The following is a 280,225-nucleotide window of genomic DNA, read 5'->3' on the forward strand; positions in this document are numbered from 1 at the left end:
AGAGAAGCTTTTGGACCTTCTGTCCCTGCCTATTTGAGCAGTCTGTCATGAATTCCTCTTTCCCACAAAAAAAGTTACTAAGGATGTAAGCTACAAATCATCATGTACTAAGCTTTTTATGAAGCCGTTTTTGTTGTTGTTCTGCAGACCTATTGTTCTTTTACAATTATATTAATAGACTAAAAATAACAAGGGCAGTTCTACCAGACTTAAATTACAATTTTGTTTCTTAAAAATTATTATTTTACACTGCGCTGATTGAGATCACAGAAATTTTTTTCTGACCACAGAGGTGTAAGGTACAAATTCATACTTCATGTAACTGCACTGAGGTAAATGGAGTTACATAAGGAATTAATTTGTCCTGTCTCCTCCATTTCCTTGGAAAAATTCTTTGTTTTAGCGCTTGCCAAGTTTTAACTTTGACTCTCCCTTGCTTAACATCTTCTTGTACCTCGAGACAGTTTTTAAGACTATAAAGAGAAATACAGTAAGGGAAAGACAACTGAGCTGAAGGTCTGCTTTTTAAATTGGAAGTACACTTCAATTACAGTAAAAAACTGCCAAAACCTTTTTGTTTTAGTATAGAAGTGTATGGGATTACTCTTACATCCATGAGGATATGAAAGGGATAAAACAGTGTATGTGTAACTATGAGAGGAAGAGGATTTAAGTGACTTTTTCTGCCTAAGACCCATGTGTTTATTTTCTAACTGCAGCAGTTCGGATAAATAGGGATCTTTCTTGGTTAAAAAAGGTAAGAATGTAAAATATCACACATCACTTTTTAACAAAGAATGACCTCCCCTTTCCCCTGGACTCAAAGGGTGTATTCAAAACTAACCTACGAGGGAAGCTGAATACTCTCAACTGCAATTTCATGATGCAATAAATTTAGTTTTTGGATGGTGACATGGCATGAAATCCTGTGTACAAGTTCAACCCACCAGTAAAAAATGATTTAAAAACCAAAACCCTCATGAAACAGGGAGTATAGAGTGTTTTTACTCATGATGGTTTTACGTCAGAGTTGGTCTTCCTGCTGCCAGTACAAAGCCAGGATAAAGCCTGGCCTAAACACTGTGCCTCATAGCTGGCTACTCCTGACAGGAATGCAATGACATGCTCATATTTGATCGTGATCAATTTATTACCATTAGATGATCTGGTATTGCACAGAGGAGACATGAACAGGCATTTCAGTCTGACTGCAGGCACAGTTGGGGAAGGGATCAGAAAGGGAAATTGATGCAGAGTCTGTGGTTCAGAACAGCGTCAGAATTATGCAGGAATATTGTCCCCATGGACAAAATAACTATCCAGCAGCCTCCCTTCCTTCTTTCCATACCATCTGTGTGTCACAGTCTACCAGTGCTGCAATTGTGCCAATGCAACTGTTTGTGGGACCAGAGTGTGAATTTAATCAATGGAGTAATTCTGGTTAAAAATTATTAGATTAGACAGAACTTTAAAAATCTGGATTGAGTGATCTGATTTACAATGTGGCTTCACAAGCAGCTGCACAAACAGCTCAGAGGCCACTGAAAGTCCAAATCATTAGTTGCCAGTTCCTGCTCCTGTCTAAATTGAGGGATCCATATTTATTAAGCCCAGCTTTGTGCTCTGCTGACTAGCCAGCAGGAAGATCTGAGCCAGCTCATGTGGAGATATGCAATTGCATTGCAGACACTCACTGGTGACTCCACGGGAGCACCTGGTGTAACCCTTCCAACACTGGGAGTTATTTAGGGCTTCTTGGGGCAGGGAGGAGGAAGGGACTGTGGGGCCCCCCATCCATCAACTGCTGCCACGTGCATGCAGCTCCTGTATGGTTTGCAGCCCAGCTGCAGCTCCCACTGTAGGATGAGTTAGGAATTTCAAATTCCCAGGCCTTGGTGAGACGAGAGAGTCCAAGATGGAGTGAGCCAGCAGAGGGGAATTCAGACTGTGGCTACTTCTCAGGGTGGGAACAGTCTGGCCTTAATCAGCAAACTCTCCTTTGAGAGTTGCTTTACATCAAGTTCTTTCATCTTCCTGAGATAGAAAAACGCTCTCAAGCTTCATGCAAAATTCCACTCATGATCTGTTTCAGCCCACACTCCTTGAATCCTAGTCCTCTTTTTCTGTTATTTTAGGCCCAGCTTTCATGCTAGAAAGCATCCTGTTTGTGTCTAGTACTGTGCATAATTAATACAGGCAGAACAAGTTCTAATGCAAAGTATATTTCAGATCATAAGCATTACAGAGTTGATGGACCTTCACAATTTTTAATACATTTTTCTCATTGGGACATTTTGGTGGTTTTTCCTCAATGACTCACTAGTGGCCCTATCAGTGTTACACAATAGAAACAAACACTGACTTCCAAACCCAGCAATATTTGATGCTAGGAGTAGATAAAACTCATTTAGAAATCTTAAAAAAAACCACCAAAAACTCACAAACCCTCAAATGTGTCAAGAACAGGAATTTAGGATAAGCTGCAAATAAAATTCAGAATATGATTAAAAAGTTCATCTGGAGAGAAACCCATGCAAAATTCTTGGAAGTGAGGTGTCTTTATGTTTAGGGTTCTGGACTATTCTAATGGAACAAGCTTTCTATGCATACAAGAAAGCACCATTCATAAAAGAGGCTTGACTTGCTAAGCTTCAGCTTTGATGTTCCCCAAAGCCATATAAAATACCTGCATGTAAATTTTTTTTGGACTAAATGAAAGGTACAAGCACTTTTGAAACCCTTGAGACAACCAGCAAACAGGATTTTCTATAAAAATGTTTTTCCAGCTGAGACAAATATGAGATGTGTGACAGCATAAACATTTTAAGAAACAATCCATGGCTAAAACCCGTCTGCCAGACAGAGGAAGTCAAAGAGTTTGCCTTAGGGGTTTAAGAATACCAGATTATTCAAGTACTGATGAATAAAAAAAAAAAAAAATAGGGAAAAAAAGACATGATGATGGGCTGAGACTTTCCTGCATGGAAACTATTAGGCAATGCTTCTTAAAAAATAAAAACTCTTTGGTTGTCTAGATTTGAAACAAAAGTATTCTTTAATACAATGGCTGGGTATGGATGACAGTGATTCTATCAACAAGGTATTATCTCAGGAATGTAATGCTTGCACCATTTTTCTAAAAATGTGAGAGCATCTCAGTGAGCAAGTTGTAAAACAAACCAAATAATTCTAGATCACAAAACAGTGCACAACAGCTGTATTCTTTAAGATGTATCTATATTCTTTGAGATATATCTATATCCTTTAAGATAGACCTATATTCTTCAAGAATGTATTACTAAGACTGCACAGATGTTCATATTTTTATTAACTGTTCTTCTTAAGGGCAGCTATAAAATCCTTCTCACCAAGTCTAAGAGAAGTCACAATAAGCCAGACTTGCAAATTAGTGCTGTCTTGCCTGAACACATGGAATGGGAATACCTGCAGGCAGGGTGACCACCTCCCTAAAAACAATTTCCAAGATTCTTCCTTCCAACAGTAAGGACATGTGTCTGATACTGATGTCCAGTCTGATGACACAACAGCAGTTACTTTATTTCTTTCTGCATTAAGAAAATTCAGAATTGTATTTCTTGTATTTGAATACAATGCTACATCCTCATAGCTCATGATTTTGATTAGAAATAAAAAGCTTATGAAATCTATCACAATAAGATGGAATTTTGTATCATTGAAACATTTACGTTACTGAAGGAGGAAATTTGCCACAGTAACATTAAGCTTATTTCTTTTTACAAGTACACTGAAGGTGAAGAATGAAGATTTTTTTTCAGAATTTACATTAACCAATAAAAAGCAATGGAGAAAAAAGGGAATCCACTGTTGCTGAGGAGAGAACGTAATAAGCAACAGAGCTTTCCTACTCTTGAATTGATTATGGGGGGAAAAAAAGAAAAAAAAAAGAGTGGATAAAGATTTATATTTTCACTCACTACTCTTGGAGTCTGGTTCAAATTGAAATCCATACAAATGGCTTAATATTTAATGAGCCTTATAGACCACAAAAATGTGATGTAAGGGATTCAGTTGTCTTCACTGACTCTCTGTGTAGGGACAAATGTCACAACAGATGTGCTCCTGAACCTTTAAAATGAAAAATGACAAGATAAATTACCACTGAGTGGAAACTAAATCAAAACAGTTACTAAACTATCCAGAGAGGGACAAAAAAATATAAAAAGACAAAGTGTATCACCTGCAAATTCAGCAAGTAACCACATTTATCATTAAGGAGTCAACCCTGCCAACAGCAGTTTTTGGAGAAAGCCCAATTCCCCCTAAAAATAATTTCAACAGACCAGCTATTAGACTATTATTTACATGAATGACAGACTATGAAGTTCTTCCAACACAGAAGGTTAGACTTGTGGATATAAAACTGGCAAAACATACTGGTGGTAAAAATAGAGCTGTGACTACAGAAGGGGCTGCAAGAAAGAAAAAAAAAGATCAGGCAATCTTTAGAAAACTGTTGATTGAAACTCTTATTAATTATAGGGAAAAAATTAAAATTAATATGTATTCCAAAACAGAAGAATGAACAAAGTTCCAGAAAACAAAGCAGATGCGAGAGAATTACTCACGTGAGAAGGAAATAGTTTATTGGAGTTTGTCTTAAAATTTGCTGAGATTGTAACCTGCATTGCTTCCTGGCATCTTTGCTGGTAAGAAACTACCTCTTATATTTAAGGACAGTGGTGTCATAACTGTTGAATTACCAAGCACTGGGGAGGAGGAGTCCTGCTATGGTAGAACTGCTACAGCTATGACGTGGAACTAGGGCTGTAACTACTTGATTTTGCACAGTTTCAAAAAATCTATTCCTGACCTAGTTAGGTTTATAGGCAGACATGAGTTTTACTTTAAACACAGGAAAATGAGACAACAAGGTAAGAGGTTTGATCTTAAAAGTTTCTATGACATCTCACCTGAAGGTTGAAGAGCTTTGTCCGGGAAGCACCTTGTACACAGAACTAAGAGTTTTAGGCTTAGAACACTTGGAGGATCAGGCCCATGCAAAAGTAAGTCTATTTATAAGATACACAGTACGAATGAAAATGTTTTAAGGAATATCTGCCATCATTTCAGAGACATACAACCTTGAAGAGAACATTATAATTTCAACACTCTTTTGTACTATGTATCATTAATACATCATCCCACTAAAACGGGGCTGGAAAGAACAGATTCTCCTTGAGAGGGTATTGAATGACATATATTTCAGAGTTACAATAGAGTAAGTACATATTCAGTAAGGCAAAATACTGAAAATTTAACTGTTTGTTCAAGTTAATAATGAAGTTATAATAAAGAACATTTTCCTTATCTCATGGGTTTGGAATTGGCAGACATGAGCTGGAATTGGATTTCACCAGGAAGTTTCTATAAAACATCACCACTGATCACTCGTAACCAGGACAGACATTTTTCCTATCTTGCTTCCATCACAAAATAATTTTAATCTTTGCTATGAATTTGGAGAACTTTAAAACTAGTATTGCTTCCATGAAGTCAACAGGAATTTTGCACTGAATGGGTGGGAAGATGACTGTTCTCCACACTTCCCTCTCCTCTGCTACTAGAATTAGTGATGAAGCTATTTTTTATTTTGCACTAGAATTTTCCTTGTAGCAAAAGTATAAGGAGGGAGGGAGGGAGGGAGGGAAGGAGGAGGGAAGGAAGGAAGGAAAAAATGACACTGACAAAGAGAAACAAGAAAATAAAGGAATATATTCTATATAAAGGTGTAAACCAACACAAATTAAATGCAAGCAATCTGTGATCAATTATAAAATTAGAATTTTTTAAATGAACCAGATTCCCCACTAATGTAAATTAACAATTTGCTCAGTGTACAAAAATATTCAAAGCCAGTCAGTTCATCTACATTCACACTTATTTTACATCATCCTGTAGTTGCACTTTATAGACACACATTTAATAATAAATCTCTTACCAAGGTGATGCTGGTTTTATGTAATCATATCCTTTTTATAACTTACTAAACTTATAACGATATTTAATTTAAAATAGGAAAGTCAGAGGAGTATTTTAAAGTTTCGTGATGCTTATGATTTTTAGGCGAGGTAAAACAGTTTATCACTGGAGCAGCTGTCAGAGCCAGACCTCCGCTCTCAGCACAATGGGCTGTAATAACCACCTATTAGCAGTGGTGTCAAGAGGTGAGTGTTCCTGACACCGCTTCCTCGACGGTGCTCTGTCCCATGCCAGCCTCCAAAAGGAAAATGAAAACCCCGATATTTTCCTGTTGGCTGACCCTTTCCTCCCACAGCTTCCTTTCTGAATAAAATTTTGACACAAACGGTTTAAAAAAAAAAAAAATAAGAGGCGGTGCCAAGGAAGGAAGGAAGGAAGGAAGGAAGAGTGTCTGTGCCAGTACACTTTTGCTTACCTTTACAGACTTTGGAGGCTGCTGATATCCTGACTCCCATGGTAGGTAACTCACTGAAGATCTTTACTGAAGACTTTAAATATCCCACAGACACTTTGGCTCCTAGGGCAGTAAGGAGAGTCCTTTCTGTTATCCACAATGCTCACCAAGGCAAACCCCTGCACCGCACGTGGGGCACAGTCCCACTGACATGCAAGGCTCTCCATGGCCCCTGTGGCAGGGGAAGCACCCAAGGTCCCTCCAGCACAGGACCCAAGAACAGGGAACAAGCAACAATCAGCAAAAAAAGCCCAGAAACATGAGATGTGTGAGGCTCTTTTTCAGAGACTTCAACCCACCTTGTCTCCCCTCACTATGCTGCTTCAGGCCAACTCAGCCCTCACCTTCCACTCACCTCCCGCTCTCCCCCAAAAAGCCAGGCGGGTGCCCGCAGGCATTTTCTGGCTCCCGCAGACCCCAAAACACGACCCCAATGGGTCCCCAACGGCAGCCCCACAGCCCCGGGTCCCCCCGCTCCCGACCGCCCCGGCGACCCCCAAGAGCCCGCGGGGAAGCCGCTTCAGGGGCCTGGGCGCTGCCAGGCCGCGCTGCGGGGCTCGCCGGGGAGGGAACACCGCACAGGGAGGCGGGCGGGAGGCTGGGCCGGGGCGCTGGGGTGGGGGGTAACACAGCTCGGCGGTGGCCGCGACCCTGCGGTGGAGCGGAGAAGGCGGCGGTGGGGCTGGGCCGGGCCGGCTCCCCCTCCGCCCTCCGCCGTCACATGAGAGGGGCGGGCGGCTGGGCCGAGGCGGCGGCGGCTGCCGGGACTGAGGCAGGGCTGGGCGGGGAGGGACGGGGCAGAGCAGCGCGGCGGCGGAGCGCGGCGGCGGAGGAAAAGGAGAAGGAGGAGAAAAAGAAAGCGAAGGAGAAAGAGGAAGAGAAAAGAGGAGGAGGAAGAGGAGCGGGAGTGGCCGCGAGGCGCCGAGCGTGCGGAACGAGCCCCGGGCCTCGCTGATCGGCGGCGGAGCGCCCTGCCCGCGGTCCCAACATGGACGAAGAGGGCGGCGGAGGCGGCGGCGGTGAGTGCGGGGCTCTTGCGGGCGGTTCGCGGCCCCTCGCCGGGCGGCACAGGAAGGTGCCCCGCTCCCGGAGACCCTGACAGCGGCTGCGGCCGCGGCCCCTCCCGCTGGGGCTGACCCGTCCTGCCCGGCGCCCCCCGAGCGGAGCCGCTGCATCGGCCGGGCCACAATGGGGGCTCTGTGCCCCGCACCCGGCGGGGGCGCGGCGGGTCCGGGACCCGCTGCCCTGCCCTGCCCCGCCACCCCCGGCAGTGCCCTGACAGCCCCGCGCCCTTTGCCTGCGGCTGCCCGTCCGCTGGGAGAGGGGAAGGGGGGAAATACAAAAAGCCAAAAGTACGTGTCTGGCCAGTGTACGAGCAGCGAAAAGAGTAATTAAGCCCTGCGAGGGCTCTGTTTGTGTGTGTCATCTTAATGGAGGCTCGGTGATAATCACCGGGTGGTTCAGCCAGTTTAAAAGAGGTGAACTGTTTCCAGCGGCAGCGGCGTTAACCTTGCCAAGATACTACTTTTAGAAAATCCGGACTCGCATGTTGGGGAAGCTTTTATTTGTAATTTTTATCTTATTGGAGACCGGCTTGCGCGCTGTCCCAGTTTAAGGCGCTGCAGACGTGCCACACGCTTCCCTCCTTTAATTTATAATGGGTTCTGTGAGTGCGTGTGTAAAGCTGCTGCCTGAAATAACCAGTTCTTGTGTATCATCAGCGATAATGGTGGCTGAGCAGGAGCTGATCCTGCCCTGGGGCACAGGGATCGACTGCATGGCCTGCCCTATATTCACCGTGTCTGTGGCTGTCTGTGTAGTGGTGGTACAGCATGAAGTGATGAGGGTTTATCTTAAATAAAATGCTAAACAGGCTGCCTTTGAATGCATTGGCTGATCTCTAAATAGCTAAAGTAAGGGCTAAACCTCGTGTGATTATTAGTTGCAGGGTACTTGCTAATTCCAAATATAATTACCCAGAACTCGGAAATCAAGTGGGTGTGGTGTTTGTTTTGACAACTTGAAAAAATAATGCTATGGTGAATCAGAAAAATAATTCTTCAAGCCGTCGTTTGGAAGTGTGGCCATTTCTCAGCAGGCATTTCTGCTTGTTTTGTCAGTGGTAGATTTAAATCTTGAAAAAAAAATCTGAAAAAGTAAAACAGAAGACAAAACAAGCCAGTCCTGAAAAGTTATTGTTCAAAGCGCTTGAACACTGTAATTGTAAAGAACAGAAAGCTTGTTTAACTCAAAATATGTTATTTTCTCAGGATTATGGACTTGCATCTGTAGTTAAGGAAAATGAAAATGCTTGTTACTGGCACTAACCCTATGTGATACAGTACTTAATCACGTACAAGATGTAAATTAGAAAGTGGACACATTGCTGAATCAATCTTTCATAAGGTGTTAAGCTTTTTAGAGTTGGATTTTCAGAGGAGGAAAAATACTCAGGACCTTGAGAGGAGTCGGTCTGTATTTAGCCGAAGGCTGCTTCTAGAGGTGAAGTCAGATTTGTACCTAGCATGCAAGTGAAACTATTATTTATAACTTCCTACCACTTTAATAAACATGTTGCTTTTTTGGGTCAAATTACAGTATAGTTTATGTTCCTGCTTACTTGGCTTCACTGTAAAACAGTTGCAGACTAGTAAGACTGGACATTTTTTTTTGCAATTGGTGTATTTGATGTTTTACACTGACTTCTTGTGAGTACTGCGCTTTTTTTTGAATAGAGATCCAGTCTCACTTTTCCTTATGGATTGCTGTCAGTTTGGAACATCAGGATCAGTTAGGTCATTTCCAGCTAATGCATTAATATTTTGAATTGCAAGTTGTTTTGTTTGGTTTTTTTTTTCCTTTTTTTTCCTTTCTTTAATAATAGCGTCGGAAAGTGTGGCTTTGACAGCCACTTTTATAACCCTTTATTACTGCTGGGTAGTGAGGCTTGTGATACCTCAGCAATGAGACTCCCTTGGGAGTCTGACCAGGGCAATCCAGTGTTTTGAACCTCAGCAGAACATTCTAAATCCTCACAAAATTAACATTGTTGAGTGGGAAACGCTTAGAGATAAGCATATTGCTGTGTACAGGTACTTTAGGAAGTATGTAAAATTATTTGAGGACTGCACAGAGTCACCCTAATTAGAGACTCGAACTAGATAAGCATGTAAATATCTAGGACATTAAACTGTGATTCAGGAGGTAAGCTGCTATTCCCAGTTCAGCTCTGCCTGTTGCCCTGCTCTTCAGTTTAATTTGCATCCGATGCTTCAGTTCCCTTATTTGTCAAATGGGGTCAGTTGTTTTACCACCTCTGATAAAAGCTGTGAATGAAAACAGAGCTGTGTAACATTAGAATTTATTATTTTAGAAGCACTTGATGGAACAGAAATGTTAATTAAGGGAATTGTTCACAACTCCTCTTTCTCTTTTGTATGTGGAGCCCTAAACAGGGCCATGTATTTATATTATACAATCCACTTACGCACAAGCCTCCCATTGATTCCAGCAGAGGCTCTGTGCATGGATTATTGATGTGATATGATCCGAGTCAGTTGGTGTTTGGCTCAACTTTCTTTTGTGTTCTGATTAAAATATCTCTGTGGTTCACTTAATCCAGGAAATTTCTCCTCCTCCCCCTCCTCACTTGCTTTAAAACCACATCTTGTGTGATTTGACCGAGGCTTTTCTTGCGGGCTCACAGTGAGGTGGTGGTGGTACCAGTGACCCACAGTCCTCACGGTCAATAGTGCTGTTGGCAGCCTGTGGAAGGTCAAAATGCTGGAGGCCCAGGATAGTACTTCTGTTTGTTTTCTGAATTTGATTCTAGTCATGCAGCAGCTTTCTTGTCCCCCAAATTCAATCCCGTGCTGTTCCTCTTGGAAAAGACTGCGGGATTGGGTACTTACCAACTTCTGTATGTTTGTTTTAAGCTGCCTCTACAAAGGGCTCTAAACAGACATGCCAGAAGGTTAAAATCCTGCTTCTACTTGACAAATAGACCAAATTACAGCACTAATTAGGGCATTGAGGTTTCCCTATGTTCCCCAAACTCTGTGCTTTGTTTCTGAATGTCGAAGCTTTTCTGGGACAGAGCAGCTCAGTTGCCAAACTCTGTTGGTTGCTGGCTGTTCTTGCCAGTGCTGGTGCCAGGTAACACGTTGGGTCTGTTGTGTGGACAGAATGTAGACACCCGTTCAGGAGACAGAGAGACCAGATCGTCTCACAGAGGACTCGGGAGAGCGGGTTTGCTGCCAAACCAGATTTAGCAGGGTCACTTCTGTTCTGCTGCAGGGCAGAGATTACCTATTTATAGGTAAAAGTTGTTAAATGTAACAAACACTCCAGATTTTTCTTAGAAAAAATGTCTTTAAGTTGATGACATATATATATATTTATACTTTAGACATGAACAGCCCCATCTTTTCACATTGTAATATCTTCCAAAGGAATACATTAAAGATAGCAGAGGCCATGTGGCCTCCTCATGGTTATAGACATTTGCTTTGCATTTAAGACTAATTCTCCATGTTTTCTTCTTTTATGAGTTTCTTTTATTATAAACAAATGTGTTTTAACACAGAAGAACGTTAAATATGTTTCAATCCCTACTCATCAAAGTGGATAACTTGTACCAGTAGTTTTAAATAAAAGTTGTCCCAAAAGTCCTTTAGAGGAGGGTTTGTTGTTTTAAATAGTGCTGTAGGGAAATGCCAAGAATATAAAAATGCACCTGGGTGTTAAAGTAACCACTTGACTTGGTGGTTCCATACAGAGATGGAACACAAAAAACTAAATGACATAAATAGACTTTTACCAGCTAGCAGAGCTTCATACTAAGTCTCTTTTTGCTAAATAAATATTTCTTCATGCTAAACTAATCTCATATTTGTATGGCTTCCCTGTCAGGTCAGTAGGCTCCTCATTTTTAGCCCCAAACCATTTAATCTGTTACCACTGCAGAAAAAAAGTGTCATAATAAAATATTAATAATTATACTGTAAATATTAGTTATTTTTGGTGGTATCAGAAAATGGGCTTGTTAATTGCAGTAACACATTAAGTTTTTCTCAGCCTAATGTTCGATATTTTTAGCTCTGACTTGGAAGAAGACATGAAATTTTTGCAGATAGAATTTCCAGAAGTCTTTGGTTGGCAAACTCGATGGATTGTTATATAATGGTGTTTGGTAACGTGCTCAGCAATGTAAGCACACCGTGGATTTAGGGGAGCAGTGTGCCCGTAACAGCATCTGTCTGTACTGGTACAGCTGGGAAAGAAAGCTGTAGGATTTACTTACAGGAACAGAGTGTATTTTGCAGAACAATGTCTGGGAGTTGTAGTAATAGCCTCGTGAAAGTGGGTTCCCCATGGGCCACTGTTACCAAATGGATATTGCAATCTTTTAATATCACTGCAGCTGTAAGAGCTTTCACCAGTGGAAGGGCTGCAGAAGGTGAGGCAACACACTGTTTTTCAAGATATAATCTACAGCTCACATGAAATTTCTCAATCTCATCAAATTTATTGCTTCCCTTTCTTTTTTTTTATGGGACTTTGAACAATTTCTCAAGGAAAATTGAAAAAAACCCCTGGCTTTCCTCCAGTTTCTTCTTTTTACAAGGGTGTGTAGTGTTAGGATGAGGGGTAACGGCGTTAAACTGAAAGAGGGTATTTTAGATTAGCTTTTAGGAAGGCATTCTTCACTATGAGGGTGGTGAGACACTGGCCCAGATTTCATTTCCCAGAGAAGCTGTGGATGTCCCATCACTGGGAGCATTCGAGGCCAGGTTGGACGGGGCTTGGAGCGACCTGGGCTAGTGGAAGGTGTCCCTACCCATGGCAAGGGGTTGGAACGAGATGAGCTCTTAGGTCCCTTCCAACCCAGACCTTTCTCTGATTCTATGATTGTACTTGCCATCTTTTTGTCTGATAAGTCTCTGCTTTCCTCTTGTAACAAAAAGGTTTTAAAAGCTTTCAAGTGTTTTACTTAAACTGTAGCTCTCTCTCACCTGCTGCTATCTTTTGCTCCCTTCTTTTCCCTTCCCAATACAAACATGCTTTAGTCTGGTTCTTCTTATATACCATCTTTGGCCCCAAGATCAAAATTTAAACTACCTCTGCATCTCTTTTCCTGTTGAAAGGCATTGAATGAGCTGTTGGCAGGCAGTGTCTGAAGAGTATCTCCTCCAGGTTCACCCTAGGTCCTCTCCACACTTGTCCTGACCCCTTGTACTCGGTACATTCCCTTCCTCCTCTTTGTCCTGCCAGCTGCCACTAGTACTGTTTACTATACTTTTCTTTTTGAAATCTTGCTTTTTTTTTTTGGCTTCTTTGTATGTTCTCTCCTCCCCCTCACGTCTTGTTATTTGCTTTTTCACTCGGAAGATGATGTTTCTACTTCCAACTTTGTTTTGTGAAGGTTTGCAGGACTCTGTGCTTGGTTTGACACTCTCTTCCGTTCTGCATCTTGTTTCTGGAAAATCAAATTTTGCAAATAAAAATGGAACTATCGTATTTAAAAGGATGACTCACAGCAAATACTCTGTGCTCTGGATCCAGTGCCATCTGTCCCAGCTAAAATGTTGGCTTGTTTGACATCTTAAGATTGCATAATTGTCATCTTAAGCCTAATGAGTCTAAAACAGAGCTCTTAATGTTGTTTCCACCCACTTGCTCTCTTTGAGGTCTGTGGACACACGCTGACATCCCGAGTGGTTATTGACAAGTAAACAGCGAGACTTTGTAATTTATTGTTTCTTAAAAAATAGTCTGTAGAGAAGTTGTAATAAATATGGCAGCGAAAGGGCCATGCAAAAGTATCTAAATGCTTTATTGTCTCAAAGATGTGAAATAAGTTATGTTCTCCTATGCAATATCAATTTTCCTGTTTAAATGCACAAATAGGTTTAATCCGGTTGTGGGATTTTCTGTGTGAAGATGTGTGACATTTTCTGTAGACTTCTGCATGGGCCTACCCAGCCTGTGGGTTAGTGTTTTGTGATGATTGACTGGGTCTGTATAGATTCTTTTTCTTCCTTTTTAAAGTCAAGTGGTAGTTAATGATGTCTTCTTCACTTTGTCTCCCTGTAGTACCTAAGCACGTATGAAAGGATTGCACCGATTTCAGTGAAGAGTTTGGATATAATGACCGTGTTCTTCATTCACAGAGGATAAAAATAAGTCCTTAGCAGCTGGTTTATTAGGAAAACCTGTCAACATACAGAACTGTGAGACAGGGATGCCAGGGGAGTGGAGAACACGTCATGTTTTACTCAAGTTCTACAGAAGTGAAAGAGAAATGGTGGGAACAGATGTAATGTTGGCATTTGTGACTTCTTCACTGGGCATTCTTTTAAGGCAATATGTTGTACAGGAAAGGTATATGAATTAGGTAGTAAAAGTCTATTTATTTATGCCATTTGTATAACTTTTAACATCTATCAAATTGTTTTAAATTGCATATGACTTCCTTCTTTTAATTTCAACAATTTCATGGGAAAACTTAGTATTGCAAATCTTTTGGACAGCATTATTTCCTTTTAGTGGGATAGACACACAAAATCCACTAGAAAACCATGTGTTTTGTGGTCCTTTGAGATTTGCCTGAAGAAGGAAATGGCTTGACCTATTTGGTTGCTATGAAGTAAAAACATTCTTGTTCTCTCTCTCCTTTTTTTTTTTGGTGAACATCTGTGTCACATTTATTTCATTACTTTCTGAGGTTCTTTAAGCACATTATTTGGTAATATAAAGTTTTATTTAAGGAAAATAAAGTGGTGTGTAGCTGCTTCCACAATTTCATTCAAGTTCTGATATTTGCTTATACACAGGTATAAGTGGGTTTCCAGTGAAAGTTGACGTGTTGAAAGGCAAACATTTTGTAGTATTTCCTGGGAAGAAAGTGTTTGAAAATTCTGTAGGATCTCATGGAGTTAACAGGAAGTGTTGCGTGCTGGAAACTTGTGAAATCTAAATCAAGATCTCATCTAGGATTTGGAGTACTGAAGATCTTTGATCTAATTTTTCAACAGGTTGGGCTTCTTAGCGTGGTTTTACTAATTAGCCTCATTTTCAGCTGTTTATTCTAAAATGAAGTAGTTACCTTATGCCAAGTGTATGGAAGAACTGAAGCTGATACTGTTATTTAGCAATCCAAAGGAAATTGTCCCAACAAGGACAGAGTTTGCTGATTCTACTAATAACTCTTCTGAATTCCACAAGAAAATTCTTCAATGAGAATCGAAGATCAGTCCATTTGCGAGAGTTGAATCTGAATTCAGGTCTGGCTTTTGCTGTCTTGTCCAAGGGCTCAGTTGGATTTTGAGGAGCTGCTGCTGTTCTTTGCAGATCCAGGTCCTTAACACAGAAGGAGAAACCAGTGCTGATTTTTAGACAAAATACGTTGAATTTCTTACCAAAACAGAAAAGCTGTGTGAAAAGGATGGAACACAAGTCTGCTGACTCTGGGGGTATGGAAGAGGCTAATGATAAACGTGGGAATTCAGGAATTCATTTTAGTGGCTCTTCTATCCAGCTCCCAGTTCTCACAGAGCTTGTAGGAATATTTACTCCTCAGTCAAATGAGATTGAAATCGAGCGCTGCACAAGGTGCACGTTGGCAGAAGGAGTTGATGGGTAGGAAAAGAAATGTGTCCAGTCTCTCTTGTGCTCGCTCTCGTTCTCACACACACATGTGCACAAAAAAAGACTGAGAAATTAGCATATTCAAGTAAGGGAACTGCCTCATCTGTTTTCTCTAAGGGAACTGTGAGATGTAATCACTTAATGAGTCACCTCTACATTTTTATACAACCACCTCATTAATACGCCGTGTATTAATTAATTAACTTCTAGAATGGAGACTTTTTAAAATTTTTGTTTTTAATATCTGATTTATACTGGAGAATACCATTCATGCTGTTTTCTTGTTGAATTCCAAGTATTCAGGAGTCTTATTTGCTGTTACATTTTTGCTTTCGTGTACTGTAGATATTATGTTCCTTAATAAGGTCCTTGTTTAGCTCACAAGCAGTGTTGTCTGGAGGGTCAAATTCTGACATAAACAGATCCCATTGCCTTACTACAAGAGAGGGGGAATTGTCAAAAGGGACATTTGTAGTTGCATTGGCTATTATAAAATAAGGAATTATGGTTGCTTGAAGCAGTATTTCAGTATATTCAGGAGTCAGATTCCAAATACTCTTTTTTTTTGTTTCTTACTCATGGAAGTTTGGACTAATGAACTTCCTGCCCCGTCCTTCTGTTGCACCAAGGAGGAATTTTCCCACCAGGCTGTGTACTGCGGCTACAGCTCTGACCACTTGCAAATGCAATTTTTGAATTTGTAAAGCTGCTGCATGTTTTTGTCTCAGTGTCTTGCAACTGGTCAGCCAGGGGATGTGGAGGAAAGTTTTCACAGGAAGCTGAGGTTAAACCATAGTGGTTGTGCGAAGAGATTGTGGCTCTGTCAAGGAGGAATTCCATTCCTTGGGAGGAACTTTCCAAGTTAAATGCATTCTCTGACCACTGAACTCCTAATGTATACAGGGCAGGGGCTTGGTCTTTCTTGAGAAGACCAGAAGGACTTGACCCCTCTCTTGTACATGTCCAGTGCTCCACTGGTTCCAGTTGCCCACTCAGGAGCTGCTGTGTGCAAACTGTGTGCACTGATGGTCCATTATAACAGATCTGTGAATTGATCTCTGGAATTCATTGTGTGGGGTAGGTGAATGTGCATCTCTGTATTGTTTTGTGGTTCTCTCTTTTTCTTATTTGTGGATCTATTTTTTAATTTATTTTTTTATTTTCTTTTAACTGAAAGGGTTCTGCTTGGACCCACCCCAAACAAGCCCTTAATATTTCAGGAGTACACCTTCAAGAGCCTCTATCAGGCTGAAGTAATCCTTGGTTTAGTCTTGTATTTTGTAACCCCAGTATATACTAATAGGGGAAAACTCATTTTGCATGTAGTATCTGTCATGTAAATGCCTGAATGGGTAGTCCATATTATGTGTTTATAGACTTGGAAGTAACTGTTTTATTTTATAGAACTTTATTACAATTTAACTTGCTCTTCTGCAAGTCAGTCTTGACCTACTGTACACTTTTAGTTATTAAAATTATCGTATCATGTAGTCCCAGCATTTTAAAACATCATCCAGCATTCATCTGGGGACAAGGAGAATATGTGTGCTTATTTTCCCACCATCTCTTATCATTTGTGGTGCTATTCCTGAATTGCAGTTTGTGTAGAAACGTATTTCCTCAGTGGAAGTTGAAACTGGTAGCCAAGGTTAGTCAGAGTTTAGGGAAGTGGCTGTTGTGTCTATGAAAACATTTACAGTCACAGAAGGGAGAGATTAAAAGGTTTCAGGTATGGGGCTGGTTTATTTGTGTAGGTGTTGCTGGTTAATTCTGTAAGCTGGGAATCTCAGGCTGGGTCCTAAGCCTGTCTTGTGTGTATTATGTGAGGTCAACCTTTGTGGGCAGCTGGTGACATTTCAGTTGGCTGTACATGTTTTAGCAAGGACAGATAAATAGAGCATATGGAGTTGATTATTTTTTTGGCTATAGGAAGTGGATTTTTGTGCATTAAATATAGTAACTTTCTTATTTCAAGTATCTGAGAGGAAGCTTCCCCCCACCCAGTGATTTCCAAAAAAAAAAATCAGAACACATGTAACTTTCTTCACTCTCATTTTGTGCAATGTAAGCTAGAAAGACTGCAATGTTTAGTCTTGGTCTTGTACCAATAAATGACATAGTATCACATGAATGTTCTAAAAGATTAGGTGATATTTTATAAGAGCAAACATAAAAAGAAGACTAGTAGAAGTCCTTCTGCTGTGAATTCGCTGATATTCAAATTATAGAGAGTATGTGTTATTGTTCTTATTTTACTGGAAACTTATTTATTTTGCTTTTGTGTCTTCTACCTGTGTAGTAAGCCTGAATAAAACCCCATGTGTTATGAAGGGGAAAGGTTGGGTGAAATTGGTAATCCAAATTAAATACAAATAATACTCTCAAGTTTATGGAGCCCGTGGGTGGGTGGACTTGGCAGATCTATCCATTGTGGTATGTTAGACTTGAAAGAGCATATGGAGATGATTATTTTCTGGCATTTTGTAGTAAAGGTTTTCGAAGAAGGAAGTTTTTAAATTTTTTTTTTTCTTTTTGAAAAGAGGTGAAAAATAGGAAGACTAACATCAGTTTGCATTGAGCAGTAAAGTAGTTTGTTGTAGTAGCATATGGAAAAACAATTTATTCAAAGGTAAGCTGCTAAAAGAAGTTCTCCTACTGTTTTGCTATTGGCTCTCTTGTTTTCTGAAGGCAGCCAAAGATCCTGTGCAGCTGGGACTAATACAGGATCCAGCTGTAACTTTTTTTATTGTTGTTCAGATGTCCGGTGATGGTCAGATCTAAGTTATTGTGTGGAAATTCAGTAAAGGAAAAGGGTAGGGTGGGAAAAAAAGTGACTCTCCATAAAAATATTCCAGTAAAAGCAACAGGAACTAGGAGTATCCATTTCAGAACTCTGCCATAAATCCCATCCTGAAACACTTAAACGCCTTCAGATTTTGCTGTAGACTTTAAGTCATCTAAGAGTTTTGGGTTTATTTTTTAAACAGCAATGAAGTTGGCTGGTTGGAGTGGGAAGGTGGCTGTTCTTTGAAATGATTTAATGGAAGAAAATACTGTTTTCTCATTCATAGTACAAGGTTTTAGTTAAAACAAAATTCTTTACTCTTTAAAGCATGGGCACGATATGTAATGCTACAGCGTGGAATATATAAAACAGGTTGGATTTTACTAATTTCACTTATGCTATGAAGAGGAGGGGAGAAGCCTAATATTTTTCTGTAGAATTTGGTTTACCTTTGATATATCCAGTGCTTCCAACTCCGTAGACGATGCCTTGGATTGAGACTAAATGAAATAAGTGAGCAGTACAGCAGGTGTATGGAATGGCAAGAATACTTGATGGTGATCAAAATAACAAATTCTTTTTTCTTTCAAAATGGTTTTGGTTTTTCCCCTTGATAAAAGGTCATATTTCTTAAGTTTCTTTATAACTGTAGCAAATCATCCTGTTTTTTAGTTACTTGAGACTAGAGATGCCAGTGTTGGAATGTTCTGTCCTTTAGGTATCTTCCTTTCCAAATCTTCATTCCAAACTTTACTTGGCTGATGGAGTCCATCAAATAGCTCTCTGAATTTCAGAGTTCTTTTACTGTTATTTCAAGTCTTTAGTTTTGAATGTCATTACACAATCAGTTTGTAATTACACCAGTCTAATTTAATAAGTTTAATAACAATAGTATACAAATTAAAAGTCCTGATTGACTGGAAGAGCTGGCTTAAAATACTGTAAGTTATTTTCTTTACTACTGACAGTGACATGAATTTTAAAACATAACTACTGTCTCAGACATAATCCTGGACAGTACATTCTCTTCCATGTGCCTTAATTGGTTGTTATATTAATTTTTATTGGAGGAAAAGTGAAAAAGAAAGGCTAAAGATTTGTGGTCAGTCTGTTGGCCGTGGCACAGCCTGGCACTTTGCCCCCCAGTGCTAGAACAGAACAGCAACAACAACTTCTTTTCCTTCCTGAGCTAGAAGGAGCTGATCTGTGATTTCAAAGTGGAAGTGAAATGTAGACCAACACTGTACTGTGAGGACAAAACACTTCTAACACAAACAATTTCAGTGCAAAAACATCTATGATATCCACATAGCGATGTAAGAAATCATTTTTGAAGTTCTTGAGCATGGGCACCAGTACCAGTAGTAAGTAAGGATGAGGATTTTGTTTTGGTGGCAGGACTGATGCTGCCTAAGGATGAGTGACAAGAACAGTTGATACTGGTTTGTTTTTTTTTTTTTCTAATTGGCATGTTTCTTTTTCTGTTTAATTAAACAAATGATGACATTTATATTGCTCTATTACTGTATTGGGTGATGTATATTGTGTGCCTCTGCTTGAGCTTTAGTCAGATTGTTTCCTCTCCCAAGCACCTTTGTATCTTATCTTCTTCTAAATATAATATTTTAAATGAATACCAGGCAAATAATTGGCTTTCCCTATTTTTTTGTTATTGCAGTGATTAAATAACCAGAACTACATTGTATTTACCCTTGTTTTGTAAGAATGGTAGTCGAAGTTCTTTTCTCCCAGTTTTTAAAGGCTGTGGTATTTATTGGAATTGGGAAGAGCCTAAAGGAATCTCTTTCAGTTAATTGTTTTCTGGAAGTGCAGGTCAACTTCCAGTGCATTTTGCAGAGTTGGTTGTGTGTAGAGTCTGTAACGTTGAAGACCATTAAAATTCAGCAACTCGAATGAGCAGCTTTGCTTACAGGTTTGCTTTAAGATGGTTTGCCTGTATTCAGGATATATTAGGAGGAAAATTAAGAAAATATCTGTGGCTTGAGAATAAAAGTCTGCCAATGACACTGAAGAAAGTAGGATCACGTCTTGCATGTTGGAGAGAGAGAGAGAACACTGCATTGCCACTCTTACTGCGTTGTGTTTTTCTGTGGAGCTCACATGGACTTAGGAGATGATTTTCTAATGTGATGGGAGAACATCAAAAGGTCCTTCTCACATTTGAGAAATAATAGTACAACAATTCTAGCAAAGTTTTGGCTTTTCACTACCTCATTTTACATTTTTGAAGAAAGGGTTTCCTGCTGAACAAACACATGTTAGCCTGATAGCATTTTCCTGTATTTGAATTGTGAACAGTCAAATGACTCAAAAAAATTTATGTTAAAGCAGATACAGGGTTTTAGCATAGAATATGTGCATACAATAAATCTATTCAGCTAATCAGTCTGCTTCCTTTCACTCCCACCCCCTTGCAGCTGGAAGTTCATCAGCTTCTGCTGCTATATCTGGCTTCCTCTTGAGACTTTCTGGGGTAGAGTTAACAGTGGTGGCAGGCATTAATGAACAATGTCCTGATTATGTTCTGTGGGTCTGTATAAGTTGTCATTTTCCATTGCTGCTATTTCTTATGGAAAATATGTCATCAATGTAGTGTGAGCACATAATGCCTGCCGTGCAAAGTTACATGCTGCAGGATTTGGTGAAAGCATGTACATCACCATTAAATCAGTATGAGGTATTTTTAGATTTCATTAGTGACCAATTTGGCATTTAAAATGGAAAATTTATGATAAGGTTTTATTTTCATAAGTTCTTAGCTAGGATAATGCAGGATGTCTAGACTTCCATTGATAGTTTGTAATTAATTATGCTTTGAGATTCTTTGGCAGATGACAAGACTTTTTTTGAGGTACAACCGTGGAAGAATTCAGGGAAAAGAAAAATGAGATGCTTCCATTTGTAAAGTTCACGATAGAATACTAGCAGTCAGATCTAATGGAATCTAACAACCTGATTAAAAACTTCTGTAGCAGTGATTTTTGTTGACCTTTTTTCTGTAAAGGGTCACAATGTAATTTTCAGAACCAGCTGCTGGACATTTGGAGATACTGGTTAAACATCTGCAGGGTCAGTTGGGTTTGGCACTCCTGTGTTCTGGTTGAGCTTCAAATGCTTCCAGCAAAATTTCAAGGTCCACTTTATTAAGACATTGGAAAGATTGTAGCACAGATACTGTGATTGAAGAGTTTTTTAGAACTCTTGTATAATTTTGAAGTGGACTCCAGACTGCAGCCTGTCTGGATGTACTAGACGTAGGCTGTCAGGCTTAGATGATTATTGGTGACAAAAATCTATGCTTAATAGGGCCACCACTTTTATTGCCAACAGCTTTTCTCAGTGGTCAGGAAACACTTAAAGTGATAAGGAGTTTACTTGTGAATGGCCTTCTCCAGGTGTTCTGCACTCACTGCTGTGTTGTCCATGTTTGTGACACACAGAGGAATTTCTGAACTGCATTAGTAGGTTTTTCCACTCTTTGTCACGTGAGCTGTGTCAGCAGAGCTGCAGACAAACTTGCTACAGACTCCTAACAGGAGTTACAACTTGGTGTTTCTGGTTGCCTAAGGCAATTTTAGGATAATTGCAAGTATGTTAATATGAGTCAGATTTTTTTCAGTCCTGTACAAAGTTTGTCCTTGTATAGTGAAGGCAGGTGGGACACAGCTCTGAGGAGGCACTGCCTCTTTGGAAAGGTGTTTGGCAGAGGTTCCATCTAAGACATTGTCGATGAAGCTGGTGTCTGCAGGTGAAGAAATCACAGTTTCCTGTAGGTTTTACTCATTTAGGAAGTGATAGCTTTTACTGTTACCTTTTTTGTCATTTTGAGGGGTAGCAGAGCTAAAACATTGGGTCCTACTCAATTGTTTCCCAGTCAACAGAAATGTTCCCTATTCAAACATGGCAGGATGAAGTGGAAATCAGAGAAAGAACGTTTATTAATAGGAGCAGTGGGAGCTGGTGGATTTAAAAAGAGATTGAGGGTTGAATGACAGTTGCTTACATTTTCAGGAAAAATGCTGAATTTTATATGCTATAAGTCAGAAACACTGAGAGTAATAAAACTAAATTACTTAGATCTTTGAAGTTGTATGGATATGATTTTTTTTTTGTGAAGTACTTAGCTGAGAAAAATGATTAAATTATTTGAAAATAAAATACAAAAGATTATGTGTTCAGATTATTTTTCACTGATCTCTGGAAGGAATGCAGTGATTTTGCCAGTAAGGGGCAGAGAAAACAGCTTAGAAAGGCCAATGTAATATTTTAGCAGATTTGGTTGAAACACTGAGGGCAAGTTTAAATGAAAGAATGTCTTTATTCAAATGAGTTTTTGATCAGAATGCCAGAAGGTCTGCTTGGAGTATGAAAAATCTTTCTTTTTATACTATATAACTTATGTCTGTGCTGACAAGGATTCCAGCAGATGCTGAATGTGCTCTGTTTTGGCAGTATGGAGAACCAGATTTGGTATGGACTGTTGATGGTCTTGTGCCAAGCAAAGAATGAGAGACCAGGGGTTTGACCCTACGGTAAGTGGATCCGTCCAGCAGACTTCTTATCAGTGGACCAGATAAAAAGCTCCTTTATATCTGGATTAGGAACCTGTCAGGCTAATTGTTTCATGGTGTAGTGGCAACCAGCAATTCACAAAAGCTAAGTATACTCTTTTCTGACAATCTGAAAATGGTTTGCAGTCTTAAACTAAGCCTTCACTAACAAATCTATGAGTAAATTCCTGACTCTCTTAGTGCCCTTTCAGACTACAGGGCATGTGGCCAATGGGCCTGTTGATGTAATAGGAAGAAACTGGAGCAGTTCAAGCCTAAGATAGCCAAGAAGCAAAATACTTAGAGTGTGTTTCTCTCCAAGTGCTGCAGCTCAGTGGTGTCCATAGCAGGTACCAGGGTTACTTTTTTGGAGGAGACTGCAGGAATGTCGAAGACTTACACAACATGAGGGATCACATTGTGTTGTGCATCCTGGAATCAGTCTTGTTTTGGGAGAATTGCTGCCTGAGCAGTTACTTGATAGATGAGCAGTTCCTGTGTGGCACTCTGAGCTGCCTTTGGAGACATTCTTCAGGGAAGGAAAATTGCTTTCAAATCCAGCAGTTGCTCTACCTCCTTCAGTGTGCAACTGATCTTGGAAAATGAATAAATAGAAAGCTTCTGCAATAAATGCTGTTCTGAAATCTAACTCCAGAGCTATGTCAGGCAGGGATGGGGGAAGGAGAAAAAATGAACTTTGCCTTGCTTTTTCTGAAAATTGGATTGTGTGCTTTAGAAACAGCCGGCAATCCTAAGTCACGGCTCGTGCTCCCCACTAACAGAGCAGAGCCCTTGCTGCCAAGAGTAGATGTTGCTGGAAATTTGTGACAGAAAGACTGTCTGAGCCCCAACTGCTTTGCTGGAAACACAGTAGGTCTGATGAGCTGTGCCTGTATACTGAGCAGGATTCGGGGGTATCTGGCAGCCGACAGCAGGGTCTGGGCTCCAGGACCCCCCTGCAGCTGCTCAGTGACATTCCTGTCAATTTTCCATGCTGCTACTCAAAATGGATCTGACAGGAATGTCTGCTACTACTCTGGTGTGTTTGCTTTTCAAGTCTATTTTCCAAGGTCTATCCTAGGAAAATATGTAGGTGCATGCCAGCCAACCATTTCCTCTTCCCAGTAATTGGGGGGGATGTGGGAAACAGCCGTTTTGTAAGGGTAAAGCTGAAACACAGTGTTGCAACTTATTATTTTTTCCTTCTTATACCATTTCAAAAGCCGAAGGAATCAGTGTTCTTTTTTGCCTCCTCCTCACCCAGGGTTTGATGAATTGGTCTCTGCTTTCAGAAGGAGTTGTCACATCCTTGATCCGAGATGCTTGGATGCTGCAGCTGAAAGAAGTTTAGATTGGCAGCAGGACATCTGTGGTTAGTCCAGTTGTTTACAGGGACTTCTGGGAATTGTGTGCCAGTGGGAGATGGAGTGTCCTTGCTTTGCTTTTCATCCTCACATACTCCTTGGGATTGTGAGGAGAAAGAGTCCTGTGTCCTGTCAGTAGTTTAAGCTTTGCCTCATACTCGGCAGAGTTGTCAGGAATCATCCCAAACTCTCTGAAGTGAACACAGAGCCAAATCATGGTTGGTGGCACCAGTAGTTCAACCACCCAGCTTCCCAGTCCGTAGGGGCTTCCACTTGTTTGACCTGTTTTCCATCAGCAGTCAGTGCAGGTCACTCTCCCATGCTGGTCAGCTGAGAAGTTGTTTAAAGCTGAAGTGTTTTTTAATTCCTGTCAGTATTGCCTGTATGTTTGGCTCAATTAGAAGTGAACTGCACTGTCACAAAAATTGGTCTTGGGACCATCCAGCCCCTTTCCGTCCAGTTCTTTGGATGATTCTGTGTAGTAATGCACTGTGCTTTTATTGGGCAAAATCATAAATGCCCCAAGTTAAAAGGTGCATCCTGCTCTTATTGTGTGGCTTAAAAGATCTTACTCTTGGAGAGCTATTGCACCTGCATGTTTAAATTTCAGAATTTTCTCTTCTTGCTGCAGGCAAGCAAAATCCACTGCTCTTTTGCTGCCATTTCATTGTGCTGCAGTGAATGAAGGGTTTCAATTAGAGACATGATATCTCTAATGTGCCACTCAGCTGGCATGGGGATCTGTTCCTTTCACCTCCTAGGCAGTGTTGAGGGGGCACCCTGATTTTCTTCCCAAAACTCCCACTGAAAATGTGGCTGTTGTTCTGCATTGCAAGGGGATCTGTTAAATGCTCTCAGCTGTTGTCCATGGCCTCTCCTGGCGTTATTGTGGGATCATTCTCTTCCTTGAGGGTTCTAACATTTTTTGTGACCTGGATCTTGCCATGAAATTGTACAAAAGAAATTCAGAATCTGTAGACTTTCACTCTATAAAGACTAAATTTGGGTCAATGCATACTGTAATGTAGTATACTATAAGCAAAGGCTTTCAAATGCAAACATCAGAGAAAATGTATTTGATTTCAGCTCTAGCACTACATAAGCTCCCTATTTGTTTCTCCAGTTTTGCACATATGGATGCTCCACAGAGAGAAGATTATTACTGAGCTCTCCCAAAATCATTTATCTGTGAGACTCTGCCTTGCAGCATACCTATCGAGGGGGGGGAAAAATAATTTGTTTCTGTTTGACAGTGTTTTGTTGATCTGATACAGTGTAAAGGAAAAGCTAGAGGCCTCTTATTTTTGGAAGGATGATACCTGTATTTATACTGATGGTATTACTACACAAAGCTGATTCTGATCACCCTTCCCTGTTATTTGCTGTGCAGAAGAAAAAATCAAATGCAGTCATTTTGTTAAAAAGCTGAAAGCAGAGTAAGAAAATTTTAAGGCAATATAAATGCCCCACTGTGCCTACATGAGCAGGACAAGGCAAGACTGTACATTTTTACTTACAGTGCTTGGCACTGCACTGCACTGCATTTGTCCCACATTACTTGCATATTACTGTTTTCTGTGTTGAAAGAGGACTGTGATGTTGGGATGTGATAGTGTGGCAGTGTGTAGCTGTAACACTGAAATCAGAATGGTGATTCACCAGAATTCCTGAATAGTAACTGGTAACTGATGCTGATGAAGGCACATGTTATATTGGATAGTATTTCCTCTATCTGTGCTAATCTGTTCGTAGCCCTTTCCAAAACACTACAGTGTGGCCAACAGCTCCCTTTTTAATTTCCACATTAGCTAGCATAAAATTTTTCTGCACTTCTTAAATATGCATGGCCATGCATATTTTAACACTTTATATTATTAATGCAAGTATTAATGTATTTGGGTAAGAGACTTAGAACGTTAAGTTAAACTGAGCTTTCTTTTCATATTCAGTAATTTGTATTTACATATTTTAGAAAGGAAAGTTGGCCTAGAAGCATCTTCTGAATCTTGAAGCAAGAGTAGAGCGACTTCAAAGGAAAAATACTTCTGAAAGGAAATCCATGCTTATCTATTTTTAATATCAGGTTGAACTACTTTTAGGATGTAGAGAATACAGCCTGTACGGGTGGGGTTTTGGGGCTGAGCTCAGCTGGTTTTAGGGCTGGCTGATGTCGGGGGGTTGCTGTCCCCTGTACCTCCCTGCTGCCAGGGGTTTCTGCTGTGCCTGTTGCGTTGTCTTGGGCAATTCTGGGGTCCCTTGGTGCAACCATTTGTCCTGCTAAACTGGGGCAAAAACTAACCCAGAAAAAACACAATCCAGGCATAAAGTAGCAAAGCAATGCAAGAACATACAGGACCTGATACCAACCATTACCTGTGTAATATTGCTCAGAGCTTGACCCTGTGTGGTTTTTCTTCTTTCTCCCCAGGTGATGCTCCTTTATTTGTTTAAAAGTGGTCCTTTTATTTAGTTGTTGCAAAACACTTGGTTTCCTAACGGAAATACATAAAATGGTGAAATAAAACACATTATTGAAGTAAAAGAGGCAAATATAAGGAAGGACCCTTAGTCCTTCCTGTTCATGAAAACAACAGAGCATTGACAGTAAAAAAGAAATACTCATTAACTGAAACACACCCTGCTTTCTAATGGCCAGTATCTGTGGCAGTGGCCTAATTAGGAGCTAAAAGCAAGGGAGGTGCCTCTGGAGTTTCTGTGGGTATATCTGTGTGCAAGGTGAAACATGGAAGTTGCTGTGAAGCACCTCTTTGTGCATTGGTGCCGTTAAGAAGGGCAGCTCATCGCCAGCAGCGAGGATTAGCAGCTCATGCGAGAGCTTTGGGAAGCCTTTATCCTCCCTCCTTCCCTGCACAGCTGCTGTTGCTCATGTTCTGTGCACACACAGTTTGTAAAGGCACATATGCTGCTGCTGTTCCTGCTGCTGCAAACTGCTCTGCCCTTTGTGCTCCATAGACAGCAGCAAATTTGCAGGTACCGTGGCCGGGCCTGCCCTGTGTGACACCTGAAATCTGATGGTTTTTGGGAGGCAGGTTAAATGTGTGCATTGGTTTTTTTTTTTCCTGCCCTCCAGATCGGTGTTATCTCGACCCTGATTTTGCACAATTTTGCAACTGCCTACTTTCTGCTTGACTAGAGATGTTAACACTAATTAAATTATGTATGGCTATTTCTGACCAGGACAAAAACATAATCTTGCCTTGTTTGAAGTCATTCTTATGGATTATAATAAATACTGTTTGTTTTTTTTTTTACAAGAGATGATTTTGCACTTGGTGGTGCAGTTAACGCTGCTGGACCTTTTCTGTCTAGAATAAAAATGTATTTCATATTTCCAATTTCTTATGCTTCTGTTTATTCTTAAAAAAACCCCACACAAATGTGCATCACTGACATAATAAATCTGCTTTGCAGTGGAAGTAAAAGAAAAAAATCTCAAAGGTTTAGGAGGTCACAAGGAAACTATTTCCTCTAAATTCCTGAAAATGTATTTTTACGTGGTAATAGGATTAATGTTGTTAGGGTTGCCCGCCCCATATTATTAGAAGCCCAAAAGGATAATATCTTAACTATAACTTGCCTGCAAAGTATCTCCTTATCCTAGAGTGAAAATTGTTTTCAGGAACATCTTGTGATGGTGTGGTTTCCAGCAGCTAAACAATGAGAAGGATGGGTGTGCGTTGGAGGTTCTCCTCGGGGTTTGGCCACTAATGTGCTTTCTGGCCACAGAGTCCCTCGTGATTGAAAACTCCACATAACTCTGCAAGCCATGAATTCTGCCCTAAATTCCTCATACCACCAAGTGGTAATTTTCTTGTGTGTGAAAGGATATTGTGTAGAGGATTATTTCCCCTCTTAATGAAAGTGTGATTGTGCTCCTATGCTGGAACATGCTCAGCAGTGACTTAATAGCAGAGATTCACGAATAAGGGAGTTAAAAGAAGGAAGCAACCAAATCCAGCTGGTTTTAGTGATTGAATTTAGTGCAGATGTAGTTTGTTTCTGCACTGTGAAGTGAATCTATTCAGAAGGATGTCCTCCTACGAAAACTTGTATGGAATTTTTAATAGCCACAAGTGGTCACAGCATTGTTTATACATCTTGTCTGAAAGCTGGAAAATGTTCCTATAATTAAGTTTAAAAAAAGGGAGCATGTAGGGGGAAAGGAAGAGAGATAGCCTGAGAATATCCGTTGAGGCAAATGTCCTGAGACAATCAGATTTGTTCTCAGAGATGGATGTATATTATTTTAAAGGCCAGAAGAAACATGTCTCCCCATTCTGTGTATGGGCGAGGACGAGTTTGTTTAGTTTTAAGCCTTGCATTGTGTAAATATCTTTACACTTGCAAGATGTTTCAACTGCAGCAAAATTAAATTCCATCTAATTGTTCTTTGCATGGAATGCAAATACTGAGGACCACCAAATTGGGGCTGACACAGAAGAAGGAAAATATTTATCTTTATGAAACCAGAAAGTTAGTTGGGCAATGAGAGTCAGGCAGTTGTGTTGCTTCATAAGTAGGGTTACAGAATGAGTGTTTTGTCTGTCCTTAGATATTGTTAGATGTTTGCTTTCTGCTGCCTGTGGATGTTTTACTGTGTCCTCTTGAGAGACTGAACTCTGGAGTCAGTTGAAGGGGTCGGGTGAGGTTGCTTTGGCTGGTGACTGAAAATCAAAAGGCTGAAGTTAAACTCAGGAGTTTTGGTTCATATAATACCATTGGAGACCTGGAAGATTATTTAAATTTTACTACTGAAAAAGGTGAAGATATCAGGACTTGGAAAGTACTAGGTTTGTCTTCTATTATGGGATTTGCTCCTACTTTTCACTAACCTGTGGGAATTTTCTTTGCCAGCTGATCTGTTGCAGTTTTTTCTCAATCTGTAAAAGCCTTTTTTTTTTTTTTTTTTGATGGCTTCCTCAAAAATGCTTCAAATTGAGAGTTGTGGGGTAATGCTCTTCTTTGGATAGTACTTGGGCTGTCCATAGTGGAAAATTATTTAACAAAGTGATATCACAGCTGGTGGACAATACACTGATTTCTGTGGGGAGCTGCAGTTTGTTTTTGTTTTCCCCATACACATTATAGTAAACAGACCTGTATCAAAAGTATGTATTCCAGTAAGTGTTTGTTTACAGGATATTCCTATAAGTACATTTAGATCAGTTACAGTAATTGACCTCTATAGGCCACATTAGAATATATTAAACATTTTTCTGGTTTTTTTTCTATTGCTTTATAGTGGTGTGTTTTTGTTTCTACTTGGCCAAGAATATGATTTGTACTTTCAACAACTTTGTTCCTTGTAAATAAAATTTTAGTAGGTATATTGACTTTCTATTTGGTGGTAGTTGAAGTTTTAGAAAAAGGAAATACTCTCCTTGTAAGTGAAAAGGAAATACTCTCCTTGTAAGTCACAGAAATTACTTACTTAAGCACATTGTCTTTATTTAAAGATTGGAAGATATAATGGAAGGATGCTGCAGCTGCAGTTTATTCACTGTACTGAAGTGCTTTTGTTCTTTTTTAGTATTTAATGTTCTTGCTAACTCCTCCCATCCTCTCTACTTTGTGTTTAGATTGGTGAAACACCAAAAAAATAGGAATGACTCAGACAGGACAGCTCCAAAATTTGTTTTACAGAACAAATATGTGCTCTGTGAGCTCTTCTGTGTGGAGGATTATGTGAACACAAGGTTGAAACAGCAGAAGTGTTCTTGCTGCTGGAGGCCAAAGGGTGGCTTATGGGTGGGGTCTCCCCATTCCTTGCCATGTACCTGCAATATTTGCATAGGACTGTAAAGATGTTTTAATGCACATTGTCCTCCAGTGTTAATATTTCAAAAGCCTTCATTGAAATACAGAAATACTGTTAATTTTTTTTTTTTTTAAAGACACAGAGTCCAAACAACAGGGGCAATGGATGTAAAGTCACGTAGCCTCCAAAGCAAACACTTTCAGCCTGGGCAGTTCCAGACTGGAATGCCAGGAGTAGGCTTTAAAGAACCTTTTTTTTGGTGCATTCATTTTCCCTCAAAATGTTTTCTCTCAGCATGAGCCCAGCACTGGAGAAGGGAGGCAGTGATGATGCACAAGGATGAGAATAAGGCAAACATCTTCACACAGGCCCGTTTATGGTGACTGCAGGACAGGGCACTGGGCAGTCATCCTGGCAAATCATCCCTTCTCTGTGCTGGTGGTGTGAGGGGAAGGAAGATATTGTCTGTACCAATAGTTTCTGGAAGCTGAGCAGTACTGTAACTCCCACTCAGTTATATCTTGATTCTTCTATTCTTATCAGAAGACACTGGAATCTTTTGGCTCTGATATTAATACCATTATTTAAAGATGTTACATTAATGTGCAGTTTTATCTAAATGCCCTGCAAGTGCAGAATCTTCAGCAGACTTCTTGTCTTGCATCTGGCAGTTGGTACTTGATGTTATTTCCTAATGCAGGAGGCAGTCTGACTCCATTTAGTTTATTCCCTTTTTGTCTAACAGCAGCATTAATTACACTGGGAGGGTTGTCTGGGCTGCAGCTGAGATCAGAGGAGAGGAAAACACAGCAGACAGTCTCTGGGTGTTGTAGGAAAAGGACTGAGGAGTTTGATTTCTTTATATTGGTGGGTTGCTTGAGCATAGAAAACTGTCACAATTTCATGTTCATTCCAAAAAGCAATTTAATTTGTTCCAGATATTCCAAACCTGTCCCATTAACTGCACAGTAATGGAGAAGAAACAGGAGGACCGCTCACTGATGTGTAGCTTTGGGAAGAGTTTGTGGTAGTCACTAATCCAGAGATTTTGTAACTCAGCACCATCTATGAATTCTAAATATTTAATGGTTAAAATTATTTTCTGTTTAGATTCTGATTAGTATTTCCAGTTGCCAGTTAAGATGGGAGTTACAAAAATGTCCTACTGTGGCAAAAAGTTAAAAAATGAAGAACCCTTACTGATACTGGTAATGCAAAACATTAATGTAATTTCACCTACAGTACTGCAAAAATGCATTAAGGATATCAGAATGTGCTTCCTAGCTGAGAGAGTGATTGATTATATACAGTTTGCCTTTTTTATAATCAACATTGGGTAACAGTCTCAATTGGTTTTTGTTGTCAGTCCTCAGTTAACTAGTTGGAATATTTGTGGTGTGTGTGTATGTACATAGTGTGTGTATAGTCACAAAATCCCTTGAGCTTTGATGTTTTAAGATCTTAGAATATACATGTAATACAAAGATGTAATGTAGGAATGTCTATTTATAAGGTTTGATGTGAAAAGAATCTTAGCACTATTTGCATGCAAGGAATTTTTAGGAGTGGGTAGATTTCTGATGAGATGAAAAGAAAAAGCAGGTAAACATACTGAAGTCTGGTATTCGTTCAACAGAAAGCTGTCATTTCCTAAACTGGAAATAATTTAATCATGTTTGTATCTGGAGTAGTTAAATGAGATCATTTGCCATAATTACTTCATGTCTAACAAGGTCTGTCGCCATTTGGATTTTATGTTATGATTCGGATCCTAAAAGGAAAGGAGCTTCATCACTGGATGTTGAAATAATCAATATATTTCATTATTAAGATTTGAACAGAGGTTGTGTTTCAGATGTGGGTTTAAAACTCTTCTCTCAAGCTGAACTTTCTCTTTGTAGTCCTGGTGCTACACAACCTGTTAAATATGTATAGGACACAGAGCAGTGGCTTTGGCCATCCCAGATGACTACACTTGTGGTGTGTTGCTGTTGGGACAGAACCATTTAAATACCTTATTAATTATTTTTGTTGTTCCATTTTACTGAGCTGGAAGGAAAAGCTGTTCTATAATTAACGAGCTATTTCCAAGAAAGCATTAAAACTGTTATTGTAGGATCATTGTACAGGAGGTGAATATTTGTGGTTGGTGTCTAGTGCTGTAGAAAGAAGCAGGGGAAAACTCTGGCCAAAGAAGTTTCTTGCTGGGGAACATCTGATGGCTCAAGAAAAGTTTTGTGCAAATAACTTTTGGTGTTTGAACTCAGCACCAGGATACACATCTGGTGTATAGCACTGGATATTCTTTGACTTTTTTCCTCTGAATGCCTTTTGAGTCATAGTTCATTTACATGAAGAATTTTGGTGTGTTACTGGTATAATAGGAATTATATCAGACTTGAATTTGGCAATTAAGCTGTAGAGCCAAATCTTGCCTCATTGTATGATAACAAGATTCCTTTCATTGTCTGTCTGTCTTTTGAAAGATAGATTCTGTCCATAGTCATTCATTCAATTACCTTACTTAAGACTTTTGTAAAGTAGATTACCAATAAATTAGGTCTGGCTTTCATTTGTGGGTTTGTTTGTTTGGTTTGGTTTGTTTTTTTCCTGATAATGATCCCAGCTAAAAAAAAAAAAAAGTTCTGATGATTCATGTAAACTTACTTTTCTTAATCAGTTTATTAAATTTTCTGTGATGAGGTATGTTTGCAAATGCTCAAAACCTGTTCATTTTACTCTGTTCCAGTGCCTGATGACCTCTCCATAGAAGAAAGAGAAGAGCTTTTAAATATTCGTCGCAGGAAAAAAGAACTGATTGATGATATTGAGGTAATTGATTTTTCTGTAGAGAACCTTGGAAGACTGCTTCAGTACATTAAGTTACAGTACTAGATATGAATTACAGGTAATGGTTTTAAAAGCATATAAATGGCTTAAGCTAAATATTACTAATAGTGACTAGGATTTATGTGTCATTTGTGTGCTTTTACTAACGGTAACTCCTGAGTTGACATATGTACAGATTTGATTTGTGTAGCAAACAACTTAAACAGCAGATTTGCATCCAGAATAGGAGTGAGAGATCTGGGTAAAGCAGTCTTATACTCTAATTGATAATGGCAGTTTGGGCTTGGTGCTCTGACATAAGCACACACTGGGAGTTCACATCCATGTGTTTAACATGGTTGTGGTAAAATATTTAAATATCTAAGGAAGCCCTAAGATTCATCACTTTTCTTCAGGTAACTAGCAAATGTTAGAAAACAAACCCTAACTGATCATATTATTATATGATTGATGATTTCAAAAGGTGTTTTAATGTGAGTTAATGTATTGTCCTTCCTTCTTTTGACAGAGATTAAAGTTTGAGATTGCTGAGGTTATGACTGAAATCGATAATCTGACCAGTGTAGAAGAAAGGTAAGTAATGCCAACATCTGGACATGATTAAGACCTTGGAGCAGGTCTTCCAGGAATAGCAAATAAAATTAGCTTTCTCATGCTAAACAAACATTGGATCACCTTTATTTAGTCCGTTATAAAGTCTCTAAAGGCTGACTTTGTCCTATGCAAATGTGTCATTCATTTGGATAGATAATATGTTGGATAGAGTGTAATATTTTAGACTGTCCAGTTGGTCAGGACCTGGTTCTCTGAAGCTGCAATCGTTTGAAGGAATTGAAAATAGTAACATAATTTCCTCCCTCAATAACAAGTGAATGTCTTGTTTTTGTTGTAGAAGACAAAATACAAATTTTGTCGTAGCCAAAATACAAATAAAAAAATATATCCAGAAGTTGTTTTTTTTAGTAAAAGAGCAACTAATAACAGCCTGTTGTTTCTTCTTTTCCCCCATATGTAGCAAAACTACACAAAGAAATAAGCAAATAGCCATGGGAAGGAAGAAATTCAACATGGACCCTAAGAAGGTAGAGCATTTTTCCCACTTGTCAGGAATCAGATTTTGCTTGTAATGTGATCTGTGACAAATTCATTCACGTTTTTCTTGAGACATTTCTGATAATGTGAGTTCTCAGGCCTTATTTGCACATCCTGTAACACACTGAGCAGAGGGTTAAATTGGGAGCAGTCATCAAGTCCTTTGCTGGTCGTGTGCTTTTTACATTTAAGCAAACCTTTTTTGATAATGGAGGTTTACTTATCAACAATCAAATATACCAGGTAGTGATTGAGCTGGCTTGCTTTGTACCTGATAGAGGTGTTCTCCCTTGATATGTCAAATAGAATTAAAAAAAATTTTTGTGTTTGGTTATTAGTGAGGCCATATGTAATTTTTTTTAATGCTCTCCTATTTTTTCCTCCAAAACACCCTTACCATGTTTTTTTTAATTTGTTCTCCTTCAGACTATATTTGCATATCTAAACTCTGTTTGTGAAAAAGGCATGTGTTAACACCTGTATGTTTGTCTATGTATATACATATGGTTGTGTACCCATCTGACTTGTACAAACCCCTGCAGGCAGGAACTTGGTTACCAGTTTGAAGAAGTCTGTTGTGCATTTAACCAAGAAATAACATAGTTCATTTCTCTGGAGTGCCTCTATGTTTCTTAAATAATTGTTAATTTTCTGGTAAATTTGGGGACCTGCACATTTTCTTAGAGGCCCTCCTGATACATTTAAAAGAGCTGCTTTGACATATTTGACTTCTAGCCTTTACTTTTCACTTTTCATCTTCCTTGCTTTGTTTTGTTGTCTTCTGTTGTTTGAGATTCCATTTTGAATTTGTCTTTTTGGAAATCATTTAACATTTGTTTCTCTGTGTTCTTGACATGTTTTCTTCCCAATGGTATTGAATTCAGTTACATTTTGGTGGCTTTTCTGAAATGTTCCAAGTACAGCGGTGGCTTCTGTTTTTCAGGATGTTTTCAGTTTGCCAGAAACTCTCAAGTATTTTATAAAGAGCCCTTTTTAAAGTGCTGGCCATGTCTTTTATTTTTGTTTTCCATTTTGTTGACTGCCTAACTTCTGTTGAGGGCAGAACACCCCCAAATATCCTGATAGTTTGTTGTCCTTCAGCTCTTTCATGTCCAAGAAGTTTGTGGCAAAGTCACAGGATGACGTCAGATGCTTCCATTCCAGCGTTAACTATTTTCTGTTACTGTTCTCGCTGGCTGAAATTATTTCTATAAATAGATACTGTGGCCACATTGCTACTGTAACATAATTTAAATGTGGTAAACAGACTCAGAGTAGTAATTTCTTGATAATGTCTGTGGATCAGTGGTGGCCTGCATGAGCTGGGTCATCGTGTTGTTTGCAACTGCTACTTTAAGTTAGAGACAAAATATAAGTCCTAATGTTGGGAAAACTCACTCGGATTCATTGTGAAGAGGATGTTTTTCATTCATAAGTGGGAGGGAAGATGGTCTCTGGAGTTAGGAATGCCAAAGAACTGGGGTAATGATACTTGTGCTGAATCCACCAAGTCTTCTCCTTTAAAACCAAGTAACAGAGTTTTCATGTTTTCATATTAGCAGGAACACAGTGAGGTAATTTTCTTTTACCACTTTCTATTTGAAGATCTTTCCATGTTCTGGTGCATGTGTAGAGCAGTTCTCCCTTTCCCCCCTCTGAAAATAACTCTGAAAATAGTGTTTAATGCAGTTCCCTGATGTAGTATCACATACTTTGGTTTTGCTCAGCACGTGTGGGATGGGCTGTAATGGTAAAGTCTAAAACACTTCAAGAATCCCTATGCAGAGACATAAAGCTGTGCTTGAAATGTGCAGTGCTCAAGTCAGTACTGCCTGTGCTGAGCCAGGAAGTGAATTCTCTGTGACAAAGGCTGAGTTTAAAGAGCTGCAAAATCTGTAATTAAGTTACCGTGAAAGCGACGAAATTCAAAGCAGATTTCATTGCATTGACTTAAATCTATGCAATATTTGTAGTGAATATTGAATATTTCTGTAGCCAGGAGTTTTGTGTGAGGAAGTTAAACTAGTGCAGCTGTCTCTTGTCTCCTGTCAGTCTAGAGAATAAAATTTGCATCAAGACAAAAGATAGCGTAGGAGGTGATGGGGGCTTGGCTGGCCTATTTTGCCATTTGTTCCAGACGCTGGAGTTGTTGTCCCAGACAGATTCCTTTTCCTGTTTATTTGACTTCTGGTTCTTTAACATCTTAAGAATAATTAAAAAAAAAAAATTAAATTGATTTTTGCACTAAGCTAAAGTATCTGCTTCTGTGCACAGAAATTTGTTTTCCATACTTTTGGTCATGTCCATTATCAGTAACTTGTACAACTTTAAGAAAACTATTCAGGTCAGTCTATTTATACTGAGCGTGAATAATGTGGTCCAGGTGTTGGACAAGGGAATCTGCTGTTCCTGATGTTGTTACAGGAAAGGTTCTCTGTTGGTTGACAGAGCTTTTTGGATAACTTGGTATGGGAAAATCCACTCTGTTTTGTAGTCAAATATTGTATAAATATTTAGCTATCAAATAAGCTTTGTAGGGATCAATTTCAAGGGAAGCTCAGCTACTTCTGCTTCAAGGTAAAATAGAGACATTCTTTGCAAAGAAATCATGTCTGTTGTAAAATGACTTATCAAAATATTCGGTTGTCAGAGTAGCAGCCTGGCACTGAAATTTTCAGATGATGATAAAATTGTTTGGAGAGAATTGCATTCCAGACTTTCTAAAGAAAGCTTCAAGCTTTATAACATCACGGTTCATTTTCTTTGTTAAATTAGGTCAGAAAATTGACTTTTTTTTTTTTTTTTTTTTCTGTCAGGCAGGTAATCATTTTATTATCAAAAGCTAGAATTAGCCAAACAGAAAGATAATTACTTTTTTGAATGTTACTAGAAGGCCACCTGTGCTATGTCAAAAAATAATGGAATTTTTTCAGTTGTAATGAAATTAAAAATGAAATATATTCCACTTGCAGAAATTGAAAAACTTTTGATAATTCTGAAATATTGTGGTAGAACTTATTTGTAATAATTTATTAACCTCTTTTGTACATACTTGGAATGCAAGACTTTAAGGTTCCTTACAGTTCCCATTTCTACTTTTCACTAGCATGCTGTTAACAGTTTTAAGAAATCAGCAGGAGTAGCAACATCTTTGGGGGGGAAAAGAAGTTGGTTCTGTCTTCGTGACCTGCTGAGTGTTGGAACATCATCCCTTCCATCCTTTACATAATCTTTATATAACTCTTAGTCTCCTTTCTTTGCCACTTTGCAGAAAGTTCCCTGGGCTTCCCCAGGGCGTGCCAGTTGTAGGGCAGTAATTTATGGAGGCCCAGGAGTGAGTCCAGGGGCTTTATCAAGTTCCCTCTGAGGGACAGGGTAAGACTCTCCCCCTACCTTCTGTAGCAGCTCCATGGTAGAAGCTTGGCTGGTTCCTGAGCAGTGTGTGATAGTGTAGCTCAGTCCCCTGTGAATAGTTTAGTCCCAGCACAGGCAGAACCCTCTGATAGTCCCAGTGTCAGCAGAAACTCCTTTAAACCGGTTTTGGTGTCTTCAGCTGCGACTTCTACGGCAAGTAGTGGCTTGATGTATTGGGTTGCAGTTTGTACATTATAACAGATGCTTTATTTCGTGTCATGGTGGTAATTAAGTTGTTTCCACGTACCTCTTCATTACATGATTTTGCAGATTACGTCTCTGCAGACATTTCTGCAAGGGCCAGCTCACACATTAACTCCAAAGAGCAACATGGAATTGTTATTCAATTAATATTTGATCTTTCTGTTGTTGAGGGATTCAAACTGCCACCTAGTACTTCTAGCCTTAAAAATGTTTCTCATTTTCATCTTTAAACCAGTACTATATACTGCTTATGTAACTGAAAAACATTTGTTTGGCATTTCATTTAAAAACATAAAAATCTGTAGGTTAATGTAATTCTTAATGTGTCTGTGTAAGTACATTAATACCAAATGTTATGAGTGATATTTACATAAATGCTTGTGGAAGAAAACATAACATTCCTTTTCCTCTGGAATTGTTCTTCCTAGGGAATACAGTTCCTGATAGAAAATGACCTCCTGCAGAACACTGCAGAAGACATTGCACAGTTCCTTTATAAAGGAGAAGGATTAAATAAAACGGTAATTGGAGATTACCTCGGTGAAAGGTAAAGGAGAAATATTGAAACTTTGTTCTTGAGTTTACAAAGCATATTTACAGGCTTTGGGTAGTTACCTTCCCCTTCACAGACTGCATGAGAGAGCTATTCAACTACTCTATAAAAGCTACAGTGGGATGTGAAACTGCTGCAGCATTGTGATAGCATTTTTTTTCCTGTTGTTTTTAAATGGGTACATTGTGGGATGATGCTTAATTAGCTGTAATTTATTATTTTGAGAAAACACTGAAATTTGGATATAGTACAAAATTAACACCATAAGCTTTTGGAATGTCTGAGAGTTGTATTGCAACAGTTCTGGTACCTCTTGGTGCTGTGTCCAGAGTAGAGTGATTGACAATCAGTAATAATCAGACAGTAAAGAAATTACTTATTAAAACGGGTAGTCCCTGAGACAATAGTTGTTATCAGGTTTTAGTGCTGTCATCTTCCCTGCACAGAGACTTCCCAGGAGTCAGTAGCTGTCTCAAAGGGCATCTGCACCAGATCTTTATCAATTCTGGTACAATAAACATGCAACATGTGTATTAATGCAACTATTGCAAAACACAGCCAGGATGCAAATCACTTCCATTGCTGTGCAACCCAGGAATTGATTTTGGAGAAGGCAGCTGAGAGACAAGCAGTGCAGGGTGGCTTGGAGTGTGTGTGTGACGTGCTGGCACATGTTCAGGTGCCAGTTGTGGAGGTTTAGCAGTTGACTCATTTAGGATAAACTCCTGTGGGGATGTGTTGTGGCAGATCCCTTTTGAGACACCTCAGTCTGCTTTACAGCATCAACAGCTTGGTTTGAGCTCAGCAATTTCCTCTTGACATTTAGGTTTAGTGGAAGTTTTTACTGTAATAAATACCTTTTGAAAAGAGATCTTCACTATGGAGTCTCTATACAGAATATGTAGACATGTCAGCAATTTTTATACAACAGAATTGTGTTGCTTCTCTTGAATATTTGGGCAATGAGTATTATAAAATCACTGAGAGGTTAATGTCCATAATTGCAAAACTATAACAAGGCCTGTATAAAGCAGTCTGTTCTCTTCTGAGAGCTGCACCTTGGTATCATCTTCTGAAACACTTCCAGTTTTTCTAGCCCTATTCCCAGAACCCTGTGCTCATGCAGAAAGGTCTTGCCAGTATGTCCAGGCTCACTGGAATCATTAATAATATTCATGTGATTTATTTTTCTTTTAGATGGGTACACATTTAAAATTTAAAAAGCTATTGCTCGTTCTGCTGCTTCCCTGGCAGGGATGGTGGACAGCACTGTGGTCTAATGTGACAACACAGGGCAACCTTTCTTAATACTGAGTATGTAGAGAGAGAAATATGCAATTCAGTCTTATCTTCTGAGTTTGTCAGGACTTACATTCTGGTAAATTTAGTAGTCACACTGAATAGCAAATTCAGCCAGGATATTTTGTGTAGATCTATGAACTGGAGAATAAGATCTTGGGAAAAATGAAAAAAATGGACACACTGCTCCTATTTTGCCACAGGGCAGAAGCAGTCTGTCCATTTTAAAGAGCAGTTGAAATCAAAAAGAAATTTTAAAATATCTTCTGCTTTGAAAGGAGCTTTTATTCAATGTATCCAGTCAGTCTACATAAATTGGTTTTTTGTGTGTTTCTTCATTTCTGTGAAGGGTGGAATATTAGCATGGTAATGGGAAAGCAAATGGTATTTCTTTCTATTTTTTTCTCTTCACATATATGAATTAGTAAGGGGGTGGCAGTGAAGAGATGACAATCTGATTATCATGGATGTGTATGGAAATTTCAAGGTAGCTGTGTCTGGGGTGGGGAATTGGTTCATCATACTCCGTTGAACTGCAGCATTAATTTCCTAGAATCCTAATAATTTTTATTCATGTTTCTCTGAAAAGAATGTATTAAGCCTTTAGGTCCTGGGATAAAATAAATACCCTGAGATAAAATAAAATGTGACAATTGAGGTGTCTTAAGCTGCTAGTTTTGCCTTTGTGACTCCTTCAGAAACAGGTTATCAAGTGATTTGTGCTGTGTGAGTGGCAGAGAATATTAGAGATGAGCTTTTGCTGAGTTAGACACTAAACTTTTGTCAAGGCATTTGGAGTCTGAGGATGTTCTCTTTTACTTTGCCACTCCCTCTTGGGGGGCCCATCATGAATTACTTCTGCATTTTAGCTAAATACAGCTAAAGACAAGACCAGGATAGTCAACAGAATGAAATATTTGTATAACATTCTGCCATAAAGAGATATATTTTAAATTACTGACTTTTATAGTCTTATAGCACTCAGCAAAAAAAAAAAAGTGAATGGTAAAATGGAATGAGATAACACCTAAAAAATTGCAATAAATAAGGAATGAATTACATCCTATAAAAGATTTAAGATTTATTTCTGTGTAGGTAAGTCTTCACTTTTATTTTTAAGTGGCTTCCTAGACCTTTTGTGTTATTTGGCTCATGTCCTTGGAGGTGTACCCAGCACAAGTATCAAAAACATATAAACAAAATCAATATATTTTGCTTAGTAGCACCCCTGTGGATGCTCTCTTTTGTTACACTGTGATGCCACTTCACTGGAAAGCAGTCGCACAGTTGGACTGTGCATTGCCAAATTTGATGAGAATTGCTTTGATTTGCTTGGCAGAGCTGGTGTGCTTTTCTGTAAACAATGTGGGAACATCCCAATGAATGAACAGTTGGCTTCAAGGTATTTAGTGGTGAGTGTTACAGGTTAGTCTGACTATGCAGTTAGTCAGTAATGCAACAGATAATTCTTGGGGGTACACACCTTTCTATTTTCGGGTGGAGGCTGATATGCAACATTCTGTTTTGGTGATGTATTTAAAGTACACCCTGAGGATTAGAAACCTCTGTGCTTCTGGCATATGAACTCAGTGATGGTGCAGGCTAAATTCTGTCTGCATCCAAATAGTTTTATATTCATTATTGTTTAAATGTTACTTTTGCATTTAAACACCTTTGTATCAAGCAACACCTCATTTGGCTCGTGATTTACATAGAAATGTAAAAGATGGATTGAGAGGAAGCTTGTTCAAAACCTATTCTGATTTTAGTAAACTTTCATTGTAACAGTTTTTGAGAATGGAATAAGAATACAGTACATACTAAGTAGCTTTTTTCAAAAGCTGTTCTTTATCTTGAATGCAATCAGTTGAAGCATTATCTTTGTACATAAATTAAGATACTGCTTTAATATTTTCTGTTCTTAAAGGGAAAAAGGATAGTTTGTTTTTCATGTGCTTTATGGAGAAAGAAGTTAATTTTCCATTGAGCATTGTTTAAGAGTTCATGACACAATGAATGAATTCTTTCTGCAAAAGCATTTACCAAATACGTTTGTCGGACATCATCAGGTGCGGTAGTAATAAATGTGAAGCCAAGAAAGCCAGGCCATTTTGGGGTAATTCAAATGAGCAGTTCTAAAATCAGTTTCAGTGCACTGCCTCTTGTTGATCTACCAGCAAAAATGGGCAAAATAGTAGTGTTAAATATTAAAATACCTCTAAAATAAATGCGTAGACTATTTCTGAGGACTTTATTTGATCCATATGATTGTCTATTTCCTTGCTTATTCCTGGAAGCAAATAGAGATAACTAACAAGTCTTTAAAGTTCAGAATTGTAATTGTCTTTTTCCTTTTTTGTTTCTCATAGAGATGAATTTAATATTAAAGTTCTTCAGGCTTTTGTTGAACTCCATGAGTTCGCTGATCTCAATCTTGTACAAGCCTTAAGGTGAGTAAATTCTCTCTGGTTTTTGACCTGAGCTTCCTTTCATCAAATTGCATGTTCATATGAGTCACTGTGTTGATTTATTGGTCAGAAAGCTGCTCTACAGCTCAGCACAACTGTACTGAGCATTACTGTACAACTGAGCAGAGACAGCTCTGTTTAACCCTTCCCATGGCTTGTTTGTGTGCTGCCCTTGGGGGTGACAACCTGATTATTTCAGACAAATACAAGCAACTAAAATGTAGCTGTAACTCCTTGGTGTTCCTGCCATGGGGACATTCGAAGATCTGTTTTAAATCTTAGCACAGAGATAGGTTAAAAAAGAAACAAACTCTTTACTAAAACAAATAATTTTCTTCCTCCTTTCCTTCCACCTCAACTTGTCGCTCTGGGCAGGGAGGGGGAGAAATCCCCTGGCCATAATCAGTGGTGATGTTCAATTGCAGAGAGATAAACTTTGAAACAAGTGCTTTCCTTGTACTTCCCTCAGAGTTTCCCACTTGTCATGTGAAAGAGAGTGTGATATCTCAGTATGTTTTTTTCCCCCTTGCTAAATGAACGGTTCACTTGATTTCTCTGGGCTGCTTGAACACAGTGACCTTGTGAGGTCCCTTCTCCTCTCGGTGAAAATCCGTAACAGATCCAGCAAATTAAGTTGACTCAGACAGTTCTGCCTGTTCTGTAGCCGCAAGTGACTCCCTCCTGACACCAGATAAATGGGAATGGCCGTGTGATCCTTGTTTCTGGGGCAGTGCCTTGTGATGTGGAGTCAGAACAACTTTGCTATGGTTGAGTGATGTGGTGATGATAACTTGAGCTGCCTGAGATTTGAGCCAAGGAAGCCTTTTCTGTGGCTGCTGAAGCTTGTCTGGGAGGCTTCGTATTCCTCTCCCTTTTACCCAATTTAACGTTAGGTTTGACTTTATTCTTCCTTAGCAGCTGCTACTATTAAATGTTTGTATTTTGGTAGCTTACAAAATTCGTGGTCTGGAACGTTGCACAAGGTGAGTAAAAGAGTATCTAGAGCTGACAAACTAAAGATGGCCTGTGACACTTTAATACAATGTCCTAAAATGAAAACTGATGAAGACAGGAATAAATTGTTATTATATTGGCATCCAGTGTACAGGGAATAGCGAGGACTTGTTTTGCATGGCAGAGCATGTAACTTTGCTGGTTTAGACCCTGGTTTAATTCAGATAATTCTTTTGCTAAGAGATAAAAGAATAAATGATGAAATTCATTGGAACTTTTCAGTACCACAGTGTGCCAAAAGTAAATTTGTGAAGACTTCTGTCCTGTATGCATTCCAGTGTACCTACATGTAGAAACAGTAAACCACAAAAGTAAACTCTGTATTCCAGTTCATGATGCTAAAACAGCAGATCTGCTGCATATATTACAAAATTACTGAAATCTTAACATAAGTCATTCTTTTTAAGACCTAGGTCTGACTCTTGTAGGGTGAACTTAATGTAGACAGGCAGCATCTCTCTAAGCACTAGGGTTTTCTTGCTATTGTTACTGTTTTTAAAATGGTTTTGATGAGTTTCAGTAAAGATGTTAAGTCTTTTTGTATTCCTTGTTTCTCTCCCCTGCCAGAAATATTTTGTGTAATATGTCTTTTTACATTGTAAGTAAAGTCTATCTGACTGTTCATTGCTTTTTGTAGCCAGGAAACCCAGGGAGGATTGAACTCATTTTTTTTTTCCCCTCATAGCATTCTCATGGCAAAAATGGGATGCATACAGAAAATTGTTTACCAGTCTGGAAAAAAGAGAGAGCCTCAGAATATGAACTGCCATATTATCTTGCCTGATAGCATGCAGTGTTGCTGGCTGAATTTCTGGGCTAGCCATCTGTGCATGTTGCTTTATAATAGCTCCTGACTTGTGTGTTGAGAGATTGAGAACATATTTCTAGGACATTCGATATAGACAGTGCTGATTTTTTTTGTTGTTGTTGTTTGTTTCGGATTGTTAGTAATATATGCTTAATATATAAATACTGGAATGTGTAACAACTATTCTTCCCTTCTGTAGGCAGTTTCTGTGGAGCTTCAGACTCCCAGGAGAGGCTCAAAAAATTGATCGTATGATGGAAGCTTTTGCTTCACGTTATTGCCTTTGTAACCCAGGAGTCTTCCAGTCTACAGGTTAGTCACAGGAGACAACAGGGGTTCTTAAGTACATATATGATCCAAATATAAGTTAATGTATATGTTCTTGTACGGCTGATGCAAGGAGACAATGGCCAGTTTGGAAATTCAGGTTAAAATAGTATGTGAAATGAGAAATTTCTGAGAACTGAGAAAACGTGACTGTCCAATCCATGCAATGCAAGCTTATGGTTAGAATGCATTTCCATTTATAAAACTTCATCATTAATATATATCTAAGTCAATTAAAGTATAAAGCACACTTCAGAAATGTCACCAAAGATTTTGTCAAGGGATTGGAAAAGAAAGATTCTCAGTCAGGGATTTAAGGGCAGAAGAGACCAATAGGTTGGGTGATCTCATCTGTCAGTTATGAGGACTTTATACCTCACTATCTCTGTATCAAGTCCACCTATATGTGGCTATAGTGTATTATCTGGAAAGTCATCCATTCTCTTTAGCAGTCTGCTCAGCAATAACTGATCTCAGTTAGAAATGCACCTCAATTTCCCACTGAGTTATTTGGTTTGGGATTACTCAGATCATAAAAGCTACCACAACTTTGTGATACTGCCCAGAATGCTGGGGATTGTTGGTCTGTTTGGTTATAGGCACACATAGTTTGCTGTTTATCACTTAATTTGAGGAACAAATTGGCTAGGAAAAGGTTGATGTAGAGCAGGTCTGCAACAGCTAGAGAGGAAAATACTGAAAACAAAATGCTGAAGATGCATGAATATTTTTCCTCTATGTAACAGAGAGGTTTCCATTCTTTTTCTTACACAGAACCTTGTACTTGAACTCTGGGAGAATTTACTATAATCATAACCATGTCAAGAGGCACAATAAGATTTCCTTTGTCATCTTCTGATATTATCCAGTAGTACTGGCTACCTCCTCTATGCCAGGGAATTGAGTCAGTGTCATTTTCAGTCTTTCTAAATGCAATTCAAAATATTATTTTGAAGAGACAGTTCTTTCTCTTTGGAGAAAGCTTTGGAAATACTTTGAGTAGGAGGAGGCTGATTGACCAAGTTTATTATAGGATCTACCACATGATCTAGGCAGTCTGTGTGCAGAGAACATTTTGCCCAACAACACTTCTGTGCTTTAAGTGAAATGCTAACTTAGGGTGATAGCAATGATTTCATAGAGTTAATTTTTTTTTTTTGGATTCTCATACTGTTTTTCTCATACTGGCTTTTAATTTGAAATGTAACATTTTTCTTCTTAGGCTTACTTCAAGAGTTTAAAGAAAGATTCGAGACTTTTATGTACAGTGTTCAGGATTTTTTGACCACCTGTTTCTCTTTCTTTGTCAGTGAGAATGAGCTGTATATTAATGTTACAGGTTGGTGCCACAACACGCAGACAAACCATTTTTGCACCTCTGATTTCAGATACATGCTATGTGCTCTCATTTGCCATCATCATGTTAAACACCAGCCTGCACAACCACAACGTGCGGGACAAACCAACCGTGGAGAGGTTCATCTCCATGAACCGGGGAATTAATGAAGGTGGAGACCTCCCAGAGGAATTGCTACGGGTAAGACAAGGCATGGCTGGTGTTTTCAATGGCAGACTTAAAAATGTGTGCAACAGTTCTCAGGCAGATTTGTCAAGGGAAGGCGAGAGGAACATTTTCTGGCTTGCATAACCACTTGAGTAGCTGAAAGAAGCTTTTTGTGATATTCGCTGCTTTGAACGAGCTGCTTTGAGCTCGTTCTCCCTGTATTCAACCTTTTGTTGAGGAGAGGAGATTTCAGAGAAAACACTCTCCAGTTTGCTGGTGGCAAAATTCTCGTGGAATTGGCTTCTTATGAAAAAAAGTAGTATTTCTGGATAAGTCAGAGAAAACTGGAAAAAATAGTAAAAATAATTGGTTATTGCCTCTCGTTTCTTTCCATGTGTGTCGTGGAGCTCCCTCCTGTCCCTTGGGATATGAGTAAAAACATGTACTGTAAGACAGTGTGACAGCCCACACCATTTTCTGAAAACCCAGATTCATTTGGCAAAACTTGTTCTAAATGAGACCTGATGCTGAAACCTTTGAAATGCTGAATGCTGAAATTAAATTAAAATGTCTTTGCTGGGAGTGCTTATGAGATTGGTACTAAAAAGAGAGGCTAGTTTACAGATGAAATGGTTTAAAATCGAACTTGATGGAAGTCATAAAGATTGGGAAGGGAGGGTCCAGTATTTGATGGACAGTATTTCCTATGCTTTTAATACAAACAGTGTGAGAAGCAGTAAGATATCCTGGTTGCATTTTCTGTTAAGACATTTATTAATGAGGTCTTTTTCCTTTCTTTGTTTTTTATTCTTCTAGAATTTATACGAAAGTATTAAGAATGAGCCGTTTAAAATTCCAGAGGATGATGGAAATGACCTAACACATACTTTTTTTAATCCAGATAGAGAAGGTTGGCTGCTGAAATTAGGTTAGTCACAAGGGCAGTTGTGCTGCTGGGTGTTTGTTCATTGTTAGCATGTTTGCTGCTTCCGTGTCTATCTGCTTTCTTGGGAAGGTAACAGGATTAACTTTGCATTTAAAAATGGATGAACCACAATAAGTAGCTTCTTTACATCTGAAGGCTGTTACTTCTTATTTTGTGTACCCAAATTAGCAATCTTGTTTCAGACTTTGGAGTTTTATTTCTGAGATAAGAGAAATAAAAACTCGGCTACAAAAAGGAAACGCCACATGGTATTTACCACATGCTGTGACTGATAAATAACAACTAAGTCTCCATAAGGTCATTTCAGAAAACTGAGTGATACTTCAACTCAGTTTTCTGTGTACAAAAAAAGGATTTCTCCTCAAATGGTTATTTTTGTATGTCTTTATTTTTCCATATTATTTGTGAGTTTCTCTTGGTTTGGTTTTGGCTATGATTTTTTAATGAGTGGTTTAAATGTGCCTTCTTGTTTTCCTTATGGCCTATGACCTATCACCTTTCTGTTCTGTGACTGGCTGTCTCTGCTTATTCTGCATTAGGAGGTACGTATCTGATGCTTTCCAGTCCCCTCTTCTTCAGTTGCTCATTCTTTTATTTTCTTCCTCCTGCCTCCTGGGTTTTTTTCGTTTCTTTTTTTTTCTTTCTTTAATCAGGTTTGTTGTAGCATTTTGCTTTTTCACTCAGTGTCACTAACAGTGTCATCAGTGGTGCTCTGGGAGACTGGCATGTCAGTGTCTAACTCACATGCGAGTGTGTTCTGCAAAGGAAGAAAGTGTTTACATGTAAAGCAGAAAAATAAGGATGACTTCAGCATACTTTCCTTGCTCATGGAAGAACACAACAAGGACAGAATAATCTCTACTGAGAGTAAACAAGTCTTACTCTGTCATGAAGTTTCAGAGTGATTTTGTTGCTTGTTTATCGATGATACTATTGAAAGATGGATTACATTTGAACTATGTATTTATAAAAACTGTTCTTTTTCCTGTTTATTTTCCTCTCTAAATAACACTAGCTTACTGAACAGAGTCTTAAATGAGCTTCAGATTTAGGGTTGTGGAAACCTCTGATAGTTCAGTCTCCTGGCACTGCAAGATGCCCCTGTTTACAGACTCCTAAAGTTGATGCAATTCAGTTTTTTACTTGGCCATGGGGAATTTTTTTCCTATATAAAGGAGGCTGACATTTAAACACCAGTACACACTCAGCAGAACCAGTTGTTGGCCACTTTAATGTATTAAGTGCTTGTTAAAGTGGAAGAAACTTTGCACTTGGAGAAGGCGACTGAAGTGTGCAAGGGGATGTGTGCACATGGGGAGGATGGGGAAAGTAGAGCCTGGATAGAGCCTTGGGCCTGCTCTGCTGATTGCACCTGGAAATCAGTGGTCATGGTTGTGCTGGAAGGAAATGGGTGTGAAAAGGAAGCATTTGGAATTCATTCACATGCTCTCCAATGTCGTATTTTGACCTCTGTGCTACAGATGCTGTGGAGCTCTTTGTCTTCCTAACTACAGAAGAGCAAAGCTCTGGCTTTTTGATGTGCATTGGCTCTGCTGGCACAGTTTCAAACATGACTTTGCAGCTTTTCTTCGTTTTATAGTATGAGTTGATAGCTTTTCAAGCTGATGGAGATAGAATATGCTTCCTGGAGAAGAGTTTGGGTGTAAGCCCATGCTGTGCCTATTTCTGTTCCCAGTGCTCTCTCACATACCTACACACCTACTGAGAGTGCCATCAAATGTGAGTGTGTGTAGAGGAGTGACAGCATTCCTCATGGAAGAAACTGTCAGTAAAAGACATAAAAGAGATCTAATAAAGAATAGAGGAACAAAGAAATTGAGGAAATAATGACTGAAGACAAGTGGGAACTGCCAGGTGCTCCTGCACATTCTGGCTCTGGTACAAGGTCAATAAACCAGAGGTCAGTACTGAACAGTCTGCCTGAGTTTTCAGTATATACAAGGTAAATGAGAGCCAGTGCACAGAAAACCCAGTAGTAAAAGGGTGTGTGAAACAGGAGGGTGTTACACATAGCACTCCCACAGGGTGAGGGTTATTTGAATAAAGAAATGAAATGTGTCCAGAAGCCTCCGGTGAATCAGCCTGGAAATGCCTGGAGCTGTGCTTCCGTGAAAGACTGCATTTTTTTCAGCAGACACAGACTGGTACAGACAAATACACTGCTAGTTTAGATGCAATGACCAGAAATAAACCTGGCAGGTTGTATTTTTTTTTTCTCTTTTCTTTCTTTCGTCTCCTTTGAGTTTCCTATTTGCCAGGAGTCTTAAACTGTATGTTGAGCGTGCTGTCTCAGTCCACACTGTTTGCATTTTTACAGTCCTTTCTGTTGGGAAACATTTCTTGTAAAATGGGTAGTTTCCTTCAGTTCTGGAAGATTCTGATAGTAAAAGTGTCAGTATTGTTGAAATGCTAAGGAGACTACTCCTGTATGAGAGCTTAAGTGCTCAGTTGTGATAATACATAAAAGTTGAAATAGAAAGTTTTATGTAAAACTATAAACATGACTAAGACTACTTGCAGACCCTGAGTATATCAAGACAGTATTTTGTATCTGGTATTTCTTACAGTCAGCTCTTCCCATTTATCTATTTGTGCCCCTTTTTTTAGTATTCCATCTCTCACTATATTGATTTTCCTCTGGGCAGAAGGTGGATATTGTGGAACTTTCATATGTTGTAAAATTCACGTGTCCAAAAGACCACCCTGGCCCTCAAGCCTGGCACTGGGCTTTAGGAAGCTGGGAAGGTGTGGAATGCTTTTGGAGAGTTTGCTGCTCTGGATTGTTCAGAGGTGACCCTGTAAGTCTGAGTGCCAAACCTGGCAGCCAGACAGCAATTCTGGTTTTATCTATCTAGACTCAGCTAGTGCCTTTATATAGATGTCTTTATCTTGGTAGACCTAAATTATCATCCAGTTCTGCATGGTTTGCAGCCTGGTGTAATGAAAATGAATGCTGCAAGTCAAAAACTGAAAGCTGTTGAGTGCTGGTGAGTCCTCACTTGGAGCAGTGTGAGACATCATGAGATTTCAGATTTTTCTACATCATAATTATGAGTGGTATTGGTACCATGAAATTTTCTGCCATCCACTCTATGGTATTTTGAAATTCTCCCTTGCCTAAAGCAGCTTCTCTGGGCAAATTGCTCGGCTTGTGTAATATTTTCTTCTAGTTGTAGGGAAACTTTGACATTATTCCCCCAAACTGGAGAGGAAATGATTCGAGCCAGACACACGAGTGTGTTCATTTTTTCTGCCAGTCAGGAGCTTACAGAGTGCTTGGAGGTTGTCCAAAAGCTGCACATCCGGGCCTGCCCCGCCAGTGGTGCTTATTCCAGCACATCTGTCCTTGGGAGGATGTTGTTTCTCTTCCCTAATCTGGGGAGGGAGAACAGTGGTGGCTGATCAGGAAACTGGTGCCTTCCTGTACCTGCCTGGCCCTCGTGGAGCCTGGTGCCCTCCCAGGCTGAGACAGACAGTGTTGGCAAGGGAAACTTTAAAAGAGCCCCCAACTTCAATCCAGTCATCTACATAACTGTGCAGTTGCTGAGTCTCTTCTGCCTGGTGGTATCTAAGTTGAACTGAGAAGAAAAAAACACATTCTTGTGTGTGCATCTCTCCTTCCCTTCTAAAGCTTTCATATAAACGAGCCGAAGATCTGGGTAGGATTTTCTAACTTTAGATACATTGCTGCCTTAAGCCTTAAGGTGTTTTTTACTTTGGGGATTTGTGTTTCCTAAGTCACTGCCAGTTGTTTTTCCCTTGTTTGTCTAGTTTGTACTTTGCCCATAATCCTATGTTGAGTTACAAAGGTGAAGAGGGTTTCTGTTCCTCTTTCTGTACGTTTTGCTGTGTGGCCTTTTCTTGTAGTTTCCTTAGATTTCTACCTTTAAGACACCGTGCTTCTATAGTTTCTTATTTGAGCTGTCTGTGCATTTTTGTTAATCAGCTGGATCTTTCAGAAGTATGTCACTTATCTCTCCGTTTCTGTAAATGTTTATGGATTCATCCTCTGGTTTTCTTGATCCTCTTCTGCTAACTTAATTCCTTCCCGTTTTAATCTCTAAAAGGCTGGCAGCTGGAGTCAGAGATGAAGTATGTTACTAACCCCTTTGTTGTTGTTTTGTGAGCCTACAGCAATCCCGGCCAAGGAAAAGAATGTTTTGTTATCACGAGTTCTTTCCCATTAATCTTGTGTGCAGTGTTTACGGGCCACAACGCCTCATCAACCAGCTGCTTGGGATGCAGCCCATTGTAAAGGCACATTAAATGTGTGTTATATGGTGACCTCTGCAAATTTGATTAGTACAGATTAGATTTTGAGCTTTATTAGAGTTTCTGTGCTGTTGACAGCTGCAACTAAGTAATGGGGTGGGGAGACAGAGACTGACATGTGAGAGTAGTTCCTTATCCTGCAAAAAAATCCTGCCTTACTGCTTGCTTTTTTTTTTTCTGGAAGAGTAACTCATACCTTGGTGGAGCAGGGACCTGGGGTCTGTTTCCATGACTCACTTAAGTGCTGTAACCCTGTGAGCTACTGGCTGGTTTAGGGAGAAGGGAGCAGTAAAGAGGGATGTTGTTGGAAATATTTAATCTTCTTTCTGGCTTCAACATCAATACTATCCTGGAGCCGGGAAATGTTTCATGACAGAAGCTTCATGCTGCAGTTTTGATGATTATAGAAGGTTTCAGGTCTGAGAAATCTGGCTTTTCCAGAGAGAGGGGATGTTGTCAGGAAAAATTTCAGTGAGCTCACTGAACCACAGTAGTAAAACTGTGGTTTGCTGTTTGGCACTTCATATTGTTCTGGGAGGTGTTTTAGGTCCATTACTTCTGCCTTAAATTATAAGCAGGCCTTCTTTTAAGTACATGGTTATTACCTGATTTTTTTTTTTATTGTGTTCTGACATGATATCGTGGTTTATGAGAAACACCTGTGCTCAGTTTAAGCTGCTCTATGACAGTAACATGTTTCCCTCTTTGTTTCATCCTCTCTTGTCCTGAATTGTTTCTCTGCTAGAGCTGGGCAAGCCAGGACCTCTGCTAACTGATGTTACCTGTTAGCCTGAAAAACGTGGTGATGTTTCAGGGCCATACAAATGTTAAGTGGTGTTAACCTGTTAACCTTAGAGAGCAGAACGTGACTTAAAGTCATGGCAGTTAATATTGGGTTATATGAAAACATGTCATGTTGTGGTGATCACAAGGAGTGCCCTGGCACTCGCCTTGACTTGGCAGCTGCTTATTCATTGATCTGGAAGTGAGTCAAGCTCAAGTTCGTCATTCCAAACCCGAATACTTCCCGATACTTGACCCAGCTCTCGGTCAAGGTGATGGGAATTTTTCTAGTGACTTACGTGCCAGTTTGAATGTCTCTGCAGTGCTTTATTTAAGGATCTGTCACAGTGGTTGTACTAAAATGCCACCAGTTCTTCCCTCACTGTCTCCAGTTCACTCAACCATTCATTGTGTCACGGCTTCTGCATCTTGCACTATTTTGCCTTCTCTTATTTCACCACACCTGCTTGCAGATTAAATTTTTCTTAAGATACGTGTGCATCTAGTGGAAACATGAAGTTTATTGAGTACATTGAATGGTGCAGTGTGTTAGCACTGGTTTTTCTGTAGGTTGTGAAACCAAGCAAAAGGAAGATACAACGTGCAACACACTTGGTCTGCAATGCAAATATGCACTAGATTGGTATCCAGAAATGTCATGACATTCCTAGAATTGTTCTTTAATTTGATTTGGATTTCTGTATTAAACAAAACCCCAGCTATCTCAAGTAGAACAAAAAGATTAAAAAATTATGCTCATGTCTTAAATTTGGTGACATGACTTGGATTAAACTGGGTGTCTTGTGTGTAGTGATGGTGCTCTTTTATGCACGGGTGTTCAGTAGCAAGATCAACTATTTTGAAATGTTGAGTTAATGAGATGAAATCCTTGCTGAATGGATGATGCACAGGTGGTGACATAATCCTGAAGTCAGATAACTATGGTGGATCTAAGCCTGTATACTAATAACATGTGATTGCTTTATCTACAGTTCTTTCCTGGAAATGAGTTTTAAAATAACGTAGTAGTGAGAAACTAAACATCTTCTGAAGCAGCCAATGGCAGAAAAACTGAAAGGGCCAAAACAATAATGTGTTTCTAAAAAGGAACTGTTCCCTACAGCATGTCATTATAGGTGTAAGGAAGAACTCTGTGGTTGCTGTTGTCTAAACTGTTAATGCAGGAAAAATTGGCATTTTTGGAGCAGTAACGATTTCTCCTGTCGGGTGTACTCAATGATATAGTAACCCATAAAGAGAATAAGTTTTTAAAATTCTGAAAAATGACAAATGACTAAAAATGCTATGTCTTGGCTTAGGATTTGCTCCTTATTGATGACTCATCATCTTTGTTCTGTTAGTGATATTTATAAGCATGTTACGCACTCGATGTTAAATCTGAAAGTAGAGATAAATTCTTAATCATGTGCTTGCTCACGAGTGGATTGACAGGAAGGTGATAAAATGCTCTTGATTTTATTGATGGGACCATTTCCATGTCCAGGACAAGCTGTGGAGGGGTTGGTCCTGTTGCTGGGACCCATTTGCTAGTTATCCGTGCAGTTCCACTGCCAGTGTGAGTGGCTGTGGGCGTTAAAGCAGCCCCAGGGTTGGCCTCACTCAGCCTCCCCTGGCCCTGGCAGCACTGGCTGTGCCCAGGACTGTGTGTGTTAATGTTCTTGGGGCAATAAACCCCTGTGGAGGCCTGGACAGAGGGAGCAGGGTTGGCCCTGTGCTGTTGTGCTCGGCTCCCGTGGCTGCTCAGCACCACCATAGTTAGCGCTGCCTCAGGACAAGAGCTGCAGAAACGTGTTCTGTAACCTCACCCATCTGTGCCTGATCCATTTACCATGAAGGAATTAAACCATATTTTGAAAAAAACGAGCAAAACTAAATTATTTCCTTACCTGTTGTTGAAGCCTTGACAGCAGCACATGTTTAATTCCAGCCTACCTTTTGATTGTAGGGGGAAGAGTAAAAACATGGAAACGGAGATGGTTTATTCTGACTGATAATTGCCTGTATTACTTTGAATACACAACAGTGAGTATAAAGCATGGTGCATTTCATTTGTAATCTGGATATTTAAGTGGCTAATAATGTGATATTTTCCTAACTTTTTTAGGACAAAGAACCTAGAGGAATTATTCCATTAGAAAATCTTAGCATAAGAGAAGTTGAAGACCCTAGAAAACCAGTAAGATAGTTTTGTATTTTTTTTTAATGAAGAAAAGTAAACCATATAGAGCTTAATTGTACTGTTAAATGAATATATTTGTCAGGGGTTTTTTTTATGTTTTAAAATTTATTTCTTGATTTCTACTCTCCAGAACTGCTTTGAGCTCTATAACCCCAGTCATAAAGGTCAAGTAATTAAAGCCTGTAAAACTGAAGCTGATGGCAGAGTGGTGGAAGGCAACCACGTAGTGTACAGAATATCTGCTCCCACCCCAGAAGAAAAGGAAGAGTGGATTAAATCTATCAAGTGAGTTTAAAGTCTTAAATGTCTTTCAGAGCTCTTTTCAGAGTTTGGTACTAACAGAATTTGTTCTACCTCGTTTGAAGAACTCTGATGTTGCAGTGTCCTCTGGGATTAATGACGAGCTCCGTGGGGTTGATGGATCAAGATGCAACTCTCCTGTTACTGTCTGGTCCTAAGGAAATAGTGCTACTAACTCAAATGAGGAAAATACAGATTTATTTTTTTAAGCAGATGTAAAACCTTGTGTGAATTGCCTTTAAACCTAATTTTGTTGGATTCTTACTTTACCTAATAATTATCTTTGGTGACATGTATCTTAAGGGTGTTCACAGGCAACTTTAAACTGTCACAGCTTGACTTTATCTTGGAAAGTTTATAAACAGACCCACACTTAAAGAAATAAATAATAGTCAAGATGAAGGTATGAACTCTTAATAAATCATAACTGAATAGCATCTTTTGCTAAAGAAGTATTTGTGGTGCTTAGAAGTCAACCATCCGTTATCTTATTAAGAATGTGGACTCATCCATAGGGAAGAGACAACAAAATAGTTTCAGTTTTCAAAACCAGGTACTTGTTAACTAAACTGATGATTCCTTTTTTCCTTCCAGAGCAAGTATCAGCAGGGATCCCTTTTATGATATGCTGGCAACAAGGAAACGAAGGATTGCAAACAAGAAATAGAACACAATCAGTGACTTGTAGACCTGCATCAACCTATAAATGAGCATACAGTGGAGTCATAGTGTAAAAATTGGACAAACTAAATGAAGACAATTACTGTAAATTTTATATATATACACTTTACTGTGGCATAAAAACTTGGCAAGACCTTTCAGGGTAAATAGTTACTGGCATATAATTTGAAGGAAGCTTCAAATCCCAGAGAATTCAACTGAAAACATGGAAACCTTGTTTTCATTTGTATTAGTTACAGCTTCATTTTACTTGGGTTGGGAGGGGTGGAGTTCAGGGCTGACAGTTAAATGTCCTACACTTGTCTTTTGAGCGCATTTCCCATAAAAGGAGGAGTGACTTTAAGACTTTGATCTCTCACTAAAGTGCAGCACCAGCAGTGGAGCACGGCATGATCTGGCACTTCCTTTTCCTGTGAGCAGAACCCCCCATCTCCATGTGAGTTCCCAAGTCGTGTGTGTTTCCCAGGGACAGCTGAGTGCAGCTTTCAGTCAGGATTTCTCTCCTGCCTTTGTGGAAACAGCTTTTCTTCAGAAGTGCAACTAAGCAGACTGGCAGCTGTGTAGGTACCTTGTGGTGCCAGAGGGTTTGGTTGATGTGCACTGAAGTACAGGCAGGTCCCAGCAGCAAAGCTTTGAGCCTGTAGACATGACACGAAGTACAGACGTGCTCTGATATTTGCCAGTCTGCTAAAACTCATTCCTGTCTGCTCATAGTCACAGTAAGCACTAAGGTTTAATGACTGGTTTAATCTGCTTTTTATATAGTAACATCCTTCTTATGTTTTAGATACGTTGTAGTTTAATTAACACTAAGTTAGTATTAAAGGAATGACAGGGCTTGAGTGAGCTTAGGTTTTGCATGTGAAAACACCCCCAAATCATTTCACATGCATTTCCTGTTTTTCAAGGGAAAAACCAAAAAGGTGAAATCTTTCTGTAGGATGCAGCCCTGGAGCCAGTCCTTTGCTTGGTAACAAACTTTGGACATACAGAGAAGTTCAGTACTTTTCTTACATTCTTTGAGGCAGTTTTTCAGATCTGTGCTTCAGCAGTTGATATTTTAAGAAATGAGGAGACATCCTTATTTTTACTTAAAAAATAAATGGATTACCTAGTGCAGGTAGACTCCCCCATGAGCACATGTCTCTCTGTTGTTTTTGTAATTTGTGGCAGATTCTTGTGGTCCTGCTGATGGGTCTTTCAGGAACACGTCAACTGCTACAGCAGATTTTACTCCAGTGTTTTCTGTTGATGGCACACACACTGTTCTTAAGGGTAAAGCCCCTGATTCCACAACAGAGGCAAAAAGTGGCTTTTTTGACCCTACTGCTTCTGTTGGTACTCCATTTTTCCCAAACTTGTTGAACCTGAGCCGTGCCTGCCGTGCCAGCGAACGCTTTGGAGACCCAAAATGTCAAAGCAGTTTTACTTGTTGGAGTTACAGGAGCATCCCTGGATCTGTTGTAGGGAAATGTGCTGCACATTTTGCTGTGGCAAACCCACAGACTCACTGAGTTGATCCGTGTCAAATCTCCTTTGAACTGCAAGGGAGAGTTGTTTAATTGTTCTGTCTTACTAATTTGCCTTGTTTTGCATGGGTTGCCAGCCTGTGAGTGTTTTGCTTTACTGCATGTTTGCAAAAGAGGCTGAGAGGAAAAGAACAAAGTAAACTTTCCTACACCTTTGATTTTTCCCCAGAGTGTGTGGGATTGCTTGGGTGAATGTTCAAATCCGAGTGCTTCCAAGGGAGTAAAACTCAACCAAAGGAGGTAGAATCCTTGAATAAGTGTCAGTGTGGGGATATATTTGCTTAATGGAACACATTTTAAACTCTTTATAGCAATTATGTCTTGTGTTTGCGAAGCAGTACAATGACAGAGCTGCTGCCAACACTTGTTTTGAGTCTTCCACTCTGCAATGACACGATTTGTTTTCAAGCACTGCTTCCATCAGTCTTAGCTTTGGACAAGTAGATTTGTAATGCAAATAGTAACAAGCCAATCAGTGGTACTTAATGAACGTAACGGTGAGAGGCAGCAAATAAAAGTATTTCTGGAGAAACGTGAGATTCCAAAAGCATGAATAAGCCATTGAAGCACTTTTGTATCAATTCTTGTCTTCTGAAATGTCACCGTTGAGCAAATCTATGTATTTAACCAGGTGAGGATGTCTGCCTTTGAGCATGAAGGAAATGCCTTGAGAGTTCATTTCCTGTATTTAGTTTTGAAGTTCTTATATCCTGCAGAGGTAATTATTTAGAGTAACATGTAACTGAGGATATTATAGCAGGAAATACATTATTTCTTAGCATTGAAATGCAACATCTTAAACAGCTACTTGTGGTGCTCAATGTATCTATTTAATTTACCAAAGCTAATGGAACAGCCTTCTCGTGTGTGTTAATATTTGATTTCAGATGTTCCTTGTAACAGTATTAACAGGGAGTGAAACTGGCCCAAAATTTCCACAGGCCACGAGGCCAGTAAAACAAAGTGGCTTGTGAAAATTTTGGCCATATCAGGTACTATCCACGAGGGTGAAGAAAAATCTCTCAACCTTTCCCTTTTCTTATTGGGCTTCAAGTCCAGGGGTGGCTACTAAGAGTGGCTGCTCGGTGGCCTAAAGCAGGATCTGTTACAGTTTGGCCATGCTGAGGAACAGTCCTTTGGGGACAACAGGTTCTCCCTTCCTGTTGCACTGAAACTTGGATAATTTTCCAGCTTTTTGGTTTTGATGTTGCAGGGGCAGCAAGAGCCAGGGCTGCTCCTGCCACGTGCTCAGTGTGTGACCCACTGGGCACTGCCAGGGCAACTGGGAGAGAACTGTACAGAAAACTTAAGCTCAGCTGGACTGACTTAAATTTTACAATATTCTGACAAAATAAGCTCAGCATCACTTAACATTTTGAACTGTTTTAAACTGGTACAAAACCGAACCTTTGTAAACTGAGCAGCATTTATAATGCTTCATATATAAAAAAAACAATGCATATTTTTAAGATTTATTACATATCTATGTAGATATGCTTGCTGGAAAAGCTGGGTCTGTTGTAGACCAAATGCTACAAATTAAGACTTGTGGCTTACCAGTTTCATTTCTATATTTTTTTGGAAAATGTTTCTAGCTAGAGTTTAAATATAAAATGTAAATACTGTACAGTTATGTATTGATATAAGTATTACTTGGTGTACACAAGTGATTTGCATGACAAATACTCTGTATCACTGTTAAAAATGTGATGTTCTTATGTAAAGCCACTGCAATATTAATGTTTTCATTTATCATTAAGATCTGTTGCTTAAATCTGTCAGTTTTCTCAAAAATAAAGTGTGAAACTGTACAGTTGTGTATCTCCTCATTTACCAGGAATGCTTGGGAGGCAATTGCTGACTACTTCTTTAGAGAATAAGCTTTAATTTTGCTTTTAAGTAAAAGGCCTCTTTTCCCTGCTTTGAGGCACAGTAATTCAAATTATCAGGTTTAATTTTTCAGAGAGAAAACCCTTCAACTGCTGCCACTGAGTGTGACTCCATTAAGAGCTGGTTTCCCTTGAGAGCCACCCTAAATTAAGGTGTTTTGTCAGTTCCCTTCCGTGAATTTCAGTCAAATGTAAGGGGGGGGAAATCAGCTCTCTTCTCCTCAGGTAGATTAATTAGTTTCCTCAATTAGAAAGAGCTGATGCTGCTCCTCAGCTCTCAGGGAAGTGTCACTGAGGGCCCTCCCTGTGCTGCTCCAGAGCCAGGTCAGGCAGTTGTTGCCTCTGGGGCTCTGAACGAGGTACAACAGTCACCCCTTCAGCTGCTTTGACACATTTGTGCCGGAGTTACTCATCGGACAAAGGACAAGACACCAAACCTTGGAGCCAGAGGACAAAAGAGGAAAAAAAAGCCAGATACAGGACAGGTATGTTGGTTACTTTGCCATGTTACTTTATGTAACGTCACATAACTGTTGCCATAGGAACATTATGCAGGTACACTTATGGTTTGTTTGGCTTTACGGTGTTCTCCATGTACCAAAAGATTAAGTATTTAGTAAAACATTAACCTCGCTCCTTCTTTTTCTGTTTTTTTAGTGTCGCACACAATAAAAAGCTACTGCTGAGCTCCCAGCCTGTGCCTGGCTTGGGAAGCTTTTAAGTTCAGAGGAGAAAGGCTTCTGCATCCTTGTCTAGGCAGCTGCAGTCCCAGGTTACTGATCTTCTCTGGGTCACACCGGCAGCATCTTCTCCCCTACACTGAGAGGAAGATGGGACTCCTCGAGAATCGGCCACGCTCTGCCAGCTCCCAGGACACAGTGCATGTTAAATAACTCAAGTAAAACTCAAGTAAAAATCCATTTTAACTTTGCTGTATTTATATACTATATAAATTTTACATGCTATATATTTACAGTGGGGCAAGTGCTTTTTATCTTTAAAAAAACAAAGATCAAACTTTTAGACATCTCTGAACAACACAGCTTGTATAAACCAGACAGATTATTCAGATGAACTGTATTTAATACAGGTTCCCCACTCATCTCCTGATGCAGGACCAGTGAATAATAAGTGCATCACAGTTTGATAGCATTTAATAATAAAAATAAAGATCACAGTATGAATTTGTCTGTAACTAGACACTTTAGAGAGACAAAACAGACAACTGAGACTTAAGACAAATGACAGTATATTAAGAAAATGTAATAAAAACATATGGAACAATATACAAATAGTCTTGAGAGATACATTCAGAACTGCATATTTGTTGTTTCACAATGTTGAAAACCAGAAGATTTTCTTCAGATCTTGAATATAACTCAAATGTGAAGTAAATTAGTTTCTAGTGTCAGACCACAGAAAAAATAAAAATGAAGCTCTTGCAAAACTTGTGAAGTTTTAAATAAGTCTTTAAATTAAATATACAGACTGTCAGTTGCAATTTTTATACTTCCTGGTCGCTCTTGCACCAGATGTCTTAACTTGGAGTAACATTACATGAATAACATAAAGTCAACCTGAGTCTGTAATTAAGCAGCATTTGAGATGGTCTATTCCAGGGCATTATCTCACCTCAGTGAGATATTTATGTGGTAATTTACAATGTTCAGCAGTTGTAAAAAGTTTTCACCCTTTTGGATTAGAAGTATATTTTAAAAAAGAAAGTCTCAAGTTAAAAACTAAAAAAAAGTTCTTATATGGTAAAATCTGTACAGAAATGTTAAGCACCACTTATGACTGGATTTTTGTCTTGATGGTAATTGTTTTGATAATAAATTTTAAGTTTTGATGGTCAATATTGGTAATGTCAGGTTTGAAGGTAAGAAGTCGTCGGTTTTGATGATAAAAAGTCGTTGATTTGAAGGTAAAGGGTTGCTGGGTTTGATGGGAAGAAGTCATTGGGTTTGGTGGTGGGTTTAGTCTGAGTATTGAAGGCTTTCATCAGTCAGCTCCACATCTGAAAGGCAAAAGGAAGCAAGGTCAGTCCCTGTCGTGGCCTTGAACATAAAACTGTGTCTCAGTGGCTTGATTTCTAACAGAAGGTTCAGAGCTGCCCCCAGCTCCATCTGCTCCGTGCCTACAGGATCCAACTCTCACAGACTGACCCTGTTTCAGTTCTAGGCTAAGAATGGTGACCTGTTTCAGAGCATTAGGACAGAGCCACCTGCTTTAACAGCAAGTGCTGGACCTCAGGTAAATGGAGTTTAGCTGAAGCTTTGCCTAGACAGCATCGTTGTGGTCAGGCTGACCCAACCCTACCCACACAACCAGAGCCTGCAGAAACCTGCTGGAGAGAACAGGTAAGGCTGGAGGAAATAACTGCTTTAGAGCTGCTCCTTCCCCATCCTGTACGATTTTGTCTTTCACCACAACTTAGCACTGTTTCCATCCTTATTAATGGATTCAAAGTAACACGAGCCCTGGGGAAAAGGCACAACCTCACAATTCCTTCCCAGTGGCTCCTTGCCTGTCCCTACCTTGTTTGAGAGGTTCAACACTCTCCAAAACCACACTGCCACAGTGGCCTCTTTTCAAACTGGATTCCATCATGCAGAGAATCTTACTTGAGACCCATTTTTCAAAAAGAATATTGACTTCACACAAGAAGCAGCTAATAAGGATCCATGGATTTGATGAAACACTAAAATTCTCAAGACTTACAAAAATTGCTTCTCCCAGCCCTCCTCTCCCCCTCGTGTTGTGAGCAATGAACAAACAGCTCCTTCACCTCCACAGCCCAGCAATCTCACTGCTCCAGGACTTGTGCAATGAGATTATTGCACAATAATCTCACTGTACTTCAGACTGCTTTAGAAAAACCCAAGTTTGCCATCTGCTGGCCAGAGAACTCCCTAGAGCCAAACCAGTATTGAGCACATGCATTTTACTCTGTTTAGTTCCTAATTTATCAGCTACAACCAAGACACTTTTAGTGCAATAAGGGTTATTTTGATATCAGTATGATAAAAAAAAGGTCTATTTTTACAACATTAGTATTTGAAAGACCTCAGTTCAGTCCTTCTTAAGTTTTCCTTGTTAAGGAATAATGGGTGAACAATCAGCTTCCCCTCCACGCTGTATTTTCAGAATGACACTTTTGGTTGCTTATGTCCTAAAAGACAATCAGTTTTCCACAAATGCATTTCCTCTTTGCCTTGAGCAAACTTTTCAGTGCAAGAATCTACTGACTGTGGCAATTTACCTCAATGTGGAAACCACATGAAATTCTGGAAAATTAAAATCTCTTTCAGGATTAAACTTCTCTGAATAGCAAAATGCATTCAGCCACAATGACATTTTTAACACTGGGCTAGTAATGAACAGGATTGTCACTGACCATTAACCCAATTCTTAAAATGTGGGTAGGTGTAAAATGTAGAAAATATAACTATAAAACTTGCTTTTGGAGAGTGAGCTGTCTTCTTCAGGGATTATTTCAAATATCCATGTGCAAAAATAGATAGCTGGGGGATTGTTCTGGTTTTTATATATCAGTAACTGGAACTGGTTTATGTCAGATAACAGGCATTTTAAAAGGTTTTATTTCTACAACAAACACTTCAGAAAAAATTTCATGGGAAATGCTGTCAAGTTTGATTTTAGATGTTGCATTTGTTGCAGTGTGCAGTCTTCTTCATTGCATAATTCTAGAGCTAATTAATTTAATTCATTTATCTACTGAGAGCCCAAGTCAAGATTATGACAAGCAACAGCTGGGAGTTCAGTGTGAATTCAGTCAGGCATTCAAGTTTGTATTGAGTTTTTTTATAAGAAACACCAAACAGACTTCTTTTAAAATATTAAAAATTGGGAAAGAGCTGCTTCATCAGCCTACTTCTATGTATTTTTAAGCCTATACTAACAGAAAACCCCCACAACTAAATAAAATAGCAGGAATTTAACATACTCCCCAGGTGTTAAATTGTGAGGTGTCCTCTGGAGGGCTGACAGCTGTGCTTAGGAGAAGGCAGAGCTACACCTGAACCACCAATATTTCAGTATTATCACCAATTTCTGTTACTCTGATAAGCAACCAGCAGTTTCTGTGCTATGAAATAGCTGAACACAGTATTTTATTTAAATCACAGAATGGTTTGGGTTGGAAGGGACCTTAAAGATCATCTATTTCCAACCCCCCTGCCACGATATTGTTTGGAAGCCCCGATATATAAAGCAGAGATTTGGTCACAGAAGCATTTAAAGATTGTTCTGACTGAAAAGGAGTCCTGCCAACACCCTGGGCTTCCTTACCTCTGACATACTCATGGGATGCCATGGAGCTGTATTTCTTGCTGTCACCTGCACCAGAAGGCTTCTCTTCCTTGTAGGGTTGTTTACTGCCCTGGCTTCTGTATTGCTCACATAAATGGTCATCTGGAGGACGGGATTCTTCCTTCTTCTCCCATGTTTTCTTCTGGAAATGAGGATCTAAATATTCCAATAAGTCTTTCAGTTTCCTGTCATGCTTCTTCTTTTTCTTCTTTTTCTTATGTTTGCGATTGTCATTGTCAAAGTGGAGCACAGAGCAATCCAAATCATAAAGTCTGAAGGAAACATGCAAGTTAAAAATAGAGAGACAGATGTGGCACTTGATGTATATATGAAATGTTATTTATTTTACCACAGGTGACGACTTGCAGCGTATTTTGTGGTCATTTTTGCACATCTAACTTACTTTAGATGCAGCAAACTTAAGCCCTCAGAACGAAGGACAACAGCTCCTGGTTTGTACACAAATCATTAACAGGGGCTAGTTGTGGAATATGGGGAATTAAAAAAAAAAAATTCAATTTGTAGCCTAATCAAAAACCGTGTGCAGATGTTACTCTGACTACAATGTCCAGCTCTAGTGTCCTATCACAATTCAGCAATATCTTTCCTATCTTCACTTGACCAACCTAATGACATGATCCCGTCACATTATGATAGAAAAATAACTCAGAAACAATGGGAAAAAAAGGCAGACATGAGAAATACCCAGAAAATAATTAGGAAAAAAATTGCTGATTATGCTGGAATCCTTGCTTACTTGTAATCCTTCTCTCGATGTTTATCTTTGGACTTCTTTTTCTTCTTGACCTTCTTATACTTTTTGATTCTTTGGTCATCTATCTTTCTGCATTTCTTTTCTATGTCACTTCCACTTTCTTCTTGGTGGGAGTATCTTCTTTTGCCGTTCCTTAGTTTTTCGTTTTCCCGGGAAGAGTCCTCAAGGTGTGAGTGTGCTGGCAGGGGTGGGAGCGCGTGCCTGTCACGGGAGTATTTGTCAGGATGCTGCTGAGGTACTGAACAGTGATGTAGGTTTGCTCTGTGGCTGCTGAAGTGATGTAAATCCTCCTCTCGAGAGAGTGGGTTGTGAGCCCACCTGCTTTTGCAATGATAATCCTTGTGTGACCTGCTGTAAGCTTGGCTCAGTTTGTCATAGTCTTTATCACAATGAGAGGACTTCCTCTCTCTACCATCCCTTGTTCCATGGGAGGAATAATAATCGTTGTAGTATCTGCATTTTTCCCATCTCCGTGGCTCATCTTGGTAGTATCTTTCTCTATTCCAAGCTCTCTCCCCTTTGGAATAGTAATACCTGTTCCTGTCTTGTTCTGTCCTTTCTCTGCTTCGGGATCTGTAACGAGAGTATTTCCCTGAGCTTCTGGCATTGCTTGGACTGTTCCTTTCGTTATGGGAAAATCTGTACTTGCTCTCACTGCAATATTCCTGCTTGTGACGACTCTGCTTGTTTGTGTCCACACTGCGAGAGCTCCTCCTCCTGTGGGAATGTTCATCTGTTTTGCTCCTGCTTTGCCTCTCCCTCTCCTCAGTGTCTGAGTTCTCTCTCTTCCTCCGGTAGTGCTCTTTGTCAGTTCTTTTAGTGTCATGTATTTTTTTCTTATTTTTTTTCATATGTTTCTCTTCTTCACATATTTTACTACTCAGTCCCTCATCTGCTCTAGAAAATTGGCTTTCCAATACTTTATCCAGCTTTGTAATGGAAGAGTCATTAACAGGTGGTACCTCTACATAATTATTAGAAATGTCCTTTGTATCTTGGCATTTATCTGTAATATCTAGAGATGGAAGTTTTTTAGAACTACATTCAATGTCAGGCTTCACAGAGGAAGTTTGCCCTAATTTCTCTTTGCTCTCAGGAGACCCTTTGATGTACAAAGGATTTTCTTTTGAAATGAGTTCAGGTTCTTTTGATCTTCTTGGTTTGTCTTCGTCTCTGATGTCTTCACACTCACGCTGCCCAAGGAATTCATCTTCAGTGTCCAAGGATTTTTTCCTGACCTTGTGCTGACCATTGATATTGAGATGTGCATTATCAGCTTTTGTTATAATACTTTCAGCAACTTTTTCTTTGGTAAAAATGGTTTCAGCATCTGGTTGAGTAAAAAGTTTCTCAACCTCACAGCTAAAATTGGAAGGAACCTTCCTGGATTCTTCATAAGCAAACAGTGCTTCCATGACTACAGTTTCCATAAGACCATCATTCTCAGAAGATTTCTGAGGTCCAGATACACTGCACAAAACAAGAACATATTTTTAACTTGAAAAAGTCCATCTAAAACAGAAATGTTATGATTTAAGTAAAAAAATCGGTGGCTAATGCCAAACTCTGCAACACATTCCCTTCAGAAACCTTTCTTACACCTTCCTCAGCTCCCAGGGAAAGTGTTTTTCTTCTCTCAATTCTGCAAGTATTACCTTAAAAAACCACACCCAACACATCCATCTCCTTCCACTTGCAGCTCTGAATCACATCAACAGCCACAACCACCATATTTGCTCTTCCCCTCCCTCGAGAAAAAAAATAAATAAACACACATATTTCCCACTCTCCCCCAAATGGGAGAACAGATGGTGGGAATGCACATTCACTCATCCTAGGGTGGAAAAGAGGAATAGAAAAACTATTTCAGACAATGGAAGAAAAATGTAAAAACATTCTATAAAAGTTTTCCAAAAGGCATTTGCCAGTGTTTAGTATCAGAATAATGAGTGCACAGTGCTGATGTTTGCAATACTACATGTGCAGCATGGAATTCTCTGTACTGATGAAGTCTTTCTATTAAGTAGTATTAGTAGACAGGTAAAATAATGATAAACTTATATGAAACCTTCTTTTAAACAGAGTGTACTCATTTTACCTTTTTTCCTCTGACAGGCTGTTCAACTGGCTGTATGTGAGAGAGTCTAAGATACCTTGAGGATCGGGTGACAAAGCTTTAGGCATCTACAAGTAAAACACAGAAGTTAACAAACAGAAAAAGAAAAGCTCTCTTTAGTAGAAAACTGTCGTTTGCAAAATTTCAACACTAGATGTTAAACAAGAGCACCCTGAGTTACCTGTGCTGTCCTCATTTTACACATCATCCCACTCCCCCCCCCATTATATTTTATGAAACTTATGAAGCATTATCTCAGCTGAACTTCTCTTATGTTGACAGCTTCTCACGTGACAGCTCAGCTCTGCAAATCCAAAGGGTTAGGATGAAATTCGTGCCGTGTGTTTTTTCCTGGTATTCCACATGAATCAGGAACACTGCAATGCTGATGAACACAGAATATATCACAGGTGAGAAAGTCCAGATGGGACAAATGTAACTCACCGTTTCCAGCACTCCGTTTGCTTTAGAAAAGAACATCTCAGAGGCTTTAACAGGTTGGACTTGGCAAGTGGAATCGTCAAGTTTCAGTCCATTTTCTTTATATTCATTATCTAAACTAATAGCACCATTTAGGGAATCAATTTTTGGCAGCTCGTGCTGGGATCTTTCTTCAGCACTCGGACAGGACGAATGGGAATTATGCAATGTACGGACCACCTTCCCAATCAGAATTCCATTGGAAGATATCACGTTGCAATTCCTTTTAAACAAGCCCTTTGACTCCTCTGGTTTTCCTGAAGGTTCTGCACCGTAAGGGACTATGTTCTCAGAACCCAGTTTGGGGTTTCCATTCACTGCTGGCTCAACAAAGATTTCATCAGGAACTTCCTGTTTGGAGACATTAGTAGGGACTGACACTGTGGATAGATTTGAGGTAGGCTCTGCTGCGGAGGAGTTTGTAACTGTGGATGAAGGAACAGGCTTGCTCAGCTCCTCATCCTCCCCAGCACTGCTCGGACACTCCAGCGGGGGCACAGTCTGACGTGCAGGCAGTTTGTTGTGAATACTGATAGTGATCTTCTGGTTTTTTGACGGGTCAGTCATTGAAGGCCTGGAAATGGCCCAGTTCTGAACACAGGCTGTTGGTGGAGCTGATGAAGGCCTTTTTACAGCCACACCAACTGCACTGGGATCCTCTTTTAAGGGTCCATTTCCATTTAAACGACTTGAACTCTGCATTTAAAGACATTGCAAAATGGGCATGTTCAAACACACAGCAATCAAAGTTTTAAAACATCAGATTCTCCCACTATACACTTCTACAAATTGCTTCAACATCTAAAAAAACACCCCCCTTTCCAATACAAGTGCGAGTCCAACAAGTGTGTTTAATTCCTGCCTCTGATTAACTGCATATTGGTATCAAATGAGCATCGTTGTTGAAACCCACTCAAACAACTTAACATTGACTAAAGCTATTCCAAAAAATATTTATTTTCCTCTTTAAACATTCCCTGACAACACTGGAATATTTCTTCTGGTAATCAGGAACAAGACAATCTCTTTTCACTGTTTCAACTAAAGTGACACTGATGGGGGCGGGCTGGGGGATATTTACTTTTTAAATTTAAATTATTTAAGCATTAATAGACCACTTAAATTGTCTCAGGAGCACAGCTCTCAGTGCTTTAGAAAGCTGAGCTGGGAGGATAAAGTAGTGAAGCAGCATGGCTGCACAATTCAGGATTAGCCACTGTTCGAGCAACTCTGGCTGCAGCACGAGGGCTGTGAAGAAGCTGCAGCGTGGAAGGGAAAACAAAACAACAAAAAAACCCACTCCACACCAAAACCCACCATAATTTGGTGCCATTATCTGCCCCCCCCTCTAATTACCTTGATCATGTGAGGAGGAAGCCGTGGTCCCATGAATCCAGGCTGTTTGCTGTTGGCTCCCCGCTGGCCCAGGAACGGGCGGGGGTACGACGGCGCCGGCAGGTAAAAAGCGCGTTCCCCGAGCGTCAAGTCGTAGCGCCTGGAGCAAAAGCAGAGAGCTCAGCTCAGAGCTTTTCTTTCAGCCCATTCTTGGATTAAACCCCATCCTATAATTTCACAGTGTATATGACGTGGAAGACATATACAAAAGACTTAGCCAAGCCTGCAAACTGAAAATTAGGTAATGGTCTTCCTACAACGACATCCTTTTCGGAGCAGTAACTCGGCCTTACATCACCTGTGGCCATCATTTCTCCTCTGTTTTAAATTAGCCAGCTACAAAGAGCAGATGTAGAGCAGGACACACAAGTGCAGAAGTTTAAGGCCAAGCAATGAAAGATATTTAAATAAATGACATGGGGAATTCCCAGTTAGACAGAAGTGAATTGTACAAATAGGAATATTTTCCTAGGGGTGAAAAGACTTAAAAAGAAGTAATTTGACAGTAAAAATGTGGTTTGTGTTAGTGGTTGTTATTACCTGATATAAAAAAGTACGTAAGCTTGCTGATTGAGAACTGTTTTGATATCAGAAAGTTCTACTGAGGCATCATTCATTCGATACCAAAGTCCATTACCAGCCTGCAAACAGAGATAATGTATCTTCAGATGAATTGCATGTGTTCCAAAGGACATCACAGATAGAACACTACAGAACAAAACATACCACAACAAAGCAAACAGAACACATAATGCAATCTTTTCCCCTCGAAATGTTACCAGTAACATTTTAATTTCTTTGCCAGCAGGGATTTTCCCCTGCTAGAAATGGAGCTGTATCTACCTTTATGAAGCAGAGATAGTGCCCAGCGTTACAGTTGAAGCCACTATGTACAAGAACTGCATATAAAGCATAGATGAGAGGTTCTCCAATGGATTGGGACATATATGCTCGAAGATCCAAATATTCAGGGTATTTTACATCCTAAACACAAACAAAGAAGATTCAAAAATTATCCTGAAATAATTCATGGAATATCCTGAAAAAAACATTTCTAAAAACACAGACTAGGATTATATGAATATATTTTTTGATTCACTTAAAAATACCTATTCTCATAATATTTAATAATTTAAGTTGCAGGGACCTATTTTCTACAGAATTAGCTCTTCAAGGTATGTTCTTATGGTCACACAGGAACTTTATCACTACTAAAAAATGAAGGAGTCATAGTTGTTATATTGACTTTTCTTCCACTATAGTTACTGCCTGAAAACATGAACAACTTTAAAATGGAGTGTTCATCTTTGGGAAATGTTCCATTCCAAGAAGGTAAAGCAGCATTACAGCTGTAAACATACCTTGTTGATCTTTCCACCTGTAAAATTTGCAAATCTTTTCAGTGATATTGTGAGGACATTGGAAGAGCGATGTATCGTGTACCTCTTGGATGCTGGAACCATCTTTTTACACCTTAAAAACAAGCACAGACAAATTTTTAACAGTATATTCTTTTTTCCCCACCCAAAAGTTGAGCAAGTTTTCATCCCTCACACATGCTTATGCTATTTTAATGACATTTACTTGCATAATGTGTTAGATCTTTTCATAAATCCATTTCAGCTTTGTTAATAGAGAAAAAAAAAAGCAGGATATAAGAGGACAGCTCTACAGAACAAAGGATTTAGAACATTATCTTTTGATAGCCAAAGAAATGCCTGAACATTTCTTATGCCAAAAAGGTAAGGCTGTAAAAAACGTAAAAACAAATCAAAATTTAAAAAAAAAAAAAAAAAATCACTGGAAGGAAACATTCTGCAGGAGACAATTGGGCAGTGTTAAGATTTCATGAACTGAGGTTGTCTGGAGAGACACTGAATCCATCTGCAGTCCTTCAAAACAAAATTACTCATCTTGTTGGTTGCATTCAAAGGCAGGAGATACAGAGTAAGTCCTGAAATGCAACCACTAGCACAAAGACTGAAACTTGGCATTGTCAAGAAAAATCCTGTCGAGAGTTAACAATCAGAAAGAATTAAATAGCCTCTTTTCAAACTCTGATGTCAAAACACAAGGCTGAGCATTCCAAACTGATGGAGAAAGCCTATGAACAAAACCAAGAGACCCACCCAAAATAACTAAAAAAAAGAAAGTGGTTTATACAATTCTATGAAACCTGTAATTAGAGACAAAGTTTTCAGGCAGTAATCTTTATTAGAAAAAAATCATGAAATCGTGGTAGGAAATAAAAGGAAAACATCAATTAGAAAAAACTGTAAAGTAATATAATAGTTTACCAGGAATGGAAATGATACTGTACATACACCAAATCTTTTTAAACTTTTTTTTGAACTCACAAAAAGACTGAAACATCTGGGTTTATGCATGAATAAACTCCTCACCCCCCACATCAATGAAGGATCATGAAATTCAGATGTGAGATGCTTATTACAGTTATCTTACTCATCCTCAGCCATAATCTGGAAACTCTGGGAATTACTCAAATATTACATGCTGCTTGCTGGGATCCACAGAGTAAAATGACCCTGGGATTGAAGTGGTGCAATAGCCCACTGGATGCTCTTTATTCAAGATCTGTATTCAGATGTGCTAATTAACTAAAGTTTTCCAACAACAAAAAGCAGGGATTACATTTTTCATTTTGAAGGATCAGACAGGAATGTTACAGAACCAAGCCTGGTGGTCTTTGCTTTTCTGAGTTTACATCTGAATAACTTGTTTTGCCAAAATACCTTCCACAAGTGTTCAGTGCTCTTACATATGTTGGAACATTTTCCGTATTGATGAGCACACAGAACACCTGAACTCCACAGCTTTCACTAAGGTTTAGGGTGGCTCATTTCAGACAGAAGTCATCCACAGGTGTCACAATTCCAGAATTGTGCAAGACACTGTTCCATGAGCCCACAGAGGTTGATTGTCACCAAGTCTGTTCACAACCACCAAGATCCAACCTCAATTTGTCTCACAGGGAACACCAGGACCTTCAGGAAGCTGGTGTTACCTCCCACCCCAAATCCTTGCCCACAGCTCTGTGCTCCAGCTCACCACTATTGATCAGACGTTCCCTTTATCTTCTGGCCATATTTCAAAGTACAACTCCACACTTAAGAAGGCTGACAAGCCCCAGTGCAGACAAGAGTAGGAATAAAAGTCTAATGTGAGCTAATGGCCACAATTCTTACAATATATTTCCAAATATTCAAACAGAAACACACAAATTACTCACTTGGAAACAAATGCCTTATTTCCTAAGCTTTGAACAATTTCAGTGTATTTGTTGTACAAACAAAATGAAATGAAACAGAGCCAAGTTTATTGCTAAACAAAGTCAAAAGAGAACTTCTGCTCTAAGTCCTGCACTGCATTAAACACATATCTTGTATTAAGGTGTAATTAATAATGATCTTACTTGCTACATTTATAGCTGTTTTCACCATCCAGTTGTTCCGGTTTCACAAATTGTTCTAGAGCTCTGGTGACAGATGTAACTGCCTGGATGAGTAAGAGATTAGAGCACTAAGTCACAAGAAATGCAAAATTTCAAACACTTACTAGCACTTTACAAGAGAACCTTGCTAGTTCATACTTGAGTGACCTATTGTGAACCAGCAAACACTGTGAAGGAGGCAGAAACAGTACATTGAGCATTTACCTCATTTGAAAATGATTCTACTTCAAAACAAATAAATTCTGCAATGCCACAGACAGCATCTGTGGTATGCTTTGGTATCAGTAACGAGAACAATCAACCCATCAGTCTAACAATAGATGTATATTGAAGTAGAATAATTGAGAACTATGATAGTATCATTGTTTGTGTAGATATAATAATTATTTTTCCAGCTTAAATCCAATACAAACATGGAGACCATTTACATGGCTTCCACAGAACAACAGAGTCCAATCCACTCCCATCCACTCCCAAGCTCTTTTGTTCCAGCAATATATGTCTTTATGCAAAATGACCTTATTTTGCAAAGCTCTACAAGTCTTTACACTTCTCAACCCACCCTCCCAGAACATCTCACCTTTATATCCAAGGTAACGTCGAGGAACGGCTCGTACGTGTCCGACACTGCTTTGCAGTTCAAGCACTTTACTGCAATCAAAACACAAAGGCTTAACAGCATGTGAAGGACACTCTGCTAATTTAAATTATTAATACATACTAGTTTAGTCAAACTACAAACTCCTTTATGACAAACAGACACAGATCAGTTCAAAAGACAGTAAATGTTTTTAAAAGTACCTCGGGATCTTAGATATCCTCCAAATATTTGATAAATAAGTGTGGTGGCTTGAGAAGATCTGTCCAATCTGGAAATAAAGTAGAGTCAGACCTCAGAAGACTGAAGACACAGAGTTAACCCCTCAAACATTTATTATGCAAACCAAGGACATAGATTTTTAATTTGTGATAGTGAATAAAGGAGTAAGAGAGGTCAGGGAACATTTAAAAGTTAATTTGTTTGTGCTTACTTGGTGCTTCCATTCAAGCAAGCTTTCTGTAAAGCATCAACAGTGAAGCATAAGAATTCATGTGCATCCTCTTGACTGCCAAAATGGAAATGTTTTCCTATTCCTAATAAACAAGAAGATTATTATTTATCTCTTACAGAATGAAAGAAAACAAGTATTTCTAAAATACCTCTTCTTTAAAGTATAAAAATTATTTATATGCATCAAATACCTCTTCAGAAAATTCAAAAAATTAGAAAAAATAAAACTATACTAAATTACTTACTTTTAAGGCCATTGATAACAGATGTAGGTTTGATGGCATTATTAGAGCAACACAGGACCTGGTTGATGTGACTTTCCATCGTGCACATCATACAGAATCCCTCTACATGACCTGAGCAGTGAGAGAAGAAAGTGTTGCAGTCTAGTCAAATATGCATTGCTACAAAAAACCTCCCCCCAAAATAACAGTCTTTAATTTAGAGGTGCAATATCCACTCTCCAAGCTACAGTCTCTTGTCCTAAGTGCCAATACCCCAACATTTTTGTGGCATTTTATTATGCAGAACTGTACAGAATAAAAACCATAGAATCACAGACCAGGTTGCTCAAAGTCCCACCCAACCTGACCTTGAACATTCCCAGTGGAAGGTATCCCTGCCCACAGCAGGGGATTGCAACCAAATGATTTTTAAGGTTCCTTCCAAACCAAAGCATTCCATGATTCTTAACTGAAATAATTTTTATATATGGGAACAATACATAATTAAATTTCTAGGAATAAATACTAAGATATCAGACTAGAAAGTATACATATGGATATGAAAAGAGGCTCCCCTAGGCTTAAATAAATTTAAATAGAAAAAAAGGAATTCCAAGAACACAAGTTCAAGGGTTTAAAAAATACAAACTTTTATTTAGAATAAAATCAGTCTAAATTTTAATACAGTCTCCTACAAATTTCCATTTCAGTTCATAAGAGATTAGCCTGTAATGCTTTCTAGGGTTTGGGTTTTTTTTTAATGGGTCAACATTGAACATATAATCTACCACAGTATTATTGCATTACATTGCAATAATCTACCACAGTATTATTGCATCCAGGCTGTGAAGACTAAGAATCTCCAAAGCCGACATCCCAAACTTTATCACCTCTCTGCCAGCAGGAAACCTAAATGCCAAATGTTCATCAAATGCCTTCCTTTACAATGTACTTCATTATTCACATGAAGCAAGAAATGATCTTTTCTTTAAGTTTTACCACAGCACATTAAATTAACAAATTCACTTTATTTGCTGTTCTGAGCCTCCTGTTAAGAGAATCACTGAATCGTTTAGGCTGGAAAAGACCTTTAAGATCATGTTCAAAACCTGCTTCTAACTGATAAAATAGGACAACCAAGAATTATCCTTCACGCAATCACTGTTTTTCTTTCACCTTCAGAGCTGTCCAACAGATTTATAACGTTAGAAAGTACTCACATGACTTGGTGTGCTCAAGGGAAAGCATGTAATTGGCAAGAGGAGGCGTGTAGGTCAGACACTGGAGAGTGGAATTAAGGAAACACGTGTTGCCGAGGTTCTGCAGCCCAACCCCAACACTCTGGGTTTGTTGCCAATCCATACAGATTTTCTCAGGTGGAAAAAGAATTCTTTGTGGCGGAGCAATCCCATCATTAACAACTGCAAAATTGTATTTTGAGAGACATGTACTGGTTTTGTTTTAAAAAAGGGTATTTAAAGAGTAGCATCCTGAAGAACCAGCTCCAAAACACAGCAATGCATGATGCCATTTCAATTTGCTGGTCAACACATTGGTTTGGACAACAGTTTATTCACCTGTTTTAATTCTTCTAATGCAAAGGAAACTACCACTCTAATTTTAGTACCAGGCTTCTTTACATCTATACTCTTTCATCTGTTTATCAATTAAATTATTGGGTTTTTCCTTACTGTAACTTAAACCACAAACTTACACTTGTAATTATACAGTAAGAACTGAGACAGAAAAATAAGCAAGTAAGTAGCACAGAAAGTAACCCTACAGATACCAGATCTCTCCCTGAGCAGCATCATCATTCAAAGACTTCTGAATAATGGAAGCCATGAGTAGCCATGGAAAAATGTACTTTTCTCTGCATAACAGGAAAGACCCGGGTAAATCTATGTATTATGAAAAGATGCCCTTATTTGATTGTAAAGAGATCGAAACTAATTTACAAAGAGATAAAACTAAGTTCTGCAACACTTGTCCCTTCAGTTGCCTCAGGGGATGCACAAAATTGAAGTCTGCCACTAAAGTCTTGGTTCATTGTGGTCCCATTTTACAGCAGGGCAACAACTAAGAACTGCTTCTACTTTTGTTTTGTTTTGAAAAAAAACCAAGGGGAGGATAAAAGACACACTTACCTAGATCTCTTTGGGCAAAAGGCTTCGATTTTTGAGATGATCTACAATAAATATGCCCTCCAGGGCCTTTGTCCACAGAGACTTTGTTTGGATCTTCTGTAGGTGGTACCCGGCCCAAACTCGCGGTGCGTGACGTCATTTTTTTAGTACGGGGTTTCATAGATTTGTCAGACCTTCTCGATGAAGATTTTTTAGACTTTGAGGATTTTGGCTTGTTAACTATGGTCATTGTTCATATCTGTAACAAGGCAAAAGTTCTGTTTGACATAAGGAACACCAAGAAGCATTCCAGAAAGAAAAGACTACTGGAAATCCTGCCGCTGAGTCTCAAAGACCTTGCAGAACTAAGCAGCTGCTAAGTATGATTAAAAACAAAGAAACAAACCTCCAAACCTCAAAAATAATCGCACCCAACGTGAAACTAAACACACAAAGTAGAACTGTCCATCAAAACTGCATTGATATTACTTTTAACTTCAGCAGAGCTGGTGACTGATGGCATTTCTTACACTTCCATGGGATTTTAAACCATTATAGTTATGAAGACCTTCTTAAAATGAGCTGTGGCACATTCAAGTGTTGGCCTGTTGAGATCCAGGAGGAGTTGTTTGGCCAACATCTTTTTGCTCCTGGGAACCACACACCTCTGAGACCCAGAGGGTGGGACAGAGCTCTGAGAAATCTTGGGACAGGAGATCCAGAAAACACTTGCTAATTTATTTCCACCTGGATTTCTTCTGCCCTTCCAAGAAGTATTTGTTTGGATAGAATTTTGGCAGCACTCCTTGTGGTATTTTGCACCTATCACATTTACAATGTTTACTATCAACCAAAAAGTTGAATTAAAAAACATCCTTTTCAGTTCTACTTATGTAGAGTTGTAGGTTTGGCCAGGGAAAAACAACAGAGGAATGTAAGCTATAAAAAGAAAATGCTGAATGCAAAAGAAAGCAAAACGAATCCTCAGCCCTCAAGTGCAAAGGCAATAACAGACACTAAGTACTTTATAAAATGCTGATTAGGTTTTGAGATGATGACTCTTTAACTATGTGTAATTGTGTGTGCATAGTAAGCTGCTGAATAATTACATAATATATTATCAATTTCTATATGTAAATTTTTACTACTGTCTTACTACAGCATGTAGGGCCTTTTTAAGTTTAGGGAAACTATAAACTTAACTGAGGGTTTAAAGCATAAGCTGCTTTGTTGTACTGAAATATCTGAGAGAACAAAGCATAAAGCAGTTTCAGATTCATGGCACAACTTGATTGCTGATGATACAAATTCAGGTAGATCAAACACAGCACAGTAAATTGGAGAACTTCTAGTCCCACAAAAGACAAATTATGCACAAAGCCTTTAATTAGATTTTTTCCCCCTGTAAATTCTCAATTTAAAATCCAATCTATACACATTTTCCATTTGTGAGATTATAATGCACAAAAATGAAAAATTCATTCTCATTCCACTGAAAAATTAAGACATCTCTGTCCATTTGAAAGACTAAGATGATAGTTCTTGGGTTCAGTGATTTTCAGGTAAGATCCAGACTTCAAATTGCAGATACCAGTGACATCTCCAGAGAAGGGGTTTCAACAACATATTTAAAACATATTTGCAGGACAAAAACCAGAATCAAGACACTACAGTGAAAAGCAAACAGAAGAATGTTATCACAAAAAAAGCCTGGGCCTCATACTGACCATCGAGGGAAGCCTTATGTATTTTTAAATTTATTTTGACAACCGAGTAACACATTACCACATATCCTTCACTACACTCCAGCAGGTATCAATGCTGGTAAGAATAACTCAGACTCACCACTTTTTCAAAATATGTCAATAGAATTCTTAATTTGGACACCACATCTCTTTGACAAAGTTGTACAAAACTACCGATACTGACATTTTTCCTCTCCCATTGTTCAACGCACATACAGGTTGTGTTCCTGCACCACTGCTGAACATAAATTTACACTGCCATGTGTATTGAGAGTTATTTCTCTGTGCTATTCCCATAACAGACTTCTCCCAGTACGATACTGAAGAGTAAACGAGATAAAACAGTTACTTTCCTCCCATTTCGAGCGTTGCATCGGCGTCGTTTAGATTTGTTTTGCAGTCTCACCACAAGGCACATCAGTTACGAGCTGGAGCTAAATATTTATGGTTGGTCTCGGCTCTGCATACAATAAATCACTGCTCGGGAGGGTTTGACACGAGATCCCGTTCACAGAACCGCGTCTAACCAGGGCGTGCGCCTTTACCTCAGTACAACCCGAGCGTTTCCAGCACTGATTGTAAGAAAACACCAGCGGCACACGGGAACGAGAGGGAACTCCTGCAGCACCAGCCCGGGCGGGGCTATCCCGGTAAATCCCGGCACCGCACACGCCACTCCGAGCCAAAACAAACGGGGCGGTGCGGGAACACAAACATACGCCCCGCGCCGCTTTTACTTTCGTTACGAAATGAAAGGCAGGAGAGGCGAGAGTAATTAACCTCTTCGCCCTTAATTACGAGCCGCGGGACAGCTCCGAGCGCCGCGTCCCGCCGGTCGTGGCGGGACCGAGCCCGGAGCCCCGAGCGCCCCCAGACACCGCTCACAACCCAACAGCCCGCCCAGCCCCAGACACCAGCCCGGGGTCAGCGCTACCCGAAACCAGCTGAGGGGTTCCGAGGGGTTTTGCTTCCCTAAAACGTTCTGACACCGACAGCGAAAGGCCGCTGGCCGGGGCGGGGAGAAGGGGCAAGGAGAAGGGGCAGGGGCAGGCACCGCACGCAACATGTCCGCGCTGAGCGCGGCAAGAGCCCAAACACACACAAAACCAAACCCATGCAGGCGCGGGGGGCCGGGGACCGGCCCTGAGGGAACCCCCGCCTCGCCCTTCTCCCCCCAGTCCGCACACCGCCGGGCCGCCCCCGCCCCGCCGCTCCCGCGCTGACCTGTCCGGGCCCGCGTCCCATCCCGGCCCGGGGGCCGGACCGCGGCGGCGGCGCCCAACGGCGGCTCTGTGCCCATGGCAACGCGGGGGCGGGGGGGGCGGCGAGGGGAGGCGAACCGGGCGCGGAGCCCCTCAGGCGCGTGGCGAAGGGGCCGCGGGAGCCGCCGCGCCGAGCGGGAACAACGCGGGGCCAGGCGGGGCTCGGCGCCTCTCCCGCCGCGGGACGCGGGGCCGGGCCGCCCCGGCCGCCCTCCCGGCCGCGCCGGGACGCGGGGAAGCCACGCCGAGTCCCCCACGCCGGCGGCAGCAGGAGCAGGAAGGAGAAGGAAGAGGAAGGAGAGGCGGGCGGGCGCCGGCGGGACCCCGGCGCGGAACGGAGAAGGGCGGGCGCGGAGGCACCGCCGCGCCGGGAGGGGGCCGGTCCCGCCGGCCCAGGGGGTGGCGGCGGCGGGGCTGGGTCCCTCCGCCGCGTGCTGGGGACGGCGCCCCGCCCCGCCCGGGGGTCCCACCCCCTCCGGCTGCCCGCCAGGCGGGAGGGCAGCGGCCGAGCTCCCGGCCCGCGCCCCAGCGCGGTGGGCTGGGCTGGGCTGTGCCGGCTGCTCCCGCCGGTCGCTTTCCCTTCCCTTTCCCGGGCCGGCCCCTCCCCCCGGCCCATTGATTTCCAGGCGGGAGCCGCACGCGGCGCCGCCGGGCTGTGCCGGGGGCCGCCGGCGGGCCCGGCGCTTCCCCCCCAGCCCCATTACCTGGCTCGGCCCCGCTTGACTCGGCGCTGCCGGGTCCCCCTCGCCGCAGCCCCCGCCTCAGCCCGGCCCGCTCCGCCTCCTGTTACAGCCCGTCGGGGAACAATGACGTCCCTCCGCCGGCCTCTTGCATCCGGGGCCCGGCGCCGGCCGGGCAGGCGGGCGGGCGGGGGGAGGAGAGGAGGAGGCGGCGGCGGCGGCGGGGGGAGCAGCGAGCGCCTCCGGGTCACACGGGGACCGGCACCGCCCCTGTGCCGCGGCCGGGAGCCGCTAGAGGGGGCTCGGCGACCCCCGGCCCGGGCGCGGGGTTCCCGCGGGGCGCGGGCGGTGCCGGTGCCCGGGCGGAGGGGAGGGGAGGGGACGCTCCGTTCCCCGCCACGGACCTGCGGTGCGAGCGCCCGCCCGTCCCCGCCTCCCCGCGCCGCAGTTCCCCCCTCTCCGGCTTGTCCCTCCGGTTCATGTTTTATCGCTCCGAGCTCAAAGAGCGGCCATAAGGGCTGGCCCGGCCCCCTGGGCCGCCCCCGGGGAAGGCGGGCGGGCCCCGCCGCGCAGAGCGGAGGGCCCCGGGGTGCCAGGCATGTGGCGGGGCGGGAGGGCCGCGGCTCTGCGGGCGCCGCCCGCCATCGAGTTCCCTGAGGAGAACCCGGAGCCGCGTTTTGACGGTAAGCGGGGCCGGGGGCGGCCCTGGGGGGCAGCGGGGAGGGCGGCCTTTTGCCCCGGCTCCCCCCGGCTGGCGGGGCGGGCAGGAGCGCGGCGCCGCTGCCTTCCCCTGCACTCTGAGGGTGATGCAAGAGCGGGCAGGCCCTGCCCTGCGGTCGCGGGGCGAGCTCCCCCTCTCCGGGCACGGAGCGCCTCGTCCTCCCCGGGCAGCTGCTTTCCGTGCACGCTTAGAAAAATTAATTGGCTTCCTAATTAGCGTCTTAACCGACTCGCTCAGCGGCAGCTCACGTGGTGCCTCTTTTGTGAGCCAGGGTTGTGGTGAAGCTGTTGTGGGTTGTAGGTTGTTTTGATGTTTAGGTCAATAGGCGTGTACCGAGACCTAAGTTCATTCGTCTGCCTGTCCCCTTCCAGAGTCCGATGTGCCGGCGGAGCTGCGAGTTGCAAACGGGTCGCAAAAGTTCGTGAAGTTCACTTCGACCATCCAAAACCAGCTGCTGCTTGTGTCGCTGCTGGAGCATCTCTGCCACATGTACACGCACAACCCCGTACATTCGAGGTGTTTGTTCCGAAGTTAGTAAGAGTAGTTCCTTCCTGTCTCTTAAACTGCCTTACAGCAATATCCTGTGCAGAACTGCAGTGTAATATCAATACAAAGCTGTAGGTTTCATCCCGTTGGGACAAGAGTAATTCTGTGAAGAGGATGAATAGCCTGAATCAACTTAATTGGGAATGACAGCTTGTCTTATTTTGAAAACAGTAACAGAATATTGCTGCAGATGTAAGGATCAGACAGTTGTAAGGATCATGTGAGTTGCATCATGAGAAGGGCAGCAGTGTAAATTATGTAACTGTTAAATGTGATCTAAAAACAGAAGTAGAAGAGGAATTTAATAAAAATATTTATAAATAATTAGCTGTAGCATAGTCTTCAGTAAGTTTTTCAGAATTGTGTTCTGGGAAAATCCTTTATTTTGCAGTAAAGTCTTTTTCATTCAGGGAGGTCACATCTTTAAGTGTGAAGTGTTACTTTTAAAACCTGTCTTCTTGGTGTGTGACTTACCTTGAGTATTTTGTTCATTTAGGCATAGACTTAATGCATTTGAGAAACAATATCTAAGGTTTTTCTCATTACTGTACATGATTGTAGAAAATAAAATCTGATAGTTCATAGTTAAAATTGAAGCCATTTATAACATCCAGTAACAACAGTGCAGACAACTGTAGAGTTTTTTTTTGTTCTTGAAGTCTGATATAGATGTTTGGCCCTGGGTCTTCATATTTACCAAGCAAAAAAATATTGGGGAAAAAAACCCTACCAAAATTCCTCCTTTTGTGAGAGGAACATTAAAAAACAACCTGGACATCTTCCAAAGTGTGTAGGTGCTTGTGTGTACTTATATATGGAAAATTACGTTCCTCCCTTGGTATAATTTAAACCTATTTCCCAGATAGTACAGATTCTATGAGTAAGAGAAACCCATACTCTAATAGTTTTGTCTGTTTTGTGGTTTTGCCTCGTGTATTCATGTTCTCATGGGTGGGGTTTTCCCACTTCTCTAGTGTGTGTAACTGTCTCGTAAGGCTTGTGTAGCAAAATTCCTGATTCCTTGCTGGTTCACTTCCCATACACTTTATCTCCTTTAAAAGATCAAATAATAGGCTGATTTGTGAAATACTGGTACCAAAGAAACACCTTAAAAAACTTTTATGAGCAGGCTTGTTTTAAGGCCTTGGAAGTCCTAAAACTTTACCTTTTTGTAGCATCTCTGCAGTTGCACCCATCTCCAGCATTTGTTAGGGTTTTTTGTCTGTCACAGTTGTTTTACCCCAGCTTAGAAAGATGAGGTGCTTGGGGTGGTGGTAGAAGGGAGTGACTTCATTCTTTATTATGAGGATGTGCACAAGTCTGTGGGTTTGGATGGGAATCAGAAAATCTTGACGTTACCACTTTTGATTATAAATGAGTCATTTTAATTGATGAACCTGGTTTGAATTTTTTCTTTTCACTGATAAAAATTAGTCCAAAAGTAAAATGTAAGTGAAGGGGTGGATGTTTGTATAATTCATCAGCTGAAATGGGGAAGAAAAGGAGATGCATTTATGACCCTGAAGGGCTTGGCAAATGCAAAGGAATTCTCAGAGAGCAGCTCGACTTTGGATTTAATTAGTTTTTATTGCAAAGAGTACGGAACCAGCATTAGAGTAGGAGGGACCGTTCAGTTTTTCAGATGTGTTACCTTTCCAATAAAGTTTCTCATTTACATGGTCTTATTGGCAGGCTGTATTTAATGTGTCTAACCTTTCTCTGTTCCTTTGTGCAGTACTTCGGCAGGCTTTCACAAGAACGGGGCTGCTCTCTCCTTTTGCCTTCTGTGATGAATTTAGTACTGTAAGACTGCAGCACAATAGAGCCATTACTGAGCTGATGAAAGCAGCTAATCAACAAATACTTAACGGGGTAAGCTTTGTTACAAGTCTTTGGCAACCTCTGCATTAAGGAGCTTTTGTTTGGGGGTTCTTTTAATAATGGATTGAGTTGTTTTAGTAATTACTCAGAGTTGTTTGGGATGGCATGTTCTGGTTCTGTTGGTGCAAACCAAAGTTTTTGAAGCCATCAATATTTTGTACCCTTAAGGAAGTAGTTAAAATGTTTATAAGCACAGGCAAGGTGTTTTAAGTATTGCTACAGCTTTTTTTTGAAAACGGACAGACATCCATTTTCAACTTTAAACTGTTGGTTTTGTTAACACCCTTGTATTTACATTAGTGCAGGGCATAATTTTTGTACTGTGCTTCAGGCTGAATCAGACCAGTTTGCTTCTCTTGCTGCTCGACCTAAGCTAGTTAATTTTGTCTTAAGCACATTTTAGAGCCCTCATTTTATCCTGTTTGCCAGCAGAATTGTGAGAGGGCAGTAATCTCTCTAGTAGAGAGATGTTAACAGATTACCAGCGGGATAATAATACTTTAATTTGGTGAAGCTTTCTCTGCAGCATGTGAATGGCTGTCAGTAACCTCATTTTCTTGTAAGAACATGGTTGTAGTTTCTGTTTTGATTAAGCTGTCTGTGCTGGTGGCACAATAGATCTGTTATTCTTTCTGTATGGCACGTCTTCATGTTGGATTTTGTTGTTTCTTAGGAACTGGATAACAGAGAGCTTCAGGCAATTGGGTATGTATTCAAAGCATGTAGAAATACTAAATTTAACTCCCTCCCTAAAGTTTTGTGTTCCACTCTGAATTTAATTAATACTGCATTTCATATTTTGGTTCTGAAACATAGGAAAAAAAGTAAAAATCTCTCCAAATTTTCAGAATTATCTGATGAAAATTCCTCCTTCAGTACAACTCTTACATTCGGTGCCACCATTCAGGAAAACAAGATTTATCAGGCCTAAATGTAACACAAACATTCTGAATACTTCTGTTAACACGGAAGGTGGGTTTGTAGCACATGTGCACACTCTTGCAGTCTGCTGGTTTTCAAGTATTCACTGAAACAGTGGCTGGTACAGAATGATAATGTCAGTTTTCATAATTGAATAGTATTTCTAGAATGTGTGCACCTTTACCTTACTTACAAGTTGTAATTTAGTTTAATGCAGCCTAACTGTTTCTGATTAGGGAAAAAGAAGTTCACTTTGAAGCACAGACTTCACGATACTTGAATGAATTTGATGAGGTTGCAAGGCTGGGAAAAGGAGGATATGGCAAAGTATACAAGGTATTCTTTACCTCCCATTTATAACTGATCTGTTTATGTCTAGTTTTAATTTGGAATTTAGAGTTACTGCTTTGACTGTAGTGGGTTTTTTGAATAGAAGAGTTGCAAATCTGCACCTTGGAAGGAAGTTGGTGTTTCCTTTTAAAAGATGGTCAGTTGTGGTTAGTTTTCAATTTGTCAGAAGCAGGATATATCAGATGTTTTACTGTGTGTATTCTGACTCTTAAAGTGAATGAAAGCTCCTTATTTCACATGTGAAATATTGTGATATATTAACTTTAAGCAGCCTCAGGAACTGATTACTCTGCACACCCCAATGCTTCAGTTGTGGCTGCTTGAAAAAAATCAGCTTAAAATGAGCATAAGCTGTCCAACCGAATGTTGAAGTGTATTAAATACTTGTAGTGTGTGGCCAGCCTGAGGTTCCCCATGTGGTGCATACCATATGTAAAGGACAGTTGTGGTCTCACATATTTATTGAGAACCTGTTTAAGCACCTTTCAGGACCTATCAGTATTTTCTAATTGATGGAAAGTTAGCTGCAAGGGTATGTATTTCACAGAGGTTGGATTAGATGTTTGCAGTCCTCAAAGAAGACAACAGTACAGTGTCCTTATCTTACCCAGCTGGGGCCTAAACCCAGTTTCATTCTCTGATAGAAGTGAGGCTCCCTATCAATGGAGTGCAGAAATTAATTTTTAGAAAGTAGTAGGTTCTAAAGGATTTAATTAATTAATCTAAACACGTTAACATCTAATTTTGTTCTATTGCTATTGTATTTCAGGTCAGAAACAAGTTAGATGGTCAGTTCTATGCTATTAAAAAAATTAAAATTAAGAAGGCTACAAGAACAGATTGCATGAAGGTATTCTTCTTTCTGTGTTTTGTCCCTGTTGTAACTCCTTGTTGGTTGTAGCTTCTTCTGATGTAATTTATTAATGCAATTAGTATTTCCCAAAACATTAAAAATGTTAATACAATTTTTTATGCATTCTGGGTTTCTAAAGGTTTGACCCTGTCAATGCCTACTTAAAAAATTAAATGAGACGTATTTAAGTCCATTAAAAGAAGCATATTAATTACTTTAATTTGATCATCTCTGCGACCACAAAAATCACAGTTTGTTTTAAAGCTTCCAAATTTTCTCTGTTACTGTAATAATCTTATCTGTTCTTTCTCTGTGAGAAACTGTTATTTTTTTGTTATCTTTTGTGTTTACTAAGCACTCAGAACTGTCACACTGGGGGTTTTTCTGGTCTTTTTAGGTGCTACGAGAAGTTAAAGTGCTGGCTGGGCTGCAGCATCCCAACATTGTAGGCTACCACACTGCTTGGATGGAACAAGTCCAAACAGTCCATCCAAAAGGAAAGTACAGCATATTGTGTAATTCTTGCTTGCATCTTACAACCTCTGTGCTGTTATTTGCAGGAGAGTATGCCTTGTCTGATAAAATAACTATTTTTCCCCCTTGTTAAAACAACCATAGGAAAGGAAAATTAGAGGTGATCGATCACCAGCTCCATATGTGCACTTCAGTCCCTCCTTACCAAATAACTTATCTGTTGCTTAATGGTAGATTTGGAACTGTGGAAGTATTAGCTTGACTTCTGGTAATATATGAGGAGGATTTTAAAGTTGTGTGAAGTTCAGTGCAATGCCATTGCATTAATTTCCATTAAACCTTTTAAGGCAAGAAGTGAGTTGACAAGTGGATGGATACTGGGCAATGAGCCACTTCAGATATTGGGGGGGAAAGTGATGAATAGGAGAAAAAAAAATTAAAAATGTTTTGAAGCTGCAGAGTTGTAGCAAAACTAGAATAAGTCTCCCTCTATGCTTCTCTTGCTATCTCAGAAAAAAAAAACAAACTCCTACTTCGCTTTCCACATAAGAGTTTTTAAATTTGATGAATTGTGTTTCACTGACAGAGGAACCAGGTCTTTTTGTGTATCGGCTCCTGTCTGTAACTGTTGAGAATCTACCTACTTTTGTGTTCATTTTACACCTTCTCAGCCTCTTTTTTCTTCTCTTCAGTTTCTTTGTTCTCAGCTCTCCACATTCCATCCTTTAGTCCCTTTGCAGCCCTAATCCACTGGTCCCTTTCTTGTCCTTTCCCTGAATGCCTTGAGCAGTTAAATCTTTGATCCTCTCTTAGTGGGAGGTTTGGTTGTGCTCTGTATGGCTTTATTGCTTTCCAAGTCAGTGACTTGTTGCCCAGCCAGCTATAACCACAAAAGAAAATGCATAGGAATTTTATAGTAAAACAGGCAAAATTTTTTAACCAATGATCTGGAGAATCTCAAAAGATGCAACTGTTTAGTGCTAGGGATCTGTCACAAGTATTTAGTGGTGATAATGTAAGTACATAATGAGATCTGTAGATGGGGTCTGTGATACTTAGTGATTTTCCTTGTCTTACAAGATTGGTGTTTTTATATTTGCTTCAGTGTGCTAAAAAAACCATCTTGTTCACATAAAAATACCATTTTCATGAAAATTATTTCCCAAATATCAAATGTCTTCAAAACAGCAGCAGCATGATGTGAAGGCTGGGGCCTTGTGGAGCTGCTTCTTTAACTGTGTCATGTAAGCCTTATTTTTAACAGGCTGCCTTTTTAAAGGTGCAATCTAAGTAAATATCTGAGAGCCCAGTACAACCCTTTTAGTGACTTTATTCAACATATATTTTCATTTAAAGAGAAATGAAATACATATTAGGGTTTCTTCTTAGTTGACTTACCAAGCACCTTTTGCAGCAGCAGAAATGCTAATTTTTAGTAAATATATGCATACATTTTTTATTTTATAAAATACCATATTTATCTTTTCATCCAACAGCTAAAACAATAATGGAGTTGCTGCCATTATCTTTGGAGCAAGAGAGTAGCAAGTGAGTATTACAAATGTCAGTGGTAATGTATTTGACTTTAACAGAAGGCTTTTTTTTTAAGTAACGTTAAAAGTCTACAGAATTCAGCATGTGATGCTTTTTGCTTCCAAATTATAACTAAAAGAGTCAGAATTATCTTTGTCAGTGTTTGTCCTCTTGTTGCATAAGCTGAAGATACTTTTGCCTCCTTTGGCTCTCTCAGCTTCTGAGTGCCAGGATGTAGCACTGGGCTTCCAGTTCACTTCAAAGGTTCTGTGCCAGTCAGAAACAATGATTAGTGCTGTGGGGTCATATTGGAGTGATGGGACCTTCTGCTTCCCAGAAGTGTGGTGAGCCCTTCCAATGAGATGGAATTGTGTGAGGAATAGAGTGTAACTTCCTAAATTCAAAGGGCTGGAGGTGCCTCGTGCATGTCCAGTGAATGCTGTGTGCCAGGACTGTCTCTGGGACACAGAGCTGTCTGGGTCAGCTGTCCCAAATCCCTGCTGGGGGAAGGTATTACAGTGGCTGGAACCTGCACTGCCAGTTATGTAATCCTGGAGTTTTATGTGGAGAAGCAGCTGAACTCTTACTTGGGAGTGCAGTTTGCAATTACAAAAAAGAAAAGTTTTCAGTTTGGTGTATGACAAACAGATGAAACTCTGTACTTATTTGAATTTTTCTCCCTTTTTTATTTTCAGTGATCGCTGTCACATTCAGAGTGTGGAAAGTGACAGTTCAATAATCTTTGCTGACCTTACTTCACAAGAGGAGAAGTCCTGTGACAGTACCAGTCTCAGAAATCTGGGGAGTGAATCAGTGCAAAATATAGACGAAAGGAATGCTTTTACAAACAGCAACAGTAAAGAGTCTGTGAAACCAAAGAAATGTGAATTTTCCATACAATTACCAGAGGACTCTGTAAATAATGTTAGCAGTATGTCAAGTGATGTGAAAAATCATTCACCATGGGGACCTCATTCCAGTATGGATCAAGATGCTGGGATGGAAAATCAGTCCTGCACTGAGGAATGCTCCAAGAATGATGTAGCTCTCTGTGGAGAGTTTGAGGTAAATACAGTTCTCTTTAAATATACTTACCTGCTGTCTAATTAAGTGATGTTTGTAAAGCAGTTTGGTAGACAGTGGAATGATTTATAATGATAAATGTGAAAGAGTGAGAGCCAAAAGTTCAGTGGGTAACAAACACCATGACAAGGAAGCTGACCAGAGGAGCTGGCAAAATTCAGCATGTATGAGAAAGTTTCCATGTGTTAGTCATCTTGAGTCATTTTAAAGTACCTACATGAATAAAAAAATACTAGTGCTGCATAAAACAGCCCCATCAAACTTCAGCATTCAGCAATGATGGCTCATGCAGATGTTATTGGTGGAAGTGTCTGTGTGCCATGTGGTGCCCATACAGTGTAGGGGTACATGTGAAAAAGAGAAAAGCAGCTTTGGGCAGGGAATGGCCTGTGCTTATAAAACTCTGTTAGCATTTATACCATGCTGATATGTTTTGTGTAACACAACCAGCTCTGGAATGTTTCAAGCTTCTGCTACAATTTGGAGTTCCCTCTTGCAAGAAATCTGGTTTTAAAGGTGTCTGCTTGAGTTGTCCAGGTTATCAGATGAACTGGTACATTATCAGAAACTAAGCTACATATTCATGGTAAAGATGGTTGGACCAACCTGAACAATTCTATGATTTCATATCAAGAAGTTAATTGTTTGGGTTTTTTTTTCTATTTTATAGTATTTTATACTATCAAGTTGGAATGAACCTCTGTTCAGTATATCTAGAAGTATTTAAACTCCAATTTGAATATTAAAGTATGTATCTGGCAGGTTTGTTAGCTTTTATCATATAACAATTGTTAAAATTTGAGGAACAAAAAAAAAAATCCCCCAAACCAGATAGCATTGTTGCATCTGCTTCTTGAATGCAGTAGTTTAGTAATACTGTACTTGATGTCATTTCAGTGTCTGGTTCTTGAGGGGATTTTTAATAAATATTGGGTTTATTAGCTTTAAAGACAATAACTAAGGAAATACTGTTCATATTACAGTGGCAAAATCATGGCCCATTATTTTTCTCTTAGGTGGAGTATCGTTTGATGCTTTATATACAAATGCAGTTGTGTGAACTGTCCTTGTGGGATTGGATTGTTGACCGTAATAAAAGATGCAACAAGAGAGCAGAGGAAAATTCCAGTAAGATTCATCCCTGTCCTAGACATTTACTTATTCATTGTAAAGCACATAATTACTTGGGGTTTTTTTGGTGGGTTTTTTTGGTCATTGGAAGTCCAGTTGCCTGATTTTATTTTACTTCAGCAGCTCATAATACAGATCTTCATCATGAGTTGCTTTAGTCACTTAATCAAATAGCAGCTTGTACTGAATTTCTGTATGATAGATGTTGGTAAAAGGATTTAAATTCCCAAGTTTTAGACAACTCTTCAAAAAAGAATGACTCTGTGCCTGAGGCATAGTTGTTACCTGGGGAGATCAGTGTCTGGGCAATACTCCTTTTTTGTAATAGTTTTTTTTTTTATTGACAGAATCTACTTTTTTCTCAGCTGTTTTAAGGCTAATTTGTCTGCTGTGGAAAATACAAATACATTATTTGATCCTGACAGGTTACAACAAACTTAAAAGTTTGTTCCCAAGAATCAAAAATGCTATGCAGGCTAATTTGTAGTAGGTCTAAAGGATCTCACATGTACTTTGCCTGAGTCTCAGTGGAGTTCTCAGGCCCTGATACCAAGCAGGCACCAATAACTGTTGACATTTGGAAGAACAAGTCTAATGCTCTTAAAGCATTAGAGACATGTTCCATTCCCTGGGGTGGCTGTATAAAAAAAGCATGTGTGTAACAGATTGTAAAACATGAAGTGCATGATTAATGTTTCATCTTAGTTTTAATCATTATTGAGATAAATCTGTTCTTCTCTTCAGTCATGGAGTCAGGTTTACCAGTGAACTATGGGCTGATTTCCACTAATCTCTCCTGTAGCCATAGGCTTTTAGCCTTTATGAACTAAAAAATGATGTTCCTGATCAGGAAATGACAGAATTATTTAGGGCATTTGCCCTTGCAAAACATCATTTTCACACACTTTCAGGGGTGACAGGAGAGGAAGAGTGAATGTTACCCCAGGTTAGACATGAAGAGAGAGAAATCCAAGTGTGAGTAAATGGTGAGTGCTCAAAGGGGCAACAGACACATTAGATGTGGGTCATCAGAGCAGGAAGACAACGTAGGTTAATAAAACAGTCATGTGAGAAATGATAAAAACAATGAGATGCCCAGGTTTATTAAGGACAGCTACAGCCAGAGGAGATTGGGAATTTCAGAGGGCAGCACAACAGCAGAAGGATTAGGATGCAAAAAGGAAAATCCATATTTAAAATACGCTCATTCTGTTAAAAATTTATTCCACAGCATAAATAAACAGAATTCAACAAGACATACCACCATAAACTTAGATAACACAGTACAATTAGCTGAAATAATGTCAATTGTTTTAAGGTCCATACCAGCTCGTGGATGTCCCCTGGACAATGAAAATTTTTCAACAGTTAGTAGAAGGAGTTTGCTACATCCACAGCATGGGGGTGATGCATCGAGACATTAAAGTAAGTTCATCAAATTATTACTTGAGGTTGAAGAAAACAAAGGTAGCTCACATTATGGGAGAGTGAAAGCAATTTCATATTGCATTGGACATGACCTGGGCTCTTAAGAATTTAGTTGTTACATATGGAAAAATACACTATCTCCTCTAAAGCAGTACCATACTCGATTAAATTGACTTACAAGTGGATTATGATTAAGGTGTGGAAATGTCTGAAGTCCTGGTAGTTGTATAAAGAATTCCAGAATTCCATAGAGTTCCTGTGAGCCTGGTTTTGAGCCAGTGCTCATTGTTTTCACCACACATTCCCCTAATGGTGATTTTGCAGACACCTTGCAGAGACAGTAATTTCTGTGATAATAGTCTTAAGAAAGTCTTTCAGCATGTGAGTTGCTGAGGACAGAGGTCCAGTGGGTGGGTGTCCTGGATCATGTCTTTACTTCAGTGGATATGAGAAGCCCAGGAACTTGTTCAAAAGTGCTGCATCTTTTAAATAGAAGAAACTGCATTGAAGAAATGAAGAGTGGGGATTCACATCTACTTTATACTCCAACAGAAGATCAGCTATTTCCTTTCTGCCCCCTGAGCAAGTGTCTTTCTTTCTAGATACCTCTCATCCCTAGTGGTCCTAAAGCCAAAATACATGAATAGAACTATTTCAGTTTTCCCACTCAGAGCTCTCAAGTCTCTCATAATTTGGCTCTTTTTCATGGCAGCTTTCCAGAACCAAGCAGCACATTGCAGCTGTGCTTATCACACAGGAAAGTGTATTTTGTTTTACATCATGTCTAGCCCAGTGGTGTTTAGTCATCCTTCTGCTACATCACTCTGTCTAATTTCCTGTCTACTCTTGCCTGTTCCTGTTTGACTGCTGTTCTGCAAATTTCCCATTTTTTGCTGGAGAAAAAAAAGTACTTTATCTCTCCAGTAAATCTTTGGGGTTTTCCTGTTTTGCTTTTTTTCCTTTTTTTCCTTCTAGATACATGGTCTTTCAGCCCAAATGGTGTTGCTAACACATAATTTGGTATCAGCAATGACTATTTTTTGTCACTGCTCAAAGTGTTAAATAGTTATCTTGTACTTGTGAAACACTGGATTTTATAGACTTTGAAACAGCTGAAATTTCATAGTTCTTTATATAGATATGTTTTTAAATTGTTCTCTGTCTTGTTTTGTAGCCCAGAAATATCTTTCTACATGGATCAGATCATCAGGTAAAAATAGGTGACTTTGGATTAGCCTGCAAAGACCTCCTTTGGGATGATGCAGACCAGTGGTTTCAGACAGAAAGGGTAAATGGTAAGAGAAAAAAGCTTAATGAGCTTCAGTGTTTATATTAAAATCATTAAGTATTAAACTGTTAAGTGAAAGGGTAACAGCACTAGCTAAGTCTAAATTGACTTTTTTAAAGGACTGACACACACTTCAGGAGTGGGGACTTGCCTCTATGCCTCACCAGAACAACTGCAGGGATCTCACTATGATTTCAAGGTAGGGAGCTTTGGTTTTGTGGGTTTGTTTGGGTTTATTCCTATTAACACATGATAGATAATTGGAATAAATCAAACCTTTCTGTAGGCAAATACATAGTATTTGGTAAATGCATAAATATTCCTCCTACTGTTACTAATGTTTTTGTTGAAACATGGATTTCAACATTGCCTTCTAGTTTACTATTAATGCAAAAATTGTTTTTAATATCATCTTGAGAATATAATATAGGTTTGAATTTGTGTTCCTTTAGTAGTATCACAATACTTTTCCTATCATCATCAAACTTCATTGTTGTGAAACTTTTTCACATCATGACTTTTTAATGAGGAAAATAGCAGTTACCACAGAACTTTCTCTTCACTCCATTCCCAGTCAGACATGTACAGCATGGGTGTTATCCTGCTAGAACTCTTCCAGCCATTTGGAACAGAAATGGAAAGAACAATTGTTCTTACGCATTTAAGGACTGGCCAAATTCCTCAGACTTTCTCCAAGCAATGGCCCACTCAAGCCAAGTATGTGGAACTCCTCACCAGTCAGAGCTCCACAGACAGACCAACTGCTGCTCAGCTTCGGGACAGTGAACTGTTCCACACCACAGATCATGTAAGTGATGCCAGTAACCTCAGCCCTCCCAGGGGAAAGGAAATGCCCTTTGTATCCCTGCCTGGATACAGTTGTTTGAACTTCAGGGTGTGTGATTGAGACTTTTCATGATTACATAGGCCGCTGTATTAATGTTTCTGGTGTCCTTGCAGTGATAAATGGTTATTAACTGTCAGTAACTTTATGAAGACTGGACAGTTGAGATGTATTATTATAGGTCAGAAAAGCTTTTGAAGCTTTTCATCACATCTGCAGAATCGTTTTATCATTTTTCCATTTCCTTGTCCTACTACTTTGTGGACTAATGTGTGGTATCAAGTGTGCAGAGTAGCTGTGGTGCTGCAGCATGTGGCTGTAGTGGATTGTAAATGCAATCCAAACAGATGAGGAAGGCTCTACCCTTGCCTGGCTCCAGCTGAAGTGAACTGACTCTCATTTTCAGGTTATTTCTAACCTACAACAGAAGGTGCGACAGCAAGAGGAAGAAATAGAGAAGCTGAGGGAGAGAATAAGACTCCTTTCTGAAGAGCAAGATGAACACATGAGACTAGGCTCTCCTGTTTGAGTACAGGAAGAACTATTGTATATTGCTAAGTTAAATAAAATGTTTCTTTTTTACATAAAATATTTCAATGCATTTTCATTTTGCTGTCCTTTAAAGGTCTTCTTCCTTCTGCCTTTGTTCAGAAAGCTGTGGTCAAGAGAAAGGATTCATGTTGCACAGGAGAAATTAAGAGCACAGCTTGTACTTACACAGGACTAATTTACACATCTTAAAATCATTTAACAAACACACATGTTATGCATCAGGTACAAAAGAGGAAGGTCACACTCAAAAGGCAGCTGTAGTGTTTTTATTGACTTCAGAATTCCGTCCAAGTGCGGAACATAAATACAGAGCCCAGAAAGGACTCACACACTACAGCAGGCCTGAGGTGGAACAAGATTAAAATGACACCCGTCTGAGGAGCACAGGCTCACTTGAGCAGCTTCATCACAGAGCTGAAAGGTGCCAGGTTCTCACAGGACTTCATCCACTTCTGCACGTTGGCGGGGGCGGCGTTGGCAGTGCCCGTGTGCTGCAGGGCACACCAGGCCACCACGTCTGCCACCGACAGCTCGCTGCCCACCAGCCACGAGCTCTTGCCCAGGGCAGCGTTCATGGAGCGCAGCACTGCTCCCCTCTCCTTGCTGCTGCCCTCCTGCAGCTGGAAGATGGCCGTGTCCACCCAGCTGTCGATCAGGGTTGAGGTAACTGCGTTGTACTTGGGGCCAAACAGGGAAAAGAGGAAGCGAGCGATGTTCCCTTCTCCTTCTATGGGGCACATTGTTTGGATGCTGAACTTCATCTGGGGCTTTGGAACTGAAATTAACACAAGGAAAAAAAAAAAGTTACATAGAATGGCAAATCCATGAGGTATTTTACTTGTGATGCCAGCAACACTGTTAACATCATGAGCCTGACGAACAGTTTTCAGCCTTCTAGGATAAAGAGATCACTTCTTGAAAACTTGAGCCAAATCTCCCACTTAATTTCTATTCTAGCTACCTTATTTGTAGAAAGTGAAAACCACAAAAATACCCTGTGGGTACAAACAACCCTGTCAATGCCATATGCATATTAACAGCTGTAACTACAAACCAGAATCTTTCTCTGTGCTGTCACTGTTCACAGCCAGGAAAAGAGAGCAAAAATGTTACCTGCACTACATATCCACCTCGTGCCAGCACAAAGACACCAAGGCAGCTGGTGGCGAGGTTTTACAGCACAAGTTTCATTTTCTCACCTACTGTACAATATTGGTCTACAAATTTCATTCTTACCATCTTTCCAAATCAGAGTAAAGCCCAACTGATACTCATGACGTGGCTGCTTCTTAGTCTGCTCTCCAAAGCATTTCAGGAGGTTTTCTGGCACACTTTTCACTGATGAATGTGTGTGGACAGCTGATAATATTTTGTACCGTTCACAAAGCAGACTGTGTAGCACTAACAAGGACAGTGGAGGTTGGGAAGGATTTGCATTGATGACAACATCTTTCAGGGCACCATAATCCTGAATGGAAAGTAAAACATTCAGCAAAGCCACATTCCAGATCATACTTGTAAGTAGTGCTTTCATTTGACACCAAAATGTACATAGCCATGTATGTCTATATCAAATTGTAATGATATTCAAGTAAATCAATTCAAGTTTGGACATTTAAAACTTGTTTAAACCTTTAAACATCTTTCTTCCTCAACACATAATTCAAGGACATGGCTGAGGTAAATTCTAGTCCAATCTGAAGCCAAAGTTAAAACTCCCAGTTTAGTAACAAACAAGAAACCAGCTGTTGTAATGTCAAAATTAACAGTTCTAGCTTGCAATTGTATCCAAATGAGCATATATAGGATTAGTACTTCTAAATGTTGGTATCTATAATCTGGATGTACAAAATGAAATGGTAGTTGTAGGTTATCTGCAAGGATACAAGAGAACATTCAGTTCTGAGTGTCCCAGGTTTTAATGCCAGCCTTCCAGCCCTGAAAACTGAGTGTTGAGAAAGTACCTACCAATGTACCTGCCCAACCAAACTTACCTTTCCGAGCATCAAATCTAAATCTCCTCCATTTGCTGTCAAAGGAGAGAATTCATCACTTTGAATGATATTTGTTACATCAAAGTCAGCATCTGGGGTTTGTATCATCTTTGAGAGCCCATCCACAGCACTCTTCAGTTCGTACAACCGCTTGAGAATCTCTTCCTGGCGGGACTCGAGAGCTTGAAGTGATGGGTCAACCTCTTCCTAGAGGAGAGAGAAAAACAAGGCCACATAAATGCTCACTCAGCTCAGTGTCAAAATCATCCATGGCTCACTTGACAAGAAGTTTTGAAAGACTTCAAGCACATTCAAATAACCAGAACATCGCCAATGTCACGGGCTTGCATCTCTTGTCAGTATGACTGTGGTATGATGGGTTACTTAATCAATCTCTGAAATCCTCCTGCTTAACATATTTTTAAAGCATTAACTACAGCAAACTCCATAACGTAGTAAAAATCAGACCACAAACACAGAACTTAAAAGCTGGCAGTGAAGTGTTGAATGAAAACTGAAAAAAGGAAGTTTAAGTTAGCTTGTCAGGATCTCTTCAGCCCAGAAGAGCAGATGGGTAAGTTTGTGCTGAGGCTGCCAAACAAGGACACTTTTGACAATTCAGGCAGTTAATAAAAGTAAAAAACTCTGAATGGTGTATTGTATGAAATCACTTTATGTAGTCATTCTTTGTTTCAGAGAATATAGAGGAAAAAAGACCACGGGCTTTGTTACATATTAATACCAATACAGCTTATTGTTATCTCAATTACATCAGAAGCCTCTTACCTTACAACCTCCTTTAAAAGATGAAAAATGTATTCCTGTGGGAGGTTTTAAGTCTACAAACTTAGACTAACGTTAAAGAAAAATCTTTATGTAATCCATTTCTAAGTGTCCTGAATAAGGATTATGAAACCCAACCTATAATGCAAACTACTACTTTCAGCCTAACAGATAGATAGCAAATATGATATCCAAGTAGAATCTTTATACCCACTTAACAGTCTCAAAGACAAGACAAGGAAAGGCCTCTTAAGTGACCATTATTTAACTAGTACACAATTTCTTGAAGTGAAAACCACTCTGAGAAGAGACAGGTAGGTAACAGCTTGCTGTTGGAATGGGAAGGCATCTTAGTAATCGTTCCAGTGAAGTTCTGCCCAAGTCTACTCGTGCTCAGTATCTCCACCCGGGGGAGGGCACAGCAAGTCCTCACTGAAAACATGTGATGCCATCGAGCTAAAACCGGGCACGAGCGGCCCGGGAGAATTCAGAGCATTCCCGGCACTAGAGAGAGACTGTGATCAGCTAGACCGATGTATGGCAGGATTTCGGATGTTTTCCTTATTTAAGAAAGAAGCAGCTGAAACTCGAAATGGAGGGTGTGGAGCTGGGTGAAGAAAAGGGGCAGAGCCAGCGGAGCGATGATGCAGCAGAGGAAGGAGGCCGGACCGCCGGGCGGGCAGGGAGCAGGGCACGGCCATCGGGCACAGAAACCCAGACGGGGACGCGAGAGCCCAGAAAAGCCAAGCTGACAACCACCGAAAGCTTTAAAAACATTACAGAGAAGCTCCTGAAATCGCTGAGCTTATTTAACCCCGGGACGAGCCGCTGGCGGCGGGGAGCCGGCGCCGCAGGGCCGAGCGGCGCGGGCCGCGGCCCGAGCACATCCTTCCACGCGTCCCCCCCGGCGCTCCCCCGCTCGTTACCTGCGGGGCGGCGGTGCCGGGGGCGCGGTGCAGGTTGGGCAGGCGGTACATGCAGGTGGGCAGGTGCCCCGGCGGCAGCTCCGCGCTCTGCAGCGGCCGCACCTTGTACATCGTGCGCATGGCGGCCCCCGCCTGCCCCGCGCCCGCGCCCGCCGCCGGCCCGCCCATCCCCGCGCCCATTGGGCCGTAAGGGACGGCACCGCCTTACTGACACTCGCGATGACCAATAGAACGCCGGTTTTCCCCCACGCCTTCCCGCCATTGGCCAGCGTGGCGCGGCTGAGCGGGTCCCCACAGGGCGGCGGGCGGGGCTGAGCCCGCGGGGCCCTGTGGGGCAGGTGGGCTGTGACCCGGCGGGGACGGAGCCTGAGGGGAGCTGGGCGCGTCTCGTCCCGTCGGGGTCCCGATGGAGGCGGCTGAGCTCTGGTGAGTGCCTATCCCGGGCCCTGCCTCGGAACCCCCCGCCCGGGCCGCTTCTGTCCCCTCAGGGCAGCCGCGCTCCCCGCACGGTTCCGGCCCCCCTCGGTTCCCGCCTCCCCTCGCTCGGGGAAGCCTGAGGGGGTTTGGGTGCGGCCCCCCCGGTGTTTGCCCTCCCTGCTCCCCTCGCCCGAGGCACCAGCACTTCACCGCCGTGTGTTCCCGTCCCTCTCCCAGCCCGCCGCCCGCCGGAGCCATCCGGCCCATCGACCGCAAGTCTGTCCATCGGATCTGCTCGGGACAGGTGGTGCTGAACCTCGGCACTGCCGTCAAAGAGCTGGTGGAGAACAGCCTGGATGCCGGAGCCACCAACATCGGTAACTCTTCATCGAATTTCAAAATTTTTCATAGGCTTCTAAAGTACGTCTTTTTCCTCAAAGCAGAGTGTGTGTGTTAGCAAATCTGGGCAAATACTGTGCGGGCCAAGCGCGTTTGCAGTGATTTTACAGGTCAGATTAATAAAATATTTTGATTCCCAAGATTCAGCTGCGTTCCTAGAAGCACGTGAGTTTGTGTTATTTAACTTGCAGCCCCCTTGGCCACTCGGTAAGGTGTGTGGCCTGTGCAGCAGCCGTGATCAGGCTCTGCCAGCCTTGGGCTCGCACAGGGTTAAGGCAGGGCTGCAGTTTCCAGAGCTCCCAGGATGGTGGCTGGGATAATTGGGAAAACTTCTCTTCCGGCAGAAGTTCAGTGAAGCCGAATACCTGCAAGTACGGGCTGGTTTGCACTACATTACCCTAGCTTTTGTCAGCTATCAGGATTTTTTTTTTTTTAATTATTATTATTGTTCAAGTTTGACATGAAAAACTGTTATTTGATAAATTTACTTCAGGTACAGAATTTATAGTGAATACCATGTGTAAACATACTGAATTAAAATATGACTCAATTTTGTAGATATAAAACTTAAAGATCATGGAGCAGAACTGATAGAGGTCTCGGATAATGGAGATGGAGTGGAAGAGGAAAACTTTGAAGGCTTGAGTAAGTTAAAATTTTTTTATAATTTTTATTTGGACATTTTGAAAGCAAATTTCAGTAAGAAAGCAACTTTTTCAAAACAAATTTCCAAAGTTTAATCTTATTTAATGGATACTTGGCTTTTACATAATGTGTGTGTGACCTGCAAGGCTTGAGCAAAACTAGACTGGACTTCTATAGTCCTCTTGTGGTTATACTTCTTGTAGCTCAGAAGTAGTCTCTGATTTGATTGCTTTTTTTAAGTAGCACAAATAATAGAAATAATCACAGAGGAGAAAATCCTAGAATTCATTTAGATTCATTCATGTTGAATCATCAGTCATTGTTGAAGGAGTTGAGCTTGATGGGAGTGACTGCCTTGGAGAGGTGAATTATGAACTGGAGTTTTTGCTGGAGGTGAACTGACATTGTGTTGATTGTCACATTTTGCATTTGCTAGTTTTAAATTGCACAGGGTGGGAGCAGAAGCAATACTGTGTGATGAATCTAACTAACCACTGCAACAGAAATCATATTTCTTTCTTCATGTAACAACTGGGCTGTGAGGATGGAATAACAGATATATCTGAGGATTTTAAAGAGATCTTGTTTATAGGAAAAAGGGAAAGGAAAGTATTTTGTCTTTAATCGTTATATAAAATACAGTGAATAATACAGAAGGTTTTTTGCTTCTCGACATGGATGCAAAATTTACTTGCATAGACCAGTGTCACTTTGAAATGAAATATCTATTGGAAATATCCTTTTCCAGCTCTGAAACATCATACATCAAAGATACAAGATTTTTCTGACCTGATACATGTTGAAACATTTGGGTTTCGAGGTGAAGCTTTGAGTTCACTGTGTGCATTAAGGTAATTATTATTATTTATTGTTAGTAGAAAGTTACTATATACACAAAAACAACAAAACCCACCTTTTAAGTTTACCAATATTGATAAAACAAGGCTTTGGAAACTTCCAGTTCTTTAGTGTTAGGTCAATTTTGAGCAGTAAGTTGCATGACATCCTGAGTCCTTTCCAACCAAAATTATTCTATGATTCTCAGCATCTGAAATTACTCTATGATTCTAAGCATCTGAAATTACTCTATGATTCTAAGCATCTAATTGGTCATTTTATGTACAAAATGTAAGTATGCAGATCTTTACAGGATGGATCTGTGTACTTCCATGAGTGTTTGATCCTCTGATGTAAAGCTCTGTCATATCTAAGTGCTGTTTGCTCTCTGTGACTCATTAAAACTGTACTTAAATTCCTCTCAGACCAACTATACCTTTTAAATCAGTTTTTGTCCACAGTGCTGTGCATGGAGAATGTCCTACTGGTATCTATCAAAACCAGACTTTAACTTTGCATTTTACAAGAGAGGATACATTTTATATGAAAGGGATACAAATAAAAATGTTTGTGTGGTAGCTAGGAAAACGTTCCACTACTCTGAAGGGCGGGTTTTTAGTTGTTTGTGTTAGTTTTCATTAAATGAATAGTATTGCTGTAGTTTCTATGCCTGATTGTCATGAGGAATAGATAACACAGTGCTCAGTGAATGATTCTGTTGCCTCTTTCCTTCCATTAGTGATGTTACCATTTTTACCTGTCATAAGTCAGCAAAGGTTGGGACTCGTTTGGTGTTTGATCACAATGGTAAAATCACTCAGAGAAGTCCTTTCCCCCGCCAGCAAGGCACAACTGTGAGTGTGCAGCAGCTGTTTTACACCTTACCTGTGCGGCATAAAGAGTTCCAGAGAAACATTAAAAAGGTATGGTCAGAAATTCTGAACCCAAAGGAGTGTCACACCCCAGAATTTATTTCCTGCTGAATGAAATTCAGTTCTCTGCAGAATACTTTGATTATGTCTGACATTTTCATGCCCATCTTAAATCTGAATCAAATAAGAAAAGAGTCTCCTTGTCTGCTTTTCTCTCCTGTTTGGCAGTAACTGGGCTTAGAGGTGCATTCAGAATTTTCAGATTTTAAAAATGATCCATATCATCATCACTTCTGTGTGTTTCAAAATCAGGGACTGCTGTGTCGTGGCTAAATATCAGTCTTTTAAACATGCTGTTTGGTTTTTAAAGCGTTGTTTTTCACATATATATATATTTAAATTTACTTTGTAAAGGTTTTAAAAGTTATCAAACTCACCCCCCCCCTTTTTGTGTTACCTGCAAATACTGAATGCTTTGTTTATGCATCTATGCTTTAGAAGGAGACATTTCATATAAATATGACTTTTCTGGTTTTCTCTGATAGGAATATGCAAAAATGGTCCAGCTGTTGCAGGCGTACTGTATCGTTTCCAAAGGAGTGCGGATTAACTGCACTAATCAAGTTGGCCAAGGGAGAAAAAGCTGTGTGATATCCACTGCTGGAAGTCCTAGTTTAAAGGAAAACATTGGAGCAGTATTTGGACAAAAACAGGTATCAGTTTTGTTATTGAAAAGAGAGACAATGGAGCTGTGTAGAGAGATTTGTATTATCTAATAAGCCGAGGGTTGTGGGAACCCTTTAAAACCGGGAGAGGTTGGAGCAAGTGTTGATTTGTAGCGAACTCTAGAGGCTGAAAAAGGAGAAACACCGCAGCCTCCACGGATTCTCTTGGGTTCCAGAGTCTGCTCAGAGATGTTTTGATGGAAGAGAATGATTTAGGAGCTGGGGTTACTGCTTAATATCTCTCTGAAGCCAATTTTAAGAGCCAGCAAATGGTCTGTAGGTCACAAGAACAAGCAATTTAAAAAATCCTAAAAGTGGTGTAGACTTTGATGCCTTGTAGGTAATAGCTATAAAAATAATTGTTATCCTCTAGATGAAAGCAAAGATGAAAAAGAGCTTAAAAACATCCTTCCCACAACTGTATATTACAACCGTCAGAAATACTGAGTGGTTGACAGCTGCTGGTTGTTGATAAGCACTTTTTCCCTCCACAAGTGCCCATGCAGAGCTTTCAAAGCCTGTTCATGCTGTGGCTGAAAGATGAGATGGAAGATGTAACTTTGTCTTGCCACATGGCCACAAGCACAGCTGAAAATTGAGTGGTATCTGAATGGAATGTTTAGCTTATAGCCTGCTTTTGTAGTATCAAATACTTAATTTAAAATCAGTAAAATGTGCTCTAATGGCAGAAAAATCATAGTGGCATGACTGGGAAAATGTTTGTGGTAAACAACGCTACTCTTAGGGAGCTTGTGATTGAAATAATACATATTTTCTAATAGTTTAATTGTTCTTTCAAAACTTCTGTTACTGTTTTGGCTTTTTCTTTTTTCATAAAACATGATTAGGTCATATGTGTGGAGCTGGAGAGTCCAAACTGTCAATCATTTTGTTGTTCTGTCTGTGTACATTTTAAAGCCAGGGTCTGTGAAGGAACTGAGGCCAAGGTTGTGATATCAGAGGATGAGAACAGCCGTTCATTCAGGCATTATTCTGTTTCTCAGTGGGCAGTGCAACTGTCCTCTGGTAGGTTTGGGTATTTTAAGTGTTTGATTTGGTCAGCAAAAACCCACCATTTTATCAAATAAATTTTAAGGCTGATAAGTAACAATAAAATAGAAGGGAAAATCTGTGCAGATTAGATGTTCCAGCTCTTTTTTTTTTTTTTTTAAGTTGCAGAGCCTTATTCCTTTTGTTCAGCTCCCTCCTAGTGAAGCTGTTTGTGAAGAATATGGACTCAACACTGCTGACATGCCACCAAATCTGTACAGGTAATTAGGAAAGTACAAACCACTGTTGCTGGTGACATTTTACCATAAACCAATATTAAAAAAAAAAAAAAGGAAGTGTGGTGGCCAATAGTATTAAAGTAACCAGGAAGAGCATAGTAAATACTGGTGTACAGTTTGGAAAGACCATCACTTGATTTAAGATGGTAATTCATGACCAAGGTGTTGGGAAGAACAAAACTGCTATGCATCTATTTGCCAATGACAGTTCACAGCTGACCTCTCTTCTGCTCTCAGAGCAGAAAAATTACAAATGCTACTTTTTATGAAACCAGAGCAAGCTACTTTTCAATTGTCTGATGCCTTTTTGGAGCTGAACAATTAGCCTTTGTCAGATAAGGAATTGGGAGAGGAAATACTTATACACATATTTACTGATGCTGTGTAATAATGTTTCTCTAAGCCCCTTCTAAAATACTCTTCTTTTGCTTTTCTCCTCCATTTTCCCTGACCCTTATGTGACTGTTACCCAACAGAATCACAGGCTTCATTTCCCGCTGTGATCACGGTGTTGGAAGGAGTACAACAGACAGACAGTTTTTCTTTATCAACCAACGCCCCTGTGACCCAGCAAAGGTGAGGGTTTCATTTTTCCAGCATTACCATCACTAACTGCTTCAATTTGCTCTGAAAACCTCAGGATTTCACTATGCTGTATGAGTAGTTCATATATGTGTTTGTGGCTTGATGGTGCAAGTTCTTGTGTCTCAAGTTTTTGTTGTCATTGTGTCTGTTTGTCCAAACCAAAGCTCAATCACACAATATAAGATTTAGAGCATTAATTGTTTTGAAGAGACTTAATTAACATATACTGGTGGGAAATAGATGCTAATAGTGTTGAAGTTTTTGGTTTTTTCATCTTTTCTGCAGGTTGTCAAGATTGTGAATGAAGTTTATCACTTACACAATAAACACCAGTACCCATTTGTTGTCCTTAACATTGGGGTAGATTCTGGTAAGTTATGAATAGTTTTCAGTAATTTCAGTAACTTTATTATTCAATGAATTTTTTATGTAGAGAATTTTGTAGCTTTCATCTGCATGACTTCCTGCACTTTGGGGATTTTTTTATCCACAGTTGGTGAGGGAGTGATAGGGTCTAGAAGTGGTTCCACTATTTTCCCCCTCCTCTTTTTCTATACTCAAAAGTAACTTCTTATCTTAAAAAATGAAAAAAAGGCAATCTTAAAGTTAGCTTAAGTACAAGAAAACTTGTATCATGTTTTTGTTTGCTGGAATATTGAGACAGTTGCAGACAAAACAGCAAACAAAACAGAAGATAATTCTGTGCAGTAATATTTCATTTTATTTGTTAAGTGGTTATTTTTCCTTTTTTTTTTTTTCCAGAGTGTGTTGACATTAATGTAACTCCTGACAAAAGGCAAATTTTACTTCAGGAAGAAAAGTTTTTATTAGCAATTCTAAAAACTTCTCTGATGCAAATGTTTGGTAGTGATGTTAACAAACTGAATGTCAATCAGAAGCTTCTGGACATTGCAGGTAGGACAGTGTGGAAGTTTTGTGTGTTATATATGGTAGAGAATTGAAGATGGAAATATGTGGTTTTAAAAACTCAAAGAATACATGAAAAAAGTTACTAAATAAATAAAAATAAAGAAGGACCTTAAGTTATTAAGTGATTGTTAGGGAAATGACACATGAAAGCACAGCATGATTTCCAGTCAACTTTGTGAGAAAAAAATTAACACAAAATTAATAGTTAATGCTTGAAAGATTTCTCCCAAGATATTGGAAGAGATCTGTGTTTCCTTTACGTAAATGTCCTTGAGAAAAAAATAGTTAAGGGCTCATAAATAAAATCTGAAAATTGAGTATGAGTTTATTGGATTTTAACTTAGATTCTTTTATGATATCTAAGGAATTGATGATTCTGTTGTGACTGTACAGTCTTTCAAAATTGCTTTTCTGTGTTAACACCACCTCATCCTCCTCCTTTCATTCAACAGAACCCCTTCTAATTTTCTTTTTTACTGATGTATAGAATCAGCTTTAGCCTGATTCTTACTGTTATTTGAAATTAATCTTTAGTAAAATACATGTTGGAGTGACAGTTTGCGAGGCTGAAGTCCTGTAATAACCTGCAGATCCCATATTACAAGTGCCTATTGTGTCAGCTCCCTAACACTTTGCCAATGGAATTTTATAATGACCATTAAAATGTAAGAGCAATTCACTTTTCATTGTCACTCAGTCATTGAACTCTTTTGATAATATAAATAAATGTGCTGATGGGACTGATTGCTGTTCCAGTTAAAAGGAGACTATAAATTCATTCTCACTAGTGCCATTAAGTGTCTTCAAGATGTAGCTGCTTTTCTGTTTGATATTAATGCATTTCAGCCCCATACTCATTGTCTGAAGCTTAAGGGCTCCTTTGAGCAGTTTGCTATTTTTCTACCTCTTTTCATTCCCTTTACTAAAGCACATCATTTAATTCATGTTTCCAGCTAACTTAAAATCTTGAAATATTCTTTATTCTGATTTTTATCAGGCAATTTGAAGAAGACACTTCCTGAAGAGACAGAAAAGCCTCAGGTAGAAATGCTGTCTGACTCTGAGACTGAAAGTCCAAGCAGTGAAGGCAAAAGAACAATGACTCTTGCCGGATTAAGGGAGTCCTTCTCTCTCCATCAAACACCAGAGTGTAATTTTCCAAGCCCTAAAAAGGTAAAACAGCAGCACAGTTCCCCCAGACAAATGTTACTTGATACCACTGTGAGTACTGGAAAGACTCAAAAAGCTGTGTTCACTAAGGAGCCTGGGGGTTGTCGTAAGATGGACTCAAAGGTGTCAATTCTGAGCAAATATTTGAGAAAATTAGAAGATAACTCAGATTCTGGATTCTGTAGCATTTCTGAGTCAGATGCTGGATGTAGTACACCAGAGGCTGGGAGCTGCATCAATAGTGAAAGTGCAATTAATTCTGAAGAAGAATTCTGTAGCACAGAAGAACAACTTCAAAGTGAATGTCTTCAAACTGCTGGGTGCAATAAGAAATCATTGGGCTGTGATGGTCAGGTCTTGGGCACTGAACCAAAGTCACATCAAGGGAACGACAGGACTGACCAAAGTAAGTTCTCTCAAGAAGCCAATAGTTCCTCTCCAAGAGTAAAACGTTTTAAAAGCAGAAACTTTAAAAGCAAAGCAGAGGATTTGGAGGCAGGTAAATACCCTGAAGTGAAGAACACTTCTGCTGATGTACTGGTGGAAGTTAAAAAGAAAATTGTGCCTCTTGAATTCTCCATGAAGGTTTTGGCAGAAAAGGTCAAAAAGGTAATACAGCAACAACAGAAAAGGACAGAAACAGAAAATTACAGAAGATTTAAAGCAAAAATTAGTCCTGGGGACAATAAAGTAGCAGAAGATGAACTAAGAAAAGAAATCAGGTATTTTCACTTTCTTAACACATTTTGTTCACCAATTAATAAAATGAGTTAAGGAAAAATGTAAATTCTGTCTTTGGGAGCGGGCAGGGGGCTTGCAGGTACCTGTTAGCTTTGGGTCTGTGTTTTATTAAATGTCATTAAAATGTCTATTTGATGAGCTATTTTACTGACAGAGCAGCTATTTGAACTAAGTGCAAACAGAATGTGGAAAAGGCACTAAAAAGGCCACAAACATTATAGATTTGGCTTAGTTCAGCCTTGTAAACTACAGTGCAATCAGAGAAATACCAAATTTCATGACAGATAAGAACAATCTGAAAAGACTGTACAGCTCATATTCCTTCCTCGTGTGAATGTGAAATGTGGTGAGACATGGCTGGAAAAATAAGTTACATTCAGATGGTCACTGGACAGTAAAAGTCTGTGATTTGTTAATATTTGGATTTAAAGAATGTCATAGGAAAGTTTTGTAATTGTGAAAAGGAGGCAGATTAAGGCAACTGCCTTCAAAACCATGATGCCATCTTCAGTACTGTTCACTTGGACTATTGCTGTACTGCCTGTTTCTAATTTTATTATCACAAATGGGAGAATCCTGAATGAGTCCTGTCTTAATGATGGATTGTGTTCTGCCAGATATGGCCTCATCAGTCACTGGCAGATCCCAGATAACTCTACTTTTCCACATTTATATCCCACTTAAATGTGATTTTTTTTTTTTTAACGTGAGGTGTGCTCTGCACAAGTTTTACAGTTTAACATGAAAACTGAAGAGGTGTAATTTATAATCTCTATGTTTTTTGTATACAGTAAAGAAATGTTTGCAAAAATGGAAATCATTGGCCAGTTCAATTTAGGGTTTATAATAACAAAGTTGAATTCTGATCTTTTCATAATTGACCAACACGCTACTGATGAGAAATACAACTTTGAGATGTTGCAACAACACACTGTTCTCCAAGGTCAGAAGCTGATAGTGTAAGTATTTCCAGTGTTATAACAATAACATTTTCTAAGCTTAATTCAGTGTTTCAGAAGGATAACTGATTATGTAGCATTTCACACATTCAGAACACTTGAGACTAAAGTTGGTTTTGTATTCAGTGTTTCAAAGAGTCAACCCTCACATGAAAAATAAATTCCCTGGATGCAGTTGTAGCTGTGCAGCAAGGCAGTGGTCAGAGATCTCACAGTGGCCTTACATGGCAACCCACAGTTTGTTAAGCATCCATGAGGATATTGGAGACTGTTCCTGCACAAGGAATGCTGGCAGTGGACTTAATTCTGTTGAGTAACACTTGGAAGTAACTGTTCAGTAGTGAGATTTTTTTTTTTAACAAAGCAGAGGGAAATGTTTCAAGAGAGAGCTCTGTATTAGCATCTCTAGGTTGCTTCTGAAGCCTGTCTTAAGTGCTCTGCACTGTGTACCTATGCAATACCATCTTTTTCTCTCTCTTTCAGGCCTCAAAATCTCAATTTAACAGCAGTAAATGAAACTGTATTGATTGAAAACCTGGAAATATTCAAAAAAAATGGGTTTGATTTTGTCATAGATGAAAATGGTGAGTTTCGACCAGTTTTAAAGTAGTTTTTCTCTCAAGAAAAAGTAATTTCCTGTATTGCTCTGTATCTTTATTATCATTGCAAATCTTTCAGCTCCTGTAACTCAAAGAGTTAAATTGGTATCGTTGCCAACAAGCAAAAACTGGATTTTTGGTCCCCAAGACATCGATGAGCTGATCTTCATGTTGAGTGACTGCCCTGGAGTCATGTGCAGGCCCTCCAGGGTCAGACAGATGTTTGCTTCTCGAGCTTGCAGAAAGTCTGTAAGTACTGCAGTTGATGCTTGGTTCCAAATAAATGCCAGATTTTCTGATGTATTGTAGGTGCCTATCTCTGTATATGCATTGCAGGGGAAGTTTATTTACTGTGGAGTGTCAACAGCTGATATCCTTTGTTCTGTTCCTCATGTTTTTATCTAGTGGAACCTGGGGAAACATTTCTGGTAGTTTTTTATTGTGTTCCAAACTGGTGCACTTATGAACACTGTGTTAGGTGTGTATTGTCTTATGATCCTGTGGTAGGTTTTTTTGCTTTAAATGCCTTGCACGGAACTTACTCGCTGCAGTGGCTGAATTACTGCTCTGGTGTGTGTCAGCTGTCAGTATGGAGAGAGGAAATAATGATTTATTTTTTCTCCTTTCCTTGCAGGTGATGATTGGAACTGCACTGAACGTGCAGGAAATGAGAAAACTGATCACCCACATGGGTGAGATTGAGCATCCCTGGAACTGCCCCCATGGAAGGCCTACTATGAGACACATAGTCAGTTTAGACATGATTTCACCAGAATAAGTCAGTTCCTGCTTATTAACATTGTTAATTTTAATTCTTGGTGGCATTTTGAGCTTTTACCGTGACTCTTTTATTTTAAGTAAAAGGATTTTAGCCAGTTTTCAAAGTTGGAAACAATAGCACTTGAAGGCATTCAGCAGGGTTTCATTGTTATTCCTCTCAAGTCAGCAATACTGAAACTCATGTGTAAATAACTTTTACTGAAGTTTACTTATGTGTATTACTTATTTGTGCAGCAATCAAAACTTTCATAAAATAAATATAGATGTTTATATATAAAGATCATGAGTAGATGAACCTCATTTACAGCAAATACACTGATTTTTAAAATGAAGTGGAATGTGAATTTAAGTCTCTAGTAATGCCATAGAACAAATACTAACTCCTCTGTGTTTATACATCCTGCATATGATAATTTTAAAGCAAATGAAAGTGATAGAGAAGATAAAGTACTTTTTTTTACTTATACTAAAGCTGGGTTTCATTATATAATTACCTCAAGCATAAATATTGCACTTAATCATTAACTTACTGGTGTCTGTGTTTCAGGCTTGAATAGAATAATTCATCTGGCATATTTACTTTTAATTAGACTTGTTCTCTTCCATATTCCAAACTTGTTTATCAAGAAGAGGGATCCCTTTTCTGACAGTGAATGCAAAATTGCCGATAAATTCTGGAAATTTCGAGCAGAACCAAAATAGTTACTTTGAATCCGAAACCATTAAAACAGATGGCTAAGCTCTTCCACGTCGGGTAGGACCAAGATTTGACCTAAGAAATCCATGTGTTTATGGGTTATGTTCCCTCTGTCCCTCTCTTTGCCGTGGCCGTGATGCTGCTGCTGTTCCTCCCGTGCTCGGAGCCGCCCGTGGCAGATCATACACACGGTGTGTACCTGTCCAGGCCCCGCGGATGGGCCGAGTGCCTTCGGTAAATCGTGGATGTTCGTGCGGAGCCGCAATTCCCAGCCCTGCCCGCAGGGTGTGAAACCCGCCGTCGTTATGGCCACGGCAGCGCCGCCGCACTGCGCCTGCGCGGGGCCTGAGGGCCGGCGGGGGCCGTGAGGGAAGGGGGCGCTGCGGGGACCGAGTGGGGGGACAGGGCTGCGGCACCGGCTGCCCCCGCGGCCCTCAGGAAGGGCTCGGCACCGGGCCATCCCTCGGGAAAGGCTCGGCACCGGGCCATCCCTCGGGAAAAGCTCGACCCCGGGCCGCCCCTCGGAAGGGCTCAGCCCCGGCCGCCCCGCGGACCCCCGCGCTCCCACTCGTGCCCCCCGCGCAGGTCCCGGCGCTACCTCAGGGGTGAGGACGCGGCGGTGGCCGAGGCTGCCCCTGCCGGCCCTCGCCACACGGGCATTGGGTTCTTGCGCTGCTTTCGCTCGGTGAAATGAGTGCGAGTTATTATTGCAGCTGCTCAAGCAGTGCTGTAACCTTCAATTAGCTCTTAACCGGCGAAATAACTACAGCGTACAGTGGTTGCGCTGTATGGCGGTTCAATCTGCAACTCGTAACCTGGGAGGCAAGTTAAATCAATAGTATCAGTGCAGCTGTGACTTTTAAGAAACTTGCCAAACTCATATCTTTCAACTTTTCTGCATAATTAAATCTTGACACCTGAAAATGGAGTAAAGATGGAGATCTCCATATAGCAAAATTAGGTCTACTGACACCACTTCCATCAGGATGGTTTTGATGGATGACTTGGAGGTAATTCCCAGGCAGTGCTCCCTGTTAACCCTGTGCCTGCCTGCCACGAGGTGACACCACTGCCTTGAGGAACTCCTGTGACAGAAATAAGTTAAATGTATGCACGTATAATAATTACAGAAAGATTGATAATTTTTTGTGTAGTTAGCTGTGTTTTGAGGGTTTTTTTATCAGCTTCTTTTTAGGGTAAAAAAATTTACATCAGACAGAAGTAAATTTTCATTTTTCAGAAGGAAAATACACGTTGAGACAATTCAGCAGCTATGCCAAAGGGCAAGAAGAAAGATGTCACGAAAAAAGATGTCAAGAAGAAAGACAGTAAGACAGCAGACAGTGAGAAGGCAGAAGAATCTGTACATACTCCTGATCCTGCACAAGATACTACAGCTGAGAGTGGTTTAACAGGGCTGCCAGATTTGCAGAGTGATTCAGTGAATGCCGTGGGAGAAACTCAAGCAACTCGAGAGATCCCAGAGGAGGAAAAGGAACCTCCAGTCCAACCTGTTCCTCAGTACCGTGAGGAGCCTATTCTTGCTCAAATTATTGTAAAAAGGTATGTATATATGCTTGTTACAAATACAGCAATGAAGTCAAGAATTCTCACTTAAGTATCTCTGCTGTACCCAGGGTCATACAAACACAGGTTTGACTCTTGATTTGAGGCAGAGAATTGGGTTATTCACACCTAGTAGCAGTGACACCTTATGAGACATACATGTAGAATTCTGCTGCCTTCAGAAGGATGCTCTTTTAGCTTGTCCATTTTTGGCAAAGTTTTGTTTAAATATGCAGACAATTGGTGAAGAAACTATAGTTATATCGTGTCATGTTTAGATGTTGCTGCCTTTTACTGTTTAGGGCTGCTCATTTCCCTTAGAAATATCTCAAACTGGAGAAGCAGGTGAATGGCAATGTTGACAAAATGCTTTAGTATTTCAAGAGGACTGTATAAAATGTTTCACATAACAACATTCCTGGTTGTAAGCTAGTAAGGGCTACCAATGTGATTTTTTTCTTAATTGAAAGAAATATGGGTCTGAGGCAACACAACAGTTATGTGAAATATTGCAAGGAAGGTTCAAAAAAGTGGAAATTTTCTGGTTTGTTTTTCTACACAAACACAACAGCTGACCTTTGTGTAGACCGTGGTAAATCAAAGGTCATTTATTTTTATTCATTATAGTGATTTAGATCTATTGGCAGTGACTTGAAATCTTCATCTTTAGTTTGCTCTCTTTGTAGCTATGAAGGTGAACAAGTCAATGGATTGTATGAGGGTGAAGGATTTGCATGTTTTGAGGGAGGGAGTACTTATAAGGTGAGTATATAATTTAAAAAAAATAAAATAGTAGTGGACCAAGTTCTATCTGTAGAATAGGCAGGCTGTTTCTTTTAAGGAGGAGGGTGGAGGTTGAGCTTTCAGAAGCACTGAAAGTTAGCATTAAACTTGTTGGGGTTTGGCATTAAACTTGTTGGTTTCTGGCATTAAAATTCTTGATTTGAAACTAGTTACGGGGGAATTGATATGTTATTCTTTTGAAGTCTTCTGGTCACTGTGGGCTTCAGCTGGGGTAAGAATATATTTGCAAATGATGCCATTCTCTTCATTTCAAAGGGCACGTTTTCTGAAGGGTTTATGCATGGACAAGGGACTTACACGTGGGCTGATGGAGTGAAGTACGAGGTAAAGTACAATTTAAGTTATAGCTGAACACAGTTACAGCCAATGAGATGTGCAAACTGAAGGGAAGTACCTCAGTTGCAGGAATTGGTACGGTACAGTGGCAACTGCAGAACTGTGGCAGTGACTTCAATCACAAGCCTGACTTCTCCCAGATAGTTGGGGGACACTCTTAGTTTTTTTTTAATGTTGTAACTGAATCTTTCAGGGAACATTTGCTAAGAATGTGCAGATGTTTAATGGCCGTTATACATGGAATGATGGCGTCTATGAAGGATCAATCAAAGATGGAATTAGGCATGGATTTGGATTTTTCAGGAGCAGAACTCGTCCTATTTCTTACCTTGGCGAGTGGTGCAATGGCAAAAGACATGGAAACGTGAGTAAGAGCCAAAGGAGAGCAGGGGCTTGGATGGTACCTTCAAGAACAGCAAGTGTTACTGAGCAAAGGTTTTACAAAAGTGTTTTGTTCTGTTGCATGGCCTTATGCTGTGTAGAGATTTGTTTTCCCTAAGGATTTTTTTCTGAAGTTGTGAACATAGTTAACTCTGTAGAGCTACTGTTGGAAGGGAATGGGTCAGAAAACTGATCTGCCTCAGAGTGAGTACTGTAATTAAGTTGCCAGAGTTAGTTCTCTTTGAGTATTTCCAAGTGGTTTGAAAAACATGGTAGACTTTGATGTGATGTAATACAATTTTTCTTTTGGCTACTTGGTGTTTTTTAAGGTCTTAACTAATATTCATTGAAGGAGGTTGCTTTCTTTATTTAATTCTATCACTTCAGTTGCTTTCAGTACATCATCTCAAAGTGACTAAGTATTAGAGCGTGATTGCATGTGTCATGTAATTTGTATGTGATGTTTTATTCATGTAGATGAATATTTAGGTTTTTCAATGGCCTGTGCTGTTTGTTTCAGGGTATCATTTATTTTGATGAGGAACATGCCTCTTGGTATTCAGGTGAATGGGTCAATAATGTCAGAGAAGGATGGGGAATGAGACGGTAAATGTGACGAAAACATACTTCATGTTTTTATATTTCATGTATAATATCATACAGTTTCTCCCTTTGTTTAAAATGGATACAAATGCTGTCATTCCATACTACTGCAGTGGAATAAAAGTGCTTTATAATAATAAAACAGACCTTCTTTATAACTTATATTTTTATGTGCTGTATTTCTATTGATCATTCGCATAAAAGAACATCTAAAGACAAAATCCCAGCTCAGCTTTGGTAAACCACAATTCAGGATTTAAAACCAAATACACTGGATTGATTTGAACAGATGGAGCTGCTTTATGAATAAATGACTTACGTGTAGAATTACATATGAACAAAGATTTTTACTAGCTATGGCAAAGACTCTTTGAAAAAAAAAAAAGAGCTGGTTAATGTTTAGTGGTTTGTAAGTTAAAAATAGTAGGCAAACGGTGGCTACAATCAAACCTCTGTATCTGTGCCACAGTGAGTCAACTTCCAAATTAACAGTTATATTTAGCAATAATAAATTCTAAATTTATTAGCAATGAGATTGTGCATAAGCCTTTCACAAGATCAACTGAGAATTTAGGATGAATAGTCATTAGCTGTTATTGTTTTCTTGCAGCTACAAGTCTGGAAACACCTATGAAGGTCACTGGAAGAAAAATGTACGACACGGACATGGAAGAATGATGTGGTTGGCAGCTAAACAAGAGTATATAGGACAGTGGGTGAATGGCATCCAGGTATTAATTACTTCCCTGGAAACCTCTCTTTAGTTCAGTATCTGTCCACTGCTCTAGGAAAGCTGGATAGGGAGTTTTGTGCAATATCAAAGGAGCTTTTTATGTTTTTTGCCAGTTGAGATAGCAGAAACATGCTCTTTATTGTAAGTTGATTCTCATGTTAGCAATATTCAAATTGTTAAAAGGCTTTTGACTTAGTCTTATAAAATCATAATTTAACTCCCTAATGGAAAATAGAAACATTTTTCAATTAAAAAAAAATTAAAAGAATTTGAGTGTTTGTGGCTATATTTAGCTTAAGGTATTACTTCAGCAGTAAGTACATGTGATAATTTACTTCACCGTCACCTTTAAAATATTAGACCACACTGTTTCCTCTTGGAAAAGCATTAAGATGGAAGATGATTTTTGTGGCATTTTCTGTTTCTTCTGTTTATTATTCTGCTGGAAAAAAGAATGTGAGCTACCTGCTTTGTCTTTTCACTCTGCTTAAAATTACCAAGGAGTCCAGCTTCTGGAACATCCTGGCTCTCTGGCACGGTGTTCAGGATTACAGGCAGAAGGATTCAGGCAGGAAGGGTGGTTTTGGGAGTCCTGTTATATAGAGCTTGCTCAAGTGTGTGTTGATTCAGTGTATCCCCTGGGCCTTCTCCCAGGCACCTTTGCAGAACAGGGTTCTGTGGCTGGTTTGAGGTGCTGCAGCAATCACCTGGGGGCCTTTATTTCAGGGACTCACCTGGCCCTAGAGCAACAGCAGCTCTGCTGGGGATGTTTTTTTCTAAACACATGGATTTTTTTTCAGCATGGATACGGCACCCACGTGTGGTTTTTCGAGAGAGCTCCTCTGTCTCAGTACCCTCTGAGGAATGAATACGTGGGGCATTTTGTGCGAGGGGAACGACACGGGCACGGGAAGTTCATCTACGCCGGTGGGGCCCAGTACGAAGGCCAGTGGGTTTGTAATAAGAAGCACGGCAAGGTGAGTCCTGACAGAACTATGGACAGCAGCAGAGCACACTGTTCTGCCCTGCACTGTGGATCTCCAGATTCCTGTACAGAAAACCCCATTCAGTTTGCAGTGTGGATGGAATCCACCACAAAGGGCAGGGAGTGCACTGAGAGCAGTAGGAGTCCCTCCAGGGACCTCACTGGGCCACAGATTGACTCTGTGGTCAGGTGTGCGTTGTGTGTATAAAGAAATACATTTCCCTGGGGAGATTGTCAGTGCAACAGGTACATCTTGAGTTTTGCAGTGGTTGGTCAGTATTTCACACCTTGCACAGAGAGTTCTTCCATAAAACAGATTTTTGAAAAAACTGTGAGTGCCACATATGCAAACTAAGAATTGCAAACAAACCTTTCTATACGTTTTTCTTCAAAATACTTTTCAAAACCAAACAGATACATAGGTCTCATCCCAGCAGTGTACTTAGTTAACAGGTGACAGAGTGCATTATGAAAGAGGGTAGGAAAAATTATTTTCATGTATTTTATCTCATATGTTGCATTTTAGCAAAGATTCTGAAAAGGAAGTTTGACTGAGAACATTAGTGTTATTTTTATGATCTTTGTTTTGTGTTTATATTAAGATTAATTCTGTCTGTAGGGCAAGTTTGTCTTCAAGAATGGTCATGCTTATGAAGGAGAGTTTGTAGATGATCGTCTGGTAGTTCTTAATCTTCCAGTGAATGCAGTGAATGCAAAAGAGCTGAGTGGCATTGGCACTCCTTCTGTCATTGGTAAGCAGCTTCACCAAAAATATTTCACTTAGTTCACATTTTGTTGTTCCATTTTACTATAATGTGAAGCTGTTTGTACTTACTCAAGAAGCAGACAAATTTCTTCAAAGAACTTGGATAAAAATGGGAGTTATCTTAATAATTAATTACTTCCATGCTTTATTTCCTGCATGTGACACTTGGAGTTGAGTGACACAACCACATTCCATCTTGTGATGTTTTTGGAACACTGTTGTCTGAAAGTTTCATAACATATGTAATATCTGCATTTCCTTTTGGCTAGGAGTTGGTTTGACAAAAATACCCTTCAGTTGTTATGCTGTTGATTATGAAATCCCTACTCCTCATTATAAAGGAATCCATTGATCGAAGTCAGTAAGATAAAAAGGAATAATATGTGTTTTATTTTTCTCTGTGTGCATATTTATATGTTAAACTTTGGTTTAGTTTGTTCTAATTTATTTTATTTGCATGGTAGAAAATATCACAGTCATTAATGACTCGGAAAGTACTTCTATCCTGGGGTCAGATATTGAGTTGGATATATCTTCACTGCTTGAGTTGTTCCCAAGGGAAGAGAGACAGGAAGAACTGCACCAAGTAAGAGTCTACTCTTTGATATTTTCAGTTTTTCCCTACGGTGTCTTTCATATTATTTTATTTCTGGTTTATTTGTATTAAAGTAACTCTTTCCGTTAAAGAATTATTTGAAAATCTGAAGGCCATGAAAACAGAAAAGCAAAAACAATGAATAAACAGTATTTCCTCTTCTGAGCTTCCACTAAAAAGCAATAAAAATAGGTTAACATATCTGGAAGGGCATTCAGCAACTGCCTTTAGCCACTCTGAGGTTTGTCTGCTGACAGAGGCTAATTTATTTTTGTCAGTCACCAAAACCCATGTATTTTAACTACTTTAGAGTAATGCTTTTGTGAACACTTAGCCGGGGATACGCTCTTCAAAGTTGCAAGGTCAGAAAATTACCTGCCCAGTTACAGGATCAATACAAGCTGATCTCTGCTTGCTCTGAGATGATGCTGAAACCATATCCTCCTTTATTTAGGTAGAGCATGCTGTGCTGAGGCACATGATAACGCTGAGAAGAGACTACAACTTCTACAGTGCCTTAGGCTACGCTCATTCTCCCGACAACACTTTCCTCATGACTAAGCTCCAGTTCTGGAGGTTCCTGAAGGACTGCCGGTTTCATCACTCCAAAATAAGCCTTGCTGAAATGGATCGGGTGGTGGGAGGTTTGTGCTTCCGCTGGTTGGGGTCTGGAATCCAGGAATTTTAGTAGTAAGCTGTGGAGAGTTGGAGTGGCAAGTTCTAGTGGTAGCTTAACTGTGGTAGTTAAGTGGCCCCAAGTTGGTGCCTCTGTGCCTGTGAGTTCTCAGGGGATGCATTAACACTTCTCCAGACACTTCTGATCCTTAGGTGAGAAAACACAAAATTAAAATACAGCCTTAAAAATTGCACTGAAGAGACATCCGTTCAAAAAATGTATTCACCCCTAGTCTTGCCATTACTGTTACCTGTAGTTTTCAGAGAAAGAGACCTAGGAGAGACAAATCTTTTTATTTTTCATGTTCTTAACTTTGGTTTGCCTGTAGTATGTTTTTTTTTCTTCCATAGAGCCAGATAATCCATCAATTCCCTTTAGACTTGCAGTGTCCCTAGTGTGTGAAGAGTTTAACTCCAGCTTTGCATCCCCTTTTATTTCTATATATGCTGAGTGGATGCATTTCTAGAAAGAGAGAATTATCTAAGATCCAGCTGTAGGTGGATAGTTCTCCCTTGATCTGCTTGTTTGAAAATGGTGCAGTGTCTGCTTTGAGTCTTTCAGGAGTGTTATTGCCTGTGATAGGCAGAGATGGAGGGGATAAGAAAGGCTGACAGATCAATATTCCTATAAGGAAAGTGAGATGTGAGCGTAAGAAAGGGTTGTTTTTTCAAAATTTTCAGGTGGTAAAGAACTTCTGGAGATCCATTGTCCACACCAGCAATTACTGTTCAGAACATTTTTATCTTACCTTATTCATCTGGCATTTCGTATCTATCATAAAAAGCACAAGTAAGTTCCATCTTTTAGTGTAATTTATTTCAGTGTAATCAGTTGGAATCTTCCGAGACAAGAGTATTTTTGTTTCACCTGTAGAGTGAAAGGTCGTTCTCTGGACGGGTGTTTCTCAGCAATGATGTCCAGGAATGTTATTCCCACTGCCTGTTGCGTCCAAGGTAAGCCATGGTATTTCTTCTGTGCAGAATTCATCAGTCAGTACCACATACATCACTGTTTTATTATAACCATTATTTTTTACCAATTCCTTTTAAAAGGTATCTTATTTTCTGAAGAAAGACACACTGTTTTTGCCATGAGCTACATTGACAAATGCTGGGAGATATTCAGAGCTTTTCACAGCCCGAATCCCAACCCTCCCTTTGAACCCACAATGAAGATAAGGCAATTTGTTTGGATGTTGGATGTAATAATCTAATTTTTTTCTGTTTTGTGTGATTAGATGTGCTTTATTTGTTCACTTTATATGGGCTTTTTAGAACTGTGGCTTCTGCACAGCTGAAAAGGTAGGGCTGATATTATTTGTGCAAACTGTCCAACAGACATTAAAGGGATGGTTGTTCTACAGAAATTATTTTTATGCATTTTTTCAGGATTGAATTCTAATTTTGTGCTTGATAATTTCAGATGATCAAATCTTAGACAGAAGTGTTTTAAGGGAATATAAATATTTTTTCTGGTCCCTCCTGTGTCCCCTTCCACCCCATCCTATAAAATGAATATATGAACATGTCTTATTGTTAGAACTCAAAGACTGGCAGTTATTGAAATAACACAGGAAAGCACTTCAATAATGTATTTACTGCAAGATGAACGAGAGATTCTTTACTAAAATTCAGTAATTTAGGGACAGATCAAGATTACTCTGAAGCTAGGGAACAATTCCCATTAATGTACCTGGGGTTTGGGTGACTGTCACTTTATAAATCCAAGCCATTTTTTCATGAAAAAAAATCAGATGGCAAAATTGTAGTTTTTTACGTTTTTGTTTATGAGCTTTCCACAAGCTCTCTTTTAACTCTGTTTTTACAGTCTAAGGAATATTTCCATTGGCTTCAGTAGGGCCAGAATTTCACTGTGTTGTTAATTACACATGTGGAAATATCATTTGAAACCACTAGAAATGTTGGTACTGGCTTTCAAGGGTAGATTGGGTGCATGTGGGAATGCCTTAAGTGCTGTTAATGTGTAACATTTACTCTTACCCAGGAATTGAAACTTCTCAACAAACAATTAACTGTTTCAAAACTTGTGAAAATATTTGTCAAAGTTGGTGCCTCTCCACGTGGTAGGACTGGTATCAACATGGAACTGGAGGTGCGTATGGAAAAAAACATAGTTCATAGCTACAGGAACAATTAAAGTTGCTTTTAAAAACTGCTGTAAATACTATCCTACCTGCTGGAGCAGGAAGAAAATGAATTAATTTATTGGAAAAAAAAATAAAAAAAGAAGAGTACAAACCCAGGCCTCTATTTTTGTCTTCCTTTGTTCTGCCTGTACCTTTTAGTTTAGTTCATGTACATCTATATTTTTCTTAATATCCTACTCTTTTTAGTACAGTCTCAGCATACTGGAGCATCCAGACAACTCCTTAGGAGTGCCTTAGCCCTCAGGGGGAATTATACCACTTCCAGGAGGCTGCTGCTGGTGGTAGTTGTGTCTGTGAGGCAGCTGCCTGACAAGATGTATGTCAGTGATTACACAGAGATCAATCTCTGCACTTCCAGCTGCCAAGGCTGTTAAGGTGGATCAATAATTAAGATCTGAACCTAGTGATCCTGAAAATTTGGTGATTCAAGAAACCTGATTAGTGCCATGTGAAGTGCTGCCACCTCAGTGAGGTCGAGTAGTGACTGTAGAAGACTCTTGTGCTCCCCAAGAGTTGGCCCAGTTTGGAGGGTTCTCACCCTTCAAGAATTAGCAACAGTCTGCTGTAAATTGCTCGACTGAATTTGTTTTGAACAGATAAACTGAACACACATAGTAAGTCTTACCAAGGGATCCGTTTTACACCCGTTCTTGGGGTTTCTTGAAGCATCTTGCATGTGCAAGTAAAATATTTTAGGTAATAGCTGTAGTTGTGAGTTACTTTTTAGAGAAATTTCTTACAGCTGCAGATAAAACAAAAATCTCTGCAGCATTTTAGTTCAATATTGCTTGTATAAGATGTAACACAGTGTATCACCTCTTAAATTTTTTGAGCTTTGGCTGTTTTCAATTTTTCTTCAGAAGAAGAGATGATTGACTAGTTGGTGGAGGCCAGTGAGACTTCACAATCACTTCTGAGTTCTTTGCTTGCTAAGTTAGACATGCCTGCTAATGAAGGAATTTTGCAAAAATGAATGAATTTAACCATTGTGTTTCTTTTACTCTAGTTGGTTTTTCTGGAATTTTTTGAAGCTCTTCTTGAATGTGCGGTGGTGTATGTTACCCATGATATGGTTAAGGAGCAAATAGCTCATGAGACTCAGAACAGAGCTAGCTTTAGATTCAAGAACTTCTCCAGAGAAACCTCAACTTTGTACTCAGGATATTCTCAGGTAAAATTGATGCAGCCCTGTTAAATATTATTATGTGTCCACTTAGAGGGCAAAGTCAGGCCCTGCAAATATTCTGTTTCCTGAACGTAGAAACCAATTTCCCCTTTTTGCATAAACAGTTGTTTGATTGGGTCCTTCTGCTTTTCCTGTTTGTTGCTACCTTACATTGTAACATCAGTGTGGACAGTTTTAACACATTTGCACGTTTTCCTAGATAACTATAAATACAAATAAAGTACTTGCAAACCTTCTGAAGGGGAACTGACAGATTGCTTGGCTGGTGGAAGACATCTCTCCTGCTTTAAGTTGAATGTCTAAAATGGCATTGCAGCTGTTGTAGGTAGCAAGCCTTGCTGTTTCCTAGCAGTTAAGCTGTGCTCTTTTCTTTTTGCTAAACTTTTGAATAAGGATTTTGGAGGTCATAAGATGCTGCCTGTGACACAGGTGCAATTTGGATGCACAGGGTAGTTGAAGGCATGAATTAGAATTGTTATTATTTGGAATTATGCACAAGGTGAAAGTATTTTTATTAATTCCAAGAGCATTCACAAACACCTAATTTCACAGTCTCTGTAAGCCAGTAGTGCCACTGTACACCACCACTTCCCATTCCTTGGCCAATTGTTCCCATCCTATGGACCCATTCCCTTGCATCACTGCAGGCATTGGCACAGTTGCACAGTGAAGTGGTCCAGTTAAAACAGTCAGATTTTCCAAGACCAGAAGAAAATCTTAATTTAAATGTACTGAGGGTAAAATTCTTCTTGTGTTTACATTTCATTAGTGCATATACAGCAGAAGTACAATTGGTGCAGACATAAGCAATGACATTTCTGAGGCAGCTGAGCTGTGCACTCAGGAGCAGATGAACAATTGTATGTAGAGCAACATGTGAGAAGAGAGGAACATCTCTAAGAACAGGAGCTTTCATTCTCTGTATTTCTGTCTTTCCCTAGCTCTGAAATAGGATAATCCTACTTACCTGGCAGGTATCAGAGGTGTAAAGTGTTACCTGCTAATACTTGAAAGTGTGAAACACTATTGCAATTTAAATGTTTTGAGATAGGCATGATTGCAGAATGCATTTGGTTGGCAGAATGCTTTGGAGATGGGAATTTGTATGACTCAAAGAGACATGGGATCTCACTTTTTAATTTGAACACAAGCCCAGGTGTTTAGTAACTGAATTTAAAACTTCTTGCCAGCCACTGAGATCTCGTGAAGACGAAGAGCAGTGTCAGCAAGCATCTCTTCTGGGTGAGTACTGCAGTTACCATGAACATCTATAAAAATAGAGATGCTAGAGGAGATTCACTCTTTCTGAAACTTTCAAGACAACTAAAACAGAAGATGATAATTGAAACAGCTGATGTATTGCAGTTACACAGGGCACCTCATTCAATTTGGCAATTATGACAAGGTTTATGTGTAGCTTTCCATACCTGCTGCACACAGAGAACTGGGCAGGTTTGAATCTCTGAATTTTCTGTGCTTTTTAATTAGAAGCAATCACTTTTTCCTTAACAATAACTTAAAAGGCTTTTTAAACCTTAATTCTTCCTGTTCTATCCCACTCATTTGGGCATGGAAACAAGAGATTGAACTCTGCACTGTTACCTTCATTATAGACAAACTTTTCATAATTTCAGAAGCATTTTAACCACAAGTCTAGCTGTGGTCAGGTCAGGGGACAATCTATATTTGTTTGAATAGATAGATTTGTTGAATCTATCTTTGCTGAAGATCAAACTTGATATTTAATGCATAGAATTAAAGAGTGAGTTCTTCTAATTTTCTTTCTTTGCATTATCAGAGACTGTCCTCTCATTTGCCCCATCTTGTGCAGACAGCAAAGATGATCTGTCATTGTCCAGCTGGGATGCAGGAAAAGAACCAGATTCATCTCCAGCAAAGGAATTGGGAGGTAAAGCAGTCCTACTGATTTTTTACTAACACCCCCACAAAAAAATCCCTTGTAGCTCTTGAATTGTGAAATTTTAATTGTATATGCAGATTTCAGCTTGTCACAAGAGGGCAGTAAATGAACATTTATTCTTGAGGAAGATTTTTTAAAAACTTAAAATATTTTTTAAAAGAGAATGAAACTTCATAATTAAATCAGACATTTAAGTATTTATTTAAACAGTTTCCCTGATTTTAAAATGCCACATTTTATTTGTAGGGCACCTAGAAACTGTAATTTGTATTTACTCCATGAGAAGCTCAATCTGCGAGCCTGCTCATTTAATGTCTTGGAAAAATAAAATATATTACTGCTATGTCCTGCTTCTTTTACTTAATATGAGAATTATTCCTAGTGGTGTGCCACCATTAGCTGGGATAAGATGCCTTATGTCAGGACAGGCCAACATTCATGCAGAAGAGACATCAGTAAGAGCACTTTTTTATGTTGATGCTTGTAATTTTTTTGTACCATCTTCTGACTGATTAGCAGATCTCATCTGGGTTGGGGTTTTGTGCTTGTTAAATGTTTCCTGCTGATAAAGGACTCAAATCCAGGAACATAGGTAGACAAGGACCTTTGTGTGGTCATCAGCTCTTTCACTGAAATCTGATCACTGAAAAGTTACACATCTGGAAAACACAGTGTGTCTTCAGGACCCTGAACTGGGCCCTGTCCTGTTTTCTGACAGCTCTGACAACTGGACATTTGCATTCCGTCCTCTCAGGTGGTCATTTGCTCCTCCATTCCCCGGTGCCCAGGGGTCACAGATCCTGAACTGTCATCAGGTCACTGCAGAAGACAGGTGTAGGAGTAAAGGGGAGAGTCCACAGTCTTTTGGTGCCATTCCCAGGGCCAAGTCACTCTGAGGCCCCACAAAAAGGGCCAATCCCTTTCCCCTGCATCATTCCAAGTGTCTCTGAGCTGCCATGTTCTGTACATGCAGAAGCCAGTTTGCCATACAACTGACACAGAGCTGAAATACTGCAGTCCAAAACACATTTGAAATAGAAGTGCCCTGCTAAATAAGCATGTTTAATTTACATGTTGCAGATGAAGCAAAAGAAGACAAAACTGAACAAGATGAGAAATTTTGTCTGTGGATGTATCAGGTGGAAATCTTTTTCACAACTAAGCTCTTCCCTGCTTACCAGCAGGAGAAAGTGCTGAGGCAAAAAGTAGAAGAAAAGCAAAAGGAGGATGTTGAATTAGCTGAGCTGAGAAAGATCAAGGATATGGAGCTGGCAAAGTAAGTGTTGAATCTTGTCCTGCAGTACTGTTATCTCTTGTCTTCCTCTAACAAAATTATTGAAAATGAGAAATGTGCTTAAGAAAGTAGTTTAGCTTACTGGAACTGGAAAACAAACTCATCCAGGTGTAATTAGTAACATAGAGAATGTAACTGTCTGGAGTAACAAATACAGGCTGCTTTCAGGTTACAGAACTCTTAACTCTGATATTTCCTGGCAAAGACAGTTAAGACACGTTTGGACTTGAAGTGGTGATCAGACAGACTCTGCCTCCCTCCGCTAGGACAGTTCATCCTGCTCGGACTCTGAGTAGGGCTGGCCAGTATAAATCTGTCTCCCCCCTCTTGCAGTACATTAAATTCCAACTTTGTCCACTCAGACTCATTGCTGAAAGAGAAGCAGAAGAGGTAAGAAGACAAGAAGCAGCTGCAGCAGAAAAGGCAGGTGCCTCCCAGAGTGCAGATGCTGAGGAGCCAGAGGATCCTGTCCCACAGGAGGTGTCCCCGCGGAAGGGAAGCAGAGCGCGCCTGTCAAAGGGGGAGGCACAGAAGGGAGGGCCCTCTCCAAAGAAAGATGCCCACAGGAAAGACTCCTCACAGAAGAAAGAGGCCCAAAAGAAAGCACCCTCAGTGAAGAAAGAGGCACAGAAGGCAGCACCTGCAGGTAGCAAGGGGCCTTCTAACAAGAAAAACAAACCCTCTGGTAAAAACCACTGAAACTTCAAACAAGTTCTCTTCAAATAGAAAAAAACCCCAAACAAACCAAAACAACACCAGAACAACAACACTTGTAGGGAGCTGTAAACATTATAAGACTGTATGCACAAGAATTGATTTCAGAGGGAAACTGTTTTGCACCAGGGTCTTGGGCAAGTTACATTGCACTAAACTATCAGATAGTCACACAATGCTGCAAATGAACACAGGAAAACAAAAAGATGCCCTTAAAAGTGTAACAATTATTAGCTTTATTTTCCAGCAAAATATTCACATAACATATCAGAATGGAATGGTACAGATGAATTCAGACTGGTTTTTAATTAGCTTGCACATAAACATGTTTAAAATTTAAAAATTTTATGGTCAGAGTTTACAGATTTTAGTAGAAATTTTGATTCTTACAAAGCAAGTATTGCTTTACTATTGTCATTATTCCAGTCAATAATATGACTAATAACTTCTCATGTTGAACAAGTGCCTGACATTGACATCTTCAATAAATCAGCCCTTTGCAGATCAGTCCAAGAAGAAAATATTATTAAACTGTGTTGCACAAAGTTTCTTCACTTCTTCTGTTAATAAAAAAAAAAAGATACTTCAGTATGATATTTTTACAGAAACCTCCTCAAGAGAAACCCTGGGGATTGTCACAGAGAATATAACTAAATTCAAACAGAAAAAGCCCTATGAGTTTCTAACGTAGAAATACACTTAATGTTACTCTGTCTTCAGTAGGAGAAAGTCAAGTCAAGTCTGGCATCTCACCCTGTCTGAAAGGTGAGTTGTATTTTAAGTGGCTGAAGTGTAAATGATGGGCCACTCATCTTGGCAAACTTACACTGCAACAGCAGCAGACTTGGCTTCAGCCTAAGGAAGTACATTATAACCCCTTTTTCAGAGAGAGGAGGAATTAGGGTAGTCTGTACAATAAATCAAGTCAGCAAAACTTTTGCTTTGTGCTATTTGGTAGACAACATTTTCTAAGTTTATCAGGCACAGAAACACTCATTTACGGTTTCTGTGTGGCAGGTTTGATGCTGAGAGACAATTACACAAAGATTTCTACGTCATGCAACTCATTTCTCTTTTTAAAGTGTAGGTTGCTAGGCTTTGGTCCTGGAAAGTATTAATTCTTTCCCATTGTCTAAGTGAGCACATTCCTCCTGTTAAGACAGAGAGCCCTAAAATTGCTGCAAGCAAGATTCAAACAGACTTTAGGAGAAATAGCAATTTAAAAGCTTATTGCATCCTAATGTTCATTTGCACTCTTAGTCACAGTAAATCATTCTGAAAACCACGTTAGAAACAAGACAGCAATGGGATGAGGATCCCTGACAGGACAGACAGACAGATATCATGTGTAAGTAACCTACCCCTGGATCACTGACAAATAAAACCCAACTCAGATGTAAATATGTTCATCTCTCACCTGTCATATACTGTATTAATTACTCCTAAACTAAGCTCATAGATCTCTCCTCTATTATTTGAAGGAGGAATAATGACTGATTAATAATTAAGAATGTCTGCTGAATATTTATACTGTTCTTTCACAGCTGATAGAAGGCAGACTAAAACCTTAGGCAAACTCACCTGGTCTATCAAAGATCAATCACTCTCTACATTTCTCATGAGATGGATTTTATTACTTCCCTAGGGACATACATTCTAGTAGTAACTGTATTTAGATGTAATAAAAAACAATCCTTACCATTAACTTCAATCAGATTTACATTTTTTTGATTCAAAATAACATACAGTTCTCTCTGGTCAGACTTCTTCCCAACTACCCAGTAATCACTCATTGCCTTCACGATAATTTCCTCATCTTCATCAACTCTGAAAGAAATTTTAGGAAGCAAAGAAGGTGGCAGCAAGTTCATCTTCAACAATTTGTCTGTAATCATTAGGACAGTTCCCTGTCATAAGTTGTTGTGGTTGTGCAGTATCAAAGAGAATACCAATTCTAACTCAGCCATCATTCAGTCAAAGGCTTCATAAATGGCTGCTTAAGACATCCCCAGATGTGTAAATCATTAATTTGTCCATATTCTAAACACTCTGGTGCTCTGAAGAAAACACTCTCCTCTGTTCTGGTGAGGACACACTTGACAGAATGATGATTTGCTATACTTGGTGATACTGAGCTTTCACAGAACTAAATTCTAAACCTAGACCTAAACCATGCTCAACAGTTAAGATACATTCTATAAAGCTGTCACTAACCCAGTACTTCCATAATATGATGAAACATTCTTTTTTCATTAATAGAAAAATGAAAACCTTGTCCTTAAGCAGAGTGGGAAAATTGCAAGTTGTTAATTAGAGTTATGAGCATCACAGTCATTCAACATTTTCATGTTCTTTATTATGACAGAGGGTCTCTCCCACCTTCAGGCTTGATACCCATTGACAAGAAGCCACTTGTCTTCTCCATCAGGACTGCAGTAACTGCAAGGTCCACATTCCAGCCATTGTCTCACCCCAGCAGCCCCCAGCTGTGGCAGGGGCAAGGATGACACAGGCACAAACGGGTTTCCCTGTCCTTTATACTACTTCCCCAGATTAGTCAGACTTTAGTGCTTCCCATCCCATTTGTTATGACTACTCTGAGGCCTCCAATAGATTAGATATTTTCTTGGATAGAGGCCCTGGTCCTCTTCTAAGTTAGTTTTTTAAAAGGACACTAGAAATTCTGTTTAAGATGGACTGCTTCTAAACCAACACAAAATACCAAACATGAACAGCCAGCCATCAACAAAAAAGACTGGAAAGCTTCAGTCATTTGGAAAAAAAAAATCTAATTGACAGTAGGAGTTACAGACTATTTAATAGTTAAGCATTACCTGGAGAAGTCACTGTTGATGTCACCGAGAATCTTCATGAGGTCAGGGTGAACAGATGCAAGTGATACACTGGGTGTTTTCCTCATGTGAATGGTACTTTTCTCTGCCAGGTTCATGTGATTGAAATAGATAAACTTAAACTGAGGTTCCTTCTCAGCCCTAGGAAGATTTAAAAAGAAAAAAAAAGAAGTGATTTGTGAATATTGACATGTTCTATAACCACAGGCTTCACAGAGAATGAGTAGTGAGCCAGTGCAAAGCTTACTCAGACAGCCTGAAGTCATCTTCACATTGAAGAGACCCAAGTGTTTTAAGACTTGTGGGATTGCACTTCATTTTAACACACTTTAAAAAAACAAAACAAAACACAAATGAGCCTGCAGAACCAGCCAGTGTTTCCCCTTCTGCTGCTTAGGCTGCCAGTAAACAGACACAGGGGAGTCTAAAGGCCTTGTCCCCCTTCACAGTAGTAATTCATTTGCATTTTTCTAAGGAGCTGGTTTTGCTCTGTCCCCATTTTGTTCCCTTGCTGCTCTCCCCTAGGCCAGTCCCCTCTGATTTGAATGGATGCTCAGTCTTTACTTTGATCAGTAAGTCATCCTCCATTCATGTCTTTGTTATTGGTTACAACCCAGAGAACAAACTCTTCCCTGATCCAGGCAATTAGATTTGCCCCCAGCATTTGTGTGGGCCAAGCAAGAGACTATTTTCAAAGCCTTGGCAGTGTTCCTCCATTTCCACTTTTATGTACTTAATATAAAAACTGTCACTTAGAGCTGTAGTTTTGGTAGAAGCCACAACAAATTCAGATATGCAAAAACTGGCTACAGCAATTGGTACTTGAGGCAATGCATTATTTAGGACCAGGGAGATACTGTGATGACACCACTCACCTCAGCAAACAACCAGATACCCCTGCTCTCCGTCACCCACATGCATCAGTGTCAAGAAACTGGATCATGTTTTCAGGACACCATGGCATTAAACTTTTAAAGAGCTAAAGCTGCCAAAGCCAGTCCCAGATGACATTTAAAAAGCCCAAGTTTAATGATTTAGTAGACTGGCACAATTTCAAGCACATCTATTCTATCCCGTGTGATTTTGCTGATTTGGGAAGCTACCACTGAATGAGTTCACTCCCACACCTATCTTTGGTTGAATTCCTCCTTTGTTGCCATATGTGATACTGTTCTTGCTTCCCCAACTAACACATCTATTGAAAAATAGATACAGTTTTATGGCAGGTCAAGTCCTCAACTGTAAAGCTTCTGTTGTAACCAAATAATCCACTCACTAAAATCCCTGTTTGAAATTGTTAAACAAGAGTTGTTCTGGTATCTAAACCTTCATTTTGCTTTTGGATTTGTAACTGAGCGAAGAGTTACACTGTCCAAGCCTTGTTCCTAAGGCAATACTCAGAGACAGCAGTCAGTGACCACTTGATGTGAAAAATGCAGTTTTTTGAACGTTACACAGAGCAGCAGCCTGGGAAAGCAGAATTCAAAGGAAATCTGCATGAAGGAGGATGTGGGCAAAGACAGTGATATTTTTAATTTATTTTTTATACTTAAATGTTCTACTGGCCAGAGTGCTATTTGTGAACATTATGAGATTCTGTTTCCCTCAAGAAAAGCTAGACAGTATAAACTGAAGTTAAAATTTTGAGGGAACTGCTACTTCTCTACCTCAATATGGGGGAGAGGTGTCAGAAGACTTGTCAGTTTGTTTCAGTGCACATATGAAAGAAGTTCCACCTCTTGCACCTGAATGATTTACTGACAGCTGGGGCAGGAGGAGGCAGAATGTCAATTGGTAATGGCCATATTTGCCTTAGTATTTACATTATTTTCTCTGCAGCAATTATGCATGTGGAGGAAAAAGATTTCAGCCACACAATAAACACTCGTTCCTAAATTAGTAACATCTATGTTCTTTCTTCAGGGACACCTAAGCATGCAAGGACATGCACTTCATAAGCACTCAGGGTGCAGAAAGGTAGACAAACATTGTTCTAAGTACACAGTTAACTCAATGCTTTCAAAAGCTGGGCTCATATTGTTATTTAAGCAGTTCATTAAACCTAACTTTTTCAGCATGTAATGAGGGAATGCAGCAGGAAGTGTGGTACAGACCCCGATATTCTCTTGTTGATGTTGTATTGTTCACAAATGTCTGATGCCAGCACGGTGAGCTGAGGCCCAACAATGCTGTCCAGCTTCCTGCAGAACTCCAGCGTGGGCGGGATCGAAGCTGTGGCAGGGAAAGAAAGGGCAGAGATGGGATTCCCTTCCCACAGCTGAAGGTACAGTTTCTGTAGTTGTTCTCTTTAAACATCAGTATGAGTCCAAGGACAAATTTTTCTCATAATTACAACCTTATGGGTGATTTTGAAAGTGGTTCACTGAAGCAGTATTTAGTGTGTAAATTGAGTTACTTAAACCACTGGAGCAGACTGATAAAAGCACTCATGAAAAAGAAACTCAAATAACAAATTAATGGGAGTATTTTTCAAGAGTAAAACAAGCTGCACGTGAAAGTATTTTGTACTAACTACGTCTTGCCAAAGAAGTGATGCTGACAGGTACTTACCATCAATCATAAAGCAGACAGCTGCACTCATGGCCTGGAACAAAAAAAGTTAAAGCAAAAAAACCATTTACAACAGGTTACCTCAACTACCTCAAATAAAAGACAATGCTTCAGTGAGGTCACACCCAGGTGAAGCAGTTAAATTAAAGAAGAAATTAAAAAAATCTACTTGAAAGGTAGCATTTCAACAGGATAATCTCTTTGCAATCCTACACAACAGAGTCAAGCTATGATTTTCAAATCAGCCCAGTTAACAGTTTAGGTTGTAGGGGAAAGGTAAAATTTGGTAAAAATGCATTTATGCAAAGATATCTTCAAGAAACTTGAATTTAATGTAAAAAAAAATTTATGTTATTGATTAATGCTACTAAAGCCAGGTATGAAATCACTTAAAGCAACTGAAGGCTGGTACTTTGTTTTAATAAAACAGCTGCTTGTTTTGGAGAGGGTACAAAAGAGGGGGAAAGAGGATTCACGCTTTAAAGTTTGTAGCTAGAAATGTTATTTTTCCGTCTCTTTGCTTTAACCTGGTCATATCTGTGCACCTTTCTATACATTCCTAAGTACTTCACATCACTGTCTTAATTGTACAGAGACTCCTAATTCTGTGGAGGAATTGCAGAGAAAACTATAATACCTTATAAACAATTAAATGAAGCTCCTCATAAGTGTCATCAGTGTTAACAAATATTTTGGGGAAGCGGCATTTTGTTTCTGGATCATTAAGATTTAAAGGTCCAGTAAGAAACCTAGAAAATAATTCAACAGGTCAGGTGAGATGAATTCCTGTATTTCAGTTTCTCCAGTTTAACAGGTGTTCTCCAAACTAACAATTACTTGCATGTATGAATAGATTTGAACACAGTGAGTTTTCAGCTGTCCACCCAGGCATAGAGCCCTTTGTATATTATCTCAACACTCTTTATTTTTTTTAAGGATTATTTGCAAATATGCCTCAAAGAGTTACAGAAACAGCATCAGAAAGGCAGAATAATGCTAAGGAAAAGCTGTGCAGATCATCAAAGAAACAGCAACAAAATTCTTTCCATCTTCAATTTGTGAGTATCTTTAAAACCCCTTTTTTGTTGCTACAGGGAAGCCCCTTTCCTTTCCTGTCCAACAGTACATCCAGACTAGTTTGGTGTAGAAAGTGGTGTACTAGAAGCACCTAAACTTGAGAGAGGGGCGTAGACAGGGAGTGTGTGCCAATGTCTTGATCCCAAAGGAATACAATAAACCAAGGAAGAGGAATTCTCGTGATGAAGGATGTCCAAATCCACAATTACTCAAAATTATGTTGCCCGGCTGCTTAAGTGCAGAATTCCCCACCCTGATGCTGAGTACAGAGGAAAAGCAATCGGTAAATCCTAGATTAAATCTACACCTTTGTCTGGAGTGCCTGATTGAAAAGATATGACTGGAGCAATTCCCAAATTTGTCAGGCAGTGCATTAAGAGCAATGGGAAGAAAAATAAATGTGAAGTTACATTAATGAAGCATTTTTCTCTTTTTTCCAGAGGTTAGGTTTCACATTGTAGCACCTACTGTGCAACCCTCTGGAATGAACTGTGTGTGGATATGTACTCAAAATACACATACTTCTCCCAGGGGTTTTGCCCTTGAGGGAAGAAGCAGCAGATGGGGACAGTAAAACAGGACCCACCTTCCATAGTGCTGCAGATTTCCTGGCATTTCAGCACGTATTGGAGAATCTCTTCCCGCTAACTGAAGCAAAAAAGGACACACAAGAAAAACCAGCTTAGAGGCAGAGAGAAGAGAGATATTTCTCCTTGGTATTTTAGCCCTTAGTAGGATCAGAGAAACAGGGAGAAAAGAAAAAATAACAAACGCAAAACCCAAACCAACCACGTTCCCCCCCAAAAACCCCAACCCAACTATCATACCTCAGGCTCCATGTGCCTTGGAAACAGAGATGTTGTGAGATATTTGTACAAAATTCTCATGTCATCTTGCTCCAGTCCACTCCTAGAAAAAAACCACAAATGATGTTTGTGCTGCAGTTCAGATCACACATTTTCCTCCAACCAAAACTCGGGCAGAGCACATAATAAACCAGGGCAGCAACATTTCAACGTCAATCCCAGGACATTAATTTCTATTACAATGTTAGTTTATTTGCTAAATGCAAAACACATATAAATTAGCCATAAACCAGAAAAGAAATAAAATGATACTTAAACAGAGATCCAGTTTGCTATTCTTAAGTCCATTTTTAAGTTGAACTCTTCACAAGCATTGCAACTTCTAGTACAGAATGACATGAAGACCAATCCTTTATTTAATTACCTTCAATTCTAAAAATTCCTATGGAGGAACCTGTGTATATTCACAGAGGCTCTTGTGATGGAGATGACAAGGACACTTCTCCAGCTGCTCCCCAGGAAGTAATAATTTGATACAGGCTAGAGATTTTAAAGCTCAGACCAATGTCTTTTCTATTGAATGGTAGCATGACTCATGTTTTCTCGTTTTTATCCAACTCTTTCACTGATTCAAAAGCTTTTCTATTTTGACACTTATTTATAGGATGAGAAGTTGAAGACACACAAAAGAATTACTGAAGTACCTACCAGATAAGCTGGTCATTGTAGAGGAATGCAGTATACTTGACTATGTTCAGGCTTTCTTCCATCCTATTAATAAACGACTGAATTTTCAAGTAAGTCATTTTATCCAGTGGGAAGAAGCTGATTCCACAAAACACATCCAGTAGATCACAAGACTGTAAGTGCAGTGTCTGCAAGTACTGAGAGAACAATGATAGGTGGCTTTTAGAATTCAGAAAACTGACAATCTGTAGATTTAAATGACAAATTTGAGTCTAATCACCAATAATCTGGATTAACAAAGAAAGAAAATCCTTCCAGTTCTGCTTGTCTTGGGAGCAGATAATTAGCTTTCAATGTGCAAAGGAAGAGATATTTTCTGTTGTTCTCTTTCTTGATAGAGTGTAACCTTTACCAAGAGATTTCTAATGCACTATCTAGTGCTCTGTGAAAGATGTGTTATCCAATGGCTCCCTCTACAGTCATTTCACATCACCAAAAACACACAAGTAATGGTTACAGTGTGACAGATTTCTCTCAGTTTGTAATCTAAGTCTTATTTCTTTTCAGAGTTTCAGTGCAGTTCAAGCCTGCCAGCAACATGTTGCTAACTTGTTCAATAGGGTTATAACAGACAATTTGCATGACTACTTTTTTTAAGCTCTTCTAATTTCCTGATGAAAAAGAGAAATTTTCATTGGGTTTCTTTCTATTATACAAATCTATAGAAATTACTGTTTTATCTTCAGTAGGAACATCAAAGAAAAACAATGTTTTAAAGATAAAAATAAAATTTTTTGCCATGGTCTATTTTTAATAGACAGAAGCACACATCAACTCATCAAAGTACTCCTTGTGCCAGGGGTGTTTATTCTAAAGCCTACAAATCTTACAAACAAACAAAACAAGACCCTCCCCAATCCACAAGCAAAGCCTGTACTTCTGTTTACACTTGTCACAACGTTGTGTTATTTTAAAAATCTGTTAGGAGAACAAAATTTTAAACACCCTTACGCAGTGTCTACACTCCATCCTTATCAGGGATCTCAAGATTCACATCTCTACCACGAGCACTAACTGCTGACAGCAGTCCTGTTTCCTTCTGTGCAACCAAGGAAAATGGAGGCAGGCAGGCACTTGGCTGCCACCTTTTAAAGCTTGATGAAACTTTTCATGTAGGAACTCAAAATTCTGCCAGACTATTCAGTCAGTTACTTGGTGTAAAAAATACATGAATAATATTTGATTTCTTGCTCAGAAATAGATTTTGCTTTTCATTCTTTCACTGAAACATCAGCTTTGAAATTATATTCTGAAGGCTAGTTATAATGAAGACAATATTTCCTCTAACCTTCTCAGGCATGACTACTAATTCCACCTGGGGGTGTGGTAGGGGGAAGAAGTTAAAAATTTAAACTATTTACTGCTTCACCCCGAGCACACAGGGTGTGGAATCTCCACCCCTGGATCTTTTCAAGACTCAACCATCCAAAGCTCTGAGCAGGAGAGTTTAAATACAGTGGTACCCTGCTTTGAGTAGGAGGCTGAACTGGATGACCTTCCCAGGTTCCTTCCAGAGGCAATGATTCTGCAACAGTAACTCAAATCGTTACTCAAATAAAACTCAAAACTGGTATCATAGTAACCAATTCCAACACCAAAACAGAATTTCCAAAGAATGAACACGATTCTGTTAGGTAAAATATCCAACAGCTAAGCTGTTCCATCAAGCCATATCCATGCTTTGTGGTTCAACCCCACTTGAAGAACCTACTTCAAGTGGAAGTAGTAGAAGCAGGAAGTATTTGACAAAATGAGTACCCAGATACTTTGTGTTGCCACCACACGTTTTCCACTGCCTGTGTTTTATAGTCACACTGCTGCCAGTTATTTCCAACGCAGAATCACACTTTATGTGCCTGAAAAATAAGGTCTTACCCGATGGAAGAATTTCTCTAGTCTCTCCTTTAGGCCTTTCACACCTCCATCTTCCATGGCCTTCAGGAAGGTGCCGTTGAAAAGCTAACAGTTAAAAGAAAAAAAAATCAGTTAGTTGAGCAATCATTTACAATAATTTCTTGTAACTTGGCTATGAATATAGCTAGATTACAATACACCTCCCATTCCTCAGTATTTGTACTCCACATCAATCCAAATGTACCTCTTCTTTATTGAAAAAACATCTGATTTGAGGAGTCCAGGTAGATATGGCAGCAGAGGCAGAATATTTATGTGTCATTTAAGTGTCTTATGCTCTTGTTTTGTAAAAGGCCTTTAACCAGGGTTGTTTCTCAAGCAGATAATAGCTTAACACCATCAAAATCAAATACTTATTAGTGTAACTGCCCATGAAACTTGGACTTTAAAAAAATTAGAAGGCTTTTATTATTACAATAAGCTATTGAACCAGCACAGAGCTCTATTTTTCTCTTCCATGAATTCCATTTCAGCTGCAGGAAGAGAGCAGATAACAGTGATGAGATGAGAATGCCAAAGCAATGATGAGCTTGCACACCCAAAGGGTACCATGAGGATCTTCTTCCCTTCCCAAGAGGAGCCTCTGGTATTAACTGTACCTTGTACATGCTGTAGCACTGCTGCAGGACTGAGCTATAGACCTTGTCCTGCAGGAAAGAGAGCAGCACATCAGTGAAACAGAGGCAGAATTACAAGTATTTTGGCTGAGCTAAACATAATGTATGTTTTCAAAGAGCCAGCAAAGACACAATTTAGAGAAATCAATCTCTGAAAAGTTAAATAGCATTTTCAGTCAGCATTTAGAAATGTCTTTGTACTCATAAAGTACAATTTCAATAAAGGGAGTCCCTTCCCCCCTCACATTTCGTACCAAAAGCACCTTACAAACTCATGCCCAAGATTCCAGTTACAAATAGTGCCCTTCCCTGAGGCCAGCAGCCAGTGAACATGAACCTACTTCTGGCAGCTCTCTCTTCATCCAGGTCAAAGGCTGAAGGAGGTGGGACACCACAGCAGGTTTTTTGGGGCTAAGATCTTAATCCAGATGCAAAAAGACAAATTAACTGGCAAAATAGAGTCCCTATGACATCCATCCTTTTGTTAGGATACAATAAGGAATGGAAGTAGTGCACACTGCAATGAACAGGGGCAGGGGTAACCAACCAGCTTTTTAAATAATACCCCACCTGGCCAAATACCTTTCCTGTATATGATTAAACAGGCCTAATGATCCTGCAGTTTGGACAAGAAATCCTGGGATAGTTATGAGCTGTTTAGTTTTCCAGATTATTAGTAAATATTACTAGCAGTCTTAAGAAAGTAGTAACACGTATACTTAAACCTAATAAAAATATGTAGACTTAAAATCTTGCAAGAACTTCATTAAACAAACAGATCCTAAGAAATATTCACCTATCACAAGCTAGAAATATTCACCTATTCCAAGCTAAAGTCTCATAGCTGCATATTTTGCTGATGCTTATTGGATGATCTTGAACTGTTCTCTGGACAATCCTCTATCTTGTACTCTTCTTTAAACTTGACTGAAAATACTTTGCCCTCTTTCCATTTATGGAGAATGATATGGATATATAGAAAAATCAATTTGACAGTCAGTTCAAGAAGAATCAAACTAAGATATTTCTGGAAGTACCCTTAAAATACAATATAACCCATTAAAAAAAAAAAAAAAAAAGGAAAGTTCAGTCTTACCAGCAATTCTTCTTCCTGATATTCATAGACTGGCTTTCCATCTTTGTGTTTTTCTATTATGGGATTCCGTACAACCTAGGAAGTGGAACAGGCTGGTATTAGACAATGCAGAATGCATGGAGAACATTGCAGGATGGTGCTTTAGGAACATGCAGATCACATGCATAAGTACCATGACCATCCAGAAGTTTTCTTCAGGTTCGTGGAAAAATTGTCTGTTCTTCTGTGTATGTAGGGATTTTGCTGGTTTTGTTGGACTAAAGGTCCTGGAAAGAAAACATATATGTGGGCACAGGTATTTATACACAGTCACAGCAAGAAATTTAAAATACGGTGCTTGTGCCAACACAACAAGCCATGCAATCAGACTTCTTACCTCGTAAATTGCACTATAGCTTCACATAGCCCCACATTTCTAATTTTTTCATTCTTTTCTACTTCATTTGGGTGATAGAAGAGAATCTTCTTTTCTTCCTAAAATGCGAAAAAAGAAGAATCCAAGTAAATTAATTTTAACAGAATCAGAGTTAAAGAATACTGAGTACATGGTTTGCTTGTTTTTTAACTTTAATCCCTGTATTTCCTAGGCAGAATTTTATCTTGTACCAAAATGGGCTTCTGTAATAATGGATAAAAGCATATTTAAGCACTTTTAAGCAGTCAGTCATCCCATGATATCTCAAAATACTTTATGAATTGAAGGTTATTGAAATAGCTTCTCAGCTAGTTCAAAGCAAGGCGAGCTTCAAAGCCAGATCAAAGCAAGGCTAGTTTCAAAGCCAGCTCAGATTGCTCCAGGCCTTGTCCAGTCATGTTTTCAATATATCCAAAGATGGAAATTCCACAACCTTTCCAGGCCCTACTCTCCTATTAGACCACTTCGCTGTGAAGAATGTTTTTCTTCTAGCTCATCAGAATTCCCCTTGCTGGAACTTCATCCGTTACGTCTCATTCTTTCACTTCAAGAACCCGACTCCACCATCTCCAGCCATTCTTTAGGCTGGTGAAACTGCCCTCAGACCCTCTTCCACATCGTCTGTTCTTCAGGCTGCACAACTACAGTTGAAGGCTCTCCTGGTACGCCACAGACTGGCTCGAGAGCTTTTCACTGGGCTCGCTTCATCTTGTCAGTATTTTTGCTCCCCTGGGAAGCCCTGGAGGAACACAGCACCCACCAGCAGTCCCACATGTGCTGGAGAAGGGGAAGCAATTGCTCCACTGGCCCTGCTGAGCCACAGCCCGGCTCGCCCGGCTCCACTGCCACAAGTGCTGCTGATTCACGTACAACCTGTTGGTCACCAGACTCCCAGGTCCTGTTCTGCAAAGCTGCTTCCAACCCGTCAGTCCCTGACCTGCCGTGGTGTGCGAGATTATTTCACCCCACACACAGGAATTTGCCTTCACTGAGCTCCACCAGGATCCTGCCGGCCCATTCCCCAGCTCGCCGAAGGTCTCTCCAGAGCACCAACAGCTTGCCCCGGGTTGGAGTCACCCAGGAGCTTGTTGAGGGCACGTTCAGCCTCACTGTCCTGTCACTGCTAAGTATGTAAGTACACTGCTCTGTTCAAAAACTATTACAGCTGAAGATTATCACATGAGCCACACAACATGCTCTTTTCTAAAGCTAAAGCCTAGAACTTGAGTTTACTTATTAAGGGTCACAGAAGCAATAGAACATCAGCAGTAACTTGAATTTAACGAAGTTAAACAGTAACCTGTAACAGTAATAATAACCACATTGTATCTACGTCCAGAAAGTTATTTTTAGAGAAAGTTACAGCATCAGTAAAACATAGTTACTGCCTGCCCAGCTCCCCATCTCCAATACAGGCCCTGCCGGTGACAACCCCCCCGGTTACTGCTCCTGTTCGGTCTGAAGCAGAGACAGACCCCGAAGCGGGCGGCACCGGTCCCGGCCCCGCTGACACCCAAATCCCAGGGGCTGCTCGCCCCTGGCGGGCCGGGAAAGCCGCAGCTCCGGCCGCCTTTGTCCGGAGCCGGTCCCGGGCCTGGGGCAGGGCCAGCCCCGCCGGGAGGTGCCCGCCTGTCCCCGCAGCCCCCGGTACCTCTCCCTCTTTGGGCCCCAGCTTGGGGTTGTAGATGAAGAAACTGAGGAGGGTCGGAGCGAGCTGCTTCTCCTGGCCGGCCCCCCCCGCCGCCGCCGCCATCCTGAGCCTGGGGCCGGCAGCCGCCAGACACCATCGGGAGCGGCCCGAGGCCGCCGCGGCACCGGCACCAGCCCCGGCCCCGCCGCGCCTGCAGCGGCCCCGGCCCGGTCGCGCTCCCGCCTCCGCCCCGGAAGAGCAGGATCGGCCGGGAAGCGCTCCCGGCGGGCGGGGAGGGACCCGCAGCGCCCCCGCCAGACACGGCGGGCACGGGAGCGGCGGGAGCCCGGGCGGGGGAGGTCGGGGTGTCCCGGTGTTCCCTCAGCGAGGGGCTGTGTGGGGACCTCCAGCGGGAATCACAGACCCCTGACGGGGCACAGCCCCTCCCGGTGGGCCCGGGGGTGCCGCTCTGCCCCAGCGCACCCCTGTCAGCAGAGGCAACACGGGCGCGGTTCACTCCCCTCTAACTCGTTCAGGGCAGCTGGAAAAAGTAGAAACGATTTATTTTTAGAGTTAGAATTCGATGTTTGAAAGATGAGATCGACAAGTTTGAGTACATTGAAGGAAACGTAATCCAGCATGACATAGTGCAGGTAATCCTTTCACCATAAATATTATGTCTGTTCTGATTAGTTTTTCAGGGTTTTTGTCTGACATTTTAAGATAGTGGCATTTAACTAATAAAATAAGCTTTTCTATTGGTTTTCAATTCCCATTTTAATAAAATTCAGTGTGAACTAAATTAGGAGTAAAAACAGCTACATGTGTGGACCGGACGGGTAGGAGGGACACAACAGGCCAAGCCACAGCATTCCCAGACAGTTGTAGGAAATGTTTCCAAAGCTGCAGAGAGAATCTGCTTTATCATTTCATGCAGGTGTTTTCAGAGAGGCCACAACAGAGGGTGACTCCTGCCCCTTGCCAGCAGAGCAGGATGAGGAAAGGCCCTGCTGTACTGGGCTCCCCAGGGTTTCCCTGAGCAGGCTCTGAGGAAACATCAGGCCAAACGTGTCAGGATGAGACATCTACATACAGTAATTCTTGTTTTCTACCCTGCAGCTCTGAGTTTAAATTCAGCAGTGTGTGCAGATCAGCCCTTTCTTTAATAGTCTGTCCATTTGAAGGCTGCAGCACAGCTGAGATAATCTGGGAACATCCAGTCAGGACTGAATGTATCCAACAAAAAGAGCAGTTCCCCTCCTTGCTTGTGCTCTGCTGCAGGTAGGGGTGAGGTGGTGATCAGGACTGCCTGTCAGAGGGGAAGTTAATTTCTTCATGCTACTCACTTAAAGCAAAATGTGAAAATTCTTAAAATTGGTGATATTGATAGTCAAGTTAATTAATTTTTCACCAAAGAAATTATGAAACTGCAATGACTGTAGATTTTGGGTTGTGTTGGTTTCAATACTTATATAATTGGTTGTAAATATTTAGATGTGTGTTTGGTCAGGACTTAACAAGATAGAGATTCTGGGCTATGACTAAGGTGCCTGTTTACTGCTGTAATACAAATACTGGTGCAGGGGTTACGTTGTGGAGGCATGTGCAGTTGGACAGTGGGGACTCACTGTAATTGGTGGTTGCTAAGGAAGGTGTTTCCTTGCCAAACGTTTCCTAGGAAGGGAATTAATATATGTGTAGTGATTGATAAAATATAATTCTGCTTGGTGCAACCTCATCTGTAACTTGACATTGCTTTTGGTGGAAGTATTAGTGAGAATCTACAAAGTGTAAGTGATAAGAGATTCAATTAAATTATTACATTTCTAATGTACACATTAACAGGGCAGGAAGAAACTTCGATTGTGGTTCCAATTTCATCCCATCTTCTTAATTGTATGTGCAGTAACACCACACCTTGACATTTGCAAGGTGGCATCAGATCACCCTGAGTTTGAAATGTGATTCCTAGCCCATGATTATGTAAAATTAAACTGCTGCATAAGTACACAGGGAATTTGCAGGACAACCCTTGCATCAAGAGGCAAGCAATTAACAACTTTGTGACTGCTTTCTAATTTATTTTTAAAATAACCTAGGAGTAAGAAATAGTATTGTGTAGGCATATGTTTTGGTTTGTTGAACCTATTTCTGGATACTATTTTTGGCATTTCCGTCAGCTGCATAGTAGCAGACTTAACAAAAAGGTATACTATAAATCACTCTGGGTGTTAGAGCTGACAGCTTTAAATAAATACAGCTGACAGCTCAAATAGCTGCTCCATTGACAGTATGTGGTCTAAATGTGTTAACAAATGCGTAGACTCAGCAGTTTGGGATTAGTTTAGCAAATAAATTACAAAATAATGCTGTGATCCAGCAAAAAGCACAATGCCTGTGTATCCCTGGTCTGCAGGCTTTGTTAACACTGTCCCAGGCCTTTGAAGCTCTCTGTGAAAACACAACCCTGCAGCTGGAGCAGGGCTCCTGCTAAGACAGCACTCACCTCCCCCAGATTCCTTCTCAGTGTGGTGTCAGGGAGTGTGAGCAACAATGTGAGTGTCGTGGTGAGTAAAGATGGTTTAATAATGGATGTATTTGCTTTGCAGGGTCAGGGATTTCATAAAGGGAGATGGCAACCTTACACTAGCTTGGGTTATGATTAAGGACACAAAGTTACTGAGTAGCAATAAAAAACCGTTTTCATGCAAAACTCAAGATATTTAAATGTTTTGGTTTGTTTAATGTGTTGTTACCACAACACATAACATATTACTTGTGAAAGAAAAGCTGGGAAGAGAGGATGATGAAGGGGCTAGACTGTTAAAAGAATTTCAGCTCTGAAGATTAATTATACTAATAAGTTAATTATTTCCCTGATGATCACTGCAAGAAATGAGAATTATGTGAAGAATGATGTCACAGTTTGACATATTTAAGGCATGGCATTTTTTGTGCTTAGAGGTTGAATAAAGCTACTGTTTATTCTTTCATATTTTAATTGTAACTATTCACAGACAGGATAGCATGGCACAGGGTATTATAGAGTACATAATGTGACTATGGAATGGAACTCTCCAGACCTGTATTTTAATGTAATCACAAGTATTCTGGTGTTTTCCCAAAATGTATTTTTACAGTAGTCCTGTCTAGTGAGTCATTTCAGTGTGCAGTGTACAAGTGATAATTCTGACAACTAGTTGCAATTTCTGTTGCCATCTCTAAGTGTGATTGTCAGTGGTGGCTGATTTCTGACTGCTGCCTTTCATGTCAAATCGTTGCGGTGAATGCAGCAGTCTGATGCAGTCCTTATTTCCATCCTGCTCATTAAAAATATGCTTACACCCATATCTGTATGTTAAATGGGGGTTAAATATGGTCAACATCTTTAGTTTTTCCTTCCTTGTCAGTCAATAAAACCCTGCCCAGGAGCTCTCTCAATTGCAAGTGCCTCCTTGAAGCAGCTGGAATTCTACACACCATGTCTCCAGAAGGAGTATTTTGGTTTAGGCCAGAGAGCAGACAAGTATCTTTGTCAGTGAGTAAATCCAGTTTGTTATCACTATCACATGTGTTATAAAAGCATTCCAAAGTATCATCTAGTGTTTCAAGGATCCCCGGGAAGGAATAAGTTGTTTTAACTTTACAAGTTTCTTCCACTTCAGAAATCCTACAAGTCAACAAGTGTTTCTTTACTTAAAATGTTCTCCCACAAAGAGCAGTAATCTACTGGGGTAGGTGCTGTGCTATTGAGGTTTTTTAAGGTACTTTTCTTCCTGATGGAAATGCGTGGAAAGAGTCTTTAACTGCAGTGTTTTGGATGTCAGAGAGATCTCAGAATATCTCAAGTAGAGTAAGTTTATTTTTTTCTGTTTGGTGCTGTAGTGCAAAACTTTGATACAGTAATAAGTTATAAATGACTAGAGACATGTTTTGGATTAGTAATGAACAACAACATTTTTCTGAAACCTTTACATATAATTTAGTTAAAATTTCATGTCAGGCCAAAAAGTAGTTCCTTTTTGTTTGTTGCCTCTTGGTTGAACCTGAGTACGTTTTGTAGTACAGATGATTTACAGGAACTTCAGATGCAGACAGTTGAGGTATATTCTTCTTCCTGGGGAATGAAGGAGATTCTAATTTCGCTCACAAATTTGTTGAGGGCCAGGGCACTGCAGGAATGCTCTGTCTACCTGTGCCAGTGACCTGCTCCAGCGTGTTACATCTTAGTGGAGAGTAACAGAATTTGTGCTTTGCCTCTGGGTTTCTTTGTCAAGGTTCATGGTGCAAAGGCCGAGACATTGAGGGGAACTAGAGTTCAGAGTGTAACAGCACCTGGAAAATTCTTTATTTCACGTGCATTTGCCTGCCTGATGCAACGTGATTAATCAAGGTCAGGACACCTAATTGTCAGCGAAATAGAGAGCACTTTGTTTGTTACTTACATGTGAACTACTCCAAGACCCTTCTGTCATCAGACTGATTTCATTGCCAAGAACACACTTTATTTTTGTGACTATCCTGTGACATCCACCCTATGCTATGAGAATTGCTGTGGGTCAGTTCCTCATGGTCAGACCCTTGGCTTGTAAATCTGAGTAGCTCTATTTAAGTCACTGATACTCTAGAAATTTATGCCAGCTGAGTGTATTTCATAATATTAAAAAACAGTCTTAAAATTCAATGGTAATTTTTTATCAGTTTGTGTGAATTTTGCACAGTAAGAGAAAAGATGTGAGTGCCATGTGAAATTCTTGCGTACACCTAGTCTAGCAACTTACAAACAACTTGTGTGGCAAATTAAGCTGCTCAAAAACATTTTGAAACGGGACAAAAAATCTGTTTTCACTTGTCAGCTGTTAAGAATTGTGGATCAATAGATATGCATTTTTTCAAAAGGCAGTAGGTATTTCTTGACTGGCTCACCAATGCTTGGCTCCCAAAAGAGTAAAGAGCTGCAGAGAGCACATAGAGGAGTCCTGAGGGAGGAATCCTTATGGAATTTGTGTTGGTGTAGTTGTGTAGGGTGCCTTGGAGAATGGCATTGCATGAACTTTTCCTCACACTGAGTGAAGGAGAACTTTAATGTGTTCGACTGCTTTTGCTTTGATGATGAACATGTTTGAAAGCCAACAGAAAATTTTTAATTACTCTTTTGTTAGGTTTGCAAAACACAGGCTGGAAGAGAGCAAAGGGCCCAGCATATCAAAGCATCAGCATCCCCAGAGATGGTTGTGTTTGTGAAGGACATTTTTAATATGTCAATCATAGCCCAGAAAGACCAGGCAGAGGACGTTGGAGCTTTCTCAACGTGCATTTGTTACAATTTCTTCCTCCACGCTTTTAGTCCTCTCTATTGAGAAAACTAGAAAATACCACCAAGAAGATATCTTTTGCTTCCCCACAACAACCTCACAGTTGTCTGAAACCTCAAGTCCACGTGGCTTTCCTTTTAATTCTTTCTGCAGGAAAGCATGTGGGTTTTACTTTCCTCATCTATTAATTGGCTAATGCAAAAGAGTGGTTTGAAACTGCAACAATCTCATTCAGAAGCCACTTTTAAAGCAAAAATGTGTGACTGCTCTTCACTTGGAAGTCAGTGAGAGATTTTATCCTCACCTACCTCACAACTGCATCTGAGCTCCTAGTCTTTGGTGGACATCTGAGTGTTCTGGGAATTTAGGCTTAATCCAGGAGGAACTCTCACTAATTTCAAAAGATATCCCATATAAAAAGATCTGATAAGACCAAGATCTTGGAATGATGAACACTTTTAGTTTAAGAATTCACATTTCAGTTTAGGAGACAGAAAAACAGACACAAGCTACAGTATATGATTAATTTTTATTGGGTATTTTTAGGGGAAGTGTCTGCTAAATAGAGTTTAGAACATGGTGAGTGGTCCACACAATGAAAAAAATCAGTAATCAGTGTTTCATTTTGTTACTAAGGCGATGAACAAATAACAGACACTGTCAAGATAAACAAGGGACTTCTGATTTTCAGGGGTTTGGAGTGTCTCGTGCAGATTCATCCCAATTCTATCTTGTTTGGTCCTTTTGAATCTCTAAGCCTGCACCATTTCCTGGAATTCTGTGAAAGATAAGAGATTATTTACAGTAGAAATACTAATATGAAAGGATTAGGAGGAAAAGATTAGTAACATGTCAAGAGATTTAGAATAGGAATGAACAGAAAACAGTTCCCTGATAGATGACCAGAGAAGAGAGGCGTTGCCTAAACATCCTCTTCTAAACAGCAGATGGAAAGGCAGTGTTTTGCTGACACTTACAGGGGGTAATAAAATATTCAGGGTAGTTTTAGCCTTCTCTCTACATAATACTAATCCTAGGCAAAAATACTGGAATGGCTTATGTAGAATTTGAGTAAGAAGTAGTTAAGAGCTGAACTAAAAAAAAATGAAAAGTGAGTCCGTGTGTTTTATTAGCTGTTTGTAACACTTCCATAGTTGAGAAGTGTTGATTTAGAGCACTGTCTAAAGCCAAAAAATTGTGTAGTTCCATGTGGTATGATCCTGGAGTATTGTGTTGTGCAATAAGATACTGTTATTGAAAAGTCTTTTAAATGTTTGGCTTCGGTGAATTAGTGTCTGATCAGTCCTGTCCTGAATGACTATATTAGTATATGGATTGCTTCATAAATCATGTGTGTTTATTCTGGCATAGTTCCTAAGGAACTGGATTTAATTCCTTCCAAAGAAAGAAACAGAAGAGCTCTGTCCTGCTGGTGCAGTGAGCTGGGGAATCTGCCTGCCAGCACATTCCCTGCGTGCTATTCCCTAAGCCTCTTTCATGCTGGCCTGGGCACTCGCTGCTCTCACAGGACAGTGCCATTGGCTGCCAGCCTTTTGTGTGAGTGTGCTTCGTGTTCAAAATAGGGCTCAGAAATAGGGAATGAGGAGATCAGGAGGTTTCTGCACTGAGCAGCCATTAAATCCCACCAGCATTTGCAGTGGTGAGTGCAACCTGCTGCTTCCTAGAACAGCTGCTCCTTCCTGTCGGGTCCCTACCCTGCCACTGAAGACAAATAGCATCCAACAGATCCTGCTGGGGGATCTTGTCTTGGAGTAGTGACACTTGATCATTCTGTTCTCCTTATTATGCAAAACAAATAAGGAACTATGTGCTGCTGGCTCCTGCTTATTGGAAATGTCAGTCAGTGACTAGTGGAATTTCTGTTGGGAAATCGCTGCTGTAAAGGAGCTGCTGTTGTGCTGTTGGTTCCTCTGGGCACAGCTGGGTCTTTGTTCTTGATGTTGCATTTGTGTATTACAAGTGGTACCAGTGCTGCCTTACATCAGTCAGCGGGAGGAGAAATAAGGGGCAGTTCCCTTCAGAACAGCTGGAAATTTGAGACTGAGTAGCAACAGGAAAGTTCCTCAGGTTTTTTTGACTTGTTTGTGCCAAAGGAGTTGCAGAGATGAACCTGTAAGATCAGGGACCATTTCCACCTTAAAAACATTGCTCCTGCAAGGGTTTCAGTAAATCACTGGAGGTACACTGATTTACCATCAACATAAAAGAGAATCACAACACATCATTATAACACACCCTGAGGAGCCTCGTTCTGCATTTAAACAAGTCAATACCTTCAGCCCCGATTTTCCCGTCCCCATCATGATCTGCAGCTGCCAGGAAGGTCTTGGTTTCTGAGGTGGTTAACACTCTGGCTCCACACTCAAACCTCTGAAGGAAATACCTTGGAAGAAAACAACTTTGGTTTAGAATTTCACACAATATTATTTTTCTATGCTTGTTGTATAATCAAACTGATAGCTGTCTCTAAATCATTCACCACAATAGCCAAGTCCTTCAAACACTGCTTTGTTTGATAAGCTAAATCTTAGTTGTATATATTTCTGCTTTGTAAGTCCAACCCTGATACAATTGATTCTGCTATCAAAATCCAGCCCCAGTATATTTTTTCTATACTAAGCATCAAAGGCAGGTATTACTAATTTGTTTTTCTCTGTAGGGATTATCTATTTAAATACAAATTTCACAATCTGCTGAAGGTTTTATCAACATTTAGCATAACTTGTGTTCACATTTGCAGAACAGTTCTGGAAAGTAAAAAGTGCTGATAGCTTGACAACATCTAAATAGTTAATAAAATCCTTACTTGAGCTCATCTTCCTCAATATAGCCACTTTGGTCGTTGTCGAGAATCCGGAAGATCTCCTTGAGCTGGCTGCTACTCTTTTTAGACATCCCACTGATCTGAAAGAATTTTTTGGGACTAAAGGAATCTGGAGCTGAAAATAAATTAATAAAAAAATTAACCCCAGACCACTTTGTTCACTGTTCCTAAATGGTCTGAGGGCGCTGCTTTGTTACATTAGAGTTGTTCTAAGCATGAACAGTAGGTGAAGCCTGTCAAGGAGAGAATGGATTTGCCCTACTGGCCCATACCCTCCTAAACAGCAAACCAATTCACATGGGAATAAGCTGCAAACTGCCCAGACAAACCAGTTATGAACAAACATTCTGTGACAGCTGAGTAAAGAGATCATGGAAATCAGTTTAAAGTATGCACTTGTTCAGTATTCCTTGAGGCCTGAGTCAAACTTGCCTTGTGTAACCCAAAATAATCGATTTGGTTTGAATTGTTTCCTCACCTTGGCAGTCCCGCAGAGCAGCAGCAATATCCGAAGGGCTTAGAATGTCTGTGAGGCTCATTTTAAACCTGTGCAAAAGAGTACATTGCAAACAGAGTTGTGAAATGCAAATGCATCTTACAAAAAAATTGGTTTTCTTGTGTTTTGAAGAATACTATAAGGATAACAAGGCTTCTATGGGTAGATTAATGTAATTGATCAAACCAGCATCTCTGCTATTCCTGAACAAACGACAAGATTTAGTACGCTACTGCCTTAAAAAAATTCAGTGCTGAAATAATGCTCTTTAATGAGATGCTTTACATAAATCATGTTGTGAGTTGATTACCAATTTTTTATCATTTACCTTCAACCTATTAAAGTACAGCACATTTTTAAACTGTGTAACTATTAATTTAATAATTAGTCTTACTGGAATGCATGACATCTGGCAACACAAATAACAGTAGATGCAGTGGGAAAAGGAAAGGCAAGAAAGTTTGCTTCTATTGTCTCCCCCAACAGCTCTGAAGAATAAAAAGAAAACTGATACTTATCTATGTAAGGTCCATCCATATGTAATTTCAGCAATTAAAAGAAAAAAATCTTAGAACAATGGTTATTGTACTTACTACTGGTGCAGCTCTGCACAGTAATTTCATTTAATTATTCTCAAGTCAGCAGCTCACCTTTAGAGTTTTCTCAGCTAAGTAAAGGAAAAATAGCTGAGGAGACACCAGGCAAAATAGTAATGTTGGCTCTACTTGCTACTCTGTCTTATAAAGGATTCAAAAGGTGACAATAACCACTGCTTAGGTTACACTTTCATGGATCAAATGTTTGAATTGAGACCTGGCTCAAATTTCTTCCTTAACTAATTAAACTTTTCTTTCTATTTATATCCTAAGATAATATGGACAAGAAGAACATTTTATTTTAATAAATCCCCTATTGTTTAATTAAGTACAACTCTGCCATCAAAACAACCTTTCATTCTCCAAGTATGTTAACAGGTAACCTCTGCACATGAAAGTCTCTCCTCAGAAGAGACTCCAACAGTCAAATCCTTATGAAAAGAAATGACTTTGTTTTCCCTGAGTCTGTTGATCGTTTGGAATGTGTAGAGGAGGTTGGAGATGAAAGATCAGAGGTGACAATGTGTCATTCTGACAAAGATGACTTGTCACCAAGATAGAGGAAAGCAAGACCTAATTTGGGTGATCTTTCTACAGTAAGATTCATTTCATACTTCCTGACCATGTTCTAAATTACAGAAACAGAAACCAAAGCCTTCAGTGACACAAAACTTTGAACTAGGTAAAGCTGAATAAGTTGACCTTGCTGTGAGTATTCCTTGGAAGACTATTATTATGATCAAGTGGCCTATGTAATAATCAATTTTGAATATTTTAAATTACATTAAATCAATAATAGACTATTGCTGTAAATAATAGTTGTAGTGAGTTGTAGGAATCAGACTTTGTCAGTGTGGAGATGAACTTATATACATCTTAAAACACACACTCTCACAATCTATTTCCTTAATATGACATTTGAATTGGAGGTATAAATAAGTAGTGGCTTATTATATATTTCAAGAGCATTAATTTTGGAACAAAAAACAGTAAGAAAATTCAAAATAGCAGATATGAGGTTTTTCTTCTCAGACAAAAGTCTATTTCCAGCTTTAAGCAAGTTTATGTGGACAAAATTCTAGGATGTAGGCCAATAAAACTCACATATATTTTGGTTAGAGTTTGTTGTGTAACAGTCTATTATGGTATCTAAAGTAATGTTCTCTTACTAGCTGAGCATTGCTTTATTTTTCATTAATGGGAATAGCATGGTCTGCCAAACAAGTAATATTTTTTATGGTAGCAACAGTTACAAGTTATACTGTGGAGTAGAGCAGTAATATGTTTAAACCCTGGTATAAGTGAATGGACTGCGGTGAGTTTACTCCTGCTTGGATTAATGGCAGTGACAGAAGTGTCAGTCACAGCAATTGTTCCACAGCACTGCTTGGGTTTGGATAGAGAAAAAAAGGTATCAGGAGCACAAAAAGCAGACACAATGTAATGATACTTTAACCCTTTTTGCTACATCTTTTGTAAGCAAGAGAAAGTGGCTTAAACCACAAATAATCAGGCTCGCCTTTGGTCCCAAATACCAGCATCTGGTAAGGAAATGATGCTCCCTTCTATTGCTCCCAGTAGGAAAACTGCTTGTGGTAAACTGGAAGAACCCTTTCCTGTTACTCCTAAGGACCCTGGGCTATTGCACATCACTATTGTCTGACTAAAACAAATTAAACAGTGCTGATTTGTAAAAGCTGAAGATCTGATCTCAGACCTTTGGGTGTTCTTTCCATTTATCTTCTTCATTCATGAGCACCATATACTCATGTTGCTTTCTGGCTGAGATTTCCATGATATTATGGTCTATCAGGCAGTGGCAGTGATAGATCTTTCTCCAAATGATCCTGAAATAACATTCATCCTCCTAGGTACCTTTTTCCAGCCCGTGTGAGTTTTCTCCTTTATGATCATCTCAAGTTGACACGTGTTTGAACAGAATGGTTGTTTTTTCTGATTCCTCTTGTCATTTTTACTGCCAACATGTTTCTAGAGAAAAGGGGGTTTTTTATACCTCTGTGATAGTGCTTTATAGGAGACTTCCTTTATTTCTGCTGGCTCCTACACAGTGCTCATGGAACTGCTTGCTTTGTTTGAATGTTTGACTTGCCATCCAACACTAATTAGTAGTGGAGAGAATGAGGAAATTGAAATGAAGTAGAGAAAAATGACAAGATCAAGGTGAGCACGTAATACTCAAGCTCAAAATATGCCTGCAACTAATCCAGGCACTGCATTAAAATATAAGCACATATGTTCAAGGAATGGCACGTGGTTACCTCACACACTGCCATGGCACACAGGGGGCTGAGCTGTTCTTGCATTCCACAGGAGCAAAGTGGTCAGAATTAGTGTTATGTTAAAATATGGTCTCAACTAAAAGTGAGCTAATTGCTGTTATTGCTTACGAAGGGATCTTTGAATGTTTGAAATTCAACACTGACAACAAAAGTGATGCTAGTCCTGGCTGAAAGATGGTTTACAAAAGCCTAAAAGAGCTGAATTTCAGAATCAAGTTGATGTCACTGTATATTGATACAGGTGGGAATCTAGGGTTACTGGGTTTTATTTATTTATTAATGACACTTCATCTGAAGTACAGGGTTCCCTCCACTGCAATTAGAATGCAATAATCAGGGATTAGTATATTAAGGGATGTTTTAATGAAATAATTTATTTTACAGCTAAATTGTCTGCTTTTGTTATTTCTGGAGTATGTGTTAACCTGGGTGATTGTAATTGTTTTATGCATTCAAAAAGTGAGATCTATAAAAGTGATTTTTTAAAAGATGTTATGCAAATGTAATGCTATAAAGAAAATCCCTAGTAATAAATTCTCTAATGCTGCTAGGTAATGGGCAGTTAACAGAAGTGCAAAATCTGGCGCAGAATCTGAGCATTGCACAGTTTCCAGGAATGTTTAGCACTTGTTCCTATGAAAGTCAAGAAAAAAATATTAATTTTTCTTTGAGTTTGTTTATTTGTTTTGGGGTTTTTTTGCTCTACAAGGGACATCTGAAAGCTCTATTGAGTCATTCATATGAATATTTATGTACTTACATATTTGTTGTTTTCACCTGAGGTGAAAATGTAATACTCTTAAATACTATTAAAGAATTTTTTTTTGTTTTCAGACTTCCAGAATTAAACTTGAAGGTGTGATTCTGAGAAATACACAGCATTCATATTGATAAGTTCTTGCCAGGAATCTAAACATATGAAACAATTGTCTTCAAAGCAAGTACTATTTACTTCTCTAAGAATCAGAGGAAAGTTGTGTTTTGGTGAAGCATTGACAGGTTGTGGACTAGTCCCCTTTGTGTTCTGTTTGGCATCAAGGACACAGTTAATTAGCAGTGGCAATCAACCAGAGCCATGACTTCAAGCAGCAGGAAAAGAACCATCAGCAGTTGTCTCAGGTGAGATCAGAGGAGAGGTGTTAACCTGAGACCAGCTACAATGGTGTAAAGAGATGCTGTAGCAGCTGTTCTAAAACCCACACAACTCCATCTTTCAGTCCTGGCTGTGTCAGGGCCAATTGTATCATGATCCTGGATAACAGATTCTGCCTTTGTAATGAGTTTGGAAGTAACTGAAATAAGTGCCCAGTAACCTGTGTGGTTGCTCAGTAGTGTTGATGCCTCAGTGGTGATGACAGAGAATCCTGGTGTGCTTACAGCCCTAACCACTGAAAAGGACCTTTAAACAAAATGAGATATATCCTGCCCCTTCCAGTTTTCTCTTAAGGCACAGGCCTTAATCATATAGAAATAATTGCAAAAACTGATTTGAATTGTTGGTTGGACAGTAGTATTTTACCATATTTAACCGAAAAGTTTGAGCAGCTGGAGTAGTATGTGGTTTTTTTGGTACTGTACATTATTGGGATGCAGGATGGAAGCCAGGCCCCAGCAGCCTCAGTGACAAAGCTCCTCTTCCCTGCAGGATATTACCCTGAGCACAGAGCAGAAGTCTGGACTGTAGAATCCGAGATACAAGATAGATCCTGAAGCACCCTGGTCTGGAGCTGAAGCAAAGCAGGTACTTCTCTCACGTTAGGGGAAATGTCACGTGTGCTTTCCCAGCCCAAATGGTGTCCTCATGGTTCTCTGTGAATGGAATGGATTTCTGTTTGAACATGACAGCAGAATAGACTGACATAAGGGAGTAACAGTGTCACTGATTCACAGAGACTGGTCTGATCAGCATATTTTTTCCCTTAAAAAGCTATCCTGGAAGGTCTCTGCTAGCATTTGATATGATATGTGTTTGTCTTTAAATGCACTTAGAAGTGCTTCTGTGACTCAGTAGCACAATTTTCTGTCTCTGATCCTAAGTGTAATTGTCTAAGATGTTTCTCTCTCCTGTCAACATTACAGACAGTGTCAGGTGGAGTGGTCTTTAAGAATCTAAATTGTTCAGGTTTTCTGTGTATTTTGAGAATGAACATACCCTAAGGTTCGAGGCTGCGAAATAATTTGGATGCTGCCTGTTGTGACACGTAAAAGATAAGTGCAGTGCTACTCTGCTGTTACCAAAGGCCCTTTGCACGTGGCTGCATTTCACTGTGCCCCACAGTGGGTGAAGTCATGGTAGAACAAAGCAAATTGCACTGAGGTGCTTCCAACTATTTCTGTATTCACTGCCTGCCCTCATTGATGTCAGTGGGATTCCTGCCATTAATTTCAGCAGTAGGAGGATGTATAACCCTTAGTGAGGCATAAAGTGCAATTACCCTATAATTAGAGTTAACCTTATCATAAATAATCATCAAAAATCATTTCTTTAACAGAAATGTCCTTCTAAATAACAGGAAGCAAGTGTCTAGATTCAGACAAGCTCTTGAAACACATGCACCAGGCATGTGACAAAATTCCACTGACAAAAGGCAACCACATATTTAGGGTCTCAGACCTCCAAATTTGTGATTCATGGCATTTTCTTTGTTTCAAGGGAGCTGTTTGGCAATGTATGTTTATGATCAGGCAGGAGTCTTTCCAGCTGTGGCCTTACAGGTACAATTTGAAGAGTTTTCTTAAAACACCCAATGAATAGTTACAGAAATTTCACAGTACCTGACAGCCCGTGTGAGTGAGAGACACAGAGGAAAAGAAAGTAAGTGTGTTCCTGTACATAGAAAGCATCATTTTCTCCACCATCCTGCTAAGTGGCAATACTGAAAGGAGGAAAGGTCTAAAAACATCTTTAGTCACAAGCTCTTCTTAACTTTCTGGAGTGATCAGTGAAGCTGATATCAGACTTACCTTGTCATTAATTTTTTACTGTTCTTAATGGAATGGTAAGTGGTGAAATTGTCTTAGATTTGTAGGCCTAGCAGGCTAATCAGGGTGGAAGTAAGTGTGGTTAAATAAAGGAGCTGCCTGCTATCTCAGAAGTTATCTGAGCTGTCTGGGCTTCTCTTATTTAGCCATTAATGTTGGTACAATGCTTGAAAATCTCCTGGTGACCCATATTGCATAGTGAAAATGTAAACCATAATACCAACTGAGATACAAAGCATCTTCTGACAATGATGAGAGCTTTCAGCCCTGCAATCAGGCTGTGCTTACTAATTCTGTAAAATTTCTTTTTTTAATTGCTCACCCAGGTGACACTGAAAGAATGAATGTCAATTTGTCAGATGGATAAATTTGTTTTCACTCTTAAAGGAAATTCTACAATATTAGGACCTGATTCATTCATTAGAGTTAATGGAAATATATTTTTGACTAATTTATGAGTCATGAACATTTTATTGAGCATTCATTGAAGTCTTGCAGATGGCTTTAATTTTGTGTAACATGATGATTTTCCCAATATTGTATTGATATTTCCTTCCTTCTCCATAATGTCCCATCACAAATGTGTTATGCATCAGCAGATAATTTTGAAATTAGGATTTTTCATCTGTGAATACTGAAACATCTTCTTAAATAGCTACAACAAACAAAGCGTGTGACAGTTGTCTACCAGTTTTTGCAAAATCAGCGTCCAAGAACAGCATTGTCAAGAGTTCCAAATTTTAAAAGAGTATGTAGGAGCAACTATCATGTTGGATGTATAATGTTTGGGATGGTTAAAGCCATCAAGAATTGCTCTGCCTTGGATTAATTCAAGCAGCTGGAATTCTGGTTTAACTTCTCAGCAGTGGAACAATAGTGCCATCGGGTGGGCACGAAGGTGAGGGATTCCTTAGAGGATTTTGAGTGTATTGCTGTTTCAGTAATCTAGATTCATCCTGGATCCAGTTATCTTAAATTGGTGGTTTAATTGGTGCTAGGTCCTGCCATATAATTAGTCTCTGAAACATAATCAGTTGTGCAAAGAGTGACATAAAAGCATATGGAACATTAAATACACCTCATGATTAAATACCACTGATTCCAGTTACCATAACCAGGTTTTACACCTGGACATTTTATTAATTCTATTTTTTTCCAACATGTGCTAGCTATTTATGCAAATATTGAAAATTCGATGGCCCACATAGATGCTTTAAATTTCTCCTCTTACTACTTTTATTTGTACCTTTAATGCCCCAAATCCAGATGAGCAGAGTGGATTCCAGTTCAGTCTCCCAGTAGTATAGACCTTCTGCTTAAAATGTGGTTTAAGTAGTGCTTGTACTACTTTAGATGTTTTCCAGCAATATGAAATCACTTGCCAACAGTCTTTCATGACCTTCCAGGGTACAGTTTATGTAAATAACTAGTAGACTTACAACAGGAAAGATTGTTTATGGCACAGATATCTTGATCTTTATCTTGACTGCTTGTTAAGATTTGACCAGAGCTTGAAACTCTGAAAAATAAATAAAAGAGCAATAAAATGGGACCACATTTTGTAGTCACACAGTGTAAAAATTACTTTCTTAATTTTTAAAGTCAAAATGGGAAACTAATGATGCTTTTTCTGATAATCTTTCCTTAAAGGAACTATACACATTGTGTAGTCATAGTACTAGGTACTTCAGGCAAAGACAGTGTTGCATATAGTGTTATATAGACCAGTTCCTGTGTTAGATCCTCTCTACAACACAGAGTGGATCTGAGCACCTCAGACTCCAATCCATAACACCCCGTGCCTGGAGCGGGGCAGCTGCCTGGAGCTGCCACTGGGAAGTCTCCAAGGCAGGTATTATTCCTTTTACTAAAGGCAGTCTTACCATCCAATCCAATTTTACCATCTCCATCACTATCCCCTGCTGCCAGGAACGCCTTGGTCTCAGCATCAGTCAGAGCTCTGGCACTGGCAGAGAATTGCTTCAGGAAAAGTCTGTTAAAGGAGAGAGGACAAAGGACTGAGACATGCTCAGTGTTGGAAGAGTTTGGGGTTTGATATGGGCAATAGCTGTAAAATGTCAAGCCTCATTCAGTTCTGCAGACTGTTTCAGGGGCAAAACTTCCTCTAACTTCAGTGAGAGTAAGGGTAAGAAAGTAAGAGCATGCTGCATCACAACATGTAAAAATGCTTGATGGCATCTTGGTTTCACTGGATTAGAAAGGCAAAATTAACACTGGCTCTGTAGTGGCAGGAGTTGTCTTCCCTTCCTCGTTATCTTCCTTCTTTATCCTAAGATGCAGAACCTTGAGAGTCACAAGAATTTCTCTAACCTTACTTTTAGCTTCAAAGCCGGATGAATGTGATCTGGAAGGTAGAATTCGTGTGACAGAGAGAAAGATGAGAGAAAAATAGCCCTTTGAATTCAGTCTAGTAAAGATTCTTGCAATAATAAGAAGCAACTGTAGCAGAACTGCTATTTTTATCTTCACAGTCTGTCAGTTATCACTACATGAAACAAGTTTCTTTGGTGCTGTCAGAGAGTTTTCTCGTTGTGATCCAGCCTTGCCTTTGTTATTTGACTTGCAGCTCCTCCAGCACAGGCACTCACACATGTGCACACCCTCCCCTTGTCTCATCCAGAGAGAGAGAAGGAAAGGGAGTATTTCTGATCTTGTTTTTAGATGATAAAACACAATCTTGTTGGTAACTCATTTTTTTAATTTACTTACTTCAGTTCCTCTTCCTCAATAAATCCACTCCCGTCCTGGTCAAGAACGCCAAAGACTTTGGTGACTTCATCTTTGGACTTGGAGTTGAGACCCACTTTGACAAAAAAGGTTTTGTAGTCAAACGAGTCAGCAGCTGAAATAAGCAGGAAGGGTTAGAGAAGAGTAGTTTAAGGTCTGGAACAAAAAAAAATTAGCTTTTTGGTCAAAACCCAGCAAACTATTCTGCAGTACAGTGAGGGTCATTACAAACCCCAAGTAACAACCTTTGATTTTCCTGAGTTTACATCAGATTAATGGGATTTTTCCATCAATGATGTCTAAACCTAGGAATATAAATAATGGCTTTTTCCATCAATGATGTCTCAAACCTAGGAATATAAATAATGGTTCTGGTCTTTATCATGCAAGAACATAACATTTGTAAATAGATACTTCTCTCAAAAATAAATTCGCAGAACCTGACGGTAAATATTTTATTGAAATCAGCAGTATTTTTATTATTATTCTCTGAAAAAACAGGATTTCTGCCTCAGGACTTCACGCATTGTTTTTTTTTTCATACTTAATATTGCTACAATGCACAAGTGATGATGGGTTGTACTTTGGCTGGCAAAGATTAAAACTTGCCTCTCTTCCATTACCTTACCTCCTTTATCTCTTTCTCAAACAGTCTTTCCTGTTTCTATTGGAATTGGGACCTTGGGGTAGCGGGGACAAAAGAATTTGATAGATAAACTGAGAAGCCAAATTTAACCCATAAATATTACCTTGACAGCTCTGTAGGCCAGCAGCAATTTCAGCTTCTGTCAGGATACCAGAAAGAGCCATGGCAAAGCTACAGCAAAATGAAAAGCACTGTTGGGTAGAGTTCCCACTGCTCTTGCTCTCCCAGCCCGTGGTGCCCAGGAGGACAGACAGGTCTCCCCAGGGGGGCATTTGCAGCCCAGGTCCAGGGCAGAGCAGGGGATCTGCCCTGCAGGAGCCAACTGCTCCATCCTTTAGTCCAGATCCAAGTCCCACATCTGACTCACTGTTATTTCTAGTTAAGGCTTCAGGTGCCCAAGCTAAGGAGAAACACAAAGGTATTTATAGAACTTCCCAGCATTTGGGGATCTCAGGTTATTTCCATGCATTCTTTCTGTGAATTATTGTGGTGCCTTCTAAAGCTCCAAAGGAAACATTGAACTCACCTTGCCTCTTAGTTTCCCCCAAGCCAAGAAAATTTTGTAAGGCAAAAAATCTGCAGAGTCCTCTTGACTTAATTCTTGTTCAAATGACAGAGATAACAACTTATATAGATTTTAATTAAGTCCTCTTGACCTTTTACAGAAGTCCCAGAGCCACGTGATGGCTCAGATACCCCAGGGGATAAGTTACTGTGACTGACAAGATGTACTAGCTAATCAGATTGATATTTATATCCCAAAGGAATGCACATGCTGTTTTAGACAATATGGAAGTTTTAGTGCCATACAAAGTAAATCCTTTCAGCTTGCACCTGTTTTATTGAAGTAAATTACTTTTGATGTGTGAATTAAAAAAATATGATTTTTTTTTTTATAGCTTAATGATAGCAACAAATGGGCATCTTCATGGTACACTTTGACCTTTAAGGACCTGATCCTGATGGGAATTTCCCATGAACTCCTGCAATTGCCCTAATGGTCTTAAAATAATACTAGTACTGGTACATTTGTAATAGATATATCTGACATATCTGGGAATATAGCTTTGCCTTTATTTCAGATTACTAGGAAATAATTGAGAGTATGGCCTGGGCTTAGAGGGGACCTGATAATTGTGTCGGAATTAATGAACATTCAAGAAGTAATCCTTGTGAGAAGCCCACACTGAGATTGCAAAGCCTTCATGGATAGAAGTTTTGGAGTATCTCTGTGGGAAACCAGCGCTTGCCCGTAGGTGGCACCAAAGACAGACAAGTCCAGCCGTGACATCTCTCCGGGGCTGCTTGGGGTGAGGAAAAACGGAGGAACAGAATGAGAACAGGGTAACAAGTGTAACGGGGTGTTCAGCAGGGAGGAGGAGAAGGGGAAGGAGCAGGTATTTAAAACGAAAAAGTCTAATCTACCAAATCACTTGAAAGACAGGAATATAAAAGACTAAACTGAAAACTCTGAAATAACTCCAGAGGACTCTCTTTCTGTGATGATTATGAAGAACAGGTTAGTTCGTCTGTCTAACAAAAACAGGGTTTACTGTGTTTATTTTTATGCTGGCCAAATATTATTGTCTGTTATGGAGATCACTGCAAATATAAAATCAGTGTGTTCTGTAGGCCTGGGAGTTAGAGCAGAGAGTTGGTATCCAGGAAATACAGCTGATTGATATCTAATTGTGATGGAACTGATGTGATTCCCTGAGTCAAGTATTCACGTGTTCTACTTGGACATAAGTTCCCCTTTGAATTGAGGGTCAGTAAACACCTTTGTGACTGCAGGGCAAGGCATAGTCTCAGGGTACCTTCTTTGATATTGTAACTGCTGTGCTGATCTGATTTTCTTTTCTGCAGCTTGATATACAAACCCTCTGATTTTCTTGTTTTCATGAGTGTAGGACATGCTGACAAACAAATCCAAAGTTATGGAGCAGCCATATCCCAGCTGCTGGTGTGTTCTGTAGGCCTTCAGCACAGTAAATGTACCAGACAGTCCATACCAATGGAATGGTATTTTTCTGTGTTTGCAAGCAGAAGTAACATGGAAATTAAACTTCATAAAATGTGAACACTTCAGTTCGTATTTCACAGTTCCACTTATTAAAATGTTTTAAAATGCATGAAAAATTAAACATGAAAATGTTAGGTACGTGTCTGTTCAGGGATTTAATCAAGATGTATCTATTTCAGTAACCAATTCCAGGAAATTAATCCAGCCTTGGCCCCCTCTGCCCACACTGTTTGTGTGAAGGGCTCCAGGCGCCTCTGATGATGCTGCATCAAAGATTTTCCACATGGGCTGGCTGCTAACTCAGAGAAGAAACTTTACCAGTCTATGTGTGCAATGAATGTTCTGACATCCCCTTGCCCTTTCTGTGCTCTCGTACTTGTTAGAAGATGACCGTGAGATTTTGAACAGTTGGAGAGCTGAAATCGAATCTGAAGTTTACAAGTGGCTCTAGGTTGGGATTTCCAAAGGAATATGAAGTTAGGAGGCAGCCAGCTTCCACTAAATACCAGGAGATTTTAACTCATGCAAGGTTCTTCTCCCTTTTCAAGACAACCCAAGATTTTGGTTTATGAGAGATGATGGATTCAGTGGCTAAAGCACTAGACTGGGTTAGGGATATTGACCCTGGCCCTTCATAATCTTTTTTTAAGAAGTTTGTGTTTTGTTCCCTTTAAAGAGATCATAGTACATCTTTATTTAATGAGAAATATAGGGAGGACTAGAAATACAACCCTACAGGGTGATCAGGGGACTGAGGTGTTTAAGAACTCACAGTCTTTGGGCTTAGTGGAACTCAGATCTGCCATTCACATTTTGGGTTGCTCTTTAGTTGTCTTAAGTAAAGGTAAAACACATGAACAACATTTCCTTTATCTTGGGAATTATGAAGCAATATTATACAGAGTATTACACTGAGTAGAATGGTCTTAGTCTAAACCTGAGAACAGGTGTGAAAATCAGTTTGAAAATACAGGGGGTTGTTGTTGGATCCTTTCTGATTTGATGTAGAATAAACAATTTCTAACAGAATTTTGGTATTTAACTCTGTACTCAGCAGTGTTTTATTTGTGTAAGTCATTCAAAAAAGCTTGATGCAGAGAATTTAATCCATACTTATCAAATTGCCCAGAAGGGTTATGGAACCTCCATCCTTGAAGATACTCAAACGCAACTTGAGCAACCTGCCCTATGGTGGCCTTGGCCCAGAGACCTCCAGAGAACCTTTGTAGCAGGAATTAACACTCTGATTCTGTACATCAGTTGTGGTAACATTGTGATACCACCACATCTCTTTGCTCCTTCAGCTGACATTCACAGAGACATCCTGCAGTCGAAGTGTTTCTCGAGCCCAATGATGTCAAGTTCAGAGAACGCTCCGTGCTCTTCCCTAGGAAAACTGAAGGCTGTCACCAGCTGAAATTAGACTAATTGAAATGAACCTTCCCAGAAAACTTTACATTTTTTGATTTTGTTTCCTTTAGCTGGAAAACACTCTCTTCTAGCTTGGTTAAAATGTGGATCCCAGTGCCAACAGAATCCTTAATAGAGAGCAGGTGGTGTTTTTGCTGAACAGTCTATGGGATTTTTTAGAAATTGGGGACTTTTTGGAGTTTTATTGTAATTTCTTCTAATGAAATGGCTGGATGGTTTTAGTGAGATTTAAAACACATCTTCTTGCCACAGGTTAGTGTTTCAGAAGAGCGGATTTTCTTGCAAGCATAGTGAAGTTACAGCACACACAGGAGTGCCTGATTCTCGGGAACACCTCATCCCCCTGGGGCAGCAGAAGGCAGGGATGTGCAGTTGTTCAGCATCTCTGAAATACAGGATGGGCCACTGTGCAGTGTTGCATTTCTTGCATTCCACATGAGACTCTCAGAGGCGGAAGGAATGCAGCATCAGGTCTGTCACTTATTGTACTGGGTGTGCTACCTGCTTGTGAGCCAGTGACAGGATAGTTGGGAGAACAGCTGTGTGAGGAGCCAATGTGTGTCTTACATCTGGATATTGCTGCAGGGCTGGATTGCTCGGGGGTTTTTTCTTCAGCAGGGAAATTAATAAGGCGAAAGGAACCAACAGAGTCTCATCATTATGCAAAATATTTCTGTGCTGCAATTAACAGCAGCTATAATTTAAGCCCAGATTTAACATCAAAGGCAGTTGGGATAGAATTAGGATTTATGTTCATTATAATTCTGCCAAGGCTTCAGTGAGTCTGATTGCTGGAATTCCTCTTTTGCATTAGCCATCTTAAATCTGTCGACCAGCTCTCCTACAGGACTGGGTATGAGGGAGCTGTTCTTGCCTCACATAATCATCTTGCAATTCATGGAAATGCCAACACTGGATGTTACATAAAAGTTCCAGAAGGCTTTGTTTCTGCTCTTCTTCAAAACAGCTGCCAAATTATAATTATCGTTCAGCTTCAGTGGGGAGTGTTAAAATGACACTCAGTCTGTGAGCTGGAACCACATCATGGGAGATGGGGAAGGAGGCAGAGAAATGTTGGGGGGAAAATTTCCAACACACTCAGCCAGAAATGCCCAACATCACCTCACTCTACTGAGCTCTGCATTTAACCACAAACATTATTCACTTGGCCCATTAATGAAGACAGTGCTGTAACCAGCTCTAAATCCTCTAAGACACTTGTCAAAGGGAAGGCTGGTTCTTAGTAGTTTTCAGACTGAAGAAAGTTGCTAAATTATGGAATATATAGATGATTATTCATATAATAAGTGAAAGAATTGAGTGATAGCCATTAATTAGTGATGTAACAGGGCTTCAAGGGAATCAAGCAGCAAGACTGGCTGTTGTTTCATCTGTAGGAAACACAGAAATTCACGGATGTGGCAAAGGATTATTGTTTTGTGCATATTGAGAGACAATAAGCAACATGGTCATGATTCATGGAAAACCCTCCAGGCCTGTGGCCCAGGTTGTCAGAGGACTGTGACTTGTGACAGTGTCAGACTGGGATTAGACCCTTCTCCTCTATCTCACAGCTGCCTTAGATTTCATGAGAGATAAATCTTCTTAAGGGAGAGTTACATTTTAGGCCATAAACACTTTGTGAGGATACGTGCTGTAACCTAGTACTTTATTTTGTAAAATTACCCACAACCTTATTCTACGCTTTGAGCTATGTGTCAACTCCTCTTAAATTTTTTCTCATATTCTCAGGGTTGGGACTGAATTATTTTTAGCCATCTTGTCAGCAGTGCTTTTCCTCAAGGATCAGAGAATTAAGCAGAAATAAACCTCAATGAAATCAGTACAATTAAGCCTTAGAAGATATCATATTGTTTAAGATGATCCAAACTGCATCTGGCGAGTAAGCATGTCCAAGTATGAGGATGGAGAACCTAAACAAAATTTAAAAAAGCAGCTTTCCCTCCCCCCCCCCCGAAGTTCTTTTTGTTTGGTTGGTTTTTTAATATTTTTCTCCCCTCTTCCGGCCACAATTTCAACATTATCAGTGCTTGAAAAATCACAAAGTGCCTTCTTTACAATGGAAATGTAGCAATACCACGTGACCAAAACATTGCAAGATTTCTCAGTGATCCGGGGTGGGAATTTCGTGTGTGGGGAACCGTTAATGCCTGAAACAATATAAAAATGTACAAACACATGCTGAGTGCGAAGTGCTTGTTGGACGAGGTAATTGGAAGAGTCAGTCCAAGGTTGCCTTTGGTCTAATGCTGTTTATGCCTTCACCAGAGACTGGAATTCTGTCAAGGAAGAAAATGAGAAGGCAGGGAATAAAACCAGATGACAGTGTTTTTTTGACATCTTTAAAAAGATAGATAAAAATGACTTAAACTCCTAAGCATGGAGGGCCCCCAAAGTTATTATAACACTGCACAAGCTACTGCTAAACTGAGATTCTGGGGGCGTAACAGATTTTTCACCCCTTAAAAAGAGTAAGTGCGGAGAGGAGGAGTGTGTCTGTAAATTCATGTTTGTGGGAAATCCTGAGTTATAGGTAAACTATCTTTACCCCATTACAAACTCTGATAATAGCCAAGGAAGCAGAGCCTGTAGCTCTCAGTGAGAGGGATTTTTTTGTTTTGTTTTGTTTTGTTATTGCAAAGAAAAAACATCAGTAGCGATGTGATTTCAGATGGGAGATTCAATGGTTAAGGGCTAAGATCTGCATAATACAATGCCCTATTTGGGGCTCATAAACAGAAGCTGCAAAAGCTGCTGCTAAAGCAAATTCCTCCAACAGTGTATCTCTCTCTCCTCCCAAACTCTGGCTAAGATTAGCACGTGTGTCTGTTGGAGTTATTGCCACCTGTCCTAGTTCAGCTGAGACAGCCCTGTTTTCAGTGGCTTCATCTCTAATATATGATGCATAATGTCCTATTTTTCTGTGCTGCAATTTCTAAAAGAAATATCCTGGCTAGTTCACATCATCCCTGTGAGGTTTTCTCCAGGAATTTGGTTTAAATTCTCCTAGGAGGACTGCCTGGTGAAATGTGCACTTAGCACATGACTCTCCAGCACAAAATCCTGTGCTGCATTGCAGCAGTTGCAGCCTTGAGAAACAACACCAGTCTTATTCACATTAGTGAATTAACCACTCAGTAATACTGGCACTGTTTGATAGTGGTAGATGAAGGAATACATTTATGTAGGTGGAAGTGTGTTTAAAAATGAAAGTGTCAGATTGCCAGAAGTGCAGAAATGGAAATTTGGAGGTGTTTAGGTGTTCAGGAAGTTTTAAGGATCTGGCACATTGAGTCTGTGGATCAGACACACAGCAGGATTAACCCCCAAGCTCTTATCATGGGCTGGAAAGACCAGACTCTACATAGGGCCCAAATATTCTGTTGGTGCAACAGAGACCAAATGGGAATAAAGTATGAAAATAAAGGAGTATTTGCTCATATAAAACCTGTGGCAGAATTATGAGACCGAAGTATTCAGATGTGTTCTTCATGCCACAGTTCAAATGCAGCCTGAAATGTGTGGATTTTAAACCACAAACTTTATCAAGTTTCCAGAAGTCTTACCTTCCACTCCAATTTTGCCATCCCCATCAGTGTCACCTGCAGCCAGAAAAGCCTTGGTCTCTGCTGAGGTGAGGACTCTGGCACTCGAAGAGAAATTCTTCAGGAACAGCCTGAAACAGGACAGGGGAGAGCACTGTGCTGGAGTTTTATTCTCTGAAATGTCCCATAAGGTAATGCCTGCTCTTATTATCTGAGGAAACCCACACAGATTCAAGGAAAGACAAGGAACTGCGTTTTATTTTTGAAAGAACAAGTTTCTTCTAGGAGACCAGACGTGTTCAAAGGTTTACATTGCTTAAAGGAATAGAGCAGCTGAACAGTACTTACTGCAGCTCCTCTTCTTCAATGAAACCACTCTTGTCCTGATCAAGGATTCCAAAAACTTTCTTTATCTGATCAGGAGTTTTGCTGGATAAACCAACCATGGAGAAGAAAGACTTGTAGTTGAAGGAATCATCAGCTGGAAGAAACAGAAGTCATTAAGTATTTTCCCTTGAAGTTTCTACTATTGTATGTATTCCTTGTGAATATGTATGTCTTTTCTTAAGTATCAGCCTGCTTCTCTTCTTCCCTGATGTAGCAAAAGAGCAGATACAGTGGATAATTTCCCTTTCTAATCACCCTGTGCCTGTGGTCATATATCCTTTCAGCCAGTTTGAAGTTTTCCGCTACAGTGCACATTCTGCTAAATCAGGATTTATGCAAAGTGTCACATGCAATTAATAATAAATATTTAGAGGGTGCTACTGTGCCCTACGATGCAACACCCATAATTCTTCCCTCATTTTCACTGAGTCCTTACTTAGGTGAAGAATTTGGTAGAAAAGTAAGTAATTCACAGACAAATCAGATCTTTGAATATTTGGAAAATGGGCTTGATCTTGCTGAGCAGCTCCTAAGAGGACTGAGGCTGGTCATTGTTTCACAAATGACACTTTGATTCTGAGAGCTAAGGCTTTTTTTTTTTTTAAATTGTGAAGGAAAAAGCTACCTATTTAAATATAAGTCTTTAACAGGTTTAAACACCGAGAGAGTTAAGCCAGCTCTAGCTGAAACTGTGGCCCTTTTAATTGGTGCTCACCACTTGTGAGACTTTCTGAATTTAAGGGGCTATACTGTAATGTAGCTTAGAAAGAGATCTCACAGGGAAGGAATCTAAGGGGAAAATGATAGGCATGTCATCTTAAGACATAAAAATGGTATGCATCTTCTGTCTGCAGAGCGACCATTCCTTACCCTGGCAGCTGGAGAGAGCAGATTCAATATCTTTAGCAGAAAGGATGTCAGTGATGGCCATTCTTGAACTGTAAAATAAATTAAATGTGAGCTACTTAGTCATTAAAATGACTTCTGTACCTCTTTCATGACTCTATTTGAAGTTGCTGCTGTGACAGTATGTGATAGGGGAGACATTATTCATCCCCTGGTAAGTGGAGCACAGTGTAGCAGATGAACAGATGTCTGAGCAGGTGCTTCCACTGAAAGCTGGGTAATGAGGGAGGAATTCTGCCTGTGGAGCGTGGGGCTTCAGGAGGATCTGCTGCCTGTGCTGTGCTGGGAGAGAGAATCAAAGGTGTCTAGCACCACAAAACTTCACGACTTCTGTGTGGGTTTTCCTGGAGGTGGATTATTACTCAAATAAAACCAACATATATTTACAGCACACATGAAAGATAAGGCTCAGAATGTCCCCGAGAACTATATCTGGAATAAGCATAATTGGAATTTAAAAAACCCCTAGTATTATTATCAATAGATTTAGAGATCTTTACAGAGAATGAAAATATTAGTGTAGAATTAGTAACAGTAATTTTACTCATTTCAAGGAAGTGTAAATTTGGAGAATAAGTTCCTCCTCTGTTTAGTTGCAACAATGACTGTTGCTGGGCTGCTGTGCCACTCATGAGAGCTTCATAAAAAAGTTTCAAAGTATATTGCGAGGGTTTTTTTTTTTTGCGTTCTATGTGACGATAAAAAACAAGATTTTTATCCAGATTTTGTCACTTCAGTATATATTGCTGTGTTTAGAACAGAAGTATTGAGGCTTAATATTCATTCTTAGTAGAGTAGAGGAAGTGTTTTCTTCTGATACAGCAGCATTTCGTTTGAGAAGAGATACCCTTTGTCTCCTTCAGCCACCAACAGCTGCAGTAGTTTGCCAATGTAATATAGATCAGTTAACAAAATGCTATAGTGCCTGAATTTCTAATAAGTATTTTATGAATTTCTAATAAGTTTGTTAGTGTGAACATAACACTGATGAATTTACAGTTTGGTAAACTGCTCCTACCCGTGCAGACTGGTTACAATTTAAAACTTACAACATTACTGACAATTCATGTTAATGAAAGAAGGGGAGCTAAGGCATAGAAAAGTTATCCTTGAAAGCCACAAGAGAACACAAATATCACTTCATTAATCCCTAACTGATCTTCAACAACGCTGTTCTTCCTGTCCAAGCACTGAAAGCAGCATTTTCATGAGAAGGAATCCACTCCTGGAACCCATTTATAGTCTGTTCACTGCTTTGAGATCTACACACGGGTTTAAACTTTGCCTGAAATATGAAATGGCTGCATCTGTACCTGTTGGTTTGCAGCAGAGGGAAATGTCAATCGTTTTATAAAGTCCCTTTCTGAATATCTCAGAAAGTGTAAGAAAGCAATGGGACAAATTCCCACTGATGGCAGTGGCTACTTCTCCACCTCAGGCAGCTGAGTTACTTTTGTTTTACTAGCAATTATTTTGTCCCAATTGCTTCTTGTGCAAAATTCCTCCTCTCAGCACTAGGCAAGATTATTTGGAGCTCAACCATTCATCTAATTCTCCCTGCTGACCAGATTAAAAATGGAGAAGAGCTGAAGGAAAGTCTAAAAATGGCAGCATTTTTTACAATGAGCATTGTTCCAGTCTTGTTCCATCCTGTGATCCAAATGCTGATTCTATTCTATGTTAGCTTATGAAGATACAACAGACTGGAAGCTGAGATAAGAACAGATATTTTAATTGCACAAGCACTTTCCATTTAGGGAGCATTTGCTTTTGTATTTCTTTTACTGAAAGCAGAGGATCTAATCAGCTTACCTTTGTGGTCTTCTTGGCTGGATAAGGAAGCAGTCAGGTTGAGAGGAAGGTACTTGCTGTGTGTCTCCAGCAGAGCTGGACTTGCATATATATACTTTAAGTTGTATACCATATACAGATTTTAGATTTCAGCGTCACGAAGGGGGAATGGTGTCAGATGAACTTGCCTAACTAATCATCTTGCACTATTTTTATCTCAAGAGAATACATATGATATTTGCAAACGAAACAAGATAAGTGGCCAGATAGACAAAAAGAACAGTCATGTTAAATTTCTTCTGATTTAAGCAGAAATCACCAACTTCTCTGTATGATCTAGGGCAAGAAACCCCCCCCCACTATCTGATACGCTTGATCTGAGGAGTCAGATGAAATGAAGCACAGTAACTTCTGAAGAGATGACTTTAATGAATGTTTAAATATGATAAGGTGTTATCTGTAGACACTACGCGTGATAGAGTTTCATTGTTAGAGCACTAAACAAAAAAAATTAAAAGTATCCTGTTCAAGTATTGTTTGTGTAGCAAACCATTTAGGGAAATGATAGCCTTGCTGATAGCCTTCTGGATATCCCAGAATGTCTGATCTGGTGTTTTGAAAAAAATGCCACGCAGTCACTTTGTTGCTACAGGAGGTAAAATAATATTATGTCAATCCATTGGAACAGTTGGTTGGGGGAGGGTATTTCATCTGTTTCCAGAGAAACTCTTACAATTCTGCAAGGTTCTGACAACCTGTTTAGTTGGGTATGTGTGAAGCAAAGGGGTTGTCATCTACCCAGCTGTCTCAGAGACAAAAGTCCCCGAGCTCTACATGAAAGATCTTTGCTTTCAGAATACAGAGACAAATTTTGATAGCAACATCACTGCACAATATGTGAAGAGTGTCTTTGCAGTTTGTCAGCCTGCCTTCAGTCTCTATTTTTTTAAAATTGTTTGGGCAGTTGCTGTTCCCAAAAGTCCCTTCCTGCAGTTGCCTTTTTCATAGAAATATTTTGGTCATCTCAATTTCCTTCCATGAATGCTGTAGCCTCACTGGGTGAGGAGCCTGTCAGCTTGGATCTCACTTGTGTCTCCAGGCAGCAGAACAGTGAAAGACAAGTCATATGGATGTCAGCTCAAGGGATCATTATGGCCAGGACTGAGGGGTGGTGAGGGATGACAGTGCGAGTGGCATCACAGCTTGAGGTGGTGGCACAGGAAGAGGTGATGGTGCAGAGACTGTCTCAGTGTCAGAGACATCTTTTTCCCAAAGCACTTTCCCCTAAGATGGAAGGCAAACCCAGCCAGTCACTGAAGCCAACCACTAATAAATCATAGGATCAGACACAAAGTGGTAAATTGGGGGTACCTACGAGACCTTAGTGCATCCAACACTGAGTCAGGTGATCAAAAAGTGACAAAAGACCAGAGAAAATGATTCTGTGTGTGGAGGTGCTGCTATTTCATTTATAAACCTAAGAAAAGTTATTGCTACGAGTTTTTTGTCTTTTTACAAATTGTGCATGCATGTCCTCCATGAAAAAGTTTCACACACCGATAATTCTTATTCAGGGAAGAATCTTTGGTTGAGAATGGCTGTGGAAGATTTCAGCTTTCCCCATTTTCTGAATGGGTTCTTGACCAGCTGACGCTGAAAAATTCCAAGAAGAATTTGATGGATAGATATTTAATACTGGCTCTTGTTGTCACTGGTGACATCTGGTAGAAGGGATACAAATATCACTTTCCCCCCTCAAACTCTTCTAAGAAATTATTCCAAATGGGAAAAAAATTCCTCTCCCTTTTACACACACCACCCTTTTCTGCCCCTCCAGTTCGGGAAATTGTCCACATAGTGCCAACAACTGATGTGCAGTACGTGGAGCATCCAACACAAAAACCAATGGTATGATATGACCTAATGAAGCTAAGTTAAGAGGAAGGCCAAATTCTGCTGAAACTCTTGGACTGCAGGAGTCTGCACGGGAATTTGGTCTCTGGTGTCTGTTTCAGAGAATGCATTTGATTTTAGATGCAATGGCTTCTCATTTTGCCCAGAGCTAATTCCACATATGTTAACCCCTCGCCCCCACTCTTCCCTTTAAAAATAGCATTGATTGCTGTTATTTCCCTTAATGCCTGTGGACTGTTGCCATTAGTTTGAACTTTAGTATGTGAAGCACATAAGGATGCAGTCTGTAAAAGTGTGCTTTGTTTTTTAAGAGGCTTCAGAGAGGTGATTCCTTTTGTACCCTGAGGTTTTAAGGATAAAGCATGTACGTCAAATGATTTATGCCTCTGGTCTGTTGAGCTGTATTCGGACTCCAGCAGATTTTGGAGTCACTTTTGCAGTGAGATTGGAGGCACTAGAGATCCAGAACATGTGCACTGATGAAATGCACAGGGATCATGTAACTATTTACAACCAGCCTCCAACAACCATTTTCTTTACAAGCCCTACATTAGAGATTGCAAAAACATCTGTCTGGTCACTTTTACTTTCTTAAATCAAATACTGTTAATAACTTTCCAAGTTATTGGAAGGGAAGTATGAAAAAGTAAAAAGAAAATATCCCTTTTGGACCATCAGGTTACCACTAAAAGCAGTTTTAAACCCTGGGATTTGACATTTCCCATTGCTCAAGGCTCATTGCCTTCTGCAGGCATGGTCTTGTCTTATTCTTCCCATTTTCAATCTTAATTCTTCTGACACTTGAAGTTACCTCTCCAGGTTGAAAAACTGTATTTTAGGTCGTCATAAGTTCTGGGGTTGTTCTGTAATCTATTCTTATCATTCTTCTTTGAGTGTTGATGTAAATTATGTGCACAATGGAATAACAAAAGTGCAGCTAACAGTAGTGAGTGCCTGCTTTAATTTAAATAAGTGTGACCTTGTATATGTCTGAGATAATTTTCAGATGAATGAGATGAATGCTCCTGATAGGGGTATCCATTGTCACGAGTCAAGGAACAGGAATCACCTTACATAATGTGTTTAACCTATTGTCAAATGACATGTGAATAGAGAAAGTGGGATATTCATTCAGCTTGTAATTTTCTTTGAGAATATATGAGATGAAAGAAATAGTATGAATGTAATTTAGTGTAATTGTATGAATGCATCATGCTCCAGTCATTTGAGGAATGTAGCTCTTGGAGTGATCTGGAAATATTTGTCAGTAGTTCTAGAATTCAATTACTTAATCTCCTGTCTGTAGATACCTCGTATGTAGCCTCCAGTAAAATGCTGAAAAAAGAAGAAATACCAAAGCAGTTGCTGTGGAGGGAGGAGGCTGTACATGGGAAGTACACCAAATAATATCTGGTTTATTTTTGCAAACTTGAATGAATCATTTGAGTCATTCAAGTAATTTAGTTTTCACCAACTCTCATTCTAGTGTGACGTGGGTCCAACCTCTGAGGTAGATTTTCAGGGATTCTGAAACTTTTCAGCTTTAAATGCCCATTTAAGTGTAAATCCACGAAACACCTTCAGTCATATTTTTCTTACATGTGTAAAGCATAACTTTTAAACCAACTGGATTGTTTACTATTTCTGGTTCTGCATATATGAAATTTGCAAGAGGAAGTTTTAACCATGATTCTTAAATTTGAAAGGAATGTGGTCCAGATATAAATTCTATGTGAATTCTCAAGCTGTAGCTTGAAACTTTTGGTCCTGAGTTCAACCTTTGCAGTTTAGTTCCATTTCTAAAAATGTCCATTCACTGATGCAAAAAGAAAGACTTTTTTTTGAAGAAAGAAATTCTCATAGACTGATTTCTGAAATGATAGATACCTGGGTCTGTTAAATATGATACAATCACTCATAAACAGACAAGATACTTCAACCTCCAAATAACTTTCTCCATAGTTTTAAAATTACTTGCAGCAAGTGTCAGAAAGCCTATAGAATCAATAATATTCCTGCTTTAATTCTGAAGTAAAAAGCTCACTATTTTTGAAAGTATCCTAATAAAAGTGCCAAAACCAAGGTATATGTAGGATAATAATGGTTTTTGAGTAGAAAATAAAGCTACTTCTGTCAAGACAAGCTCCTCTAGCTAAGCTGGAAACAAAAATATATGCTGAAAACAACTTCTATTCAATATTTGATCTACTATATTCTGTTCTTGAACTATGGTCTTCAACTCCCGAGTGGTAAAATCCCTAAAGGGGATCCTTGTTACAGGAATTGTAACTTTAGTCTGTGTGTTTACACTGTGTAGCCCAGTGCAGTCCTGCTCCATGACTGTGGGTTATAAGCACTATAAATAATCCTCACTTGCAGCAGGCTCTCAAATATAGATGTGTTTGAAATGAACTGAGATGTTTTTCAGCCGTGTCTGTGTGTTCTTGCACAGCCCCTCACACGGAGTAAACACCAGAAACACAGACAACTCCTTCGGTTGGACAATTGCAGGAGCATGAAGCAAGAATTGGGTCACCATCCATGGGCTGATCCAGTGCTGATATTGCTAAATAAAGCAGGGCCTTCAATTCTTCTGGCAGAGCTGCTTTTCAAGGGGATAATATATATTCCAAGGATATATGGCTTTCAAATGCTAACTGACAGTAAATTGACTGTGAGAGATGGTTTTTCTGAGCACAGAGCCTGGACCCAAACTGATTTACAGGTGCCCAGTGAGGTGGGACTTAATTCCCTGCTCCTCCATTTGCTGAGATCAGGAGATGGTCAAAACTTGTCCCTGCTCCAGTCCAGCCTGTGTGCTTGGGCTTCTTTTCTATGGAAACTGGAGCGTGATGAGGGGCTGATGTGTGTTTGGGGATTGTCCAAATGTGGAGTTCATGTCTCCAGGGCACGCACCCGGACTCAGGAACATTCCTTTGACCCTCATTAGGCGTTGCCAACAACACTGACAATAATTAGAATGAGGACTATGGAAAAGTGAGCTGAATGAATATGGAAATTGCTCCTAGAGACATAACGGCATCGGATATGAAAGAATTAAGTCTTTACAAAGAGGAATCCGTTGAGCATTGGAGAGCTAAGCCTGGTTTAATCAATTGGTGCATCAATGAAGTGATTCCACTGTTCAAATATTTGAAGAATCAGTGGGATGAAAAGACAGAAGCGAGCATTGTTCTTCCTGTACAGAGCTGCATTTGTGCTGCAGCTCCTGAGTGATATCAGTGTCCAGATAGTCCAGTGGTTTCAAGCTTTATTGTATAGCAAGAACAACCCAGACAGAAAATAGGAGTTCTTATTTTTCATTTATGGGCAAACCACGTTATATTCACTATGGATTTTATTACCAGCTTGCTGCAGTCAGGTGTAAAGTAAATAACTTCAGATCTGTTGCTCTGAATGAAAAATTAAATTTCTTGCATTCTAGTCATAAAGTCACTTAACAGTCTTTCCTTGAATTGTGATGGCCTCAGTCTGAGCTCAATTATAGCACTGATTGCACTTTGCTAAAAAGGATACATTTAAAAAGGAATTTTACTACACTGGACTACTAAACTTTAGGAGGAAAAGGGTAGGTGAATTTCTAGGCAGGAGGCCTGTCTCCTTCTGAACAAGAATTCTGGTCTGGCTGAGCCTGGTTAGCTGGGAGAGCAGAAAATGTCCTGAATCTGGTAAGAAATTGAACCTGAGCTCTGCTCACACAGGACCAGGTACATGGGGAGGTGCTCGACTGCACCTCTGGTTCTCTGAGACAACTCACAGAGTAGCTTTATAGTACAGAGACAAGAAGTAGGTGAACAAAACTCTTGAGATTCTTGGATCAGTCTCACAACTTTTGAAGGATTTGACTTATTATTTTTTGACTTTTGCATTTGGATATACCATACAGTGTCCTCTAGATTTGAAAATCCAGACACTGAGAGTAGAAGGTGTCTTGCTGATTCCTGAATTCTCCCTATTGGCTTGTCCCTTTCTGAGTAGAGGTGGATGAAAACAGATATTAAGCAGAATAAATGCTTAAGTGCTTTGCTGAATTTGAAAAGAATTTGCAAGTGCACTGTGTGTCCTACACAACGCTGAGCTGGGCTGTACAAGCTGGATTTCTGGGCAAAACTGGGCATGTAGAATTTTTTCTGAAAAGTTAATGACTTCTGTGGACAATGTGATGTTACTGAAATTTGATTATCAAATGAAATGTGAATCCTTTACTAAGAAATGGTCCAAGGCTGTTATCTCAGAATATCATGGCAAGGTAATTTCAGAATACCAAATTCCAGCTATTCCCTGAGAGTTGCAGTTATATAAATCCTCTCTGAACAGCCACGTTGAAAAATGCATGTTAATCAGTGCAGATCTTGCCCATCACCTAACCTTATAATTGATGGTGCCATCAACAGCAGAGACAGTCATTTAAATTATGAATGCTTCTGGTTATGAATGATGGAAATTTTTTTGGCATAGGCATTAAAATGTGTGCATTATTAGAACGAGTAGAAGAGTTCCAGTCATGCTTTGGAGAAAAGTACAAAGTGACAAGGTTTAACATTCCTGAATATTTGGGTAATAAGCATATTTTTCTATTAAATATGTAGATAGTACAAAACAGAGAGAGAAGCATCCGTTGAGTAATGCTCGAAAGTTGTTCTAAGCCTTGTTGAAATTGATATGTAAGGACACCACTTTTAAATTCAGATGTCTATAAGCAGCTATGGCAGTGCCTTTATGGGTGCAAGCACCTGAAATGATCAGCCTAATCCTTGTCAGTTTGTTCCCTTTTGACAGAGCCAGTCCAGAGAGGTTTCCGGGCAATGACTCTGATGGATCTGAGGGAGAGACTCCCTGCACTGGGGTGACCTGCTGCTCCGGGGCATTTGCCTGAACATCTTCTGTAACCACCTTTATTTGCAGAATATGTTTCTGTTTAGACCCTGATTATATGGACAGCACAGTGTTATTAATAAACCAAAAACATGGAAACTTCTCTTTGCTGATATGGTCAGCAGGTCATCTTTCCAAAAGGAGGATTTCCTTTGAGTGAGTGGAATTGGATTTCACCCAGTTTTAAAACTGGGAGTATGAAAAACACAACCTGATAATCAGGCATCGCTTTCACTGTATCTTGATGTCCTAATTCTGCCACTTCTTCAGCAATCCCCTGGAGTTTTCCAAGGAAAGCTGCATAAACAACAACAATGGCAAAAATAGCAAGGCTGCTGTTAGAGAAACAGACCCAGCCAGTAAAAAGGAAAATGAAGGTACAATCTTTAGAGGTTAAAATGCTGCAACTCCCTTCCCATGACAGGAACATCCATAAACCTCCTGGAGGCTGCACTCTGTGGAGTATCCCCTGCGTAGGGATATTGCCAGGGAGGTGGGATTTGGGATGGCTGCCTTGGGAGTGAAGCCATGGTGCTCTGGCCCTTGTCATCTCAGCTTCCCCAGCAAGCCCAGTTTGAGCCTGTGGCACTGGGGGCACTCTCAGCTATCTCTGGGCAGTGCAGAGCCCTTTTTCAGCCTCTCGGGGGGAAAAACAGCCCAAAATTCAGCTTCCTCAACAGAGCAAAATCTGTTTTGAGATACTGTCTCATGACTGGGGAGAGTCTGAGATTTTTCCTGCTTATTTGAAGAATTCTGGGTGAACCCTGTCGAAATAGAGCAGCTGTTTGTTTTCCTGAAGGATCTTCCATCCCTCCCAGTGCGAGCAGAGCCCGCAGCCCAGTTCCTACAACAGATTTACAGCCCTGCCATGAGCAGCAGGACTGAGACTGAGTATCCCAACCTGCTTGCTTGGCACGACATGGGCTTGATGTAAGAAATTCAGAACTGAGAAAATAGCGCTACTAAACTCTCTGTTTGTGTCCAGGGAATGCTGAACACATGCAGAGCAGATGGGAGAGATTAAAAAAACATGGAATTATAGATGAGAAATGTTCACAATTAAAGCAACAAACGAGATTTCTATGTAGTTTCCTTTCTGATCGTTTTGAAGAGTGTGAGGGGTGAAAAAGGCTTAACATAGAAAAATTATTGTGGACTTCATTTAGAATCAAATTAATTTGACTCAAAGAATACTTTTCAAAATGATCTTTGTTTCCCTGAACTCCAGCCTAGCAAAGGTAAATCAGTATGTTTAACTCCACCACTTAATTTAGGACCTTTTTAAGTTGTCTGATGAATTCGATAATTCAGCTTGTCCTCTACTGTTTCAGCTAGTAAGGAAATTCCAGTTAGGAATTGCTAGATCAGATATCCTGTGTCTCAGCTAACCCAAAATCCCCATGATGGTTTTAGCAACATTCTTAAGAGAACCAGGCAGACTTGTTTGTCTGATGATGGCAGAGCATTTAATTTAAAAGAAAATAGCATCAGTATTGGAAAGCTCAGATTTAAAGAATGATGTCTCAAATATTCTTTATTTCTACTGTTATTAGTGTAGTTCTTTAATAACAATGAATTCAACAGAAAATAAAAAAGGCTTAATAGATCCCACTTGTTGGTGGGAAATTCTGTTCCACCAAAATTGTGAAGTAAAAAGTCTTTCTAGGACCCTGCAATGCTTTTTTCCAAAACTCTAGTCTCAGGGGACCATGTGTATTCCTCCCACTGTGCTTCTACTGAGCAAAGCTGAATAATACTGCAGCAAGGACTTGTGCTTGTGCTGCTGCTCACAACACTCGTGGTGTGATCTTGGTGTGAAAGCAGAGGTACAAAATTTAAGAAGACCATGAATTTCACTCCAGCCCCGGGGTTTTCTAAAAGCACAGGATCTCAGTGAGCTAAACAGACCCAGTTTGTGTCAAGACTGTTTTTATGGATCCCTGGCAGGGTGTAAAATTACAGCCTGGTCAATGCAGATAAAGCTGACACATGTTTCCAAGCATAGCGAGAATTTAGGGCTATATTTAACAAAAACACTGAGTTCTGTGTTTGGGAAATACACTCTGCCTCCATACCCAGAAGAGTCACTGGCATCCAAATTCTCTCCTGTTGATTACATCCCACATACTGGTTTCAAATTGTATCAGATTGTGCCTATTTGGGGAAAGACGTATGGCTTTGAGGTAAAAGATAGTTTCTTTAAATGCATTCAGTTGTAATTCTCAAGGACTTAGTCTCTTTTCTTCATGGTGCTGGTAGAAGTGCAGCATCGGATTTCCTTTCATGCAGTGGAAACTGTGCAGTCTTGACGAGCTTGAGAGGTGGGGCATATTTTCTGATGTTGCCTAAAGCACATCTGTGCAAGAGAGTTAGTGTGGACAAAACACCTATTTTGGCCTTTATCTCACAGTTGATAACATCAGACTTCTAGAGTTAGGTTTTTGAGGGAGCTGTAGACTGAGTTCTGAGTTTTAAAAATCTATCTGTAAATATCATAGTAGAACTGCTGGGGGAAAACGTGGACAAAATGACTCTTCTTTACACTGAAATTTAGGCCCCCTCCCCAGAGAAAGGTACTGCACTGCCTGTATTGTATCGACTTCAAAACATTTGCAATTAGTGTTCTAAAGTCCATTTCTTTGAACCATACTGTGACAAGAGCCTTTCCCTGGTGGTAACACCTGTCTCTGTTCTGGGGAACGCTGAGCACTTTCCAGATCTTTCTGAGATATTTTGCATCCCTGGACATCTCTGCAGGCAATGTCTGCTTGGTGGTGAATGGCATTGTAAACTCTGCAGCTGTGAAGTTACAGGAAACAGGAGTCCTGGCAAATTTCTAAATAAAGCTCTGGTAAGGACTGAGGAGGAATTTAAAGAATACAGACTGTGGAATCAATCTCTTCATGTGTTTTGATTAGGGTAAAGTGCCTATATAATAGTTTTCCTTATTGCATCAGTAAGTATGACAACACTGAAATTTATTACGTGCTCCTATTTATGTTATTTTTCTGTGCTTTTCATTCCCATTAAACTTTCGAGTTTCTCAGGATTGTGATTGTGGCCTCTCAACTTTTTATTTGTATTTAAATCCTCCCAGCTTAGGAACTTAAAAAGAAAAGATCTTTTGCATTTGAAAAATCCTTGGAAAGGACTTTTCTCTGTGCATAGAAAGTCAGGGTCTGTATGTGTGTTGTAGCTATGTCAGACTTTTCTTTATGATTTTTGTGTTTATAGCTTTATAAGAAGAAGAATTGCTCAGAGAATTGCACTGGTGGTTTTATCCTGCATTAAGGAATCTCTCCGACCAGAAAGAGATTTTCTGGGCAAATGAATTGAGTTGAATAAATACAATACACAGACAACACAGTGTTCCTGGGTTCAAGACAAGGAAATTCCATGGCTTTCTGCTTGGAATGGAGAAGATTTAATCTTGCAAGCAGGGCCATAATTTATAATTTGTAGGGACAAACGCATGATATTTATAAATGCCTCCTATACGAGACTTCCTGTTCCCATTGAAATCAATGGCAAAATTCCCATTGACTTGAGTGCCAACAGGACCTGAACTGCAATAAGACAAATGTTTCCCATTAAAATTGTGTTATAATTAGCATTTGGAAACTGCTTAGCAAGGTGGACCTGATAGCTACAGAAGCTATGGATCATTAGTATGAATTGAATCTTTCTTTCTCTACTGCTTTCATTTAAAATCAAGTAGTGTCTTTGTTTTCACCAAAATCTGTAAATTTTCCATGCTGTACCTCATCATGGTTAAAGCCATCAGGGTGTTATTAGTGAAGCCTACTTTGTGGGCTTGGTGAAAACACATGGAAGTTTCTGTTAAGGTGATGTGGTTATTCCCAGTCATATTCCTCAGAATATTACCCATATTCTTCAATTTCCTTCCCAGTCAAATGAGGAACATTTCAATGTCTGGTCAAAGCAAGATGGTAATTGTCAGTATGAGGAGGAAGCAGGCACTCCTGAGGCAGCAGTGGCTGCAGGATCCCCAGGAATAGCAGCAGGTTGGTATTTAGTTGGATAGTTCACATGGCTGAGTTTAGGAGTAAGGACTTACCCTAGTAGGGATCATCACTGGACCCCACTACTGTACAGTCTGAAGTTCTGCCTCCAGGGAATCCAGGAGGGACTATCTAATTCTGATGTTGATGTTGAGCCTCCCTGTGGCCCTGGACAGTTGTTATTTACTGTGTGCTGTGTGTCACTACCTCCCTGTGCAGTCTGCCTCAGGCATTTAAGTGCTGGGCTTTGTCCTTAAAAAAGGGTCAAAGAAAGAGGTCAAAGCTGAAAGGGAAAACTGTGGTGTTGTCTCAGTATATGTTGAATAGATTCTTGTGCTACAAACTGCTTCACTACAAGAGAGATGATTCTAGGAATCAGATCCTACTCAGGGAAAGTATATCACAAAGTTGTTCCTACATGTTACTTAAAATGCTGTTTCCCTATAAGTAAAACTTGGTTAATCTCTTTAATGATTAAAAAGACTAAAACAACTCGATAGTTACTCTTAATTATTTCTGGAGACAAAAAATTAAACATAGGTCAGTAGTTTTGCGTTGTTTTGGTGTTTTTCTTTTGTTTTGCTTTGTTTAGTTTTTAGTTTTTCTATAGTTTCTTCAGTTTGGTAAAAACAGAATTTGGGTTACATTAGTCTTGAGTTCTTGCTTATCCCTATATTGACAAAGTTTGTACTGAAAATCAACTGAAATTTTGCCACATTAAGGGTTGCTTTGTGGTAGATTTGGTCCATGTACAAATTTTTCCCAGTAATCAAGATGGTAATTTAATTTTAAACTGAAATAGTCCCATCTGATCTGCTGTGCAAGCCAATAATAAATGGCAAAATATTCAATTCAGAAGAAAGAAATTATGGGTATTTTTTCTGTACTTCATTTTGTGCTGTATGGTTCATCTTGGGTTGGGGACTGAAACAAATATTGTTATGGAGAGCAAAGAAACAGTGCAAATATATTTATGTATTTCTAATTTTGTCTTGGGTGTTGAATTGCCCTGGGTTCAGTTGCATAATGATAAGCAAAGCAACTGGACACAATCCAGTGCAAAGTGATGCATGAAACCAGCACTTTTCCCCCCTAGTGTGTGAAAATTTGTATCAGCAAGAAACAGATAGTCTAACTTGTATGTAGCTGGAGAACTGCCTGCATTTTGATACCTACATTCTTTTAAAATGAATCATTCTTCAGCGCAGACACAAGATCCTCAGCTTGCTGGAGCTCAGCAGTGACTTGCTGACACCACGTTAACCCTCCATCCTCCCTCCCGCTGGGCACTAACGTGGCCCCCTGCGGGCAAGGCTGGGGGAAGGTGGTTATTGTGTGGGATTAGAGCCCAATACTCTACTTCACAAACCCACATTGGAGCCAGGGTTAGAGCCAGGGTTAGGGCTGAGCTCTGCTGCCTTCTTGTCACAAACCCAGTGCTCGAAGCTCCTCATCGCTGGTCCTTCGCTGTGTGATGCCCTGGGGTGGCCTGGCTGTAAAACCCACCGACCTGGGCAGCCCCTTTCTGCCCAGACATGGGGCAAAGTGCTGCCTTTTTAAGGAAAAGGCCAGTCAGAGCTTTTCTACTGCAAATCAGATATATTAGTTGCTGAAGGCTCAACAATTACCATAAAAATAAACTCTTATGGTAATGATTTTATTCTCTAAGCATCTTTTACCCTGAAAACCTGGTATGTGACTTTCTGGTAACTCTGTAACAAGAAACACTCATGAAAAAAGGCCTTTGGTGTTTAAAGGATTTTGCATTTTTTAATAAATAACTTATTTTAAACACAACCCTCCAGCATCAGATAGAGAGTAATCAGAGAATAATTTCTCTGTTTTGCCTTTACTTTTAAAAAAATAAAAAATGTAAAGTTTGCTGGCTTTAGGCAACTGCCCAACATTTGCTTTTATATGTCGTAGAATAATCATACTTGTGTGAAAGAAAGAGGGGAAGGTTCAATTCTAGAATGAAGCTCCTATTTGATTCTGGTTTTGTGTTGCCTTTTCCAGATCCACATCTAGTCCCTGGCAGGTAGGTTTTGTACTAGGATTTGGAGCACTGCAAGGACAAGTATTTAAATAAGACAGATTAGTCTCAGGAGTGGGGAATGTTTTAAGTAATGTTACAGACTAAGCCAGTGTAAAAATGTGGATAAAGATCATGCAGACTTGGCCTCTTGCACAATCAGTCAGTCAGCAACTCTACACTGGGTTTTTTCACCCTATGCCTCCTTTAAATAAGGTACAAACATATAAACACATTGCAGATTTCTCTTATTTTGGTAGGTGAAGATCTGGAGCCTAATTGCAAGTAGAAGTAGCAGTTTACGGCTGGCTTAGAGACCTCCCAAAGCTGAACAGGCAGTGGCAAAGTGAGCACATCTTTCCCTACCATGAGAAACACCACTGAGCTCTGAGTGTGCAGCAAACGTTTGTGAAACTGCTGGGATTTATTGGTCATTTGGATTGTTTTGATTGACAAAAGGGCAACTGAAAAAAAGGTAAGTCATGATGGATATGGGAGTGCATCTCTGTGATCTCTGAACAGCATTTAAAGGTTCCTGATTTGTTCCCAGGTCGCTGAAGCAGCGAGGTAGGAACTGAGGTCTTCCAGCTTTTTGTAGTAGATGCTCAGTACTTCACTTTTGGATGAGATATAACCTAAACTGTGCTGTTGGAGCAGTCAGCTGGGGAGTATTCTGCTCTTAGAGTGGGCAAAGGAATGCTGTGTGTTGGATAATCGTTGATGGAACAGCAGAGGGATGAAGCTGGGCAAACTGCTTGCTCTAGCTAAAACTGAAGCAGAAGGGTAGACATCATCTCCTTGAGGCATCCAGCAGTGGCTCAGGGCTGTCCCCAGGGTGAGTGCCACCAGAGGCTTTGCAGTGGGTCTGCTGTTGTGGTGCTCCTGGAGGGTGATGTGGAGCAATGACAGCAGATTTTTATTTATCCCAAATGTGCATCTTGCGCTCCGTGACAAGTTCTGGGTATGTAACACTCAACAGCCATGGAACCAGTCTTTTCAAAGGATGTGGCCACCGGGTGCAGACTCATTGAATTCTACACCCACTTGGCAGTCAATCCTTGCAGATTAGGCTATTTTTTGAGTCCTCCATGATCTTGGAGCAGGCAAGATTTGCCTAGGAAGAAATGTCATAAGAATAGGATGGAAAAGATGAGTGCATTCTGTTGCTTAAGGGCTGGTTCTGGAAGAACAGGAGGGATAATGCACTAATCAAATTCTGACAAGGTATTAAGGAGAAAAGATGGGAAAGCATTTTTGAACTGCCTGCACTAAAGCTGGATGCCTGAAAAATAAAGCACTTCTTATGCATAAACATAACTTCGATTTAGTTGGCATTACCCCGGGATAAGTCATACAACTATAGCAGCCATAAACGTCAGTGCAGGCAAGAATGGGCCTCACACATGCTGGTGATGCCAAGAAATCAGAGAGACCACCTGTTCTAAGATGAAATACAATATAAATAAATACAGATACCTCATCTTGCCCAGCTGGGATCAGCACAGGTAGCTCATGTGGCATGTGACCATGTGGACATGATTATGTGATTAAAGTATCCATGGCCTGACCTGCTTGTATAGCAGAAAGATAAGTAACAGGCTGTAGTAGTGAACTGTTTAGGGAAAATGTTCCACTGTGATCAGTGAGGTCTAGTTGTCTTTCGTTCCCTGTGATGTTGATGTAAATGTAAGTTCTTCAAACAGGAGATTTTCAGGCAGCAGGGAAGGACAGGTGATCCATCTCTGAACTGCACTCTGCAGTGGGGCTCTGCTGCAGCCACAAGGGCAAAGATGGGGATATCAAAGCCTTGTCAGTCAGGGCTTGGCTTGCTGAGTCCTCTTCCTTTGTGTTTTCCGAGAGACAAAACAGCCAAAGCAGAGCATGGAGATTGAAGAGAAATACACAGGCAGGGAATGACCAAGAGAAAGAAAAATAGCAAGAATGAAAATGCGAACAAGATCTTGTCGTGTACTGCAGATCTGAGGTGATCCTACCTTTTTCCTTTTGGCTGCCATTGTCTGAATCTGGCAGGAAGAACAGGACAAATCTTGCTAAGCCTGCAAACACAGTTTCAAGCTCTGGTAGGATTAACATCAGAGTGTTAAGATGTTTCTAGGCTCTCTGAATTTTCTTTCTCTTAATATGTTTCCTTAATATGTTTGTTACACTTCATAAGACCTATTAAAATGTAAAGCTGTTAGAGGTGGAGGATTTGCAAACATTGATGTAGGAAATACTTGCTCAAGGACCAAATGTGTGCAGTCCTCGCCCAGCTTGGCTCCTGGCCCCTGGCCTGTTCCTAGCCCAGCTCTGCATCCCTTCGGAGCGCCCAGCGCCGCATCCCGCCGGGAATGGCCGCATCCCGCTGCAGGGAGGCTGCTGAGCGCCACCTTGTGTCTACCGGGCTGCGGACACAGTCCCGGGGTTTTTGGTAAGGGATGGTGATGGATCGTTCCTCGGTGCCGGGAGGCAGCAGGATCGGGCAGCGGAGTGAGGTGCTGAGCTCACTCCCTTCCCGCAGGACATCGCGACCCCCGGAGCTGCGGGCTCTGCACTGGACGTGCGAGCTGCACAGGCAAGCTGAGGCCACGAGGAGGTAAAAAATCAAGCCTGAAAAACATCTTTTATGTGGAAAGCTGCTCCTCTGACACTGCTGAGTTAGCTGGGAGGATGGATATGAGGATTTGTCGATAGGTCACTAAATCCTGCTCTGCAGTGCAAAAATCGAGAAATAAAATGCCAGTAGCTGTATTGGAGAAGTTTCCAGTGCTGCTCCATGCAGCTACTCTGCTGTTTTTGTCCCCTCCATCTGTGTCTCCTCTGGTTCCCTCAGGTGAGCACAGAGCTGCTCTGACATAACCCAAACCCTTTTCATCCTGCCAGGGTGTCTTGTACATGATCCTTCATCCCACTGCCATCTTTCCTAGTGCATTTGTCCACAATGGAGGTTCAGTTCTCCAGAAAGATTTTTTCCCTTTAGTCTTGGTTCATCAAGCTGTGAAAAGCTCCCATTGGCATCACTACCTAAATCATATCCAGCCATGCTAAACCTTTTGTAGATGCCTTCTATTATGTAGAAACCTCAGACACTGGATCTTCAAATGAATAAAGTACCCAATTTCAAACAAAGCAGTCCTTTGGGATTTGAAATGTCCTGCAGTGCTATATCCACTGGGATACAGGAGTGTCTAAGTGCACAGTCAGGGCCTATTGGAATTGTGCTTATTCGAAGAGAATAAACCAGCTTATCCTGACAGGCTACAAGTTACACAGGATTTTGTGATTAAATCAGAATAATTCAAACCAATTTCACATGTTCAAAACTCCAGAAAAATAAGAGAGGATTTCATGTGGTAGACAACCTGAGTGGGCTATGTGAGAGCTCTAGAGACAGATCATGATATCATTGCTTAAAAGGAGCATAACAGAGAGAGTTCAAACCGTGGCAGATGTGTTGCTATTATGTTACTAATACTGTTTCCACAAATACAGAAATACAAGAAAGGATTACATTTGACCAGGTAGTTCACAGTGGGATATGAGCTTTTTTCAGTTTGACATGGAAACAAATAAAATAAACACAACATTGGCAATTACTTTGCTTCCTGTTGAGAACATGTTATGTAACTATTCTGGCTTTCTTTCCTCGTAAAATAGGGTGGGGAGGATGATAACTGTGAAGAAAAGAATAATACAAACATTCAGCCACCCTGCAGTAGTTCAGAGAATCACCTTTGGCAGGTACAGGAGTGGAGTCCTTGAACTCACATGGCATCACAGCAGAAGTTCTTTATCACATGCCATACTGTGATAAAAGAGAGCAGAATCAATAACACAGAGAATGTGACTGAACAGCTGATGCTGAACAGAAGTCTTAGGAGGCAAAGGGTATTTGGGAGGAATATAATAAGCAATCCAAGTTTCTTCAGTAACCCATGTCCAAATTCAGTTATCAAGGGTGGACCTACAGGATGAGTAAGAATAAAATAATCAGGCACTTAGGGAATGAAAATTCCACCATAAGATTGTAGAGAATAAAATGTAAACCAGTGATTGGTTTAGGCAATGGAAGAGAGTGCATTTTGTTTGGAAAGGGAGAGCCAGACTGCGCTACTGGTGATGTGCTACTGCACTGGAGCCAGTGCAGGAGAAGGGGGCTGGAGAGGAGGAGCTGGTCCAGCAAGGTCCCATCTCCAATCCACACCTCACTACACCCTGCTACAAATCTCATTCCAGCTGTGTGGGATGAGAAATCCCTCATTCAGCTGTGTCTCAGCCCACGCACCCTGCACTTCCCAGGCACATTTCTTTTTTTTGGAGGTGAAACTGAACAATTGCCAAAGGTCCAGTGTTTCAGAGAGATGTAAAAAACCCTCACAAACTCAGTTGTGCAGCAATGAGGATGTGCTGGGAAGAGCCCACTGGTTCCCTGCTGGTGGAACATTTTGGCAGTCTGAAAGCTCTGTGAAGCTTGGGATCCATACACAAGAAAAACAGTGATCTAGTCTTGTTTCATGCCCCTTTTGGTATATCCAAAACATTTATTGATCACAGGCTCATTTTCTTAGTTTACAAGTCTTCCATGGGTGTATCAAGTTCTATATTAAGACTGTTTAGGTTCCTTGCCTTACTGCTGACTTTGCAAGACCATACTGATGTGTGATCTCCTTCAGTAGTTAGAAATGCTTTCTTTAGTTTTCAGTTTAAACACACTGTTGATCAGATTACAAAAATTTGATCTCACATCAGGTTAATCTTTAGCTTATTTCCTTTTTCATGTACTTATCTTAAAATCCATTTATAAAGGACTTGCATATTGTTCCTCCACTGTCACACAGAACGAGTCATGTTCTTTTTATCTCTCCCTAAGAATGTTAATTCCGTAATTGCTCTAATAGCCAGTCTGCACTGATGCCAGTTTAAGCTAATCTTTTTCAACACTCTTGACAGGAATTGTATAAATATTTCACACAAAATCTTACCAGTGCCTTGTCTAAAAGTGCCAATATTTCCTTCTCTACTAAAAATCCCACCTAACCCATGTGACCATTACATTATCTGTTTCCACAGCTGTGTTGTACTGGCAGATCTGGCACACTGTCAGTCCATCAGAACATTCGGATCTTTTTCCTTCTCTGTTGCTTCCAGCTGATAAATCTCAAGAACATGACTTTGCAGTTCACATTATTAAATTTCTATCACTGCAGGCAAGAAGGTCATCTTATTCCAGTTGGGGATCTGGCCCTCCTCAGTATGGGCAATATCTTCCAGCTTTGCATCACGTGCACAGTTTTTGAGGCTGGGCCTGATCATTATTCCCAGTTCATGGAAGTGTAGATTAAATGATATTTCTCCAAAGACTGAACCCTGAGGAACACTGTCAGGTAATTTGCTCCATTCTTATAACTCCTTTTTTACTATAACCTCTTGCTCCTTGTTCACGTTGCTTTTGTATTAATCCCTATCACCTCCACTTTCAGGAATGATTTCCTGCAGAGCACTGTATCAAACAATCTGTTTCAACTCCAACATGCTGAGTTCACTGCATTATTTCCTTCTAGAGAGACAATTATCTTACTCAGAATACACCAGCTCAGCCTGACATCCTCTGCTCTGGTAAACCATGCATGTTTTCTCACATTCTGTTTGCCTCCCTACAACTAATTGTTCTTTTTTCAAAGCTTGTTCTAAGACCTGGCATTACACTGAATTTTAAAAATACATTTTAGAATATGTATACTTTCTAAAAATACTTTTAGAATATAAACATTATATTTGCTGTGCTGAAGTCCTAGGCAATCTTTTATTGAAATTCATTAAACACTGGCTGCTTTTGCTTGTAAATTCATATACCACTTATTTCAATATGCTAGGGAAGAGATTATATGTATTCCTCAATGTTTTTTTACATTAAGAAATGTAGTTTGTTCCTCACAAGATATTGTAATTTCTATTACATTACTATTTCCTTTGTATATCATTCCCATCTGTCATTAGCCTTACGTAAGTCACAGCGAAGGACATCTTTGTTCATTCTTGAGCAGCATCATCTCTTGTTAGTTAATTGATTACTAAAGAAAACCACTTTATACCCTCCCAACATCTTTGATCAAGCTCTGCCATCACTGGTGGCATTTATTTTCTTCTTTAGATCTGGGGCATTAAAGTCTTCCATAAACAAGGAATTGCATTTATTATTTTCCTGTAATTTTACATCCCTTTTAATTTATATCCAAGCTTGACTAGAGAAAGAGGATATAAAAGATCCTCAGCACTATCCTTCTGGAGCAGTTTGTGTCTGAGTAACTTCCACCCAAAGAGAATGTATTTGGTTGCTGTGATCAGATTTCTTTGCACTCAGCCATTTCCTTCAGTGACACCCTCCCTCTTCTCTCATTTCTGTCTTTCCTAAGAAACTCCCTACATAGTGCATCAGTGGGAATATTCTGTCCCCAGCTGAAATGCAGGAGACCTCTCCGTGCTCCAGCAGAGTTGCAAATAGACCTTGGAGCTTCTGATATCTAACCTTGCCTTTGACAAGGTCTGAACACCCTGACTCCACAGGTCCCTCAGGCCCTGACCATCCTCTCAGGATTATCATTGAGAAGTATTAATATGAAGTTTGAGTACAGAAGCACTGATTTTTGTACTTATTGGTTTGTTCCCCTGTGGATGTCATTTTTCCAGTATTTTTCTGGCATCCACAGCCAATGGTGAGGGCAGTTCCTGTGGAGAGATCTACTTGAGCTAACGACTCATCACCATGTCTTACTTGCTCTTTACTTCAGAGAAATTATTTTAGCCACATCATGAAGGCATTCACTGAGGTTATAAATTTCAGCAGGGCCAGAGGAGAAATGTGCTCCCACATACCTGATCCCCTGAATCCACCAGAGATTTGCTTCTCAGCAGTGAGTGCAACATCAAACAAAAACCAAAGGACTTGTTGAGAAACGACATTGCTGGAGTTCTTTTCTCCCCAGTCACTCGTGTGTGCACACACCCAGCTGCTGTGGCTGGGAGCGTCTCCAGACAGAGCTGGGTGATGCAAAGCATTTGCCAAATGTTTGCACAATGAAGAATTGCCATCACAGGCTCAGGAGCAACTGTTTTCAGAAAGTAAATATTGTGCATTTCTAGGGTAGATAATAGCTAAGGGTAGAAGGCACTGTGGCTGGAGCCTGAAGGGAAAGCATGGCAGCAGGTCTGAAGAGAGGCTCTTGTCTCCTAAATCAGGATGAGACTTGGGCTGTGCAGCTCAAGGAATGCTTTCCTTCTCACCCGTTACCACTGGCTGCGATGCATCATGCTTCATTTTTCAGAGATGTAAAATTAAATTAGAAAGGAGGACAGCAGCAAGAGGTTCAGTGAATTGGAGAAAGAGTAATAATTTTGTATCTGAGTCATCTTCAAACCATTCCATCAGATCAAAAATAGCCTCACTCCTCTTCAGAGATAAGTACCAGCAGCAGCATCCCAGCAGTCTCACAGGATTTACAGTTTAGCAGCTCTGGCCAGAACTTCTGCATTTCTCCATGTAGCAAGAGCAGTTCATTAACTGCAATGTTATTAATTCAGATACAATGACTCTCCTGCCTGTGACACTTTCTGACTATGTTTCAATATTGCTCTTCTCATGCCTTTCCATTGTAGTATGTTATTTACAGAAAGGATTGGCATTTTCCTGGCATGTTGTATCTGCAAAAGGGTCTTGGTAGTTTTCAGAGCATACCAGGAGGTCATTTCTCAATAGAAAGAACAGGAACAGCAAACTTAGTATTGAAATGTCCTACTGGTATTTCTGTGAGCTCTGTTTGATGCTCAGAATACTTTTTGAACAGAGGTTTGGTCAGAATCACATCTTTTGAGAAGTTTGGAGATTGATTATTGCAAAAGGACAATATGGTTTAAAGTCATATCAGCAGGCAATAGTGTTTCCAAAATGATAGAATGGATGGCAAAGAACTTTTGGCCCAATGGTAACTACCTGTGTATGCCTTCTTCCCACTAGCTGAATGGCAGGAAACTATCTGAAGTTTCTTGTCTTCTTGGCAAGGCACCAGACAATCTGCAGGAGTCTCTAAGAGATCTTTGTGCTTGCCTCTGCTGAAAGGTGGGTGAGACAGGAGGTTGTTTCACCTGGGGGAAGAATTCCAGGTGGGAAATGACAGCTGAAGTAAACACTTGATCTTGTATCTACAGTTTTAGGATGGAGAGTGAACCTGTGTCTTACCTATGTCTTGGTGAGATGACCCAGCCTGTGTGACTCAGGAGTAATTCCATGCAATCTGTCCAATGCTGTTGGGTTTGTAAGCTCCATTGGATAAATGTGATTTTGTCTGTGATTTCAGCTCTTAGACAGTGTGCCACTGCAAAAAGTACCACAATGAAACGCTGATAAAGAAAATTGGGCAAATGTGCCCTCTGTTTCTGACCATCATCTTTCACCTCCAGCTCAGGTGGGGTTTTGCATGTGCAGCAAAATCTGACAGCTTAATAGAGATGGCAAGTATATGATAGTATTAATGATACAATTAATACTAGTTGTGTTTCAATAGTACCTACCTGCCAACATATGTCCTAGATCCAATCCAGGATGACAGATTGGTTTAGAAAAACATGTAGTTTTGGTGCCTTTACAGTCAAGGCAATTACAAGTTCAGCTCCTTATAGTCTACAGCATCAATCCAGGTCTTTCAGAGCATTATATTCACATTATGTTTTTGATAAAAAAGCTTTGCAATGGGAATTCTCATTCTGATTTTAGCTCTGCCAGGCAGTACTACCAAAACAGGATTGTGACCCTGTAAGACACACATGAGTCAGCATTGGGTTGAAGTTCTTCTGACTGCAGAATCAAAGTGCAAAGACTCACTTGGCTCGTGGGATACAGAAGCCTAATTCAATATCTCACTCTCTTTCTATAACCTGAAGATACACAGTGTGAGTTCCCAGGGAATGTTTGCTTGACGGTTGAGCAGAAGGGAAGATCCCAACATCTTAGCCTGTTATTTTGTTCCACCATACATTCATTAGCTTTTAGGAAAAATATTTCATAAGTGATCCCATATTTCTTTGTTCAAAACAGTATTGCAACATGAACTACATGCCAGTGAAAATATAGAGTAATCTTTCTTATTTACAGAACCAAAGCTGCACAGTCTAGACCTCAATTTATTTATGGTATTTATTTAAAGCTTCAGTTTTGACCTAGATCCAGTTCTCATTTCTGAAAGCAGCATAAAGTTCTGACTTGCAGCAATTTTCTTCTTAAGACCATTTATGTTTATGCATGTAACATCAAGAATTCCAGCCTCTTATTACATGAACTATATGGTATTTTCAACAAGAGCCAATAGCTTCTATGCAGAAGTATACACAGGTTATTGGAGGCAGGGGAAAAAACCATGTAGTTCATGCATACTTGTTATTAACTGCTTTAACTTGACCTACCTGGTTTTGTAAGCAGCATTTTCAGGGGAATGAATTGCATCAGAGTCAGTGGAGAGAAAAATCAAGGAAGAATTCTACTCACCCCAAATTAAGCTTCAATACTGCAAAGCTGTCATTATGTGTATCAAAGGCTGTTGAAAGTCATGTTGCTGGGAATAACTAGGGGGCTTGTTAATGCAGTCATGATCATCTTTCTGACAGAAGCTCACTTTCAGGAAATGTGATATGAAATTTTCCTGAGGTTCTCATCTCCTTCCCATACTGTGTTTCTTTCACTCTTAGGGTGCTTCGTCTGTAATTTCTCAGTTAGGAACTCATTTTTCAGCATCTACAGAACTCTATAATGAATGGTGACCAAGTCTGAAAGGATTCTTAAGTGAATGCAAGCTACATCTTCTTTTTCTAGTTTTCGTAATGGGAGTTTTCTCAACTGATTTGAGGCCCTCGTGTAAATAGGGTCGTATTGTGCTTCTAAAGATAGCACAGTACAGGGCAGATCCCTGATTTCTGCTCCTTGTGGTTCCATTTGAAAGGCACTGTTTCCTTCCCAGCACGTTCTTTTTAAATGGGTGTATTTCTTCCTTTCTAGTAATCTCTGCAGTATCTGATCAGCCTCTCTGGGGCTGACCCTTCATTCTCTGAACGGCCGGAACTGCCCCTGAAGTCTGTGGCACTTAAACAAAGGGCACAATCGCTGAGGGATTCTGCCAGCAGCTTAAAGGCTTACAGAAGTTGTAGCACTGGTGTAGGCATTGTTTCATTGGGATTTTATATGCATTCTTACACATCTATGTCTATCACGTGCTAATCTGTCTGTGGAATTCTGTTCCATCCTTCCTCAGTAATTCTCTTTTTTTTTTTTTTTAAGATCAGTCAGGAGCCTGAGTTCTTCTGCCAAATATAGTAACATGAGGCAAAAAGCAAAAGCATATCAACCATAATGCAGTAGGCAGAGAACACAGGAATGCCTGTTCTATTTCAAATCCATTTGACTGTCTCATTTATGCTGAAATTGCTGCACAGAAAACAATCAGACCCAGTTTAAGAGTCTCTTTCTGTAAATAAACATGACTATATATGATAGCTGTTCTCAGATGATGAATTGAACTCAAAATTACATACACAAAGTGCATGACCAAGTGCATATTTTAATTTGTAATTATCACAAGTGCTTATGTTAATTGCTTGTTGTGCAATGGCAGTAAAATAAAACATAACTGGTTTAATGTTTGTTGCCCATGCATTTTCAGTATACAACAGCTAATTTATCTGTCCTTATTCTTTCTCTATGTGAGTGATCCATATATATCTATAAACCATAAAATGCAAGATTCCTTTAACATGGGATCAGCAAATCCATAAGTTATTGAGTGCCTGTGTTCCAAATGGTCACCTTCATATCTATGTCTTATTTAGATTTTAGCCTCTAACAGTGGGCTGAGCATTGTGTTTTCATTGTACAGCACTAAACACACTTTCTCTGATATTCTGTAATGTCATGCAATTCTGTACAGCAGCACAAAACTCTGCCTAAAGAAAGCAAATACCCAGAGCCATCTGGAGAGGTGCTGAATTTCTCGGTGGTGGACAAACTGTATTTCAGGCAAGGACAGGAATGACAGAGCAGAAAAGCAGCTGGAGCACACACGGGAAGCAATATCCACTGGTGAGCTCTTTGGACACTAAACCACTTATGGCAGAGGTCCTGTGTGTTTCTCACTCAGAATTTAACTGTAGGGAGAACTGTGTGCATTAACTGAGCCACCTGCAGAAGCGCCGCAACACCAGAGGGCACAGGGAAGGTCAGCCCGGGCTCAAGCTTTAACTGGTGATGGTGAGGCACAGAGAGGTTCTCCTGCCTTTCAGTGATCAGCTTGATGTTCTAGAGACCTTCCCTCTTGTGATTTAACCCCAGCTCACAACTAAGCACCACACAGCTGCTCACTCCTCCCGGGGACGGGGGGGAGATTGGAAGGGTAAAAGCAAGAAAATGCTTGGGTTGAGATAGAGACAGTATAATGGGCAAAGCATTCTTCTTCTTGCCCCAGCTGCAAACGTGGAGGATGGACCCTCATGGTGTGGAACATCCCTCGGGTCAGCTGGGGTCAGCTGCCCCAGCTGTGTCCCCTCTCAACTCCGTGTGCGCTCCCAGCTTCCTCACTGTGGGATGGGGTGAGGAGCAGAAAAGACCTTGGCTCTGTGTGAGCTCTGCTCAGCAATAACAAAAACATCTCGGTGTTATCAACTCTGTTTCCAGCACAAACACAAAACACAGCCCCACACCAGCTACTGGGAAGGAAATTAACTCCATCCCAGCCAAACCAGCACACTTCTCCACTTTCTCTCCTCTCAGCACCTCCTCTACAAGATGAGGCTTGCAGTGGATTAGACCAGGAACCCTCAGTGTGGATATTTCCTCTGCAGTGGATCTGCCCAGGCAGGGAATGCTAACAGATTGTTGCCAGGCTTGTGTTTGCCAGCTGGAGCAAAGCACATTGCAGCAGGGATGTGTGTACCAGCCCTTTGCCAGTGGTGGGACCAGCCAGTGAAGGGGAAAGCTCTTGGAACTGTCCTGATCTCCAGCAACTGGAATCAAATATAGGCAGAGGAGAAATCAGACATGATACACTGATATTACTGCTTGTGCACAGAGAGTAGTGGAAGATTTTCTTGTAAGACAGGAGTATTTAGCATGTGTAGGAATGTGAGTTGGGTTACTTTGCTTGATAAAAATAACATTTTCTGTTACCTACGTTCAGTGATTCAGCATTTTGAGACAAGTCTTTGACAAAACTAAATATGTCTAGAGGTTTGTGTGGGATGAAGATTTTATTTGGTTCAAATTAAAAAGTAGTCCATACCGTGGTGGATGGTTAAGATGTCAAATTTAACCAATGAAAGGATAAAAGTGGTAATCTTGTTTTTACCAGCTCAGCAGAAAACAGAGCAGGTGCAAGCCATGTTTAATCCATGACCCCTGGGAAATGGTAATGCTCATTTCTGTCGTCTTCCTGTGCCAGATGCCAGGCTCCCTGAATTCCTAATTGGGAGTGCTGGCTACGAAGACTGATAAGGCACAACTGAGCACCTGGGTCGCATCAAAATGAGAAAAGCTCTTTAGCTGCTGCTCATTGTAATATCCTACTGCAGGCAACACCTGTGGTATGACTTTATAGATAGATAACCTGAGCTGTGCTCACACAAGGGTAGTTCAGAAGTTGTCAGCTTGTTAGGCAGTTTTCCAGCCATGTGCTGATGGCACATGCTCATAACACAAGAGGAAATAATTCTTCATGTGTGTATAGTACATTATGACGTGAAGTTGTGGGGGGGTTTGTTATCTTTAAAATTCCTGGTCTGCTTCTTCATTAAAAGGAAGTTTTCAGGAGATGTGATTGGGGCATTTTCTAATGTCTGGGAGCGGGTGTGTCACCTGCCATGTCCTAAAAACACACGGATGGGCAAAATTACTTAACACTGGTAGCATGCACCTGCAGAGGAATGAAAATTTTGGCAAAGGTGCTGGTAACTGTTTTCTCATCCAGTTTAATCTCTTCTGAGGTTTTCTCTCAATTTACAGTAGTGGTCACTGTAACCCATGGAGTTCACAGCACTGAAACAGCACATCCTTCTGATGTTGTGTCCAGGCCTGAGTAAGAGATCCTCCTGCTGAACATCCTACAGCCTTTGGATTTTGGCTAGCTTTGGATCTTTAGACTGAATTTCCTTCATGTTCAAATAATTTACATTTGAGAATATGAAGAAGAAAATGCATCTCTTCAGCCACCACCTCTTCCTGATTACTCAGTGCCTATAGAGGTTGATTCAGGAGATTCATGTATAGCCAGCAATTTATCATCAAACCCCTTTCTACTCTTCAGAAGTCATTTGGATTCTGTGTTGTCTGATATACCACAAACATCCCACTAAGGTATGTTTGTTGGTTTTGACATTGCTTTGATATCAAAAAACCCCACCACTTCCCCATAAAGATAAACGCATTTTTTATTTGGACCAATTTTTCCTTTCTGGGGTTGGAGACCAAAACTGTAACTACTGACATTTAGTGAATGAAATTAGACCTTTTCAGCTTAGTCACAGCTTTGAAATGCAGCAAAGAGGGGAGAATTTTGAAAAACGTCTTTTGTGCTTAGGTAGATCCTGTTCATATTAGAAGCTCATTCCCTGGATTTTCCTTAAGTTCATAGGCAAAAATAAGAGATGTATTTCTCCATATCGTGGCACACGAGTAACATCAATCACAAAAGCAGCTCTACTCCCTTATGGGATATGGCCAAAACAATGTAGTGCAGAATTAAGGACAGACAATGCTCCTGTGAAGTTGTACCAAGGTGGGGAAAAGAATGTCCTGCATGGTGAGTTGAGCTCAGTAAATTGTTAGTACTGGAGATGGAAAGACAGTTGCAGTAATTCTGATCCTTGCTTAAATTTTCACTATCTTTCCATCTGTCTGTATTTTATAATCCTACAAGCAAAGCAACTTCGCCTGTGAGACTCCACAATTTAAATAATTTTGTAGACCTGCTTCTGTTGGATTCTTTTTATTAAAAAGATAAAGGGATTGTGGAAGATTGGAGGTCTTTGATTCCTGGATGATCTTTGGACTCTCAGACTGCAAGGATAAGGAAAATAAGGTACATATTTCAGGTCTGGTTTTGTAAGTAACCAGTTAATAAGTAAGCTTTTAAAATAAGGTACTGTCCTTAAGATTGCCAAGGGTTTTTAAAATGCATCTGCAATTTGTTTTTAGGCAGTTGTTCCTTGTCTGTGGCATAAGCTTTGTTCATTTTTTTTCATTGCTTTCTCTGTAACAAATTTTCACTGTGGTATTTTATACCTTTTTTCCTTCTGATTACCAAATAGTACAGAAAGTTATATCCAATTACTACCTTTGATAAATGGTCTGAATATGGTCTTTTGAACCTATAATTATTAAAAATAAAGGAAAGTATCAAAAAATTTGTTTCCCAGCTTCCACGTGCTGGATATATTGGTTTGTGCTCCCTGCCCAATTGGCATGATTCTTCCTGATCCTGCTTAATTTGTCTTGATTCACCTCAGTTCTTCTCCATGTAATTGGTCATGTTAAAATGTCAGTGCTCTGGAAGGCAACATTCATTAATATCAGAAAAATACATAAGATTGGAAAGCATAACATCTCAGCAGGAGGTAGATCCTTCCTTCCCTTGCAGTGCTGCAATGAACTGCACCTTCCTCTAAATCTTGAATCCTCATGTTTTTCTTCCAAGTGTCTGAAAGCATCAAGACACCAGTTGTCTGTCTGTCAGCAGCAGAGTTACTACTCTGTTCATTTATCCTTTTCTGGATCTGCCCTCCGGATCCAAGTGCTTCTTTTTAAAAATTCCTTTTGCAAATTATTTCCAAGTCGGGATGAGCTTCCCCCCCCATACACAGAGTGGTCCTTAGGTTGAAGTCTTTGCTTATGCTTTCACTAAAACTAAGTGTGGAAGCCAATGAGAGACTGTTGAAGGGGAATGTAAGTGGTCAAAGATAATTTCTGGTTTAATTTTAGAGCAGTTACGTAGGATTTGGTTATTAAAGATATTTAAAGTGAAAGGTGATTGCCTACATATGTTCAAAACATTGTCCTTTAATCTTCCCTGGGCTTACTCAATGTTAATGAGAACTAAAATTTGTATGAGACTTTCTTAATTATTTTCTATAAAGTTGGTTATAAAGTGGTATGAAAATTGAAAATATTACCTTAATAGGCAGGTTGATCAAGAATTCCCTGTTTGATAGGACTCCAAACAATTTTTCTCTTTCAACAGGTGACACGTTCAAATGGTGACATACAATACTTACCAAAATATAGTATTAGAGAGACATGCAAATCATATTTTATCTTCTGCTCAAAAATTTGCCTTCCTTTATTGAAAGGATTTGTGATGAAGAGATTCCTGCTGCTCAAGAGGTCCAGAAAGAGATAATGCTTTTTTGCAAAGCTTGTGTGAGCAGAGTTTACATCAGCAAGACACTTAAACGTGGCTAATTACAGGAGCATCCTGCAGCCTGGAGATGGTTTGTTCCCAGAGGCACTGGTAGGTTCTGTAACCTGTAGGTAGTTTTACTAAACCCTTGCCCTTGGACTGGAATGGTGCTGAATTGTTCCTTTACAGGAGTGCTGTTCTTGCTGCCTCACACCTACAGTGCAAAAACACCCCGAGCCCTGAGCAGTGACACTTGATTTTTGAGTCTCAGACAGGACAAGTCTTTGAGAGTTGCTGAGCAGCTTCCAGAGCTCTTGGGTTAGTGAAAGTATTGCATGAGCAGAAGCTGAGCTGCAATCTTCTTGTTTGATCTGTTGTGTCTTACTTGCTGTGTTTGTGAGAATATTCCTTCTGCTTTGCTTTTTTCTTTTTTACCTTGACACACATACAGTGTATATTTAGATCAGGACTGCATTAGACATTCATTTGGTTAAATGGTTTCTCACTATATTCAGTACAGCTTTGCTGCATCTGGAGCAAAATTTAATAGTCCACATAGTTTAACATTTGCTAAAAATAAAGAGGGGAGGGTGGAAGGAATTTCTATTGTAGCTATGGAGGTTTTACAACAGCTTCTTTACACAAAAGTCATAACTTTGCATTTCCTTTTGTGTCAATGGAAATTAATCAAATCTCCTTCACATTTGGAGAGAAGAGACATCATTTCTCTCTTAAAATTTTGATGAAAGGTTTTATAGGAAGCTTTAAGATACAGATTTATCACCACAGATGTATCTTTTATTTCAGCATTAGACAGTTGTCAGTGGCATAAAAACCAGTTTGAAAATTGGCATGAATTGGCATTTTGGCTGGCAACACCATCAGAGTAATAAGTGGGGAAAGAAATTTGCCCACTCATTACTGTATTTTTTTGTAAAACAAGATAGAATCCTGTTGAGAAGAAATTTGTACTGATGTTGGCACTTCTTATGCCTCTTTGAGGGAGTAATTAATTGCTCTTTCAAAAAAATTCATTCTTTTGATTAAATCCATTGATTCTATAGAACAGTTCAGTGGACTAAAGTGAAATGAATTGGATTTAATAAAGTAAATAGAGTAAATTTAAATGAATTGAATAAGATACATTTACAATTATGATTCATCTTCATATCTTAATGCTAAAACTTATTCCAGTTCTACCTGTTTGAAGCCACAGTAAGTAGCACCCTTCTCAATTAGGCCCATCAAAATCCAGTAGGTATTCCTGACTCAAAAGAAATGAAAGTTGTGCTAAATTTTCCAGGATGTTAGTGGCAGGTGCATATTCAAATATTAAATGTTTCCCAAGAAGAACGTAATTCCTTAATGATTTACAGGGAATGGATTGAAAAAAGAGTTGTTTGGTCTTTATTTAACACATTTTAAAAATCATTGCAAACTGAATTTTCTACTACTGATTCAAAATATGCACTGCTATATTTGCCAGAGGTTTGTTTTGCAAGCTTCAGCATTCGTGGGAAGAAACCAGAGAGTTCTGACCTAAACCCATTTTAGAATGACAGATAGATACTAAGAGGAAAATAATTAACACAAATGGGCAAATTTCTTTCACTGGTTGTTTTAAATGCAGCTTTCTTCAACCAGTTTTCCTTGGGAGCTACGTGAAATCCTTTTGGATGCTGGGGTAATGGAATGGAGAAAGAAGCCTCCAGTTGTATAAAAACACCATTAGGTCATCGATGCCTGAAAGTGGAGGTTAAAACCAGTGATATTTATTTTGCCTCTGTCAGGTGGAGAAACAAATCACTTTGTTTAATAGAAAAAGACAACACTGACAGGGAAAGAAAGGTTATATTTAAGAGAATGAGACATGATTCTTCTGAGGGGAGCAGAGTGAGTGTCTCAGCATTCCCACACAGAGAAGCCAATCTTTATGCTTAAAACAGTGATGTGGAATAAAGACCTTGGTCCTGTGCTCAGCTTGGTGATAATGTTTTATAGTAAGTGAATTGTGAATCTTTTGGGCCTTTATTCACAGTTACACTGAAGACCTTTAACACCCCTCTGGCAACTTGCTCAGCCTGCCAGACAATATTCCTTCCACACCAATAATGTTATAAAAAATATTGAAGAAAACCGACTGAAAATAAAACTATCAACATCCTTTAGTTGATCCAATTATCTGTCTCTAAAAAAGGGTTTTAACACCTCCCACACGGAACAGCAGCTCCAGTAATTTGGCAACGATAACAGTGCATAATCAGGAAACACGAGGCTGTGATATGTGGTAACACATCCCATTTTGTGTACAGGAAGAGTTTCATTTAAGTAAATATATTTTCTTCCTAAGTACCTTTTGGATTACTCACTATTAGGTTGCTCATCCCATTGAGCTCATGGAGTTACCACAGGTGTTTAACTGCAGAAATTGTAAATGGGTGAATCTAACATTCCTGAGGATGGAGATAGGAGATGAGGCTTTGCATCTCTGGGGTTTTTTTTTTGATGTTTGTGGTGTATTTGAAGACAGGGAGTAACTGTGACTAACATCCAGAACAAAGGATTGGAAGGTTTGGTTATTTAGCTCCTACCAGTGACTAATTCGCAGCAAACCTTAAGTGTCCCATCATTATAAAAGAGTGCTCTAACAAGTCCTTGTAATGATATGCTGCCATAACATCCCAGATGATGTTACAACATCATGTTTTATCAGCAAATTACATCAAAGCCTAACATTCAATTAAGACAGGGTGGGTTGGGAAATCCAGCAGCCTGCTGTGTTTAAATGCAGAGCATTGTTTTCAGTATTGAAATGAGAACACCCTTGCATTGTAAACCTGCTGGAAAGCTACAAGGGAAGGTTTAAACTTCATGTCTGTAGTTGCTGTCAATCCCTAAACTATTGATGAGTGGAATTTGCCTGAGGTCAGAGACAGAGCCCAGAAGTGCCTCAGACCCACGGCTGGAACACGGGATGTGCCCGTGTGGTCACACCCCAGAGGCACAGGGTGGTTTGAGTATCCATCATTCCAAAATGGGGCTGTAATGTCAGCTGGAAGGAGCCACACTCACATCCAGAGGCCCCAGCCTGGATGTCCATGCTTGGTGGAGAGAGATGGAATAGAGTGAAGAATAATCCCACTGGGTATTCCCAGTCCATACAGAGAGACCTGGCTGCATGTGGGTGACCAGAGTCAGTTTTACAATAACAAAGAGCTATTTAAATTGAGTCAGTGCCTGTTTATACCTGGAAAAAACCCATGTGGTACCTATTGTATATTAGATATTGCTGATTTTAAAGGGAAAAGATCACATTTTGCTTCTCATCCATGGAATCTCCAGATAGCTTACAAAGAATACTCTGGGACTATTTATTGGTTTGTATTACTTTTTAAAAGTAACTCATGATAAGCAACATAATTAGTAATAATTTACTAAAACAACAAAAGAGGAGATTGTATTCCATGTTATTATTCAAATAAAATATTTCCTTTGGAAGGAAAATTAATTAGAACATTAAAAAAAATGGGTCATTTGGTAACACAGTTAGTATCTTCAAGGCAGAGAAAGGATATCTGGAGGTAGACACAGACTTGGTAAGAAGCAGGTAGCTTGATTTTAGGTAATATCCCTGTGGTAGAAGAAAAATTACCCTAGAAAAATACTTAGGGACAGAGGGGATTTGGGTTTATGTTTTGTCTTCCTGGACATCATGTTCCAAATACTACTTCGAGCACAAAACTTTCCTTTCATGAGTTCCCAGAGGCCCACTCATTGTACATTTCTTTGGACAATCTGTGCTCCCAAAGTCATTATATAATCTTGACATAATTAGTCTTTTTGCTAAATTATTTGGAAAACAGAAATCTAGTTTGCTAGATGTGTGGTATTTCCCTGTTTCCTCACCGCATAGAGCCCCTGATTCCTCGGGATTAACACTTCCACTTATGCTACTTAGAGCTGACACCTCATTTTCATGTACTCAAAGTTCAGCGGAATCACAAACCTAAACCAGAATAATCTTTATTTCTGAATCCTGCTGGTATCAATAATTGAACAAGGTCACCTCCAGCCTTGGAAGCGCTCGGGCTGCACGGTGAGGGTGGTGTGCCCGTTTCACTGTCCAACTCGGGACCCACCATCCTCCTGCAGGGGAGCAGGAACACCCCAGGAATGGCAGGAGGAGCTGTGCCCTGGGGGCTCATCCCGATGGATCCAGGCGGGGCTGTGTCCCACGGGGGTCATTCCCGATGGATCCAGGCGGGGCTGTGTCCCGGGAATCCCGGACCTGCCCCGCGACCGCTCGGCCGCCAGGGGGCGCCGCCCCCGACGCTCCAGCGGACACTGCGCGCGAAACCAGACAAGCCCCGCCCCCATCCCCCGCCCCTCTCGCCGATTGGTGAAGCGTGCCGTCAATCAGAGCGACGCCACGCCCTCCCGGCTCTTGATTGGCAGCCGCGCGCCGCCGCGCTCGCGCCGCAGCCTCCCTACGCCCTAGCTGGCCCCCTGCAGGGCGATTGGCTGGTGTAGCTGTCAATCACGGATTATCCCTCTCCCAGCCAGTGATCCCGCCTCCCGAGCGTGAGACGCGCAATGACTGGTGCGTCGGGCTGTCAATCAGCGGCGCGCCCCGCCCCTTGGCGCTCAGGTAGCCCGGAAGATGGCGGCGGCGGCGGCCGGCGGGGCTTGGGCTCTGTGAGGGGAGCGGCGGCGGAGCCGATGCCGCGGGGCCGAGGGGCGGCCGCTGCTGCCGCGGGGGCTCCCCGGAGGCGCTGAGAACCTCGAGCCCCCTCGTTCGGCGCCGGGCCTCGGGCCGGGAGCGGAGGGCTATGCGGCAGCGCGGGGGGCTCGGCGGGGCCGCCGGGCGGCGGGGGGGCGGCGGCCCGCGGGCCCTGGGACCGCAACACCCGCTCGGGCCCGTCCTGCTGCTGCTGTGGCTGCTGGCGGGGAACGCCGGGGCGGCTCCGCTGTCGCCGGCAGGTGCAGGTGAGGCGCGGGGGGAGCGGCGCTCGGGGCGGCTCCGCGGCGGGGCCCGGGAGCGGCGGCACTGCGGGTGTGCGGCCCCCGGCCCTCCCTCCTTCCTTCCTTCCCTCCCTCCCTCGCTCCCCGGGCTGCGGGCACGGCCCCACCGAAGCGTCGGGAAGGGCACGGCGGGCGGAGGGGGCTCCCCGTGCTGTAGGTGATGGCACGGAGCGGTATCCCCGGGCTGTGGGTCGCTCACCCCCCTGGGACTGAGCCGCGGGCTGGTTCTCTGGGGGCTCGCCCCAGCCGTGCTCTCTGTAGCGCTGCCGTTCTTGCCCGTACAGACCTCGGCGGGGCTTTTCTTTTCCTGCTTTTCGCCCGTGAATCACCGGGACTCCCGTTCCTGGGTGGAGGCTCTCCTGGGCAGACGGCGCTTCCCTGTTTTCCGGTCAGATTAGTCGGATTCCCCCCCGGCCCCCCCGGCCCGGGCTCTCTAAATAGTCATGAGTTCATATTTATTTCTCTCTTATGTTAGGTAACGCGAACTTCCTTCGGTTGCCTTGCTTATTTTCCTGTTTGCCTTAAAAGCACAAACTAAACAATATGTCCTCTCAGTCGCGGGAGTGACTGCTCAGAGGTTTATTAGGACTCACAGGTACCAACTAAGCATTTGATTCATATTTTTTGTTGGTGTTTCATTGGGACTTGCCAAGATAACATTGTGTTGAGGCTGAATTTTGTTAGGGTTGGTTTGGCTTGAATGTGTGCTGAGATTTCCTTGCAGCCATGAGGAGTTGTACAGCTGGAATACACAAGATGTTCAGGGAGGAGGAGCAGCAGTGGGGAGAGAGAGATATGAAGCACAGAGATTAGGTAATTTGGCTGCTATTCCATAGAAAGTATCAAAACTGGGAGTGGAACCCATACGTCCTTTATTTTTGGAGGTCTGCCTCTTTTCTATTTTTTTAATTCCGAGAACATTTCTGAATTGTTCATAAGTCACTCCCTCCATCAGCCTTCTTTGAGGTCTGTTTTACTTTCTATGAAAGGAAACTTCTGAAAAAGAGAAAACTGTCCCTGAAATTTGTATTTCCTTTGAGTCTGAATTATAGGCTTTTTCATTTATGAAATGCTTAAGGTTTGTCTAAATAATATGAACTTGTCATTGGGCTGTGAGGTAAGACAGCAGAATCAGTTCTGTGTGGAGGACTTTTCTGCCTTTTCTGGGTCTTACTTTTCCTGAAATGCGATTAATTTTTCTATTTAAAGGTAGATGTCAAAGTGTTCTCTTTATTTTATTTTTTTTAATACAATTTCCTCTTTGCTATGAGGACTATGTATGTACCTTACAAAGGTGGGAGATCACAGCATAACTTCCATGACACTGGTAAACCACTTTATTCTCAGAATCAAAAGCTGACTGAACAAAATGCAGGACATAGTATTTGAGTGGTTGGTGTTTGGTTTTTTTTTTTAAATCTGTGTTTTTTAAAAGGCTGAATCAGGTGTGCTAACTGCAGCACTGCCAAGAGTAGTGTTTATGATGTTGTAATGTTGGACTCATAGAACAAGAATGAATTTTATAAGCTGGTTTTGGTTATATTTAGGCCAAAGTAGGTACATATGGGATGTTATCTGAAGTTTAGCAAACTGTCCAAATCCTGTCATGGAAAACTCGGGGAACTCCAGGAAATGAAACTGTTGCTTTACCCATACATTGTATCTTTGCCTATATGGTGAGAAACAATGTATTTGGATTCCTTTATTGATGGATCTTGAGTATTGAGAGTTTAAGGCCTCAGTGGGAGCCTTTTCCAGTTTCACTGGCATCATTTTTGCTGGGAAGACTTGCTCCTGAGTGAAATGATGTTGCAGGTGATTTGCATGCAGCAGATTCTTGGTCTGCAATGTGTCCTGCATCATTCCCTGTATCAGCAGCAGGAACCAGCTGGAAGGCTACAAGGACTTTGGTTTTCCCTCCTGCCTTGGAGTAGCTTCCCAGTGGATGACAACGAGACTTTTGTCTTGACCCTTCTCTGTCATTCCAGGCAAATTTTACAGCCTGTCTGAAGACAAACCTGTGACTTTGTTTTGCAGGGTTGAGTCATGAGTTGTGTTTAAAACCAATCCAGCCACGCTGTGAATGTCCCTCTCCTGTCCCATGACAGGTTGCTTTGATTCCCTGTGTTGGGACTGGCTGTGCTGGGCTCCATTCTGGGCCTTGGCCATTCCTGCAGTTGGCTGTAACACTTGCTCTGATCCATAGGAGTTGTAAACTTGGGAGGAATTTAATGGCCTTTTCATAAAATAACTAGTAACTGGTTTCAGAATTATTTCAGGATCCCACAACTCTTCACCTAACAAGAATTGTTGCTTCTTTGACAATGGAGAAACATTTTTTATGTGTTACCCTGAGCTTGTTATAGGAAAGATGGAATCTGCAGAAAAAGGAGGGAGGTGCCTGTAGTTGTACTGAACTTTGCAGAATATTTTGTGGAATATAACTCCTCTTCTGGGGAGGAAGCTGGAATGCCAGAAGTGATTGGATTCCTTGTGCAAAAATGCTCCAATTTGTGGAAGTGCTGTGGAAGTTTGCCAGGCTGGGGAACTGTCGGGTTCCCAGGGCCTTGATCAGGATGAATGCTGCTGCTCTGTTCAAGTGTGGCTTTGTGGTGCTTGCAGATGAAGGCATGCACTGATGATGTGTTCTATACTCCTCTTGCATTTTTGATATTACAGTTCTAAACTAACTAGCAGGTTTTTTTTATCCAACAACAAGGAGAGGAGGTAGAGGAAATCAGGCTTTAACTTTGTAGGGTTCATAGCAGTTATTGCAGGAAATACTAAAACCAAAATGTCAAAGATACATCTGGCTGAAAATACTTTGACCAACTTAGATTTAATTTATTCTGTGAGTGGAAAAGGATACTGATACGTACTGTGACAGTTCTGAATTTCAGGTTTCACTTTATACTGGGGGTGAGAGCTGGGGCAGGTGTGCTGGGAAGGTGTTTGTAGACTGAAGTGCCAGAGTTGTCCTGAGCCTGAGGAGTGTTGGTGACTTGACCCGAATGCATCAGGCTCAGGTGACTTCCACTGCTTGTGCTGTGTGGCTGGAGTGAGGGCTTTGGGGTGCTGCTCTTCTGCAGCAGGATTTAGCAGCACACAGTGCATCACAAACTGCCAGGGCTGCTTTACTGTGCTAAAGCTTTACATTTACATTCAGGCTCTCAGTTCTTCTGACTTGGATTTCCATACTTGACCTTAATTCAGCTGCCTCTCCAAGAAAGCTGAGCATCAAGGGGGTGTGTGTAATATCAGCCAAAGTGTTTTCATCATCTCTGTGCTCTATGAAGCTCTTTGCAAATACAAAGTAGCAAGGACTCAGAAATACTTTTATTATCCTGTAAAACTTGAATAGGTGGCAGCATTTCTGACAGGTGTGTTCAGCTTCACAGTAGCGATGAATTACAGTTTCTGTTCAGCTGAATTGAGGCAGCTGGACTTGGTGCTGACATGATTTCTTCTGGAGAACCTCAGGATTGGGACTCAAGGGCCCAGCTGGATGTCATAGCAGGGAGTCCCTGCTGATAGACCTGGTTGTGTCCAATCCAGGAAAAGATGCTTGGAGAGTGGTGTATAGCATGCAGAGACTTCAAACTGAGGTATCTAGATGTTCATGCAGCTGTATCTAGTGTAGTCAGCTGGTCACTGTTCACACTTTGAGATTAAGCCCCTTTTTTTTTATTATTATTTGTTAAGATGAGTTCTGTGGCACATCAATACTCCTGGGAAAATTGTTGCTTTTGATTTGCTTTGGCTTGATGCTTCACTTGGCATTCTGTCAGACTGGGGCCAAATTGCAGTTGTGGCCTGTGGTTTGGGACAGTGTAGAATGTCTGTGATACTTGCACATAACAAGAAAAGCAATTTTCTAAGTATATGCAAGGCAGTGACTTGATCACTTGAAGTTAAGAAATATCTTTGCAAGAAAAATGGGGGTTTTAATTGTGGTCTGTGTCTTTCCTGGAAATGGTCTGTCCTTCCTCCCCCTTTCAAGCACTGGACTCATTTGCTTCTCCCTGTATTTCTTTTCCTAGCTTGTGTCCCAGGCGCCTCCTAATTGTTGAGCCAGAGCTGGGAAGTTGTCTTTTATCTTTTGTTTCTATCTGTGAGTTTGAGGTAAGAAGCCAACCCTGACTTAGCCCTGCAGGGATGTTCACGCAAGGCTTTGTTCACAGGCTTGGTTTGCTCTCTCTGCCTGTGGCTGTAAAGTGTCTGGACTTTGCTACAACTAAAGCAGTGCTCAAAGGAGGAGGTCACTTTCTGAAGTTATTTCTCCTGTCTTGAATGCTTGGGTGTATTTAATAATTCCTCAGATACCATTGCAGCACATTAAGATAGCGCCGATCAGGGCTGGTCTAAAGGTTTGTTGTCACAGCATCAGGTGCTGGGCATTGGTCTGAAAGGGCCCATTAGCAGGTGCTGGTTGTGCCCTGTATAAAAAAAAAAAGAGTTGGTGTTACGTAGTGAGATCCAGCATTCTGGATAGGCAGATTTGATTGGGAGTGATTTTCTGGACATTTGCTGGGGTCTGGTTTCAGTCCCCATCCCCATGTGGTTCACTCATGCAGGATAAAGGGACCCTCAGTCAGTGTAATACCAGAGCTGCGAAAATCACAGTCCTGTTTCAGTCCCAAGGCAGCAGTTCTGCAGCAGAAGGGCAGAACAGGGAGTACTGGAGTCTTCCTTAGATTTTATTTTGGGTCTACCATTCTGTTTGGTCTGTGCATCTCCTACTGGAGTTTGATACAGTTCTGGGTACAATTTGCAATGTCTTCAGTGCCTTTCTTGCTCTCTCTGAGCTCTTTGTTTTCTTTGTAATGCAGTTAGGAAAGGTCTTGAGCAACATTTAGATACTGGAAACATTTTGTGGACTTGTATAATCAGAAATGTACCAAGTGTGTCAGGATAGCCTGTCAGCCTGTCCGTGTGCTTTAGGCACAGGCCACAGCAGGATGTTGTACCACATATAGCTCAGGCAAGGGGATGGTGTGAAGCTCGTTATGTCAGTGAATTGTCTTCTGAGGGATTTTCAGTCTGAAATGCTGGTACAAAGTAACACCTTGTCCAACAGTACTACATTCACAAAAGCCTCCTTGGTGGTAAGAAAACATCACTGTAGTGACTAAAGAGTGACGTGACTCTTTTGGGACTATCGTTTCATCAAGACTTCTTTGGTATGAAAGAGGTGTAAAAAATGTTAACAGGAGATTTTTGAGTGACTTTTAAGCTTCCAGCCTATAGACCAGATCCTGTTCTCCATAATCAGTCATTCACTCTATGGTCTGTTCTTCCAAGGGATCCTTTAGCTATGAATAGGGACGAGAAATGGATTTGAATAAGCTCTTTTAGCAGAATGGTGCTGCTTTCTTTCTTTCCTGCATTTCTTAACCCAGCTGTACATTAGAGTTGGAAAGTGATCTACTGTAAAATAAAGATTCCAGAAAATCCCATCACGTAAAAGTTGCATGTACTTATTCCTTTCATGTGAACTGAAATTAATCTCTTCAAAAGCAGTGTATCTTAATAGGTTGTATTGATGTCAGATGGTAGGAGAAAGAATTACCTGCAGCATGGAAACCCAAACACCAGTATCTCTTTGTGGTGGTTTGAGATACCACGATGTGTGATCTGCCTCAAATTATTGTGGTCTACCCTGTGTGGAAATAAAAAAAATCTACAACTCCTGTGCTTTGCTGTTGGAGAAATGGTACAGCAGATGAAAAAATACTGCACTTGAGCAGAAAATAATTGCAAACCCAACATCTAGCAGTGTAGAATAAAGTATGCTCAGCAGAATTTTGTGTGCATATATATATATATATACACACACATACACACACAAATCAGTGATGGGTTTGCAAGATAATAATGCTACCCAGATTGTCCAGAAACTCTGCCATGAAGGCATAAGGCACATAATTATTTAACATGGGTATTTTTTACCTTGTCTTAAGATGCCTTTGTGCAAACATGAGATTCTAACACCGAAACTTCAAACAGATCTCGCTCTGTAAACACTTGAAGTACCAGCCTATATTTAGTCCTTATTAAAATTGAACAGAGTGCTGTTGTGTGAGTAATTCTCTGACATTACTGGGAAGACTTGGAGGATAATAGAATAAGGTCAGTAATGTAAAACTTACCCCAGCTCACAGTTTTCCTGGTTCCTGACTGTTCAGCCAACCCTCAGGCCAGGGCAAGTGTTCAGCAAACCCGAGGATCAGAGTGATGTTGTTCTGAGCTGCTGTGCTGCAGGAGGGTCCAGCACTGCCCTGGCTGTTGTCACCCCTGTGTACAGAGTGGATTTAAGCAGCTGTGGAAACTCCTTGAAAGCTCACTGTAAAAGCTTTTAGGGGGAGCACGGGATAAAACAGTTTGAAAAAGTGTTGGCTTAGCTTGCAGGATAGACTTCTGTTCTTTCTAAGGGCAAAGGGAAGACTGAGATAATTAGCCAAGAATTGTTGACAGAGTTACATGTCCAGCTGTGATATGAAGTAGCTAAGATTTCCTCTTTAAAATACTGTAATTTATTGCACAGGACAGTAGTTATTTCAGGGTCACATATCCACAAAACAAGTTTAACTGTGAAGCTGGCTTTTGTCACTGCAGAGCTATATCCAGAACTTAAGGTGCGTTGGAGGGATGTGTCAGAGGATTTTTTTTTTTTTATCATTTCATGGGGAAAAACTCTGTATGAAATGGCCCCTTTGCTGTCTTCATTAGCTTCACTTGTGATGATGAAATAACTGTTGTAAAGAAGAATTGTCTGTGCACATGCATTGGCCTTTCATCCCACCCACCTGCCCTGTGGGGGACTCAGTGGAGTTCTAGAGTAAGGCAGGGATTGTAATGGAAAAGTTGAGTAGAGGGATGAAATGTTTCAATTTCTGTCTAGAAGAACATGGGAACACACTAACTTGGATGTGACTTTTGATTATTTTTTTCCCACACTGCTTCTGAAAAGTCATCTTACTTACTTCTTTTGAAGTGTGAGACTTTGATTTAGGCCATGTGACACAATTCAGATTTAGGCAGGAAATATTTTATTGACAAGTTGTTAATTACTGCTGCTTGTTTTCAACAAGGGTAAGTACAATTTTGCACAAGTAACTTGGACAGCTGTAGTTTTAAGTCCTCAAGAGGTTTTTTTCTTGAGACTGTATCTAGGAATTAGGATATTCCATAGAAGGGAAAATAAAATCAGGTGATAAAGTGCTTTTGCACAAAGATATGTAATACTGAAGGTTACTTCTGTTAGCTGTGCAGACTTTGCATTATCCAATGTAAGGGCAGGAATAATGTCACAATAGGATAGAGTTTTGAAATAACTTTTCAATTAATAACATTTTTAATTGTTTGTTCCAGGTTATTGCTTTAAAATAGTGAACATTTGTGCTTTATTTGAATGGCATAAGTACTACAAATCTGAAAGCTGAAAAATTCAGGTGTAAACTGCAAAACCTAAAAGTTCCTTAAGGAGTGTCGTGTGTCCGTTATTAGGGATTTGCTCAATGAAGGAACATTTCCAGTCTCTGCTTGGAAATACTTTGGGCATTTGGAAAAGGCTTTAGATTTCATTAAGGTGCTGCCATTGCACTGAGGACATCAAGTCAATGAAAGTCATCGGAGATCTTGGGAATGCTTCTTCTTGTAGGGCTGGTCATGGTCATTCAAAGCAAAGGGCTGATTGGAATTTGGAGTGTCTCTCTCATACTAAAGTTCCCTTCATTTTATTTTCAAAAGAATGTCTGGAGTGCAAATAACTCCTTGAAAACTCGTGTTAAATTCTTGTTTGCTTGTGTTGTATCTTAGTTGAAGGCTGATGATTTGAATGCCCTTCTAATGTAGTATTTTAAAGCCTGTTGTAGTACAGCATTTCACAACTAAATGATGGTACTGCACACATTTCTGCTGAAACTTAATTTCAAAAATGATGCTGTTTTTTGGCTCAGTTGTTAAATGGAGCATAGCAGGGAAAAAATGAGATTACAGGAATGCAGCAATGAATGGAATGTGCTTTTGAGTTTGGGGGGTTTTTTTGTTGTGAAATGGAGGAGTTGCAATGTCTGTTGTGCTTTACGTTGTCGTGCAAGTCAGGCATTACACAAGTGATGTATCTAAAATTGTTCTGAATAGGCTTTGATTTAGTGTTCTACCTGTTACCTGCAGGCCATTGGAATTTATAGGCCCACTTGTGTCTGTATTGGTTTTGTACTTATTAGTAGCAAACATCTGAAGATTTCAGGGAGTAAATAAATGCAGGAGAAACTCTTTCTGAGGGAAAGATAATGATCTGAATCTGACTTGTGAAGAACTGGGTAGGAGTTGATAACACTTTCCCACTTAATTGCTGGCATAGAAGGGAATGACAGCATTATTTAGGAAGGTTGGGGTAGCTTTTAAAATCATATTTATCAAACCCACTATAAATTAGGATGATATTACACTTTTAAATCTGGTTATTTTAATATAGAATAAATAAACTGACCATGTTAATGAAAGTTACCATGGATGTAGCTGTGGGGCAAAATTAGATTTTGTCATTCATTAGTATTTTAAAGACTGCTCCGTTATGACTTGGTGTCATGAAGTAGCATCTTAGTTCATGATCATATAATTTGAGTGTGTCCAAGAGACAGTTTAAGTGAGTGCTGTCATGCTGGATTTGTGCTGGAAATAGTTGTCGCTATTAGTGCCAGTTATGGAGCTGCTCTCGAAAGGAAAGTGGCTCTTGCTTATGCAGTGGGACTGTTGTTGCCTAGCAACTACTGTGCTGAAAGCTTCAAATCAGATGCTCCCTTGAAGTTCACTCTGCCCTAATAACGCTTAATTTATCTGGGCCTTGCACTGCCTTTATCACAGTAGTGAAAATCTTTTATTAGTGCACTCAGTAATGTCTTTTATTATGTACTCAGGATTGTCTGTCATGTGCATTTACTTTTTCCCCAAGCGTAGAGCTGGGTGGTGTCATGCATTTTTTAGCAGAGTTTCCTGAAGGTTGAGACCTTAATAATATGATTAATCAGATGGAACCAAATTTGAGAGAGTGAAGAGTTGCAGCATCGTGGCCTTTTCTAATGTGGTGGTAGAAGAAGGGTGAGCCCGGGGTCCCTCCCGGACAGGCACTTCCACCTCCTCCGGTGTTGTCCTGCCTGGGGGCTGTTGGTTGGCAGATGAACGTGGGTGGAACACTTGGCTGGTTGGCCTGCTCCTTGCTCCTCATTAATGATGGCAAAGGATGCCACAGGTGCATGACATGTGAGAGTGTTGTGGGCAGACTGGGAAACTGGATAGAGAAGGAAACCAGTTCTAGCAAGAAAAGAATTTGTGTTGGCTTAGTTGTTGCACTTGGTAGTCGGCGAATTGTCTTACAAAGAAAGGAGGCTTGAGAGAAACTTAGAAAGATGTAGGGAATCCTGACCTGTAGAAGTTGCTGTGAAATGTGCTTTGTATGAAAATAACATTTACCACCCCTTGAAACGTTGTGATCCATCCTGACATGTGTGTGTTCTCAGGTCTGTACTTGATCCTGGGAATGCCAGCACAGCTCATCGTTGTTTTGTCAGTGAGGGTGCTCACTGCCTGTGTGCAGGGTTTGCCTTCACATGTGCTGGGCTCCAATTTAGACCTGAGTGTAGAACTGGCTATGAAATGACAATCTGCTTCAATACTGTTCATTGAATACCTGCCTCAGCCGGGGCTTTGGGTGGGTTATGATCCCCTGTACTTTTAGAAGTGGATAAATAACAGCATAGAATCGCTCTTTAATACTGTGAAGCTTTGAAAGAATACCTTGTTTTCTGTGTTGATAATTCAGGACCATGTAGGTGCCACTTAGGGATGGGACATTTGCTAGCACAGAGCTGTGTAAAGCATTCTGTGGTGTTAACCTTGCAGTAACACCCGGAGTGACGCAGGTGCACCTCAGCTCCTGCTTATTTTAATGGAGTGCTGATATAATCCAGGCCTCTTCCTCGGCTTAAGTGGTTTGGATATCCCAAAGCAAAGGAGTTTGTATTAGCTGACAGGAAGCCCTTTACTGTGGGCATTTTACAGAGAGTATTTTTTTCAAATTTGTTTGGCAGTTCCTTTCCTAAAGAACAGATTCTGACTTCTGGATAGATATTCAGATGCTGGAGGTTGTTACTGAATAGGGTTATAGTAAATATGGCTGGGTTTTAAACTGATATGCAGGGTAAACCTATTATCTTCTCTGCTTTTAGAATTTATTATATTGTGTCAACTTCTGCATTAATTATAAAAATGTGAGTGATGTTTATTGGATATTATCTGCCTTTGTATTAAAATTAATTAAATTTACAATTTTTTTAACAGTTTTTTAATTAAAGCAAACTCTTCTGTGATGTCTATATAAAATGGTCCTCTGCATTTATTAGATTGAATTTCTTGCTGGTTGCTTTTTTCAGTCAGGATCTTTTAATAAATAGCTGTCATTCCTTCATACTTTCACAATTTACAAATAAAATGTTGTATTAAACATCTCTTACCTTTTCAATTCCCAGTCATTTTACTAAGCTCCAGTGAATTAATCATTGGATGGAAATAGTTGAAAAATGCAAAAGAGGTTCTGCTGCAGCAGATTTTTCAGCACTTTGTCAAACACCAGCTCCAATACTTAATCAGTGGCTTCCATCACTGAATATGTATTCATGTAAGCTATTAAAATAGCTTCACTTATAATAAATTTTAGCCCAGTTACAGGTTGCTGTAATTTTATACTTAATTCTCCATTCATTTTTAAAAAACCCTGCAAATCAAAAATATTACTTATTAATTACTATGTAAGAAACTTCAAAGTTTATCCAAACAGAGATGGATTCTGCAATTCTTAGTCAGTAGCTCTTACTTGTGTGAGTCATCTGAAATGTTGTTCTGTAACTGTTGCAGAAACTTGCCCATGATAATTGGCATTTTTTTTGTATTAAAGCATCTTTTTATAACTTTGTATGTGAAAATTGCCTTGTGCTTTTGGAAGTTGAGATGACTTCCATCTTCTTAACAGACCATTTATGGTTAGCTGCCTTTTCAAAGGTGATCTTTGGTTTTGTTGTTGTTGTTTTTTTTTTTTTTTAATAAAATTCATTACTTTCTCCAATTAATAACTGCTAATTCATGGTTTCTTTTCTTGGGAATTATAAAAGGTTTTTAAGGTTAGGAAGTAACATAATGAACAGCAGCAATATTTTTCTTTTCTGTTTTCCTTCCAAGACACTGAAAAAGAGGTGGTTACCTTATGGGGAATGGTGTAACTTGCATAAACATTTAGATTGTAGGCTTGATAAATGTGCAGTTTTCTTTAAAGAAAGAATTCCAACAGAAATGTTGTCTTTTTAACATAAAGGAGCTGAAAACACGTGTAGGGTATCTGATATGTACAATAAATGGTTGTTAGTGCTCACTGTATCTCACTTTCAGTTAAATAAACCACAAAACTATCGTGAGGCCACCAGGAGCTTGAATCCTCCTGGTTGGATTTGCTGTGATAACTTGGAACTGCTGGGGGGGTTCAAAGTGGGATCCCAAGTTGGAATGAGCAGGACAATGTTTGTGGAAATCGAAATATTTATTGTGGTTGTGCTGCTGTAGCTGTGAGGGTGCAGGGGCAGGGTGGGGGCTGTGTGGGAGAGACAACATCGTGTTACCAGACCAGATGTGCTTACAGAGAGGGACTGGTGGGTGCACAAACCCCTGTCAGGGCTTGAAAAGAACCAGGAAGATTGAAAGCAGTAAAGCAAATTTGGGAGAGCTGCTCCAAGCTATGGAGAGAGGCTGGTCCAAAAGGCCACCCAGGAGCTCCTGTGGTGTTTGGAGCAGAAGGTGCTGGTGAGAGGTGATAATGCTCAGCTGCTGTGGGGAACAGGAAGACACTGTAATTCATATTAGCTTGTGGGCATCAAAAAGGAGACCTTGTAGTGCACCAGAAACCCAAAATAAAGTTTAATAGCGTTTTATACACATGACTTGTGGTGCTTTATACCCCCTCTGAAGGACCTGGTGTGAAGTCTTCAGGCAGCACTAATGCTTTCGGGGAATGATGAAACTTGGGGGCTGAGCTCATTGTGTAGGGGTTTGCTTGGCAAACTTTCCCAAAAACATTCGAGGGGCTTCAGGAGTCTTGGCCTTCTACTGGAAAGGGAATGTGTGTTGTGACTGTGGTGATGTGATCTGGGTGTTTGTTAGGGAGAATCTGCATCTGTTCAGTAGATGGTCTGTGGTGAGTTCACTTCTCATTTCACTGAAGTTGGTGGTGAAGGTGAGGAAGTTGTTTGGAAATTGAGTGGGATGGGCTTGGAAAAAATGACTTTAAAATAATAATTTTAATTTGTAATACCTGGTAACACAAATATTTACCTTTTTTTAGTAGTAAAGCTACCTTTTATTATTTGGTTTCAATTAGAAGTTCAAAGGAATCTCTTAAATTTATCTACAACTGTGTGTGTGTTTGTTACAGTAATTAGCTAATGACTGCACAAAATGCTTGTATTTGTGGTTCAGGTAATTTTCAGTCTCCTTAGGCAGGTCAACAAACATCTGGAGGGAGTAAACATAAATCAGCTGTTGCCTTCCCCTTTTTTCTTGTTGATGCTCAGGAATGGAAAAATACCTGTAGTGTTATGTAGAAGACTTAATTTAAATCAATATAAATTGTTCTATTGAGAGGGATTTTTTTTGTTCTCTTCGGAATTATGACTAAAAGGTGGTGAGTGGCTTCACATTGTGGTTGATCTGCCTTTGAACAATGCTCAGTATCTGCAAATGGAGCGTTCATGTTCTCTAACGAGGTGTGAATGCCAGAGCTGTTTGGAAACTAGAAACAGAATCACTTGTTTGAAAACCTTCCTTTTCAGTTAACTTTTATTTGTTGTATAGATAATATTCCTAATTGTTCAGGAAATATGTGATCTTCTGAAAGTAGGCTAACATGCTTTAAAGCAGGATTTTGGTTATGTCAATTTGCTCTTTACATATAATTAAAATAAGTAAATATTCTGTAAGTGTTCTGTGGAACAGATGAAAAGCTGTAGCTTTTTCTGGAAATCTCTTAATTTTTGTAGTTTTTTTAAGAGGAAGCTGAACAAGTTTATGTGTCCTTTAACTAATGATCAGCTTCTGGTTTTCTTATTTTCAAGGCTTCATTGACACTGTATTCTATTGGCAGACATCCCTTTTGATACTCAGATGTTCTCATAAAATCCAGTTAGTCCAATTCACCTGACGTTGTTAAAGTTTACCACTGATGTAATATCTGAATATCAGGTTTGGTCCAACTGCTCTTCCAGTCCCCATAGTTTGAAAAGCAAACAACAACCTCTCAAGATGTAGTTCCCTAGGAGACCAGAGCACATGTCTTTGTTCTCTACTGAGGATGAAAACAGGGATGAAAATAGGTTTAATTTAAGATTTTTATAAAATGCCATTTAAGGCTTTTGATCTTGTGTGAGTAATAACCCGACTTGTCATGGAAAATGTGTTGTAGAATGTTTATGTATAAATTTTGGAAAATTATTTGGAAGTGTGTTTGCAAACTGGTTAGGAGTCTAAAATGCTTGAAATGGAGACAAATCACCTGGTGACTCACAGGAAACAGAACCCGGGGTGGAGCTGATCAGATCCATTGCACTTGTGACAGCAGCTTGTGTGTTTGGGAGACTGTCACAAATGCACTTATTGAAAGAGGGAGAACTGCCTTATAGTCATATATTTGGAATTTGTGCACAATTGAAGTGAGGATTTCCTCTGGCTGCCTGTTCTCTTAGGTGAAGGGTTTTAGCTCATGGGAGGTGTCTTCGAAAAGACCACGTTTCTAATATCTGTGGTTGGGTTTCCATATTAATTTATTGACTTAAACAACATCCCAAGGCTTGGGACTATTGCTGTTCCTCACCAGCTTCAGTAAATCGTGTTGGCTGGGGCCTCTTAGGTGGGATCAGGTAAGTCCAGTGCAGGCAGGTGGGAGGGCACAGATATATTTGTCCTTTCTGTTCAGCCTCCTTACGTTTGATCACATCCACAGAGTGAAATGTTCAGACTCCCGTCTCTTAAATAAATGCAGGTGGATAATACATTTTGAAGGAACTTCTTAAAATGCTAAACATGTTTCTATAATCCTGCATCCCTGGTTATTTCTAGGAGAAGGAGCTGCAGCTGAAGTTCCCTCCACCTTTGTGATCGTGTCTCTGTGTACCCTGGTCGTCCTGGTCATCCTGCTGGCAAACTGTGTCTCCTGCTGCAAAGACCCTGAGATAGATTTCAAGGTAAGCACTGAAGGTACCAAGGTGTGTACAAGGGGCATTCTTAGCTGCATCCTCCTATCCAGGATACTTGGATATTTGTGCTAATACCCTGCAGTTATTGATACTTGAGTGCCTCTGTTCTGAAATAGCCAGTGACTGTTCCTATGGGCTGTGAAGTCTTGATGCAACCATTTATTTTAACTAATTGGTCCCTGCTGCATAAGGATCTTTTAATACCTGTTCAAAATCATAACTAAACATCAGGATCAGAAGGAAAGGTTATACCCTTGAGACAATTTTGCTGTGAAGAACCTTTTTGTTGTTTTTCTGTGCTTTCTCTTGTTTTTCTTAGTCTGCTGACAGGGTTTAAGACACTCCTGTTGAATAAGAATACTGAAGATGCAGATCCAGTGTAGCAAAATTCTTGAGAAATTATCATTTGAGAATAGTTACTTCTGGAACATCAGTTATCAGTGTTCCTGAAACTGAGTTTTGCTCTCATGTTTAAATGGAGAATATTTGGCCTCAGCAGTTCATGGTAGTTCATTCAGAGCCAGGGTTAACATTTAAAGTAACAACAAAACAAAGCAAAAAACAAACCACCAAACCCACAAAAAACCAACCAAGGAAGAACCCCTTAAACCTCCTTTGTATTAAAAACAGTATGTGATACTTTGGTCTCTTAAATCAGCAATAATTGGAAGATAAGGAATAGAAAACTAAGTCTCTGTCCCTGTCCTTGGAAAACAACTAAACCTCCTTAGCATTGCTCATTCAAACTGAAAGCAATGTATTTGTGCTAATTTTAAGACAAAGATCAGCTTGTTTACTAAGCCTTTTTTGTTTAGGAATTTGAAGATAACTTTGATGATGAAATAGATTTTACACCTCCAGCAGAAGATACTCCGTCTGTTCAGTCTCCAGCTGAAGTGTTTACTCTTTCAGTCCCCAATATTGCTTTGCCAACTCCCTCCCAGTTTCCGTCTCGTACAGGTAAAATACTGGTTTTCGATGGAAAAACAAACCCAGGCATTTTCAGTGTCAAAAACTGAGCGTGGCTGATTATGGTTGACTTTACTGTAACAAATAATTTGTTACAAACTTACATAAACTGAGCCAATGCATTTCGTAGGGTATAGTTAAATGTTAAATACTGCTTCTAAGATGTTAACCTGGGGCAGAGTGCCATGTAAGCTGGTGTAAGAGAATGAAACTCCCTTTAAAAACCCTCTGCAGATTACTGTCATTATATTTCTATATACCTGAAGGGTTTAAAGTACCCTGGGACATCAGTGACTTCTGCTCTTTAGTGGTTTTCTTTGGGGCTAAGTTGTGGTTGGATTTTACTCACTACCCTTAAATGGAAACAAAAGTGAATCTCTTAGTTGCCAGCAGTGCTGCTGTTCAGCTGCATCACTTTCTGAATGTCACTGTAGACTATTTGTGCTGTAAATGTGATCTTGGTAAGATAGAGCATTAGGTTTCATTTCCCTGTGTGGAAGGGTTTTTGAAATGTGTTCTTTACAATACAATTTTTGTAGAAGGAAACTTTAACGTCTTAGAGTATTATAGGCACAGTTTGTTCTCATATTATGCTATGGCACATAATTTTACATCTTGCTTTTGTTGCTTGATCACTAGATGTTCAGGGAAGCTTCTAGTAAAATTTCTGTACCAGTTTCAAGGAGCTGTCAGTGTGCCTTAATCCAAGTGACATGGTACTTCTCAGTGTTTTAAAGAGCTGGGAAAAATTATCTGTGAAGAATTTCATGTCAGCTCTTCTATGTTGCCATAATTGTTAAAATGATACTGTCACTACAAGTGTTTTGCCAGAAAGTAAGCCAGTGTGCCTGAATAAGGTTCATGGGTAAAAATGTGCTTGTACTGCTGTGGCCTTCTCTGTGCTTAGAAGCACATTGATGGTGTATAAAATATTCCAGTAAAATAATACTGCTGTAAATATGGTTTATGGAAATAAAATTGGGGGCTAGAATTCTCAGACAAGTAGTGGTGAGTTTTTGTTAACATCTGATGAGTGTTCCTAACCAGTTGGGCAGCAGGGGTGTGAACACTGCTGAAACTCTCCTGTAATGTGGGGTCTGCCATTGTTGCTGCCCATCCTCTGCCAAAATCTGGGTCTTCTTTTCTGTCCTTTTCCTCTCTGGGCTCTTTACATGAAGTATTTTTAGTTGAAAAATGTCCTCCTTCCAGATGGCAGCTACAAGTAGGGCAGTTGGGCTGAAGAATACAGCAGTTGAACCTTTTCTCTTAAAATGGTAACTCTATGTAACTATAAATGTTAAGATGTACAGTGAGTTTTGTCTTGGGTTTTCTATTTTATTTACATAGGAAACTTGTGTAAGCAGGTTTTTTGCTCTGCCCAGCTACAGGCTATGATACACATTTATACTGGAGGTAGAACTTCAGCCTTTTTGCTTTCTTACTGAACGTGTTAAAAAATTCAAAGTTCATGTTTCATGAGGACAATCACTGTTGTTTTCTAGGGCTGTTTTTTTCTAGTACAGTTTAGAACCTGGGCTTGAGAACAGTTTCACTTGAGTGCTGTTTTCACAGCATTGCCACTGCTTTATATATGTCTGACCTGGGCTTGGTGCTTGGGCTGAATGTGTGCAGCTAATTGGGAATAGATCCTGTAGGGGTTGCATTATTCCCTCAGCAGGTGATCACTTTGGCCATGTGGGTGGTTTGATACGTGTTACCTTTGTTTCGTTGTGTGACAGATGGATCAAAGTCTCAAGTCGCACGTCAGAGTCTAAACTACATCCAGGAAATTGGAAATGGCTGGTTTGGAAAGGTGAGGAGTTATCTTTTAATATTGCACAGATTGAGTCTTACTCCAAGCTGACTATTCACTTCAAAATGGTATTCAAGAAAAAAAAGTAATAGCATAAAAACCCCTGAAGTTGAAATGAGATATTTCCTTGCATTCACTTTTTAGCTGTAATCACAACACTAATCGGTGCTTCTTAAATTTTCATGTTGATTCTCACTAGAGCTACTAGGCCAACATTTTACTTCCATGGATTTGAATTAATACATTCTTGTTATTACCAAGTCTTTCTAGGAAAATACTTTAAGTAAATAAGTGGTCTTCCCTAGAAAACATGTTTTCTGAAAGTTGACATATAGATCAGTTATCAAGATTTATTAATTATGGGTGTTTAATTATCAAAGCTCTGCTTGCCTTTGCAGAAAGAAAAAAGCCAGCAAATCTTTCTTAAAGCATGTTTTTGACTCTTGCAGGAAGACTCTGAGTACTTTTTCCCCTCTGATTGAAGACACAATGGTATCTCTTTTTCAGGTTCTCCTTGGAGAGATCTACACAGGCACCAGCGTAGCAAGGGTAATAGTGAAGGAGCTGAAGGCAAGTGCAGGTCCCAAGGAGCAAGAACAGTTTTTAAGAAATGGAGAACCATATTAGTAAGTAATGTTTCACAGCTCCCTACTGCTGCAGATGGATCATGGACATTGCCTTTGTTCAGTGTTGGTGTCCCCACTTGCCCTCCCCTAGAACCGAAATGCTTGTCTTTAAAAAGTGTTGCAGTCAATGCAAAGTGAGCAGAAGTTGTGTTCACTAGGTTACCTTGCCTGAACGTGCTGCGAGTGAGTGGTCACGGAGGGCTTCTGTTCTTAATGCTTTCTTATATCCTGGTTATATTTGCATTTAGGCTTAGGGTTTTGGCAGTTGTCAGAAGAAATTTCGTGCCTTCTGCTGCACTGGCACGAGTGCTTTGGAAGCAATTTAGAAAAAGTAACTGATCTGACTGGGAACTAACCAGGCTAAGAAGAGGTTTGGCTTTTAGCCAGATCTGCACCTTGATGTAGTTCCTGAACGAGTTGCGTGCTTTTATTTTTGATACAAGGATGAGTGACTTTCATGTGGCAGTGCTGGCTTCTGTGCTTCTGAGATGCTCTGAGTTTGGGCTGCTCTCAGTGATGCTGCAGCAGCACAAGGAGATGCAAAGGTGCAGGTGGAACCTGTGACTTTGGGTACTTGCACCCTCTGTTCATGCCACCCCCCCAATGTTCAGATGTTCTGTGTTGAAACTTCTGGTGGGGATTTCAGTGTGTTGTGTTATACTGTGATCTTTCTGGCTTTAACTGTATTTTTTCACTCCAGCATTCTTCAGCATCCAAATGTTCTCCAGTGTATTGGGCAATGTGTGGAAGCCATTCCTTATCTCCTAGTTTTCGAGTTCTGTGATTTGGTAAGTGCACTTATACAAAAGGCTGCAGTTGTTTTTCCACTGATGTAAATGGTGTGTGGTGCATTTACTGCCCTTGCTCATGAAATGCTTGTTTTTTTTAACCAGAGTAACCAGAATTTTGATTAACTAGAATTTTGGTTAACCAGAGTTTCAGAAGATGTTTTTGTTTAGAGGCACCACAGTTATAATTTTTAGTTTGTACCCTTTTCAGTTCATCATGTACTTCTAGGTGCTTTTGGAATGTTCTGAAGAGGAAAATAGTTGTTCTTTCTTTGATAAAGGAATTACTGGTCTCCTTCAGTCTGCCTTCAAGAGGGAGCTGGGAGGGCAGAGGATATCTGCTATCACATGCACATGCCAACATCACATCCTAAATTATATTTGCTGTCTGGGTAATCTTAATGTACTTTTATTACTATTTATGTGAAAATGTTAATTGAGGAAAATTGAAGAAAGAATTTTCCTCCTTCTGCCTTCTCCCCCACCTCCAGAGTGCCCAAAATTTACCCATGCTGTGCAGCTTTGGGCTAAAATGCAATGGTGGGCTCACTTCTGGAATTAGCCATGTGTATTCCAATACCTAGAATTTTCAGTTTGTGTTCATTCTCTTCCTGATCCTTTTTCTTACTGTATTCTTTTTTTCCCTATGGTCTTATTCTTTTATTTCACTTCCCACCCCCCAAGCAACTGCCTTCTGCTTCCTGGGCACCGTAAGAAAAGCTGGAGACACACTGAAGGGTGTTCTCACTGCTTTCTGCTCTGTTGTCAGTGCCACAGTGGTCACTGAAATGGGAGAGCACAAAGCCTTGCTCAGCCACTACATTCCCTTGGAATAGACAGGAATGCTGGGAGGAGGGGGGTGATGTGCACATACAGAAGCTTTGAACTGTGCCCAGAGTCATCAGAGACAAATTTGGATCCATGGTCTGGAAAGACTTGAATTGTTTTATTGTAGCATAACACATCACTGAAAATAAACCCCAAAGTCCAGGTGTCTGACTAAACATTGGCTCAGGAGCTGCTTTAAAGTTTGGTGTGTAGATACCATCTAAAGCAGAGCTCCTTGGGAAATGTCGAGGTAGAATTGAACTCCAAAGTGCACAGATGTTACTAAGAAACAAGTCTTTCAGAAAGAAGATAGTTCGCATTTATAAAATTCAGCAAAATCCTTTTTATCAGCTTTACAACTGCAGAATTTTCCTTTCAATTCAGGTGCACAAATCTGCTTCTAGTTGTCTCTGTTGCCTCAAGCAATTTAAATGAGCTAACATGAACTTGAGTTTTCTTGAGAAACATCAATTAATCTGTGACCTTAAATAACTGTATTTTTTCATTGCTGCTCTTTTGCTCAAACATATTACCAGTGGTAAATTAATGAGACAGAAGTGCTGATAAAATCATTCTTTTTCAAATGGCAGAAATGCTTGAACTTTTCAAGTAACTGATCAAAGTGAAATGTTCCAGTTTTGCTAACAACTAAAAGCTTGGTGCCTAAGGTTAACAGATAAGAGTTTTTTATAGTCTTTCAATATGTAGAAATAGAATACTTCTTACTGGTTTTTAAACCTGCTATTCAAATTGGAGTTTCTTTAAAAGGACCCTTGAAAGAGAGTTGCATTTTATGGAGTCCATCAAATATTCATCCAAATAAAATTTAATTGCTGCCATGTTTTCAAATAGTTACACAATTTAAACCAACTTTAAATTTAAAGATGGGATAACTTTTAAAGATTGCCCTACTTTAGGTATACAGGAGAAAATAGTATCCTTGTTTGATGCCTGATTATTTATGCCAGAAGTTGTCATGATCCTGCAGAGTAATCTGGAAAGGATTTTACTTAAGGGGATAAAATAGATTTTTACTTTAACTGGGGGCAGTAAGCTTGACAGTTAAAGTGGTAGTTTTACAAATTTGAGTGTAGTTAGGTAATTTCTTTGGAATGGAAAATAAATGTCTGTGCTCATTTCTATTCCAAGTGAACTAAACCTTGTTTCTAGAAAATTATATATTATAGTGAGTTAAACATAACATTCATGTTAAAGGCTCACTTAAGGAGGTCTTGGTTGATACAACTGAGTATCTCCTAGACTTAGTATTTTTTCACTGTGCACAGAAATACACAGGGGCTGGTAATTTTGGAGTAAGGGGAGAGAAGAGACAGGAAGAAGGAAGCAGGACAGCACCATTTGGAATAGAAGATGTTGACTAAACAGCTTTTTTTAGTACAGGTTTTTTAGGGGAATGTCAGGAGGCTTTTTATCACTGTGGCTGGAATGGCAGTTATTTGGATTTTTCAGACTTTTAGTAATAAGTGATCTCAAAAGCTGGTAGCTCCTTTTGTACTTTTTTTTCCCCCCTTAAGCTGGGTGAATTCTGGTGTATGGAGATGCTTCCAAAACATGCAAGAGTGATTCTGCAGCAGAAGGACCACAGGGGCAGCTGAAGGGGTCACCTAAAGGTTCCAGTGTCTGTGGTGACTGTGTTCAAGTGGGAACCATCAAACATGGTCCTCTTTGGCTACCAGTGGTACAGGGCTGTGCCAAAGCCCTTTGCCTTGTGTTACTGGTGGTGTCTTTGCATATACAACAAAGAGTAAACTTGGTTTCATCCCTTGTACTTACGTGATTAAGAATTCAACGGTTCTGAAAAAAGGTGTCAAATATGTCAACTGTGTTGGATAGGAAATTAAATATCTTCAGGTGACCAATTCTTTTGAAGCCTTTTGGGCAATGTTGACCTCGTTTTGTAAATCTGGCATGTAAAGTAATGAAAAATGTGGCTGTTCTGCTGACCAACAGGGTCTGGAGGGTGCAGTGGTTGTTTTATTCTCACTCCTTTAAACTCAGAGTTTATCCCAGCATGAACCCCTTTTGCTACTTCTCTCACTTGGATTTGTAACCTTTTTAGGGCCAGTTGACCTTGCCGTGGCTGCTCAGGCAACCCTGTTGGATTATCAGTTCCCAGGCTCCTTGGCATTGAAAGGTCTTGGTCAGAGGCACTGGAAACTAGTGCAGAGAAACCAGAGCTGTCAGGGTGGCAGTGCTGGATGTCAGGCAGGCTGGCTGACTTGTTTTCTTGGCCACAGAAACTACCAATACATTTCTGTTACACAAGATTGCTGGTTGTGTGTGCAATGACTGCTTTGGCTACCATTTAACCTATTTTCTAATGTAATCCAAGTTGCTCCATGTCCCTTGCTTTGCAGAGCTGGGAAAGAAGCAAGAGAGCTCAGTTGCACATAAGTGATTTAAGCTTTTAAATTCTAGTTCTCCTTTGCCTATGTTAAAATGGTTAAGAAAATAGTAAATATAAAAAGAAATGCTCGAAAAGGTCTCACACCCCCTCTGCCCATATTGGTTTGCATAGTATGTTGGTGCAGTCTGCTATGAATAGTTAACTGTTCACTGTTAAACATTGTAGAACGATGCCAGGTTAAAAATAGTGGTAGTTGCCTTATTAACTTTAATATATTACTCAGCCCTGTGTGGCCAGCATTTTGTCTGCACAGCAAATCCTCTAATGGATTGACATAATTTATGAGAAAAGGAAAGTTATTCAAATGTGGAAGTTGCATGTATATTGTGAGGCTGATTTGTCTATCAAATTCTTACAGAAATTCTTCAGGTCTTGCAATTCCCTGAGCAGATGAGATCAGCAGGATGCAGTATTTGCCTGGAATGCTCTGTAACTTGCTTTAGGGATGTTGCTGTTAGGGGAAGGTGCCAGCTTGCAGTGGTTGGTTCTTTTTTTAATTTGGGCTTTTTTTTTTTTAATTGCTGCCACTTGAAAACATCTTCAAATCAAAACAGAATCTTTGCAATGAGAACTTCATCATCAAAGAGTTCAATGAATCTGTTTAATAATCATGGTCAATGTGGATATGAGGCAAATAGATTTTTCAGTGGTGTGGTTTAAAAAGAAGGGGGAACTCATCAATTCATGACAACTTCAAAAATTATGTCTGAGTTCAAAGACTCTGCTCTCAGCGCTGTTTAATATTTCTTAAACATATATCTGCCTAAGCAAGGTTCTGATGAGGAAGGTGCTCTATCCCATACTGCAGTTTCAGGCATTTTAATGGGGTGACTGCAGGGTTACTTACACTGCAAAGCAGTGGAGGGGGAGGCAGGGGGAATGATTTCGGTTGTCCAAGGACTTCCAAAGGGACAATAAGGTGCTATTGTGTGACTTGGCAGGTAGTTTTCCAGCATGGTAGCAAGTGTTCAGTAGATATAATCTGGTAACCTCTTTACATTTTTAAAACCATTATCATCAGTGCCTTCTGGGTTAAAAAGTCATGTCAGAGCCATGTCAGTCGTGTTGGGTGTTCCTGTGAACCCAAAACGGAATTTGCACGAACAAAAATCTGCCAAAGGGTACCACATGTAAATGTGCCCCAGCTTCTGGCTGTCACAGAGAAAAAGTATATTAAAACTTATCTAATAAGTAAGTGGCTGAACTGATCCTGACTGAACTGAGAAGGACGGGAGGAAAGGTGAAATCCAGCTCTTTGTGGAGTCCCAGGAGAGGAAGGAAAAGGCAGAGTGGCAGAGGAAGTTGGAGAGAAAGTGGAGCCTTCCTCAAGCATGATTATTGAGCTTTTTATATTTAGATGTCTCTGCAGTGAATTTTGCAGAACTGCATTTATTCAGATATATATAACCTTTGATATTTACTGCATTAAAAAGTCTGTCGATAAAGGGCCATTTTGTGGCTCTCAGTGTGGGGATAGTATTGCTGTGTTGCTGCTGCCTGCTTTTAGGCAGGGAGGCATCCTTGGATAATTCATGATAATTCTCCACTCCAACCTCCTGCTCAAAGCAGTGTCAGCCTGAGGTCAGACTAGATTTCTCAGAGTTTTGTCCATTTGGATCCTGAAAACATCTAAGGATGGAAACTGCACCTTCTCTCTGGGCAACTTGCACTTCTGCTCGTGTCCTTGTGTGTAAAAGAGCTTTCCTTATACCGAGTGTGAACTTTCCATGTTTCAGCTCATGCCTGTTGTCTCTCATCCTCCATCCATGGTCCACAGGGAGAACCTGGCTGAGTCTTTAATAACTTCATATGGACCAGGCAGCTGCTACTGGGTGCTCCCAAGGTCTTCCTTTCCCCCGGCTGAGTGAGCCCAGTTCCCTGAGCCTCTCCTCCTGGTGTAATGCTCTCAGCCCTGTCTTGGTGGCCCTCTACTGAACTCATTCCAGTTTGTGTTGTTTTGGGGCAGCCAGTACTGAACACAGGATCTGATGAGGTCTGACAAGTGCTGGGAAGGAGAGAACACCTTCCCTGGCTCTCCTGGCCCCAGTCCTGTGTGTATAACCCTGGAGGCTGTTCCCAGTCTGCTCCCAGGGCACACACAGGGTTGATGTGGAGCTTGCTGCCCACCAGGATCCCCAGGTCCCTTCCTGCACAGCTGCTGCCCAGTGGCTGCTCCTCAGGCAGTGTTGTTGCAAGGGGTTTTTTCTTCCCAGGTGCAGGAGTTTGCATTTGTCTTTCTGGAGTTTCATAAGGTTCCTGTTGGATCCTTTTTCGACCTGTCCAGTCCCTCTGAAGGGCAATTCAACACTTGAGTGTGGCCATTGATTTCCCCCAGTTTGGTACAAGCAATGTCCTTTCAAAGCAACACTAAAAATACCTGGTTTATATTTTTAAACATGATTGTAACTTTAATTAGAATAGAATGGGAACGTAGAACCAGTATGTTTCAAGGTGCCGGATTTAATAAAAGTTGGTTTTCCTACAAAAATAAGTGCCTGCATGAATAATTTACTAAATAAGGGATGTCACACAGCACTGCTGTTACTAATGCATTTAAAATTTAAAAAGTAATTCTTCGGTATGCTTCAGGCATCCTAGGAACTTAATCCACCTGGGACAAGCCCTAAGCAAGCAGTTGCTGTTTTAATGAATGACAATTTGGGAGAGTTTGTGTTTCTCCAGGCTCCTGCTGCCACCTACAGTCAGCTCAGCTGAGAGTTCGGTGCTTGTATGCCTTGGGCTTGTATTCCTGCTGGGAACCCGTGTGTGTTACAAACGCCGTTCCTTCTGTAGTTCTTTGGAGCTCTGCTCTGGCAAGATGGAAGGGGGGGGTGTCTTTGTTTTATATATAAATGTTTATCCATATAAACCTGAGCCCGTATGAAGTGGTAATTGTAAGTCACAAAGATCTTTTGGGAAACATTTTAAAAAATGTAATTCTGTAGGATGCAAATACATCAATGTTAACCTAATTACTAGCTAGAAACAGGATAAAGAGAATGTAATGAAGGCTTCTACAGTGTCAAACAGTATTAGGAGTTCTTTGTGCTTTCTCCTAAGGTGGTGTAGCCACTTGCAGCATAGGTAGAATATCCAAAGCAAATGAAGGTAGAATAGCTGCTTCTGTGTACTGTAGAATCTATTCATGTTTTTAAAAATTAAAATGCTGTTTTGCAAAGGATTAGTGTCTACTTCTAAGTAGTTGTTGTTTTATTAAACATAACCCAGGTTTGTGACTGTCCAGCTCAGCTGTCACTGCACTGTTACACTGTAGTGCACCACAGACATTCTCTGCCTGAACTATTAGAATTGTAAATTGTCTGCTTCAATTAACGCATTAAGGACGAATGAGATGCTTCAGTTATAGCTCCATAATTGTGTGATCACCAGAGATCTTCAGTCTTTTCTGGACATCAGAGTGGCTTTTAGCCAGTGCAAAGACTGTCTTGTCTGCTCAACCTCAGAATCTCCCTTCAGTCTCCTTCCTGGCCTGAGATGCAGACAATGGACATGGACAGTTAGACCCAGTGAAACAAGTTGTGATATAATATGTTGTGCAGTCTCAATACAGAAATGCCCTTTGAAATAATTTGCTAAACTTGCAGAAAGTCTATATTTTAAATAACAAAAGCATGGGAGTGCTGGGTTTAAAGACTCAACTGTGAGAAAAGGAACAACAATGCCATGGGAAACTTGTTCTTTTCCCCCACTTGGACTCATTTACTGTAAGTCTTCCTTTTCCTGAATGTTTGGACAGCATTCAGGTATTTTCCCTCTATTTCAAAGCTGTTCTTTTTTTAATAGTTTATGAAGTGCTTCTCTGGGCTCATTAATTATGTGTCTGTTGCTCAGTGTTGCCTGGGTTCAGGAAAACTGCTGCCATCATGGGAATTCTTGACTAGAGTGGGTGTATTACCATGCTTTTTATATTGAAAGTTCTGTGAACTGGCAATGCCTGAAACCCTCTCCTCTGGTCTCTCCCTTCCTTCCCTTACAAATTCCAGTCAGCCTTGCTGATTTGGAGCACTTGAAAACTCATTTAAAAACAGAGGCTCATCAAACTTTGGTTTTTTTAATGGAAAGTATTAAAGTATGACAGGTTTTATGTGGCAGTCTGATCTAGGCTGTTAATTACTAATGATTTGATTAAAACCCCTTGAAATGACAATACCATATACCTTAGATGGCTTCTGTAAGAATCCTTATGGAGAATGGAATCTTGAGATTATTTTATTAAGCACAAGTGTGGTTAATAAGCACGGTGGTCAGTTGGATCTTCATTAAAAGATTTTCGGATTCAAGCAGCATACAAGGCTGATGAATATTTTCAACTTCTTTTACAGGGTGACCTGAAAACTTATCTGTGCAATGAGCAGGAGCACATGAAAGGAGACTCCCAGATAATGCTGCTGCAGAGGATGGCGTGTGAGATCGCTGCTGGCCTGGCTGTGATGCACAAACACAACTTTGTGCACAGGTATGACTCCCAGAGAAATCTCATCCAGCTGGGATGCACTCTGAAATTCCCGGGGGTGTGTTCATTAAAATCCATGCATGGAAGATTGTTCTGTCTGTGACACACCCTGAGCCAGGCAGATGTGGTGCTAATGAAGGAGCTCACTGAGCTGCAGTGCTGTGGTGTTGCAGCTCCACCTGCCTGAAAGCTGAGCACCTGCAGCCCAGAGAACACAACCTGCTGCCAAGGCAGCCCAGAAGATGTAGTTTGATTAATTCTTGGCCGAGTTAAATTTGTTTATTGTGGGGGGAGGGATGTTAGAACTTTGTCACAATGGACCTTACCTGCTGTGAATTTTTGTTAGGTCATAAAAATTTAGGACTTCTGTTTGGTGGTCTGTTACGTTTGTTACTAAAATTGGAAAAAAATGCCTTTCTAATGCAGTAAGGGGGAAGCTGAGTTCAGACAGAAAATCTGACTAAAATGGGTGTTCTCTCCCTGAATTATTGTTTCTGTAACCTTTTCATTGTCAGTAATTGAGATAGTCAGATTTTGAAGTAATCATACTGGGAGAACAATTTTGTTCTAACTGGGGGGAATGCTAGATTGCTTTTTAATTAATATATTTATTTTAAATTTAATTGATATTGAAAGAATGGCAGTAGTTGCAAAAGGCTGGGAAAACGTATTCATGAAACTAGTTGCTCAGAAAAATGCAAAAATTAATCTTTTGGCTTTAAGTGAAAAGGTTCTAAGGAACTGGAAGACATCAACCTTTAGGATGACTAAAATATGAAAGTGTACTTGTTCCCCAAACATGAGTGACTTGGTGAAGCCTTGGGTATCACAAGAGTTTACTTTGCTGGTCTCTTCTTTGCTGTAGAAGCAGGACTTGCATCATCCTGAGAAACAAGTCAGGAGCTTGTCCTGGACCTTATCAATGCACATCTTACTGCTTAGAGAAAGCAGAGACCTTGTGTTCAGAGAGAAATGAGCTGAAGTGTCAAAAGGTGCAGGTGTAAAACAACAGCAAAACCCTGAAAAAACCCTAAAACCTGGACTCAGCTGGTGGCTGATGAGCAGAGCTCCTCTTTTCACCCATTTAACAATCTCAAATGACTTGAAGGTAATTCCAGTTGTACCTGTCTAACTGAAGGGGCAGTTTCTTGTCTTCAGCAGCATGGCTCTGTAGGTGTTAAATTTAACAGCACATTTTCAGTGAAATACAGATAAACTGGGTAAATAATTATTCTGTGGATCTGCAAGATTCTCACTGTAAATGTTTACTTCTAGCAACACTATCCTGATGCTGTCAGAGTAAGTGGTAAATCTCCAGCATCAGTGATTTTGTTGTTAGTGGTAAATTCAAGCAGCCAAAAATTTTTCTCTTACAGGATATTTATTTAAATAGTATAAAACAAGTTGGCAAGCTCTGGGGAATATTTGAAGGTCACAAATGTGTTTCTAACCTGTGTAGTTCAATGATTCTAGAAAGGAAAACATCATCTTTCTTTGAAACAGGAAAACTGTGTGGTTTTAAGGCTCTTTGTACTTCAGAGACTTTTTTAATCCACACAGAAGCAAAGGTAGAGCTGTTCCAGGGCACTTAATTGCCTGGTCCCCTTCTGTGAAACTGAGAAGTGAAATATTTGAGCAATTAGTCTGCTGAGCTCTTTGCTGTCACAGCCACAGTTCCAGCTTCATTAAACTTGCATAAATTTCTGCGTTTGCACGATGGGTTTCCTAAAACAGCTTCTTGGTATTATTGCAGCAGCACTGCTGGCTCAGGAATACCTGTGGTCTGGTTTATGGTGGAAACTGGAAGCAACTTCTGTGTCTGTTCAAGAGCTTTTTGATTTGTTTATTAAAGGACTTCTATGAAATATGTTACTTTTTCTGTTGATCTTTTTCAAAGACTGTCTGTAGTTCTGGCTCATGTGTAAGGTATGGGTTTGTTACTTAGAGGAACTTAACTATAGGTGTAAGATATTACTAATTGCTTGGTATTATATTGTAAAGTATTTAAACCCAGTCTGAATTGTTGATAGACTTTCCTTAAGGTAATTAAATTCAAGACATGCAAGGATAGGTGTGAAGAGGGACGACACCTCTGTGGTGTGTGAACAGCCTCAGTAATCTCCAGGATAGGATTATTAGTAGAATGAAATAACTGCACATAAATTCTGTGTGTGCTTTGAATGCTTAAAAATAAATGCCACTGCTCTAAGGAAACGACTACAGTTTGAACTTTTTTATACAGGACAGCATAATAGTTTGAGCTTTTTGTATAAAATCTTTAAATGTGATTACCTTGTCACTGTGTTTAATTTTCTTGAGGTTCCAGAACACATATTCTGCTTGACTGTGTGTCTATAAACTGATTTTCTTTTGAAACAGTGGGAGTGCCCAAGGGAAATCATATCCTTTTGGCCACAGACAAATGTCCAATAAGTCCAATGTCAGGAGAAACCCCAGCAGTGTTTGTTTTTTCTGGAAGTGATCAGTGTTTGTACACACTGCAGTGTCTGCAGTATTCCAGGGAGATATGGGATCAGTTTTTAGCTTGTACAAAATTGATAAAACTGTAAGCAACAGGAAGACTGTCTTGAGGTTTAGTTTGGATCAAAATGGTGCTTTTGAAATTGCTCTCCCCAGTTACTGTGCCTGTGTTTGCATTGTGTATGAGCTGGTTTTGGGAGAGCATGGGCTGGTTTAGTGTCCTCCAAAGACAATCAGGAGGGCAGCTCCAGGAGCACACCCTTCTGCTTCAGCCTTCAGGAGGATTTAGGTTTGTGGGATTGCCCTGCAGCTCATGCACGTGGGATTGTTGAAGTGTATCCAGAGTGGATGCTGAATCCTTGGCACTGTTTGTGTTACCAATTAGTTCCTGCTGCCTATGACTGTGACCTATAACTGTGAATAGATCCTTGATTTCTTAATTATTTTTTTAAATAACTTTCTTGGCTTTTCATTTGATACTTTAAGCTCTGGCCTGACTCTTCCAGGAGGTGTCACTTCTGTTAAACTCATTGTCTCAATTTGCATGGAACACTTGTAGGTTTGTCTCACTGTCATTTGTTTGCATTTTCAGTGACTTGGCCTTACGGAATTGCTTCCTGACATCCGATTTAAATGTCAAAGTGGGAGATTACGGGATAGGATTCAGTAGGTATAAGGTAAGTTAATGTAGTTGTGCACCACTGTTTTTAAGGAACTGGGGCCTAAAGTTAAAACAAGCATTCTTTAAAGTTATAAAATGATACTAGATTGTCCTTTATTGGAATAATGAACTTTCAAAGTACAACTGACAAATAACTGTGGCAAGTCGATGCACCAGAATAAATGAACTTTCTAGGGATGAGTGGAATTTGTGCTTGTAGGAAGAAGCTTCTTGTAAATCTACCTTTTTAGGTCCTATTTATAGTAGTCCTGAAATATGAACAAATTAATTTTAATGAATTTTAAGGAAACAATTGAAAGAAAAATTCAAATTTGTTAATGAAAATTTTAACAATATTTAAATATATCAAGAAAGTGGAAAAATTCAAGACATTAATTAAAACGTTTTGTGAGTACTAATCCTTAAATAAGAAATTGGCAGTCAGGTTTTCTGCTATGCAGTGACCAGTAAATGCCTTTCCTCCATTGCTTTATTCTCTGCTAGTTGGGGAAAATAGGAATTTTTTTTTAATTATGATTATTTTACATAGGCATCACATAAGACCATATTAAGGAAAGAACTGTCAATGTTTGGAAGTCGATCCAATGTTTGTTCAGTCTCTTTTTTTTGTTTTATTTTCTTTTTTTAATCAATAATTTAGGAAGATTATATTGAGACAGATGAGAAGAAACTTGTTCCTCTCCGATGGACTGCACCTGAATTAGTAACAAGTTTTCAAGACAGACTGTTATCAGCAGAGCAAAATAAATACAGTAACATATGGTATGTAGAAGACCTTAAAATTACTTCAATGAGAGATTTGTGAACAGATTTTCAAATATCCAATGAAGGAGTAAATAATACTTAAATTGTCCTTTCTTATTTCATCAGATGTACAGTAGGATAATCTCTGTAAACCTGAAACTATGTCTTGCTTTGGAAAGATGCTTAGAAATCTGTTGAGAGAATAGTTGGAGTAAGCAAAAATGTTTAGCAGAAAAATAGGTGTTTTTGCTGATAAAAATCGTTAGTGTGTGTTTGCCAAGTGCCCTCAAATGTTTTTAAAGGAAAGAGATGGTAAGTGGTGTTTCCAATAATGAGGAGCTGGGGATGACATGAAAAGTTGATCCCACTAGACCCTGATTTAAGTTCCATTGGTAGAACAGTGGCATCTTAATTAAAATGCTGTGTTCTTGCTGCAGCATTTGAGGGCAGCAATTAACTGTTTGTCTCTGCTCCAAAGAGCTGATAGACAATGGCTGGGGAAGCTCTTGAAGAGGAACGTTTTTGAAATTGCCAAGTTCTACTTCAGTTCTCAAGCCCCAAGAAATTTGGATGATGGAAATTGTGGATTAGGCTAACATTTCTGAAAACACTAATTAAAAACTAGGCTTTGTTTGCTGATTTAAAGGTAGGGTTGCAGAATGCAAGTGGGATAGATAGAAATTATGTAAATACTGATTTGCTTCCATCGTCCAAGTGAGCAAACAGTTCTTCTGTTCACCTTGGGTTAGTTCATCTGGACTATGAGCAGCTGGGGTCTTAAGGTTTCCAAATGGAATTTTAGTGCCTTTCATACAGAATAGGTTTGGACTAGATGATTCCAGACACCACTTCCAATTTAAATTATTGTACTGTAACACATGCAGAGCAAGTTACTTTGCATTTTGAGCACAGAAAGATTGCTCGTGTAATCACTGTAATCACTGAAAATGTGATGAGTGTTGTGTACAGTGCATGTACAGCACTGAGCAGAGAGGCAGCTTTTGACCACTGCAGCTTAAAAACAAGGAATTTTTTGAAAGCTGAAACAGAGATGAGTTTTTTAGCAGTTTAACCCATAACTGCAGTTTCTGATTAAAGCTTTTGCTTCTGTTGAACTTACCATAAGGCTTTTTCATCTTGCTTCTATACAAGATACATAACAATTTGCTTCAATACATAATAATATAATAATGTTATTTTTTATTATATGTAAATTTTTTCCCATGGTTGGGTCATTTAAGGCCTCTTATCTTTTGTTGCCCTCATTGTCATTGACTTCAAGCAACTTTGTTCTTCAGGCTTCTAACATTCTGTCAAATAAAACAAGGTAACAGGTTCTGAAGTTTAGAATTATCTAGGGACAAGGGGCAGTCGTATTTATTTCTTCTTGCCAGTTAGGCTTTGCATGCCCTTACTTTCTTAGAAAAGCAACTCTAAATCAGTTCTCAAACAGAATGCACAGTGACTTGCTGCTCTGTCCCAGGTCCCTGGGGGTGACGCTGTGGGAGCTCTTCGAGAACGCTGCTCGGCCTTACTCGGACTTCTCCGACAGGGAAGTCCTGACCCATGTCATCAAGGAGAAGCAGGTCAAACCCTTCAAGCCACGTCTGGAGCAGCCCTACTCTGATAGATGGTAAACTTCAACTGTTTTTATTTATTCTTAAAGCTGCTGAAGAAGTTTTCTCAAATTACTCAGCTGTCTTAAGTGTATTGAAATTGCTACATGGAATCATTCTCCTGGCAAACCCTGGATAAAAGGGTAAAAGGACTTGCTATAGGTGGAAGTTCTTACCAGTGGTATTGCTACTCTGAGGCTTGTTAGATATCTGACTTTTATGAATTCCTTTTCAGTGTGAAACCTACTGAAACGTGTTTCCATTTGTGCAGGTATGAAGTTCTGCAGTTCTGTTGGCTGCCTCCAGAGAAGAGACCGACGGCAGAAGAAGTGCACAGACTCTTGACTTACCTCCGCATGCAGAGCCAAAGGGACTCGGAGATCGATTTTGAACAGCAGTGGAACGCTCTGAAACCAAACACCTCAAACAGAGAAGCAAGTAATTCTGCATTTCCAATCTTGGATCACTTCACAGGAGATAGACTTGGCCATGAGCTGGAGGAAGTTCTGACTGTAACTGAAACAAGCCATGGACTCAGCTTTGAGTATATCTGGGAGGCAGCTAAACATGATCACTTTGATGAATGTGGTCCCGTGAATCCTGAGGAAGCAATGACCTACACAAGTATTTTCTATCCAGTGGAGGTGTTTGAGAGGTCACTGTCAGAGCAAGGATCGGGAGCACAGGATGGAAGTGGCCAAGAGGCATCACTTGCTGTCCCTGGGGTGTTACCTGTGTTTGATGCACACAAGCTTTCTGTGGGAAATGACTACTATATCCAATTAGAGGAAAAAGGAAGTGGCTGCAGCATGAATTTTGATAACCAGTCAGTTGTGTTAACAACAGAAGTTGATCATCAAGAAGCTGTACAAGAAAAAAGTTCTCATTTCACGGTTCTCAGGGATCTTGATGTTGAAGAATCTAGTACTGATGGGGACTTCTTCCACTACAATACAGATCCTAAAGAGGAATTTTTACCTGCTACTGGTAGCCCAGAAAGTCCTTTCCAGAGTATATTTAATGACATTGACAGATCAGAAGAACTGACAAACAGAAAAATACTTGGGTTTGCTGAAACAAATGATATTCCTAAAGACTTTAAACCAGCTGTTTTGAACTCAAACACAGATGATAGAAAGGCAGTAGGATGCTCTGAGGAGGAGCATTCTAGTCATACTTCTGAAAAAGAAACAGTTTCCTTATGTGAAAATATCTCTAACCAGTCTGATGTGATATCTTTAGAAGAACTTTCTGATAACTTCTTATTTCTTCAAGAGAAGAACTTATTAACAGGGTTATTCTCTAAGAAAACCAGCAGTGATCTGGGGCAAAAATCAGATGATGTTCTAAAAAGTATATTAGAAACTTCAAATAAAAAATCTGTAGAACCTGAGCCTGTGCTGGCTGAAAATGCACAGGTCTTTTCTTTAATACATGAAAGTCTTAAAGCAGTGAAAGATGAAAATTTTAACCCAGTGACACTGAATAAAGATCTGAATTCTCAGACTCCTGTAGAGGTGCAGGCATCTTCCAGTCCACCTGCAGCAAATAAATTGTGTGATAAACATGGAAATCTTCCTATTTTGAAGGATGAGGGAAAACTTTCAAATGTAGAAGTGAATGAAGTTGTGTCCTGTAACACTGATACTCTCTGTCAAGAAGAGCTATCCTATAATGCCAAAAATAATAATGTTGGAAATGGTCCTTATTATGGTGTTGCTGTTGAAACAGATGAGTGTGATGCACAGATTAAACAGGCACTGCTTTTCAAGTCTGATGAAATAACTTTTAGTGGAGAAAAATGTAGTGATCAGGAAGACAGGAAAAGAAACTTGCAAGATAGTTCTCCCATGTCAAAAAAAAATGAATGTTTATTGGAGGAAATACAAGAAACATCAAATCACTTTGAGAACTGTAAGGATGTTCCAGAAGAGGTGACCTTAATTTCTGTTGCTGCTTCAGACTGTACAAGTCAGGATAGTCTTTTGGAAGACAGTCCTTCTCCTATACAAACTATAGAACAAGCCTTAGAAACACCTGATTCTTTGGATTCTTTAGATGTAAATGAGGTTTTAGAATCTTTACAGACTCAAAGTCCTCAGAAACTTTTGCCACCTGATAAACCTGCTGACAGTGGCTATGAAACAGAAAACCTGGAATCTCCAGAATGGACTTCCCATATCCCTGTTGAGGATGCTTCCAGTGTGGATACAGCTCTGTGTGGTGTCAGTGAGAACAGTGTCAGTGCTTTACCCTCTAACCCAGTCATCATTGTTTCAGAAGCAGCAGCTTGTTTAGATGCAGTGAACAGCAATTTTGAAATAACCCCAGTGGTTTTTCTGGGTGGAAATCAAAATTCCTATAGAGACTCTGCCTATTTCTCTGATAATGATTCTGAGCCAGATAAAAAACAAGAGGAGTCTGTAAATCTGTCAAGAGAGACTGTGTGTGTTGTTTCTTCCAACAGAGGGGAGAATCATACAGAAGAGGCTTATGGGTTTGAGGAGAGCCAGCAAATCTGTGATGTGAGGAATTACCAGGAGGATGATAATCAAAACACAACACTAGAACTAAACCACAATTTAGAGATCCAGGAGATGGATGTAGGGATGCAGGGGTGTCCTGATGAGTGGGCTGAGGCAACTCTGACTTCCCTGGGAATAGAGATGGAAGGTAACCTAAGGGATGAAATAAAACTGTCGGAGTCTTCCCATAAAAGCGTCTCTTGTGTTGGCACTAACACTTCAGAACTTCTTTCACACAGAGACTTAAAGTCTGTGCACAACATGCACGGTCCTTTAGATGTGAGTAACAGTGAGAAGTCCTTCTATCACATGGAAGGACAAAAACTGAAAGAGCCAGATATTGAAGGAAAATACCTTGGGAAACTCAGTGTTTCTGGAATGCTTGATTTAGAAGATGGTGATGATGCAGATGAGGAAGATGAAAACAGTGATTCTGAGGATGACATGAGGACTTTTCATATGCACAGTCTGAGTTCTGACAGTGAAGATGAAACTGTTTATCAAGTACCTGAGATAGTTACAGACAAGGATGATGGAAAGCATTTGAGAAGCTTGTTGAAACTTCCAAAACCTCTGAATGAAAGGCAACACGAGCTTTGGAAAGATGAGAAAAAGGCTGTAACGTTCTTTGATGATGTGACAGTCTATTTGTTTGATCAGGTAATTTTTTAATTACTGACCGAAGTTTTTGTTGGTTTGCTTTTTTTGTGTGTGTGTTAAACAAGTAGTAGTAGAATAAATAGCTTAATATTTGGCAAAACCTTGTTACAACATTACCTTTCTTGTTTTGGCAGGGTTAGAGCTTGTTTGTGATGTGGGTTATTTTTATATATAAAGAATATATAAGAAAGAAAAAAGAACTTTTTTGCTTGGCTAGGTGCAGTTTTATGTTGCTGGTGGAATAGCAGCACTAATTTAAAGTGAAGGAGGGTTTTGCTTTGGGCAGGATTGGTTGCCAAGTCCTGAATCTATGTTGCTGTTGGACCCTTGACTGCATGTGCTGATGAAACATGTTTTTTAGTGATGTTCTTGTGATGTTTGTAAGCTGTATTTAATTTGAATATGTGAGACAGCATCACTATGGACCAGATCTGATCAATTTATTTTGACAGAATATTATTGCAACTTTATAGAAGCAGCTTATCTGTTTAATGTGTTTGAGGACTTAAAGTTCAGATGCCTTTATAAAAGAAAGGAAGAAAGGGAAAAAAGCCAACAATTAATCAAACAAAAAAACCCCAAACTGAAACCTGACTCTGAATGTTGTGTTACTGAGCATTAAGGCAAATTTACCTAAAATCATGAGCGAAGATGAGAACAGCATTTAGATGGTAATGGTAATTTTTATTAATCCAGTGTGATTCATGTTCAGTGAAATACTGATCTGCTTATAAAATTCAAGGTTACCTTTGTTTCCCTATTTGCTTTATCAATTTTTAACTTCTGTAACTGGATACAGAGGGGATTGTATTTTAACATTATGGCAACTGAACTAGTCCAGTGAGTTTAAAAGAACAGTCACATTGTCAAGCTTTGGAAATGTTGCGTATGATGACGTACATAAATATTGGAGTTAACTGTGTTTTGGAATAGGAAACATAGGTGATATATTTGTGTTTAGGTAGCCTGTAGAATAGTAATCCTTTTGTCAGAGGGGAAGGAAAAAAATTAGCTATATTGAAACTGCTCTTAGCTGTTGAACTCTTTACTTGTTATTCCAGTAACTGATAAAATGTTGGCTACTTCCAACACCAGCTGTACAAAGTCTGTCTCTTTATCCTAAAGCTTGATTAAGGGATTAAAAAGAAAAATAAAATGTTGGGAGAGGGGATAAGGCTTTATTAAAGAGGAAAAAAACCCCCTACCTATGTTAGGCTGATAAGGAAACTCTTTTCAATTGGAAGATATTTTAGCTTTGCTCCTAGAAATATGAAACCTTTTTATATAATAAATAATATTTAAATAGTGATTTCCTGCATGTGTGTTAGCACAGATGTGATACAACTTTCATTGGAACTAGAAGTACTTACATGTACTTAATCTATACCTCAGAGGTTTGTTGTGTAGTAGGAACAGTTCACAGGCCTTTTACTTCCATGTTCAACCTGATGGCAATGTGGGGCAGTGTATTTGTGGTGCAGGGACACGTTGTGTGGAAAAAGAGTTACAGCAGTGCCTTTGTTTGCCTCAGGAAACCCCCACCAAGGAGCTGGGAAGCCGTGGGGTGGACGTGAACGGGGAAGGCGCTGGCAGCTCTCCTGTCCCATCCTCCAGTCTTGGCTACTTAAACAGATTTGCAAATTCAGAAAGCTCAACAGATGAAGAAGGTACTTGAATATATTTACACACAGCAGGGACTGAGGCTGTTTTACGCACAGTGCTTTATGAAATGTCATTTAAATTAAATGTGATTTGTAAATTCACTGTACCACGTTGGTACCACTTTAGTTTTACCTCCTAAGCACACACTGCAGTTGGGATCAGATTCCCATGTTCCTGAGGAGCAAAATGTGATACTGGTTGTTTATATATTGATGTGTCCAGGGTATCCTGAGAGGAAACTAAACTGTGGGTGACAAATCTCTAGCCCAGGGTACAGGTTTTGTTTGGGGTTAATGCAGTGTTCCAGGGGCTTACTTGTAAAGCTGTGTGTGACCTTCCATTACAGAAATGTAATGATGCTTTTTGCTTTTTTTTTTTTCCCGTCAAGGTGGGGGTTTTGAGTGGGATGATGACTTCTCCTCTCCAGAGCCATCCTTTATATCCAAGGCAGCTAATAGTCTTATTGGTTCTAAATCACCCCTTCAGCCATCAAAGTACTTCTCTCCACCTCCACCTTCCAGGACTCTTGATCAGAACTGGTCACATTCATCCCCTTATTCCAGATTCTCTATCTCTCCTGCAAACATGGCAAGCTTTTCTCTTACCCATCTTACAGATTCAGATATAGAGCAAGGAGGTAAGTGATTTAGTTGTAAAAATTATTTTAGAGATACAAGTTAAAAATGTTATGCAAAGATACAAATCATAGGTACAACAAATCTTGTTCTATTTTAAATGCTTAATTTATAAATGCATTTTTAGCACTATAAAGGTAATGTCTGGTCTTGTGTTTCAGTTAAGACATAGCTTTCCATAGAGATTGTTTGCATCCAAGTTACTATAAACTTGTGCTTGAACAGTCTATGGAACACTTACAGGACAAGCTCTGAATTTTTCTGGTAAAAACCCTAATGCTGTATTTATATAAATGAAACCTCTGCAGTCGTTAAGCACTGCTGTTACATCTGCCACACTGTAGCACTTAGTAATTCTCATTATTGCAATGTCCTAAGTCACAATTGTGTTTTCATTGCACAGGTGAGGATGCCAGGAACGTAATGTTTCTGCCATTATTGTGTGAGCTTATTTTACAGTTTAGTTTCTTTTCGTATTGCTTTTTAGACAGTGCATTCTTGACATTTTCTCAAGAATTGCAGCATTTTTTCAGGAGCTGTGAGTAGGATCGTTTCTGTTAGGAGAGCCAAACAATCTGTTCAGAGCAATATTGAGTACCAGCAGTATATTTATTAACAAGCCTTGTCTGTAACAAAAAGCTTATTTAAGCTTTGATACGTTTTTGAGGACTAAGAGAAGCAAAAATAAGGAGACTTGAATCAGTTTGGCATATTATTAATCTTGGTAACACGTTGCATTATTAAAAATAAATGTTACTGATTGCAGAGCCTTGCTAATGGGCAATGGCTATAAATGTGTAATCAGTGTTAAAGAGAGTTGTATTGTTCCTGTATTGTGCTTATTGATTAGATAATGTTTGCTGCTTAGTAACTTAGAGATAAGAGAGATTGTTTTGGACATCCTGCGTTGCCTTATGTGTCCTGGGAAGTGACATTGAACTGTGTGATTGAAGCAGATGTCTATGAATAAATGTACCAAATGTTTACAGTAGTTGAAAGCTGTAGGGAAAGATTAACCAAATCAATGCCAAGTTCTAGGAAGAGCTTTACAAAGAACTGAGGGTTGTGCAGAAGAATCTCACTGTACCTTATGACCTTTCCTCTATTAATAGGAAGCAGTGAAGATGGAGAAAAAGACTAAATTAATTTAAACTTCCTCGGACTACATACATAAAACACACAGACTTTGTGTCTGAGACTTCTTTATGTAAACTCTGGATCCTCCTGGAGTAACACAGGTAATCAAGAAGTACTGAGAAACGAAAGTAAACACTGAAAGCAATGTTAAATCAGGACATTAATTTGAATGTGTATTTAACTTTGTAATGTATTTTTAAATCAGTGCAATTTTGCTTTTCATTGACAGACGATTCTGCCGCTGTTTTCAAGTACTTGAAGTATTTTTCAGATTAACTTAAACAAGTAAAGCAATTACACTACAGTCTGGTTTATGTATGAGATTGTATAATATTCTTTTTATATTTTTCCATGTAGTTCATTATCTATTTGAACCTACACCTGTTGTAGAATTGTGTATAACTGTCCTGTGCAACAGGTGGCTGTGTTGATGGAACTGTATGAATGATAGTTGATCAGTAGTGAGCCATATTTATTCAAAAAGATATCACTACATATTACTTTGCTTATTACAATTGCACTATGGATTATTCTTCCTTTATTTCCTGATGATGTACAGAATCAAAATCTTAAATCTTTCAAGGAAAATAAGACAAGTTGAATTGGCCCAGTTATCCAGTTTAATTTGTCCTTTTTGTAGCCTTTGCTATGCACGGTACTTGTAAAACGTACATAACTTCTGAGTATTATGTTAGACTTGCTGAAATCTTATATTCAGTACCATTTCTAAATGATAATGATTATAGAATGGTTGTTAGTGTTCATGTTTTATAGGAAACTGGAAAAGAATATATGATATACTCTGGAATTTTTAGATGAAAGAGAGAATGTCTCTTAATTCCTACATATGATCCTACTGACTGCTCAAACTGTAATAGCATCTGACTATATCACAATTAAGGGCCTTCCAGTTTTTACTGCAATTTCTGCCTTGGGGAAAGAAGAGGAAAAATTGGCTGTACAAAACTGTGGAATTTATGAATCTTATAAAAAGACTAATTTCAGTAGCCTGGCTTTGAGTACACTTTGGCCCTTCAGTTGTACATTCTGTGAATTTTGAAGCTCTTCTGCCGATGGCAGACGGGGCTCTGTTCAGAGGCCTGTGGTAAATCTACCTCTCGGTGATGTGATGACAGTGAAGGTTTGGATTAACAGTTAATGCCCAGTTTTGCACCCTTGGTAAGGCCAGACCCACTTTAAGATGTCTGCAGGGCTGCATGGTACACCTGGAAATGCATCCTGAGCAAAGGGTGCCATCCTGTAAGTTTGCTCTGAAGTCTGTAGGGAAGGGAAGACACTGGGGGAGTTTAACCTTCCCCCTCTCCCATGCATCTGGCTGCTTCAGCCCTTCCAACTGCTTGGAAAAAAGTTATCCTTAATTATTACTCCAAAGTGAGTTCAGCTGAGAAACAAATCCCTGACCTCTTGGAATGCCTTATGCAGCTGTGGATCTGTAGGAAACACTGATAGGAACAGTTTACCTGGGTTTGTGTTTTAGGACACTACAATACAAATGTACTGAAATATGCAGTACTTCGTATTTTAGTGGCGGTTTTGGCAGGGCTTGAGCTAATGGTGGTCCAAATGCTCTGTGTCCAGATCCTGTCACCAGAGAATTTTCATCAGATGAAGATGGGAAAACTAGATATTTTCAGATGTGTAATTTTTTTTGTATACCTCTATATTAATTTTGATTTTTAAGTATGTTTTAAAATGACAGGAATATGTCAATTTTTTTTTTTCCAGCGTTGTTTAGCCCTTAACCAGAATGGCTTCCATACTGATCAAAAGGGAACGATGTAGTTATTATGTTATTTGAAGTTGCCAATGAATTGTTGAGATATCTTTTTCTGATGAGGCACTCAGGTTTGGGGTTAGTCAGAACTGTTCTTCAGTATGAAGTGAGGAACTGAATTTTCCCATGGACTTTTCCCAGAACATGATTTAAAAGGCAAAGTCAAGTAGTTCTTAATACAGGCTTACAGTATATAACTGTAGAGGGTTTAAGGAAGCTGTGCACTACTCCAAATATTTAAAAATATTGGTAATAGACTTTGTGCACAAATTATTGCTTAGAAATTCCGTAATTCCAAATTAAACTCCTTGATACAGCTAGATTTAGGGCATTTCATCTGTCTTCTGCAATTCTCACCATAGTAAGAATGAAACTCCACAATAGTCTGCAAAGAACGTGTGGGCTTGTCTGCCTTGTGTGGTGAGAAGCCTGTCAGACCTGGAGTTCAGCCTTAATTTTGAATCATTTGCTTTACAAAATTAATCCAGAGTTAAGTAAAAGTATATACTGCAGAATGTTATAATTTGGTGGTTCATTTTGTTTCTTATAAGTCTGGAGAACCAGATGTTTATCTTGCACATCAAGAATTTTCTTTGCTTGATGGGAATCCAAGATTTTTGTTCTTTACCTGAGTTTAAAGAAAATCTTACACAGGAAGTGAAAGTTTACTCCTTTGTCCACATGGACTCATTGCTAATGAATTGCCAAAGGAGCATTTTTTCCAAAATTAGATGCGTATTATATTAAGCAAGGTAATGTCCTTTTTAGCTGTACAATGAAGAGAAAGAAATATTTAAAGTTGACTCACCTCACTTAAACAAGGATTTTAATTTCAGTAATCCAGTAGGCTGGATTGCAATAATATAGATGGTCTTTTGGGGGAAAAATATACTTAAAGATCTGATCAACTACTAGCAATACTTCAATATCTGCCTGGCAGTCAAGTGGCACAATGAAGATGAATCAGTAATTCCAATGTGTTACATTATAATGAGGGGATTTGTTACAAACCATTCACTACAGGTAATTTCTTGCACTAGCTACTTAAGCCTGGTCTCTCTTTGAGAGGTACATGTATCTATTTTCAATGGTTTATTATGAGGACTGGTTACAGTTTAATTCCTTCTCTAGTAGAATACCTGGATTGTTTGAATAATGAAGGCATTGTCTCAATTTGGCTACTAAAGGTATTTAAAAGATCTGATTTTTCCCACCTAAAGAAGTTTAAAACTTGGGATCTGTAGTAAGAAGCCGAGAGAGCGAGAAGAGTGTCCAGTTTCAATGGGAACACCTGTACTCTCCCAAATCCCCCAGCTGCAGATCCATTGTGTATAACTGCATTTATGGAAATTGCCATTTTCATGAAATGAGCGGATTTAACTTTTTTTTTTCATATCCTTGTTGATGCACTAATGAAAGCCATTTAAGCCTCATTCTTTTTATCAGTATTTTTAGCAGATTTTTATGTAGTACTCAATCTCTTTCATAAGGAGGCTGGTTGGTAGAGAGACCTTTTTTTTTTTTTTACAATTAAGCACTATCCTAAAATGTCAGCATTGTCAGGTGTCAGTGACATGGCTCTTTGTGTTGGAGTTGCTGAAAGGTGGAATCCAAGTAATTTAGCCTTATAAGAAATAGCCTTAAATAAGAATGGAGTGTACAAAATTACTTCAGCTTTAAGTCATACAGAAATATCCTTGTATGTTAAAAGTTTTGGTACAAAACAGGAAGAAATCTAGAGGAGAGTCAAGCATCATATAAACTTATTGAAAATAAGTATTTGTAATACCAGCAGCCTGTTTTTCAGAAACTTGAATATGACTTACAGTTAATTTTGTTTATGAAATTGTTTGAACTTGCACAGATGTAGGTGTAACTTAAATGATAAATGGTACTGATGTGTGTGTATATATAATGTTTAATTCTATTTGTAAATGAGAAACTATGTAACAAAATCATAGGTATGAGGTTTTCCTATTGTAATTTAATACAGGTATGAGGTTTATGGCAATATATCATAGTTAATGAAATTTCAGGTCAAAATGTCTTTAAATTGTGTACATTTTTAAATTGTAATTTCTACTGTATATTGATTATCATGCATAGTGTGATTCAAGAAACTGCTTGTAATTTAAAAATATTTAATATTAAAAATAAAATACAGTTATATATTTATAATCTCTTTGTCTGTTTGTTCATTTTTAAACAGATGGCAGCAATGGATCAGGTCCACAGTGTAGTTCCAGTGTAAGATATATTTATTAGGGTCTGGAGGTTGAGAAAGTACCAGAAGTTCAAAGCCACAGTCCCAGCAGATGAGTCTACACTAAATAGTGTAGTTACCCTTAATTTCTTCCAATATCATCCTTATGAGAACTTCAGGTAACGTGTGTACAGTAAGTAGAGCAGCAATAATTGAAATACAAACTGTAGTTCTGAACACTGAATATTGGTTTTAATCATAGACTTAAGTATCAGTAAGAAGAATGCAGACTTCAAAATTTATAAGTACTCTTCAGAAAACAGGTTAATGATGTTTTCTCAGTATTCATTTAATTTCTTTCTAGAAGATTTTCTTGATTTCTTTCAATCCAAGTGCATGTGCTGAATGGACCAAAGAGGTAAATGTAGTCCTTGTGTATATTGGGAGCTTCTTTCACATGAGATTGAGACTGTTTCAACCTGAGCACGTGGTGAGCAGGAGGAGAGTGCTGGTTTTCCCTGTTATTCCTTCAGTTTGGGATGGCACTGGCAGCAGTCAGGGGTTAGTGGAGGCTGTGGGGGAAGCCCCCACATCACATCACAGCCGATGAGTCCTGGCAGCTGCTGAGAGCTGGGAATGAGAAACTGATAGCAAGATAACAACTTCGTTAGGTAAAATATAACTACTGCGCTGAAACTTGGCCAAGGCAGCCATCATTAATAGAGCAGATGTATAAGATCCCATGACACTAAATTGGTCATCCTATATAGAACCTATTATCAAAGAATTTGAGAACTTGCAATCTTTATCAGCAGCAGCTCCCTGCAGGGGATGGCAGTACTGTCTGTGGGCTGGTGTCACACGGGGACTGAGAACTTGCTCAGCCCTTGGCAGAACAGAGCTGACACAGCCCTTGGCCTCCTCCACCCGCTGAAGGAGGCACTGGACTGCCCCGTCCTGTGGTGGCAGTGCCCGGCTCAGTGCCCGGCTCAGTGCCCGGCTCAGTGCCCGGCTCAGTGCCCGGCTCAGTGCCCATCAGTGACACCCGCGCTGCTGCAGTGCTGCTCCCCCTGCCATGTGCCCCCGGGAGCCCTGTGACCATCCCGGACCCGGCAGGGAGCCTTGTGCCGGCCGCTGTGTCCATGCACGGCCCCCGGCTGTGGTGAGGGGGTGTCGGCGTGCCGGGTGTCCCTGCCCGGTGCCTCCCCGCGGTGGGACCGCAGCTCCCGCCCGCCTGCGCCGGGCCCGCCCCCGCTGCTAAAGCGACGTGTCGGGCGGCCCGGCCGGCACCTGCGGTGACCTCAGCCTGCGGGGCTCGGGCCTCCGGGGCTGTGTCAGCGCAGCCCCGCCGCCCCTGCGGCCCCCTCAGCGACAGGCAGGTCCTGCTTCCCTCGCAGGCTCCTGCTGACAGACCCTGGCTTGGCTAGAGGACCCGCAGCCTTCCCTCCCTGTTGCCCCCGCAGAGCCTCCTGCTGCTCCTGGCTCCCCGCGGGTCTCTGCTATGTTGCCCTGTGGGCCTTAAGAACGTTCTCTGCAGCTGGTGCAGTGGTAAGTCACAGGGACACCAGTCCTGGTAGGTGGCTGCAGAGGGTGGAAAATGTATTGGTATTTGGCTGCTCTCTCTCTTTGGTTTCTCTTGACCACCCCAGTGTGTTGGCTCTGAACTCCTTCTCAATCTGTTTCCTCCTTGCACACTTGTACCACCTCCCCGGGGGGTCCCAGCAGCTCCTATGGCTCTGTAGGATCTCTTCTCAGGGTTACAGCAACATGCAGCAGTCTGAAAGCAGACCTCAGCCAGCTAGGCACCTTCTTATCCCATCATATCCCAACTGCTTTTGCCCACTCTGCAGTTTTAAAGATTACTTTGCTCCCACAGTTTGCTGAAGCTTCCTTTCTCTTGGATTTTCTTCAAGCTTTCTCCGCTGGCTGCCTCCATAAATCTCTTCTTCACCAAGTCCTATGGGCTGTTTTCCTTCCAAGCAGCAGCTCTCCCCAGTGGTACTTTGTGCTGTTCTGCAGTCGGGCCTTCTCTGCTGATTACACAAACAGTCCAGAACAAACCCTGTGCTTGCCTTTTATGCTGTTTTCCTGCTGAAGATACCCCTGTGTCTCCAGCATTTCTTTTAGGCTCCCACAGCTGAGGTGCTTGGTGCTGTCTTTCTCTCAGCATTCATCACCTGGGTGCCACCCTCACCCAGCTGCTTTGTGAGTTCCTGTCATGTTTGCTAAAACTGCCTCCCTGGTAGTACAGAACCTGGGGATGGCCAGGGTGCCCTCCCAGGCAGAGAACTGAGTCCCTGCCTGCCCAGCAGCTGAACTTGGCTCTAGAGAAACGAGAAACAAGAGAAGTGGTGTTTACCACAGCACACCCGGGAACTGCCACCACCTGCTCCAGCTGAGGGTGATGTCCTGTGCTGGGGCAGTCACACACCTGGGGCAAGGTTTTGCTTCTTCTTTCATTTATTTTTACTGGCTCACCAACTCTCAAGCTGCTCCTATGTAATAGTACTGGTATAAAAATATATTTTGTTTAGACCAAACCTTTCTCCAACTACATCAAGTGTAAGAGCACAGAAGGAACATTCTGAGAATGTCTCTCAGTAACTCTAATGGTTGGTGTTAGAGGCAGGGTTGCTGTAAGGCTGTTGTCTTCAGATGTAGTGTGGGCACAGAATCTGGGCTGAGATGGGGTAAAATATCAATGCTGTCATCTGCCCTGCTAACGTGAGGGAAGGAGCGTTGCTGTGTCTTTTTGGATAACCTGGGAAATAACCTGCCCTGCTGCTGTTTATCTGGGGCAGCAACTGCAATTATTGTTGGAAGAGGGAAGTGCTTGTTTTTTTTTTTTTTTTGGGGGGGACTAGCCCAAAATGCAGAAATACTGCAGCTGAAAACACGTGGCTGACTGAGCTTCTCCAGGAAGTGAGTGCGCCCTGTGTCCCTCTAGTGGATTGCTCAAACACGTAGTGGGAACCTGTTCCTATACAAAGCAATTGCCAGGAGTTCAAGGAGAATTACTCTGAGTAAGAACCTGAGGGTTCTGTCTAATACCCCCCCCCACAGGTAGAGTGAAGCCGTGTATGGTTTTATTATAGTGTGGGGTAATAAGCTGCAACACAACAGGCGTGTATGAGATAAAAAAATTGAAGCAATTATCAAATCTAATTGACCATTGTACTCTACATGAGTTTTGAGTTGTAGTTCAGTTTTCTACAGGAAAACTGGATTAGCTTGGAGACCATTTTCTCTTATGTACAGAGAAATCTCTCTGGTTTGAGACCTACTTCTAAGCAAGCAGAAGCATCTTTTTCACCAATAAGTGATTCACTGCATCTTTGTTTCTGTGGTTCCATTCACTTGTCCTCTGCTCCCTCTGTAACTTCTTCCCGCAAGCTGAAGGAGAATCTGTTCTCTACAAAAGGATTTTCTCCTCTGTTCATCTGCACAGGTCATCTTGAGTAACAACATTCACAGCTTCTAAAACGAACGTCACTTAAATTGAGAGCCAGTGACGGTTTTCCAGTGAGTGAACCAAGTAAACAAACACATCAAACCAACCTGCACCGGATCATTGGTTCAGGAGGGAACTGTACAACAGCCAACGATATCGGTGGCATGTTTTTACAGCACAGTGGTGCTTAATACCAGCACATCCAGCAAATCATGAAGACTAAAGCCAAAGGAAAGAAGCAAAGGCAAACTGTTGACAAAGAAGCATTTTCCGAGGAGTCAGCAATGAGAAAAAAAGAACTGGCGAAATGTTTGCGGCGCAGAGAAAGGAGGAATGGGGGAAACAAGGAGAGCAGCAAGATCGCTGCAGCCAGAGCCAAGCGCCCTTGGAGCGCCAAGGACAGGCATCTGAGGAGGCTGGAAAGCAACGAGAGGGAGAGACAGAGAATGCACAAGCTCAACAACGCCTTCCAGGCCCTGCGGGAGGTGATCCCTCACGTGAGGGCTGAGAACAAACTGTCCAAAATAGAGACTCTCACACTGGCCAAAAACTACATTAAGTCCTTGACCTCCATTATACTCAATATGTCCAATGGACACTTTCCAGCAGCAGAAGGGATGGGGGGAACCTGGGGGTCCAAATTGTACCAACATTATCAACAGCAGCATGGGGAGGATGACCATGAGGAACATCTGCAGAAATGTGCCATGTAGATTCATAGCTTCAGCCAGAACACCCACAGTTAGCTGCTGCCATCATTATTTTTCCTTCTTACATCATAATACATGTCAGTAATTGGAGCTTTTAAGAGACTGTTTTTGCCTCCAGCTCTCCCCTCTTTTTTTTTTTTTTTTTTTTTTTTTAAAAGACAAACAGGCAACACTCATGGCTATAGTTTATATGGCACATTAAAAAACTACCTTAAACTATAAGAATTTTTCAGAGCATAATGAATGTATTTGTTTGGTTTGCCAGAGCTTGGAAACCGATCCTGTAACACTGAAGTTGACTTGAATATAAGGCTTTAGTAACTTTTGAAAGTTACCCTCCTTGGGAAGGTTGTGAGTTGAGCTTTTAAGGTCTGTGTCACCTGAGTTCTTTGGAGCTTGGAGAATTGTGGCTGTAGCTCTGTTCCCCAGCCTTGCAGTGCCTGTTGTGATCTCCCAGGCCACAGAGGAAAATAAAATTGATGACTGAAGTGACTGGATGGGAAATCAGTCACTAAATCTGAATATTTATCTTAATATTTATCTTTTATGGATCTGCTCTGATAATTTTGAACCTTGCAAAGCATAAGAACTTCTAAAATACTTGTTGATGTAAACATCTGCAAAGCTTTCTTAGACTATAAGCTCTCTAGAGTAAGGGCAGTTCTGGTCTGTGTTTCCAGACCATCCTTTAGTTGGTGTCTGGGTATAATTGCAATGCAAATAATAAATAAGGGACAAATTACTTATTTTTGCCAAAATAATGATAAAAATGCTTTAGCATAGTCTTAAGTTAGACATGATTTAGCCAATTTAAATTATTTGCTAATGAAGCCTGTGATGCGATCATGTTCTTTGTGGGTTGGTATTAGATTCTGGTACTATAAAACAATAAATGCAGAAACTCTTCAAAAAGGAAAATGAGGGGTTTTTTTTCACCTCTCCTCACCCCATTTCCCCTCTTACAGTAAAATGTTTTATGTCCCTGAGGAACCCTCATTTCCTCTTGTATTCTCACACCTGAAGCTGGAGGGGCCTCAGTTGGTGCCCGTGGGGTCCTCGTGGTACAGCTCGTCCTCCCCACACCCCCCAGGCCTGTGCTGGGATAGCAGAGGGGACATCTGGCATCTCATGCACCACTGGGATTGACAGACTTTGTGGTGTGTCTCTTCTTCCCACAGAGTAGGGCTGTCCAAGGAGAAACAGTGGCTGAGGAAGGATTTATTGGATCCATGAAGGTTGTGCTGCACTGGGCAGTTGGTGTGTTATTTATTTTGCTCCAGCACAGCACAATGATTTCATTTGGACTAGAAGGTGAGGGTTCCTGGACTGGCTGGTCAGGGATGTGAATTGTTTTTCCCCCCATAACAATCCACAGCTGTGATGTAGAACAACACAATGGTTTGTGTGTGTGGTTGCCTTACTGGAGAGATTATTTGGATCCTGCCTCAACCTGACATTTTCTTAGCTTTTGAACTGTTTTCACACTAAAATAGATGTGATTAAGGCCTCCTCAAACTCAAATGTTAATTGAAGTATTGCTGAGTTACAGATTTCAGTTGCCATTACAGTGCTGGATCTTATTCCATTCAACAGCTGCCTCGTGTTGATAAATTAGTCCTTATTGTATTTATATGTTGTCTGATTGTAATGGGAGAAATAAGTAATTCCAAGGCCTTTTCTTTCCATCTCTCCAAGTTAGAGATGTGGGATGCTCTTTGGTAATTTCTGAAGTGCTGTGCTCTTGGAGATGCCAAAAAGGATTTTTTTAAGAAGCTTTTTTTTTTTTCTGATAAATTACTTTTATTTTTCAAAATTGCTTTAATTTAAAGTCACTTTTCCTTATTTTAACGAGCCACAACAATGACATTATATTTTAAGTTAAATAATTTTCTAAATAATCGTTTTAGAAGGCAAATACTTAGTACTGAAACACAACCAACTTATAATTTATCTTTTTTTTTTTTCACTTAAACCTGGCTATTTACAGTAAAGTAAGTAAAACTTGGCAATGTAGGGGAAAATGCAAAGGTACATTATCAAGCTTATTGTGTGCAACCAGGTTGATTGTTGGATATGTAAACACTGACTATTAAAAGGAAAAATCTTTTGGATACAATGCAGAGAAAATACAATCCTAATAATTCTCTAAAAATACATGTAATAAAGTTATTTATTTGGACAAGATACTGTGCAAGTTATGCAAAACCTATAATGGTAATTAATGCAAACATGTTATTTATGATTCTCCCACAAGGTAGGTATAAATCTGAAATCTCTACTCACATACTGGAAAGATTAACAGGTTCTTTTGAAACAGTTAAGCAACTTCAGTCTTCATTCACATTTGGACTTGGAAACAGTGCTTTCCTTGGCATTAAATACCAAATATATTCCTTAAATACGTGCAAACATAAGTTTTACTTCTACAAATACAGTACTGAGACCACACCAAACTGCTCATCATATAAAAATAACTCCATATAGTCACACACACAGAGGATAAATGAATGTAAACTGTCCAATTATAGTAAGTAACTGGGGAAGAAAAGCTTTTTTTTGAGAATAGAAGGTGGTGTCTTGTTGGAAAAAGGGATGAGTAAATCACTTACTAAAAACAAAGAGCAGAGCTTCATTCTGAACCCCCATCAGTATTACACTGGCAAACTCCACTGATAGCAGTAAAGTCCCTTTGCACTGTAAAGTCAGAATTTAAGCTCTTCTCTTGAGTTTTACACTGTGAAAGCATAATTTGCAATGATCTGGAACACAGCCTAACTCCTCAAGTGTCTGGTGCCTTCCAGCCCCTTTAGGGCGGCATCTGTACACCCCAGTTATCACAGTTCCAGTTAAGATGAAGACAAAACATAATTTACCCCCATTTGGAGTGACAGTTCAGAACAGATGTCACTGCTGGACTCTGCTCCCTGCCCAGTCTGGCTGAAAGCAGTGGTTCCACTTCTCGAGTGAGATATTGCTCACTGTGAGCAAAGACAGCCCAAACTGGCCCTTCCTGGTAACTGCCCCCCAAGCTGAGTTGTTCAGGATTTGATTTTACTGATGGGAGCAGGAACCCAAGCTCAGTTCTTACCCAGGGAGCACCCAGAGGAGCAGAGCTCTGTGCAGGTACCAAACAGGACAGGTATGTTTGCCTTCATTTAAATCAATCCAACATCTTCATCTAGGCTCAAACATGAATCTGAAGAACAGTGTGTGAATATGAGAGAAATGTAGGGAACTGTAATATTTAAAAAAAAAAGAAGTTAATGTAGTGACCATCTGCAGATATTCACATTTGTATGGGGTGTAGCAGCTATGGTAAAGGGTCAGAAATACATTATGGTTAAAAAACCTTGCCTGCTTTGACAAAACTATGAGCTCTATCAAGTCATGTTTTACACATGATGTAGTAGAAGAATTCAGTACTTAAAATACCCCATTGCAAAGTCCAGTTCAGTCAAACACATTAGTAGCACAAAAAGGTCATGTGTTTCTCTCCAAGCAATAGACATTTAGTTTCTTTTCAACTTATACTGACTGTGCCTGTTTGCAACATGTAGATGGCGACAACTTAACAATTAACAGCATTTCTGTCCAATTCTTGACTTTCACTGACCATCAGAGGGGTTTTAGAGTGTTCTGTTTTCCCTTTACTCTCCTCATCTTCTAAATCCTTTGACACTGCAAGGTTTTCCTCAGAGGTGCCATGACCAGTGGCCCGAGATGCTTCTGTTGCATTTCCTCTGACTGTGATGTGCTCCCACCCACCCTGGAAAACATTGATACAGAAATTCAAAAGGAGAAACATCACCCTGCAAGTGCAATATCTGATGTGATGCTTTATGGGCACTACTCAGTTTGTTCTATTTAATCACAAGGAATCAGTAAAAAGGCTCCTTGTAAAATGAAACAAAACACACCAGACCTCCCTGGCAGGGAGCTATAGAGGTGCTAAACCTGAGGATTATTTTTATTACAGGGAGCTGAGATTAGTAGGATCAGGTGTTTATAGCAGAACCACTGCAGGTTTTCCACCAACCTAAAAAGGGGCAAAACCTTGAAATAGCCTTTCTCAAAACCTTGAGAATAATTCAGGATACAACAATGAGGAGTAATCGTGTGCAGACCAGGAAGGAACCCACTTTTTCTTTTTAAATGGCCCTTACTCTACTAGTTTTTCCATTATAACTTTTAAATTCCCTATTTAAAATGAATACTTATCAAATGCAAATAAACAACTTCCCAGCTGTAACTGCACAGCCCTTTATATTGACTTTAAAAAGGAGCCTAAGACTGAAGAACAAAGGTCAGTCTCCTGCAGGTACATGTGAGCTTTCCAACACTCACCAGCTGGGCAGGATGGCACTTTCCTTCCTCTGAGTGCCCGAGGACATCTGGATGTACAATTTTTAGGCAGGATCCTGCCCCCAGCACTTACCCCAATGCCATAATCCCAGGAGAGGCCTTTAGGTTCCAGGGGCTGGACACCAATCCGATGGCAAACTGTCCCACAGCTCAGACTGTGACTTCCCTGCACTTTGTCAGCAATCACCCAGACCTCAAGAAAGCAAAAAAAGGCAATAAAATGTGCTGCTCTTCCCAGATGTGAAAGCTCTGTTTGACCACTTTCAGAAATCAGTCTTGATCTTCAATAGGCCCAAACTGCTCTAATTTAGGCAGAGAGACACCCGAGCTAAAGAGCAGTGTTCTAATTAAAACATTGCCAGATAAGACTTGGCAGGAAAGAGATTAAATATATAAAAAACCTTGTAAAAAAAAAAAAAAGAGGCTTTTTACAACAAAGGGCTGGAGCACCATTCCATTGGTACAACTTTTTTTGTCTTGCTGTCAGGATTCCAGCATTTAGACCAACACTTTGTGGAACAAAGCTAAACAAAAATAATTCTGAAGAACACTTAATTACTAAAGTATGTTATGCATAATTTTTAATAAACTAATGAGATCCAAGGGAGCTTCATACACACCTGGTCCAGGGGCCCTACGGACATTTTCCGGATGTTATTTGACACGTGATCCCAAGCAGATCCCTGGGGGTAGCTCGGTGTGATTCCCTGCCGGTACCAAAGATTCCCTGGAAAACAAACAGAGCTGGTTACAGCTCAGGGGGCTGTTTGTCTGAAGTGCTGCAAACAGCACAACACATCAGCTGTAACTCTTCTTGTGTCCTGGGGAAATGCATCATGGTTTTGGCTTATGTGTGACAGTGATGGACAATGAGGTTCCTACTTTGGAATTTGTATTTCTATAGTTATTCTTTATAACCTTTCTGAAAACCAGCAAATACTGTTTTGTAAAATTTCTTGGGGAAAAATGTTCACATAAGGACCACTGGAAAACAAAAGCAAACGAGATGAAGGTCTCTAAATCTGGTGTTAAAGGCTTGTTTCTTTTACAGAAGGTACTTCACATTTTATCTTGCAATGATGGGGTTATATCCAGGTCTTGCAGCAGGTAAATATTCCTTTTCAGTTTTGTACATTTGGGGTTCCAGGCAAAATCCTGCCATGCAGTTTTCATCTGTGTCTTCCCTCCCCCAAAGAGCACAGATGCTGGATTGTTGTTACCCAGGGCACTCTGAGTTATAACAAACACCAAGTACTTCAGTGCACTGCTACTCCAAATCTTTCAGTACAAAATATTCCTCCTCTTGGAGCACCAGTCATCATCTGTCCAGCTCTAACAGCCTCTCCTTTTTAAATCAGTCCAGTGTATAGTGATGTATTTTTTTAACTAATAATTTTTTTAAATCCTTACCATTTGTATCCAAGACAAACACAGATGTTCGTCCTACTGAGACTTGCTTTAACTTTTGTTTTTGAGGTGAAGGAATATGGTACCAACAGTCACCTAAAGGTCAGAAATACTTGAGTTAAACATTGAGAAAACAGAATTCTGCATGAGAAGCCTTGAAAATGCTGCAGTTGAAATACATTGCTGTGCAAGAAAGCTGGGAATGACATTACACTTCATATATTTTTGCGAGCTTGTTTTTACAAACAACCACTTTAAATCGTGCAAGTGAAGAGCAAATCAACTGCTACAATTATCATATTATTTGTATGCAGTGTTTTGCACAGCTGTGGGAAAGGCCTCTGTGAAACAGGTTGGTCTTTTGCAGCCATGGCAGTGTAGAAGAGTAAAAGAGAAAGTACAAGGACTCACCTGCAGGTTTATTGGGAGACACTGAACCCCTGTAGAAGGCAGAACCATCTCTAGCAATTGCCCACACTTGGTAAAATGCCCCAATTGAGATGGAAATGAAGGGCTGGTCTGTTCCCACGTGCAGCCAGGACATTCCCTGAAAAATAGTGGAAAATGAATTGTCAAGGAAAGGTTAAAAACTCCATGACAGAATATCATTGACTATTACCAAATGGGAAAATACCCCATACAGTGAAGAATATTGTGGGGAATAATTCTTAGTAACTTTACAACTGAACTGAAACAAGGTTGCTGATCCCCAAAGATATTTGGATATACAACTCTTTGAAAATAGCTAAATTGGTCTACAGCAGGGCCTTTTATGTTTAAATTACTGGATTTTAAGCACCTACATGTGTCTGAACAGATGGACTAAAGCCTTTTTTTTTTTTTTTTAATAATCCCTTGGTTTTGATTACACAGAACAATAGTCTCACAAAACTCAAATGGTATGGGGCTTCAGATTCCAGACACACTATTCCAGTTCTCACTGCTGCACTGCCTTACAGATCAGTGCTATTGTAACTGATTGGACAGGAAGAAAAATATCGTTCTTATAAAACTTTCAATTTCCTGCAGTTTTTCTCCAAATTCCAATAAAGTATATTGTTAGATTCCCCCCCCCCCCCATTGTAAATGTGGCTTAAAATCAGTGCATATCCACCCTAATTTGGTGTTTCAGCATGTGTCTATTGGTAAGAAATAAATAGTCCTTTTGAAGTTATTGGGACTATTTGTTCCTTTCTGCACACTTTACTGGACATTTGCTCATTATTTCTGTCCCAGTCCATTAAAAAAACAGTCAAATTTGTAGGTTTGTCCAGACCCATCTCTCTTAAATAGAGTCAGTTCCAGGCCCAGAAAAGCCAAAGGATAAACTCTGACTGATATCACCAGACTGGGACCATACTTTAGAGAAATTCTGTTCCTCACCAATCATTTAAATGGGATGTACATTATCAACAATTTAAAAAACAACAACAGAAAAAGAGGAACTAAGCTATCAGTGCAGGAAGTGGAAGTAAAATGCTTCATGAGAGGATGGGCAGGGGCCATCCTAAGGTAGATAATGGGCAGGGGCCATCCTTGTGCAGTGGCACAAGCTAAGGTAGATAATGCAGGAACAGCAGCAAACTGTGCTACAGTTGATGGACAGGGACTTCCAAATCTGGGACATAAAAGGGTAAAAAACACCAAGGTACTCTGAGAGAGGGCACTGTGACTGTGTGTATGGACTTGCATAAGGACATTAAATACATCAGTAGGGCAGGGAAAACAAACAGGGAGCCTTACAGCTGGATTTTGCTGTGTCACTCCAAGCCTGCAGAGCACGTCTCCTTTGTCACTGATTGCCCACAGTGCTACTGCTTCTTCATCATCTGCATCTGAACTGGGAATTACGGAGATGTCCCACAGGGTGACAGGAGGCACTTCCAGCCACGGCCCGTTGGTGACTATCTTACATTTTCTGAAGCAGAGAAAACCCAAATCTGTCAGAAGTATGTACTTTCTATAACTGACTTTGTCTCTCAGACCATTGTTGACTTCCAGTCCTGAAGTCTTTTCATTAAGTATCAGTATTTTTAATTTGAAAGAGGTTTTTAACAACCAATCATGCTTTGCATCAGGTTTTGCATTTTGAACTATTACTGATTTCTCAAGATTTCTGTGTTTTGTTTTGTTCTGTTTTTTTTTTAATTACTTTATAAAACTAAGACCACCTAAAAAGTCTGCAATTTGTGCTCCTCTGCTCCCCAGTTCTCTCAGACTCACTGGGCAACAGCAAGATAATGAATCCAATTGCAGAGAGAAATCCACACCCAGTTCTAGTCTTCCTCTCTCTTGGTTAAGGGAATAACTTTACAATTCCTTCTTTGGTGGGGCCTGTTAAAAAGTTATGTAGCATCTTGAGGTAAGCAGAGGTAAGGCAGCTCTAAAGACTTGGTTGGTCATGCTGAGAATTTGTGTATTTTTTCTGAGGAAACTGCAACAAACTAGTGCTGTCTATTAGGGAAATTGTGTTAGACTCTATTATCACAGACTCTTCCCCTCATAACTAAAGGAGAGTTGCAGTGAGCAGTTAACATTCAAGCTCATACCTTTTATTTATATCTTAGTTCCTCACCTTGCCCAGCGCCTCCGTCGGACAAAGTCTTTCATTGTCTTGTGACCATGGTAGGACCTACCAAAACAGATTTAAATAGATGTTCATGAGGATGTCAGAGCATCTCCAATGTCAGTGCCAGCCTGAGAGCATCTATATCTGCCCACCAGACACACCTCCTTCCTTTAAAACCCTTGAAACAATAGTTTGCTAAGTTCACCTTGCTGCCCAACCTCCCCGGCACATATCAGTGTCCCCAGAAAAAGGGAGAAATCAGGGCAGTGTTGTGTCCCTGTCAAAGCACAGTTGATGTACAAGCCAGCAAACAACATGAAATGAGGACTTAAGTGTGGATTGGGTAGAAGGAGGTGTTTCCTTACGCTGGGAAGTCTGCTGCATACTGCCAACCCTCCCGGTCCGTCCCGCCCGACACGTTGAAGTCAATGTACCAATCCGACACCTGTCGTCAGAAGGGGACAATAACAAGCCCAATCAACACCTGATGGATAATAAAAATAATCTCTTCTGCTGTTTCCCTACACCTTCTGAGTGCAATGACTTGCTAGAAATCTTCCAATACTAAAAATTGAAATTCATACACAGGTTCCCAGGTCCCTTTAATTCAGCTGGAAGGGATCAAAGTCCCGCTAAACAAAAAACCCCACTCGATGCTTAACATTCTTTTGCCTATGGATTATTACCAGTGAAATGGGAAAAACAAGGTTAAATGTTGCAACAAATCCAGGAAGAAAATCTGGGTCGCTTGAACTCAAGTCTTGTATCCCACTTGCTAAAGCCTTGCCTTCCTCATAAAGAAAACTTCCAAGACAAAATTTACCCAAGACCACTGTGGAGAAGGAGGCTTGGTGTTGATCTTTGTACATTCCTGCAGGCCAGATGCATCACTCCACATGTATCTGTCTGTGGGCAGCCCTCTGTGGTGGAACAGCAGACAAGGAATGCAAGGTCATTTACAACAGAGAATTTAAAAAGCGAGGGAATAAAAGCCTTTTTGTAGCACTTCCTACTTTCATACACAAAACACTCTGCTGACATTAATCTCTGGTTTTAGAAATATCATGTGAGTGATGAGGATAGTGGGAAAGAATCTGTACAACTGCTTCCAGTTACACCAAACTTGAGGACTGTGTGAACTCTCTGTAGAGTGATATTCCTCACCACTATTTAAAATTGGAAGCTGAATCCTGAGTTTCTCTGGTATAGACCCTCATATATGTAAATATATATTTTCAATGCTTTTGTTGAAATATACTATTCAAGGACCCAGTGTATTTAGCAGAGTATGTATGAATATACAGATGCTAATAACTTTACTGCATGGCCTTAATAATGAAAGATATTGCAAGTAGGCACACTTTGTGCAATCACAAAGCACAAATCTGCAGTGTTTTGCCACAAATGCATTTTGAATGGATAATTACAAATTAGAAAATTGAGAAACACCACTCCTTTTATCTCAAGTTAATTATAAGTGCTGAAGGAGACTGAAAATAGAATAACTGTAATAACTATGCCAAAAAGCTAGAACAAACCCATTGTTTCATTTGACAGTAATAATATTACAGTAAATAAACACAATAAATTGACTAAATAACCTGCTGCTGTATCCAGTGACTGGGTTCCACCGTTGGTTCTCATAGATGTAAACACATTTCACATCTGACTGTGTATAAATGTTATCAGCACTACTGGCCAGTCCTGTGAGAAATAAATAATTTGGATTAGAGTAAAGCTAAAACCACTACATTTTAAACTCCAAGATGCTACATTTCAAATTCAATATCTCACTCTTAAACTGAAAATATGAAACTGCAATACCAATTCACTTCTAAGGTGTGGCCTGTTCATGTGCAACCCGACACGTCAGGCTACAGGAAGGGCAGCACAAACAGCTTGACCAGCTGACCCAGTCAGGAGGGTGAGTCAGGACTGTGCACCCAGAGCCCCCCTGTGCATACCTTGGATGAAGCCCCCTCCGTAGCCCCCCGTGTGCACCCAGGCCGTGTGGTCGTGGCCAATGCCCCACACGACGCCGCGGTTGTTGCACTCGATCAGCCGCAGGTGACCCCCGACCTGGCGCCAAAACCTGCCAGAGAAAGGACAATGTTTTACCCTACACCACATCCATCAGGAATGTGTGCTTTCCCTGCCTGCAACTCAACAATCTTCAGGACAGGCAACTTAATATGCTCACTTGTTCAACCCCTGGGCAACCTGTAAGTGAAGGCGGTTGCCAGCTGAAAGCATTTCACTCTGAACAAATACTAAAAAGCAGATGGTGTTGTTTTTCTTGAGGAGTTTGCAAGTGCCATATTGTCACAGTTGTAATGAAACTGTAAAGAAGCTGCTCCTGGACTGCAGGGTCTACAGAGGACCGAAAATTTCAGATTTTCTGACTCAGTTAAAACTGAACGCTCCAATTACAGTGATTAGGTTTACTTTTAGTGTAGGCTATCTCTTAAGTAATTATGACATTAAAGATGCAGTCACAAAAAATGAGATCTTAATGAGAAAGGCTTTTGAAATCACAAGAATTTGAGAAAGACTTTTGAAATCACAAGAACAGTTCCAGCATCTAAGAATTAAAACATGATTTCTTCCCATGCAGTGGTGAATATGAAGGCTGCCATTAACCCTGTCATTGACAGACATCTGCAGTGCACTGTACACTCCAACAGCCCATCAAAGCCACTGAATTGACAGGAAGGACATTCTTTGCTGGATGGCATCCCCTGCAGAAAGAACAGCTTCTGAAAGCTCTTACATTTGATCACAGGGCATCAGCTGTGGTCCGGCCTCCAGCTCAGGACTTGGCTCACTAACAAAGATGTCTCCTTTACAGGTAACAGACCAAATGGCATGGTGAGAAGGAGGGCCCTGAATCCGTCTGCTTTCACAGCAGGACATGGTCAGCAGAGACAGCTACAAAACAAGAAGCAAAGAACCAACAGCTTCCATTTACAGTGAGAACAAAACTATAGATGTTCGGTACTGTAAAACAGAGCTTTACCTTTGCATGTTCTTCCAAATCAGCAAAGTGAATCTGCAACCTTTTCTCTAAGGCACTAGAATTCAGGGGTTTAGAAATTATCACACAATCACTGGAGGCACTGTGGTTTGCAGGGACTAATCAGTATGAAGCATCTTTCAGGTTTCCCTTGCTCCAGTGTGAATCTGCCTGCCTGCACGTAAGACTTTCTACAACAGTGACAGCAGAGAATGGTTCTTCTGCCAGCGTAGAAGAACAGATTGAATTCAACTCCTAAACTCATTTGTACTCTAATCTATATCCAGAAATTGGAAGGAAATGAAGAACAATATTGGTTTTGCTGTGGATATCTGCAGCACCAACACGTGCAAACTCCAGAGGAGACAAGAAGCCTCAGGTGCCTGTAAATAAATTTGATCAGATGTTTCAAATACCTAAACTCTGAAAACAGATGAATAGCCTGGATAGTGCAAATGTAATGCTGAGATTTCAGAGAGTAGCTTTTATGGTTTATTGCAGATATTGCCAGCTTGAAATGGAAGATTGCCAGAATTACCCAGTCATGCATTTCTTGCTCTGTTGTGGCTGCCAGGCGGATTGGCCATCGCTGCTTTGTCCTCTCAGGTGTGTACAGTGCAAAGGAGTGTTTGGCTTCATTCAGCACTTCAACTATAATAGTCACTTCATTCAGGAACACGTGGATGTACTAAGACAAGAGAAAAAAAATTGTGACTAAGGTGAAGTCAGATAAACCTTCCTCAGAGCCAGCATTTTTGCACTTTGGGACTCCAAACAAGGCACTCCTGCCAAGGATAGCAAAGAATCAATTCTTGGCGCAGAAGGAATGGGGCTCAATTTCCAGCCCTGCACTTCCTCTGATTCCTATTGCCTGTAGGCATTAACCCTATTTGTGAAGACTCTGGCCAGCCAAACCTGGCTCTTTCTTCACAGTCAAGAACATTTTGAACTTCCAACAGAACTCCTAATTAGTGCAGAACTGATGGTTTAAGCAGTGTGGGTGGTTGCTGACTGGGTATTTCTGATGTAGCATTGACAGAGCTGCAACTCAGAAAAGTCTGTGGTTTGCTGGTACCCGGGGCTACCTTTGCGTTGGCTCCCAAAACTCAGAACATTAGAGTGCCATAATTTGCCTCCTTTATGAAAGCTGATTTCCCTGCAGGGGTTTCCCTTTGCCAAATGCTCTCTCTCCAGGCTGTCAGGCTGGACACACCTTTTTCTCCTCGTGGTACATGTAGTAGATGAACAGGATGCTGTCGCGCATTCCATCGCTCCCCGTGAACTGCTCAAGTGCCACTCGAACATCCATCCATTTATGAGGCTTCCAATTCCTCCACCACTGCAAGGCTCCAGTTTTAACCCAAACTGACTACAAGGCAAACACATATTTACAGGATTAAGGAAGCTGTGTAAACTCTTTTTCTTTCTCCTAAATACTGTTTTTTGTTGCCACAAGTTCTCTCTGCTGAAGCTTAGTCTGCATCATATCAGTTAATTCTGACACAGAGCATTCCAAAGCTGAAGGCAAAATGAAAACTCACAAAAATGGACTGAAGGGCACTGTAATAGCATATGTGCAACAGTATTTTACATTTACATTTAACCTCTGCAAGCACACAGGTACTAATTGACTCTACTGTGCTCCTGTTATAACACAACCTCTGTTTGGAGTTTAAAGGCTTTTGACATAATCTTTTTAAACTTGATTAAACCCCTGGGCTCCAAGTGTTTTTAATCAAATGAATTCCAGATGTCATTTGGCAATTAGCAATGAAGGGACTAAAAATATGAATGAATCTGAAAAAAGCCAAGGAGCCATAACAAAGGGAACAGAAGTGCTGCTATTTAACAGCTGCCATTGACGTTTGCATCATTGTTTTATTTATGCAAGTTAATCTTTTAATGGCCACAGAGAGGAAAGTTCATCTACTTGAGTCACTGTTTCAATTAAGAAGCCTCATCTTGTGGTGGAATAATCCATACAATGTGTGCTGTTGCTAACATTTCTCTGAGAATTTGAGGTTTCAGAGTACTCAGATAATGCTGACCAATTTGTTTGTTCCTATACAAAACTATCTGATAATGTTTTTAGAGGAAGATTGCTGTTCCTTGTTTGACAAGCTGTTAATTTCCCACAGGGAGCTCAGACAGTAATAATCCAGGAAAGCTGTCATAGACAGGAATAAGGGCAAGAATATGAAGCTGACTGTAAGTTCAAATCATGTGTCAGAAGACAAGAGATGTGTCCCCACCACTCACCTGCTCAATAGCCTGCTCGTAGTGCCTGAAATTCTCCAGTTCCCGCTTTGTCCTTTCACTGAGCTGCTGGAAAATCTGCTTCCTCCAGGCTGCTGTCTGAGCTGGGGTGATGGACAGGGACAGGGACTGCACAGAGCATGACAGACCTAGAGCAGAAGCAAACCCAGTAAACTCCAGGGAGCTTTGAACACAGTTCTGTGAAAGGTAAAATCTTTCCAAGCCATAACCTGTCAAAATGGGAATTTTGTCACTGAACTGCAAGGTAATGAGGTGATACAATGCATTTAGAGTTACATTGTTACATACTGGGATGCCACAGTTCACAGTTTATTTTGAAAATGTGGTTATATTTCACTGTCTGTCAAGAATCTAAATTCTAATGCCACCCAATTATCAGCTGGGCTGACATTCACAATGCCTCTGTGTAACTTCTGTCTCATAGCCCTGTCTCAGTAGGAACGGCAGGAATGACTTATTGGCATCTGCATCTCTCAAGAGAGCCCTTTTCACTGCTTCCTGTTACTATTCAGTGATATGAGTTTTTCCACAAGTTGCAGTTTCAGTACAATTAAAAATGAGATGTAGATCCAGCACAGATTATTTTACAAAATTCTTAGGAAACTCAGAGCAAATATCACTTTTAATTTATATATCTCAAGTCCAAAGTGCTTTACAGCTAAATACTGCAGCACTGTGCTCAGACATGGAGCCTCTTACCAAACTGCAATAAGAGTAAGTGGGTTATCAGAAGTCTTTCACCATGGCTTCATTCCAAAAAACCAAAACAGTATTTGTCTTAAAGAGCTTATTGTGCTGTGATTGGGAACTAGGCTCTGCTGTGGTGACTGGGTAGTACCTGATGGAGCTGTGAACCACTTCAGTGGGCTGTGCAGATCCACCAGGCAGCCTCCCCCAGACACCCAGGCCCACAGTGGGTGCTCATCAGCTCCGTACTGCTCCTCAGCTCCCGCCGGGAACACGCCCAGGGAGGACAGGCTGGATGTGTCCCCAAAGCTGCTGACAGAGATCACTGGCTGCTTCTGGGCCTCCTTCAAGTCAATGTTTGTCCACTGCAGCTCTGCAGAAGGATTTGGGCTCGCAGCAGATTTAGGAATTTCAAGATCAGCTTTCTCATGATTTGTTGAAGCAGCAGTGGCTTCTCCTTGATCAGAGTCCAGAGGATCTGCAGGGAGGTTTGCAGGTATTTCTGCCTGGCTGCCTGTGCTGTTCCCACTGCTGCTGGATGCAGCTCCCACGGGGACAGTGCTGGTGGGGTTCATGGGCACGCTGGGAAGCTCTGTGTCAGAGGAAGTGTCTGCATCACCCTGAATGATGGCATTTGTTTGGGTCTGAATATCATCAGTAAAGAAACAGCCAGCACTGAAGGACAAATAGACAATTAATTAACTATCATCCAAAGCATTAATTACCACAGGCCTTAGACCATAGACACACAGAGAAACAACAGACTTCTTTTTTTCTATCAGGGGAAAGAGTCCACCACAAATCTGGCAGAGCAGTCTAGTAAATCTGAACCACAGGAAGGAATCTCATTGATCTTTCCAAACAGTTGGAGGTGTTGGCTGCCTACAACTCTGAGGAAAACATTGAAGCAACATCACATTTGCCGAATATGAAATAAAAAATAGGATTTTTTTAAGCTCACTATTAACTTTATGATTTGTCTTAGCTAGAGAGGTCTTCTCAGCACACACTCTGACTCAAACAAGTAGCTTCTGCAGCACTCCCAGATCCATTGGCATTCTGGCACAGCCCATAGGCCAGCATGGAGTAGCTAATTTAATCTCTCAAGGAAAAGGAATGTACAGTGACACTCAGGAAGGGTAATTCCTGAGTAGAGTTGACACTCCTTCATGATATTTCACAGACAACATTTCCTCTTATTAGAGACTAGTTCCGGATAGTGGTAGTAAAGCCCAGAGGAACATGCTTTACTGCAAACATGCACTGAATTCCAACGTGGGAGCTTCAGTTTCTACTCTGAATCCAACAACTGCTGCTTATTGGTAATTTTAATGGGAAAAAATGCAAATGCCTTTTGGCATACATAATGATTGGAGATGCCTTCCCCACTCCTCCCTGTCTGTACCATTTGAATGTAAAGAAATATCTCCTAGCATTGAAACTCTGGGTGTACAGAGTCTTGGGCAGGCATTTCACGCGGTACCTGAGCAGACTTGTTGAGCTCCCGGTCTGAGATCTGTCGCTCTCTCGGCCAGACACAATTGCCTTCCACGTCTTCCCACTGAGCTCACTTGGTGTGACACCTTGACGAAAATAAATGGCTCTGTCATCACAGCCAATTCCCCACACCTAGGGAAGGAAAGGGCTTGGTGAGGGAAATGGCTTGGAATGCAGTAGATACCAGTTACAAAAAAGGTGCAGTGGTGCAGAATTCAGCACAAAAAAGCTGCTGGACACAGCATTTTCCTTTTGTGTTCTTCCTTAATGCTGATACTGTAGATGCAGTACAAAATTCTGTACCATCAAGAGAGAACTGTGTGCACCTCCCTGTGCCATTCAAGACACATGCTGACTGTTATCTCCTGGTGCAGAATTCAGCCACACTTTCCTCTCTAGCAGTTCAAGCCCATGGACCTCTTGTTCAGCCAGCCCTACTGGCACTGCTGACAGTCCTTGCCACTTGTGAACAGTGCTTGTACAAAGGGGAAAGTAAATATGCCCACAGCTGGTATGCAGCTCTCTTACCTGGTTATTTAAGCCTACAGTTACCATCATCATTTCTCCAACCATTTCAATCCAGCTTGTCCCACAAGGATTATGTGAGTTCACTCCTCTTCTAAACCACACCTACAACAACAACAGCAGAAAAGCCTAAATTTTGTTCCTTCTGCATTAGCAGGCAGACAGCTGGAATTTAGTTTGTTTAGTGGATTAATCTTAATCTCTAATACTGATTTGCTGCATTTTCTTTAAAATTCAATTACTTCCTTGATTCTTTTTCTTTATCAGATAAAGATAAAGCAATTCTCTTAATAGTACCCACACTGTGTGTCCAACTACAGCCAGAAGAGCCCACTGGAAGATTTTCTGGTATAGCTTTCTGTGACAGAGTTGGTTTCTCTGCTTTCTATTACATATCAACTGTAGGCTATTTTTGATCATTCCAAATGGCCTTCAGTGCTCTTGTGTTCAAACTCTAGAAGCAGAGCTGACAGAGGGAACTGTCAGAAGGATCTTCTTAGTGGTACAGCTCTTTAAATTATCTTCCCTTAGATCAGGTTTTACCAATCTGAGAGTCTCTGTGGGTTGGGTACCTGAAAAAATTTCCCTCTGTATGTAGCACAGAGTCATATAGTGACAATCAACTCCCTTAGAAGTTGTTGGTTGAATACAATAACATCAGTATACTTGATTGTCCTGTGGCAGATCTGGAGGAAAACACACCAGCTTATCTCCATTTATTACAGTGGATTTCTGTGGCAGATGGAGCAGGCTGGGCACAGTCTGTTGCCATGGCTCAGCTGACAAGTAGTGACTCATTAAACCAGAGAAACTCAACACAACTGTGACACATGCACAGAGTTCATGCATGGTTCTGAATTCAGGAGGAAAGGATTTGATTGCAACCAGCACTCTAGTACTAGAGTGTTCCAGTATTCTTCACAACTTTCAGGATTCCCTGCAAGGGGCAGGGAGTTGGATTTGATGATACCTACAGGTCCTTTCCAAGCTGAGATTTTCTATGATTCTAAGTTAAAACCCCAAGAGGAAAGAAATCACACATCCACATAAAAGATATCTCACCTAACAAATACAAAAACCCCCTACATTAAAAGGCTGATCAAGAGAGAACAGTTGCAGTAGGAAGATAAATAAATAGCATCATGCAGAAAAGAGTAAATAACAATATTCCCCATGCTGCTTTTGATGTAATCTTCAGCCCATGTGGAAATAAGACTTAGCAGCAGGAGTCCCTTCCATTTCAATGCTTAAAATCCCCTAAAAATAGACCCCTTATTACATCCCCACCAACATCCCTGCCCACCTGCCACATCTGTCTGACCTGGGTTTAGAAGATTCCTTCTAAGAGAAAACAGAAAGTCTTCCTTAAATTACACTCAACTACATCCATCATAAACCACAGAGCATTCCCACAACACAGCAAGGGGAACTAGAATTCCCCAAACCATTGGGATAGAGAGTCCAAATCCCCAACACTTCCTGTGCAAGGACTCCTGTTTGAGAAAAGCAGACAGGAAAAGGGAAGAAAAAAGCAGAAGCAGATCATGATCCCTCTTACTTTTCTATCCTTTGTAACACACCACACCACATCAACACCCACAGAGACGTGCATAATCCCATTTTCAGAGCTTGGAGACTCCACAATACTCCAGGACATTCCTGCATGAAACAAAACCCAGAAGGCATTGTAGCTTAGTTTCTTATTTACCACTATACAAATCAAAGGGGTGTCCAGCTAAATTTAACAAACTTTACCTTGAGGGTTATTCCTATCAATTCCTTCTCTCACAATAGCTTGCCCTTCCCAAAGAGTTGCCCAAAGGAGGTCATAGGGTCCACAGCTGATCTGTACAACTTCACCAGGAGTGGTGATTAAGGACCACGTGGAACCTTCTGGATTGTGGTGGCAGACATTTTCTCTGTACCATACCTAGACAAGTTTTAAAAAAACAGAGATGAATAAACCCAGGAAAAATATCACTATAACAATGAAACCATTGAGAGAAGCATAAAGACAAATTGGAAAGAACAGTCCTCCTTTAACAACGGGATGTTTTTATGTAGTGTATGGCACTCTGACCTTTAAAGTACTTTCTTATGTTGATTATGCAGTTGAAGCTATTTCCTTATGTACTAAGGGAGGAGGCTGTTCTACAGAGCTGCTTTTATCATAGAATCAAATCTGGATTGGGTACAGAAACCTATTGCTGCAAGTCCTGTGTATATTTTAACATTTCAACCACTTCAGTGTATTGCAGGGCATGTTATATAAACCAAGAATGAACAAATACATAACACGAAAATGTTTCTCTTGGCTGACAGCATGACCTCACTTTCACTGAACAGAACTTGCCACAATATGGGGAAAAATTTTCATTCTCTGTGCAGCCTTCAGTGACATCCAGCCTTTTGCTAGCCTTGGACTGTGCACTTCTCTATAGATCACAGCCAAAATAGGAAGGTCAAGCATAGAAAGTATCCTGTGGTAGTCACATGAGCGCTCCACAACATGACTGCTGAGTATTAAATCCTCATTTTTAGAAATATTTTATTTCTCTGGTGACTGTTACTTGGGAAATGAAAGCATTTTACAATGGCAGTCAAGTAAGCCTGTAGACTGGGATGCTTGTCTCGTACTGCTGAAAAGTATGAGGCATAGGGAATTTTATTTTAAACAATTTAACCAAGATTGCTTGCCTCTCCAGGCAGTGCCAAGTGTGACTGAAAGCTCAGGCTATCTGTTAAAAATATTACAAACTGCCCTGTGAAACCACAAGTTAGAAAATGTCTAGAGACAAAGCAATGTTGGATACATGCTCTAAGGACGAAGGAAGGAAAGCAAGAGTCAAATCTTTACAGCACTGAGCAAAAGAGGAGAGACATCTTATGGTAGGCCTAAAAACAGCAACAACAACAACAACAACAACAAAGAAATACGTATAGTTTTCAACAGAAGACAAAATGAGAACATTTCAGAGTCGGGTACCACATTGCCAAGCCAGGAGGTGACCACTTTCTGATTAGTGAGTCTCAGAAAACAATTCTGTCTCTCCACCACAGAGGCACAGCACAGTGCTTTGCAAGAGTCTCTATCAGGTTTTAAGGCTCCTTTTCTTGGTTACCAGTGTCACAGTCAGCACTCTGGGCAATTTTTCAGGATATAAGACATTACTCACTCCAAGTTTTAAGATTCACCTGTTCATAGAGGTTTAAGGCTTCCATAAAACCGCAACTCTATGAGATACTTAAGCCTTTCCATTTACAACACAAGTTGTTACATAATGTAGCCCCAAAGCAGCTTTTCATCCTCTGCCAGATGCACGAACGGCGTATTTCATTACCAACATAAGACAATAAGAAACCTGCCTTCCTTTAAAAGTATTTAACTCCTTTCCATTAGTAATTTGTGTCAGAAAACACAGGGAACACACACATACCCTTCCTTGTAAAGAAACTGCCCACACTGACAAGCGGCCGAGAGGCTCGTCGGTGATTTCCCACCCTCCGATGGAGATGTCATTGAAAGGGTCTGGCAGCTGCTCTGGATCATCATGTGACATGATCTGAAGCAAAGGAAAGGAAGATTGAGAAGAGGAGACACTGCACTTGTGGCCTAACTTTTGTCTTGCAGATTGGTTTATGTATCACTTCCTAAAGTGGCTGAGCATGGAGATTCTCCCTCTCGTTCAAGGCAGAGAGAGGGGAAACGCTGCTGGAGCAGCATGAAGAAGGCTGTGTTTTGTACCCTACCTAAAGGAAATTTTTGCAGTGCATACAGAATTGGAAAGCTGAAACATCACAAATTACAATTTTTTAAATGTTAGAATGGAACAAAAATTATTAATGAACAGTTATTCAAACAGATAAAGGACAGAGTTGGTGAAAGATGCCAGGCAGATGGCACCTCAAATGAGAGTGCTTTGTCAAGCAACCAAAGGAAGTTAAAAAGCTGGTCTGAAATTTACAGTGGAGCTGAGCATCCATCTCCAATTACATCACCATGAGATTTGGTACCTTATTACCACAGGTAATAATCCCAGCCTTCCATTTATGCTTACAAGAATAGCAAGCTGGAAGTCAAGGAATCCAGGTCCAGTCTACCGATAAGTAATAAAAAGTTAATTTCCCTGCACTTATAATTGATTATTTCAGAAAAACAGTTTATTTAGTATTTAAAAGGTGTCCAGAACCTTTGCCCAAACGTCCCGTGATTTGTATCTCCTGTATCTGATCCACCGCCTGCGCCGGACACAGGAATTCCATTTCTTATCCTTTGTGTAGGTGCTGGGGAAGTCTATGGCATAAGTCCAGCCCTGCAAACAGAGGTTTTCTTGTATGAAATATGGGACCAAGGGAAAGCTTGAAATCATAACTCAGAGCAATTCTACACGAGGGTCACAGTACAAGTTACTGTGTGTGTCTCAAGAGCCCTGATTAACAGATCAGCTAATTCCATGGATGATTTATGAATCATCCCAAATTCCTCTGCATGATACACACAGAACAAACAAGACACAGTAAAACATTTTGCTTGTTTTGTAGTAAAGATCTTAAATAACAATGGCATTCAGTTGCCAGCATTTCGTGGCCTGATCAAAAGAAAAAAGCTTCTAGGGAAGCTCCTATGGACTTCAAAAGCCTTCAAACAAGACCCTTCCTTGTGTTGTATTAGAGTTGAGCTATTTCCCAGGAAGATGTATCTCTGGGAAGTTTTATTTTTACAGGCCTTTTACAATTCTATAAAAGTGCCTTTTATTTTACAGACTAAGGATTCCCAGAATAGATCTCTTTTTGGTATTGTTCACCTACCCCTTTCTCTGTTGGTTCCCCTCCAATATTTTCATCCACATACCAGTCAGACTCCCACTCCCAGTGTGGAGAAGGCAGAGTGAAACTATCGAGCTGCTGATGTTTTAGCCCGCTCACATCACTCCACTGCCAGCGGTCACTGGGCAGTAATTTCTCACAAAAGCCACCAACTGGATTCCAGCGCTGCCAGAAATAATAAATAAAGGATTTTATTGGAGATCACATCATCTCATACTGGACATCTACAGGGAGTCATAAAAGACACGTTTCTTATTTTCTGCAGTAGAAGAGGAATAAATTCCTGGGGTCAATGAGAAAGTGCTCCCTCTGTGAGCCCCTCCCAGACGGCATTTTTAGGAAGAGACTTTGAGACTTTGTTTAAGTCTCAAAGCAGGGCTGACTACAGAGCTGGTCCCAACCAAGTCCTCTTTGGCTACACAAATAGGAGCATCTCATGATATATTTTACTCCTAATAGTGCTTTTTTCTTTGGTGATGTATGGCACCATGACACTCCTGCATTAGACGGCCTTGGGATTTCTAATCTACACTCCGGACAAAGATGATTAATATCTTGTCTGCACTAGAAAAATAGCACTGCCTCTGTGCCAGAAACTGTGTCAAGATAACTATATGAGCAGATCTCCCCTGTATCTTATGTTAAACCAGAGAGTTCTTTCCCCCTAATCTGGCTTGAATCAATAGCAGTACAAATAACACAAGGATTTTCACCAATACAGCTGTCATTTTTATTTTTCTCCCCACACTCCTACATACTATAGAAATACTGGCAAAATCTGTCATGTAATATTGTCTTACATTTTCAAGCACATGGAAAATGAGTGGCTCAAAATCCTTCTATAATTTTTACACAAAATATTATTTACTTTTACTAGGAATATGGCTAAGTTGCTTTGCACGTTATCTGTAAACTACTTGAGTTTAATTTTGTCCTTGTTAGCTCTTGTAGAATGTTTCCTTTTGTGCTTTCTAGTATTTTGATTTCCATTTTTCATAGCCTAGAACAAACAAAACAAAAGTTTTAAAATAACAAATAAAATTTTAAATTTTGCTTTTTTAAAGAACCTGTTTACACAACAAAAAGAACCTTCTTAAATGGCTGAAAAGTTGTATCAATATTAAATAATGTAGAAAATTAATTTGCTGCATTTTTACCCATGCAGATAAGTTAGTGTCTTTTCTCAATTTCTATTTATCCCATTGTCCATTAGAAATCAGACAAATGTGCTCAAGAGAGAAAATGTGCTCAAGAAAATGTGCTTGGTTTCTCTCTCAACTTTTAGTTACCTTAAAAGAAATTGATGAATTTCCTTTAAATACTGTTTTAAAGACATTACTTTGAAGTACACCATACAGGGAGGATCATCTTTACACTTCTATGCAAAAAAGCTGGAAATGTACTTCAGTGGAAAGTCATGCCTTGATTAGAGAAGTGTTTGAAACACTAAACCCCAGCATTTTCTTAAGACTAATATAAGATATTGTATCTTTGATAAATAAAAACACAATGTATCTTTGTTGCCTGGAAGTTCCAGTTCCACTGGGCATTTTCTTAAGGGAATTGTGTATTTGTCACTAAGGAAAGGAAACCACCCAGTGAAAAGGCTGAATGTTCCAGTCTGAAATGGCTCACACAGAACAGGCCATGGCTCACACTGGCATTGCTTTTGTTAAGAGCAGGGAGGTAAAACTCCTTTGGGAATTTAAATATTAAAAGAATAACCTGCTATTTGGCACATATATACTCTTTGGAAACTTCAGGTAAAAAGTGAAAACAAATAAAACCGATCAATCTTCCTGTGAGAAAAGCATACCAAGACTGAGGTAGGGGTTTGCCCTTTCTGCCAAGTGTGTGGTGGTACCATAACTTGTCATACCTGGTTCTCATAGGTTTCCTCCTGGTACCTAATAGGGACATCCCCTGAGAACACGTAGGTGTACACCTGGTGATCACAGGCTATTCCCCAGCAGCACTGTTTGACAGCAGACACCCGTTTGAATTCCAGCTGTGTGTCCTTACAGAGCTCCCAGTACTGGCCAACAGTAGACAGGGTGTAAACCCTCCCAAAAATGTCAACAGCCCACAAAAGGGAACTGGGCATGGCCATATCTGAAAGGCAAAAAGAAGGTATTAATGGAAGTGATGTGTTTAAAAATGGATCTTGAACCTACTGCAGATCAGTCCTGCTTTGAGCCATCATCAGTCAATTAAATAAAGATGTAGGGGATGATTTTTCAGAAGAGCCTGTGCAAAGCTGGCAGCCAGATCTCTTTGGCAGAGCTATGCAGTCACACCTCTTAGATGGCTCTGCAAAGCCACATGAAAGACCTTGCTACCAGCCCACTACTGTCCATCCTACAGGAGGTCACAACATGGCTGGGACAGCTTTGGCAGGCTGGGGACAGAACTCAGCTCTGAACTAAGTAGCACAGACCATTTCATAGCAGGCAGCTCCACTCCCAAGATCTGGTGATGCTGACGGTGCTACACACCCTGCTCACCTCAGCTCCACAAAGCCCTGATATCCCCCAGTACCTCCTTCTCAGCCTCCTTTGGTGTAAATAACACACCTACACAGGTCCAAAGGCAGAGATGTGAAAGGGAGCTTCTCTGTAAGCACACATCTAGTTTTAATCCATGGACATATTGCCTACTGCTGCCAGGAAACCTCTTTCCAAGGCATTTTGTACCAGATCCAACCACTTTGGGATCTGATCTTTAATATAGATGTGATATTTATGAATACTTATAGCTCCACAGCAGACACCTGGCTGAGTTCCATTCCAGTTCTATCACACAATAACCTGTCATTTTCTGGGTACTGCAGCCCTGCCCTTCAGGGAAGGGTCAGCCTTTTGTGTGAGGCCAGTCCTTTCAGAAGTCAAGACAGGACAGGGTATTTCTGTCACTTGGCCTTCTGAGTGCCATCAAAACAGACAAATTCTGGTTGTTCTGTGTGTCTGACAGTCAGAACTACTGATGAGTATTTTGAACTTTGCCTTCAGTTCCTTTAACTACACAGAGGGGGACCAGGAGGGGAAAGGTAGAAAAAAGGACTCAGATCCAACACAATGAAAGTAAAGAGGAATTCTTGCTTGGAGTCAGAGTGGAACACTACTGCTTTGTTGTCAAATAGCAATTGTGCTTTCAACACAAGAGCCTAAGGAGAGTTGCCTGCCTGCTTTCTGACTGATAGAAGTGCTGGTACAGAGGGACTGACTTGTTCTGTGGATGTGAATGGCAGAGGTGAAACTGCAGAGAATCTGAACCAGCTGGGTCAGTGTCAAACAACAGCAAAGTAAATTCCCTTGGCATCCCAGGGGGAATGTTCCAGAATTCTTTGATTCCTAGGACTGCTCCTGCTAAGTACCTAAAAACCTGGATCCAACAGGTGAATAACAGGTAACAGTGAGAAGAAAATGTGTAGTGGGAGAGAACCAGTGATGCCAGGGGAAGGTCATGAGCAAAATTCTCCTATTATTTGTAGCATAACTAAGACAAATCCTCTACTTTTGACCTTTTTTCCCCCTCATTGTTGCTGGGACTGTGAAGGCATGCATCTTTGTCTGCTCTTGGACTAGCCATTTACCTTCTTACATCCTCCTGTAGGATAGTGCAGGACATAATATGGAAAAATGGAATGGAACAAAGTGAAGATAAGGTGAAAATGATAGTACGCACCACTGGGAAAATAAAGGCCATGAAAATAAGCCTTTCAGTATTAGCACTTAAAATTCTGCAAAACAGTGTCTATAACAGAAGAAAATATTATGCATTTAATCTTAGGAAACCAGAATGCCAGCAAGTCTGGAGTAAAGGAAGCACTATGGATTATGCAACAATCCTAACTATAGAGCCAGGTAACAAGGAATAGTCTCTTAAAGGTGGGCAAATATATAAATGAAGGTCTGTACCTGGAATGACAGTCCAGACAGGCAGAAAAGTACCTGGAATAGTTCAAAAAAAGGTTCAGAAAGTTCCAAAGATTATGGAGTTGGGAAACTACAGATGGGATAGAATTAAAATAATGCAGGCAGATGCAACTGGATTAAAATAATCAAGGCAGCCAAGACAAGTGAGACTTTCTGCATATTCTTACATGTGAACTTTTGAAACAGAGTGTTTGGAGAATTATGGGAAAATCCCAAACGTATTTGGGACTGTAAACTTCTAAGACTTCACTCTAGGCCCCTTTGCACTGGCTGTGCTGCAGAAGATGAAGACAGATGCTGCTCGATTTTGAAAGCTGCTCAGTGCTTGTGGCTCACGTGCATTTCAGTGAAGGCAGAAGCTGTCAAGTACTCTCAGGGGGCTGGGAAAAAAAATCAGATCTACTAAATTATTCCTCATCCCACAGCTCAGCCAAGTATTTCTGAGAGAACCAAAACTACTTAAGCGAACACGATACATTGTTAATTAAAATTTCCGGTTGCCTGGCGTAACACTGATTGCTACAGAATTCGAGGAAAACATCCCAACTCCTTCCATATTATAAAAGCAATAAGAGGAGAAAGCAGGCGAGAGGGGCCGTGCCGGGATGTGAACCACCACCAGCATAGGCTCCACCCTGTTCCAGGGCACAGGGGGCTCAGATTTCTCCCCGGTACCGCTCGAACCCCGCGGGCTCTGTCGCGGTACCCCCGCACAGCCGCGGCAGCTGCTCCGCGCCCGCGGGGCTCCCACCGCGCCCCTCAAACCCGACAAGGCGCAGACACCGCCCGGCAGCCCCGCACGGGCCCTCCCGGCCGGGCATTAAGGCCGGATCGGCTTAGGAGCGGTGCGGGGCTGGGCACCGCCTCCGCGGGGCCGGGGCGGGCGGGACCGGCCTCGGAGCGGCCCCGGGCCGGGCACAGCCCCCGCTCCCCGCTCGCTGCGGCAGGAGGCGGCCGCGGGGCTCCGGTGGCGACCCGAGAACGCCCCGCACGCCTCCCCCGGGGGGCTGCGCGGAGGCACCGGCACCTCCCCAGGGCTCCGCCAGCGCTGGAGCCGCCGGGAAGGGCGGCGGGAGCTGCGCAGGGCGCGGCGGAGACGGCCCGACCTCCGCCCGCCCTGCCCTACCCTGCCCTGCCCGCCCCACCGCAGCACCGCCCGCCCCCCGGGCTCGCCCCTCACCTGCCTGTCCCGCCGCCGCTCCCGGCGGAAGGAGCCGCCGAGCCCCGGCCCCGTCAGGGCGGCCCCGCGGAGCCGCGGCCGGGCAGCGCCGCGCCCACAGCGGCCCCGAGCGCCGCCGCCATTGGCGCGGGCCCCGCGCGTCACGGCGGGAGCGGCGGGGGCGGCCCCGGGAGGCGGCTCCGGGTCCGCCGGGCCCTGGGGAACCACCACGGCGGCTCCGGCTGAGAACTGCGGGGACGGGAACGCGGATGGGCAAGGGAGCGGAGCGTCTCTGACGAGGAAAGGCTGAGGGAGCTGGGCCTGGGCAGCCTCGAGAAGAGGCGACTGAGGGGGGACCTTGTCCGTGTGTATAAATGTGTCCAGGGAAGGGCTGCGAGGCTGCTGAAGGGTCTGGGGCACAAGTCCTGTGAGGAACGGCTGAGGGAGCTGGGGTTGTTCAGCCTGGAGGAGGCTCAGGGGAGACCTTATGAAGTCTCCCTGACAGGAGGTTGTAGCCAGGTGGGGGTCAGTCTCTTCTCCCAGGCAACCATCAGCAAGACAGGAGTAACTGGAAGTTACTTCCAGTGAACCAGGCCTCACTCATTCGCCCTTGTTGGCTGGGGAGATTTCCCTCAGTTTTGCCCATAATTGTTGCTGTCTAAACATAACCTGCAGTTTCCCATGGCAAAGGCAGGGTTTGCCTTGAAAATGCAGTTCGGGGAGGTTTACCCCGTGACTGGGACACATCCTTGATCTAGGCAAGGCTAGAGCACTCAAAAATTAACTTAAATCTCTTGTTATTAGGAAAGACTTTGCTCTGTTCAAAGCATAGTCAGGATATTTCAATCCTATTTCACTACTTTGCAGGCCTTATCCCAGCACAGTTGGAGGGGGTTTGTACAGACAGCTTCCTTACTGTTGGCTCTTCCACGCTCTTCCAAACCTCACTTCTTTGAAAGGGGGATTTTTCCTTGTCACTTGACATTTATTTTAGGGAAGTATCTTTCCCCTGATGAGGAAGTACTGCATTGCATTTGTATTTAAGATTTTTCTTCGAACAACCTCATGTAATAGTTATACCACCACAGTTACAGTAAGCAAGAGAGCCCTCAGATTAGGCACCCTTTCCAAATGGGTCACCTGCAAACTGGAAGGAGGAGACAGAAAGCAAGAAGGCAGGGACCCCTTCATCATCCTGTGATGCTGGCACTGGCTTGGATTTGGGGTGGTGTGACCTGTGTTCCCATCTGTTGCAAGCATTTGTTTCATTTTGAGGCAAATTGTTTAATCATTTCTGGTTTTTATGGCTTTTTTATCCCCTTCCTATGAAATGGGGCTAAGCCTTCCCTACTGGACAGGACACTATCTGGGGAAGGGAGTCACCAGTGTTTGCTGCGGTGATAAGGGCTGTTTGTACCTCTAGTGAAGGACAAACTCATGATTTCCAAACCAAAACATTTGATGAGTCAGAGAGCCCAAGGGATGAAGGTGTGGAGGGAAGAAGCCAAAGTTTTAACTGGAGTAAAAGACACTTAAGATCTTTACAGCATCTGGCCTGGGCTGTCCTGTGTTTCAGAAGCAGCTGAGTGTGGTGAAAGTACCATTGAACTCATTTCTCTAGTTTGCTGTACAGGAGAAAGCAGCATTCCCCTTGCTTCCCTCTTCCTTTCTGGAGTGTTTTTTCCTAACTTTGATGTTTCTTTGAACCATGTGACTTTTCGCCTGCTTCTTCCTCAATCTCTTTTCAAAATCTTTCCCTCTTTGTACAACATTCCTACTCTGTGCCACCACCCCCAGGGCTCTCCATTAACACCCAAGTGTAGCTCTTCCTGGTGCAGGTGGAAGAGTTTGCAGAAGTCACCACAGATCACAGGACTATTTCCTGCAGAGTTTTGCTTTTTTCCTCAAATTGTGTGTTCCATGTAAATGTAAACACACAGAGAATATATCTCTATATTGTGGGGATATATGCACACACATGGACACACTGACACTCCCTCAACCTTTGCAGCTTTCCCTCAACCCTTCCCAGAGCTCAGCTGAAGTCCTTTGGTTGCTGTAGGACTCAAGGTGGCTCTTGGGGTTATGACAGGTGCAGAATTGATCCCTTTTTTTGGTGACAGTCTAGGGGTCTCACCGGGCCGTGCCGCCCCTCCAGCTGCTGCCGACTGAACTGTTCGCGGGGACTGAGTGGGTGAGGAGCCTCATCCTCACCCTCTTCAGGCCTCAGCTTCCAGCAGGGATTGCATTTCACAGAACCACGGAACGGGTCAGGTTGGAAGGGACCACAGTGAGTCGTCTGGTCCAACCACCCTGCTCCAGCAGGGTCATCCCAGAACACATGGCACAGGATTGCAATGCGGGGAGGGGGCACGTGAAGGAACACAGGGGCTGAGCGAGCGTGCTAAAAGCCCGTCATCTTCGTGAAAGAAGAGCGGGGCAGAGGGTGCGGGGCTGTCGGTGCGGAGCTCGGGCCGTCGGTGCGGGGCCGGGGGCTCCCGGTGCGGGGCTGTCGGTGCAGGGTTGGGGGCTGTCGGTGCGGAGCGCTGCGGGGCGCGGCCCCTTTAAGGCCGCGGGTTCCCTGCGCCGCCCGCCCGGCGGAGTCACCGCCCGGGGAGCGGCGGCGTCACGTGGGGCCGCGGCGGCCTCGTGACCGGGCGCGAGCGCAGCACCGGGGCCGCCGCTCCTGCCCCGCGCTCCCCGCGCGCTCCCGCCCCCTCCCCTCCCCGCGGGCCCCTCACGCCGCCGCCGCCCCCCCCACCCCCGAGCTCCGGCGCCCCCGGGCGGGGCGGGGCGGGCGGCGCCGCTTCCTCTGCCGGGCACCCCCCACTCCCGTCCGCGGGGAACGAGGCAGCGCCGCCGGCCCAGCATGGACAGCAAGCCGCTGCTGCAGGAGCGGCCGCCCGCCTACAGCCCCGCCGCGCCGCCGGGCGCGCCGGGGTACGACTACGGGCACGGCAACTACGGCGCCATCCCCGCCCCGCAGCCCGGCTTCCAGCCGCCCCCGCCGTACCCCTACCCGGGCACCGCGCCCGCCGCAGGTGGGTCAGAGGAGCAGGCGGGGGAGGGCGGACTCAGGGGGATCGGGGGATCCCCGGGTGCTCGCCCTTCGCTGGGCCGGGGGCCGACTCTGCAGAGCCCTCCGTGACCCCGGGGGCGCCCCGCGGGCTCCGGAGCCACGCCGGGGAACTCCCGAGCGGCTCCCCCGGCACAGCGGGGCGCGGGGGGTGTCTCGGCTCTCCCGCTTGAAGCCGGCGCACAGGGAGGCGGGTGCGCAGCTATCCAGGTGTTTCCCAGCGCCATCTCCCTCTTCCCTCCTTCCCTCGGTGCCCCCGAGGTTTGTGCTCGTGTTCTCTCCCCAAAATACCGGTGGGGTTTGGGAGCATCGCTCACGTTGCGCGGGTTTTCTGCCTCGGAACAATGGCAGGGGCACAGCCGCCCTGAGACTAAAACAGACCCCAGACTTGGAGTTCTCTTTGCGTGCACTTCTCTGTACTCTGGTTAATGTTTGTTTTTTCCTGGTACACTTCAGTAGTCTTGGAGGGACTTCAGCAGGTGAATAGATGCAGTACTTCTGTTAGCTGAACTAACACCTCTCAAAGAAAAAAGTAGCCTCTCAGGAAAGAGGAATGCTTCAAAAGTTATAAAAATTACGTAGCAGACACAGACCCCAGTCATCAAGCATGGGTTGAAGCTTGAGGCCGTAGATTGATTTTCCTCCTAATAAGCTGGAGCTTATTTTCCTACAATATAGGTCTTACTGATTATTTTCAGTTTTAGTAGTGAGGTTGCAGGACTTTACAGGTGTGTAACTTGATTCAAGAAAATCAGAACTGCGCCCTGCGAAAGAAGGTCAAAATGGTTCATACTTGGGCGAAGTGTACTTTGGCTGTGTTGACTACAGCGCATACATCTAACCATCCCTTTAAAAAGCTTTTTTTTTTTTAATTTAAAGTTTTTAATGTTAATGCAGTAGTTGAAGGCCTGTGTCTTCTAACTACAGCTGTTAACATGACTCATTCTCTATCTAACAACATGGGCTTTCTGAAAGTTGGGGGGAATTTAAGCTTGAAACTAGAGGAAGATACGTTGTTTCAACTCCTTGTCCCCTGGAGTGGGCCATACTTGATACATAATATTCAGAAGTGAAAGCTGTGGTCATTGTTTAAACTGCTTTTTCCTGGCACTCAACAGCATTGAAACAAATTCTCGAAGTTAATGATTAGCTGGGTGTCCCTTTGAGATGGTTAAATTGTGCTGGATACTTGCGTTTATGAAGTGGCTTTACTATTACATGTGCCAGGTGTTCCAGCTCCAATTTTGATAGAGCTTAAAGTGCTCAAGCAAAACTACATTTCTGTTTATTGTTTTCTGCGTTTCGTTGTCATACTTTTTAATTATCGTTGTTCTTTGTACCTTACCTGTGGTGATTGAGGGTTTTTTCTTATTTTAGGGTATGCTGTTCCTCCACCGACATCACAGCCCAACTATTCGAGCACGTACACCATTATTCAACAGCCTGCTACCACTACTTCTGTGGTAGTAGTTGGTGGCTGTCCTGCCTGCAGGTAAAATGGCTCTTGAGTTGAGACATAAACTCAGTCTTGGGTTTTTATTTTTTAAGTTAGAGGTATCCATATGGTTCCTTGGTTTTCAATAGTTTTTCTTTCTGTGTGTGTGTGTACTACAACAGAGTTAATTGAAAAGCCACCAAGATTTAGCAGTGGAGTGCTTTGGTTTATGTAGTATGAGCTTGTCCTGATGGGCTTGTGACAACTGCTATAAATAATACAAGACACTTTATATAAAACTATGAGTCTGTTCTTTATGATGGAAGAAGATCTGTAAGCAGTACTTTTAATGAAAAGGCACTTCAGGAGCAGATGTAAAGGGTCAGTTCATGGGGGAGAGGATGACAGGAAGTCCCTTCTGATGTGTTTATGCCTGGTGATGGTGAGTAACATGACTTTATTGTGCAACTTTCTGTAATCTTTGACCATAGTCATTCTGGTTTTCTGGCAGTCTTGTGGAAGAACTTGTGGTGTGCAGCCTCATTCCCAACCTCTAGACTGTGCAAAACCAGGCAGGGTAATTGTCAGTATATGCTGAAAACATCAGTGTCTTAAGGCTTTGAAAGATCTCTAGGAGTCCTTTGATTGCAAAAGAACAGGGAGCTTCGTAGACCTGACTAAAAGTGTTAGTTTGATGCAGTGCTAGAAACCAGAAGTAGTGGTCAGCTGTTGTTTAGAGTTGCAGCAAGAGAACAACTTCCCTCTGGGAGATCACGGCCATAAAAAAAGGAAGAAGACACCCAGTTTCCACATTAGTGCTGTAAGTCAGCTGTAGTCCCTTTCACTTCTCAGTTCTCTTCCCAGGATATTAGGTCATGGGTGAGGGCAGAGGGATTTCTGCTGGTGCAGCTCAGGCACTGCTGTGCCAGCTCTGACTCAAGTGCAGACTCACTCCCTCTGTTAAAGTGTATGGGAGTTACCCCTGGGGCATCTGGCAAAGAGGCATTTGGTGTTCTGCAGGTCTGAGCCTTTGCTTTCCTTTCCAAAAGTGTAGGAAACAGAGTTGCCTGAACGGCTGAAGTGATCCCGGGCTGCGGTGTGATGAGTGTGGTCGTATGGCACAGGCTGTCCCCCAGGGGTCTTTTGGTTCTGTTGGAGTTGGTGTTTGAGATTCAGTCCTTCCCTTCAAAGGTGGATTCGAATCGGAAGTATCTTGTGGTGCTGTGTAAGAACAGGTGCCTGCTGAAATGCCACTAGTTCAGGCTGAAAAACCTGTACCAGCCAGAGCTATTGATCTAGAAGGTGTGTGTTTTAAACAGTGAGGGAAAGTAAGTGCTGAGCTGTTCAGAGGATGTGGTAGATCCTGCCACCTGAGTGATAACATTAACAGCTGATGCTGTAGCTCAGCCAGAAGACAGGACAGATGTTGTGGCTGCTTGGTAAGAGGGGCAGTGTGTTATACAGGTCTTGTGGCCCTGAACCCAGTACAGCTCAAAACGTTTTACTGTGGAAGTGGTCTTTGCAGTAACTTCAGATTGGTAGGCTCTTGCTGTTATTCTTTTTTTTTTTTTTTACCCCTGGAAGTTATCCTGGGATAGTCTAGGAGAGACTTCTGAAACAATCATTTGCAAATATAATATATAACTTCAGACGAATTTGGGAAAATGAGCTATCTGAATTGTTTTCTTAAGTCATTAGACCTGCTCTGCTGGAATTACCCATTGTGCACTTTGTCCTACAGCAAAATATGCTCCACAGAAACCTAATTTACTCTTGGATCCTCAGTTTTTGTTTTAGGCTGTGAAAAAAATAAGTTGTGAGGAGAACTCTGACATACTGATTACTGTGAGGCACAATACTGCACTGCTTAAATTGTAGTACCTGGGAAATACTCTGGATCGGGGAATCCTGAGGATGAGTAGCTGTATCTTGTAGTGGTGTGTCAGTCTCCTTTGCAGTATTAAAGTGTTTGTACCTACTTGCCTTTAAAACAAGATTCAAGTGTCAAGGTAGGAGGGAAAAATCTCAGATTGCTTGTCTTTTGAGTCATTATGGAACTGCTAGTCTGGTACTTCAAGAGAAAAGACAGGGAGGTTGGGTGGGAAACCTAATATTGGAAATATTCATGGGAACCTGAAGGGTCAGGATTCACATTCTGAAAGGTTACCCTGGCTGCTTCTCTTAGAAAAAGAACTCTTAATCCTCTTTGACTTCTCAAGACCTTAAACACAGTTCTAGTTCATTTCCTTGACCTGGAAACCTATTTTATGGAGAAAGAGTGTAGCTACACATTCCAGAATATAATACTGAACAGAAAAGTTGTTGAAGGGGCATTGAAAAAGTTAAAAAGCTGTTAATGGTACATAAAAAACATAATTAATAAACTGCCAGGTCAGTTGTCATGTTACTTTTAAGGCCATCAAGAGGATTTCTGCCATCAGAAATATAAAGCAGTCTTTTGCACTACAGCATGTATTAATGTTGCTAGTTGAAATAAGAACCATTTCCCACTTAAAATATATGATGTTGAGGAGAAATACACAGTTATTTGGGTTGGTGTCTGCTTTATTGCAGTCACAAGTGATCTTGGGATTAGTAAGCTGGCTAGAGCACTGTTGATCTTTAGGCTTTATTTATGGTATTCAGTAATAAAAGGTACATAAAAAGTACAAAGTATCTCCAGAAGTAACTCCCAAGTCAGTAGTATGCCCGTGGTAATTGCATTCTTTCCCTTCTCTCTCAAGCTTTCTTGCCATCTGAGGGGTGACTCTCCTGTCTTGCAAGCTGTACCTCTTGCTTAGAGCTATTTTTTAGTCAGATCATGCTCATTCCTAATTGGTCAGTGTTGCTTTCTAATTACAGACCTCAGTATTAATGTGTGTTCCATCCTTCCTTACATTATTAGAATGTTTTGGGTGGTTGCAGTCCTGTTGTCTCAGCGTTCTACTCCCAACCCTGATGTACAGAGAATTAAACTGAGTTGCAGAATCTTGTCAGCTTTGTTCTTCTAGTGGACATCTAAGTATCAGCCAGATCCTGCTTTTAAACTATTTCATGTTCCCAAGTACAGATTGAGTCATTACAGACACACTGACTTCAGAGGTCCAGCTGTGTAATTGTCTTTTTAACTTGGAGAATGCAGCCTGGCTGCTTCTCTTGGGCTCACTTTCATTTTCTCTTTCTCCATCTTCCGTTGTTGGGTAGAACTAACTGCACAGGAATGTTTGCTTTCCTGTTACTTAACAGAAGAAAGATCCCTTTAAAAATTGTGGAAACATTCTCTTGATCTGATGGTTGCAAAAGCCAGTTTCTTCAAAATCTAGCAGAGATCTTATGATGGGCTCCACTGGATTTTTGTTTTCCTATTTAATAATATTCTGTTGCTTGGGAGAAAGGGTGAGGGAAAGGACATCACACTGCTGTATTGTGGCAGCTTTCACTTCTGACAAACACAGAACATCTGCTGGAGAAGCACTGTAGTGGGTCCCAAGTTCTAACACTGAAGCTTCCTCTAGGTCTGGAAGATGAGACAAGTTTGATTAAAACTGTATTTATTCTCACATCTCTTAAAGCATTCTCCTTGCTACAGTTTTTGTGGATTTTTTTTTTTTTAATTTGGTATTTTTTTGCTTGACTTGACAAAGCAGTAAGTTGTCAGGTTTTGGTTGAAATTTTGTTTTCTTCAATTAAATGCATGTCTCCTGAGAGAATAGACTCTGGGGAAAATTGCACTTAGCTGATCAGGTCCTTCAAAATTTAATTTTTTTGCTTTTACTTCCATTATTTCAGTCACAAATGCTGTATGGGGTTTGATAAGAGGCTGCTCAGGATACACGTTTTCTACAGTTATTCACAACTGCGATATTTAAACTTTATGTAAATATTCTTAATATAATTTCATAATCTGTACTGGTTAAATATGAAAAGAATTAAAAAAAGAAAAGGTACCACAGGTAGGTGTGTGCTATGCCAGGGTGTCCATCCCTGCTCTGCTGTGGTTTGGAGGCTGGAGCAGTTGGGGTGGGAAATACAGCACTGGCTCTCACACGTGATTGTGAAGGACAGAGCCTTGATCCAGCAGAGCTGTTTGGAATTTCTGACTAGGAGAGCTCTCACTTCCCCCCCTCAGCCTGACAGCAGCTGCTTAGCAGGAAGTTTCTCCCTAAGCCCTGTGGAGAGGAGGGGTGAGCCTGTAGCAGGGTCCCAGATGAGGACACCATAGCTCTGGCTGCTTCTGAGGAATTTTGTTCTACCGACGTGACCCAATTTGGGGACAATAATCAAAACACGTTTTTTTTGTAAGTGAGACTTTATGTGATTAATAAGACACAGCAGGAATATATTCCCTAATGGGACTGTATAAAAATAGTAGTGTGGTCCCTATTGCCCAACCTGTCAGTGGGCCTGAGTTACAGCTCTTATTTTTTTTTATTAATGTCACCATTTGTGTTGGAGAATACTTGCCTATATTGTGATAATTAGGATTTCTTTGTAGCAATGAGTTGTTCTGGGAGAGAGTAGGAAACTGGCCTTGTTTGTTGGTGACCAGAGATGGTAGTGATGTGGCTGTGCATGCAGACTAGGGAGGAAAACCCACACCAGGGCTCAGCTGAGCTCATCCTGAGAGATGTCCATGATGAGGGAACTCTAACTGGTGTGCTGAGCCTTGTTTGTGAGGCTGGATGTTGGTGTGAAGCCATGAGGCTTTTCTCCTAATTAGTGTGTTCTCAGAACTGGAATTAAAGCAGTGGTGCTCCTGCATTAGAGAAGGCTGGTGATTTGGAGGCATTTCAAGAAAGACAACAGCTAGACACACAGGCTGTTCCCAGTGCCAGAACTTCTCTGGCTCTGCAGCCAGCCCTCTGTATGGGAAATGGACCTAAAACTTAAGGAAATTCAGATAAATCTGCAAATGCTGTTGTGTCTCGTACTTGAAGTTGACTTTTAAGGATAATTGCATTTACATGTATGTACAGCTTGCATTGAGAAGGGCAAACCATGTCTGTGTAGAGATTTGGGGTCCTTTCTGTGAATATGGATCAACAACCATTCAAGATACCATCAGGCTGAGGCTGGAGGAGCTGACACCTCTCTTCTTTTAATGGAAATTAAAACTGTGAAGTATTGCTTATTCAGTAGCTGCACATATAATTGTCAATTCTTTTTCTTCTGCTGCTTGCAGGTGAGATTTAAGCCTATTTAACCTAGCTGCTGCTGTTGCATTGGCCAGGAGACGGTAAAGAAAAGCTGTCTGGTTTTGTTTGCATGTTCACAATTAAAGGTTTAGTGTGTAGCTTCCAAAGTCTCTGGTCTGATGTTCCTATTGAAATCTAAAGTTTGAAACTCAACCAACCTTAGTGGGAGGAGATGGGATACTGATTTGAAAATTCCAAGTGTAATCCACTGTGATGTAGTGATAAGTCTAAAAATGCTTGTGTTAAATCATACCAATGCTGTATTCACAGATCTCATTATTGACCCTCTGATCCTGAGCATTTGACTTAAGATCTTAATGTTTTAAGACTTAATTTGAAAAAGAGGGTTGTCTGAAAACCAATTTGGTTTTAAATACTTGTCAGTGGGAATAATTGACCTTACTATATGGAGTTGGCTGCTGCAATTATAGCTTAAATCCAAGATGCTGCTTGCAGTATAAATAAACCTTTCCACTTTATTTTTAGAGAGGGAGTGGTGCAGTTATAATCAGCTTTTATGTGGTTTATGCTGTAGAAGAAAATTTGTGTTTGGTTACATTAGTGAATCTACAGTTTGAATATGGAGTCTCTAATCACTCTGTAGCTCAAGTAAAAACTAAAATATTCATAGGTTCCCTGATAAAAAGTATTTTTTTCTCCTTTTAAATTTAGTAACTGGCTAAGCAGTGATTGGGTAAGTGTTCATCTAAAATTAGGTGGTGACACAAATCAACAGAAGCCAAGAAGAGTTTGTGTAGCTAATGCTGCAGTAGTAATGTCTCTGTTGTAGATGTGACAGGAACTGGCTCTGAAACAACAAGTATGTTGTGGGGGTCATGCAAGTCCAGCTCTGATCAGCTTCCCAGTGAGTGTCCCTTGGAGCTGCCTTGGTCTGATCCTGGGCTGGGCTACCCCTGCTCTCGCTCCAAAGCTGACCCAGCAGTGCTCCCTGTGCTTTGCTTTGTCCCTCCCTGGGCCTTTTCCCTGGATCTGGTGTTGAATATGGGTGGCAATTTTTTTTTATTTTTACTTGGCATTTTGCATGACCACAAAACACTTCTGAATAACTCTGTTTAGGGGGAAGGGAGTTTAAAATAAATTCTATTTTAAGTGTCAGGGACATGTGCTGACCAATGGACTTGGGCCTTGCAAGCTGATTAAGAGGGTTCATTGGAATGGGTTAGGCCACGGTCATGGCTGCTCAGGGCTGACCAGAAGTACCCTGATTGATCCCCTTCTAGTGTTTAATTAGTGGGTTTATTCTGTAGGGTCACATCAATTGGCTGCTTATACCCTTAACTAGACACACTGGCTTACTTTTAACAAATGTAGGCTTCAGGGCAGGAACTGAATATGGAATTGAGAGACAAGGAAAAGATTTCAAAACAGTAGCAAACAATGCCTGCAGGAGGGGAATGCTCAATGTGTGTGAGAGGAAAAAATGGCATTAGTGTGATAGCAAAGCAAGGCAGGAAATACAACAGCTGTAATGTGCTGTGTCCTGCACTTAGTGAGCATTTCCAAAGTAGTGTTATTTGTGATGGCACTGAAATGCC

At 40.7% G+C, this 280,225-nt stretch overlaps 14 protein-coding genes and 4 long non-coding RNA genes across 34 annotated transcripts in view; 9 read left to right on the forward strand and 9 right to left on the reverse strand.

The window, feature by feature from the left end:
• Positions 1 to 5,733: 5,733 nt before the first annotated feature.
• Positions 5,734 to 6,813, reverse strand: LOC116794868. The gene is made up of 2 exons (XR_004359903.1): positions 6,437 to 6,813; positions 5,734 to 6,256 (listed from the first exon to the last, which is right to left on the reverse strand). It is a non-coding gene; the product is annotated as an uncharacterized LOC116794868 (long non-coding RNA).
• A 498-nt stretch (positions 6,814 to 7,311) lies between these two features.
• On the forward strand, positions 7,312 to 57,699 carry CYTH3 (cytohesin 3). Of its 5 annotated transcripts, none has more exons than XM_032704032.1 (13): positions 7,312 to 7,494; positions 32,373 to 32,455; positions 32,982 to 33,046; positions 33,489 to 33,555; positions 37,612 to 37,730; positions 41,405 to 41,485; positions 43,525 to 43,637; positions 45,041 to 45,189; positions 45,973 to 46,085; positions 53,143 to 53,221; positions 53,304 to 53,375; positions 53,509 to 53,663; positions 54,273 to 57,699. In XM_032704032.1, exons 1-13 carry the CDS (start codon positions 7,464 to 7,466, stop codon positions 54,343 to 54,345), a joined length of 1,200 nt encoding a protein of 399 aa, XP_032559923.1. In that variant the 5' UTR covers positions 7,312 to 7,463; the 3' UTR covers positions 54,346 to 57,699. The 5 variants fall into 5 exon arrangements, 4 of the variants coding, with proteins under 4 accessions (XP_032559923.1, XP_032559924.1, XP_032559926.1 ...); XM_032704035.1 differs by lacking the exon at positions 7,312 to 7,494 and adding an exon at positions 26,816 to 26,835; XR_004359902.1 differs by lacking the exon at positions 7,312 to 7,494 and having other exon boundaries at positions 32,339 to 32,455; positions 45,973 to 46,084; positions 53,145 to 53,221; positions 54,273 to 55,078; positions 56,058 to 57,699.
• Positions 14,394 to 26,594, reverse strand: LOC116794869. The gene is made up of 3 exons (XR_004359904.1): positions 26,472 to 26,594; positions 26,218 to 26,336; positions 14,394 to 14,836 (listed from the first exon to the last, which is right to left on the reverse strand). It is a non-coding gene; the product is annotated as an uncharacterized LOC116794869 (long non-coding RNA).
• Positions 57,700 to 58,693: 994 nt separating the features above from the next.
• USP42 (ubiquitin specific peptidase 42) lies at positions 58,694 to 77,627 on the reverse strand. Of its 2 annotated transcripts, none has more exons than XM_032704028.1 (17): positions 77,460 to 77,627; positions 73,770 to 74,007; positions 72,843 to 73,043; positions 71,644 to 71,754; positions 71,379 to 71,481; positions 71,149 to 71,216; positions 70,928 to 70,998; positions 70,309 to 70,391; positions 68,237 to 68,348; positions 67,719 to 67,859; positions 67,416 to 67,516; positions 66,837 to 66,975; positions 65,445 to 66,176; positions 64,983 to 65,068; positions 62,867 to 64,354; positions 62,089 to 62,381; positions 58,694 to 59,794 (listed from the first exon to the last, which is right to left on the reverse strand). In XM_032704028.1, exons 2-17 carry the CDS (start codon positions 73,996 to 73,998, stop codon positions 59,754 to 59,756), a joined length of 3,999 nt encoding a protein of 1,332 aa, XP_032559919.1. In that variant the 5' UTR covers positions 73,999 to 74,007; positions 77,460 to 77,627; the 3' UTR covers positions 58,694 to 59,753. The 2 variants fall into 2 exon arrangements, with proteins under 2 accessions (XP_032559919.1, XP_032559920.1); XM_032704029.1 differs by lacking the exon at positions 77,460 to 77,627 and adding an exon at positions 76,718 to 76,788.
• Positions 77,628 to 77,996: 369 nt separating this feature from the next.
• EIF2AK1 (eukaryotic translation initiation factor 2 alpha kinase 1) lies at positions 77,997 to 91,096 on the forward strand. Of its 2 annotated transcripts, none has more exons than XR_004359901.1 (15): positions 77,997 to 78,118; positions 78,528 to 78,686; positions 80,438 to 80,574; positions 81,257 to 81,288; positions 81,741 to 81,840; positions 82,625 to 82,705; positions 83,106 to 83,205; positions 84,679 to 84,730; positions 85,411 to 85,780; positions 86,815 to 86,926; positions 88,248 to 88,354; positions 89,532 to 89,652; positions 89,765 to 89,844; positions 90,224 to 90,453; positions 90,896 to 91,006. XR_004359901.1 is itself a non-coding variant. In XM_032704030.1 (15 exons), the coding sequence occupies exons 1-15, from the start codon at positions 78,034 to 78,036 to the stop codon at positions 91,016 to 91,018; spliced, it is 1,893 nt and encodes a 630-aa protein (XP_032559921.1). In that variant the 5' UTR covers positions 77,999 to 78,033; the 3' UTR covers positions 91,019 to 91,096. The 2 variants fall into 2 exon arrangements, 1 of the variants encoding a protein (XP_032559921.1); XM_032704030.1 differs by having other exon boundaries at positions 77,999 to 78,118; positions 90,220 to 90,453; positions 90,896 to 91,096.
• Positions 91,097 to 91,202: 106 nt separating this feature from the next.
• On the reverse strand, positions 91,203 to 94,896 carry AIMP2 (aminoacyl tRNA synthetase complex interacting multifunctional protein 2). The gene is made up of 4 exons (XM_032704036.1): positions 94,745 to 94,896; positions 93,036 to 93,242; positions 92,278 to 92,509; positions 91,203 to 91,816 (listed from the first exon to the last, which is right to left on the reverse strand). The coding sequence occupies exons 1-4, from the start codon at positions 94,862 to 94,864 to the stop codon at positions 91,431 to 91,433; spliced, it is 945 nt and encodes a 314-aa protein (XP_032559927.1). The 5' UTR covers positions 94,865 to 94,896; the 3' UTR covers positions 91,203 to 91,430.
• A 159-nt stretch (positions 94,897 to 95,055) lies between these two features.
• PMS2 (PMS1 homolog 2, mismatch repair system component) lies at positions 95,056 to 106,091 on the forward strand. Its single transcript, XM_032703407.1, has 15 exons — positions 95,056 to 95,170; positions 95,399 to 95,538; positions 96,119 to 96,205; positions 96,954 to 97,056; positions 97,782 to 97,965; positions 98,460 to 98,627; positions 99,813 to 99,910; positions 100,405 to 100,504; positions 100,799 to 100,883; positions 101,276 to 101,428; positions 102,441 to 103,335; positions 104,146 to 104,313; positions 104,797 to 104,897; positions 104,992 to 105,161; positions 105,547 to 106,091. Exons 1-15 carry the CDS (start codon positions 95,151 to 95,153, stop codon positions 105,688 to 105,690), a joined length of 2,616 nt encoding a protein of 871 aa, XP_032559298.1. The 5' UTR covers positions 95,056 to 95,150; the 3' UTR covers positions 105,691 to 106,091.
• Positions 106,092 to 106,777: 686 nt separating this feature from the next.
• Positions 106,778 to 121,459, forward strand: LOC116794623 (radial spoke head 10 homolog B-like). 3 transcript variants are annotated; one of them, XM_032703404.1, is made up of 20 exons: positions 106,778 to 106,994; positions 107,630 to 107,952; positions 108,642 to 108,717; positions 109,015 to 109,083; positions 109,289 to 109,459; positions 109,997 to 110,082; positions 110,690 to 110,810; positions 111,613 to 111,789; positions 112,417 to 112,549; positions 113,028 to 113,149; positions 113,613 to 113,802; positions 114,515 to 114,623; positions 114,705 to 114,787; positions 114,887 to 115,035; positions 115,839 to 115,946; positions 117,008 to 117,172; positions 118,378 to 118,429; positions 118,986 to 119,096; positions 120,189 to 120,384; positions 120,765 to 121,459. In XM_032703404.1, exons 2-20 carry the CDS (start codon positions 107,663 to 107,665, stop codon positions 121,099 to 121,101), a joined length of 2,745 nt encoding a protein of 914 aa, XP_032559295.1. In that variant the 5' UTR covers positions 106,778 to 106,994; positions 107,630 to 107,662; the 3' UTR covers positions 121,102 to 121,459. The 3 variants fall into 3 exon arrangements, with proteins under 3 accessions (XP_032559295.1, XP_032559296.1, XP_032559297.1); XM_032703405.1 differs by having other exon boundaries at positions 114,708 to 114,787; XM_032703406.1 differs by lacking the exon at positions 115,839 to 115,946.
• Positions 120,564 to 135,064, reverse strand: CCZ1 (CCZ1 homolog, vacuolar protein trafficking and biogenesis associated). 2 transcript variants are annotated; one of them, XM_032703408.1, is made up of 15 exons: positions 134,863 to 135,064; positions 133,173 to 133,270; positions 132,969 to 133,062; positions 132,797 to 132,871; positions 131,683 to 131,730; positions 131,045 to 131,128; positions 129,131 to 129,306; positions 128,444 to 128,525; positions 128,203 to 128,264; positions 127,177 to 127,288; positions 126,540 to 126,573; positions 126,083 to 126,200; positions 123,951 to 124,109; positions 122,816 to 122,943; positions 120,564 to 120,772 (listed from the first exon to the last, which is right to left on the reverse strand). In XM_032703408.1, exons 1-15 carry the CDS (start codon positions 134,962 to 134,964, stop codon positions 120,675 to 120,677), a joined length of 1,470 nt encoding a protein of 489 aa, XP_032559299.1. In that variant the 5' UTR covers positions 134,965 to 135,064; the 3' UTR covers positions 120,564 to 120,674. The 2 variants fall into 2 exon arrangements, with proteins under 2 accessions (XP_032559299.1, XP_032559300.1); XM_032703409.1 differs by lacking the exon at positions 120,564 to 120,772 and adding an exon at positions 121,324 to 121,676.
• On the forward strand, positions 134,284 to 148,135 carry LOC116794630. Of its 2 annotated transcripts, none has more exons than XR_004359834.1 (3): positions 134,284 to 134,342; positions 147,228 to 147,512; positions 148,039 to 148,135. It is a non-coding gene; the product is annotated as an uncharacterized LOC116794630 (long non-coding RNA). The 2 variants fall into 2 exon arrangements; XR_004359833.1 differs by lacking the exon at positions 134,284 to 134,342 and adding an exon at positions 135,265 to 135,494.
• Positions 140,790 to 144,116, reverse strand: LOC116794628 (parvalbumin, thymic CPV3). 2 transcript variants are annotated; one of them, XM_032703415.1, is made up of 5 exons: positions 144,091 to 144,116; positions 143,480 to 143,547; positions 142,984 to 143,116; positions 142,451 to 142,560; positions 140,790 to 140,934 (listed from the first exon to the last, which is right to left on the reverse strand). In XM_032703415.1, the coding sequence occupies exons 2-5, from the start codon at positions 143,538 to 143,540 to the stop codon at positions 140,909 to 140,911; spliced, it is 330 nt and encodes a 109-aa protein (XP_032559306.1). In that variant the 5' UTR covers positions 143,541 to 143,547; positions 144,091 to 144,116; the 3' UTR covers positions 140,790 to 140,908. The 2 variants fall into 2 exon arrangements, with proteins under 2 accessions (XP_032559306.1, XP_032559305.1); XM_032703414.1 differs by lacking the exon at positions 144,091 to 144,116 and having other exon boundaries at positions 143,480 to 143,558.
• A 2,083-nt stretch (positions 148,136 to 150,218) lies between the features above and the next one.
• LOC116794627 (parvalbumin beta-like) lies at positions 150,219 to 153,370 on the reverse strand. 2 transcript variants are annotated; one of them, XM_032703413.1, is made up of 5 exons: positions 153,296 to 153,370; positions 152,873 to 152,940; positions 152,106 to 152,238; positions 151,259 to 151,368; positions 150,219 to 150,894 (listed from the first exon to the last, which is right to left on the reverse strand). In XM_032703413.1, the coding sequence occupies exons 2-5, from the start codon at positions 152,931 to 152,933 to the stop codon at positions 150,869 to 150,871; spliced, it is 330 nt and encodes a 109-aa protein (XP_032559304.1). In that variant the 5' UTR covers positions 152,934 to 152,940; positions 153,296 to 153,370; the 3' UTR covers positions 150,219 to 150,868. The 2 variants fall into 2 exon arrangements, with proteins under 2 accessions (XP_032559304.1, XP_032559302.1); XM_032703411.1 differs by having other exon boundaries at positions 152,873 to 152,943; positions 153,296 to 153,363.
• Positions 153,371 to 155,829: 2,459 nt separating this feature from the next.
• Positions 155,830 to 162,995, reverse strand: LOC116794626 (parvalbumin, thymic). Its single transcript, XM_032703410.1, has 5 exons — positions 162,895 to 162,995; positions 161,047 to 161,114; positions 160,138 to 160,270; positions 159,811 to 159,920; positions 155,830 to 158,523 (listed from the first exon to the last, which is right to left on the reverse strand). Exons 2-5 carry the CDS (start codon positions 161,105 to 161,107, stop codon positions 158,498 to 158,500), a joined length of 330 nt encoding a protein of 109 aa, XP_032559301.1. The 5' UTR covers positions 161,108 to 161,114; positions 162,895 to 162,995; the 3' UTR covers positions 155,830 to 158,497.
• Positions 162,996 to 173,602: 10,607 nt separating this feature from the next.
• On the forward strand, positions 173,603 to 181,345 carry LOC116794629. Of its 2 annotated transcripts, XR_004359832.1 has the most exons (4): positions 173,603 to 173,708; positions 175,998 to 176,212; positions 180,945 to 181,121; positions 181,218 to 181,345. It is a non-coding gene; the product is annotated as an uncharacterized LOC116794629 (long non-coding RNA). The 2 variants fall into 2 exon arrangements; XR_004359831.1 differs by lacking the exon at positions 173,603 to 173,708 and having other exon boundaries at positions 175,912 to 176,212.
• Positions 181,346 to 195,855: 14,510 nt separating this feature from the next.
• On the forward strand, positions 195,856 to 244,098 carry LMTK2 (lemur tyrosine kinase 2). Of its 2 annotated transcripts, XR_004359969.1 has the most exons (15): positions 195,856 to 196,148; positions 210,342 to 210,466; positions 211,294 to 211,438; positions 213,187 to 213,260; positions 213,768 to 213,886; positions 214,587 to 214,674; positions 222,274 to 222,407; positions 225,478 to 225,562; positions 226,208 to 226,329; positions 227,795 to 227,944; positions 228,199 to 231,112; positions 232,644 to 232,779; positions 233,163 to 233,411; positions 234,522 to 234,647; positions 243,884 to 244,098. XR_004359969.1 is itself a non-coding variant. In XM_032704474.1 (14 exons), the coding sequence occupies exons 1-14, from the start codon at positions 195,992 to 195,994 to the stop codon at positions 234,548 to 234,550; spliced, it is 4,527 nt and encodes a 1,508-aa protein (XP_032560365.1). In that variant the 5' UTR covers positions 195,856 to 195,991; the 3' UTR covers positions 234,551 to 238,519. The 2 variants fall into 2 exon arrangements, 1 of the variants encoding a protein (XP_032560365.1); XM_032704474.1 differs by lacking the exon at positions 243,884 to 244,098 and having other exon boundaries at positions 234,522 to 238,519.
• On the forward strand, positions 238,553 to 243,623 carry BHLHA15 (basic helix-loop-helix family member a15). The gene is made up of 4 exons (XM_032704479.1): positions 238,553 to 238,723; positions 239,942 to 240,092; positions 241,993 to 242,066; positions 242,172 to 243,623. Exon 4 carries the CDS (start codon positions 242,208 to 242,210, stop codon positions 242,706 to 242,708), a length of 501 nt encoding a protein of 166 aa, XP_032560370.1. The 5' UTR covers positions 238,553 to 238,723; positions 239,942 to 240,092; positions 241,993 to 242,066; positions 242,172 to 242,207; the 3' UTR covers positions 242,709 to 243,623.
• A 395-nt stretch (positions 244,099 to 244,493) lies between the features above and the next one.
• TECPR1 (tectonin beta-propeller repeat containing 1) lies at positions 244,494 to 269,074 on the reverse strand. Of its 3 annotated transcripts, none has more exons than XM_032704475.1 (25): positions 268,985 to 269,074; positions 265,749 to 265,981; positions 263,852 to 264,034; positions 263,233 to 263,355; positions 262,480 to 262,605; positions 260,798 to 260,972; positions 260,601 to 260,701; positions 259,046 to 259,147; positions 258,504 to 258,649; positions 257,172 to 257,695; positions 256,316 to 256,461; positions 255,270 to 255,425; positions 254,595 to 254,744; positions 253,814 to 253,971; positions 253,008 to 253,135; positions 252,645 to 252,747; positions 251,867 to 251,963; positions 251,409 to 251,488; positions 251,050 to 251,106; positions 250,218 to 250,392; positions 248,886 to 249,021; positions 248,478 to 248,570; positions 247,688 to 247,794; positions 247,141 to 247,260; positions 244,494 to 246,471 (listed from the first exon to the last, which is right to left on the reverse strand). In XM_032704475.1, the coding sequence occupies exons 2-25, from the start codon at positions 265,977 to 265,979 to the stop codon at positions 246,274 to 246,276; spliced, it is 3,615 nt and encodes a 1,204-aa protein (XP_032560366.1). In that variant the 5' UTR covers positions 265,980 to 265,981; positions 268,985 to 269,074; the 3' UTR covers positions 244,494 to 246,273. The 3 variants fall into 3 exon arrangements, with proteins under 3 accessions (XP_032560366.1, XP_032560369.1, XP_032560368.1); XM_032704478.1 differs by having other exon boundaries at positions 263,895 to 264,034; positions 268,985 to 269,062; XM_032704477.1 differs by lacking the exon at positions 268,985 to 269,074 and adding an exon at positions 267,787 to 267,810.
• Positions 269,075 to 271,743: 2,669 nt separating this feature from the next.
• The window catches only part of BRI3 (brain protein I3), an 11,448-nt gene continuing 2,966 nt past the window's right edge, over positions 271,744 to 280,225 (forward strand). Inside the window, exons 1-2 of the mRNA XM_032704009.1 lie at positions 271,744 to 272,004; positions 273,417 to 273,531. Coding sequence (XP_032559900.1) covers positions 271,833 to 272,004; positions 273,417 to 273,531 — 287 coding nt within the window. The 5' untranslated portion in view covers positions 271,744 to 271,832. The remainder of the gene's footprint in view (positions 272,005 to 273,416; positions 273,532 to 280,225) is intronic.

This window comes from Chiroxiphia lanceolata, chromosome 16 (assembly GCF_009829145.1).
Source record: "Chiroxiphia lanceolata isolate bChiLan1 chromosome 16, bChiLan1.pri, whole genome shotgun sequence".
In the NCBI taxonomy this organism is placed as follows: Eukaryota; Metazoa; Chordata; class Aves; order Passeriformes; family Pipridae; genus Chiroxiphia; species Chiroxiphia lanceolata.

What these genes read in the sequence shown, in the direction of transcription:
- USP42 (XM_032704028.1), bottom strand. Translation starts at nt 73,998, where the DNA reads ATGACCATAGTTAACAAGCCAAAATCCTCAAAGTCTAAAAAATCTTCA. An exon ending in CCTTGAGCACACCAAGTCAT is followed by an intron (nt 71,755 to 72,842) that starts GTGAGTACTTTC and finishes CTCACTGCTCAG; the next exon opens with GTCATGTAGAGGGATTCTGT. An exon ending in TGTTATCAATGGCCTTAAAA is followed by an intron (nt 71,482 to 71,643) that starts GTAAGTAATTTA and finishes CTTGTTTATTAG; the next exon opens with GAATAGGAAAACATTTCCAT.
- LOC116794623 (XM_032703404.1), top strand. Translation starts at nt 107,663, where the DNA reads ATGCCAAAGGGCAAGAAGAAAGATGTCACGAAAAAAGATGTCAAGAAG. An exon ending in GTAATAAGAAGCACGGCAAG is followed by an intron (nt 111,790 to 112,416) that starts GTGAGTCCTGAC and finishes TTCTGTCTGTAG; the next exon opens with GGCAAGTTTGTCTTCAAGAA. An exon ending in TCCAGCAAAGGAATTGGGAG is followed by an intron (nt 119,097 to 120,188) that starts GTAAAGCAGTCC and finishes TACATGTTGCAG; the next exon opens with ATGAAGCAAAAGAAGACAAA.
- PMS2 (XM_032703407.1), top strand. Translation starts at nt 95,151, where the DNA reads ATGGAGGCGGCTGAGCTCTG. An exon ending in TGCCGGAGCCACCAACATCG is followed by an intron (nt 95,539 to 96,118) that starts GTAACTCTTCAT and finishes TCAATTTTGTAG; the next exon opens with ATATAAAACTTAAAGATCAT. An exon ending in TTTTGTCATAGATGAAAATG is followed by an intron (nt 104,898 to 104,991) that starts GTGAGTTTCGAC and finishes CAAATCTTTCAG; the next exon opens with CTCCTGTAACTCAAAGAGTT.
- EIF2AK1 (XM_032704030.1), top strand. Translation starts at nt 78,034, where the DNA reads ATGTGGCGGGGCGGGAGGGCCGCGGCTCTGCGGGCGCCGCCCGCCATC. An exon ending in ATCAACAAATACTTAACGGG is followed by an intron (nt 80,575 to 81,256) that starts GTAAGCTTTGTT and finishes GTTGTTTCTTAG; the next exon opens with GAACTGGATAACAGAGAGCT. An exon ending in TCAGACAGAAAGGGTAAATG is followed by an intron (nt 89,653 to 89,764) that starts GTAAGAGAAAAA and finishes ACTTTTTTAAAG; the next exon opens with GACTGACACACACTTCAGGA.
- CYTH3 (XM_032704032.1), top strand. Translation starts at nt 7,464, where the DNA reads ATGGACGAAGAGGGCGGCGGAGGCGGCGGCG. An exon ending in TCAACATGGACCCTAAGAAG is followed by an intron (nt 33,556 to 37,611) that starts GTAGAGCATTTT and finishes TGTTCTTCCTAG; the next exon opens with GGAATACAGTTCCTGATAGA. An exon ending in AATCTTGTACAAGCCTTAAG is followed by an intron (nt 41,486 to 43,524) that starts GTGAGTAAATTC and finishes TCCCTTCTGTAG; the next exon opens with GCAGTTTCTGTGGAGCTTCA.
- LOC116794627 (XM_032703413.1), bottom strand. Translation starts at nt 152,933, where the DNA reads ATGGCTCTTTCTGGTATCCTGACAGAAGCTGAAATTGCTGCTGGCCTA. An exon ending in ATTGAGGAAGAGGAACTGAA is followed by an intron (nt 151,369 to 152,105) that starts GTAAGTAAATTA and finishes CTCCTTTAACAG; the next exon opens with ACTTTTCCTGAAGCAATTCT. An exon ending in TGGTAAAATTGGATTGGATG is followed by an intron (nt 150,895 to 151,258) that starts GTAAGACTGCCT and finishes TTTATTTTTCAG; the next exon opens with AGTTTCAAGCTCTGGTCAAA.
- CCZ1 (XM_032703408.1), bottom strand. Translation starts at nt 134,964, where the DNA reads ATGGCGGCGGCGGCGGGGGGGGCCGGCCAGGAGAAGCAGCTCGCTCCG. An exon ending in TACAATGACCAGCTTATCTG is followed by an intron (nt 128,526 to 129,130) that starts GTAGGTACTTCA and finishes GTTTTTTTCTAG; the next exon opens with GAGTGGACTGGAGCAAGATG. An exon ending in ATCAACAAGAGAATATCGGG is followed by an intron (nt 124,110 to 126,082) that starts GTCTGTACCACA and finishes AAATCTTCCTAG; the next exon opens with GGCTGAGAAGGAACCTCAGT.
- BHLHA15 (XM_032704479.1), top strand. Translation starts at nt 242,208, where the DNA reads ATGAAGACTAAAGCCAAAGGAAAGAAGCAAAGGCAAACTGTTGACAAA.
- AIMP2 (XM_032704036.1), bottom strand. Translation starts at nt 94,864, where the DNA reads ATGCGCACGATGTACAAGGTGCGGCCGCTGCAGAGCGCGGAGCTGCCG. An exon ending in TAGATTTGATGCTCGGAAAG is followed by an intron (nt 92,510 to 93,035) that starts GTAAGTTTGGTT and finishes CTTTCCATTCAG; the next exon opens with GATTATGGTGCCCTGAAAGA. An exon ending in TACTCTGATTTGGAAAGATG is followed by an intron (nt 91,817 to 92,277) that starts GTAAGAATGAAA and finishes TGTTAATTTCAG; the next exon opens with TTCCAAAGCCCCAGATGAAG.
- LMTK2 (XM_032704474.1), top strand. Translation starts at nt 195,992, where the DNA reads ATGCGGCAGCGCGGGGGGCTCGGCGGGGCCGCCGGGCGGCGGGGGGGC. An exon ending in ACCCTGAGATAGATTTCAAG is followed by an intron (nt 210,467 to 211,293) that starts GTAAGCACTGAA and finishes TTTTTTGTTTAG; the next exon opens with GAATTTGAAGATAACTTTGA. An exon ending in AAACACAACTTTGTGCACAG is followed by an intron (nt 222,408 to 225,477) that starts GTATGACTCCCA and finishes TTGCATTTTCAG; the next exon opens with TGACTTGGCCTTACGGAATT.
- LOC116794626 (XM_032703410.1), bottom strand. Translation starts at nt 161,107, where the DNA reads ATGGCCATCACTGACATCCTTTCTGCTAAAGATATTGAATCTGCTCTC. An exon ending in TGCTCTCTCCAGCTGCCAGG is followed by an intron (nt 160,271 to 161,046) that starts GTAAGGAATGGT and finishes TGTTTCTTCCAG; the next exon opens with CTGATGATTCCTTCAACTAC. An exon ending in ATTGAAGAAGAGGAGCTGCA is followed by an intron (nt 159,921 to 160,137) that starts GTAAGTACTGTT and finishes GTCCTGTTTCAG; the next exon opens with GCTGTTCCTGAAGAATTTCT.
- LOC116794628 (XM_032703415.1), bottom strand. Translation starts at nt 143,540, where the DNA reads ATGAGCCTCACAGACATTCTAAGCCCTTCGGATATTGCTGCTGCTCTG. An exon ending in ATTGAGGAAGATGAGCTCAA is followed by an intron (nt 142,561 to 142,983) that starts GTAAGGATTTTA and finishes TTTTCTTCCAAG; the next exon opens with GTATTTCCTTCAGAGGTTTG. An exon ending in CGGGAAAATCGGGGCTGAAG is followed by an intron (nt 140,935 to 142,450) that starts GTATTGACTTGT and finishes TATCTTTCACAG; the next exon opens with AATTCCAGGAAATGGTGCAG.
- TECPR1 (XM_032704475.1), bottom strand. Translation starts at nt 265,979, where the DNA reads ATGGCCATGCCCAGTTCCCTTTTGTGGGCTGTTGACATTTTTGGGAGG. An exon ending in TATGCAGCAGACTTCCCAGC is followed by an intron (nt 251,107 to 251,408) that starts GTAAGGAAACAC and finishes CTGTTTTGGTAG; the next exon opens with GTCCTACCATGGTCACAAGA. An exon ending in CGACGGAGGCGCTGGGCAAG is followed by an intron (nt 250,393 to 251,049) that starts GTGAGGAACTAA and finishes TCTCTGCTTCAG; the next exon opens with AAAATGTAAGATAGTCACCA.